This window comes from Tachypleus tridentatus, chromosome 11, assembly GCF_004210375.1.
Source record: "Tachypleus tridentatus isolate NWPU-2018 chromosome 11, ASM421037v1, whole genome shotgun sequence".
NCBI classification, from domain to species: Eukaryota; Metazoa; Arthropoda; class Merostomata; order Xiphosura; family Limulidae; genus Tachypleus; species Tachypleus tridentatus.
In genome coordinates this window covers 27,541,702-27,830,059 of record NC_134835.1, presented here as the reverse complement: position 1 = coordinate 27,830,059, position 288,358 = coordinate 27,541,702, and the positions used below count along the sequence as shown (strand labels likewise).

At 33.6% G+C, this 288,358-nt stretch overlaps 3 protein-coding genes and 2 long non-coding RNA genes across 18 annotated transcripts; 2 read left to right on the top strand and 3 right to left on the bottom strand.

The window, feature by feature from the left end:
• Window positions 1–18,252: 18,252 nt before the first annotated feature.
• On the bottom strand, window positions 18,253–47,715 carry LOC143231824 (uncharacterized). 3 transcript variants are annotated; one of them, XM_076466490.1, is made up of 3 exons: window positions 39,210–47,715; window positions 38,523–38,904; window positions 18,253–18,627 (listed from the first exon to the last, which is right to left on the bottom strand). In XM_076466490.1, the coding sequence occupies exons 1-2, from the start codon at window positions 39,676–39,678 to the stop codon at window positions 38,603–38,605; spliced, it is 771 nt and encodes a 256-aa protein (XP_076322605.1). In that variant the 5' UTR covers window positions 39,679–47,715; the 3' UTR covers window positions 18,253–18,627; window positions 38,523–38,602. The 3 variants fall into 3 exon arrangements, with proteins under 3 accessions (XP_076322605.1, XP_076322606.1, XP_076322607.1); XM_076466491.1 differs by lacking the exon at window positions 18,253–18,627 and adding an exon at window positions 27,573–28,936; XM_076466492.1 differs by lacking the exon at window positions 18,253–18,627 and adding an exon at window positions 33,012–33,114.
• LOC143231823 (uncharacterized) lies at window positions 27,573–33,029 on the bottom strand. The gene is made up of 3 exons (XM_076466489.1): window positions 31,393–33,029; window positions 30,355–30,665; window positions 27,573–29,403 (listed from the first exon to the last, which is right to left on the bottom strand). The coding sequence occupies exons 1-2, from the start codon at window positions 31,982–31,984 to the stop codon at window positions 30,361–30,363; spliced, it is 897 nt and encodes a 298-aa protein (XP_076322604.1). The 5' UTR covers window positions 31,985–33,029; the 3' UTR covers window positions 27,573–29,403; window positions 30,355–30,360.
• A 350-nt stretch (window positions 47,716–48,065) lies between the features above and the next one.
• Window positions 48,066–53,907, top strand: LOC143231827 (uncharacterized). The gene is made up of 2 exons (XR_013017219.1): window positions 48,066–48,850; window positions 48,976–53,907. It is a non-coding gene; the product is annotated as an uncharacterized LOC143231827 (long non-coding RNA).
• Window positions 53,908–86,836: 32,929 nt separating this feature from the next.
• On the bottom strand, window positions 86,837–287,884 carry LOC143231822 (uncharacterized). Of its 7 annotated transcripts, none has more exons than XM_076466485.1 (4): window positions 287,830–287,884; window positions 232,311–233,140; window positions 196,411–198,395; window positions 86,837–92,300 (listed from the first exon to the last, which is right to left on the bottom strand). In XM_076466485.1, the coding sequence occupies exons 2-3, from the start codon at window positions 232,993–232,995 to the stop codon at window positions 198,130–198,132; spliced, it is 951 nt and encodes a 316-aa protein (XP_076322600.1). In that variant the 5' UTR covers window positions 232,996–233,140; window positions 287,830–287,884; the 3' UTR covers window positions 86,837–92,300; window positions 196,411–198,129. The 7 variants fall into 7 exon arrangements, with proteins under 7 accessions (XP_076322600.1, XP_076322596.1, XP_076322601.1 ...); XM_076466481.1 differs by lacking the exon at window positions 287,830–287,884 and adding an exon at window positions 278,421–278,743; XM_076466486.1 differs by lacking the exon at window positions 287,830–287,884 and adding an exon at window positions 271,553–271,642.
• LOC143231828 (uncharacterized) lies at window positions 246,047–281,592 on the top strand. 6 transcript variants are annotated; one of them, XR_013017224.1, is made up of 8 exons: window positions 246,047–246,181; window positions 250,789–250,898; window positions 252,197–252,283; window positions 257,968–258,036; window positions 267,178–267,251; window positions 269,680–269,850; window positions 270,762–270,832; window positions 281,533–281,592. It is a non-coding gene; the product is annotated as an uncharacterized LOC143231828 (long non-coding RNA). The 6 variants fall into 6 exon arrangements; XR_013017220.1 differs by lacking the exon at window positions 246,047–246,181 and adding an exon at window positions 250,093–250,425; XR_013017222.1 differs by lacking the exon at window positions 246,047–246,181 and adding an exon at window positions 250,093–250,435.
• Window positions 287,885–288,358: the final 474 nt, after the last annotated feature.

Sequence of the window (288,358 nt, the reverse complement as noted above, 5' to 3'; positions counted from 1 at the left end):
AACGTATTTTATAATTATTGTAACATCACATCTTCCTTTTTGCTTTGTAGTCACAACACCGTTGTAATATTAGTTATTATGTGAGTCCATATTTAGAATTCCCACTTCATTGGTAGCTTTTCAAGTATTTTTAAGGAAAATATATCACACGAGTGATCAACACAGATCAAAATCTCATCATCATTGAATCAATAAGCTTTAAAAACTTCCTGCAGAATGCTTCTATTGGTTAATATATTCTTTTCTTCACAAATTCCGAAAAACGTATAATGTTGTAAAATGAATGGTCTGGGTTTTTTTTAATTTAGCGCAAAGCTACATAAGGGCTATCTGCGCTAGCCGTCTCTAATTTAGCAGTGTAAGTCTAGAGGGAAGGCAGCTAATCATCACTACCCACCGACAACTCTTGGAGTACTCTTTAACTAACAAATGTAGCATCATAACGCCCACATGGCTGAAAGGACGAGCATATTTGGTGTGATAGGAATTCGAACCCGCGACCCTTGGATTCCGAGTCGAGCGCCCTAACCACCTGGCCATGCCGGGTCTGAGGTGAAAGGAAACCGAGACATTTACCACAACGTCTGTAAGCATGGTTCCCCTCACTACACCAAGATAAATTCTAAAGTTCAAGTTTCATTAATTTATTTTCTACAACGTGTGATGCGACTACATAAATTCCAAAAAAACAAACAAACAAACAAAAACAAAGCGACTACATTATTATCATAGTTTACGTTACATACATAGTTTGTACTCTAAAGCAAATAGTTCGATTCCCCTCGGTGGACTCAGCAGACAGCCCGACGTGGCTTTGCTACACGAAGCAACACACACTCTAAAACAAATAAATCTTTATTTTTTATTTTTTCGAGAATCAGGTAACGTTTTGATCTCCATTTATCTATACATTGCTAATTCTGACAGATTGTAGCACAACACAGGTAGGAAGTATGTGCAAGCTTTATGAGGCAGAGGTAAAAATCGATTGCTGTAACACACTGTAGTTATTTACCTTTCAATTTATTTGAAATATACGCGAATACCATGGCAACAGAAGGTAAACCCGAGATACAAAATTACGAGGCTTAATTTCCTTCTTCAATTGCCTCACATGGAAATTTCAGACTTAAAATAGTAAACATTCTCGTGGTTAGGTCAGAAATGCAAATTTTTTTATCGTAATTTTTTGTGATGTTCTTTAATGCGTGGTACAACTTAGAATGTCATTAGAGAAGACACCCCTCATTAAAAATATAACCTACCTATACTTTAGTGCAAGTCATCGCATAACTTGTCACGACCGACATTTACCATAATTACTATGTGAGGAGACTTCTCTACCTTCGAGTTTGATACAATAAAACAATTGACTGCACATCTGCACAGGAGGTATTCTCTCTTCTACGTTATTGCCAGAACTTAGTAGCTTTAGCCCGCGCAAAATAGTGACGTCACAGTATATCGATTCTGATGGACTGTAGGGGGGGGGGGGTTTGATGCGTTACTGACTTTCGCTTCCTTGGTTTTTCATGAGTTTATAAGTGTGTGATATAAAAAAGACAGAGTTTACTAAAAATAGTGATAAATGTACAGTACTGTGATAATATGCTATTCACGACATGAAACAAAACAATCTACAATTAGATTTCTGCATAAAATTAACCTTTGAAATCCGTTATTTTGTTTTTGTTTACTTTCGCGCAAAGCTACACGAAGGCTATCTACACTAGCCGTCCTTAATGAAGCAGTGTAGGACCAGAGGGAAGGCAGCTAGTCATCACCACCCGCCCCCAACTCTTGGGCTACTCTTTTACCAACAAATAGTGGGATTGACCGTAACATATAACGCCCACACGGCTGAAAGGGCGAGCATGTTTAGTGCTACCGGGATTCGACCCCGCGTCCCTCAGATTACGAGTCGAGTGCCTTAACCACCTGGCCATGCCGTGCCAGTAAAAAGGGAAGGCAGCTAGTCATTACCACCCACCGCCAACTCTTGGGCTACTCTTTTACCAACGAATAGTGGGATTGACCGTCACATTATAACGCCCCCACGGCTGAAAGAGCGAGCATGTTTAGTGGACCGGGATTCGAACCATGCACAAGTGATTGTAAATACCATTGAGTTTACATGTGAAGCAGCGTCAGGCTACGAATCCAGGAAAAAAAAAAGTCACAATATCATATAAGGTGTTTTCAATCTGTACATGTCGTGTATTGTCAGTAAATGACTGAATTAAATATTTTTGTTCCAGTACCGTACTTTATTAAAAATACGTTTTTTATAACGTTTCATTTTTTTCCCGCACACTAATGGATATATGTGATGCCGTCACACATAACGTATTGTCAGTTAATAAGTGATTTAAAATCTTTTATTAGCTGTTTTATTATTTTAATTATTTACGGTATTTAAATAAAATGTGACTTGTTTTTTTCTGTGATTTTCACCACGCCTACATTACACTTCATTGCCCACAGGGGCATAAAAGCTTTAGGTGTATATAATGCTTTCAAGGTACCATAGTACAATATTACACCGTTACTCACATATATGTAAACTATCACGTGTTGAAGGCACGTGTTATCTAGGCTGTCGAACTAGGTTTATACAATCTTGTTTGTTGTAAGGTTGGACACCCTAGTCAACTGAGATCCAATAAAAACAAATAACGATCGATTTGTAAGTTGAGATCAAGATGATTCCTGTAAGTGATTCAAGAATGATTTTGTTTGTCCCGCAGGTCGGAATAAGAATAACACTACGTAACAAAATTTTTACTTTTTCTTGTTCCTGGACAGAAAGTGTTATTTCTCAATTGTTTACGCCTAAAGTAAATGGAAGAGACCTGTTTTTCTCTTCAAACTTTGCTTTTGTGACCTGGGAGTGTATAACGAAAACATGATGGGAGACTATACTGGGGCTGATACGTGAAAGTGATTTACATTACAGTCGCAAATCCCGAAAAACTACTCACTTCTAAACATTTTTGTACAACTTTGGTATAAATACATGTAAACCTTAATTCATATATTGTTTTATTCAGACCTTATGTAAATGAAAATGTGCAAATTTTCCCGTTTTCACATAGAAAATAGGTTAATTTCTAAATTTCATTATCCAGGTCACAAAAGCAAAGTTTGAAGGGAATAATGGCCATTTTCTGTACTTTTACAACATGAGCAATTAAGAAATAACACATACTATCCAGGAAGAAAATTTGTGTTACATAGTGTTATCCTTCAGTAATTGGCGTTATTTTCATTCTAACAGCTAAACGTCGTGTTTGGTACACGCGAAATTTTGTGCATACGTAGAATAAACGGTGCTTTAAGTGTGCACCAAATTTCATAAAAATCGAGATTTGGGAAGCATGTTGTTTTTGTTTGTTTAATTTTTTAAAAAATCCGCAAACTTCGGTGCGCAGAAGAAAACACAAATATTAAAGTTTGTCATTGTTTATGTCAATTTTGGATGGGTCCGGCATGACCAGGTGGTTAAGGCACTCGACTCGTAATCCGAGGGTCGCGAGTTCGAATCTCCCTCACACCAAACATGTTCACCCTTTCAGCCGTGGGGGCGTTATAATGTGACAGTCAATTCCACTATTCGTTGGCAAAAGAGTAGCCCAAGAGTTGGCGGTAGGTGGTGACTTACACTGCTAAATTAGGGACGGCTAGCGCAGATAGCTCTCGTGGCATGTGAGGGAACTAAATTGAAAAGCAATTCAACTGAAAAATTAAGAAAAGCCCCAGGAAATTAGTACTGAGTTAAAGATGGCTGCCAATTACAATTCTGCCCGGCATGGCCAAGCGCGTTAAGGCGTGCGACTCGTAATCCGAGGGTCGCGGGTTCGCATCCCCGTTACACCAAACATGCTCGCCCTTTCAGCCGTGGGGGCGTTATAATGTGACGGTCAATCCCACTATTCGTTGGTAAAAGAGTAGCCCAAGAGTTGGCGGTGGGTGGTGATGACTAGCTGCCTTCCCTCTCGTCTTACACTACTAAATTAGGGACGGCTAGCACAGATAGCTCTCGTGTAGCTTTGTGCGAAATTCAAAAACAAACAGACAAAACATCCAAGTTTAAGTTTGAAAAAACGCGTTTGAAGAAACTGGTAATAAAGGATTGTTTATTTATTTCTTTTTTTTTTGTCTAATTAGCAAATAATTGTATTGGTAACAAGACTTCGAGTTATTAAGCTATCTACAGCTTGTTATGACTAGAGCAGTACGTTGAAACTGACAATGTTCTGGTAATGTTGTAAAATTAGGAACTAATATGATGCAGTTCGTGATCATAACAGTTAGAATGGACCAACGGTTGATGTCAGTGGTAACATTACCACCAGTCGTTCTGATCACATAACATGGATCATCAGAAAATACAATCACAATTTGAAAGCTGAATAGATGGAATGATCCTCAAGACTGCTGATTGGTTGTATTAGCAGTCACGTGAATCAACTTGGAATAGCTGTTGTGGCATCATCATTGATGACGTGTAACCGATCTAGTAGTAGTCTTTATGGCTGCCCTAACTAATCCAATATTTATCTCAAACCAAATTAAACTGAATTACATTAAAAAATGAGAAATTCGTTGATGTGGAAGAATAATTATCACCAACAGTAATCATGTCCAACGAAGAGATAACTCATTTTATTTGTATTAACTTCAAATGAATGACAATTTTTTACAGAGGACAGACAGTAGAGGGTAGTGGATATAATTTGGTAAAGTTTTCAATAAGACTGCTGACAGTTCTGTCGTCAGCACTCTTCTGTAGCTACACGCGTTAAACAGTCCTAGGCAACTTGTAGAATTTGTTCCAGGAGACTGAGATTATTTGACCTGAAACTTAAACCTAAACAATGTCAGCTAATAAAAATACTTCTGGAAATCATTTTGACATAATGTGAACATAATTCAAGTCCTCGAAGGTATGACCAAGATCAAAATAGTTAAGGACTGGAATTGTAGGGAAAAGTATACTGAATTATTTATATGTATTGGTGATACAAGTGCTGTAATTTATATGTAGCACCGTATTGGTGATACAAGTGCTGTAATTTATATGTAGCACCATATTGGTGATACAAGTGCTGTAATGCTTGGCACAAGCTGTTTTGGCAAACTGGAACGGATACGAATTTCATTAGGGTCTCTGCTTTGGAAGTCAAGTATCTCCCATTGAACCTCAATCCGGGCATATATATGTAGCCTATTTGTCAGTTTAACTTTACACGAATCGCAGTATCACTTTAATATAGCACAAGACCCTAACAGGTACATTGTTTACAAGGAAATATTACCACCTTAATAATGCCGAGTAACAAAAAGACCATTTAGTTTTTGCATAATCTCTTCTTATAGTTTCAACAAAAAAAATAACTTTTTTTTTATTCTGGTATTATATAGTATCTATTGAATTTTTTTCGTATAAGCATAAGGGCTACCGATAGCTTTAATGAATAGTGCTGGTACCCACTTTGCAAATAATATTAATATAGTAGTGTAACCAGCACTTATGTTTTTATATATAGAAAGATCATTGCTATTATATATTTTTAATTTGGATCTTAATTCATAGGCCACTGGAACGATGTTCAATGAAATTCGAATCACAACCATTTCATTTTTGAAAGCGTAACAACAAGACTCCCAGTTGTTACACCGGAATCAATTGGCACCAGCAACACTACAGTGATTGCAAGAACTTGTTACTATGTGAACATGTTCTCCTACCAGCCAATTTCCTTCTCTAAGCTGGCTAGAAAATTTATGAACCCTAAACCATAAGAACGTTATGCATTAGTTTTCCAACTCAACATCATGGTGAGAAATCAAGAAACATCATTCTTGGCTATTATATTTTGTGTGCAACTTTTGTCTGATGGTGCCCTCTCGGACAGTCCAGTGATGTCATTATCAGTTAACGATTACTAAATGACGACCAGTACGCACTATTTTGGCCCTTGTGAAGATTGGTCAAAGAGTCACTATGAAGACTTTGAGTTCCTCACACTCACGAGAAGTAACTTCCACAATTAAAGCGCTGCCTTTCGTTATTCCTGATATTTCTTCTATTACATGTATCATTTAAGTGAGTGTTATAGGCATTCAGTTTTGTTCGGCTTGCCAACATTTAACACAATCTTACAGAGAAATTTTCTCACTTCTAAGGATGGCATCTCAATTTTTGAATGCTATCTTTCATCCCTGGGGACAACAGTATCATTATCATCCTTGCATCCGTCATCAGAGTTGCCAAAGAACTTTTTTTATATAATACTTATCGAGGAAACTCGTTGAGTTAGCAAACCTAAGTGCATACATGCGGACTTTCCATGGTTCTGTATACATGTGTTTCTCAAATCCAATGTCTAAAGTCCTCATTGCACATTTATATCAGAAGCAATGTTTCTGGAAACCTCTTTAATGATGACCTGTAAAGATAAATGTGATATTAAGCCAAGTCAAGCCACTCTCCAATAAACTACTTCCTCCTACAACTGGTCTCCCTAACCAGAAGTTAATAGCCCTGCTTACAATTTCCTTCTGTGCTTGAGTGAGCAGTCAGTTGATGTTTCTTCCATGAAAATTTTATTCAGAATTTTTATTATCAGAGGAAACCATCTCTGAGTACGTCTTAGTATAGGAGGACAGGAATTTATCTACATCAGTGCCTCAACATTTTTTGTTCTTTATTCATCAACAATATCATCAAATATACTTCTCACCTAAATTTAGTACAAGGGTGCTAGAAAATATGCACCTCTGGCATGTCTTTCATACACATGGACTTTCTCGAACGTTTGAAAAATTCTAACCAGGTTCTCTCGATGTTGATGATTACTCAAGGGTCTACCTGAGCTATGATAGGCACAAATGTGAAACGTGAGGATTCTTTGTCTGGTTCTTAGCAATGTACCCTCCTTCCCTATGAATAAGATTCATCTCACCTTTCTACTTAGGACATCCTTGAAAGAACTAAACCTGATAAACTATCTAGAAACGCTCACTACTGCCTTCATGTCCAGAATAACACTCTTCATGGACCAATCGTGGCTCTGCTTATCTCGCTCAGCTATGCATATACCATTGAAAATGTATTTGTCCCTTTAACTGAAGAGGAGCCAATGAAGTCTTCCATATTCTGTGTCCCATATTTTCATTCTTTTCTTTTGAGAAGTTAGCTCCTCTCTTTTGCCAGATGTAGTGGTTTCTATCCTAACAAATACAGTCAAATATGTGTATCATAAATATTACACTTTGGATCTTTTTGGTTACGAATAAGCTTCTTGAGTCAACTAAGAGTCTAGACTGATATAGAAGGCCAGGTGTATTTCTTTTCCTAGTCCTTTACATGTCAACTAAAGGACATTGTCACGAGGACATACTAGTAAACACCAAATGGATAGCAATATGAGCATTGAAATCATGTGATGAGAAAAACAAAGTTCAATTATAAAAGTATAGTAATCCTGACAAACTCACACGATCAAAATAAATTAAGTATTGCTGACGGACAGAAGCATCAGGAAGAAAGTAAAAAAACAAACATGTTGTCTGGTACGATGGGAGGTACTCAAACGTTTGTGCTCGTGAACCACATGATCTTATTTTTAATTCAGAGAACATAGAACATACTAAGATCTATGCACTATGTCACCATTTAATTTACCGAAGTACATAATCTATATCCACGGATCATCTAAAGGAAGCCCGCTGATCATAAGTGCTTGACAGACCATAGATTGAAAACCATTGGTCTAGGATGTTTAACCTCGAAAAGTTTAGCGTAAGAATTCAATATTTGTATTTGTACGAGCTTTGTAATGCAACATAATAAATTCAACTTTTATTATGAGTGTAATCTATCAGTATATACATATAACACTTTAAATGTTAACTATCTAATCCATTGAAATAATAATAATCAAATATTATGAGAAATGAGAAGTCACAGCACTTCCACAACACTATTAACTTTCGATGTCTCACACAACCTTACGAACAAGAATCCTAACGTAATGATATATAACTCCAGAAGTCCGGTCTTCATCTACGAGAACTCTGTCTCATATTTCACTGTGTCTGTTCTGGTTACCTCAACAGAACAAACCATCAGTGTCGTATGCAGCTGACCAATAAGTTCTCTAAAGAATGTTTCCAAGGAAACCTGCCCACATTATAAGATGAAGTGGTGATATACACCCTATGTTTGATCTGGAGCCTTAGAATGCCTACCAGTTGTACCACTGAATAAATCAATGTACCAGTAATCTTACGAAAAATTCAAGACTACATTTTAATTCCTATAAAAAACGCCTTAAGATATATGAGAAAACACTTTAATATGTGGAACACTACACTTAAGATATATAAGAAACACCTTAAGATATATGAGAAAACACTTTAATATGTGGAACACTACACTTAAGATATATAAGAAACACCTTAAGATATATGAGAAAACACTTTAATATGTGGAACACTACACTTAAGATATATAAGAAACACCTTAAGATTTATGAGAAAACACTTCTAGGAAAGTTTGAGTTGTTTTGAATTTCGCGCAAAGCCATGCGAGGGTTATCTGCGCTAGCCATCTTTAATTTAGTAGTGTAAGAATAGAGTGAAGGTAGCTAGTCATCACCACCCACCGCCAACTATTGGGCTACCCTTTTACCAACGAATAATGGGATTGACCGTCATATTATAATGCTGAAAGGGCGAGCATGTTTGGTGCGATTGGGATTCGAACCCGCGACCCTCGGATTACGAGTTGAACGCCTTAACGTACTTGGCCATGCCGGGCCAAATTACTTCCTATTAAATGTGTGTGTAAAAGTTTTCTTACAGCAAAACCACATGGAGCTATATGCTGCGCCCACCGAGGGGAATCGAACCACTGATTTTAAGGTTATAAATCCGTAGACATACCGCTGTAACTATCCTATTAAATAGTTATTTTTCTATATTAATTAGACACGCAACAAAAAACAGTAAAGAATATTATACATACATTTGTTAGAAGTGAATGTATCTTGTGGCGAGTTGTGTCATCTCAACTAGTTTTCTTGCACGAGTCACACAATATACGAATAAACAAGAATGACTAAATAGTTTTAATAGATTTCTGATTTGTACTTTTAAAATGCTTAATCGCCTGTTTTATAAGTTCGCAGAACACTTAAAAATGGAACCAGATGAAGTTTTTAATTCGAAGATTAACAGATGTGAGTATTGTTTTGTTTGTTTTTTTAATTTTGCGCAAAGCTACCCGAGGGCTATCTGCGCTAGCCGCCCCTAATTTAGCAGTGTAATGCTAGAGGGAAGGCAGCTAATTCTCACCATCCACAGCTAACTCTTGGGCTACTCTTTTACTAAAGAATAGTGGATTGACCGTAACATTATAACGACCCCACGGCTTAAATGGTGAGCATGTGTGGTGTGACGGGGATTCAAACCTGCGACCCTCTGATTACAAGTCGAACGCCTTAACCCACCTGGCCATGCCGGGCCGTCAGAAATAAGTAATTATTAGCAATAACGTTTTTGGCACTACTTTAAGTTGTTTTATTTTTTACAAAACCATTTCAGAACAGTTATAATTTAATAGTTTTAACTTATTTGTTAAACAGTTTTTTATATTGTTTTTGTTAAATTCCTTTAATCTGAACAAGGACTATTTAGTCTCCATTATTTCGCTTGCGAAAGAAAACGTTTTCTGTTCTCACTATAACAATTTATAACTCTTGAACTATTCTAAATGTTTAAACGAGGTTAGTACTTGAAGTGAACAAAAGAGTCGCTGCTGGTACATAGTAGAGAGATTCGGTGTCAAAGATTTAACATTCTTCACCAAATCAGTATGCGTGATGTTTTCAACGAATATTTCTGTTACACCTCAAATAACACAAATCATTTATATTTTATACGCTGTTAAATGTTTTATTCGTCTGTTAAGCACAAAGTTATGCAAGAGGCTATCTGTACTCTGTCCACCACAGGTATCGAAATTCCGGTTTTCTAGCTGTATAAGCTTACAGATTTATTGTTATTCCACGAGGACGCTACTGTGAAATAATAAAAGTACATTGTAGTTTTGAGAAAGTAAAATAGATGGCGCAACTAAAACAGCTAGCTATTTGTGTGTTCTATTTCGACACCCGACTTCAGTTTTCTCACTTATACCAACCAAGCCCCCCCCTTCAGTGACTCAACGGTATGTCTGCGGACATACATCCGGGTTTCGATACTTGTGGTGTGCAGAGCACAGATAGCCCATTGTATAACTTTGTACTTAATAATAAAACAACAACATGCCAAACAAATATCCTACTGTCATTTATTTGATAATTCTCAATTTAATAATAGTATCCATAACGATAACTCATAACATATAATTACTATTAAATATTATAGAATAATATTTAAAGTATCATTTTGTGTGTATTTATTTAAAAAAATATTGAAATATATTTTAGTAAAATTGTAAAATATTATATATAGATATCATAACGTAGGTATGTTTGTTTGTTTAGAATTTCCCACAAAGCTACAAGAGAGCTATCTGCGCTAGCCTTGTCTAATTTAGCAGCATAAGACCACATGGAAGGCAGCTAGTCATCACCACCCACCGCCAACTCTTGGGCTACTCTTTTTACCAACGAATAGTAGGACTGACCGTGACATTATAACGTCCCCACGGCTGAAAGGGCGAGCATGTGTGGTGTGACGGGGATTCGAACCTGCTGGGCAACGTAACATTGGATCGAAGATGTACTTCTGAGAAAGAATAAATTATTCTGGTAATACGTCATGAAGATGAAAAATCTTCAATGATTCTTCAGGAAGATTAGACAGAGAATGAAATGCGATCAATATTGCGGCCTTTTGACGAAATTAATAAACCAATTATAATATAGTGAAGTGATATAATTTTTTCGTCACGATTTAAATCAACGATGGTAAAAGTTAAATATGAGTTAAATTACCACTAACCAATTAGATGAGGTGAACGTAATTATTAATTTGAGAAAATAATTGCTTGGAATTTCGGTGCGTATGAGGTATTTGCTTTTTTACCCTCGAACCTTAAAATTACGATCATGCGCAACAGTCTTGTACTTGCTCATACTTTTGGTTACCAACAAACTACTGAGGAAACTGGTTCACTCGTACAGTTTTGTTATGTTTATTTTTAAAGTACTTCTTCACGATAGGCCTTTCCCAAGATGTTTAGATTTTTCTCTCGAGTCTATTTGATCTCAGTGATAACAGACACGCTGATATTAGATCTAGAAAAGAGGGAAATACCAAACATATATTGATCTTAAATTTAATAAAAAGAAATATCGAATATATGTTGATCTTACTTCAGAATATAGAGTGAAATATCAAAGATAGGCTAATTTCATATTTGAATAAACATGGTAGCAGCAAACATATGGTGTTCTTTCATTCTCGTAAACAGATAAATATAAAAGATGAGCTAATATTATATTTTATTAAAAGGAAAAATGTCAGGCACCGATGATTTCACAGTCTAACAAAAAGAGGAGTGTAACACATATGTTGAAATATGGCATTAGATTCTAGCAAAGAGCAGAATATGAACACATCTGATCTCAGATTCTAATAATGAAAGAAATATCAAGCATATGCTGTCTTGGTTTCTTATATAAAAAATAATAAACACATCTGATCTCTGATTCTATTAATGAGAGAAAGATAAAAACATGCTAATATTAGATTCCATGAAAGAGTAAAATATTAAATGTAAACTGATCTTTGTTTATTATAAAAAGAGAAATATCAATCACTTCTGCTCTCAGACACTAATAATGAGAGAAATATCAAACATATGCTGTCTTAGTTTATTATAAAAAAGAGAAATAATATACACATCTGATGTCAGATTCTAATCATGAGAGAAATATCAAACATTTGCTGATATTATATTTTACGAAGGAGAAAAATATTACAAGTAAACTGATTTTGGTTGATAATAAAAAAGAGAAATATCAAACATATTTGATCTCAGATTCTAATAATAAGAGAAATATTAAGCATATGCTTTTTATATTCTTATAAAAAGAGAAATGATATAAACATCTGATCTCTTATTCTATTAACGAGAGAAAGTTAAAAATATGCTGATATTAGATTCTACAAAAGAGAAAAATATTAAATGTAAACTGATCTTTGTTCATTGTAAAAAGAGAAATATCAATCACTTCTGCTCTCAGACACTAATAATGAGAGAAACATCAATCACTTCTGCTCTCAGACATTAATAACGAGAGAAATATCAAGCATATGCTGTCTGAAAACATCATAAAAAGGAGAAATAATATACACATCTGATGTCAGATTCTAATTGTGAGAGAAATATCAAACACTTACTGATATTATATGCTACAAAAAAAGAAAATATTAAATATACATTGACCTTAGTTTATCGTAGAAACAGAAATATCAAACACATCTAATCTCTTTTTCTAGTAATGAGAGAATTATTAACGATATGATATCTACTTTCAGATTCTGATAATGAGAGAATTATTAACGATATGATATCTACTTTCAGATTCTGATAATGAGAGAATTATTAACGATATGATATCTACTTTCAGATTCTGATAATGAGAGAATTATTAACGATATGATATCTACTTTCAGATTCTGATAATGAGAGAATTATTAACGATATGATATCTACTTTCAGATTCTGATAATGAGAGAATTATTAACGATATGATATCTACTTTCAGATTCTGATAATGAGAGAATTATTAACGATATGATATCTACTTTCAGATTCTGATAATGAGAGAATTATTAAAGATATGATATCTACTTTCAGATTCTGATAATGAGAGAATTATTAACGATATGATGTCTACTTTCAGATTCTGATAATGAGAGAATTATTAACAATATAATATCTACTTTCAGATTCTGATAATGAGAGAATTATTATGGATATGATGTCTACTTTCAGATTCTGATAATGAGAGAATTATTAACGATATGATATCTACTTTCAGATTCTGATAATGAGAGAATTATTAACAATATGATATCTACTTTCAGATTCTGATAATGAGAGAATTATTAACGATATGATATCTACTTTCAGATTCTGATAATGAGAGAATTATTAACGATATGATATCTACTTTCAGATTCTGATAATGAGAGAATTATTAACGATATGATATCTACTTTCAGATTCTGATAATGAGAGAAATATTAACGATATGATATCTACTTTCAGATTCTGATAATGAGAGAAATATGGAAAACACGGTAATATTATCTTCTACGAATGAGAAAAATATTAAATTTAAACTGTTCATGGTTTATAATAAAAAAGGATATTAAACACATCTGATCTCAGATTCTGATAATTAGAGAAATATCAATCACATGCTGACATTATACCTAACGAAAGAAAAACATTAAATCTTAACTGGTCTAGGTTTATAAGAGAAAGAGAAATATCACGCATATCCAATCTCAGATTCTAATAATGAGAGAAGTATCAAGCATATGATGTCTTAGTTTGTTATAAAAAAGAAAAATATTAAACACATCTGATCTCAAATTCTAATAATAAGAGAAATAATAAAGACGTCCTGATGTTACATTCTAGGAATGAGAAAAATTTTAAATGCAAACTAATCTTCTTTAATTACAAAAAATAAATATCAAACACATCTGATCTCAGATTCTAATAATGAGAGAAATATGAAGCATATGCTGTCTTAGTTTCTTATGAAAAAGAGAAATAATATTCACATCCCATCTCAGATTTTAATCATGAGAGATATAACAAACTCATGCTGATATTAAATTCTACAAAACAGAAAAATATTAAATATAAGTTCTTTTCGTTTATAATAAAAAGAGAAATATGAAACACTTCTGATCTCAAATTCTAATAATGAGAGAAATATCAAGCATATGATATCTTTGTTTCTTATTAAAAAGAAAAATGTTAAACACATCTGCTATCAGATTCTAACAATGAGAGAAAAATCAAATACATGCTTATATTACATTCTACGAATGAAAAAAATTAAATATAAACTTATCTTGGTTTATATTAAAAAGAGAAATATCAAACACATCTAACTTCAGATTCTAATTATGAGAGAAATATCAATCACCTGCTGATATTATATTCTAAGAAAGAAAAGTATCAAATGTAAACTGATCTTGGTTTACAATAAAAAGAGAAATACTGAACACGTATGACTTAGATTTTAATAATGAGAGAAATATTAAGCACAGTCTCTCATAGATTCTTATAAAACAGAGAAATAATATATACATCTGATCTCAGATTTTAGTTATGAGAGAAACATCAAATACGTGCTGATATTAAATTCTACGAAAGAGAAAGAATACCAGAGATAAACTGATTTTCGTTTATAATAAAAAGAGAAATATGAAACACATGAGATCTCAGTTTCCAATAATGAGAGAAATATCAATCACCAGCTGATATTATATTCTAAGAAAGAAAAGTATCAAATGTAAACTGATCTTGGGTTATAAAAAAAAAAGAAATATTAAACACATATAATCTCAGATTGTAATAAAGAGAGAAATATCAAGCATGTGCTAACTCTGTATCTTATAAAATATTAAATTCTACGAAAGATAAAGAATGTTAAATGTAAACTGATCTTTGTTTATTATAAAAAGGGAAATATCAAGCACTTTTACTCTCAGACACTAATAATAAGAGAAATATTGAGCATATGCTGTCTTAGTTCATTATAAAAAGGAAAAATAATACACACATCTAAAGTCAGATTTTAATCAGGAGAGAAATATCAAACACTCGCTGATATTAGAGGCTACGAAAGAAGAAAATATTAAATATAAACTGACCTTGGTTTAGAGTAAAAAACAGTAATATCAAGCACATCTGATTTATTTTTCTATCAGGAGAGAATTATTAACGATATAATATCTTAGTTTCTTATTAAAAAAGAGAAATATTAAACACATCTGCTTTCAGATTCTAATAATGAGAGAAATATAAAAAACATGCTGATATTACATTCTACGAATGAGAAAAATATTAAATATAAACTGTTCAAGGTTTATAATAAAAAGAGAAATATCAAACATATCTAATCACAGATTCTAATAATTAGAAAAATATCAAGCAAATTCTTGTCTTAGTCTCTTACGAAAACAATACATGTATGATCTCAGATTCTAATAATGAGAGAGATATCGAACACATGCTTATTTTAGCTTCTCCTAAAGAAAATATTAAATATACACTGGCCTTGGTTTATAATAAGAATGGAAATATTAAATACATGTGATTTATGATTCTATTAATTAGAGAAACATAAAAAATGCTGATATCAGATTCTAAGAAAGAGAAAAATATTAAATGTAAACTGATCTTTGTTTATTATAAAAAGAGAAATATCAAGCACTTCTGCTCTCAGACACTAATAATAAGAGAAATATCAAGCATATGCTGTCTTAGTTCATTATAAAAAAGAGAAATAATATACATATCTAATGTCAGATTCTAATCATGAAAGAAATATGAAACACTTGCTGTTATTAGATGCTACGAAAGAAGAAAATATTAAATATAAACTGACCTTAATTTATTGTAAAAATATAAATATCAAACACATCTGATCTCTTGTTTTAGTAATGAGAGAACTATTAACGATATGGTATCTTAATTTCTTATAAAAAAGAAAAATATTAAACACAACTGCTTTCGCATTCTAATAATGAGAGAAATATCAAAAACATGCTAATATTACATTCTACGAAAGAAAAATATTAAATGTAAACTGGTCTTGGTTTATAAGAGAAAGAGAAGTATCAAGAACCTCCAATCTCAGATTCTAATAATGAGAAAAGTATCAAGCATGTGATGTCTTAGTTTGTTATGAAAAAGAGAAATAATATACATATCTCACCTCAGATTCTAATTATGAGATAAATATCAATCACCTGCTTATATTATATTTTACGAAAGAAAAATATTAAATGTAAACTGATCTTTGTTTATAATAAAAGGATAAATATTTAACACATATGATTCAGATTTTAACAATGAGAGAAATATCAAGCTCAGTCTCACATAGATTGTTATAAAACAGAAAAATAATATACACATCTGATCTCAAATCATGAGAGAAACGTCAAACACATGCTGATATTAAATTCTACGAAAGAGACAAACATTTTATATAAACTGATCATGGTTTTATAAAATGAGAAATGTCAAAAATATATTATTTCAGATGTTAGTTATGAGAGATATATCAAATATAAGTTTTCTTATAAATAAAGTGAAATAATATACACCTCTGATATCAGATTCTAATCATGAGATAAATATCAAACACATGTTGATATTAGATTCTACGAAAGAAAAATATTACTAAATATAAACTCATTTTCGTTTATAATAAAAAGAAAAATATCAAACACATGTGATCTCAATTTCCAATAACTAGAGAAATATCAAGCATACGTATGCTGTCTTAGTTTCTTATAAAAAAAAGAAATAATATACACATCTGATATCAGATTCTAATCATGAGAGAAATATCAAGCATATTCTGTCTTAGTTTGTTATAAAAAGAGAAATATTAAACAAATCTGATGTCTGATTCTAATAATAAGAGAAATGTTAAACACATGCTGATATTGCATTCTATGAATGAGAAAAACATTAAATATAAACTGACCATCGTTTATAATAAAAAAAGAGATATGAAACACATCTGATCTCAATTTCTAATAATGAGAGAAATATCAAACATATGCTGTTTTTGTTTTTTGTTAAAAAGATAAATATTAATCATATCAGATCTTAGATTCTAATAATGAGAGATATATCAAACACATTCTGATATTAGATTCTACGAAAAACAAAAATATTAAATATAAACCGATCTTTGTTTATAATAAAAAGAGAAATATCAAACACATCTGAGCTCCGATTATAATAATGAGAGAAACCATGTGAAAGGAGTTTCATCTATCATTTCTTCTGTAAGAAGATCTAATTATAACTGAATTTATACGGTGAGTAATTGTTTCAAATAAGAAACGTGTAATGTGAGAGGAGTTTAATCTATCATTTCTTCTGTAAGAAGATCTAATTATAACTTAATTTATACGGTCAGTAATTGTTTCAAATAAGAAACGTATAATGTGAGAGGAGTTTAATCTATCATTTCTTCTGTAAGAAGATCTAATTATAATTTAATTTATACGGTCAGTAATTATTTTAAATAAGAAACGTATAATGTGAGAGGAGTTTAATCTATCATTTCTTTTGTAAGAAAATCTAATTATAACTTAATTTATACGGTCAGTAATTGTTTCAAATAAGAAACGTATAATGTGAGAGGAGTTTAATCTATCATTTCTTTTGTAAGAAGACCTAATTATAATTTAATGTATACGGTCAGTAATTGTTCTAAATAAGAAACGTATAATGTGAGAGGAGTTTCATCTATCATTTCTTCTGTAAGAAGATCTAATTATAACTTAATTTATACGGTCAGTAATTGTTTCAAATAAGAAACGTATAATGTGAGAGGAGTTTAATCTATCATTTCTTTTGTAAGAAGACCTAATTATAATTTAATGTATACGGTCAGTAATTGTTTTAAATAAGAAACGTATAATGTGAGAGGAGTTTAATCTATCATTTTTCTGTAAGAAGATCTAATTATAATTTAATTTATACGGTCAGTAATTATTTTAAATAAGAAACGTATAATGTGAGAGGAGTTTAATCTATCATTTCTTTTGTAAGAAGACCTAATTATAATTTAATGTATACGGTCAGTAATTGTTCTAAATAAGAAACGTATAATGTGAGAGGAGTTTCATCTATCATTTCTTCTGTAAGAAGATCTAATTATAACTTAATTTATACGGTCAGTAATTGTTTCAAATAAGAAACGTATAATGTGAGAGGAGTTTAATCTATCATTTCTTCTGTAAGAAGATCTAATTATAATTTAATGTATACGGTCAGTAATTGTTTTAAATAAGAAACGTATAGTGTGAGAGGAGTTTAATCTTATAAGATCCCCATGGGTGAAATGGTGAGCATGTTTGGTGTAACGACGATTCGACCCAGCGACCCTCAGATGACGAGTCGAGCGACCTGACCTTCTGAGCATGCCGGACCGTATAACACTTAGTAAACCGGTTCATGTAAAGCTTTTACTTATTTATTTAACTTTTTTTGATATTTTTACATAAACATTACAATTTCATTTGGTTAATTAATAGGTTTACACATTTTTTTAATGTACAATGTATTTACTGATCATTATAAAGTATCATCGCTGTTCGTCACTCCGAGCTTAGGAATTACATTGAATTTAATTTCACATAATTCTCTGTAGTCGTGAATACCAGGTTTAAATAAACACTTTCTACAACTGCTTTGCATCTCATAGGCTCGTCTTTGGACTTAAAAACATGTTTAGATACCTGTGATGGATACAAAATGGACATTCCTCTCTCTCTCCATTCATCAATCCCAAACGCATCAAATTCTCATCTGAACATCAGAATTCAACCTCCATACTAGAAAAAAAAAAAAGATGAAATAAGCTACGATCTTGTGCTTTGTTTTTAAATTCAATTCTTATGTTCTAGCGAATCGGAATTGCTCTTTTCTGGAAAATCCAATTTTAGTATTCGATTGGCCAATAGAGGATTTCGAAGTAGGCTTTCGAGCATAGCTCGATCTTGAAAAAAAAAAAAGGTTTTAATGCAAACCAGATTGAAACGTGTGATTGAGTTCACAATAAAAACAATGATGAAACGTATATAACATTGTAATATATAAAGTGAAAAATTTTAATACATACTGACAAAGTCGCACACTAAAGTACACGAAAGACCGAAAATCTTTCAGGTTTTCAAGGTAAAACTGATCTGACTTAATTATTCATATAATAAATTTAAATAATAGCAATCACATGGACAGATATACACAGTATGAATATTTAGTTCACTTAGTATAGCAAAAAGCATTTTAGTTGGTTTTCGTGTGCTCTGACGAGAGGTTTTATTTGCCATGTGTGTAATAAATAGTGAACAATGTCCTGTATCACAGAAAAGTATTATTTAGAGTAGTTTATCTGATAATATCACGTTCCATTCAAACGCCTAATTCATGATAACATAAATAATTTATATAGTGCACTGCACAGAACTTATAGTACTGTCTATTTGAAAACACTTTGTTCCATCTACGTAGATTGATGACGTCATACGTTTGTCAGTTGATCGGTTTTTCTATTTTGATTGTTGTTAAGCGCAAACATACACAAAGGAATATCTGTGCGCTGCCCACCGCGGGAATCGAAATCCTATTTATAGAGTTATAAGTACCTAAGAATTACCGCTGAAGGAGGGCAGTTTTTTTGTAATAATTCACTTTAAAGTGGTAATAAACAATTGTTTAGTGTAAAGTATTTCAGAATATTTATTTCACCCATCTTTGAGTAATATAGCAACATCTAATATATTTTATAAATGTGGTTATTTTGATGTTATATCTAAATATAATTTGTTGTATCATTTACTTACTATATCATATGTTTATTATATTACTCATAATCAATAATTTATTAAGAGATTAACGAATTTATGTTCAGTCTGTTTTCACTGATAAATAAAACAATATATTTTTTATTCTTTTTTCCACTGTGTGTGTGTGTGTTTTCTGAGTTCTACTGATACGCAACAATATATTTTAGTCTGTTTGTAATAACATAAAACAATATATTTTTAATCTGTTTATACTGATATAAAATATACATTTTTAGTCTGTACTTACACACAACAATATATTTTAGTCTGTTTGTACTGATACACAACAATATGTTTTAGTCTGTTTCTACTGATATACAATATTTTTAGACTGTTTCTTCTGATACACAACAATATATCTTTAGTCTTTTTCTACTGATAACAACAATATATTTTAGTCCGTTTCTACTGATAGCAACAATATATTTTAGATTGTTTCTAGTGATAACAACAATATATTTTAGACTGTTTCTTTTGGTACACAACAATATATTTTAGACTGTTTCTTTTGGTACACAACAATATATGTTTAGTCTGCTTCTGCTGATGTAGAACTTTTTATTCTATTGTTTGTTAGTTGTTGTTTTCGTGCAAAAATATACGATGTTTTTTTCTACACTTAGTTCCTCAGTGGCACAGCGGTGTGTTTTTAGAGTTACAACTCCAAAAACCGAGTTCTGATACACGTAAAGGGGAGAAGAGAGTCAGCTCACTGTGTATACTTGGATTTAAATAGAAATAAACGAAGATATGTGTACGTTCTGATCATCATGGAAGAAGTAACTCCAAATTTCAAGATAAACCTATTGCTGACTCACCTAGACATTATAATGTTCGTACTCATTTCGTGTAACATTAAATATCACGGACTTAACTTTGTTTTGTGAGCAAAACTATCATTAATTACTTCATTTCTCTCACAGTATTGTGACTGGATCACTAGTTATGCAGTTCTCTTAGCGTATAAATCTTTCTCTAGTCCTTAAACTAAGGAATTTTATTCTTGGAAAGTGGCACACAAAATAATAATCAAGGTTATGCGACAAGTTAATTTTAAAGATCATTCATCTATTCTGCCTTGTTTATAGTTTAACAATGGAGTTCAAGTGGACGTTCAACCAGCTAGAGGATTTACAATACTGTGTTTCTCTGTCACGTGCCTGTCCCACATAAATGTGCTTATATCTGTACTTGTTTATTAGTTATTACTACTACATGGAGTCTTCACGGATCTACACATATGTTCCAGATCAGTTCAATGTCAGCAGTAACTCCTCTCTCACCTCTAGCCTCGATTGGTCGAATGCTGTCGTTGTCACGTGCTTTCCTTGTAGTCTACTAAAACGCTGGTAACGTCCTCAAATCTCGAGCTTGTCATGCACACATGTCTCATGTCACGAATTACTAAGATAGGAAATTACTATTGAATACTCTAGTAATTACGCACTGCGCATATCTTGTTTTATCGTATCCTGTTCTTGGATAAGCAAGTTTACACAGGAAAAGTTAAATTATATTAATATTGCATATATTAATATACACAATCGTATCAAGTGATATGAATTTGCCGAAGACATAATGCGTTGAGTAGATTCATAATTTATGCTAATATATAAAAATATTGTTTGTACACAAGAAGAACAACATTGGTCGCGTTTTTAAAATCTGTAGTTTAAATGTTGTACCCGAGAAAGACTTACGAATTTGGTGTCAAGTTCAAAAGTTTATATTTTTCATTTGTTTAAAGATGAAGATACCATGATTTCTTTCACTTTATGTGAAACACAATTAAAACTACAGACGTCTTTGGAGGTGTGGTTTTAATAACGTGTAAAACGCTTGTTGGAATTTTTCTGAAAAGTGTGTTTGCTGATCAACGTATTAAATTATTGTTCCATAATCTGCGGTATCAGTACAGCTTCTGTTACAAGAAGTAATTATAATTTAATGTATACGGTCAGTAATTGTTTTACACAAGAAGCGTATCATGTGAGAGGAGTTCTCATCTATCAGTTCTTTTGCAAGAAAAAGTAATTATAATTTAATGTATACGGTCAGTAATTGTTTTAAATAAGAATCGTATCATGTGAGAGGGGTTTTCATCTATCAGTTCTTCTGTAAGGAGAAGTAATTATTATTTAATATATACGGTCAGTACTTGTTTTAAATAAGAAGCGTATTGTGTGAGAGAAGTTTCGTTTATCAGTTCTTTGATTTGTTTGCATATATTTAATTTTAAGATATTTATATTTAAATAAAATCATACTGACACAAAACTGTTTTAGCCTAATGCTTGACAGTTCAATAATATTATTATTTCTCTCTTGTTTCAAACATTTATCTTGGATCGTGAAGATATTAAGATAATTCTTAACACTAACCCAATCAGGCCAGTTTTGCTATTTTACAACAAATTTTCAAGTTTTAATTAAAATAGTTTAGTTTATGCCTCACCAACCCAGTTTGAAAACTTTATTTACAATGTGCCTTATGTAGGACTGACTCACCCAAGCATTAAAGTTTTACTGTGGCTTAGGCGTGTCTCATCACACTTAAAAACGTTATTTAACGTAGGTCATCAAACTCACAAGTGATGTTTAATTAAGACAGAATTAGAAAGTGGTTCACCACGCTTTCAAGCGTTATTCAAAGCAGCTTAATCATAGCTCACCACAGTTACAAGTATTACTAAACGCAGCTTTCGGATTGTAGTTCAGTTACCAAACTTACAAGCCGTTTAGGGCGTACCTCAATAAACTTGGAAGCGTTATTTAAGTCAGATTAGGTGTTAAAGATACATCTAAAAGTATATAACGTTCTGTTGCACAGTATCCACTGTGATAGAACCCAAAATCTTCAACTGATATTATTCATTGTGAATCACTAAGTCTCATCTTACAAACTACACACATAAGAGTAAAAACCATTTTTTCAATACCAGATCTTAAGCATTGTTCCGTTAGCACGGATCTATGGAAGAAAAAACAAAGTTAGTCAAGCCAGTACGTGTCTATATAAACACTTTCATGTGTTTGGAGTCAAGTTTCAAAGGAGATGCAATATATTTAAAAAAACAACATTTCCATATGTTTTCAATTCACTGAAAGTTTTATTATTAATAACTGTACAAAACATAATATATGTCTATATTTTGTGCTTCTATGACTGGAAGTCAGTATGTAATGCTTTTTTACATAAAAGTAATATATACTAAAAGTAAAAACAGAACTGAAACTACAAACGACAAGATTTCGTACTGTTCGTTTTGTCCAGACTCGATACTTAAGTTCAGCAGTAAAACGAGACATGTACGAAAAACAAAACCAGATATCGAAAAATTCCTCTTTACATGTGAGAGTTGAACAATGGTTCCAGATGATAGATGTGGAAGAAGACTCCCACAAGGAGTTTGAAAACTGTCACAAGGACTTACAGAGGAGAGGTTGGACTTCCTCTATTTATCTGTTAACCGTTAAAAATATCAAATAAAAAGGTAATTTTATGTCAAAGGTGAAAGGTTTTGTGTCTGCCATGCCAAGCAAAATAATTATGACAGTTGGGTTTGTTCTGAATTTCGCGCAAACCTACACGATGACTATCTGCACTAGCCGTCCCTAATTTTGCAGTGTAAGACTAGAGGGAAGGCAGCTAGTCATCACCACCCACCGTTAACGTCTTAGGCTATCTTTTATCAACGAATAGTGGGATTGATCTTAAGTTTATAACGATCCCACTGCTTAAAGGGCGAGCATGTTTGGTATGACGAGGATTCGAACCCGCGATCCTCAGATGATGAGTCGATTGCCTTAACCACCTGACCATGTCGGGCCTTGTCAGTTGGGATATGGAAATTTTCTGATAAGTTACATGCATATCTATATTTAAATGTGTTTCAAAGTAACGCATAATCGAGATAAGAATTTTTAATGAAAATATATACTATCTAAAATGTCTGTTATTGATTTCTTACATTTGATTAAATGTAAACAACATAGAAAGCTTGTCTTTAGTTATAGTTTACACGTGATTTCTAAATATTTATCAATACAAAAACACTGTTTTCCGACTTCGTTTTGTTTTCATTATATATATTAACGGTAAGTTTCTGAGTTCTGCATATCCCCTTATTTCACAAATGATTTCTCTAGTTTAGCCCACACAGTGATTATATCTATCTGTCTTCAAGGTTACTTTAATGAAATTAAAATGCTTGTTGTTATATGCTTTCAAAATATCTCTCCATCTGTAATGCCATTTAAAAATAATCCATTGGGAACTGAATAACCAGCTATTAATACGTTTATCTACAACAGTGTGAGTTATCAGTTCTGAGGACAAATTTCAAAATAAATATTTTACGTGTGAATACGAAATTGTGAACTATTTTGTCAAGTTTCATCCATAAGAAAATATTTCAAAGTTTATTATTCAGAATGAAAATAAATATTTACGTTTCTATTTCATCTTCTGTTCGTTTGGAGGCGCCACCTGTTGGTATCAGTTTTTATTTCTTTTTTTTCTTGTACTCATTTGATAAATTGCTGAAGTTCCTCACACAAAGCTGACCCTAGCGGGAGACGTCAGCGTAATCGATTTGGAGGGAAATCCAAATTCAACAATGTCTATTAACTTTGTATTTCAGCTATTTGACCAAAAATAAAATAGTAGCATTATTAAAACAATCATTATTACACATTTCAACAACCTGTTTTCATTTAATATTATTTAAAAATTATCTCTATTGCATTATGCAACAATATATCGAAACTGTATATTTTGATACGTAACAAGAGTGAAAATAGATATCTAATATGCTTTTTACATAAATTAGTGTGCGTTTTGGTTTGTTTTGAAGTTCACGCAAAGTTGCTGGAGGACAACATACGCAGGCCCGGCATGGCCAAGCGTGTAAAGGCGTTCAACTCGTAATCCGAGGGTCGCGGGTTCGAATCCCGGTCGCATCAAACATACTCGCCCTTTCAGCCGTGAGGGCGTTATAATGTGACGGTCAATCCCACTATTCGTTGGTAAAAGAGTAGCCCAAGAGTTGGCGGTAGGTGGTGATGACTAGCTGCCTTCCCTCTAGTCTTACACTGCTAAATTAGGGACGGCTAGCTCAGATAGCCCTCGAGTAGCTTTGCGCCAAATTCAAAACAAACAAACAAACAACATGCGCTTGCTCTCTTTAATTTACCAGTGATAAACCAGAGGGAAGGCAGCTAGTTAACAACACCCACCGCCAACTCTTATGATATTATTTTACCAAAAAACAGTGGAATAAATTATTACAGTTATGTAATATTATTATGCCGTGATACAGTTATGTATTTGTATATTACATTTCTCCTACATGCTGGTTACCCTAAATGTTATGTTATTTATGATATTTTTTAAAAGAAACTGAACAAAATATTTTATATATATTTATATATATTTTATTTTACAGATGTTCATATGATGGCTTCATGATTTCTAAAATGATATTTATATATTTATATTTTCTGACGCCCCCTCCCCAGTGGCGCAGCTGTATGTTTGCGAACTCACACCACTAGAAACCAGGTTTCGATACCCCTGGTGGGGAGAGTACAGATAACCAGGATGTATCTTTGTGCTTAATTTCAAACAATCAATGAATCTTTGTCTGATATTTGTAAATGTAAACAAAAGTTTCTGTCGCTAAGAAACCATTTATCTGGTTCCAATTCAAAACTACCGTCAAACAGAGTGAGTCGCGTGCTTGTTGCATATACGTACTTGTCCTTTTGATTCTGTGTTTGAATCCGACCAGTAAATCGAAAGGAATTTTTCATGTTTTTATTATAAAATAGTTGTAATTACTACAGGTATCGAACCAATAATATTGGGTTTGGAAAATAAAAATGCATTGCTGCTGCGTCACGTTCTAATTTACTGGACTGCACAACTTTTAAACCACCATCCAACACCAACACTTGAGATACTCTTTTACCAAGGAATAGCAGGAGTGGCTATCACATTATAACGCCCCTACACATCAGAAAGCAAGCATAGTTGGTGGGACGAGCAGGAAGAGAGAGAGAAAGAAAAAATAATTTGTTAAAATGATTAACAGAATATATATATAACAAGAACTGAGAGAATAATAAACATGTCTGTAAACACAGTAAAGTTCATTTTTTCCAAACTTCAATCGAACAGATACTCTTTATCTGTAACAATCCGACTCAGTTACCTACAAATAAAAAACAAGCTTACAGAGGTACACGAGTGGAAAATAAGAAAAGAGACATATTACTCGTTGCTTTCCCTAATATTCAATATCTATAAAATATGTTTATAGAAACGTCAGTTTAATGAAAGTTAACACATGAAAGATGTCGTACACTTGACCTTGGAAACATAAACTCATATTTTATAAGTATCATTCCTTGTCTATCCATGACCTAATCTCGCACCAGAGCATTTAACTCTGAACTTAAGATAAACGAACCAGCAACTATTGGAAGAAACTAGGATCATAAGCAAGCAAGAACTAATTAGTAATTTTCGAATGTTTAGGTATTGAGTATGTAACTTTAAAATGTATATATTAGCATAACTTTTACAAATTCAAAAGTGTCTATATATGGTCGTTGACAAATAAACAGCGCCACCTATAAATTTTTATTTGAAACCCTAATGAAATTAAAGTAAAAATAGTATAATATGTCATAGATAGGGTTTGCTCTTTGGAATTTGGTTATGTACAATAAGTAAAAGCCATGTGTAAAATATCTTATAGATATATATATATATGATCCTAAGAATTAAAGGAAAGAGACTTGTATAGTATATTGTAAACTCCGAAAGTGAACACTTATATTTATTTAATTATAAAAGTTTTATAATTCTAAAACTTAAAAAAGTGTGTGTTTTCTTATAGCAAAGCCACATCGGGCTATCTGCCGAGCCCACCGAGGGGAATCTAACCCCTGATTTTAGCGTTGTAAATCCGAAGACTTACCGCTGTACAACCGGGGCGCTTGAAAAAAAAAAGCTTTTAGCACATTCGCTCATGTAAATTATTTGAATTTAATTCATTTGAAAAGTTTCGAATTAATCTTTAACGCCAAATATATTTGAATTTATGCACATAAACTAATATGACTCATAACTGACTTATAAGCTCAGTAAAACTAGCGCGATTCATTTTTTCATTCAGTTATTAAAACCTACATACATTACGGTTATTTTAACGTTCTTTCCAATAGCAAAAGTAAAACTGAGGCATTTTGTTTTCGTTATATTGTATCACAGATTCTTATGAACCTGTTGTCTTCTGTTACATTGCATCACAGATCCTTATGAACCTGTTGTCTTCTGTTACATTGTATCACAGATCCTTATAACTGAATTCTTTTCCACAGACCAATTTGATGTAAAAATAGATTAATAAGATTAATAATTTATAATTTTAACTTGTCGAAATATTCTAATGATTTTTCTTTAATAGCTTTAATCAATAATTTTTTCACTTAACCATAAACATTTCGAAACTTATATATATAATAACATAGTTACAGTGGGTTTCCATGGTGACCCTAACTTTTCGTATAGTTACAGTGGGTTTCCATGGTGACCCTAACTTTTCGTATAGTTACAGTGGGTTTCCAAGGTGACCTTAACTTTTCGTACAGTTACAGTGGGTTTCCATGGTGACCCTAACTTTTTGTTTAACTTACAAAATGTATGAAGCTTTTGTGGTTTCCTCACGTTTTTATTCATTTGAATTTTACGATCGTTATCGGTTTTTTAACGTTATCTTAAACAAAGTTATCAAATTAACCGATTACTGACTGCAAAGTGTATATATAAAAGGTAAGTGTTTGAGATCCATTTTTTTTGTTGTGTTTGTTTCTTGTTTTCCATTTGTTATACGAGACGTGAAATCATTCAGTAAACAACAGAAAATGGCTCATAATATTTATTGTTCAACATGACAAGTGTATGAACTAAGCTATGAGATAGGCCTACAGAAAACGAAGTCCACGCCCCTGTGGACAGAGTTACGTCACAATAATACTCTTTAGGGTTTTCACCTTTACATTATTTACATAGTTAACTTCACGAAGAGAGTCTGGCACGATTTAAAAACAACAACAAAAACTAAAACAGCTAAAAGAAAAAAACAACAACAACACATTATTACTATAATTCATCAAATGAGCATTTTTTTGTCTCTCAATAAGACGAAAAAATTAAACATGTGTACAAACAAAACGTATATTCACATCATTGTTAAACTGTACAAAACGTAAACGGGTCAAACAGATTGCACAAACCCGAATACGAAGATTCGTCAAACGTTTGATAAAAGATGCTCAGCTGTTAATAATAAAACAAATAAACAAAGAACAAAAACCTGAAGTAACTATGTTACACGATTTCTGGTTTAGGTTTAGGTTCAAGCGTTTTTGTTTTTTTTTTATTCCTGCGTCACAATAACGGAATGATAGAAAGTTATTGGCTGGATAACACAAATCCAGCCATTTGTACTCCAAAATATCCAGAAAATTCTAGATTATTGTAACAGGCTGTTCTTAAACGTTACAGACGGTACGTATCTCACCGAGAACAACACTACAGATTATTAAGACTGGGTACCTAGTAATAAATCAATCATTTTCTACTAACAATACAAGCGTTACAGCGATTATCTAAGAGTGGAGTTTCGCGTCCCATCGCTAGGGGACACGCCACAGACACAAACGAAGCTGTATCACAACAAACGTTTTAATCACTTTCATATGTCTAAGTAACTTTTCAGACATGCCTACAAAATGGTAAGAAGATATTAGCATCATATATATTCACACAGCCCTGAGATATGCACGTGCACGCTTCAAACACACACACACACTCATGCGCACACGATACGTTGAATAGAAGTAATTATCTATAGGGGATAAAAGTTTCACACATTAAGATGTAGTTGTTACACCAATAATTTAAACTGACTACAATGTCGGTATATATATAATTATTTATTTATATTTATATATACTTATTTAAAGAGATATGACATACGTCTCATGTTTTCCTACATGTTAGTCTTAACGTTTTAGTATATCGTTTCTGACTGTCACACTTTACTATTATACACTTCATATTCTTAAAGTACGATTGGTATTCAGTAACGTTCTTCAACCTTCATTTTAAAATGAAGGCCTTTTTTTCCTTCTTGTTGACGTTATACAGAAGTCTCATCTTCTTCCAAAAAGTCTTTCGAGTTTCATCAGGCAGGTTTTCTTTCAAAGACGTAATATCTCTTCTACTGTAAATGCAATTCAACTGAAAATTTTAATACATGGTTCTGGTTTTTCGATTTTTAAGAAAACAAACAAACAAAGAACTGTTCAGAAGAGACAAATAATAAATTACCACATGAGACTTCGAGGCAATGCTACAGCTCACTATGGACAAACAAAGTAAACATGATAAACATGAATTCCGATGAAATTTTGATGACATGAGAACAAAGCTGTGTCCACGGCTACCTGTGTCTGACAACAATGATTCAACAGACTTACTTAGGGTCAAAAACAACAGACGGGGCCAGATTTATAACATTATAAATAAGCAAAAGAAGAAAAAAAAAAGATTATATATTTTTATATTCCGCATATATTTATGAGTAATTTGATGGTGTTTAACCTCATAGGTAGCTCTTCACAAACTGTACAAAACTTCTAGGGTGAAATCCACTCTATGGGTCAGCAGATATGGGGATCAGGCAAACGTCTAAAATATAGGAAGAATTAGGGTTAAGTTTCAAACTATTAAGTTTATAATGACATGAAAAGAATCTAATTATTTTACAGTGAAAGACAGCTATAAACTCTATACCAATGTATTTAGTTCTAGAAATAATGTTATCATAACATCTATTCTCGCTTTATACTATGTTGAGCTTATTTCGTAGTATGCCATCCTAAAAGTCGTGTGTTTATTGCTTGTTGCGCATATATATGCACACACAAAAGCTCTACTTATAGGTTTAATTACTGAGATTAGCTGATGTCAATGTGAGATTTATATCTTGTAAATATAATATCTTCATTAGAGCAATGTGCAAAAGTAAATATAGCACGGTTTATCTATTATATCTTTCTCGCATATCTCTTAAAAGCGCGAGTTTTGATTTCAGTATTTTCTTAGTAATATTGGTATCCATTACATTAGGCAAAGATAAAACTCTGATTCCTTACATTCGATACAGTAAGCGTCTTTCAAAAGAGTGTTACAAACAGTTTCCAGTTACGTCTGATAACCGTAAGTTGTTAACCAAAACTAAGTAAAGCAGATAACTATGGCGTTTCGAAAACTAAGAGACAATAGTAGATACAATTCGATTTTAAATAATTAAATATTTGTAGAAAAACTGAAATGCGGAAGTAGTTTATCTAATTAATTATGAAATATTAAAAATACAACTGTTTTTCACCAAAGTCCATGAACAGAAGGTCGTCGTAATAAAGAAATGCCCTGGAATTATAAATGTCGTTAATGTGTCTTATAAACTTTAAACACGTGGTAAAACAACAATAATGTAGTTTGTACCGAAACAGAATGTGGAATTTTCTCTAATAAATCTTTTACACGTTACACAATTGAAAGTTGTACATAATATGTACTTTTTTTTTTTCAATCTATTAATTTTCCGTAACACAAAGACATCCATGATGAACTTACAAATGTTTAATAAACACTGTTACTATAGGTGTATTCTCTAAAGCCGTGAACCGTATTAACCATAACCTGATGGTGTGGTATCGGAGGTGGAACCGTGTTGGCCATTTTATGTTCTTTCTTCCACTTCATTCTCCGATTCTGGAACCAGATTTTGATCTGCCTTTCACTCAGACAGAGGGCGTGGGCGATCTCTATTCTTCTACGTCGAGTCAAATAACGATTAAAATGAAACTCTTTTTCCAACTCCAGAGTTTGATAACGGGTGTAAGATGTTCTCTGACGTTTCGTTTCGCCCATCGCATTCACCCCGTCTAGACAAAAATAAATATTATGAAAATTATTCCATTAGGACTTCTTCTCTGAATTTTTTTTATTAATTTAACTTCTAAATATATAAAAATACATCGTCCTTTTAAACCAATGTAAACGTTGTGGATAAAAAACACACATTAAAATGCACACACCTAATAAGTAATATTACGTACATTTTAAGAGTATTACTAAATCGTGAATCTCTACATTAGACAATAAAACCAGTAGAAAACATTCCCTCCCTCTAGTGACGAATTTCTCACTATCTCTAATGCAGCAACTCTTGCTAACCGAGTTCTGCACTCCATATTTCCTGCGAGGTTTTATAGCGCCATAAAACTGTCTAACGCTCTTTCCAACTGGGCTGAGCATTGTAAAGCTCGTTTGCTTTTATGGCTCGGATCTCGTTCAATGTAAGCTGAGCGCTTTGCTTTGGGTCTAGAAAGAGACAAAATTATGGCTTTGCGGAAAGTTTTATAGGACTAACGTGGCGCGTTTTATGGGTAAAGGGAGGAGAAATCTAGCTTGACAGCACATGGCCGTGGAATATTTACTGCAGTCCTGTACATTGAAAAGTAGCTGCAGAGCGCCTGACAGCTCACATCCTGCCTTCACTGAGAGCTGTAGAATCATGAGGAAGAGAGAGAGAGTATTTTTGGCACCTGCATGTAAAGATGATTATAATAAGATGTTTTAATTTTGAAACGAATATTCCAATGTACTTACTCTGCCCGACGTGGGATTTCTTCATCCACGGGTAGATGAGAGGCTGATTTGAGGAGTCGCTCCCCTTCTGTTGGTTGCTCTGCGTTTGTTGAGTTGGTTGATTTTGAGCTGGTTGACTCGGCTGATTTTGTGGTGATTGAGAAGTGTGCTGTTGCTGTTGTTGTCCCTGTGACTGAGACTGCTGGTGTCCACTTGCTGATTGCGGCGGAGGTTGTGGTGAGCTCCGCGGCTTGGGGCTGATAGAAGCCGGCTGCTGCGAACTGGAAGTCGTACTTAAGTCTTGTGGCGATGCCGAACTGGGTTCTGCATATTTGCAGCTCGGTACCGGTGTTACTGATGGTGTCGGACTCGGGCTGGGGTTGGGGTGACTTAGACGCTGACTGCAACTATTATAATGCGTGTGATCCCCATTCTGCAGGTGTGGAACTGTAGGTTGAGAATAAGGCCCATACTGCTGGACAGGAGACGCTGGACCGCTGTAACAACTGCTATAAGCCGGCACCTGAGGGGTGTAATAGTCCTGGGCCGGCGTCTCCTGTGTTCGCTGGCCGTAACACGAGCTTAGCGAGTTGACAAACTGATACGAGCTCATCTGCTCGCCGTGATTTGTAGTACAAAAATAATTGTGTCCAATATTCCACGCAATTTTGATGAATTATGGCGGTATTGCACTCCAGGAAACCTCTGACACACTTTTAATAGACCATTATTCCAAATATGGCACTCCCTACTACCCACGTGACTCTCAATAACCAATCCGAACCTTGCATAAGTTAAAGAATAAGTACGTTATCAAGGGGTTTTACTAAACCGTTTATAGTTTACAGGTTTTAATTATGGCACCACTCTCTCTGTTTTTTATATCTTTCAAAGGGCCTGAAATTTATGTTTCAGGGGTCGTGTTAAGTAGTCTAGTTCGAAACCAAACCGAGCGAGTCTTTAAATATACCCAACTGAGAAAATGATTTATGTTAAAGCTACTGTTCAAGTTAGGTAGATCAAACCCGACAGCTACGCTCGTTTTTTGAGATATAACTTAATTACTGGAAGTTATACAGATAGTGTCAGAGGTCTCTTGTGTTTTAGTGGAGAGCAACTTCAACTACTGGGTGGAAACTTACCAGTAGTAATTTTAACAGCACTGACAGGAACTGAGCAGCCGAAGCTATAGTCAGATTGGTGTAAAATCTTAAAACTGCAGGTGTTTTGGTCTTCTTTGATATAGACAACCACTTTAGATATCAGAGAAGATGTCCCCTGCGCGTCCAGTCGAGGATGACTGTAAGAGTACTAGAATCGTTGGTTTATAGACACTTTTGTCAGTCTTCGTGGTCACATGCGTGACTGGCAGTTTCTCTGTGTGCTGTGTGTGTATCTCTACAGGCACGGGCCTCACTCTGGCAGGGGCCGCGTGTTGCACGCCTGATAACGTGCTCCAAGTTTCCAAAGGCTAGGTTCGATATGCTTGGGGACTGCCAGTTCTCAGACATCCAGCCTTTTCCTACTGCTCATTTTCTTTCGTGATCGATACCTTTCTGGGCGAATGAGACGCTTAGAACATTCTGAAACGCAGGAACCACATTATAATTTCTTCCCCCTCAATTAATATCTGCCAGCATTCTCCAACTATCTCTTCCCAGTCCTTTTCTCATTCGTCTTTAGGTCCCAGGAACGAGAGTATGAGAGATGTCCGGAATACGCATGATCAAGATCTAGCCCAAGCTGAAAAAAAAACACAACACGTTTACATTTCTTGGCTCCAGCACACGTGACAACCCAAATATGTGTCTTTAAGAGTTCTATTCGAAGGTGGATTTCTACGATAGCAGCTTCTTCCACTCAGCACATGAATTATTTATTACAGTCCCACGTCAGAGACAACAGAAACAGATGAAGTGCCACAAGAGCCACAGTCGAAGGTTTTCTGCCATTCGAGCACGACAGTAAACGACTTGCCCAGTTCTCCCTCCTTCATTCGCGGCGCCAATAGCACATACTTCAGAGTTACCCTTCTACACACACAGCAAGTACACGTAACATTGGCGAAAATATGTGGGTTTTGTGTTGACATCACGTCTGTTAATTAGCACAAATGTTTATTAATTAATAAAGTTATGGGTGAGGTTAGAGCACGTAACAAAATTTCTACTTTAGGACGAGATGCTGACACTTTATTTAAAAACAGATTTACTCAGGTTACCACCAGGGGTTTTATCTATCACTCCTCTGTTTGCTATGTGATTAATTCTTTGCTCAATAAGGACATTTCATTTAAATAGAAGTCACTACACAGAAATGCCTAGGATTTATGGAAAGAAGGGATGTTTACTGGCCTCACAGTCTGACAAAGCAAAATGTATCTAAATGTAATGACCCCCCAAAAAAGCTCGTGTAACCAGATGTTATTATACAGCAAATATGGCGATATGTCAGCATAATGTTGTTTGCCAACAGGTAATATGAACGTTTACTTTATTTATGGTACATATTGTGTACCAACAGGTAATGTGTACGCGTGTTCACTTTTTTTTTACCAAAGGGTAACGCGTACGCGTGTTTCTTTGTGTTCATTGTTTACAAACGTGTCATATGTATGTTTGTTTATTGTGTTCGTTGTTTACAAACGTGTCATATATATGTTTGTTTATTGTGTTCGTTGTTTACCAACAAGTAACGTGTGCGTGCCTTTCTTAAGATTCAAACCAAGACAGCTGTTTATGAATTACAATGGAGTAAAAATGAATTAACTGTGTTTTAGGCTTAATGAACAATTAAGAAGCAATGTCCAATATTTGAAAACAAGTAATAGGTGATAAACTGGAGGCTTCTCTTCATCTGTGTTTAGGGTTAAGAGTGACTAAACTTTCGTGTTTAAATACATGTGTGTTTCTATTTTATATTTCAAACAACGAAATATCCAGTGCATTAGAAACATCGATAAAGAAGGCTAGGTAATTATATCTGTCAGTTTTGTTAATTTGGAGATATGTTTTTGCACTCATTTTCTTTTTATTGCATAATGTATTAACTCAGTTTGTGTGTTTATGTGCGTGTGAACATTACCCTGTATTTAGTAATAACATTATATCATTAACATAGCCTTAAATTTTCCTACACTATTATCCTGCATTGTATATTAGCAGTCTCATTTTATACTTATTTCAAAAATTCGTTATTTTACGTCGTACTTAGATATATACAATTCAAAATACCTAGTTTCGTTTATTTAAACTATTGTTTTTTTTATATTAAAGTCCTCCCTTTACCTAGACAGCATTGAAATACAGATAAAATCTGAGAAACAGTCAGTTAGGCCTACTCAATATTCACTTGTCGTCAACATCTTTTTCACTGCAACTCTGGCGAAGTTTAGATCTTAACAGTTTTTGTATGGTATAATTGTTTTATCTGAATATCGCATTTCGTATACATTTGTTTCCATTCTTGCCCGTGATTAAAATATCCCACCGTTAAAATATCCCACCGTTTCAGTTCTCTACATTACTTTACAGAAGAAGATGCGTATTGCTTTAACAGTCCATTCAGTTATGGTATTCAGGTGTTTGGACGATTCTCTATGTGGTTCCACTTACACAATTATGCATAGTTTCGTTTCCTAATGTCAACTAAATAGACAGTCCCTCCTTTTTATAAGGAGACGCCATTTTTCTGCGCTTGCGTTAAGGCACACGACGCCATAAGTTGATGTGAATGTAAACAAAGATGGCGACTAGTTTTTCGAGCTGGTTCAAGAACGTTTTTCAGCTACTGGAAGTGAAAGCACACTAGGGGTACACCTTGAAACGTCAAGCACAAGAAGAGATAATAATATGGAAACGTGCGAACGTATACAACAGAACTGATTATTTACAAAACGATTCTGCAAAGTCTGAAAACTAAAAACTATTTATATGTCAAGTCAATCATGTTGGGTTCGCCCAAAAAATCTAATATGATTTGTAATTTTGTACAAAGAAGCAAAGGGTAACCCATAACGCGTTTAGAGCCACTGTTTATAGTTCAGTCTGTAATGTGAGCGATTCAAGTCGTGATATTTTCATTGTTGTAACTTTATCGCACGACGTCGAAGAAAATATTAAAAACTTATGGTGTAAACATTAAAGAAAGATTGCTTTGAAACAAATGTACAAATATAATAATTCAGAAATTTGACTGACAGTTCATTACATTCTGCTAGACATATGTGTTCAGTAGACGTGAATGTATATCATAAACACTTGCTTTGAATTTACTGCGAAAAATGAAAACAAACACTGATACAAAAACGTGCGAGAATAAAAGGCCTATATGGAAATGAATATTTTTATTACGTTTATCCTCTGTTTATCTTCTGTTTATCTCTTCCAAACATTCCAGTCTTCAAATATTAATTAATTGTTATTGCATTTTTTTGTTCATGGAAAAAAACTCAATAAATGTAAGTATAATAAGGTAGTTGTTTCTTATTTCATGTTCTCACTAAATATATGTGCTGTAAAACATCCTTGTATAATGATCGTTTATAATAACTCCAACTGTCATCTCTACACAGTAACTAGTTCTTTATTTATGTACGTAAACTTTTAATTTCATTCGTGGTGGTGACGTATTGATTTCAGTATCCAAAGTCAAGGTTAACACTCACAAAAAAACAAACAAACTCCAGCCTAGGCTTATATTTTTTGGTTTGATTAATTAACTGAATCAAGGTAAAACTATTTGAAAGAAGTTTCTAATTCCAGGTAAAGACACACGTAAACGATTATCTTATTAACACTTAACAACAAGTGTTTACTGACAGGATACGTCTCGGACGTAAATCGGTTTGAAAGTGTTTAATTCTGATTAAAGACACACATAAACGATTACCTTATTAACACTTAACAACAAGGCTGACAAGTTACGTGTCAGAACTACAAGTATTCATACCACCAATTATGAAACTTAGAATTTCCTTCCATTAGTTTATTTATCCAAGAAAGACACTATTACAGGACTTACACATTGCAATATCGTGATTTTCTTGGTTATATATATATATATATAGTTGCAATACCACATCACATTCGACTTTCATATGTAGAAACATACACACTAAAAAATCGGACACACTTCATAACACTGTTTGTTATATTTAAGGATTAAGTTATTATAAATATCACTGATCCTGATACGATAAAAAATAAAATTCGTTTTTAAATAGTGCAGAACACAACCTTTACGGATCACAATAACGTTAAAAGTAATATATATATATATATATTATATTTACATACATATAAATGCGTTACCTCGTTCTTTCAAACGTTTGTCGTAAATTACAAAAGTAACAGCTGACATACCTGTTCATGTGAACGGCAGTCGTGTTGCTTCTCATGATAGTCATGAAAGACAAATTAAAATAGTCATAAAATAAAAGTCGTTTGTTAAATACCCGTATCTAACTCCCTAGTGTTGTATCACAAATAGAGGCGACCAGTCTATATACGTAAATATTTATCACAAGACCATCAGAGCTATATCTTGATATATATATGGATCACAAATTTTGCTCTGACATACAAAGATCTTATATGAAAATGCAAATGTATACAACAAAACTTCTATAGATATTTAACATACATTTATATATATAATATGTACACACTTAGTCACTGAATCTAGTGAGCTATATGACTTTTACTTGCAAAAAATTCCTGAGATCTGAGAAGGAGCTGCTACGTTAGAGAAGGTAGACAGGCTCAGACCGATTGATCGGCCATTTTGGCATGGTTCTCTGCAACTTATTGGCACCCACGTGTAACGAAATAGACTGTGTTGGTTTTATCATTCGTATAATCGAAAGGGTTTCCTGTTCTTCACTTCACCGTACATGTGAAACTACAAAACTGAACTGGCGGAGTTCACTCCGAACTTTAAATATACAACAAAATTCGTTGTCAAACTGCGCGTCGAGTCACATATTTATTCTTGTTAGCGTGTGTGTGTATGTGAGCTTAGTTTTAATATATTCCTGCGTTTTAAACCCACATGTAGTTCATCTGATTCCACACGTATTAGGCACCACATATCAAGGTTATTTCTCAAACTTTAAATGTTAATTTCATTTATGATCTTCTGCAGTTTAGAGCAAATTAGGCCTACAATAGGTGCAACACGTCTTAGTTCCCCGTGAAACACTTGACTGTAAAGGTTGCTGACAAGATACACTTGTACTAGATTCAGTTAAATAATATTTAGATAAACAAACAAATGTATAAAGTAGACTAACATGCCTATGAAATAAGACAAAACAGGCGAGCTAACACGATCTTTGTCAGCGCGCCTTCTGTCACTTCTTCGGCGGCAAAAGCGGGAAGTAACGCAGCTGCTGTCGTTATTGGCGGAATCACGGTCTTGTTTGACCTGTGGTTGATATAATTTAACATTTCCAAAGATTGTTAGAAACAGTTTTAAAGGACATAAACTGATGTCCACGCAGTTTTTTCTTTCTTGTTTAAGTTAAAAATTTCAAGCGAACGTTAACATTAATAATTATGTAAAAAAAAGAAACATTTATGTTTTGGAGCTGCAAAACTCTGATGTATTAATACGCTCTAGGATAGCCTGAAATTAAAAGATAGTCGATTAATACAGGGCGTATGTTCACAAATTAAAGGACAGCCACTTAGTTTCAGGACGTCTCACTAAGGTAGGTTTGTGCACAATATGGAATGACTGATTTCCAGTATAGTGCACTTGAATCCAAACGAAAAGTACTGAATTTGTCCTGTGGTAAAACCGTCACTTTCAACCCAGGAGTTATAAAACTACTTACACCTGAACTCGTCCTACTGTAAAGCTGACTGAAAGAGTACAATTCGCCGGAGGTGGAGGTCTCCCCCCCCCTGCTTTTAGTGGTCCTAAACTGTCCGTTTTCTCTCACTAGAATCTCAGAGGCTTTTAACCCAAACAATCAGTGTAAAATGAATGAAACCCTTTCGATGACATGTAATAAATTTATCGCAGTTGTCTCGGAAACGAACTGTCAGAGAATAAACTCAGTGGTTACTTCCAAGCCTGTTTTCTATCTACGCTGCATTACATTTGTAATCTGTTTAGCTTAAGTTCAACATTAAAGATATAGATACCTTTAACTTTCGATGATTTTATTCTTGATAATTCAAGTTTTAATGTAGGGGTCTCTAGTGGAGCGAAGAATAACTTTGTCTTACATAGCCACAGGTGACTGTGGATCTTCCTCGTGCAACAGACTTTCTTTGGTGTCACTTCCAGAGTATAGATTTCCGCTTTCTTGATTTTCGAGAAATTGAACTGTATTTTCCTTTTTTTGCTTCATTCTTCGGTTTTGAAACCAGATTTTGATCTGTCGCTCGGTTAGGCCTAAAGTGTGAGCTATTTCTGTTCTTCGTCGTCTGGTCAAATACTTATTAAAATGGAACTCTTTCTCCAACTCAAGAGTTTGATAGCGAGTGTACGTCTGTCGAGTCCTCTTTGGTGCTTGACCAGAATCTGATGATAAAAGATAATACTAATAATTTAAATTACCCCTAAAATGTTTTCTGTTTAAAGGTTATTATAAGATCTTTCAACTTTCAACATGTATATCGAATTAACCCTTAACATGTACACGTAACCGTTTTGATGAGCGGAGTTAGTTAGAAAAAAAAAAAATTCATTGATCACGCGAATCGCGAGGTTTCACGTGAGAGTGTTTTATGGTTGTCTGAGCTAGTGAGTTTACAGATGCGAGTTGTTTGAAAAAAAAAAAGAGATGGTTTTTTAAACATATCGCTGAATAAACTATACATACTGACCTGTGTACGATTTCATCCAAGGATAAAAGTTAGGCTTGACTCCTGAGTAAGTTGTCTGAGGCGAATCTCGAAGTCTGCCGTCGTAGCTCTGGGGGGTTACGGTGGGTGTTGTTTCTAAAGCAGGATTGCTTGGAGGAGGGAATGTTAACTTACAGCTGGTAAACTCTCGTTCTTCAACTGAGAAAGAAGTTGATTCGGGACGGGACGGTAGAACACCCGGATAAAAATTCTGTATTACGTCACATGCTCCTGGGCTTTGGTCATATGAGGGAGTTTTTGCCGGAATATTTGGCACGTCTATTCTTCCGTAATCTGATGGGTAGCGTGTACAATAAGATGCTGTTGGGGCATATTGGTGGATATTAGTATCACTGAAATTCGAGCTGCATTTAGAATTTTGCACTAAAAAAATATTCTGATTATTGTTTGGCCAATTATTGGACGAAATTTCACCGAAATACGAACTCATAATGAAGGTTAAGATGCGAGCGACAAATGATTTGGGTTCCCCCTTGCACCCGCGACCCTAACGTCCAGACCATAATGATATTCAGCGAAAAAAGTGTCACGTGACTGGCGTTGGCCAATGATGTCCCAGAGATGACCGCTGTCACTCAGTAAACTAACTTCTCGTGTGCTGAGCTTCATGGCCGTCTCAGGGCCTGTGAGATATGAATCAATGAACTTTGGAGATATTTTTAAACGTTCAAGATGGGACACCTGTTTGAGCCTCAACTCAACGATATGTAGAGTGAACAAAGGGATCGTGATGAAAAGGAAAAGCATATTTTAGTCGCACATGTAATTGATGTATGCTAATTTTGTTTTTCTTTATATATTTTAAAATATGTCACAATCTTGAAATCTGTGCTTACCTAACAAATAAGTTAATTATCTTAACTTCAGGCTTCACATAACCAGATGATCAGGCCACTCGTCTCGTAATCTGAAGGTCGCGGGATCGAATCCGCATCAAACATGCTCGCCTTTTCAGTCGTGGAGCAGTTATAATGTTTCGATTAATCCCACTATTCATTGATAAAAGAGTAGCCGAACAGTTGGCAGTGGGTAGTGATGACTACCTGTCTTCCCTCTAATCTTACACTGCTAAATTAGGGACGACTATTACGGATAGTCCTTGTGTAGTTTTCCGCGAAATTCAAGCAAACAAGGCTTAACTTCATTCTCTTATATTGATACTTTACTTCTTTTGCTAATATTAATATCATTTATTATTTACGTCTCTTACCAAACACCATCCAAACATGCTCGCCCTTTCAGCCGTGGGGACGTTATAATTCAACGATTAATCCCACTGTTCATTGGTAAAAAAGTAGTCCAAGAGTTGGCGGTGGGCAGTGATGACTAACTGCTTTCCCTCTTATACTGCTAAATTAGGGACGGCTGGCGCAGATAGCCCTCGTGCAGTTGTGTGCGAAATTTAAAAACAAAACAAACGAACCATTTCTATATTCTTGTATTTAAAAAGCATTACATATTTTGTTAAAAGTTATGTGTGAAAACTGGTGCGTGATTGTGGTCAGTGAATGATGGCAAGGTAACTTCAAATAATTATTTAATGAATTTTTTTTTGTCTATTAAGCCCTTAATCAATAATACAATTCATAATAAAATTGCATTTTCGCTGTATTTCCAGTACAATAATAACATTTAAATGAACGTACATTGCTAGAATTTGAGATGACATCTGACATTGTAATGTAGCTACAACACGTGACGGTCATAATTTTATATTTGTGTTTGGATTTCAGCCAAGGATGCTTAACAACAATGCTATTCATTTTCGTCCCAAACAGTTGTAACAAGAAAGACGATCCACATGGTATGTTAAGCCTTTTTTTTTTCCTTCTTTCTTTCACTTTAGTGAACCACTACAGAGCACTCTAGATGTAAAACGATTTTTTTCTCTTCTCTCCCTCTGTGGATAAAGCTTACTGAAAACAATTAATGTTTATATTTGGTAATAGGAACGATTTGTTTGTGCCCTACTATATCAATAACATACCAAATAATTACTGTGATGCAATTTTAGGGTTCTCAAAAATTGGATTTATATTCATAGAACACCACTCTATGACTCAAAGAGCAAACCGGGTTGACTCAGTGCTTGAAACAATAGCAATAGCAATAGCCTGAAAACCGGGTTTCGATACCGTAATAGGCAAAGATTTGTTTGTTTGTTTGTTTTGGAATTTCGCACAAAGTTACTCGAGGGCTATCTGTACTAGCCGTCCCTAATTTAGCAGTGTAAGACTAGAGGGAAGGCAGCTAGTCATCACCACCCACCGCCAACTCTTGGACTACTCTTTTACCAACGAATAGCGGGATTGACCGCACATTATAACGCCCCTACGGCTGGGAGGGCGAGCATGTTTGGCGCGACTCGGGCGCGAACCCGCGACCCTCAGATTACGAAGCGCACGCCTTAACGCGCTAGGCCATGCCAGGCCTAGTAGGCAAAGAAGCTAGCCCTTTGAAAAATACGTTTAGAAAGCGAGTCGAACGTGTTTCGAAATACAGTGTCTTAAGAACCGAACATCAATATCACCCGTGCTCTTTACTTCTTAGTTCATAGTTATTACATGTTAATGCTTTACAAGTATAAATACAGAGAGAAAGAAGGGTCTATATTGAGGTTGGTGGCGTTGTAAGAATAAGACGTTAAAGTAATACTGGAACAAAATTATGTGAGGATTTTCAAGACAGGTCATTAGAAAAGAAATGTTTTGCGAGTTAAACTTATTTTCTGTAACCTAAATAAAAAACACTGATAGTTTTTTTTCTTACGTCACTTTAAGTATTCAATTTCTGTTGTACGAGTAAAGTTATCCGAAAGCTGAATTAAAATAAGGTTGAATTGTATCTATTGTGGTATTTAGTTTTTGTTTTGAATTTCGCGCAAAGTTACACCAGGGCTATCTGCGCTAGCTGTCCCTAATTTAGCAGTGTAAGACTAGAGGGAGGGCAGCTAGTCATCACTGCCCACCGCCAATTCTTGGGCTGCTCTTTCACCAACGAATAGTGGGATTGACCGTAACATTATAACGCCCCCACGGCTGAAATGGCGAGTATGTTTGGTGCGATCGGGATTCGAACCCGCGTTCCTCAGATTACGAGTCGGAACGCCTTCACCCACCTGGTTATGCCGGGCCTGAAAAAATAGTTTAGTTACTTATAAGATATTGGGGATATTCATGTATTTGATACAGAAGAATCTAAATAGAAAGGCTTCTACAAAGACTTGATGACATCTGCAAACTCAGCAAGCCTAAGGATTTTCCAGCCGATCCAGTTTCATAATGCAGTACACCAAGAAGAATTGATCGATTACCTTGCAAAATGCTGTACAAATTGCGCGCGATTTGGTTTTTAAAACTCGCACATAGACCGAGAATTAAATTCTGAAATCATTTTGTAACGTAATTGCTAATACTTCATCCACGTACAAGCCAAAAAAGACAGACCTTGAAGCTGACTCAAGTTTCGAAGGCCTAGTCCAGGATGCTAATTAGAACCGCAGCGTCAAGATTACAGCAGCTAAGTTTAGTATATAAATTCATACAGTGATGTTACTGCGAGAGTATGGTTACATTTAGAAATGAAGGTTTCTTATCATTAAATAAAAAACAACGACAAAATAAATGGTATGAAGGTGGTGGTACAACTATTAGCAAAGTATTTTTAGTTCAACACATTAAGCTTAAATTAGCAAAGGAAAAAACAAAACTTTATGTTTCAATTGATCTTATAATTATTGTTATTATCTACTGTAAAAATCAGTTTATTGTGGTGCCATTTATTGGACGTATACATAGATAAATCGCCCATTTTTTGTCATTGTCTGGAATAATAAGAGGAGGTGGTTATTTGCTAACAGACTTAATGATTTGAAAATTTGTTTATATCTTCAACATACAGAGTGCAACTCGTGTACACTTAAATCAAACTTTCGCCAACGATAATGTTTCTAGCACAAACAAAAGTGTTGAGTTAGGTCCATAATCACACGTGAAAATATTAATATCGATTAATTATTGGAAAAAAGTGGATCGGTTTGGTTTGGTTGTTTTGAATTTCGCGCGAAGCCACACGAGAGCTATCTGCGCTAGCTGATCCCAATTCAGCAGTGTAAGTCTAGAGTGAAAGCAGCTAGTCATCAGCACGAACCGCTAACTGTTGGGCTACTCTTTTACCCACCAATCGTGGGATTGACCTTCACATTATAACGTCGCCAAGGTTAAAAGGACGATCATATTTGGTGAGACGGGGATTCGAACCCGCAACCCTCGTATTACGAGTTGAGTGCCTCAATCACCTGGCCAGGCCGGACCGAGTGGATCACAAAAACGCAGTTTTGTCATTGGTTATGGAAAAAGAACGCGCACACTGAGCGAGGGTTTTGTAAGTTATTTGTACTTATGAACATACAGCCCAAAATCGCAAGAGAAGAAGCCCATGTTACTTAAGTTACCAAATAGCGCAAACAATACTAGTTACCAAATAGTGCAAACAATACTTGCTATATGAAAATCCATTTTAATTTCTTTGTAATAGATTTATAATTGTTAAAAAAAATGGGCAAATTTTTGTTCATAAAATAAATACGATTTAATATTTATCTTATATCGTTTCTCGAAATAATACCGCTTTTAACAAGTGTTATAATTACTATTATTTCGATGTCATTTTCAAAAGCTTTCATGTCATACCTATACATGTAAATGTGAGTGGGAAACTCGACTTCATTACTTCTAACTCGCGCTTACAGTGCCAAATTTCTACCCTCGAACTTTTTCCCCCTCTAATGATCTACTTATTGAATTAAAATAGAAACTCTCTAAACAGCAAAATATATATATATATATACCCCGCTTCCACTCCATCATCTCTCTCACTAGTTCAAACTCAACGCTTCTTTATGATTGGCTGATCAGCCATGAACACGGTTTCCCAGGGAGAAACATGCTAACACAGGTACTAAGATAACTTTAGCGGGCTTTCCAGTGACTTTAAGACCTATATATTAACATGAGTTATGTGTATCGCTAAGCATGAAGAAGAGAACAAACAAAAAAGCCCCTCCCCTGTCTGGAGTTTATTTCAACAGTTAATATATGTTGTTATAACGTTTCATAAATAATATAACGGCTGTATTGTAAAACAAGTGTTTTGACAATATATCAAGTATAGTAAGTTACATCAAGAGGCGTAAAGAGGTGTGTGAAAAAAGCCGTATTTTACTCCCTTCTTGGGATAGTTGTTATTCATTCTATTAGCGAGGTCGTAAATAAAAGACACTAGGAAACAGTTGTGCTTCATAGAAGTTCGTATGTCCAATGTGTGGAGTTAATTACGCTATTTGTTTGTTTGTTTTTCAGTGTTTTTCTGTATTTTTTTGTTGACGTCGACATGTTATATTTTCGCGGTGGAACAAATCTCAAATTACGACACGAATGTTATTCCAAGTCATTGTGGCGTTAAAACACTCTCCCCTTCCCGTCACACAGGAATTGATGTCCATTTTTTTCTTTTACTGAATTCTAAGCATTTCGTGTGAATCTTCTTAATGGACGAAGTTGCGAGTATCATAACATTTCGGGAAAAAAATTGATCGAGGCAGTTTAAGGTGTGAGAGCACGTCACTGAAATACCCCTGGATCCCCTTACCCCCAGACTCCACGGAGTGTGGGGATCTGCATTGTTAGTGGTCTACAAGATATTTCTAATTGTTATTACAATGACCTTCTTTCGTAAACATGTAAGAAAATGTGATTCCTATTTTTGGGATATTTCAACGTGACAAAACAAAAACGGATCATCAGAAAGCACTGATGTGTCGTTCTTGTAGAACACTTTACGTCACAATAAACAACACATGGGTAGCAGTTGTATAAAACTGACTATTGTTAACTGTGTGTTTTTGTGTGTTTTTTTCTTATAGTAAAGCCACATAGGGCTATCTGCTCAGCCCACCGAGGGGAATCGAACCCCTGATTTTAGCGTTGTAAACTATTGTTAACTTAAAAGGATTCTAATGACCTCTTTATATTGTAACAATTTTTAATTTACCATCTATACAAATATATGTTTTTAGAGATATATATTTATGTATGTAGTGTGTAATCTGATTATTTCTAATGTACCAAGTAAGTGTAAGTGGGTAAGAAGTTTTCTTTTTAATCATACATATCTGTGTGAGACTGAAAAAAAAAACACACACACTTACGAAGTAACCACTGTTTGTTTTATTTATATGGATTTAGTTTTGTAGCTGAAATGTTTAATAAAGGACCATAATACAGAAAAAAACACACTAAGTTTGTCCACATATAGTGAACAAGAAAAGATTTATATACTGGCGATTAATAATACGGGGATATAACAGGATCTGCGTACGACATCTGTGAATGAATATTTGTTTAAACCGTGAGGAAATACTTTAACCTAAAGGTTGACATGCGCAAGTATTTCTGTACAACTATTTAGTGAAATCGATTTAGATCAACAGGTGTTCACGTGAATAGCGCATGAAGGTTCATATGTTTATAACTGTTTATTTAAACACACCTTAAACAGTAACACTTCACCGTGTTTGGTTCTTTGTTTCTTTTCACAATTGTTTCAATTAACATAGAAGCAAGTTATATAATGCAGGATGATCTGACATATGTTCTGTTTTTCAAAAATTAAAAGGTTCTTTGTTTAGTTGTATGTAACGACAGATTTTATCACAGTTTGTATACCAGTACGTATTAGTGTATTATTTAAAGATATAATATCAGGCATATGAAAAAGGAAGTGATTTTGTAAAAAGGCGAGGAAGTTCATGATTTTATAATGTAATAGTTTACAATTAGGAGTAAAATTTCCAGTCAAACTGTATAAGCAACAAATGGCGAATATCACAGTTTTTACATTTTTAGAATAACCAATGTACTACTAAACATGCAATTTTTGTACTATTGTGATCATAGTGTATGTAATTGTTAAGTGTTAACAATATTGTTCAAAATAACCTACAGACATATACGTGATTATAATATACCTGATTGTTAACAGTTTTGTTATCAATATTGTTCAAGAAAACCTACAGATGTACACATAATAATAATACTTCATCCCTATCAAGTAAAATAAACATATGTTTACTTGTTTTAAATTTGTTTGTGAAAAGTCTAGGAGTTTTCAGAACGATAAAAATTCTTGTCTTATACAATGTAATCAAATACAAATTTTCTTATATCATTTCTTAAGATACTACACGGATTACATAAATACATGTGTGGTATACACAATAAAAATACATTTGGTGTGGGGAAATACATGATGTGAGTGGAAGTTATGTGATATGAACTGTGTGTGTATGTGGGGTGTGAACTGTGTGTGTATGTGGGGTGTGGACTGTGTGACTGTGTGTGTGTATGTGGGGTGTGGAGTGTGTGTGTATGTGGGGTGTGAACTGTGTGTGTATGTGGGGTGTGATGTGAACTGTGTGTGTATGTGTGATGTGAACTGTGTGTGTATGTGTGATGTGAACTGTGTGTGTATGTGGGGTGTGAACTGTGTGTGTATGTGGGGTGTGAACTGTGTGTACAAGAATGGGTGGTATAACTAAGTATGTACAAGTAAGTATGTTTATCAAATATGTCAAGTTTCAAATAACAGTTTTGCTTCACTAAGGAAATAATACACTGGAGATTTACTCTGAAGGTCCAGTGTTTTAAAAGACGTTACTACGTGAAATTAGTTTCAGCATTGTTACTGGATACATAAGTCATGTCTAATTTATCCAAATTAAATGTTTTAAAACTACCATAATTCTTGATGATCTCTAAGGGGTATATGTCAAAAATAGCTTATTAGATACATCTATTAATTTATACATTTAATAAAAATGGTTTTAAAGTAAAATAAAGCTTTGTTTTTACATAAAAGGAAAACAGAGAATATATTAATAAAGTCAATTATATGTTTTAATTTCTTTGATGAAAATTAAAAAAAAACTTAATATAATTAATATTTTAAAATAAGACTAATTGCAAGGCAATTATTGAAGCCCAGAGCGTGTTTTATGGTTTTTCATGAGCAAATAGGCCCAACAATTTCTTGAATAGAGAAAGATAGTAATATATAGGTTGACAACAAAAACGTAAAAGTAATTATTAAGGTAACCAAATGTTTTAACTTGCTGTTTTTTCATGAAAAAAACAACAACACATAATAGTGTTGTAGAATACAATATGGTATAATAGGATATACTGTGATAGATCTAAGTTAAAAATGTAACTGCAAGAGCAGTTATCAGAACCCTTTATAGCAAAAACCATTGATAACATCTAAGCATTGATATCAGTATACTATGAAAACAAAATGGTTCTTAAATGAGAAATTAGTTTTTGTGTTTAGATGAACAGAACACTGGGTTTTTGTTATTTGTCTTTTTGGATTTAAGAACCATTTTTAACTCTTCTTCTTTCATTTGTATTATGGTTCTATTGTGATGTATCTCTGTTGTATTGTGGTGTATCTTGGTTCTATTGTGATGTATCTCTGTTGTATTGTGGTGTATCTTGGTTCTATTGTGATGTATCTCTGTTGTATTATGTTGTATCTCTGTTGTATTGTGATGTATCTTGGTTCTATTGTGATATATCTATGTTGTATTACAGTGTATTTTGGTTGTATTGTGTTGTATCTCTGTTGTATTACAGTGTATTTCGGTTGTATTGTGTTGTATCTCTGTTGTATTGTATGTATCTCAGTTTTATTGTAGTTTACCCAATTAAAGTGATATAGGTAGTATTTTTTCTTAATTTTTAAAAATAAAACGCTGTATTTATTGTCAATGCCTTCGTATAACTTAGTAGACTTCTATGTATTGTAACCCTGTCCATGAATCAACAACTGTCAGTAATATATTAAGTTATTCAATTAACCATATGATGTTTCCCTAATAATGAAATTATTCATATACAAATAATAATGTTTGTAAGGACTTGTTACACGTCCTGTAGGTCGACTTTATGTGAAACGGGTAAACGAGGAATAAAACTGGTAAAAACTGGAAAGAGTAAGATATCTCGTAAATGATTTTATAAAAGAAAAATGTTCAACTAAAAACGTGTTTCTAGTGACACAATGCTAAAAATAAAACATTAACTTACATTATAAAGTCAACTGTACCGCGTGAATAGACAACCTTGTAGCTGGTAGTTGAAGTACGTGCGGCGCCATTTTTCTTGTTTTGTGTCTCTACGACCTTGTTTTACAGTCATCTGACTTAACACTGTTGGCCGTACAGGTAGGCCTAAATGATAACTCAACTTCAATTAGAGAATGTATAATAGATAAAGATTAGAGCTTACGACAATTTATATATATATCTGCTATTCTGGTACGCTTCGTTTCTTTATGTCATATTCGAACAAAATATTATCTTTCCATGTCGCTTTTTGTTTTCCGAACCTTGGTGTCTCTCATAAGAGTACAATTGAACTGGCATGTCAGAAATACACCGTGAGTTTCTTAAGCCTTGGAATGCGAGTGTGTTAAACCAGTGTGATCCTCTCTGTTAAAGTGTGTTGGTCAGTTCAAAATCAGAATGACCCGTGTCACGAAAGGTAAGTGCCCGTATATTTAAAGTTTCATCAATCAAGAACCTCTTGTCTGTTCTTAATTGGTGCTTTTAGTTTAGTGATCACATTACTCTGGACAACTCTCTTTATCTTTGAAATTTTCACACCAGGAACATTCCTTTTCGGGACAAAGCTATCGACGACGTCCATCGCCTCTGAAATGAACTGGTCATATACTGGCGACCCTGCTGATAAGGTCGGACAGCAAGAGCTTTGATAATATAAAGATGAATGCGTTGCTCACGCTGTGAGAAAATAGCTGTTACCATGACAACGTGGTCTATTTGATCGATACCAGCAGTTTCCAGAGAAACCAGCAACATTTACAAACACTGCATGTAAAAAAATTCCATTCAAAGTGGAGCTATTTCTTTCTTCGGAATATTTTCTTTTTTCACGTTGTTAAAGGCATCGACTACGAACTAGTGTAGGATGTTTAAAAGTCACTCGTATGATATTAGCAAAAAAGTTGTTTCTATTCTCTGAAAATAACCCAATAAAAGAGTTATACTTGTCATATCGCTGAATACAAACTCATATATATATATTTGTTTTTAAATTAAACTGAATGTTATAGAAGCATTAGAATGTAACAAACTGAAATAATGTGATCTACTTTTCGCTAGTTTAATAACGTTTATCAGTCTTTATTGTGTTTGAATACTGTGAAAAAAATATTTAACGAATGTATACAAACCGTATATTAATAATAGCTGCTAGCTTATAACACTATGCAAAAAAAAAAATTGTTACTTTTTCTTGTTCCTGGACAGAAAGTGTTATTTCCCAATTGCTTATGCCTAAAGTAAATAGAAAAGACCTGGTTTCTCTTCAAACTTTGCTTTTGTGACCTGAGAGCATATAACAAAAACATGATGGGACACTATACTAGGGGCTGATACGTTAAAGTGATTTACATTACAGTCACAAATCTCGAAAAACTACTCACTTATAAACGTTTTTGTACAACTTTGGTATAAATACATGTAAATCTTGATTCATATGTTGTTTTATTCAGATCTTATGTAAATGAAATGTGTGCAAATTTGCCCGTTTTTACATAGAAAATAAATTAATTTCTAAATTTCATTATCCAGGTCACAAAAGCAAAGTTCGAAGGGAATAATGGCCATTTTCTGAGCTTTCACAACACAAGCAATTAAAAAATAACACATACTATCCAGGAACAAAATTTGTGTTACATAGTGATATTATATGAATACCGATATAAATATTTAATTTAATACATTAATTAAAAGTAATTAAAACATAATTAAGAATCTTTTGTTTGTTTGTTTTTTATTAATTGAACGTATTTTTTCGTTTTGGATATATATTTATATTTCTATAAACTTTTTATGTTATCTTAATGTCCAAACATGGAGATTAAGAGGCTATATTTCCCGTTGTTAAAAACAAACGTAATCGACATAAAAAAGATCATATTAAAGATCAAATTGAGGCATACATCACAATAAATACTTCTTTCTGGAACTGTTTAAATTTACATTTTCCAATGGGATCTTTATCGTGCTATATTAATTGTTATTTTTATGGTCACTTCAGTTAAGCTTTTATCAAACTTGACAAAGTATAATGCTTTTTTTAAATATAAATGTATTTAAATTAAATAGGAAGAAGCGTATATACGTTGAAGTGTATTCAAGTTAGATATATGTATTGATTTAGGGATAAAAAACCTTGTGAAAAATTTATGAGTACCTATTCGAAATAATATAAGGAAAATTGACCCCCGCTAGTACAGCGGTAAGTCTAAGGATTTGCAACGCTAAAATCAAGGGTTCGATTCCCTTCGGTGGGCTCAGCAGATAGCCCTATGTGGCTTTGCTGTAAGAAAACACACACACACGTTGGGAAAATTAGTCAAATGAAGTCATTTCTGCAGATTTAGGAAAACTACGTGCAATGAAGTCAGCTCAAAACAGTAGCGCCCCCCAGTGTCACAACTGTGTGTCTGCGGACTGATACCGCTTAAAACCGGGTTTCGACACCGTCTTGCGCAGAGTACAGATAGTACGTTGTGTAGTTTTGGGTTTAATTCCAAAACAAACAAAACAGTAGTAAGTGAAATGAACAAACTTAACAAGACAAGTTACTAGCATCAAAACATAGTTTAATACATTACAAATATCACGCGATATTTATTAATTATAATGAAAAATGACTATTTCTTCGTAAACAAAATATGCAATCACAGAATTCGTGTTTGTTTTTTTTTTTGTTGTTTCTTTTCTTATAACTTAGATTTAACAACTCGTTAACTTTTAATGAACATATAAAGCAGCTTGAGGGGCAGAAAGTTTGGAAAGATGTGCAACAAAGAGCATTCAAACCCCTCAGTTACACACAGCACATCATAAAAGGCAATTGGTCGGGACTATTTCAGCATTCTCTGACAACCAATATTGTACTTTTATGAACAATGGCGGCCCCCTTTGAACTTACGTTATTAAAGACAATTGATTTCCAATGGAGGATCTATAGTATATATAAAGCATTTACTGGTTAGTTACAGTAAAGTATAGAACTTAATGGGTGCACTTCGCATAATAAAAGGTGTCAACGATTCTACCTGAGTGACACCATTATGTGTACCAGACGGGTGCATGCTGAGTACGAGGTAACTGACGAAGGTAATGAGAATAATCGTAAAATGAAATATCGTGCCACTTGCTGAGCTGGAAAGTTCTCGAAGCATGATTAATTCATGCTGTGGTCTGTCCTGAGAAGAACTGACTGAAGGAGTAAGTCATGTTAGATGTTTTTCTGTTAGGAGTTGATTGTAGGAGTGTGTTATGTTACTGACTAGTTCGGTATGAGTGTTAATCAAATGTAGGAATGTGTTATGTTACTCGCTAGTCTGACACAAGTTTGGTTGGGTATAGGAGTGTGTTGTGTCACTCGCTAGTCTGGCTGGAGTTGGGTTGAAAGTAGGAGTGTGTTATGTTACTCGCTAGTCTTACACAAGTTTGGTTGGGTATAGAAGTGTGTTGTGTCACTCAGTAGTCTGGCTGGAGTTGGGTTGGATGTAGGAGTGTGTTATGTTACTCGTTAGTCTGATACAAGTTTGGTTAGGTGTAGGAGTGTGTTGTGTCACTCAGTAGTCTGGCTGGAGTTTGATTGGATGTAGGAGTGTGTTATGTTACTCGTTAGACTGATACAAGTTTGGTTGGGTGTAGGAGTGTGTTGTGTCACTCGCTGGTCTGGCTAGAGTTGGGTTTGATGTAGGAATGTGTTATGTTACTCGCTAGTCTGATACAAGTTTGATTTGATGTAGGAATGTGTTATGTTACTCGCTAGTCTGATACAAGTTTGATTGGATGTAGGAATGTGTTATGTTACTCGCTAGTCTGATACAAGTTTGATTGGATGTAGGAGTCAGTGATGACGAGAAACCCACTTGTTGAGAAATTTATATGCAAAAACGGCTCGTTTGTGATGTAAAGTGTTTTCTCAGCCCAAACGAGCCGTTTTTGCATATAAATGGATGTAGGAGTGTGTTATGTTACTCATTGGTATGGTATAAGATTATTTGGCTGTAGGAATGTGTTATGTTACTCACTGATATGGTATAAGATTATTTGGCTGTAGGAATGTGTTATGTTACTCACTGATATGGTATAAGGTTATTTGGCTGTAGGAATGTGTTATGTTACTCACTGGTATGATGTCAGCGTTAATCGACTGTGTTATGATACTTATTAGTCTCGTATGAGTGTGTTATGTTAATCACTGGTACGACATGAGTTAGCTATAAGAACGTATTGTATTATATTGTATGATTGTTTTGTAGGAAAGGTATCGCAGACTTGATCAATATCAGACACACGTGGATACCACGTGACATCACTTGTGAGTTTGATACACTTTACTCGTGATGCCGTGCTTTTCATTAGACTGGTTTGGTTTGAATTTCGCGCAGAGTACCCGAGGGCTATCCGCACTAGCCGTCCATAATTTAGCAGTGTAAGACTAGAGGGAAGGCAGCTAATCATCACCACCCACCGCCAACTCTTGAGCGACTATTTTACCAACGAATAGTGGGATTGAGAGTAACATTATAACGTCCCCACGGCTGGAAGGGCAAACATGTTTGATGTGACGAAGATTCGAAACTGCGACCCTCGGATTACTAGTCTAGTATCTTAACCACCTGGCCATGCCGGACCCTCATTAGACTGCTAAAAGTTTAGTCCAAGCTTATATCCACTTGAATTTAATTGGTACAAGTGTTTATTCTGTCTTGGAGAGATTTGAGAAGTGCTAATAATGTTTATAGTTCATCTTACCATGGTGCATAACAAGTGTTCTGGTACTCATGGTGAAAGTATGTATTATGATAATTACTGCCCTGTCTGGCGACTCTTGTTAGTATGAAATATTTCACTTTCTTTTAACCCCTTTCCTGTGACCCCTGATCTTACGAGAGTTTAGAGCCATGTTACTTGGTATAGAGAATATTTACAGACGTGTAATAGTGATGACAACCACCTACCTGCCACACGTCCTTACAAGACTTAGATACAAGTGTAAAACATCTTACGTTACTGTTAGGAATTTGATAGAAGTTTTTAATGTAGTAATTCTTGACTTGGAAAGAGCTTGACGCACGTGTATATCATGTTCCTTACAATACTTAGATACAAGTGTAAAACATGTTATGTTTTTTCAGAAATTTGATACAAGTTTTTAATCTTGTGATTCCTGACTTGGAAAGAGTTTGGGACATGTCTGGATGTCATATAACACTCTGAGAACTGACGTATATACACTAACTTTGAGATTTGTAGTTTACTTATGTATATCAGGATTCTCCAGGGTGAAGCACGTGTTTAGTTACGTGTATGAGTGACGTACACATTCAAGCAACGAACGAACGCGTTGTTTGTAGGGTATTTACGTCTAATGTAGGATATTATCAGTGTCTAAACTTTGAACTTAATTTAAAAGTTTCACTTGTACAATGCAGTTCATTTGTAGAAAGTAGGTTGTTTTTCTAATAAAACATATGAAACAGTGGACTGAAGAAACAATGTAATATGTTGAAAGTGGTATTCGTAAAAAAATATTCTATTATTTTGTTAGTATGGATTAAAACTTCATTGTAACTGTTTTTATCTGTTATTTACCGGAAGAGTTTATAATCAAATACAGAGAGACATTAATTTATTTAGGGTTATTTGTTTGCAGTAGAGAAAAGTTACGTTAGGCTATTTATTTACTTTGTTCATCACGCAGAATAGAACCCTGGATTTTTGCGTTGTAAGTCCGTAAACTTACCGCTGTCTCACCGAAAACATCAGGTAGAAGAAAAAAAAAAACCTAAACGTTTTGTTCATGCTAAAAATATTTTAGTAGTCATGAATTTATAAGTTAAAGCGAATTATGAACGATTATTGTGTAATAACAAATTAAAGTATTTCAAACTAAACTTTGAAACAGAATCAAACAAAATAAGAATAGATAATATGTTAATATGAATTATTTAAACTAAATATGATGGTAAAGAACATTAATAATATTAACATTGATACTGTTTTATCAGAAAATATAAAACTTACACCTATTATATACATAGAACAACAGAATGTTCTGTAATGTTTAATAGAACATTTACCACACGGACAACCACCTTCTTAAGTCATTTACCAAGACAACCACCTCTTTAGAATTTTGGAGTAGGGTGTGTTATAGTATTTAATAAACATTTGTTACCAAAACAACCACCTCTTTAGAATTTTGGAGTAGGGTGTGTTATAGTATTTAATAAACATTTGTTACCAAGACAACCACCTCTTTAGAATTTTGGAGTAGGGCGTGTTATAGTATTTAATAAACAATTGTTACCTAGACAACCACCTCTTTAGAATTTTGGAGTAGGACGTGTTGTAGTATTTAATATACAATTGTTACCTAGACAACCACCTCTTTAGAATTTGAAAGAAGGGCATGTTATAGCATTTAATAAACAATTGTTACCTAGACAACCACCTCTTTAGAATTTTGGAGTAGGGTGTGTTATAGTATTTAATAAACATTTGTTACCTAGACAACCACCTCTTTAGAATTTTGGAGTAGGACGTGTTATAGTATTTAATATACAATTGTTACCTAGACAACCACCTCTTTAGAATTTGAAAGAAGGGCATGTTATAGTATTTAATAAACAATTGTTACCTAGACAACCACCTCTTTAGAATTTTGGAGTAGGACGTGTTATAGTATTTAATATACAATTGTTACCTAGACAACCACCTCTTTAGAATTTGAAAGAAGGGCATGTTATAGTATTTAATAAACAATTGTTACCTAGACAACCACCTCTTTAGAATTTTGGAGTAGGACGTCTTTTAGTGTTTAATATAAAGCGTATTAACCATACAACGGTTGCTCAGATATGACGTATTCTAATCACCTTAAAAATATATTTAAAAATATTCAGCGGCACAGCAGTAAGTCGGTAAGCTAACAATGGTAAAAACCGGGTTTCGATACCTGTGGTGATCAGAACACAGAAAGCCCGTTGTGATTAATAAGATAATGATAATAATAATAATTATTAAATTTAACAATTAATAAGTTACTGTTTCATAAATTTTCAAAATGTAAATAAACAGTTCTGTAAATTTATATTTATCATTAGTCTCAAAAAATATTTATTTTAATAACTACTTAAACTAGGTCAAAGGTTAATTTTAAATTAATACATCAGAAATTTTGATAATTTTTTAAAAAAGAATTTCGGTATTTATCTTAGCTTAACGGCCTTCAGCGTCTAGTTACATTGCTATAGATTAAAGCCATTAAAGCGTTGGTTTCATATTTTTAATATCCAATTACGCATTTTCGAAGTAACTCGCATCATGTTGGTTCTTTTGAATACTATTACCCCTCGAGAAACACGTGTTTTCCTCTGATTTATTTCGATGGACATTAACTATTGCAGTATTGAGAGTTTATAGCCACTTATTCCTAAAATTTCTATAAACCATTCACTCTTACTTCATTCCAAAGTTTTTCATTGGTTTGAAACTATGTCTTGAAACAATGTTGAAAATTTTCGCTTAGAGATATCTAATTATGGAATACGTAAACTTCTTACTGATTGCGTTTCGTCAATGTAGTTTTACTTAAAATCATAATACGTAAGATTTATTTGTGTTTGTTTCGTACTATTAATAAATTAATGTAGTGATAATTATGGCCGATAAAAAATTAATTTGACTATTTCTTCATCATCAGATTTATTAGGTAAGTAACCTTTGAACCTATTTGTCAGAAGATGTATTCATAATTTATATCCATGTTGGTATGAATTTCGTGCAAAACCACTCATGGGCTATCTACACTATTCGTCTCTAATTTAGCAGTGTAAGACCAGATGGAAGGCAGTTAGTCCTCACTACCCACCGCCAACTCTTGGGCTACTCTTTTACCAACGAATAGTGGGATTGATCGTCACATTATAACACCCTCACGGCTGAAAGTGCGACGGAGATTCGAACCTGCAACCCTCAGGTGAGGAATCAAACGCCTTAACCCACCTGGCGATGCCGAGCCCATATCCGTGTTGAAAAATAGAATTTACGTATGAAGCAGTAGTGGTAGGTCGATATTTTAATAACAAAGTCTTTGGTAAAATAACGAATGTCGTACGACGTGTTAAACGATGTAGTGAATCGGTGTTTACACTATTAAGATAATTTGTAAGACATTATAAATGATTCGTCGTCATGTATAAAACATTCTCACCGTTGATTCTCCTATAATTTTCCATCGTTTTCTCTTATTCGTTTATTCCGTCAAAACTGCAGGGAAAATTAGCCGACGAACACGACAACGTAATCTCGGTGACTGCATAACACCACGTGCGCACCGATAACGATTTGATTTGGACTGGGCTAAGGACAGTGCAGCACGTAACCATACAAATTTGTTTAATGAGAAAATAATGAGTAATATATAGGCAAGCTAGCGCCATATGGGCCGGAACTTGTGCGCCTCTAGTTAGAGTATTGGCAAAAATAGTGAAACTCAGTTTAGAGAGTTTCGAAAGAAAGGAAAATGAAGACATGACTGACCCAAATTGATTAACTAATAATTGTTATTGATTGATTTTTGTTTCGTATTTTAAACATACAGATTAAAATTATAAGCTAAAAACTATTCAATTACGCATAATTGTAAGCGTTTACAGCACCCTGATTGAGCGCATGCGCAACTAGGACGAGAATACTATTTAAGCAACTCGTCAGTCGTCACATATTTCTGGCTCTATGAACCTCTTCCCTCACCTACCCGTAAAAAAAAAAAAAAAAAAAGGATAAGTAATTCACATTCGCCATATTTTATTGTCTTTTATAAATTTAAAACATTTATTGATATAAAATATAAGGAATCATGATGTGAAAAATACCACTAAGGATAGAACACAGTGATAAACCAACTCTATAATATACGTGAGCTTGATTTTACAAACGTTTCTTAATCAATGCGTTACTCAGGTAGAAAAATTACTAAAAGATAGAAAGCGTAGATAAAAAAAATTCATTATTCACCTTTTAACCCTGTTTTTGATGTTAAAAAGATGTGAAAGCAGAACTGATGAAATCATGTTTTATGTATGACTCTTCTTAACATATTATAAACGATCAACTGGAACTTAGTAAAAAGAATTCCGAGTGTCTAGACTACACGACAAAGTTATTTGAGTCATGCCAATGAGCTTTAAGGTTATCTTCTGTGATATATATGGATATAACATTTGAATACCATTTTAAACCACTTCAACAAATTTCACTTCAAAAGTTCGATTTTAATTTTAAACATCTATAGTGTTGAAAGTTTTAACACTAGAAATAAGTTATGTTTGTTTTGTTTTCGAGTTCAAAAACTTTGAAATAGAAAAGCGCCATCTTTAATTTGTTATTCTATAATTCATGTTGAAATATTTAAATTAACTGGTAAAAGCGCCATCTTTCAGTTGTTATTCTATAATTCATGTTGAAATATTTAAATTAACTGGTAAAAGCGCCATCTTTCAGTTGTTATTCTATAATTCATGTTGAAATATTTAAATTAACTGGTAAAAGCACCATCTTTAATTTGTTATTCTATAATTCATGTTGAAATATTTAAATTAACTGGTAAAAGCGCCATCTTTAATTTGTTATTCTATAATTCATGTTGAAATATTTAAATTAACTGGTAAAAGCGCCATCTTTCAGTTGTTATTCTATAATTCATGTTGAAATATTTAAATTAACTGACAAAAGCGCCATCTTTAATTTGTTATTCTATAATTCATGTTGAAATATTTAATTTAACAGGTAAAAGCGCCATCATTAATTTGTTTTGCTATAATTCATGTTGAAATATTTAAATTAACTGGTAAAAGCGCCATCATTAATTTTTTATTCTATAATTAACGTTGAAAATTTTACACAATGTGGTTTGATTTTCGCGCAAAGCTACATGAGGCCTATCTGTTCTAATTTAATACCGAAATGGAAAGCAGCTAGTCATCACCACCCACCGCCAACTCTTGAGTTACTCTTTTTACCACCGTATAGTGGAATTTAACGTAACGTTATAATGCTCTCATAGCTAGAAGGAGCGAGGGTGTTTAGTAAAATGGGGATTCGAAACTCAAAATTGCAAATCAAGAGGCTAAGCCACCTGGCCATGTCAGACCTGATGTAATTAAACAGAAGCCTTATCTATATTTCGATTTGTTGTGATTTATGCCAGGCCTTATTTAAACGGATAAAAACCTTATCTATTGTTTCGATTTGTTGTGATTTGTCAGGCCTTATTTAAACGGATAAAAACCTTATCTATATTTTGATTTGTTGTGATTTATATCGAATTTTAAAAACTTGTAAAATTTCTATCTTTATTTTTTCTTATGTGTTTGATATTAAAGAACTTTAAATTGAGAATAAAAAGGCCACTTTCTGTTTTCTACTTAAAAATAAACAAAACATTGGAACGATAATTTTCGTTTTTCAGTTCGATATGATTAACTGGATTTAATATTTCGTTATTTTATCTAATATTATTATTCCTTCGGTTGTTCAACTAAACTGTGTTGAAGTTAATTCGTGATTTCAACAAACACGATTAACCTTGAAAGTCTCAAGGTTGTTCAGGTGTTTATTATCATTGTTTTCTTACCTCACATGACACACCTAATTAGATAACCGGTAGTTGTTGTTGAAAATATTTCTGGTACTTACCGAAACAACTTCTTTATTTTGTCGAGACGTAAGGAACGTATTATTATCCATAGTTTATTATTTTCTGAAGGGATATACAGTCTGGTATTCCGACAGAATAAAGCCAATGTAACGATACAAAATACATTACCCTATCGACAAATCGCTTGGTGTCTCGTGGCTTAGGATTGGTTGGTCATTTCCTTTGGTTGTTTATCTCTTTGGCCAGTGACACACAATGTCGGGTGGCGGTGACGCCCGGTTACCCCGACTTATCGCCCTAGGTTATTTTTAATGTTTTTCTGCCTCTGCACTCGTCCGCGTATCTCCTACTTTACTTTCTATTAGCCAATTTTAAACATGGAAGACACCGACCGGCTAGACTATAGGCCATTCAAGATCACCCGCGCTCTTTGTCCCAAAGCTTTCTTAAGTGTCACTTTCCAGCCCTTTCATCTAAACATTCTTGACGTCAGATGGAAGCAAAGATACAGTAAGATACTTTTAAAGTTTATTGCTTTACGACCATGCCAATTAAATACATCTTCTACGCAGATGCATCCATAAACACGTTATTTTTGTCATTTTCAATAGCACATCGCAAAGCCTGAATCAACACAACAACTGCTCCCTGGCTTTGATTGTCGTACAATAGAAAATATCTTAAAGAATTCTGCAACATTCCGACCTCGTTTCACAATTAAAACCGTCGTTTTTTCAGTATTTATTGCAACTGAGGGCGAGTTAACATTGCAATAAAGAAGCTAGTTTCTGTTTAAATATTTTTAGTTCGAGATTCTACGATATTTCGTTTCAGTAGAATGTTTAGTCTACCTGTGTAGCTTCACACTTAGCGATTTCGGAATATAGTTGAAAGTAGTAATTCTACGTAACTCCTACAAATAAGGCAAGTTTTTTGTTTTTTTTCTAACAGAGAATATTAATATGGTTGTATTATATGTGCTATAATTATCGTATTTTATAAATAGTTTTGCGTTATTTCAGATAAGATTAAACCTATAATATATTCTTCATTCCAATGAGTGTATACGATAAACCAATAGAATTTTTATATGTTGCAAAATTTCTACTAAAGTAGTTTTTTTACTACTGCACGACTCGCTACAAAATCGGCATTAAATAAGTTGAATTAACTATACAAAAAAAGTGAAACACAGAAATTATACTTTTTAGATATGACCAGAAGAATTATTAGAAAAAAATTATTTTCAGTGCATTCAACTTTCTGATTGAATATTGCAAGACAAACTATATACACAATCTGTGTTCTGTCCATAGTGAGGAATCAGACTCCAGATTTTAATGTTGTAATTCTGCAAACTTAGTGTTGACCCACCTGATGGGCCCGGCATGGCCAAGCGTGTTAGTTAAGGCGTGCGACTCGTAATCTGAGGGTCGCGAGTTCGCATCCCCGTCGCGCCAAACATGCTCGCCCTTTCAGCCGTGGGGGCATTATAATGTGACGGTCAATCCCACTATTCGTTGGTAAAAGAGCAGCCCAAGAGTTGGCGGTGGGTGGTGATGACTAGCTGCCTTCCCTCTAGTCACCTACCTGATGACCGCTACAAGACAACACTCACTCATAAAATATTTAAACCATACATATTGTATATAATGGACAATAAATTTGGTTTAATTCAGATACTCTCGAAAATATACGAGGACTATCTGCGCTAACAGTCCGTAATTTTGAATTACAAGACAAGAGGGAAGATTGCTAGTTAACATCACATACTGTCAACACTTGTGTTTCTTTATTTTTGAATTTCGCGCAAAGCTACACGAGGGCTATCTGCGCTAGCCGTCCCTCATTTCGCAGTGTAAACTAAAGCGAAATAAGCTAGTTATCAACTTCCATCGCTAACTCTTGGGCTACTCTTTTACCAACGAGTAGTGGGAATGACCGTCACATTATAACGTCCCCACGGTTGAAAGGGCGCAAATGTTTAATGTGACGAGGATTCGAACCCGCTACCCTCAGATTACGAGTTCGAGCACCTTAACCACCTGGCTATGCCGGACTGCCATCTATTGTGCTTCTCTAGTCAAATTGTAGGAGCTGACAGCTACCCCTATAACGTACACACAGCCCGAAAGTTCATAGCACGATATTTCTTGTGGCATTCTAACCACTAACCCACACCCGGACTGATATACAGTGAATTTTTTTCAGTGCTACTCTCTCTCTCCTTATTTGTAGGAGTAACAAACGTACAGAATGTTATGAAAAGTTTTAGTTAATTTTGTGTATGCAGAATTTACGCATAGTTTACTGTCTTTAATGCACCAAAGAGCAAAATAGTTACAAAAATGTAATGGATGTTATAAGAAGTTTTACATAGATTTATTATATATTTATGATATGTATGTGTTCCAAGCGTAGGGAAATTGAGGAAATATTGATTATAAAGTAAAGACCCAAGGGTTTAAATGTATATATATATATATATATATACTGCATACACCTGGGTATGTTGTCAGATTAATAAAATAGCAATAGATAATATATAATTATTTATATTCGGTTATCGTGGTGACTGTAACTTTAAATGTGAGTATTTAACTAATCTGAAAAGATCTGCTGATACAATAAACATGTTAATTAGAATTTATACACATAATGATAGAATAATATCTGATGTAAGTTTTGGAGTATATGCGTTTTTTAACTCAAATATTTCTAAGATTAATAATACACACTGAACGATACGTTACATTTTAAATCTAAAAAAAAACATTTGGAACACAAATAATAATTTAACTACCTAATTACAAATTTACTGTATAATTACTATGTCATATTCACTTTCTGCAGAATGACCGCCCCATAGCACAGCAGTATGTCTACAGACTTCTACCCATAGAAAGCGCGTTTCGATACCCGCAGTGGGCAGATTACAGACAGCCCATTAAGTAGCTTTGTGCTTAATTCTAAAACAACGAAATAATTCAGCAGAACTTGCAACATCAAAAGTATTACGTTTAGTATTAGTCTATAAACGTTACTATAAGTTACTTGTTTTAATTCAGTTTTCAAAAATTAAAATGTTTTTATATCTTGTTAAGCCTTTTTTCCTGCTTGCATGTATATATATATATTACCGTTAATAAGCAAGAAATAATTTTGAATTTCAGTTCTATTTTATTGTTTGTTTTACATTTAGTTCGTTACTGTTTTGTACTGCTTATTATGTATTGCGTAGCATTGGGTACATTAATTCATTTAAATAAATACATACAAATGTTGTCGTTTGTAATGTTAATGTTAGAACCAAGTGTGAAATCACTTCTCAACATGAAAATGTACTTCTTGTCCTTTACACTCGCACGTAGTGTTTATAATCGTAAAAACATATAAAAAAAGAGCAACCTAGATATATATATACTTATATACCATCCTTCAACTGAACTGTGTAACAGTGCCAACATCACAAGGGCTCGCGCTCAGAAGCAAAGTTTCAAAGTTACGTTCCTGGCACTTGGCCAGATACATTCGAGTTTGAAAGTTCCTCAGTTCAGTTGAGAAACTTTAGAATTGGTTCGAAATACTCGCCTTCTGGCCATTTCTTCTACTAAAATTCAAGCGCCCCGGGCTACAGTGGCAGTGACCTAACTTGCCTCTAACATGAGTGGCTGCTGGTTACCGTCCCAGTAATCCATCTTCCTGCGGCTAAAGGGAGAACACTGGTCCTTTTATTTAAACATATAACTAGTTTTAAAGTCAGCTTTGTGCCCAAAGTCAAAGAACTAGGATCGTTCTGTGCCCATACCTAACAGTTACTCAACTTGTCTTAAACTTCTCGAATGTGCATCAGAAAGATTAAAAAAGAAAAAAAAAAGACAACAACAGGCAATGCTGTTTTAAAATTTGTCAGAGAACTTGGACCCCCTAGTCCATTGTAACCGTCAGTATTTGAGCAGGAAAGTTCTATTTCTAATATCGTCCGAACTTGAAGGTAATAAACCGTCCAGCTACTTGGATTTGTTTTTTCTGCTTTGACCTGGAGAGCTTTAGAATGGTACGAGACTTTAGTACAAACTACAGGTGTAATTTCTTTGTGGTTTTTTTTTTTATTGTTACCTGCTACCATGATTTTTTTATTTTATTTCGATCTCTGGCTGAAGGTGTAACCGTTCGTCACGTCAGAGGGCCGCACTTTCCATGCAGGCATAATTATACAACGGATGCTTCGAGTGACAGTGATGGATTAGCCTTTAGACGGCGGTCCTCTGGTTAATTATAATCTGGTTTTTCTGTCAAAGTCTCGTCCAACCCAACGTCTCCAAATGTGTAGTTGTTCTACCCCTTTGCTTCTAGGCCTAGTTGAAATCAGGTTTGTTTGTTGTTGGTTTTTTTTTCCAAGTATTAATCATTATAAAAATATATTTGCCTTCTTTTCTCTTTCAGTATCGAAAAAGTATAGAGGAGTTTTTGAAACGCAAAAAAAAAGTACGAAATCTCGTGTTTTTTTTTTTTTGCTACCGGGTAATTTGTTTGTTGCCTAGGAAACCGACTTGTCAAAATGACAATTCGGAGAGGTGGGAGGATGTTCGACTCTAGTCGGTTGCTCCGAGAAATATCGTTTCTACGCTTCCTGCATATGCTTTAAAAACAAGCATGCAAAAGGGAACGTGATAATCTCTGGTCTCATAGCTAAGAAGAAACTGAGTCGTATAAAAATAGTGATTTAAAAACGAACGCATGCACCCTACTTACTCTAAACTTCCATCTATCAACTCTGTCGTTTTGACAGAACTATTTTACAATAAGCCACAGTGGATTAAGCGATTTAGTACACATTTTATAGCACACACAACAAGAGCACAGCACTGATTTTATTTTAAAGAGTGGATGAAAAAAGTTTGAATTACGACCGAAATTACGTCACTCTAATGTTCTAAACACCTACTTTTCTGGTGAGGTTTTTAGGATCTAATTATTATTAATCAACATAACCCTTGCATCTGCAACTCGTTAACTGGATAACTAATACGCAGTCCATCGGTTTTCCTTTTATAAGTGAAAAAATATAAGATTTATGATCTGTGTTTCCTTTTCATTTTACAACTGTTTATGTAGCTGGTTTGGCATATGTTTTCTAACACACTCATATATAGCTATACAGTACTTATTCTTGACATATTATTTGAGCTTCCCAGTGACACAGTGGTATGTCTGAGGACTTAAAATCGGGCTGTATAGCCTTGCGTTAAACTACAAACCTTTTTGAATTCTAATTAGCTTGTCAGTATAAACGTTAACAAGTTATATCTAACTGGTATCATTAAAGAGAGATAAGCAAATAAACCGTGGTACTTGTATATCACAGAAGTTTTCTTGATTGTTATACAATAACATTCATTTATACTGGCTAACTTTTAAAAATGTAGGAAACTATTCAGTTTTGTTTTGCACAGAATTAATATTGAAGAAAGCCCCTTAAAATATAATATGTACACATTTAATCTCCCCCCGGATGGTTCAGCGATAAGCCTGAGGGTTTAAAACACTAAAAAGTGAGTTTCGATACTCGCGGTGAACACTTTACAAAAAAGCCATTTTGTGTGCCTCGTGCTTGATAAGAAACTTGTATTTTAATGTTGTTCCAATTAAACACATCACGTTTACAAATGAACAATCTATACTTTGCTTTATTTTTATGGTCTTTATTTTTATAACGACGTCTCCAACCAGTTATTATTTCTAAAATTGAGATGAATAATTATTCATTAACACGTAGATTGAGTTCATTGTTTTCAGCTTTAAAGCACCTTCTCTCAATCAGATTGACAGTAAAATGGTCAATACGAGGTCATCTCTGACCACAGGGTTTATACATAGATGATGTGTTGTTTTTGTAAATTCTAAACAGAGAAATATTTTATTTGTATTAGTAACGAAGAAATAATAAATAAAAATGAATAACTTGTGTGAGATATTTCTCTACGAATTTCTATCCACTTCCAGTTAGGCTTCGTGCGCACGTGTTGAACTTAAGAAGTGAAATCCTCTTGGTAACGATCTACACAGCTGATAGCCAATTAGTATTCAACTAGAAGTGTCGCGAGCAATTAAGGGAGAGGATTACAGGGTAATGAATTTATACCGAACCTAATCCAAGGTGATCAGATGTACGTCAAATGTTTCATTCTTTTGAACTCTGACATTAATTTTAATTTCCGAATTTACCTCAGAAAAAAACCTTTGTCAGAATTTCAACATTCTATTCTCGATACAAGAGACCTCGTAACCTTCAACTAGGCTCATTCCGAATGGAGCTACAGCTGTTAGCACGTGTTCTATTTATTTTACTTCAGACAAATCTTTAATTAGAAACGTAAATTCTAATTGATTTTTTTTTTTTAAGTGAAACTTCATTAACGTTTTGCCACGAGCTTATTTTACACAGAACAAACCACCACCTGTCAGGCCGGTCAGTGTATATATATATATATATACATGTAATTTTTTTAATACTTAAAAGAGTAAGCGTAAAAAAAATGTTCTTTCTTTTTCTCTATTTTGTGTTGTTGTAACAAGTTTTAAATCTTAAATTATTTATATTTAGGAGACTAGGTGTATGGTACTACCTTGTTTTAAGCAGATCTTAGACAGCAAAATCTAGAATAATACTTCATATATTGTTTTAAGTTTCCAACCTTACTCTGTCTGCAGCGAATTTTAAGGACTATAATTAGTCTCTGCTATCCTGAGTTCGATTTGCTAAAACATACGACTGTCTACCTTTACTTAATAGCTTATTCTATGGCTTATTAAGTTATCTTCTATTGAGCTCAACTTAAGCAAATAATAAGTATAATTTTTTTTATTGAATCCATATAATTGTTAAATTACGTTCTATTTGAGAAAAGTATATCAAAATATACATATGAATAATAAATGCTGTTCTATTAGGTTCCAATGGGCAAACTTGTCGTTTTAGATTCATTTTAACCAGGTCTGTGATTTTTACTTGTTCTTCTTGATTTCGGTTTAGTCAAGCCCGTAACGTTTTGATTTCCTTGATGAAAACTGAGTTTCATTTAATCTTTATTATTTTCTACCCATTTCAACTTAATCCTAATCAATTTGTCACTCACTGTGGGTATCAAAACCCACTTTTTAGTACTATAAGCCCTTGGCATTATCAGTGAACCATTGGAATATTTTAAAAATTGCAATGAAAAATTAATGGTTAAATACATATTTTAACAATACACCAGTGAACATGAATACTGAGGAACATTTTTACGCAGGTGTTTCGCATTGTCACACCTTTGAATGTTTCATCAATGTGTACAATAGCTTCATGTTTTATTGTTACACCTTTGAATGTTTGATTAATATATACAATAATTTTATGTTTTATTGTTACACCTTTGAATGTTTGATTAATATATACAATAATTTTATGTTTTATTGTTACACCTTTGAATGTTTGATTAATATATACAATAATTTTATGTTTTATTGTTACACCTTTGAATGTTTGATTAATATATACAATAATTTTATGTTTTATTGTTACACCTTTGAATGTTTGATTAATATATACAATAATTTTATGTTTTATTGTTACACCTCTGAATGTTTCATTAATATATACAATAATTTTATGTTTTATTGTCACACCTTTGAATGTTTCATTAATGTATACAATAGTTTTATGTTTTATTGTTACACCTTGAATGTTTCACTAACGAATGCGATAGCTTTATGTCTTATCTACTGGTATTCTATCAACCTGTCTCGTTAAATTAATTGTATGTATAATTATTTGAAAGCTGTCTTCTTTGGCTCAATTATCACCAAGTCTGACCTTACTTGTTCACCAGTTCTTGTAGAATACTCAAAATAAATAATAACAAAATAATATTAAGATAACAGTGTTAAAATGAAATTAAGAGTGTTTGTTTGTTTGTTTTTGAATTTCGCGCAAAGCTACAGGAGGGCTATCTGCGCTAGCCGTCCCTAATTTAACACTGTAAGACTCGTAATCTGAGGGTCGCGGGTTCGAATCTCGGTCGCACTAAACATGCTCGCCGTGAGGGTGTTATAATGTGACGGTTAATCCCACTATTCGTTGGTAAAAGAGTAGCCCAAGAGCTGGCGGTGGGTGGTGATGACTAGCTGCCTTTCATCTAGTCTTACACTGCAAAATTAGGGACGACTAGTGCAGATAGCCCTCGTGTAGCTTTGCGCGAAATTCCAAAAAACAAAACAAACCTATCTTGTGAGCTTACTCGCGAATATCGGGAAATGCGTTGTCCGTTTAGATGAAAAAAAAAATTAAAAAGTTTAACACTCACACAATGTTTATCCATATTTCATTAAATTGTTGTAAATTAGAAGTAATTAGTCCCAAAAGGGTCAACAACTTGGGAAAATAAAAATAGCTGATGTGTAGAATGTTAGTGTCAAGAAATGTTTTTAAACTGAAGGAATTTTTATACGATCGATATGAATTTCAACTCTCATTAATATCTCATTTTTAAAGAAACGAGAACTTTGTGAAAACTTTAAAAAAACACGTAAGTAAATAAAAAATGAAATATCGCAAAAAATTAAATCCGTAGTTCGATTCCTGACGTGAACAGAGCGCAGATAGTCCATTGTGTAGCTTTGCGTTAAAACAAACAAAAACGTTATTAATTACAACGCTAATAAAATGTTATTTGTGGAGAAAATTACGAATTATCGTTTACAGTAAAGATCTAGTCCTGAGATCTGGTCCTGCATAATTCAAAACGCATATGTTATTTGATAAATGACAAGTGTACTTAATATATAAATAACCGAAAGTGTCAAGTTTCTAAAAGACTAACATACCAGTCGTGGTTTCTTTTTTCCTGAGAGCTTTGAAGTTTCAAATAATTCGTTTAGCCTGACTTGAAAGAGAACCAGGGACCTAGTTGACAAGATGTTGACAGAAATGAGACATTTGGGTGAGAAAAATAGCCACTCCTCAGTTCTAACTTAGTTTATTATAATTAATATTATAATCCAATCAAAGAAAGCTATCAAATTAAATGGAACCTCAGTATAGCCCGAATTAGGGTAATGATTTTGGTTAATTCGATACACTTTTATTTCGTTATTGTTTACAGATATATTAAAAAGCGTTGATTTACAAGTTGTCAAGGAATTTTCTGAAGTGTTAATTTTGATATAAAGAAATATATATTTTTTAAAAACCTAATAATTGTACATTCTGCAAAATGTTATAACAGGGTGAGAAACTATATGATAAAAATTGAACATTAGCTAAGATTATACAGTAAACATATCCCGTGAAATAATCAAATTACTCACAGATATAAATATTTTTTAAACCTTCTTCCTTTGAAACACTTTATATCGTCACTCTCAGCAATAAAGAAATAAGTGGAACTTGTGAGCAGACACCTGTTTTGTTTTTTTCAAATGTCAGTGTTTTTAATTTCTCTCTTTCTGACCTGGCATGGTCAGCTGGTTAGGGAAGTTTAACTCGCAATCTCTGAGCGTTGTGGGTTCGAATCCCTATTCCACTCAAATATGCTCGCCCTTTCAGCCGTGGGGGCGTTATAACATGACGGATCAATCCTACGATTCTTCGGTAAAAATGTAGCCAAAGAGTTGGCGGTGGGTGATGATGACTAGCTGCCTTCCCTCTAGTTTTACACTGTTAAATTAAAGATGACTAGCTGCCTTCCCTCTAGTTTTACACTGCTAAATTAAAGATGGCTAGCTGCCTTCCCTCTAGTTTTACACTGCTAAATTAAAGATGACTAGCTGCCTTCCCTCTAGTTTTACACTGCTAAATTAAAGATGGCTAGCTGCCTTCCCTCTAGTTTTACACTGCTAAATTAAAATGACTAGCTGCCTTCCCTCTAGTTTTACACTGTTAAATTAAAGATGACTAGCTGCCTTCCCTCTAGTTTTACACTGCTAAATTAAAGATGGCTAGCTGCCTTTCCTCTAGTTTTACACTGCTATATTAAAGATGGCTAGCTGCCTTCCCTCTAGTTTTACACTGCTAAATTAAAGATGAATAGCTGCCTTTCCTCTTGTTTTACATTGTTAAATTAAAGATGACTAGCTGCCTTCCCTCTAGTTTTTACACTGCTAAATTAAAGATGACTAGCTGCCTTCCCTATAGTTTTACACTGTTAAATTAAAGATGACTAGCTGCCTTCACTCTAGTTTTACACTGCTAAATTAAAGATGACTAGCTGCCTTCCCTCTAGTTTTACACTGTTAAATTAAAGATGACTAGCTGCCTTTCCTCCAGTTTTACACTGCTATATTAAAGATGGCTAGCTGCCTTCCCTCTAGTTTTACACTTCTAAATTAAAGATGGCTAGCTGCCTTTCCTCTTGTTTTACATTGCTAAATTAAAGATGACTAGCTGCCTTCCCTCTAGTGTTACACTGCTAAATTAAAGATGGCTAGCTGCCTTTCCTCTAGTTTTTACACTGCTAAATTAAAGATTGCTAGCTGCCTTTCCTCTAGTTTTTACACTGCTAAATTAAAGATGACTAGCTGCCTTTCCTCTAGTTTTACACTGCTAAATTAAAGATGACTAGCTGCCTTTCCTCTAGTTTTACACTGCTAAATTAAAGATGGCTAGCTGCCTTCCCTCTAGTTTTACACTGCTAAATTAAAGATGACTAGCTGCCTTTCCTCTAGTTTTACACTGCTATATTAAAGATGGCTAGCTGCCTTTCCTCTAGTTTTACACTGCTAAATTAAAGATGACTAGCTGCCTTTCCTCTTGTTTCACATTGCTAAATTAAAGATGACTAGCTGCCTTTCCTCTAGTTTTTACACTGTTAAATTAAAGATTGCTAGCTGCCTGTCCTCTAGTTTTTACACTGCTATATTAAAGATGGCTAACTGCCTTCCCTCTAGTTTTACACTGCTAAATTAAAGATGGCTAGCTGCCTTTCCTCTTGTTTTACATTGGTAAATTAAAGATGACTAGCTGCCTTTCCTCTAGTTTTTACACTGCTAAATTAAAGATGGCTAGCTGCCTTCCCTCTAGTTTTACACTGCTAAATTAAAGATTGCTAGCTGCCTTTCCTCTAGTTTTTACACTGCTAAATTAAAGATGACTAGCTGCCTTTCCTCTAGTTTTTACACTGCTAAATTAAAGATGACTAGCTGCCTTCCCTCTAGTTTTACACTTCTAAATTAAAGATGGCTAGCTGCCTTTCCTCTAGTTTTACACTGCTAAATTAAAGATGGCTAGCTGCCTTCCCTCTAGTTTTACACTGCTAAATTAAAGATGACTAGCTGTCTTTCCTCTAGTTTTACACTGCTAAATTAAAGATGACTAGCTGCCTTCCCTCTAGTTTTACACTGTTAAATTAAAGATGACTAGCTGCCTTCCCTCTAGTTTTACACTGCTAAATTAAAGATTGCTAGCTGCCTTTCCTCTAGTTTTTACACATTCCTAAATTAAAGATGACTAGCTTCCTTTCCTTTAGTTTTACACTGCCAAATTAAAGATGGCTAGCTGCCTTCCCTCTAGTTTTACACTGCTAAATTAAAGATAGCTAGCTGCCTTTTCTCTAGTTTTTACACTGCTAAATTAAAGATGGCTAGCTGCCTTTCCTATAGTTTTACACTGCTAAATTAGAGATGACTAAGCTGCCTTCCCTCTAGTTTTACACTTCTAAATTTAAGATGGCTAGCTGCCTTTCCTCTAGTTTTTACCCTGCTAAAATAAAGATGGCTAGCGCAGATAGCACTCGTGTAGCTTTGTATGAAATTCAAAACCGCCACCTCCTGGACTACTTCGTCACTAACGAATAGTGGGAGTAACCGTCACATTATAACGCCCCCACGGCTGAAAGCGTGAGCATGTTTGGGGCGACGGGGATTCGAACCAACGACCCTCAGATTACGAGTCGAACGCTTTATCGCATCTGGCCATACCAGGCCTGCGAGCTTGAAATCATTAACTTGATGCAAATCCTTTTTGTTAAGCGCTTTGCTGTTTAACATTATATTAATTCAGGTCCTAATTTGTTAAGGACTAAATAGGTCAGGTCTATTTGCTGAAAATTGTCTCGAGTTATTTTTTGAGTTCCTTCATATAATGCATTAACAACGTTTTACAAAGTTCTCATTGATATAAAATACATTCATGTTTTATTGCGTACTGTCTTTGTTTCTAATTGATGATGGTAAAGGTTCAAAATAATTTATTTAATAACGTTTTATCATGCGTAGTAGATTTTATCATATTAATCCATGTATAGTCGTTCATTTTTACTTAAATAGGTAATAGCACTGCGCTCAGTCGAACAGAAAGAAAGAAAGGCTGAAACCTTGCTTGATGCAATTACACCACACTTTACCAATCTTCGATAATTGGTTTCTTTTATTTCCACTAGGTGTGTTCTTATCTAGGAATACTGTTTTGAAAATGTCTTAGTTCTGAGTAAAAGCAGTTTACGTAAACCTCATAAAAATCATTTTAAAACTAGCAAGTAATGAGTGGATGTCGTATTACTATAATTCATTTTAAGATTCTCTCTGAAAACTTTCACGAAGTTCACGAATGTTTTATTTTAAGAGTGATTTGCATCGAAACAGGTTTACGTTACTACATTTTTACGTAAGAATAGACACACCATTATTTACAGCAAAATTTATCGTAACTAAATATTCTCCATCTACTGACCTTGCAAAGGAAGGGATGCACTTTACCATGTTAATGTATTGGGAGTACGCCGTTCCATTAGTTTCAGGTTTCTTTGGTCTTTGGTACTATTAATGATAAATGTAAAATAGAAACTGATAGAAAGTCAGGCTGTTGTGTATCTGTAATGGAGCTTCCACATATGGAGTAATAAGTGTCTCATCTAAGGTGTATTTGTCAATACGCTAATGATGGAGCTTCCACATATGGAGTAATAAGTGTCTCATCTAAGGTGTATTTGTCAATACGCTAATGATGAAGCTCCCACATATGGAGTAATAAGTGTCTCATCTAAGGTGTATTTGTCATTACGCTAATGATGGAGCTCCCACATATGGAGTAATAAGTGTCTCATCTTAGGTGTATTTGTCATTACGCTAATGATGAAGCTCCCATATATGGAGTAATAAGTGTCTCATCTAAGGTGTATTTGTCATTACGCTAATGATGGAGCTCCCACATATGGAGTAATAAGTGTCTCATCTTAGGTGTATTTGTCATTACACTAATGATGAAGCTCCCACATATGGAGTAATAAGTGTCTCATCTAAGGTGTATTTGTCATTACGCTAATGATGAAGCTCCCACATATGGAGTAATAAGTGTCTCATCTAAGGTGTATTTGTCATTACGCTAATGATGGAGCTCTCACATATGGAGTAAAAAGTGTCTTATCTAAAATGTATTTGTCAATATACTAAAATGATGGAACTCCCACATATGGAGTAATAAGTGTCTTATCTTAGGTGTATTTGTCATTACGCTAATGATGGAGCTTCCACATATGGAGTAATAAGTGTCTTATCTAAGGTGTATTTGTCATTACGCTAATGATGGAGCTCTTACATATGGAATAATAAGTGCCTCATCTAAGGTGTATTTGTCGTTACGCTAATGATGAAGCTCCCACATATGGAGTAATAAGTGTCTCATCTAAGGTGTATTTGTCATTACGCTAATGATGGAGCTCCCACATATGGAGTAATAAGTGTCTCATCTAAGGTGTATTTGTCATTACGCTAATGATGGAGCTCTCACATATGGAATAATAAGTGTCTCATCTAAGGTGTATTTGTCGTTACGCTAATGATGAAGCTCCCACATATGGAGTAATAAGTGTCTCATCTAAGGTGTATTTGTCATTACGCTAATGATGAAGCTCCCACATATGGAGTAATAAGTGTCTCATCTAAGGTGTATTTGTCATTACGCTAATGCTGGAGCTCTCACATATGGAATGATAAGTGTCTCATCTAAGGTGTATTTGTCGTTACGCTAATGATGAAGCTCCCACATATACAGTAAGAAGTGTCTTATCTAAGGTGTATTTGTCAATATAATAAAATGATGGAACTCCCACATATGTAGTAATAAGTGTCTTATCTAAGGTGTATTTGACATTACGCTAATGATGGAGCTCCCACATATGGAGTAATAAGTGTCTTATCTAAGGTGTATTTGTCAATATAATAAAATGATGGAACTCCCACATATGGAGTAATAAGTGTCTTATCTAAGGTGTATTTGTCATTACGCTAATGATGGAGCTCCCACATATGGAGTAACAAGTGTCTTATTTATAGTCTTTACTAAATCTATTCCTTCAAGCCGCAATTTCTTAATTAAATAGCTTACTCTATTACTAAAGTTAAGAGAACCTCAGACTATAGTTGCTCATCTGAATGTTTATTACTTCAGGGTTGGCCTTCTAGATTTGGTTCGTAACGATCCATTCAACGTTTAGGATGAAAGATTTTCTATTGAACTCTAAATATTTGCACTTTCATGAAACATCTATAAAGACACAAACAATTGCTTGACACTGAGAAAAGTTTAATACTTAAGTGGATATGGATTTGTATATTATACAAACAAATAAAAATATAAACATATATTTTTGAAAATCACTTAAATAATTTTCTGTGAAATAACAATGCATGAAAATATGATTTTTTGAATTTAGATTAATAAATTGACTTGAAGATGAAAATAAGCTACAGTAATCCGTATGAACATGTGATGTTGTACAGCTTCACAAAGTCCTTTGATATGTTGATGTACAGCTTCACAAAAGTCCTTTGATGTGTTGCTGTACAGCGCCACAAAAGTCCTTTGATGTGTTGCTGTACAGCTGCATAAAAGTCCTTTGATGTGTTGCTGTACAATTTCATAAAAGTCCTTTAATATGTCGCTGTACAGTTTTACAAAAGCCAGATAAATTCATAGCTTTTAATACTTTGTGATTATTTTATTATTTGGATCATATGTTTAGAATAAGTAGAATTAATTAGAACATATTTCGTGATTCGAGGTTCCCGTCTTAATTTTTTTCCAAGAACTTTCACTTAAAGTATTGGTTTATATTACGAATTTTGTGTTTCTTGTTTGGAAAAAAAAAAAAAGGAACATAAAATGACATTTTAATATATAGTCCTAGTGAAGACAATGTCGTGGACAGCTCTCGAAGGAAAATCTCTAAAAACAGGAAAATAAAATGACATTTTAACATCTAGTCCAAGGGAAGACAATGTTGTGGACAACTCTCGAAGGAAAATCTCTAAAAAGAGGAAAATAAAATGACATTTTAACATCTAGTTCTAGTAAAGAGAATGTTGTGGACAACTCTCGAGGGAAAATCTCTTAAAAGAGGAAAATAAAATGACATTTTAACATCTAGTTCTAGTGAAAAGAATGTTGTGGACAACTCTCGAAGGAAAATCTCTTAAAAGAGGAAAATAAAATGACATTTTAACATCTAGTTCCAGTGAAGAGAATGTTGTGGACAACTCTCGAGGGAAAATATCTATTAAAACTTTTGTGAGACGATGAAAACTTTTCTGAAACGATGAATTATAAGGTTGTCAACATGAGTGACTAACGATCTATAAATATGTGTAAATTGTTGAAAATTGTGCATTTATTTTAAAATGACCCACATATACCAGAGACTGAATTATAGGACCCTTACAAAGTTTTCAGCTCAGTTATTTATGCTACCACCCCCATTTGATTTGACCAATAGGTTATTTATACCAGCAGGAGGAGGTTCAGGGACAGCGCCACCTTTGGGCGGGATGTTGGAGTGAGGTGGAGTTCCTTATAAAATTTAAATAAAAATAAATAGACACCACCAACACATCCAAGAGTATTTTTAAAAACAACATTTTTGGAATAAGAGATCCCGTAAGAATGAGAAAGTACAAATTATAGAAATTTTAAAACCCAGCTGTAATTGAAATTGTAACTTATTTTACCTCAGTACAATCCACCATTTGAAATTGTTTTATATATTAATAACGGTATTCCGAGTGCGCGAGTGCAATGTGTATAATCAGATATGAACCAATTTAACCAAATTTTAGTTTCTCCCCGTAAATATATGGGATTATAGGGGTTAATAGTAGTTACATGTGATTGTTTTGTGACTTTATATTTAGATTTGTCAGTATAAAAGTAGTGATAAATACAGGAAAGTTTAAGCTCCAACTAAAACATTCAGGGAAGTGAAAAGATGTTATTAGTTATTCTACATGTTCAAATAAAGATGTTGCACGTTTTATGCCCTAAATACTTGAACGAAAATTGTTCTGGTTTGTTTTTCTAAATAGAATAGCAACAAACATTAATTTATAAGTGTCTTGGAACTTTGCATCCACATTAAATAATTGTGTTCATGGCTGAAACAGGGCTATATTGAAATCAATTATGTAATGAGAAATGGTTCCATATTAAGCCGTTACAAGGGGTAGAATTTGAGTGATTCGTCATTTTCATAGGAAAAACTAGAAACAGTTTGGAGTATTCCATGGAATGTAAATGTAAATACAAGGTTTGTTGTCGCATGTTTCTCCAGAGAAATGATCCTACGAAGTAAACTGACGTCCAACACTTCCTTCTTGGAGCAACTTGCTAATTTCTAGAAATATTAAGACGAACTCTTTATATTTTTGTGGACGTCACATTTCCAGAGTATGTTTGATATACTTTCCCGACGTTTCGTTGTTGCTCTGTTTGTTTATTCTATTTATTTATATGCTAATCGAGTACCGGTTAATAAGAAAACACCATTCAAGTTGGCATTTTCCTCTCTTGAAATGACTTATCGATTCGCTGTTCTCATTTTGAACAGACGACTTTAGCTTCATTTACAATTCTAAATAGTTTATTTCCTTTAGCTGTTTTAATAAGCAACTTTATGATGTGCATGCTGAACACGTGACTGGTCGTACGAAGGTTTTCACCATCGACTCCTTCCGGGTAAAAAAGTAAATGTTTTCGATGATATGCAAAGAACGTTCACCATTAATCAATGTTTCAGGTCTTTCTCTAGTTCGATGTGACAGGTTTCTGATACTTACTGAAATAATTCTATTGGTAATTATTTCCGAGTAAGCGTTTCTTAACGAATCAGAATTCCTTTGAAATCCTTATATATAATTAAGTATCTTTACGTAACATGCATCGACAGATGGTTGCTTAGAGTTCCCCGCTAATACAGCTATATGTCTACGGATTTACAACGTTAAAATCAAGGGTTCGATTCCCTTCGGTGGGCTCCGTAGATAGTTCGATGTGGCTTTATTGAATGAAAACACACGCACACACTCGTGGACTCGGTTATTTCATTTCAATAGGTTTGAATGTTACTGATGTAAATTAGAATTTATTACGTCAAATTTATGTTAATGTATGGTGAAGGTGTAATATGTAAAGAAGGATATTTCTTATTCTATTACTCAGTTACAAATTGTCTTCAGCCATGATACTGCTACCCCTATTTTACACAATGCTTCCATCGTCCGCTGATGAAACTGACGATTACCAAAATATTTACACGTAACATTAATTTACTTTCAAAATTCTGATAAGCTGTTTTCTTAAATTAAAAGCACCTGTTAGACGTAGTAACATATAAGTAGTTATTTGTTGCCACTGATAGGTACGATATTAATATAAGATAAACCTTTATTTTTATCTGTTTACCAAACAGTAGGTTATAAGTAGTGTGGTACTACATACGACAGAGGCAAAAACACTATCTTTAGGTCAGTAAATTCGCTAACATAAAATTGAAAAACACAGAGTAAAAAAATTAACACATGGACTACAAAAACAACAACAAAAAGACCAACCAATAATTTACATGAAACCAATGGTAAAGCTTTGCACTGGGAACAAGTCGTGACCTGTGATATATTATCTCATTGTCGTTCTTAGTCATTTCCGGATTGCTTCTGTTACCGAAAAAGCTCGATTGTATTTTCACCCAGGAAACCTTCCACACCATCTACATTTGGTTACTTGAGTTTAATTAAAAGAAAGTACCAGTCAGTTTCTTCTGTATATAAATCAAACCTACTGAGGATGCATATATAGAGGATATGCCTGTGCTATAAGGAAGACGTCTTAGAATGAGAGATTTCCACTCAAAACAATAAAAGAACGTGACGTCATCTGGCTAGTGTGTATTCAGTGTTTAGGTTTTGCTTGGTATTCAGTAAAAATAATTATAATGTTACAAAGTGCTAATAAGTGTTTTCAGGCACAGGCATCGGGTTGGCCTTGCCCAGGTAGAACGTTTGTTTGATTTGGGAGCTGACAAGCCGCGTTCGAATCCGTGCGATACCTCGAAATATTCCCTGTTCTTTAAGCTGTGGACGCGTTATAGAAGTATCAGTCAATACCTCAATGTGGATGGTGAATGGTGGGGCTCTTCTGATTGGCTGCCTTTCCCTCTGGAGAGAAGTTTAAAATTACGTACGGCGGCAGAGATAATAAGACATCAGTGCAGTTGTACGTGATAATGACTGTTTCAATCCAAAATATTTGTTTTAATAATCTTTTGAAATAAAGCCTAAAACAAAGAATTTGCGTTCGTGTATGACTTTAGTAATAACCACTTCAACAGACATTTACACGTCACATCTGAAAATGGGTCAAGACATAATGTTAACGTTCTTACAAAGACTTTTATAATGATAAAATAATTTCTTTTTCGGAATTAAAAGCAGCTACCAACCTTATTAGATGAGCAGATTAAAAACTGTTATAGAGAGGAATTTGCCATTTTCAAGTTTGCTTTCATTCTCCATAGTCTTTATCTCGTGTCAATCAATTTCAGTCAGCTCGAAAGTTTAATCAATTTCAAAAGAAACAAAAAAGGTCAAGTTATTACGTACTTGGTGTGTTATATAATAAAACTACGTTTCCCTGAAAGAAAAAGTCTTCGCTTATCTGCCAGAAGAACAAAAAAGATACAAAATCACGAAGCCTGTAGATTTTGTTTTATAAGTAAACTAAAACAATATTTACGATAGAATTTACCGTACGTATGCAGTTACGTTAAGGTATCGCTGTCTGATTTAAGATCTTTTAAGTTTATTAATGTCTATTAAGACGGTTTTTTTTGTTTTTTTTTCGTCCACGGATGTAATCACACAAGCGTAATTACACATTAAAGTTGTTGGTCTTTCGTTATAGGGGGAGGGAGCGTTAAATCAGTTCTTTCAGTAATAATTTACATGGATTGCCCAGTGTTTTCAATCTAGTTTTATGAGTGACTGGGAATTACGGCAAATAAACATTTGTATGTTAGTACCAGACTTGGTCATTGTGATAGGGAGATGATCCATAATTTGTTGAATCATTTCTACTTTGCTCACGTTCGTTTTCGGGCTTATAACGCTAAAAACCGAGGTTAAATCTGTGCGATATAAATAAGTAATTAAACACATTTACTAAAGTAACAAACAGTTTTTTGTAAGGTACATTATAATTTACTTACATCAAATGTTCTTCTCGTTGAAAACTCAACCAATTATGTCACTTTATATGCAATTACTGGTGTTTCCTTCTTCTTCTCTTTATACCACCATATGCAAATAAAATAACGAAAGAGCACGTAAAACCGAAACGTTAGAACGTTACTTGTTTTTATTGAAGTAAAGAAATTTACGAAAACCAATGTCGTTTCTTGAGTATTCAGAAAATGTTGCTCGATACAGTTAAACTAAATTAAAGTTAACTTTAGTATCTCTATTCACATGTCTCTAAACTTTAGCAAATAATGTATATTTTAAAGATATAGCTCTTATTATAACAAAGAGTACATTGCGTTATATAACACTTAAGTTTTCCTGAAGGCAAGTGTTTATATATTAGATTTTTAAAAAAAATGTCTGTCAGTTTTATAAAAGTAACAAACTACAATACATTATTTCTAACGTTTCGTTAGGAAAGCATTAGAAGGATGAACTAATTCATTTTGTAACATCTTTAATGGATATTCTTTCTTGTCTTGCTTGTAAAACATTTACTGAATTATTTATTATACTTTATATATTTGTAAAATAACTAGATTTGGAATTGTTACCTACACCTTAAAACAGATGTAGTACAGTCTGTCTAAAGGAATATCTTTATGGACTTAATATGGCTTACACCATGCTTAGAAGGGATCAAACAAGGAGACTTTGACAGCATACAAAGTAGAATGTGGAATAGATGTTCTGAATTCTCCATAGTATGACCATCAACGTTCCTGGGATGTGAATTTCATTTAATATTCATGTGCTGGCCTCCAAATAGGATTACACATTGGCATTGAATCACATGTTCCACTGAAATGTTAATTCACTTTCCAGCATCTCGTTACAGATATAGAACGTGGCAAAACATACCAGGAATAGTCAACTAAACACGTCTAACGGATGCAGCAAGCTTCTGGAAGCTTTCATTTAAATCTGACCGGGAAGATTAAGCTTATATAAGGTCTCGAGGGGGGACAGAGCATGGGGCAAACACTGTGACTTGTCACACTGTAGTATAGCGAACTAATAAATAACCTTCTCGCTACTAGTTTTAGCTTACAAAGAATTTAATTACACACTTGAATAAGTCTTACTTTCACTAGCAATATTTCAACCAAGAGTCCCACCATGGTGAATATCCATCCAACTATTTCCTCATTACAATTGTTCTATACCCACATACTTTTTACATATCACAGTTTCATATATAGCTAGACGTTACCTACACCGAATTTAGGTTAAATATTTTGAAAACAAGAATTATAATTACTATAATCACCACTTTATAAGTGCATATGTATAGATATATGTTCAAGGACCCAGTTTCATTTACTTATGCATAAACATACGTACAAAAAACAAAAGATTCATTCATTGATTATCTGAAAATCTTAATAAAATATTATGTAACAGTAAACGTAATGTTCTGAAAAAATTCATAGGTTGAGACATAAAAACAAAGTATTTGTTCTTCCTGACATCTTTAAACAAACAAGCAACTTTATCTGGAATTAAAACTAGACTGCAATCCCCTAATTAGGCTTTTCGAATGATTTGTTTGTTTGTTTTGAATTTTGCGCAAAGCTACACGGATGGCTATCTGCGCCAGTCGTCCCTAATTTAGCAGTGTAAGACAAGAGGGAAGGCAGCCAGTCATCACCATCCATCGCCAAACTCTTGGGCTACTCTTTTATCAACGAATATTGGAATTGCACGCCACATTATACCGCCCTCACGGATGAAAGGGCGAGCATGTTTGGTGTGACGGGTATTCGAACCCTCGACCCTCCTTTCGAATGAAATAACTACTCTAGACGTTTGAGAATGAAATATTACTACAATGAATGACCTCCGCCTAATGTTTGTGTTTAATTATTTAAAGAGTCAAGTTTTCCTGAAAAATACAGCAACAACTGAAAGTACGAGCTGTTTCCACACTCAGCAGACATCCTTGATCAACAGTACGGTTCCTTGATCAACAGTACGGTCCTCCTATTTGACATCAAACACCCACGAAGTACTTAATACAAATTACGTACACATGTTCAAAAGTGTAACTAATTCATCGTGGTTACTGACTTGTGTCGAAGCTTGAGAAGTTAAATCAATATTGTATTTAGAGTCTCTGGTAAGAATCCGATTACCGAGATACAAATTACATACATTTTGAAACTAATTTTAGGCCTAAATACTGTTCTCAGTTCCCGTTCTTTTCCCTTGTTCAAAATTTAATTAACATCATTGAAAACCGTATGACACTATAGGAACCATCAAGTTTTGATTATACTGGGGGATGAAAAAATTAATTAAGTTGGCAGTGAGGGAAAAATATGTACAATATTATTTGTGAAGTGTCCCGGCATTGCCAAGCGTACTAAGGCGTGCGACTCGTAATCTGAGGGTCGCGGGTTCGCATCCCCGTCGCGCCAAACATCCTCGCCCTTTCAGCCGTGGGGGCGTTATAATGTAACGGTAAATCCCACTATTCGTTGGTAAAAGAGTAGCCCAAGAGTTGGCGATGGGTGGTGATGACTAGCTGCCTTCCCTCTAGTCTTACGCTGCTACATTAGGGACGGCTAGCGCAGATAGCCCTCGAGTAGCTTTGTGCGAATTTCAAAAAAACAAAAACAAAACAAACAAATATTTGTGAAGTAGTTTCCTGAAATAACAACAGTGACACTTACTTTCTCGTAACGAACTCTGTTAAGTGTCTGAAAACACTTTGTTGATCCAAAGTGTCTAAATTCTTCTTGTAAAATTACCAAGTTTCGTCACTCTCCCGAGACACATCGGGGTTCCGTGGTTCCTTACCCGAGACACATCGGGGTCCCGTGGTTTTTTAAATAGATAATTTATTTTCCCTACATGAGGTTCTACACGAAGCAATATATTCTAGTTTAAAAGGATTCTCCACCCGTATAGCCGCTGTTAATAATTATACGTGCCTGAATTATTAGCATGTTTTAATATGACCACCAGAGTCGACCATTGGCTACTGTGCATTGATACCCATTAAAAAAAATTAATAGAATAAGAATTTCATGCCTCTAGGCATATTGAATATCGGTTATAAAAACTTTCATTTTGTTACGTTCCGTAGAAGACAACATTTTTGTTAATTTTTTGAATGTTCATATACATTTGTCCCTACAAACACGACATGCCACTTTACCACGTACCACAGTAACAAGTTTAAGGCAGTAAATTACTGTAAAAGTCTTATAGTAAACTACGTATTGTACAAATAAGGTTAACAGTATATTAATGTCAACATCTTGTGGTAAACTACATACCGTAGTAACAAGTTTAAGCCTATAAAGTAGTGTCAAGATCTTGTAGTAAACCACGTACCATAGTAACAAGTTTAAGCCTATAAATTAGGGTTAAAATCTTGTGTGGTAAACTACGTACCATAATAACAAGTTTAATTAAGCCTGTAAATTAGTGTTAAGATATTGTGGTAAACTACCGATCATATTAACAAGTTTAAGCCAGCTAATTAGTGTTAAAATCTTATGGTAACCTGTTCTAGGTAATGCCGTTAACTAATCGTGATACGCCATGCTCTTAGATTCGCAAACGAATTTCTTTATATATTGCAAAAGATGGTAAACTTATTTATCCATATAGATTCTACAGTATATACACAACTTTGGTGTTTTTTCGGAAAACCTTTCGTTCTCTTGGTTGAGTTTATTTCGATTAAAACAATCAGAGATCAGTCTGAGATTGTTTGTCGTTACGTTGAAGGTTGGGTAATTCAACCACAGTAACTGCATTTCATGACGGAGAGATTCTGGAATTCATCAACTGAGCTATTGTGACACTCAAGTTTAAAGTTGTTTATATATACCGACAAGTAAAAACAACGCTCAGAAAATCAATGAATCTCATGTACGGTGAATTTGACTCGTCCATCAGCCGAGCTGTTCCAGCCTGCACTATTTTAAACTTCTGAGATTTATTTTTGTTAAGTGTGTTATTCTTTACTGTTTTATCTTCATAGGAAATACCTTAGTAAGGAAATAAAAGTGCGTGAATGGTGATGTGTTGAGACAAATAAATTTGGCGCAAAATATTAGTGTTAAATTTATTGGGAAACGAAAATATCTAATAATAAACTAATTTAATCATTTTCAAAATATAATTTTTTTATATGAAACTACTAGCAGCCGTTAAAATGAATGTTTTTTTTTGTTCTTGAATTTGGCGCAAAGCTACTCGAGGGCTATCTGCGATAGCCGTCCCTAATTTAGTAGTGTAAGACTAGAGGGAAGGCAGTCATCACCACCAACCACCAACTCTTGGGCTACTCTTTTTACCAACGAATAGTGGGACTGACCGTAACATTATAACGCTCCCAATGCTGGAAAGGCGAGCATCTTTGGTGCGCGCGGGATTCAAACCTGGGACCTTCGGATTACTAGTCGAACGCCTTAACACGCTTGGCCATGCCGGGCCCGTTAAAATTAATCCAGTTTAATCCAATTTTATAGATAAATAAATAATGATTACCATTTTAATAAAGTTTTATTTAGAAATGTACAAATTAATTCGTTATTTTTAAATTCACTTATTGGCGGTTTTCCAAACAAGCATCTCATATGTAAGCGAATAATTTACAAGCGCAGCCATTGTAGACGCTTTGAAACATATCCTTTGATAAAATCACAATTAACTGGTATAATTACACCTTGCGCACAAATGTTGCGTCTGTAGCAACAATTACTATGTTATCTGGATTTCGAACATGGTGAGGTCTAATATTGTTCAAGTTACTTAACCAGCTATTCGTCATTTTCTTAGCGATAGTAAGACTTACCATCTTGTGTGATAAACTTACGAAACTGACTTTTTTTTTATTTTCTCTCACTGCGAATGCACAAGATTAGATAGAAAAGACAGCATAACTTCTTCGTGGTAGTTGCACGTGTCAAGGTTTTAATTAACATTTTAGTACGTTTTTCTTTTTACAAATTGGTTTTGCAGTAATGCACGTTGTCCTATCGTGGTGTGTCTTTGTTGTAACTTATGTTGCAACCGTTTAAACACAACTTGAAAGTAAGTCGACGATGTAACACTGGCAAAGTTGTTGTGTGACTACTGAATGAATGCGTTTTATTCCTTGGAGAGACAGAAATTGAAATTGTTCAAGAAATAGACCTTTTTCTACCATTTTTTTTTCTTTTTCCTAGGGAGCGCAAATAAATTATCAGGCAAGAAAAACTATACTGTGGTACTTTCAGCACTTGGGCAAAGAAGCACAGCTTTGTATTACTTCATTTTCCCTGGAGTTTCGTACGTATCGTGTAAATTACATTTCTTTCCAATGTTCGCGTATTTTTTTCTAGTTTGTATTATTGTATTATTATCCTCACAGTTGTAATTATGAAAAAAAAAAACTAATCATTTTTTTCGTTAGAATTATGATAGAATTATCCCGAGAGAGAAGGACAGCCACAACTGTGGCAGCAACAGTAACATTGCTTTCATTATGGCATGTACATGATACATGAGAACATTCCAACGAATTTCATGTTTCTCTGCTTGTTTTCTAAGTGTAGTTTAAAGTTACTTACTTGCTATATCTTACATGTATATTATTCATGTATAGCTGACGTAATGACCGTGATATACGCATAAGTAAAACGAAAGTTTGCATGTTTTATGTGGGGGTCACTTTTAACATCTCATGTAACATGATACACGGTCTATATCGTGAATCTATAGGCAGTAAAACCCTCGAGTTTTACAAAGCACAAGGATAAGCTGTACTGTTTATCATGTTGTACATGCGCGATGTTACACAAAATTACAACGCGATGTATAAAAAAAATTAAAATTTACATTACATGACAGCGCGTGCATTCAAAGTGTTTATTAACTTTGGTGTTAAAGTTTCTCCTGCTAAAACAAAGAATTCAGGAAATGTCACTATGGCAAATATCTTATTTATTTAAACTATATTTGATAGCCGATCGTATGCGTTAAATTATGCATGTATGAAAATAATAATATTTTGAAACACGTTACATAAAGATGAATGCATAATATAGTATTCATTGTGAGCATCTCCAGATATTACACATTACAGTTTCTGCATTTATAGTTTCACTAAAGAGAATATAGTTTTTTTTTTTAGTTTTAACATCCTGAAATGTAGATTGTTTAACGTATTAAAATAATGTGTGAAAATGTACTTTGTTATAAAAAATTATTCTTTTCATAATTAACATTCTGAGGTGTAGATTGTTTTATATATTAAAAGAATGTGTGAAAACATATTTTGGTTATTAAAAATTTTTCTTTTCATAATTAACATTCTGAGGTGTAGATCTTCTGTATGTTAAAATAACGTGTGAAAACGTATTTTGTTATAAAAACATTCTTTTCATAATTAACATCCTGAGGTTTGGATTATGCAATATATTAAAAAAAATGTGTGAAAACGTATTTTGGATATTAAAAAAACACAATATTTTCATAAACTTTATGCAAATTTTCAGCTCAAGAAATCTGAGTTGGTGGATAAATAGATATTATTTCAAGGTCTCTGTTTGCATTAGATAACATTATTTCAACCATCAGTAAATGATATAGGGGCTTACGCGTGCAGCTGATAGAGTTAATACCTTTCTCCTAGTTAAACGTTTTACTTCATGCAGGTAATAGATCTGTTATCTTTACAACCAGTAATTAATAGTGTAATGGTTGATGTATGCAGGTGATAGAATAAATGGGTCTCTAATCAAAATCTAATAATGTACAATCTTATGTGTGTTTAAAACAAAATTAGCATCAGTTAATGTAGGTTGGACACCAACATACACGTATTTTTCTAACCAAAAACAAATATATGAAGTGAACAGAAGAAAACATAGTAGGTAAAATTAGGATGGATTTTTTTATGTAGGTGACACTTTTAGTTATTTTTGTTGATGTTGCGAAGGATTACACATCTGCATATACATATATTTGAATGTAATGCAATTAATAAGAATATATCCAAGTGCAATGGCACATCACTGTTTTAATTACTATTAGTGGAAATGTGCAAATATGTACTTAAAATGTGCTTGTATAAAACACCTGAAGGCTATTCATAAAATATTTTAACTTTAATACAGAATAATAGTTATATTTATCATATAAAAATAAAATACACATAAATGAAATACTTAAAATCAGTCATCACAAATGACTGACAGTGATCTCTTTAAAACAAGTTAAGATAGTTAACACTTATTTCATAAGATTTTAAGACTGTTAAAATAACTAACACTGACCTGTGGAAAAAACTTAAAATATATCAAAACATTAAGACTGATTCTATAAGACCTTAAGACTGTTAAAATAACTAACAATGACCTGTGGAAAAAACTGAAAATATATCAAAACATTAATACTGATTCTATAAAACCTTAAGAGAGTTAAAATAACTAACAGTGACCTGCATAAAAACTTAAAATAGGTCAAAATAACTTACATCACTGTTTAAAATGTTTTAGCAGTGGGTAATGGCTACTACAAATATAACAATAAAAAGGGTTAATGTGATAAAATCTGCTGACCTTCATTTCAAATGTTTCTATTCGGTTTTATTTTCATGACAAATTTGAAATTAACAAAAACCAGTGGAATTTATATTGTATGATATTCTTGCTGGAAGATTTCCTAAAACTTTAAACTTTCTCTTTTGTTTGGTTGTCCCCATCAAACACAAACGTAGTATGAGGAAACAAACAATACTTTGGTCATATCACCAACATGTAAATCATATTAAATAGATGGTTTTAACTTTGCTTTTACACACGGCTAATAATGGAGTGTATACTGCTCACAATAGTATATAAACAGTATATAACAGAAATAAACTTTTATTAACAGAATTGTAACTATCGTGTCCATACCTAATGTTACATACTATTACTGCATTTCTGGTTTGGACTCCTAATAGAGTGTTTCTTAGACCTTTGATATTTTGATTCAAAACTCTTTGTTTTCTGGTAGTTAGCAGCTCACAGGTATCCACAACTGTGATCTTATCCTACAATATTCATTAATGTCGAACAATAACAATGCAAATATGATAAATATTTAGTGTTATCCTAACAACACAACTGTGTTTGTATCTTACAGTGTGCATTAATTTCAAGCAATAAGATAATAATAGAAATATAAAAAGTAATTTTTAATAAGTCAATGAAAAGATTCCTAAGGAAATACATATTTTATTAAGTTATGAAACTACATAAAATTATTGGAGTTTTAACGTTTTCAGCGGAGAAGGAGTTTGTAAACCACAAGCCATTAAAAACGATCTATAGTTCATAAATTTGTTATTTTAGAAGTTTCAAGAATGTGTTATAATGAGATACATTTGTTTCTTGGTGGGTAATTTTATAAATTTCAAGTGTAGTATTTCATTTCTCTGCTCCAGATAATACACACCGTCTACACACCAGTTGTTGTTAGATATAAAGTAGCTGTTACGTATTACACCAGGTGTGCAATGGGCTTTGGTTTGTGGATTCCGCGGTGGTTTGCGAAACTAGGACTTTCACAAAGCCTCATTTTGTCTCTGTTTTCAGTTTTGATATAGTTTAACAATATATTACAAATGTTTAAATGCTAATACCAGGCACTGTTGAGCGTGAGAAACATTAATTTTGTTTGTTTTTTTTCAGAAGTCACAGCTGAGAAGGAATCTAAGAGGAAAGAACACTAGGTTGTAGTCTACGGAGAGGATAGCTTTCAGCTTTGATCCTACGTTTCCGTTGTAATCAGTAAATTTCGCACCAACGATTGATGCATCCCAAGTACCCACTCAGGCAGAATGAAGGCGAGCCTCTGGCACAGCTAGCAAGCCAACACATCCGTCAATATATAGTCCAAAAAGCAATTCCTTGCTACAGCGGTGACGCCAATATCCTAGTGCGAAATGGTCTTTCCATGCCGCCTGGAGTGCAGCACTGTTCCAATATCTTTATTAATTTCTAGTCAGTGTGACGGAACAGAATTCACATTAAGGGGTCCCGGCTACTATCGATCTTTCTAAAATTTCTGTGTTTTTTTTTTCATTCACTGGTTTATATCCTCTCTCAAGTATTATCACATCTTTCAAAACTTTTTAACCGGTACATTCGATGTGTTGATACAGGTTTCCGCTCCCATGAAGATCCCATGTTTTATATCAAAGATAAACAATTTATATTCCAGGAATACAGTCTTAAAGCGTAAATACTGGCTGTATATTTAAGAGATGAGGCTATGCCAGGAAAGTTTATCATTCATTTGCGCTAAGATTATTATTGGGATGTTAATATTCAAATATGCTAAAGATAGAGCAACTGTGTTAACGTACGATGACAGGAACCTCATTCTCCTGTTTGTTTAGCCAATATTCGTGAGGTTATTATACATATGTGCATACTATTTCTATAATGATTTCATTAAGTGAAATACCAGACGATGTAGACTTAGTAAGCTACTCTATTTTAGTATTTGTAAAATAATACAAATACCTAAACAAAACGAAACAAGTTAGGCATAACAATTTTAATATGATTTGGGAGAATACATATCATAAAGGATGTAAGTATTTCAAAGTTCTTTAGTTACAAAGTAAATTTCACCAGTATGTTAGTTGTATCAGTCAATAATGTAATTGACAGTATACTCAAAATCAGTTAAAGTCAAACTCCATTATTTGCAAAGTATCTGACAAGTGTACTCCTAGTTAGCTAAACTCAAAGTTAAATATTTTTAAAGTAAATGACAAGTGTACTCCTAGTTAGCTAAACTCAAAGTTAAATATTTTTAAAGTAACTGACAAGTGTACTCCTAGTTAGCTAAACTCAAAGTTAAATATTTTTAAAGTAACTGACAAGTGTACTCCTAGTTAGCTAAACTTAAAGTCAAATATTTTTAAAGTAACTGACAAGTGTACTCCTAGTTAGCTAAACTCAAAGTTAAATATTTTTAAAGTAACTGACAAGCGTACTCCTAGTTAGCTAAACTCAAAGTTAAATATTTTTAAAGTAAATGACAAGTGTACTCCTAGTTAGCTAAACTCAAAGTTAAATATTTTTAAAGTAAATGACAAGTGTACTCTAGTTAGCTAAACTTAAAGTCAAATATTTTAAAGTAACTGACAAGCGTACTCTAGTTAGCTAAACTCAAAGTTAAATATTTTTTAAAGTAAATGACAAGTGTACTCTAGTTAGCTAAACTCAAAGTTAAATATTTTTAAAGTAACTGACAAGTGTACTCCTAGTTAGCTAAACTCAAAGTTAAATATTTTTAAAGTAAATGACAAGTGTACTCCTAGTTAGCTAAACTTAAAGTCAAATATTTTTAAAGTAACTGACAAGCGTACTCCTAGTTAGCTAAACTCAAAGTTAAATATTTTTAAAGTAACTGACAAGTGTACTCCTAGTTAGCTAAACTCAAAGTTAAATATTTTTAAAGTAACTGACAAGTGTACTCACAGTCAACTAAACTTAAAGTTAAATATTTGTAAAGCAGCTGACAGTACTCTCATACTCAGTTAAATTCAAAAATCAGGTATTTGTCTAAATTATACTCGTAAAACATTACGAGATTCAGTTGTTGTTTTTGAGACCATCCGGTTTTAGTGAAAGTCGTGTAATTAAAATATGTTAGCCACTAGAGAAGTACATCATATTGATTTTTGATACCTTAGCCATTTGCTTCTTCAAGTGATTAGGTGAAGGCCTGCAATTTGTCAGGGTAGAATTAGTGTCAAAATGTGTTCAGCTAAGGTATACTAGATGATCGTGTTGGCTATCAGTCAAGTTTTTCTTAGCTCTATGAAATTGAACTCCATCTGTACACCATCCCACGTTTAGAAGAAGAAACTGATTTATAGAAAATGCCGGTATGCGTTCACCCGACCAATATGTTACTTCAGATTAAAAATTACCTCTGTATCGATAAACCACTCCGCATGTACCAAGCAAAATTAAAATACACGTACGATACTATACTGTGAAACGTTCAGAGAAGAAATAAGAAAAATACTTTTTTTTTTTTTTCAAATGAGAACATCACGTTCAGAAACGTTTGTTCTCCACGTGTTTCTCACATAACACATCTTTTTCAGGAAAGAAATGAGCTGACACTTTCGAAACTTATTGTATTAACATATGTATATCAAATGTAGCGAGTTTGTAATGATATTCATGAAAATGTTGTACATTAGAGGTACCAAATACATGTTATTACTAAACATTTCGTTTCACACATGCTTTTATCAAACTCTTTAGATTACCAGACTCTTTAGATATCCGCTTCAATCGTAGAACACCATTTATAGTGACATAGTTTATAAATACGCATTAAACGTTTAATACAAAAATTGTAAACCTTATTAATTACCGCACATACATGCAATATTAAATCTAACAAGATTAGTGATACAGAATTATAAAACACCAGCATAACAAACTGCGGGCGCATTCACATTACAATTAACAAAACCAAAACCAAAAGTACCTTATTTTTTCTTTTCGTCTGGATTCTTTATTTTTGAAGCTGTTATGTAATCGTTCTGAAAAGCCTCTCTCGGAGCTGAATTATCTGCTGTTGGTTCGATATGAGAGAGCCGCCATTATCGGCAAATAGGTCCTCTATAAAACACAACTGTTTTTTACAAATAAGCTACTTTGTGCCTAATTTATTTAACTAAAGAAACAATTAAGGTATGTTATTGTCAACGAAACTTTAAAAGTCCGGTAAGTAATAGAAAATTCTTTATATTCGTTTCGTTCTCAAGAAGCACGCCATCGCTCAATTGCTACCGCGTTCCAAGATGGCGGACAAACTGACTAACGACGCCATTACGTTTTGTTTTTTTTTATTCACTACGCCTTATGTTGTTGAGGTGAGCAAGTAGCGTGCACACGAGAGTGCTAATAGTGATGTTCGTTGATATCTAATAGGTTCAAATAACTTTATGAAACAGTGAAGTTGGAGTATATTAATAAAAAATGGAAAAATCAAGCGATGAAATTATCTCAATGAAAAAAAACACAAGAGAAAATAAACTTTATAATTTGTTTATGTTTATAAAACACGGAATTTATAAACTACTATTTTAATAACAATACATACCATGTAGTACGGTTCCATCTAAATAATTGTTAGTTTATTTAATAACAATACATACCATGTAGTACGGTTCCATCTAAATAATTGTTAGTTTATTTAATAACAATACATACCATGTAGTACGGTTCCATCTAAATAATTGTTAGTTTATTTAATAACAATACATACCATGTAGTACGGTTCCATCTAAATAACTGTTAGTTTATTTAATAACAATACATACCATGTAGTACGGTTCCATCTAAATAATTGTTAGTTTATTTAATAACAATACATACCATGTAGTACGGTTCCATCTAAATAACTGTTAGTTTATTTAATAACAATACATACCATGTAGTACGGTTCCATCTAAATAATTGTTAGTTTATTTAATAACAATATGTGTATATTATTTCTCCGTCTTTACTGTCGTATGTTTGCTAACTTCTCATGTTATTATACATACATGAGAATATTGATTATTTTTTTCTATTTTAACGTATTTTTAACTATGTTTTTGTATTTAGTAAACATTATGAGATGAGTCCTCGCGGCAGAAGTTTACATCGAACTTTAAATTAAACGTAAAGTTGTTTTTGATAGTCCATATACAGCCCATACACAGCCCATACACGTCCTCACACCAGAATGATGTCTTGGTGTCTCAGTCTCTTGGTGTCTCAGTCTGTGACAATGAGAGTGGTAAAACGAAAAGAAGTAAACATCCACATAAACAGTTGCTTTGCCTTTAGCCAAGGGCAACATCATGGGACCTTCTATACTATGACTTATACTTAATTTATTACAGGGTTTTGTCCATCGCCTCTTAGCGGAAAAACAACATGAAGACATGCTGGAACACAAGCAAGTGGCTTTAGATGTCATTCTCTCGAGTCGCCTGTTGGACGTGTCGGGGCATTTTGCTGAACATTTTTGGCAGCTGCACTTTGGTTCCTTCAGTTTGGTTGGACAATATCCAGAGAGGAGTTGTTTTTTTTTTCACGTGTTTACCGACTTAGTGTGATCTCTGTTCTGTTTTCGTGTAAATATATCTCAAACAAAACACAGCTGGGAAGTTCAGGTTTCATTTATATCTTTTAGTCAGAGTTTATAAAACGGAAACATACACGATAACGATCTCTGATGAATAAATTACAATATTTTAACCAATAATTATTACGTATTTTTGTTATACTTAAAATAGCCATCCCAGTTTCCTAAATGCCTTGATTGTCATGTAAAAAAAAAAAAAATCGCCTCAGTGACTAATTAATTAAGATCAAAGCATTAGTCGCAATTTAAAGTTACAACCTAAGCGCCAGTCACTTGTGTGTCAAGAACGGTACTTCTGTTCTTATTGCACAGGCGCAACAAAGTAGAGTGTTGTCAGAGGAGATGAGAAAAGCGGCGGTTCCCAACAGAGTCATCAGTCACCTGGCGGAGCTCGGAGGTACCACAACTGTCCACAGAGATATCTTGTAGGTTACTCTACATGATGAGTGGAACTTTAATCTCTAATTGCTGCATCTCCTGGGTTTCTTTTTGTCTCCACTGTTACTTTCTTCTAAAAGGAAAAATATAAAAAATAACTTTATGAAATATGTGCACTTTGTATTAATTCGTATGGATTATCTTGCTCATCATTTTTTTATTTCCGTTCTCTATGATTAATGAAATAAATTGTATTCATTCAATTAGTCTTTCTATTCTCTCTTCCAGTTCTTACTTTCTCTTTCAGTTCGCTCTGCGGATATATAATACCAACGATTCTGGAAACTCGCGTTCAAACATCTCTCTAGGGCTGAACACGTGGCTTTAGGAGCAGAGGTTCATTTGTTTTTAAAGAGTCATTAACAAGTGTTTTTCGCCGTACTCTCAGTGTGCTAGAATGCTTGACTTTAAACGGTTAGATAAATCACATTGAGCGAACAGGTTTGGAAAAATATATATATATATTGTGAGACCTACTAAATCACAGCTTTTAACATCTTCATTCTGTACCGCGCATAGGAGTTCTCAGGGCTTGTGTTTACAAGAACACTATTTTAAAGCTTAAATGACCCGCCTTTGCACGTGGATCCTCACATGTATGCACTTACCCGTAAAGTTTACAATTTATGGCCTTAATAAATATACAAGGCACGTGATAGCGACCACTAAAAGGGTGAGCAAAGTCGTTTCGCTTCTTGCGCTCCACAGTTTATCAGAGCTTGAATGAAGATATACAGCTCTCAGTGTGTTAGTTGTCCTTCTATCTACTCTGTCTTCTCTCAGATTGTTCAGCTGTCTACACTATATAAATTGTTTACTTACTGTAAAAAAATACTCGTTTTCCGTCACATTACGTGAACTGTTTGTATAGTTGAGTGTAACACAAACACGCAAAACAAGTGAATTAATTTTTAATAGAGGGAAACTAAATAACGTACACGTCAATGTTAATTACTTGGGTGGTTTCTATTACGATTCATACTTTCAATGAATAAGAAGTGGAAAGAAGCACTTCGGTATTTATGTCAGAACGTGTAAATTAGGATATAAAACAGATATAACAATGATTTGGTAAAACCATCTAAATCTCTGTAAACAAGTCAATTAAAAGATCATTTGGTTCCACGTTTAACAATGAAATGTACACTTTGCAACATAAAATATTGTGCTATGTTACTTGGCGGAACAAGTTGTGTGTTTTGACACAATCCTAATGGTTACATGCGTATGCTTTCTAACTACTAAACGTATATATATATTTCCTATTACGAAAACATATTAGATATGCTACACACTCAAAGCACAGTTTAGGTAAGCAACTGTCTTGTACCAAGGAGGCGAAACAAAGCAACAACAAAAACTCCTAACGCCAAGAGAAGTGGAAATAAAATGTTTCCAGTTCATAAACATGTACTTTGTAACGTGATAAGTATGGTATGTAACTGTAGAGTGAAAATAAGAGATTTTGTAGTAACTCTAAGCAGCTTTCTTGAAGTGTTGATGTAACCTCAACAGGCGTGTGTTAAGATAAGATGTATTATTTAAAGTTGTTGCTTCTGAACATGAATGTTTTGGTGTGAATGAAACAAACGATATAGTAATAAAGTACTTTTTAATATACTAAAGATCGTAGTGCAAAGTACTAAAATTAAAGTCTTTTGGATTTTAATATAATGTACTAGAAAACAGTGATTACTGCAGAACTAATAATAATATCATATTATTTTTAATATCATATTGATTTCGTGTCCAACTATTGTTTTCACTTCATATTCATTTGCCCTTAAGCTGAGTTTGGTGATAAGCGCTTTATGTGCTACTGAGTAAACCTTGTAAATTGCAGGTATAGAACTTTGCACAATAATCAATCAACTCGAGTGCCATCTTTAGCGAACAGCACAAAAGAATAGAACCCTAATGAAGGGTTCAACCATTTGGAAGCCTTGGAGAAGAAAGGCTTTTGTGTTTGGTTAGTTTCACTGTAGGGTGGTGACAAAGAGTTCGTCTAATCCCGAAGATATAAAATATTTCTCTTCTAATAAAAAGCACTTGAAAACGACTTATTTGCGCACCGTTAACTATTATTTGTTGAACAAAAACACAACACGTTTTGTTTTTTTTCATGGATCGTATTTTATGTGTGAGTGCACGGAACGTCGAAATTACTGGAAAATAACACACAGATATTTCATTAATGTACTCAGTTGAAAGATGGAAAAAAACGGGTAAAATATTGAGTTTAATTCTTATAACAAAAGAAATTGTAAACTAATTTCTAACAGTAATTAATAACAAAAGTTTATTTTACATTAGTAAGGAATACATTCTCAATCTAACCTGGTATATTCGTCGTTTAACTTTGTGTCTTCGTAAAATGAATCATTGTAATAAATTACACAATAAGATATATTGAAATGAATGTTTAAGAAGCGAAATTAAGAAGAAAGTTTTGCTTATTAATTCGCTCTAAAGTTTGTATTGTATGGAATTAAAGACTGTATTTCCAACGAAGTAAAGGTTTTTATAAACAAATATTTATATGTGACTTATATCATTTATATAATTCAAAAGAATAAAAATATTTCAACTCATTCTAAACAAGCTATAACTTCTATCTGAACAAAACTCATTTACCTTCCAATCATTCCTCTCATGGATCCAATTACTCGGGGTATGTAAAGTGAGACAACACAATATAGTGAAACCCGTCATGTTTCTCTGTGTTTATTAAGTATATACAGGGAAAGATAACGTGATTGTTTAGTTTCAGTTTAAACAGAGCTTAACTTGAGTTTTAAATACTTCCATCTATCATAGAGTGATATACGGACTGGGTGTGGGAAAAGTGTATTTCTATTGCAAGTGACTTATGTGTACGAAGTTAGGGATTACGTCGGACACTTACAGCATCTACTGGAAGCTACAGTCGTAACAAAACTGTTTACCAATCGATTTCTTTAAGTTTCTTAAACGTTAAACTATTCGTTTTGTGTTAACTCTTCGAGTATTAGTAACAAAACTAAATAATTTGTTGTTTTTTTTGTATAAATTACTTTGTCGTTAATTAGAAAGCTATAGTCTATTTGTTTAAATACTTGAACTGATCGATTACGACTTTTTCAAACATTTATATTAACTGAAGATTAATGACGCAATCGATTTGTTCAGTCTTCTGAAAAATTGGTAGGGAAGTAAATCTATCTGAATCAGCTACTTAAAGATCAAACAAAGTCACTCGACTTGTATAAACTTCCCAGAGAAATTACACGTGTAGAAAACTACGCTATACTTGTAAACATTAGCACAAAATCTCTATACGTATAATGTTTTCTTATCCTACTTAAACATTATTAGAAAGTTAGTTTGTATTAACATTGTCGACAAGTGATTGGTATTAACCCTTCGAACGTTATTAGCACAAAGTACTAAAATGTGAAAAAAAAAAAAAAAAAACTACACGATTTTAATAAACTTATAGTACAGCAGAAAATTTATACATTTTATACATCAGTATAAAACTCCGAGCTATTTGTAAATGAAAGTTGCTCATTTCTATCAGCAGATACTATAAATAAACCAAAACTAAACTGCTAAAAACATTTTGAAAACTAAACTTGGCTTTAAAAACAAACACTGAACATTACCTTTATTGTCATACATATAACCGTATACACCCTAAAATGTTTTCACTTTTCACAAAGTTCATGTTTTTTTTTCGTTTGTTTCTTTACGCTGCATTTCATGTTCGAAACGTGTCAAGACCGTTTTAAGTAAATCTCGTTAGGTGACGTTAAAACGGTTAATATAATATATAAATATAAAGGTGTTGAAAAAACATTTATTATCCGAGCACATTTTCAACACTAAACCCTTCTCAGCATCACTTTCACGCCACATAACACCATTCTTGACTGTTTTATACGTTAGCTGGAACTAACAAACAGTAATAACAACTGAATTCCTAGGTCACTTTACGTATATGATACGTACGGAGACGTTGAACTACATAGAACACATACGCATATAAATAAACACACCCTTACAACCAGTTCTGAACATTGTCACGAAAACGTTTCAACATTTTTTATCACAACTTCCAACAATCAAGTACAAGCCTTTACACTTTGTGTTTACCAATGAATCCGCTACTGCAACGCTCGAGACCGATTGACCTTTCATTCGCATGCCTTGATAGTGTGTACTTATGTTTACATTTTCAGATATTCAAACCATAGAATACACAAACCTTCATGAATTGTAATTTTTTAAGTATATCACACTTTAGTTTTATAATCTTTAATAAACGTTATTTGAAAGCCTTAATTTACAAAACTCCTTAAATACAATTTCACATGCACCATCTATCCAACTGTTCACAAAAGACCAATAAGTTTCAATAAAACAGTTATATACAATGTTATAAATAGTTACGTATTATAGGGTACATTTGAGGTAATATTGCTATTGTGTACATCAAACTACATAGTGCTCTCTCCATGTGGAGAATCAAACCCCGGATCTTAGTGTTTTAATGCCGTAAGCCTAAAGCTGATCCATAGATGGACCTAAAGACAATAAGCTGTAAAGTATTTGATAATTTGCTATCTCAATATGTATATTGCTGGACTCCTCGCCATCTTACAAGAATAAGCCTGTACGAACTGTTTAAAACTTAGGATCAGGAAGAATAAACCAACTTTATCTGTTTAAATCTTAGAATCAGAAAGAATAAGCCAATATTAACTGTTTAAATTTTAGGATCAGGAAGAATAAGCTAATATTATCTGTTTAAATCTTTGGATCAGGGATAATTAGCCTATATTAACTGTTTAAATCTTTGGATCAGGGATAATTAGCCTATATTAACTGTTTAAATCTTTGGATCAGGGATAATTAGCCTATATTAACTGTTTAAATCTTTGGATCAGGGATAATTAGCCTATATTAACTGTTTAAATTTTAGGATCAGGAATAATAAGCTAATATTATCTGTTTAAATCTTTGGATCAGGGATAATTAGCCTATATTAACTGTTTAAATCTTTGGATCAGGGATAATTAGCCTATATTAACTGTTTAAATCTTTGGATCAGGGATAATTAGCCTATATTAACTGTTTAAATTAAAGTTTTCTTCTTTGTATTTTATAGGGAGTTATTGACGTCACTGGATGTGGAAACAGTTAATGAAATATTCTAATGACCCTGTAAATGGAATTTCAAAGGTTTGGTCTTCCTGGACACACAGAGAGACAGAGAATTATACACATAGAGATGATGTGACAGGTAGTGTAGGTTAGTGTGAGATATAAGGTAAAAGAGACGTGATTTAGAAAATGGTAATGAATCTAATCTTCAGTGTCAGCAAGCATCACGTATGTTAAAGATGTTTGAACTGGACTAAAAAATGAATGTATAGAAAAACCTTTTCAAAAAGTCACAGACTTAGCAGTTCTTTACGTTATCTCTAAACATCAGCATTACCTGGTTTGGAACTAACTCTTAACACAGTACATATGTGCTGATCCGTGAAAAGCCTTAATGATATATGTTTAAGATATTCATTAAAGCACTCAAGTTTAAGAAACTCATCTACAATGACCAAAGAAAAAGCGAAATATCGTTTTAAGTAATGGAAACGTCTAATTTTTATATCCTAATAGAAATGTCCAATTTTTATATCCTAGTTCCTGATTTTTTTATCATTATTAGCGTTTCGACGTAAGTTTCACGAAACACATTAAAACTTAAATAAACTAACATTGTTATTTTTATAGAAAAGTAACAGATGTCATATTTATAAATCCAAATTCCTTTCTGAGTAAATGATAAAAATTAATAAGTTATAAAACCTGATGCGTTTCTTGGGAAATTGATGCATTTAAGATCCTCACACACACACACATATATATATATATACATATGTGTGGTTTTTCACCTTGTTTTGATATCTGTGCTATTCCTTCTGTTTACTTTTAATGGATAGTGACCAAATTCATGTGAAGGCTCAGAGGGAAACAACAAGTTTTAGGCTGGAACTCAGTCCAAAGTTGACAGAGTTAAGATTTCGATATAAACATTTAATGTCTTTATTTGTTCTTAACATTACGGAACGATGACAAAGACTTTTTTTATTTGTTTTGCAGACAAAGTGACGATGAACTAGTTTTCTTTATGATGCAAAGGGCTGCTTAATTCAAGTAGTTTGTTTCAAAGGTGTTTTAGATGACACTGCTTAACGTGTTACTGTTACCTCCCGTAAACACAGGAAAGGGGAAGAAAACAAAATCAGATAAACAAGAGAAGCTTAGGCCTTGTAAACATTACTTTTGGGAGGAAATAGCCACGCCTACCCAACCTTCTCTTTTGTCACTCCTCTTAAGTTCCGAGAAAGCACTTGCCAATATAGATTGATATCACATCCCAACTTAAATGGAAATGTATATTGACATCAAATCCACTGCTTTAAGTGTACTTATATATATTCCCTCCCTATAATATCAACCCGTTTTTCTTTCACTCATTATTGCCGCCAAGTTTCGACCTGCCAGACCCTACCCTAACAGAGCGTGCTTTCAAACACTGCACGGTGAGTTTTGTCGATCGTGCTCAGAAAATACTTACTTAATGACTAGGGGGATCGTGCCTCCCTCTGTAAGCTTTCAGTAACACGCTTCAATGGCAGACGAAGTCTTGTGGAAATCCCTGGAGATCATGCTACACCCAGTATCATTTCTTTAGCCAGGAGGTTCTAGAGATATACCTTTTCCCGCCTGCGAGGATTCCGTCTCTTATACCTATCGATATTCAGTACCATTCTTGGTTGTCAGTTTAAAAAAAAAAGTATATATATATATATATGATTTGCTACTGCAGGATACACGATGGTGGAAAATCGTATTTTTCTTCATCAAAAAAGCAAGATATTCGTATGTATGAGCAGCGCTAAACTTTCCTTTTACTCGAGCGCGGATGTCCACGTGTCACGTTGATAGGCGCATTGATGAATGACGACTCCGTGTTCTTGGAAAACTAAATGTGACAAGAAGTAGAAAACAGAGTAGAGCTCTACGCTTTAAGTAAATACACTACTTTTGTCATTATCGGGCAATATAGACTTTTCGTACTCGCAACGAAACAATGAATAATATACAAAGTAAAAACAAAAAGGTACTTAAGTGTGTGCACTTTCACGTGTGTAACACGAAGGTACACAGAAAGCGAATTTATTTTACAACTTTATTTATGTTTACTTCGGTTATTTGATGTTAATCTGAAGAATGGCGGATAATGTTATTCAGTTACTATATTTATAACTTCTGAGAAGCAAATACGTTTGTTTGTTCGCTAACAGCTAGATCGAAATAATATTTACCTTTAGCAATTAGTAAATAAGTGAAATGCAAGGACTCCGGAATTCGGAAAACAGTGGTGCAGGATGATATTTGGAATAGTGTACTGTTGTATAATACAGTATAATAGTGTATAGGTGTATTTAATTCTGTATAAGCTTAATTACTTACCTCTCCTTGTTTATTATTTTACCGTCTTTCATTTGATAAGGTAACATGAACGTAAAACAAGAATACTGCTTTGGGTTTATGTTAATTTGTCACTAAGTAATATAATCTTCTACGTTTTTACGACTGTAGTACCTTAAGGATGTGTGTGTTTTTCATATAGCAAAGTCACATCAGGCTATCTGCTGAGTCCGGTACCTTAAGGATGTGTGTGTTTTTCATATAGCAAAGTCACATCAGGCTATCTGCTGAGTCCGGTACCTTAAGGATGTGTGTGTTTTTCATATAGCAAAGTCACATCAGGCTATATGATTTATAATTTATAAAGTATATGGTCTAACACAAAGTAGTGTAAGTATGTGTAGAAGTAAACATGCTCTGTTTAAGTACGTCAGTGTATGTGTAGAAGTAAACATGCTCTGTTTAAGTACGTCAGTGTATGTGTAGAAGTAAACATGCTCTGTTTAAGTACGTCAGTGTATGTATAGAAGTAAACATGCTCTGTTTAAGTACGTCAGTGTAGGTGTAGAAGTAAACATGCTCTGTTTAAGTACGTCAGTGTATGTATAGAAGTAAACATGCTCTGTTTAAGTACGTCAGTGTATGTGTAGAAGTAAACATAATCTGTTTAAGTACGTCAGTGTATGTGTAGAAGTAAACATAATCTGTTTAAGTACGTCAGTGTATGTGTAGAAGTAAACATAATCTGTTTAAGTACGTCAGTGTATGTATAGAAGTAAACATGCTCTGTTTAAGTACGTCAGTGTATGTATAGAAGTAAACATGCTCTGTTTAAGTACGTCAGTGTATGTATAGAAGTGAACATGCTCTGTTTAAGTACGTCAGTGTATGTGTAAAAGTAAACATAATCTGTTTAAGTACGTCAGTGTATGTATAGAAGTAAACATGCTCTGTTTAAGTACGTCAGTGTATGTGTAGAAGTAAACATGCTCTGTTTAAGTACGTCAGTGTATGTGTAGAAGTAAACATAATCTGTTTAAGTACGTCAGTGTATGTGTAGAAGTAAACATAATCTGTTTAAGTACGTCAGTGTATGTGTAGAAGTAAACATAATCTGTTTAAGTACGTCAGTGTATGTGTAGAAGTAAACATAATCTGTTTAAGTACGTCAGTGTATGTGTAGAAGTAAACATAATCTGTTTAAGTACGTCAGTGTATGTGTAGAAGTAAACATGCTCTGTTTAAGTACGTCAGTGTATGTGTAGAAGTAAACATGCTCTGTTTAAGTACGTCAGTGTATGTGTAGAAGTAAACATAATCTGTTTAAGTACGTCAGTGTATGTATAGAAGTAAACATGCTCTGTTTAAGTACGTCAGTGTATGTGTAGAAGTAAACATAATCTGTTTAAGTACGTCAGTGTATGTGTAGAAGTAAACATGCTCTGTTTAAGTACGTCAGTGTATGTGTAGAAGTAAACATGCTCTGTTTAAGTACGTCAGTGTATGTGTAGAAGTAAACATGCTCTGTTTAAGTACGTCAGTGTATGTGTAGAAGTAAACATGCTCTGTTTAAGTACGTCAGTGTATGTGTAGAAGTAAACATGCTCTGTTTAAGTACGTCAGTGTATGTATAGAAGTAAACATGCTCTGTTTAAGTACGTCAGTGTATGTATAGAAGTAAACATGCTCTGTTTAAGTACGTCAGTGTAGGTGTAGAAGTAAACATAATCTGTTTAAGTACGTCAGTGTATGTATAGAAGTAAACATGCTCTGTTTAAGTACGTCAGTGTATGTGTAGAAGTAAACATAATCTGTTTAAGTACGTCAGTGTATGTGTAGAAGTAAACATGCTCTGTTTAAGTACGTCAGTGTATGTATAGAAGTAAACATGCTCTGTTGAAGTACGTCAGTGTATGTATAGAAGTAAACATGCTCTGTATAAACACAACAGTACATGTGTAAAAGTATATACGATTTGCTTGATATAAAATTCGGGGGCAGGTTGGCCCTGTGTTACACTTTTGAATTTTAGAGACGACAAGCCAAGTTCGAATCCATGCAATACCATAAAATATTCTCACAATTTTTAGCTCTGGGGCGTTCATAAAGCGATAATACAAAATAAACTGAAACAAACTGAAAACGCGCTCCAAAAACGACAAAACAAACTAAAAACACGCCCCGTAAAAGACTAAACAGACTAAAAACACGCCCCACAAAAGACAAAACAATTCAAAAACACGCCCCACAGAAAGCAAAGCAAACTAAAAACACGCCCCATAAAAGACAAAACAGACCAAAAACACCCCCACAAAATACACAAAACAATAAAAAAACAAACAAAAGACAAAACAAACTGAAAACACGTCCTACAAAAAACAAAACAAACTAAAAACACGCCCAAAAAAAGACAAAACAGACCAAAAACACCCCCACAAAATACACAAAACAAAACAAAAAACAAAACAAACTGAAAACACGTCCTACAAAAAACAAAACAAACTAAAAACACGTTACATAAAAGATAAAACAAATAGCGTTTAGACATATTCTAAAGTTTGAGGCGGGTTTGTCGCCGTGTTTGTTTTGAATGAAATAAACTACAAAGACTATAAAATTCCCCACTTGATAAGATGACTTTTAATGACTGAGCAAATTTGATACAAAATAACATCTCATCTTTTTCACAGACAATTTAGTATTATGTAGAAGTGGACAGCATCCATTTTGAAAACATGTATAAAAGCGCAAATTATTGTTAAATATGTTGTAATTATAACCCTTAAACTCCTTTGTTTTCTATTGTATGCGTATCTAAAAGGGTAAGACCAGAGCCGTGCGCGAACTGTATGTTATTCAGTTCATCTCCTTTCTTTCGGCTGTCCATAATCACATTTCGCCCTCGCTACGAGACACTTGTCACGTGTGTATGTATATATATTACTTCTCAGATCTCGTGCTCAGCGTCTAATGAGAAAGTTAAACAGGATTGTGGAAAATAATTAATTAACTTCGAAAAGTTTTGATACAATGAGCAATGATAGGAGGTACCCGCATATTACCGTGTTTAACTAATGATTCTATGAGAATTCTGACTAAACATTCATTAAATCAATACTCACTGTTCCGTTATACTTATTTGAACAGATGCTCGGTGAACGCATACGTCAGGACAGAAAGATACTCGAAACGCGAAAGATACTAAAGATACTATTAATACGCGAAGTAAAATATTGCGGAATATATCTGATAAAATATTGGATAAGTTTCCTATGACGCATATTAAACCTTTATATCTTTGAGAGTTACTCACTCCCTGCTTCACATGACGAAGTGCGAGTGGAACAGTAGTCGAAACTAGGAAATCAATATTTGTAAACAATTAAACAAAGCGGTGATCGGTGAAAATGTATATGCCCAACATAAAAATAACGGTTGAATTATACTTATGGATTTAAACGTTAAGGTGTTTCTACATACGGAACTGACGCACGTGTTTTTAATTGATATATTATAGAACTGTACGGTTTTGTATATCATTTAAAATTAGTTGGATATAACCCTTTAATATGTTCATAGAAACAACAGTTACACCTATTACTGTTAATATGTGTAATTAATTTATTATATAGAGCATACAGCGATGAATTGCACATAATATTTTATTTCAAAATCGTATTTCATGAATATACTTATTAGGATTATTAAAATATTTTACAATTCTTTTAAACAGTAAGAAAACCGCTTATCTTTTATGTTATGCTGTTATGTGATCGAATATAACGTAGTCAGATTAGTTGCAAACACTACATAATTGTTTGTTCCTGAATCTTCACACAAACAGGGCTCTCCGCCCAAAATTGTTCCTAATTTTGAACTGATAGACTAGAGGAAGGCAGGCTAGTGTGCAGCGTCTACTGTCAACTATTAAGGTACCGAAAAGTGTGATATACCTGTTAATGTTACAACACACACACGACTCGAAAGACTGGAGCAAGGTTTTACGGCAACGGGCCACAAACCATGAACTCTTAGTTTCATAATCCCTGCATGCAATCTGTAGTACACGCCCTTTTCTTCTACGTTACTTTTGCCATGTTGTGATTGTTTAATTAGAACAGGTATCTAATTTTATTTAATTTTTTTCAAACAGACGTTTAATAAAACATTCATTGGTTGTGACGTATTTCTTATGTTCTGTTTACGAAACAACGTAAAAAAAACAAACACCCCTTACTTAAGGTCACACGAATAATAAAAGGATTTTTATAATTGGAAGAAACAGCTGCACGAATGTTCCCATGGCAACAGCGCTCTGGATGAATGGCTTTTCTAGCAATGATGTAAAACTGAGTCACCAGAGATCAGCTATGTTTGTCACAAAAGTTGCGAGTTTGGGCGGGTTGAACGAACCCTTGACACGTGTGCCTATCACATGAAGAATAACGGTTACGTATACCAAACTATGATATTACTGTAATATGTATATCAGTTGGAAGCTTTAAGCAGAACGCAAGAGCGAGCCATGTGGGACTCGACCCGATAAAGATTCTCCTTTGTGTCATAGTCCGGCTGTATTCTAGCGCGAGAGACCCAAAGAAGGAACAGGATTTGCTTTAAACCTTTAAAGCTTTGTCACCTAAAGTATTGGAACGCTGTTAGAATTGTTGTTTATTTTCTGCCTTGCTTTGTAAGAGAAAAATTGCTTTAGGTTCACGCTTCTACAAAGAGCATAAGTGCTACTACGTTCACATGTCTTATCGCTTGTGTTTTCATCTTCCTCTGCGTCACATTTATCATGTAGCATAACGAAGACCATTATTCAAGCACTATATCCAGCGTTTAGCGAATTATCAAATATTAGGGTAATACATCTTCGCTGAAAATTCTGTTAAATATTGTACCTCTTGAAATTATAATTTCACGTATACGCTACGAACTGTCATTACCAAAACCTTTGATCTATTTACATTAATAACAAATAAAACATATTTGAGGCCATCTATCTTTATCTTCGAACTAATGTAGAATATCCGGGCTTTTATCGTCGATGTGTATCTGTTTATATATGTAATATAACAGAAAATAAAGTGATACTGAACTAAATGTTTAAAAAAACAACAACTTCCAAAACCATGTATTTTTTGTGATCTGTTTCATGTGTAACAGTAACATTAATGAAGATATATTACGAATTAACGTTACATTTGTAAACGTTTTCATTACGACGTTTTCAAAACAAAATTCACAAACTAAAACTAATAAATACTACAATGTACTAAAAATTATACGATTTTTTTTCAGTAAACTTAAAAATATTAATGAAATTTGCCTAAATGATTATATCTAAAGTAATTTCTCAAATCTTAATATTTTAAACTTTAAACCAGGTCACGAATGATCAACTGTCACATTAACACTGTTACCCAGTTCGTAGATTTAAAAAAAATTTATTATTCATAATTTTTGAACGAGAACAAAAAGGAGAACAAAAAAATCGTCCTCGTAAATGATTTGAGTTTTGATTTGAAAATTTATACAGTGTGGTAATTGTTATAAAATGTATTGTTGAAACTTCAGTTGACAGTTTGTTTATGTGAATTATTTAAAGTTCATAAGAGTGTTAGAAAGGTAGGCCAGTCAATACTTTGTACGAAATGATCTTACAAAGTTAAACAGAAGCTGTCTGCGCTTCGCATCAGTAGTAAACTCACGGGAAAACGGCAGCCAATCGGAATCATCTCTAGTTCTTGGGTTATTCTGATCAACTAATGGGATTTGACTGCCTCTCTTCTAACACACCCACGGCCTCAAAGTGGGGAGATAATTTTGATGGCAAAGAGAAATACGAACCATAGGTGCTTAGATTCACAACTCGGCGCGTTAAAAACTAGGCCACGCCCAGCGCTTCTATGCTCAAGTTCTTGAACGTGTATAAATTTAAATAAATACACACATATACATTGTCTTCGCTATTCATCTTTAGGACTAGATATTAATAGGGATATAAAATCGATTACAACTTTCATATTAAACGAAAGAGATATTAGAATTTGTTTTCAAAATAATTCGACTAAATAAACAAATAACGACATTATTCACAAACGACAAATGTTTATTAAAACAAACGTTCTTCATAAAGGAGTGACAGAAACATGTATACACTAAGGAGTGACAGAAATATGTATACACTAAAAACCGCTAATTTGCATCAATCGTTATGACAACAATTTGAGAGAAAAAATCTTACAAGACAGATTGTATTTTGTTATTTCTTTTCTATTCTGTTCCCTTGAAGTAATGCTAGATTCAATTCACCGTTTCCAAATCGGTCTGCTAAACCCTAGTTGTAGGCAAAAGACCTCGTCGGCATTGAATAAGTCAAATGTAGAATGGGTGACGTGTTATGAAAAATATTCCGTTCTTTGACTCGTAATTTATTAGAACCAGATAAAGGAACAGATGTCAACTTTGGTTCTGTCAGTTTTTTGGTTTTCTTCTTCTTATATTTCTGGTAACCTGAACTGATGGTTCCATATGGTCTTTGAAACCAAGTATGGATGATAAAGAGTTTCCGTCCTCTTCACCAACAACTGTTTGATATCCCACGTGAGAAATGAGTATAATCTTAGTACTAAAGACCAGTGATCTGTGTGGAAGCTATCCTTTTAATAGCCCTCCGCTAATACAGCGGTAAGTCTAGGTATTTACAACGCTAAAGTCAGGGTTCGATTCCCATTGGTTGGCTCAGCAGATAGCTCAATGTGACTTTGCTATAAAAACACACACACTCCTTTTAATAGTAGGCTTAATCACAAAATACGGTGAATTAGAAAACAATGTTTTGTTCTAGAGGATCTAATGTATCGACCTCATCGTTAAATTCATGTTTATAGAAATAATCGTATATTCTTTTCTGGATGTCAAGGACATTGATAGCATCATTAACATCATGGGAAAGATAAAAGGCATAAACAGGCTATTAGTGAACAAGAAGGAAACTTATGTTTTCTAACTGTTTATTTGAAATATTAGAGAAATAAAAAACTATTCGGCATTATTCAAGTTAAAGTAATGTATTTTTTCACGAGTCGAATAACTAACTCCTAATATTAGTCAGTTTAGAGTGGATTGGGACTAAGTACGACGTAATTAATTTGTTTTTTGGGCATGCGAGTGACCTTTAGCTGGCTGATGATGTGATCTGTACAGCCATATGGTTAACCAATCTTGTTGAAGGAAATATATTTACAAGATGACTGAACTTCCATCCACAAAGAGACCTTTTGTTTTCAAGATGTAACTATGCTGCTTTGAGTGACTTATAATTACGGCGTGTGTTTAATCTATGCCTCCAATAAATCTAATTTATATACACATGTGTACACCCTCTAACTTGTAAACTAAACCAGACAAAACAAGAACTGTGCCGAACAAGATAAAATGTTTGGTTAATTATTGTGAAAACAGTGAACAGACAAGTTTTTGATTCACGAATCATTTAGGGGGGGAAGTCTAGTATTCTATTTAACTATCATTATAAGACTTATTACTCAATATAAATGGAGCTTAGAAGTTCATTTTATGCACGAATGAACGGGTAACGTACAGTAATATTTTAAACATTCGCAAGTTGTTCATGGTGTGTAGTGATGCGTAGCAGCTTTACGTGAAAGTCGGCGTTTTTAAAAGTTAATTCAAGAGAGGGATATTCGCGTATTTTCTAATCACAGAAAACGTGTTCACGTACAGAAATCAGTCACGAATGTTAAATAAACTACGAACGACGTGTTTGAAATACAAAAGATGCAGCATCTCCTACATCAGGCCTAAATAACGGATTTCTCCTCAACTCATCTACTATCGGTTGATTTTATGGGCAAAACTAATATACTATGTTCCTTTCGGAGTGGCTCTGACTGATTAGAAATTCCAGTCCTCTGGCCCTGTATACAAATGACCAAACCAGTAGAGTGCCTGTTTTCAGTTCTGGGTGGCTCAATTGAAGGAGGCTGTAGTGCGAAAGAAACTTGGCACTTGCGAGGCATACCAGTCACAGAAGTGCCATCCATCTTCATCTCCATCACTATAATTAGTTTTCCAAGGGACGGTTACGTGATACAACTCGCTTCATAAAAACTAGAGAGAAGTCACGTGTTAAACTAGCTCTTGTTTAGATTATGCTACTACGCTTTTTTGTTGTTGTTTGTGCTTTAAAAGGAATTGTACACACTTTTGGACTCCTTCCATAACTTTTAATAGTTGTAAACCTTCAGTAAAATAAAAATAGTAAGGAATTAGCGGGACACTTTCTCAAGCAGGTGTAACTTTAGTTACGTGCAGCAAGAAGGGTTACAAAAGATCCTTCATGGGCTTCAAATGCACAATAGAAGATGCAGGATTAAAAATACAAAACAAGGACACTTTTACTGAACTTAGGAGAATTAATTCATTCACACCTCTCGAAATAATGGTTCGTTTAAGAACTTTTTTTTTCCGTAGCATCCAGTAAAAATAAAACGGTTTGTGTTGTTGTACCTGAAGGACTGGGAGAGCAATTCGAGGATGAGATTCGACGCTTGCGCCGCGTGGCGGCATTTTCAAGTAACATTTCTTGATCATAATCTCTTTGCAGAGGTGTTTGAGAGGGCGTGTCTAAAGCTAGAAGGCGGATACAAAGGCGAGGCTCTGGAATTGCTTGAGCACTTATTGGTGCATTTTGAACTGGTTTTGTTTTGACCCGCCTTTCTTCTTATTCTTTTGCCCGGTTTCAGTGTTTCTTTTTTTGAATGCTATTTTCTCGTAAAGATTAGTTCTTTTCTTGATAACCCGTAACAAAGAAAGGGAAAGAAAGCGAGGCCTGTTTTCTTGAAATAACAGAGACGCCAGCGTTAGAGCTTTTGAAATCTATTCTCTTCGTCTACGAAAGTAATTTTTTCAGACCTTGCGTAGGATTTTGCTCAAGAAAAATTTCTGCCTGAAGCAGAAAAAAAACAACCTACCAGATGAATAAAAAAAAGAAAATGCGTAACTTTTTAAATTACCTAATAAGTTTTTTAATAATTACACCAGAAAGCCAAAGGACATCATTTTAGGCGAGTAGAAAGTGTTATATTTAATCACAAGCGATATAAAGTAGTCCTTTACTTCTTTTGATATCAATAATAAGGTACAGAAAACACACGTGTCTTGGTTCATTATCGGGAAAAACAGGAGAGTAAATTTATCATTGTCTTATGGCAAGTTAATAAGTAGTAGAAACGCGTTAAAAGAAGGAATTGTTAAGGATGACATTTGAAGTATTCATCTTCCCAGTTTTCGTGAGCCACTTGCACTGGAATGAATCGAGTCTTGGCCGTTGCGTCGCCACAAGGAGTAGACCGGCAGAATTAGGGCCAGAATGACTGACAGCCTTAATCAAGGAGCCTGCGTAACGTCCAGTCATCGCTCCCAAAATTAGCCATCTTGTCAAGCCTTACCCCGCGGGGTGTGGAAGGGCAAGTCTTACTTTGAATAACCGGACCTTAATTTTCAAATTCTTGGTTGTCAAAGAAAGTAAGAATAATGTTGAAAGGAGAAAAAAAAATCACTGAATATACAGAGAATGGATTCATTAGATGCCCTTGAGATGCAAAAGTTGAATCAAGCACAACGCAGGTTGAATATTTATCAAGCTGACCATTGTCATTTATCTAAAGATAACCCTTGAAATTACAAGCCTGAATAATAAATGATTTGCACCGCAAGAGTAAAGACTACTCATTTGTGTTGGTGCAAAAACAGTGGATCTAAGGGTGTGTGGACAGTGGATCTAAGAATGTGTGGAAAAGGCTATAACTTTGGTAGAGATAAATCGAACACATAATACAACAACAAACAAACGAAAAACACATAAAGTATTAGTTTTATATGAAACACAAGTTGTGTTATACACACGTGGATGTGTCTATTCCTTATTAAGCCAGAAAAAAACAACAACACAAAATCATGAGGTGAAAAGAACGAATCAACCATTTCAATAAAAATTCTAATTTAAATATACTGGTTCGTCTGACAGACCACTGAGACATAAACACAATAACTTTCATGATAAATGACAGTAAACAAACACTTCTATCCTTGATTTAGTTTACAAGCCAAGGTTTATCTAGCTCGTGTTCATTTAATTTAAAGCAACAACAGCAATCATTTTTAACACTCGTTTCTTACTATAATAATAAACACAAGAAAGTTCTGACTCATAATTCGCAATGTTGTAAGTGATAGAAATACACTTATATCTAAAACGTATTTTTATGTCAAAAACCTCTTTCGTTCTTCCTATTTTGTTTGTAGAAGAAACTGACACTTTTGTTTTTTATATTAATTTTATATCATTCTGCATAACTAGAAAACTGTACAAACAATTGCAAGGTATAAAAAAAAACAGAACACGTTGTTCATTCCACATTATAAAATAGCAACATTATCTTGTTCCACATTATAAAATAGCAACATTATCCTGTTCCACATTATAAAATAGCAACATTATCTTGTTCCACATTATAAAATAGCAACATTATCTTGTTCCACATTATAAAATAGCAACATTATCTTGTTCCACATTATAAAATAGCAACATTATCCTGTTCCACATTATAAAATAGCAACATTATCTTGTTCCACATTATAAAATAGCAACATTATCCTGTTTCACATTTGCACTGTTGTGTTCGAAGAAGAAACATTTTGACTTCAAGTATATTGTGTTCACGTGGTTTTTTTTTTTTCAGGTGTACTGTTAAAGCTACAGAAACCATCTCTTAGTTTTACATTTATATTATTTTAGATGATAAAAGTCTATTCTCATTTTTCCATTTGTTTTAGGGAAATAACACAAACTTTCTGACTATTTCATTTTACTTCAATATACTCTTTCCAATGTTAGATTTATATTGTTGTAAACTACAAAAACATTTCACACCTTTTAGTTCCAAATTTATATTGTTGTAAAACTATAGAAATATTTCACATTTCTTACTTCAATATTTATATTGTTGTAAAACTATAAAAACATTTCACATCTCTTATTTCAATATTTATATTGTTGTAAAACTATAGAAACATTTCACATCTCTTATTTCAATATTTATATTGTTGTAAAACTATAGAAACATTTCACATCTCTTATTTCAATATTTATATTGTTGTAAAACTATAGAAACATTTCACATTTCTTACTTCAATATTTATATTGTTGTAAAACTATAGAAACATTTCACATTTCTTATTTCAATATTTATATTGTTGTAAAACTATAGAAACATTTCACATCTCTTATTTCAATATTTATATTGTTGTAAAACTATAGAAACATTTCACATCTCTTATTTCAATATTTATATTGTTGTAAAACCAAAGAAACATTTCACATTTCTTACTTCAATTTGTCAAATTATAGAAACATTTAATGTCATATACTTCAATATTTATATTATTTTTAGGTATAGTTTCACCTTTCAGCTCCAGATTTCCTTAAAATTGTAGAAACATCATGTTATTCCAAATTTATATTTTTCGAAATTATAAAAATATCTTTGATTTAGTTCGTATGTTGTTGTAAGTTACAAAGACATCTTTTAGTTCCTTATTCCTATAAAAGAGTCAACAAACACAATCGCACACAAAAGGTTCAATGAATTAAAAACACACAAAAACACCCAAATTCAAGTGTTTTATAATAGTTGACTACTCTTCTTTAGGACAATAAAAGGTTCCATATTCATGTTGTTTGAGATATGAAAGTTTCTTTGTATATTTTATGATTGGATGGAATACGAAACATACTCTGGCTGCCATATTTAAGTTAATGAAAAACTGAAGCCTTTATGTTTATTCTAACATGTGAACTATCATAGTTGAAACTATCTTGTAGTTCTCTACCAAATATACAACGTTATTACTATTTTCAGTATTTGTACAAAATATTCTTGTTGGTTTATCAGACTTAAAACTTATGTTAGCTAAAACAAAATATTTTTAACTTTACAATCAACACATCTTCAACGTGTAACTGTAATTGGTCATGTGGTGTAACTCTATCGTAACACGTGTATCACGAGATAATTAAAGCGTGTGTTAAAAACACGTAAATGAAGTACATTCTCAGATCGTAACGTGTTCTAACTTTTTAACTTAAATACGAGATAATATTTAACACATTACTGCCATTGGCAATTGTAGACTCCGTAGACCTGAGATAAATTGATAAATGCCACCACGCTTAATGTTGTCTCCACAAATATCGTGTATAGCTTTAAGAAAAAAACATGAATAGCGAACGAATATTAAAACATATGATCTCACCCTATAAGTACTGAAGTAAGTAGGAGAATGCTGTTTCAATGAACTTTTAATCGATATGGATTTTTCAGAAGCTTCAGGGAACCAAAACACTAAATCGATGTGTATATTAGATCTCACTACCGAGATGTGGACCTGCTTGGTAATATGAATTATTTAATGCATTACTTTTGGCATAATGCTATCAGGCAATTCGTCATGTCATTAGAAACTGTCTCATTACGCTTCAATAGCCCATTATTCAAGTAAGTCGTTTTGTTGACACAGCGCACTTGTATCCTTGAGCAGAGGTACTCAATTTTCCTCGTCGTGTGTTTATTAATTAAGAAAGAAAAAAATTCCTCAGATACGCATGATTACATATTATAAGTTATTAGGGTTTAGTGTTACATTATTGTTTTCTCAACACTTTCCGCTCCCTTCCTTCCTCAGTGGCATGTTTGTGGACTTATAACGCTAAGAACCAGGTTTCGATACCTGATTTGGGTATAACATTGAAAGCCACTGTGTAGCTTTGAGCTCAACTACTGTACAACCATAAATATTAATACAAACAACCGAAGTACCACCATTTTGTTAAGCATCCATACTTTCTTTACACACACCAACAAATGGTTTCCAACTATATTTTAACACACTCCTTTTAATGGTTGGCTTAATCACACACACCAACAAAACCCGGCATGGCCAGATGGTTAAGGCACTCGACCCGTAATCCGAGGGTCGCGGGTTCGAATCCCATCCTACCAAACATGCTCGCCCTTTCAGCCGTAGGGGTGATCTAATGTGACGGTTAATCCCACTATTCGTTGGTAAAAGAATAGCCCAAGAGTTGGCGATGGGTGGTGATGACTGGCTGCCTCCACTTTAGTCTTACACTGCAAAATTAGGGAAGGCTGGCGCAGATAACCCTCGTGTCGTTTTGCGCAAAATTCAAACCACACCAAGAAATTGTTTCGAACAATATTTTTAACGTCTTACTTTCTTTACACAAACCAACAAATGGTTTCAAACAATATTTTTAACGTCTTACTTTCTTTACACAAACCAACAAATGGTTTCCAACAATATTTTTAACGTCTTACTTTCTTTACACACACCAACAAATGGTTTCCAACAATATTTTTAACGTCTTACTTTCTTTACACACACCAACAAATGGTTTCCAACAATATTTTAACGTCTTACTTTCTTTACACACACCAACAAACGGTTTCCAACAATATTTTTAACGTCTTACTTTCTTTACACACACCAACAAATGGTTTCCAACAATATTTTTAACGTCTTACTTTCTTTACACACACCAACAAATGGTTTCCAACAATATTTTTAACGTCTTACTTTCTTTACACACACCAACAAACGGTTTCCAACAATATTTTTAACGTCTTACTTTCTTTACACACACCAACAAATGGTTTCCAACAATATTTTAACGTCTTACTTTCTTTACACACACCAACAAACGGTTTCCAACAATATTTTAACGTCTTACTTTCTTTACACACACCAACAAATGGTTTCCAACAATATTTTAACGTCTTACTTTCTTTACACACACCAACAAATGGTTTCCAACAATATTTTAACGTCTTACTTTCTTTACACACACCAACAAATGGTTTCCAACAATATTTTAACGTCTTACTTTCTTTACACACACCAACAAATGGTTTTCAACAATATTTTTAACACCAACAAATGGTTTCCAACAATATTTTTAACGTCTTACTTTCTTTCGGTACCCATTAAATAAACACAATGAAAAACATGCTGTGAAATAGATGCTCCTTTACAGTAGAATGCAATAAAGATAACAACACTTAAAGGTAATGATTGTGTTTGGGGTGGAGCCCTCTCGTTTCCTGCGCCCGGTTCAGTCGTGCCGGTCCCGGCGAATTTTAGCCCATAACCGCAAGTACATAGTCAAGGTCTCTAGTGAAAGTTCAGAGCTGATAAAAAGCGTACAACAAAACCGATATAAACATATTTTATAGTAAACTATTATAAAACTTCTAAGATTATCCTGACTAGATTAAACCAAGTACAGGGGATGCACAAGTTAATACTGCTGGCATTGCTGAACTAAAGCCCTTCTTAGCCCTCCTGCCTTTATCATTTCCATTAAATGACAACAAAATATCTCTATAACAAGAAAGACTAAGAAATAATTGAAAACACAAACACGGCAAAGCTTCAAAACCACAAATATTTCCTGACTTGATGTAAACACGACACAGGAAAAGCAAACAAACGGCATTAATTATCCAAATTTACTAGGAACAAGTTTTGAAGCCATTTGAATTATGTTGTTTTCTGTGTTTAGATATATAAACAAGGTGATTTTTGCAAATTAAGTCTCCATAAGTTTTAACTACAAAACATGACTTATTTTTAAAGTCCCCATAAATTTTAACTGCAAAACATGACTTATTTTTAAAGTCTCCATAAGTTTTAACTACAAAACATGACTTATTTTTAAAGTTCCCATAAGTTTTAACTACAAAACATAACTTGTTTTTAAAGTCTTTATAAGTTTTAACTACAAAACCTGACTTATTTTTAAAGTTCCCATAAGTTTTAACTACAAAACATAACTTGTTTTTAAAGTCTTTATAAGTTTTAATTACAAAACAAGACTTATTTTTAAAGTTCCCATAAGTTTTAACTACAAAACATAACTTGTTTTTAAAGTCTTTATAAGTTTTAACTACAAAACATGACTTATTTTTAGGAAATAAACAATGAAATCTTTTCTATATTGAACACGAAAAATGTTTTCAATTCGATTTCTGTCAAATTAAACTCTTAACTGGTTTTGATTTGCAGTCTTCGAAATTAGTCTTTCATTCCGTTTAAAGCATGGAGAATTACATAATGTATCAACGTACAAAAATATAACTTATAATGACTTTTTTACTTGAATTTCTAGCAACGCAGATCAGGTGTAACCTTTGAAAATTAACAAGAAGTTTAACGTCCAATCAGAAAACAAAACACAAACAAACATATTATCTGTAATTTACTTTGAAACATATGCTTATATATATATTGTGGTTATAAACAAAATACAAAATAAGTTTTTGATTTACAAGAGTTTATAATTTCCTATACAACGACTCATAAAATAAACAATGATAAAGTGTTCTCATTGTATTATTCTGTCAATAATTTCGTTTCAATATTATATTGTTTATTTAGTGACAAAACAAGTATTACTTCTAGTCATGTTTTATTCATGACTATATGTTACCAAAGTAGGAAATACTAAGTAATAAGTGGTTTTGTGTCTTTTAATTATACCCAGCTTCCCAGGTAGGTCTAGTCAAGTAATTATAATTGGTAAGTAAATGTAGATTTATTATTCATGAAGCCGGCCAGGCAGTTGTCATTAGATCTGAGTTAAATGAGCGAAAGAAGCTAACAGTGTTTGAAGCCATAAAAAGCAAAAATATGGGAGCGTTTTGAGTAAACACCCCATTTCAAGGGATATCGCCATATGGATCGCAAATTGTAGTTCGTGTGAGTACTTACCTCGGAACTTTTATTGTCATCCAAGTCTTGCAGAGGAAATCAAACTTCAAAAACATCAATATTATATACCTTAGAATGATGCAGGTCTCACGACGTTACATCACTATCAGAGATGGCAGGGTCAAGAAACCGATATTTAAAGTGAATAATTTGTCCAATTCACGACGTTATATCACTATAAGAGATGGCAGGGTCAAGAAACCGATATTTAAAGTGAATAATTTGTCCAATTTACACACTTCTAATCACATTCATACGAGAATGACAACACCAAAAGATAGTTTGAACAGAGGGATCATGTTGAAGAAATAAAAAAACCAAAACCATTGCACAAACGAACTTTCTCCGAGCGGTCTGGTTTCTCCGACTGCCTTAAATCCAAGATGGCGACCTTCTAATTACAGCGTGTTTTTGTGTGCTACTTGAAAGCGTGCATGGTACCCTGGGGTGAGTTGAACCCTGTTAAAACAAGCTTGAACAAACGTGCGATGAACACCACGTGTAACTAACTGTCTGACATCTTTAAGCACCAACTGTATTTCAAACAGCAACATATAACTTAACAGGAAATGTCGTTCAGTACTGCTATTACTAAGCGAAAACAGAAAAAAAAAAAATTAAACTAACGTTTATTTTCAAACATGACCTTGAACGTTACTCAGAAATATGTAAATAAAAATGTGTACGTTTGTTTTTTTTAAATTTTCGCTGTAGTCTTTTAAATATTTAATTTAGTTTTTAATCATTCATGGTTTTAAAACCTTTGTAAAACTTCTTCCTATCTTATGCCTCAATAGTCTCACTTTTAATATCATGTTCTATCCAACCTAACTATAAATTTGTTTGTTTTTGAGTTGCTATAACTTATTTTCTTTCTTCTGACCGGTTCTCTCTACTACCGTGGTTCATTAATTTCTTACATAGGTAATGAGCCTATAAATTAATTTTAAAGGTTATATATTTCCTCTTCATAAACTTTTCTGCAGAGAAAATCTATCATAAATTAATTTAATAATGACTGAAGGGGTGGCAATTACGAGCACGCGAGATTGCCGATCTTGTCCACCCTTTATCCACCTTTCACAGACATTGGGCATTGGAGAAAAACAAGAACAAAATGAAACGAAACTTTATAAACACGATACTCTCCTAACTACACCCATCTTCATCAATATAAATGTATTATAAAAGGTATTCTGAATACCTGAAACATCGAGTTTCGTGAATGGCGCAGCGTCCTCATAAATACCTCACTTGATGTTGCACGAAAAAATACATAAGCAAAGGATGTTCTATTTATTTCGTGTTTTCTGATGACCATCTTAAGAGATTTAAACATGTGTTCAGTTATGTTAATGTGAACCGTATCACTTGTACTTGTTAGGTTACAATAAGTTATCTTTTTAAACATCTTGCGATTCTTATTTGTCTTAGATCAGTTGTTTTTTTATAAACACATGGTGAAAATGATTGGTTGCTAAGGGCACGAAAACGTTGTTCATCTACATCCAATCATTTATGATGACACAAGCAACTACCAGTTTAAATTACAGTGTTTCACGTTACATAACTTTATTAACGGGAAATTCGGAGCTAAGAAAATAGTTCTTAGGGTAAAAACTGACCCTCTAATTGTTGATAAATAGATGTTTTTTTTATATATATTTAAACATTTTAGAGTTTTTTATTAACCTTATTAGAAGCAGTTTTCCAGTACACTGCATTATTCAATTCGTTTATTTGTTGTTAAGAACCTCAATAGATTCTCTTTGTTACTTCCATCACGTGTATCGCAACCCTTCCTTACAGGAGTGACAGATATCACTGAAAACAGTATTCTAGGATTACACATATCTATTTAAACAATTAGGGCCTTTCATTCTATATATATTTTTTAAATCAGCTCTCTTGAGTTTTAAGTTGAAACTTGTTTTACGTGAAAACTTACAGTTCTCATGTGGTTTTCATGTTTTTACAACAGATTGTTCTTTTAATGTGGAAACAGTTTATTGGTGACTTATTGTGATCTAATTTGGAAAGTTTATTGGTTACTTATTGTGATCTAATTTGGAAACAATTTATTGGTTACTTATTGTGATCTAATTCGGAAACAGTTTATTGGTTACTTATTGTACTCTTCTAATTCTGAAACAGTTTATTGGTTACTTATTGTGATCTAATTCGGAAACAGTTTATTGGTTACTTATTGTACTCTTCTAATTCTGAAACAGTTTATTGGTTACTTATTGTGATCTAATTTGAAAACAGTTTATTGGTTACTTATTGTGATCTAATTCTGAAACAGTTTATTGGTTACTTATTGTGATCTAATTTGAAAACAGTTTATTGGTTACTTATTGTGATCTAATTCGGAAACAGTTTATTGGTTACTTATTGTTCTCTTCTAATTCTGAAACAGTTTATTGGTTACTTATTGTGATCTAATTCGGAAACAGTTTATTGGTTACTTATTGTACTCTTCTAATTCTGAAACAGTTTATTGGTTACTTATTGTGATCTAATTCGGAAACAGTTTATTGGTTACTTATTGTGATCTAATTTGAAAACAGTTTATTGGTTACTTATTGTGATCTAATTCGGAAACAGTTTATTGGTTACTTATTGTTCTCTTCTAATTCTGAAACAGTTTATTGGTTACTTATTGTGATCTAATTCGGAAACAGTTTATTGGTTACTTATTGTACTCTTCTAATTCTGAAACAGTTTATTGGTTACTTATTGTGATCTAATTCTGAAACAGTTTATTGGTTACTTATTGTACTCTTCTAATTCTGAAACAGTTTATTGGTTACTTATTGTGATCTAATTCTGAAACAGTTTATTGGTTACTTATTGTGATCTAATTCTGAAACAGTTTATTGGTTATTTACTGCACGTGTTTTGATCAAAGTTTTTCTTACTCTGTTTATTAGAGTTGCCTTGTGTATATATCAGTAATTCTCTAGAAATCTTTCATGGTTGACAGCTGGTTCTGAAACATTTTGACTCCTTATGCATTTCAATTCAATATTTGAAATCCTTTGGTGACTCAGCCTAGTCTGAGAACTAAGTTTCAGGTTTTGATTCACAGAGTGGGCAGATCACAGATAGCTCTCTGTGTAATTTTGAGATGAACAACAAACAAACAGAGTTTGAGATTATTTGTAAGTTGGCTTATATTGGAATACATACATAGTAAAATTGTAAATTATAGTTATGAGTTAAAAATTAGTTATATACAAAAATGTGAAACAGAAAAAAGTAATATATATATAGACATGAATACACGTAGAATGGACCCTAACTATGTTAAACAAAAACTTTAAAAAACATTAGATATTTCGTTTTACAAAATAGAGATATTTCCTTCACGTCCTGAAATACTTAACACTTTAGTGTTATAAATATAATTCAAACTATCAAATTAATTTATACTTAATTAATAGTGATTAAAACATTTACAAGCATGAACTAGAGAGAATGAACACTTAGCTATTCCACATTTCCTCAAAATGTATATTTAATAAATGCAAAAATTATCTATTATAAGCAGAATCAATGTATTTGTTCTATTTTCTTTGCTACCTGGCGATGTATAAGAATCGTGCATTATATTAAGCACATTTATACATGTATGAAGTTGTCATTTATCATGGGTGTTCATTTGCCATTGTTTAGAAATATTATACGTGAGGTTTCTCGTGACGTTGGGTGCCGTTTTTGTGACTTACATCAGTTTTTGTTTTTGAATGCTAATAAGTATATTTTAGTTCTGTGTATTGGTTAGGTTTATGGAGCTAAGAAATAGCTGACGTATGTTTAATGTATTCGGATCTGAAAAACAACTGATATATGTTTAATGTGTTGGAACCTAAGAAACAACTGGTATATGTTTAATATGTTCGGGTCTAAGAAACAACTGATATATGCTCAATGTGTTCGGATCTAAGAAACAACTGATATATGTTTAATGTGTTCGGATCTAAGAAACAACTGATATATGTTTAATATATTCGGATCGAAGAAACAACTGATATATGTTCAATGTGTTGGGATCTAAGAAACAACTGACATATGTTTAATGTGTTCGGATCTAAGAAACAACTGATATATGTTTAATGTGTTCAGATCTAAGAAACAACTGACATATGTTTAATGTATTCGGATCTCAGAAACAACTGGTATATGTTTAATGTGTTTGGATCCAAGAAACAATTGATATATGTTTAATATATTTGAATTTAAGAAACAACTGGTATATGTTTAACGTGTTAATAAATAATCTATTCCATTATTTATAGACAGTTTTCTCTCAGTGTTCAAAATAGTGTCCAACACCATTTAACTATTAACTTGGGGGAGGCTAACCCAAATGGTGATTCATGATTCAGTACATTGTACTCATTATAAGTTTTACATTTAATTGTGTATTGATACTAACTGAAATCACTAATGTTTGGGTTAACAGAGTTAGGTTATATTTGAATAAAAGTAATAAAAATATTGAACAATCTCCTTGAAATAATTAAAAACGTGAAAACTTGTATTTATTTCTTTATATCACATTATCTATATAAAACAGATTATATATATATCTGAAATTTTAAGTTCCACTGTATTTATAGAAACTGTTAATCAGAAAGTTGGAGTTTGATAAGATAAAACAGCTGTAGCGCGAGATGTCATTCTGTTTTCTTCCTGAATACATGCAAGTTTCACGTGTATTATATATATACGTAATGTAACAAATGTGATAATAGTACAAGTTTCACGTGTGTTATACGTAATGTAACAAATGCGATTATACATACAAGTTTCACGCGCATTAGATGTGATGTACTAAATGTGATTAGACAGTGTACGAGAAGCAGGTCTCAATGTATCAAGTCAGTGGACGAATCACAACTAATGAAATAGATAAAACAAATAAATGTTTGTTAGCTGTATCTGTAGGTAAGTTAATATAAAGTTCGAAAATATTCTATAACGTTCTTTGTGGCTAAAAATACTGCTAACGGTTCTATAGCTACGGTGTAAATTTCATGGGGTTCTCTCTAAAACTGCCTTGTCTTACACTGAGTTACTAAACTTTAGTGTTCGGCGTCGATTAATTACATCAGAATCAAAACGGTGTGTGTGTGTTTTCTTAGAGCAAAACTACATCAGACTATCTGCTGAGCCCACCGAGGGGAATCGAACCGCTGATTTTAGCGTTGTAAATCCGGAGACACACCGCTGTACTAGCGGGGAGCGGAAACAAAAGGGAAAAATAAATTGCTTAACATTTCAAATATAACTTTAGATTAAAAAACAGATTTCGATATGTTTATATGTATTTCTTTTTCTATCTTGAAACCGGAACAATAGTGTATGTAACAGTTTCCCTCCACTTTGTTTGTTTGTTTTGAATTTCGAGCAAAGCTACTCGAGGGCTATCTGCGCTAGCCGTCCCTAATTTAGCAGTGACTAGAGGAAAGGCAGCTAGTCATCATCACCCACCGCCAATGGGCTACTCTTTTACCAACGAATAGTGGGATTGACCGTAACATCATAACACCCCCACGGCTGAAAGGGCAAACATGTTTGATGCGACCGGGATTTGAACCCGCAACCCTCGGTTTACGAGTCGAACGCCTTAACACACTTTGCAATGTCGGGCCCTATATTAAAGAGAAAATAATAACATACAAACATTATCCAAACGTTATCAAGATAATACAGATACAAAAGAAGGAAAACAGAAAATATTCTGTTACTTTAGTTGCCTTGGAACTTACGACTTTTTTTTTCAATTATGTCTTTAATTTTCAATGTTTCTAAAGCTGCATTTTTGTCTAACGTCATTAGTTATAATAATATTGTGAGGTAAAGTCCGTCGAGCCACAGACTTAAAATAGACAATTTAGATACAATATCATATGTAGATTATTTTAAATAGCAGACAAAATATTCGGAATAATGTGGATAAAATACCAAATAATTCATCTGTAAATAACTTAGTATTATTAATAACAAATAGCTGTTTAAGGCTGCCATATGCATTGTTTATAAAATAACTGATTAACAAATCTATAATATGCACTGTCTTAAAATAACTGTTTTAGAACTTTGTTACCTGCATCTTACTTTCTGCCAGATGCATAAGTTAATCTGTAACTTTGTTAACCACATCTTATTCACTACCAGATACATAAGTTAATCTGTAACTTTGTTAACCACATCTTATTCACTACCACATACATAAGTTAATCTGTAACTTTGTTAACCACATCTTATTCACTACCAGATACATAAGTTAATCTGTAACTTTGTTAACCACATCTTATTCACTACCACATACATAAGTTAATCTGTAACTTTGTTAACCACATCTTATTTTCTACCACATACATAAGTTAATCTGTAACTTTGTTAACCACATCTTATTCACTTCCAGATACACAAGTTAATCTGTAACTTTGTTAACCACATCTTATTCACTACCAGATACACAAGTTAATCTGTAACTTTGTTAACCACATCTTATTCACTACCAGATACATAAGTTAATCTGTAACTTTGTTAACCACATCTTATTCACTATTAGATACATAAGTTAATCTGTAACTTTGTTAACCACATCTTATTCACTACCAGATACATAAGTTAATCTGTAACTTTGTTAACCACATCTTATTCACTACCACATACATAAGTTAATCTGTAACTTTGTTAACCACATCTTATTCACTACCAGATACATAAGTTAATCTGTAACTTTGTTAACCACATCTTATTCACTACCACATACATAAGTTAATCTGTAACTTTGTTAACCACATCTTATTTTCTACCACATACATAAGTTAATCTGTAACTTTGTTAACCACATCTTATTCACTTCCAGATACACAAGTTAATCTGTAACTTTGTTAACCACATCTTATTCACTACCAGATACACAAGTTAATCTGTAGCTTTGTTAACCACATCTTATTTACTACCAGATACATAAGTTAATCTGTAACTTTGTTAACCACATCTTATTTTCTACCAGATACATAAGTTAATCTGTAACTTTGTTAACCACATCTTATTCTCTACCACATACATAAGTTAATCTGTAACTTTGTTAACCACATCTTATTCACTACCACATACATAAGTTAATCTGTAACTTTGTTAACCACATCTTATTCACTACCAGATACATAAGTTAATCTGTAACTTTGTTAACCACATCTTATTCACTATTAGATACATAAGTTAATCTGTAACTTTGTTAACCACATCTTATTCACTACCAGATACATAAGTTAATCTGTAACTTTGTTAACCACATCTTATTCACTACCACATACATAAGTTAATCTGTAACTTTGTTAACCACATCTTATTCACTACCAGATACATAAGTTAATCTGTAACTTTGTTAACCACATCTTATTCACTACCACATACATAAGTTAATCTGTAACTTTGTTAACCACATCTTATTCACTACCACATACATAAGTTAATCTGTAACTTTGTTAACCACATCTTATTTTCTACCAGATACATAAGTTAATCTGTAACTTTGTTATCCACATCTTATTCTCTACCACATACATAAGTTAATCTGTAACTTTGTTAACCACATCTTATTCACTACCACATACATAAGTTAATCTGTAACTTTGTTAACCACATCTTATTCACTACCAGATACATAAGTTAATCTGTAACTTTGTTAACCACATCTTATTCACTACCACATACATAAGTTAATCTGTAACTTTGTTAACCACATCTTATTCACTACCACATACATAAGTTAATCTGTAACTTTGTTAACCACATCTTATTCACTACCACATACATAAGTTAATCTGTAACTTTGTTAACCACATCTTATTTTCTACCAGATACATAAGTTAATCTGTAACTTTGTTATCCACATCTTATTCTCTACCACATACATAAGTTAATCTGTAACTTTGTTACCCATATCTTATTCACTACCACATACATAAGTTAATCTGTAACTTTGTTAACCACATCTTATTCTCTACCAGATACATAAGTTAATCTGTAACTTTGTTAACCACATCTTATTTTCTACCAGATACATAAGTTAATCTGTAACTTTGTTAACCACATCTTATTCTCTACCACATACATAAGTTAATCTGTAACTTTGTTAACCATATCTTATTCACTACCAGATACATAAGTTAATCTGTAACTTTGTTATCCACATCTTATTCTCTACCACATACATAAGTTAATCTGTAACTTTGTTAACCACATCTTATTCACTACCAGATACATAAGTTAATCTGTAACTTTGTTAACCACATCTTATTTTCTACCAGATACATAAGTTAATCTGTAACTTTGTTAACCACATCTTATTCACTACCAGATACATAAGTTAATCTGTAGCTTTGTTAACCACATCTTATTCACTACCACATACATAAGTTAATCTGTAACTTTGTTAACCACATCTTATTCACTATCAGATACATAAGTTAATCTGTAACTTTGTTAACCACATCTTATTCACTACCACATACATAAGTTAATCTGTAACTTTGTTAACCACATCTTATTCACTATCAGATACATAAGTTAATCTGTAACTTTGTTAACCATATCTTATTCACTACTAGGTACATAAGTTAATCTGTAACTTTGTTAACCACATCTTATTCACTACCACATACATAAGTTAATCTGTAACTTTGTTAACCACATCTTATTCACTACCAGATACATAAGTTAATCTGTAACTTTGTTAACCACATCTTATTCACTACCAGATACATAAGTTAATCTGTAACTTTGTTAACCACATCTTATTCTCTACCAGATACATAAGTTAATCTGTAACTTTGTTAACCACATCTTATTCACTATCACATACATAAGTTAATCTGTAACTTTGTTAACCACATCTTATTCTCTACCAGATACATAAGTTAATCTGTAACTTTGTTAACCACATCTTATTCTCTACCACATACATAAGTTAATCTGTAACTTTGTTAACCACATCTTATTCTCTACCACATACATAAGTTAATCTGTAACTTTGTTAACCACATCTTATTCTCTACCACATACATAAGTTAATCTGTAACTTTGTTAACCACATCTTATTCTCTACCACATACATAAGTTAATCTGTAACTTTGTTAACCACATCTTATTCACTTCCAGATACATAAGTTAATCTGTAACTTTGTTAACCACATCTTATTCACTACCACATACATAAGTTAATCTGTAACTTTGTTAACCACATCTTATTCACTTCCAGATACATAAGTTAATCTGTAACTTTGTTAACCACATCTTATTCTCTACCACATACATAAGTTAATCTGTAACTTTGTTAACCACATCTTATTCACTTCCAGATACATAAGTTAATCTGTAACTTTGTTAACCACATCTTATTCTCTACCAGATACATAAGTTAATCTGTAACTTTGTTAACCACATCTTATTCACTTCCAGATACATAAGTTAATCTGTAACTTTGTTAACCACATCTTATTCTCTACCAGATACATAAGTTAATCTGTAACTTTGTTAACCACATCTTATTCTCTACCACATACATAAGTTAATCTGTAACTTTGTTAACCACATCTTATTCACTTCCAGATACATAAGTTAATCTGTAACTTTGTTAACCACATCTTATTCACTACCAGATACATAAGTTAATCTGTAACTTTGTTAACCACATCTTATTCTCTACCACATACATAAGTTAATCTGTAACTTTGTTAACCACATCTTATTCACTTCCAGATACATAAGTTAATCTGTAACTTTGTTAACCACATCTTATTCTCTACCAGATACATAAGTTAATCTGTAACTTTGTTAACCACATCTTATTCTCTACCAGATACATAAGTTAATCTGTAACTTTGTTAACCACATCTTATTCTCTACCACATACATAAGTTAATCTGTAACTTTGTTAACCACATCTTATTCACTTCCAGATACATAAGTTAATCTGTAACTTTGTTAACCACATCTTATTCTCTACCAGATACATAAGTTAATCTGTAACTTTGTTAACCACATCTTATTCACTTCCAGATACATAAGTTAATCTGTAACTTTGTTAACCACATCTTATTCTCTACCACATACATAAGTTAATCTGTAACTTTGTTAACCACATCTTATTCACTTCCAGATACATAAGTTAATCTGTAACTTTGTTAACCACATCTTATTCTCTACCAGATACATAAGTTAATCTGTAACTTTGTTAACCACATCTTATTCTCTACCAGATACATAAGTTAATCTGTAACTTTGTTAACCACATCTTATTCTCTACCACATACATAAGTTAATCTGTAACTTTGTTAACCACATCTTATTCACTACCAGATACATAAGTTAATCTGTAACTTTGTTAACCACATCTTATTCTCTACCAGATACATAAGTTAATCTGTAACTTTGTTAACCCCATCTTATTCACTATTACATACATAATTTAATCTGTAACTTTGTTAACCTCATCTTATTCACTACCAGATACATAAGTTAATCTGTAACTTTGTTAACCACATCTTATTCTCTACCAGATACATAAGTTAATCTGTAACTTTGTTAACCATATCTTATTCTCTACCACATACATAAGTTAATCTGTAACTTTGTTAACCACATCTTATTCACTACCACATACATAAGTTAATCTGTAACTTTGTTAACCACATCTTATTCACTACCACATGCATAAGTTAATCTGTAACTTTGTTCACCATATCTTATTCCCTACCAGATACATAAGTTAATCTGTAACTTTGTTAACCACATCTTATTCTCTACCACATACATAAGTTAATCTGTAACTTTGTTAACCATATCTTATTCACTACCAGATACATAAGTTAATCTGTAACTTTGTTAACCATATCTTATTCACTACCAGATACATAAGTTAATCTGTAACTTTGTTAACCACATCTTATTCTCTACCACATACATAAGTTAATCTGTAACTTTGTTAACCATATCTTATTCACTACCAGATACACATGTTAATCTGTAACTTTGTTAACCACATCTTATTCACTATTACATACATAAGTTAATCTGTAACTTTGTTAACCATATCTTAATCACTACCAGATACATAAGTTAATCTGTAACTTTGTTAACCACATCTTATTCACTATCAGATACATAAGTTAATCTGTAACTTTGTTAACCACATCTTATTCACTATTACATACATAATTTAATCTGTAACTTTGTTAACCATATCTTATTCACTACCAGATACACATGTTAATCTGTAACTTTGTTAACCACATCTTATTCACTATTACATACATAAGTTAATCTGTAACTTTGTTAACCATATCTTAATCACTACCAGATACATAAGTTAATCTGTAACTTTGTTAACCACATCTTATTCCCTATCAGATACATAAGTTAATCTGTAACTTTGTTAACCACATCTTATTCACTATTACATACATAATTTAATCTGTAACTTTGTTAACCACCTCTTATTCACTATTACATACATAAGTTAATCTGTAACTTTGTTAACCATATCTTAATCACTACCAGATACATAAGTTAATCTGTAACTTTGTTAACCATATCTTATTCTCTACCACATACATAAGTTAATCTGTAACTTTGTTAACCACATCTTATTCACTACCAGATACATAAGTTAATCTATAACTTTGTTAACCACATCTTATTCACTATCAGATACATAAGTTAATCTGTAACTTTGTTAACCACATCTTATTCTCTACCACATGTTAATCTCTAACTTTGGATGGAAAACATTTTGTTCTGTTAGAAATTTGCAAAGATGTATAATTAGTATTTCTGATGGTGACGATCAAACACTGAATATTAAACAGTTAAAAGCTAAACATCGACCGAGGTGAAATGTATTAACAACTGTCTTATTTTCCAACTTACGATTTGCCTTTAAGAGCTGGAATATCACGTGGTTACTGACAAGTGAAGAATGTGCCGGGTATCTAATCACGTTTATGAGACTTGAACAACGCTGGTTTAGTAGGATTACATTAGAATGTTCTACACAGAAGAGGTTTTAGATGTGTTTAGATTGTTTATAACATTTCAAATTTCCACCTAATGATGTGATTCTTGCGACCCCCGGTGAATTTCTCCGCAGAACGGTTTTTCTTACGGTGCAGCAGAAATAGCAGGGGATACAACACCGGCACAAGACCCACAAAAATTCTGGACATGTGATATTTAATTCGTGAAAAAAAGAAAATCTCCGAAAACCCAATGTGAAGTCAATTCGATTTCACCGAGTACAAGCAGCGCCATATAGTCCTTTAGTTTCCGAGTTGTTGTTTTTTTATCAAAGCGGAAAGACGGCGCCGACATTTGTACTAACAGTCTTCATTTAGGCCCCACGTGCAGTGTGGTCCTTCGGAACAAGAAAGATCTTCTCTTTGTGATAATGGTGCCACCGATGGCTTGTAAGTAATGAGGTTGATTTTTATACTCAGAGAAATTTCTGTGTGGTCTGTGAGAAAATGTTTGCTATCGCCTATCTATCAGACCGTATACGTCGTATATATGAATTTTTTAAAATATCTTATCCCTCGTGGAAACTCTTCTCAAAACCCGAAACAGGAACGCGAGGATTATTAGTTTTAAAAATGTTCATTAATCTACGTTATCATTTGACCTTTCCAGTCACGTGCACCTAATTATTTTCTTCTATTCGTTTCGATCTTTTTGCCGGGTAAATGTAGGAAAATCATGTCTTGCCAATACTATCTGCCACGAATATACCAACCCGTTTAATAAATAAATTATCTAACTTGGAAAGACAATTGATTCGAAACGTGTGATATATCAAGCTAATTCGCTGTACACAGAGCGCGAATATTCTTTAGCTTTCCAAATGTTCTAATCACCACTTTTCTTACAGTATATATATGTATATAATGTATATATATGATCATTTCTAATTACCACATTGCTACAAACAAATCCCAGAGATCGTAAACATTTGTTTAAATACACCTGCGCTATTTCGAAGTAACGTACTTTTAAAAGTGCTGTTGCATTTGAAATTGAGATTACTATAACATTTTAAACGCGTATCAGTAAATCATTGCAAAGCCCAAAAAGTGGGAATGCTAAAATGGAAAACGTTACGGAAGATAAAGATATAACCTTCCAAACAAACAAAACTATAGTTGCATGGGTACTCCATGTTTATCGTGGAAGTTGTGTTAACAAAGTATTACTTTATGTCATGTTTTAAAACTGAACAAGATTTGATGACAGCGTATCAGTTTCAGTAAAAATTTTACTTCTTCGTGTCCTCTGCCAAAAAACGTGTTGTGGGTAAGATGTGCTGTTATATTATTAGTGTTCGACGGTAGTACAAATTCACTTTTAAAATATACCCATTCAGATGTTCATTTACGAATGGTATAAATGCAAGACAGTTACACTGTGTTCTTGAACGTTTTGGACATAAAATCTCTTCACTGTGTGTTTGGGAAAAGTTTGACCTGCGTTTATTTTATAGTTAAAATATGGTGTATAACGTAGATGAGGAAACAGTTTTAAATCAGTTAGGTTCTCTTATAGGTTTTTAACTTGGGGCGTTGTCAGAGTACTTAATAAATAGGAGAGTATTTCAATTCATATAAATGTTATATATATATTTGGTTACGTGACCAAATATGCACAGACAAAACCAGAAAAGCTTTATTTCCAGTGGATATAGCTTCTAGAAAAACATAATATTATACAATGCTCTATAGCACTAGAAAAATGTAACGTTTGTTATTAGATACTTTAATTACGCTATGCTGTACTGTATTTGGATGTTTTTGTTTTATTTTACTAAAAAAACAACGATTAAACTGAATATTTGTATGAAATAGTGCTTTAAATTATGTAGAGTCATGAAATAGTGCTTTAAATTATGTAGTTTCATGAAATAGTGCTTTAAATTATGTAGTTTCATGAAATAGTGCTTTAAATTATGTAGTTTCATGAAATAGTGCTTTAAGTTATGTAGAGTCATGAAATAGTGCTTTAAATTATGTAGAGTCATGAAATAGTGCTTTAAGTTATGTAGTTTCATGAAATAGTGCCTTAAATTATGTAGTTTCATGAAATAGTGCTTTAAATTATGTAGTTTCATGAAATAGTGCTTTAGGTTAAATATTTATATGTAAACGTGCACTAGATTATATATATTTTCACGAAATTGTACTTTAGGTTATGCACAGATTTCATAATTACAAGATGAGTTATAGTTTTAAAAGCAATAACTCAACAGAATGAACACGATGAAAATGATTTTAACCAATTTATACAACAACAACAACATAACAACATATTCGCTTCCCCGTTTCGCGAAAAATAAAGAAAGAGAAACGTCCTTATACAAATATTAAGGGACAGATGTTCAAATTTTAAACTAAGGTTTACGAGAAATGCAAGTAAAATTGAACAAAAACCTCCGTATGGTTGAGTTGAAATACTTTTTTATCAGTCTTCCCACAATGAAACCTTGGTTTCATTATCTTCAACTTCACTTTATCAGACAAAGTTTAATGAACGACTTTTATTCTGATCTTTTGATTTTCCGACACAAAGACGGAGTTTCTGTGAACATTGTTACCGCGTGCAGCCATGGGAAAACGTTTCTGTTGGAGATGCGAGATTGATTAGATATATTAATGTCTGGTATATAAAAGCACGAAGGGTGCACGCAATGTAACTTTACACCTTATATTACCTGTCGGGAAAGCTCTGTTCGCCAGCCACCTTTTTTTGTAACGTAGCTTTCGGCGCAGTTTGCAAGACATGCCGTAACGTGAATCTAAAACGGTTCATTCTCATAACAAGATTGTCTTCTAGAGCAGAAAACATTTGCTCTCATTGTGCTGTCATCAAAAATTGTATTTCCCAACAGAGTTACAAATATCACTCTGTGACTTGAAACATAACTTTAACAATAGTCGAGTCAAAGCAGCCATTTTAAATATAATAAGGTATCGTGTTCCAATTTCACGAGGTGTAACAACAGCGATATTACTTATAAGGATCCATGTTATCACGATATCCCATATATTATCTGTTTCCTTTCAAACGCCTCATTCGTTTCATTGTTACCACAACACGCTGTATTAATCCAACATATGAAATGGTATAACAGTATTTTTATCACTGAATATTCTGTTGTAGTGTTCTAAATATCGAAATTTTTAACTTGTGAGATATTAAAATTGACCAGTAATGAAAAGAACTAAAAATAGTTACAAAAAATCGACTCCATTTATATCCAAATAAATATAGATCATTAATTACGTGAAGTTTATTTTCGAATTCGTAAAAGGCCCGGCATGGCCAGGTGATTAAGGCACTCGACTCGTAATTCGTGGGTCGCGGGTTTGGATCCCCGTCACAATAAACATGCTCACCCTTTCAGCCGTGGGGGCGTTATAATGTAACAGTCAATCCCTCTATTCGTGGGTAAAAGAGTAGCCCAAGAGTTGGCGGTGGGTGGTGATGACTAGCTGCCTTTCCGCTAGTCTCACACTGCAAAATTTGAGACGGCTATCTCAGATAGCCCTCGTGTAGCTTTGCGCGAAATAAAAAAAACAAAAACGAATCCGTAAAAACGTGTCTTTTTTTTCCAATATTGTCATTAAGTTGTTTTACGTATTAAATAAATTTGCTTTAAATTTTAATAATCCTATAAAATCATTGAAATATCTTTTTCAAAGTCTGACGAAGCAAAATCATAAGAAATAACTTAAATATTGTAGATGTTTAACGAAAATATTTTATGTGGACAATTTTTCAACCATAAATTTTCCCCGGTGTTTCAGCGGCAAGTCTGAGGCCTTAAACGCTAAATATATGGTTAAAATGTTTAATTTATGTCCATTCCAGTGTTCACCATTTCTATTTTCAATTTTCTTCGTTTAAGAATGTTATATATTTGACCTCAATACGGTATAGCTGTAAGGTATTCATGATGTTAGAGAAATACGTAGGTTACAGAAATCAATTTAACATGAAGATATAATACCCTATACCCCAAGTGCTATCGGAAGGTGTACACTTGAGGTAAGTATCATCAGAACAGTAAATCTATGACACTTTTGAAACGTTAAAATCAGTCTCTTTCTAGTATACTGCTTCCATTTACTTCTGAAAATTGCACGGGTTTTTACAGTTTTAAAGTCTCCTTCAATATATTATTTTAAAGTAGAAGATAATAAATACCTGAAGTCTATGACGTATTACATTTGATGAAACATTAGATAAATATTTTCAGCATATTTTTGTGTGAATGTCCGTTAGATTTGAAACTACTTGAACCGGACTGAAACTAAAAGTACCAACAATTGGAGTAATGACAACTGAATTACTCGTGTTTGTTTTCAAGTTATCACACGTAGTTAATTCACACAACTTAGCTCGTCGCAACAAGGCTTTTCGTAGTCACCCATGTACATATTACCATGCCTCCCGCTAGTACAGCGGTAGGTCTACGGATTTACAATGCTAAAATCAGGGGTTCGATTCCCCTCGCTGGGCTCAGTAGATAGCTTCAATGTAGCTTTCTTATAAGAAAAACACATATCACCACAGTCTTTGTAATTTTTGTACTTGTATAATACAAAAACGAACTAACTGTTAATAAAGATTACTTCAGGCTTTTACTTGATGGTTTTGAAACAGTTTCCCCAAAACGCGTTGTCACACAGACTCACTAATTTTAAATGGGTGAAGATAGAGATGACACATGGGGAGGGTAAGGACTGTTGATTAGTCTGGGTATAGAAACCTGGCATTTAGCATTTTAGATCTTCAAACGTAACCACTTAGCCACTCAGAGGACGGGGAAGTACAATAATACATATACATATAAACTGTGAAGGACCGTGTATCTTCTGTAATCTTCACATGATAACTTATTGAATATACTTATACCATTGAAGACCAAATTGAATAATTACTAATTAGTTATTTATTTGTTTCAGCTACATGCGCAGTAGCGAGCTAGTCAACAGCACGTAACGCCAACTGTTGGGTTACTTTGTCTTGTCGAATATTGGTATTTGACTGTCGCACTCATAAAACTCCCATGGTTCCAGCATGAGAAACGTTTTACCCAACATTCGGCTACAACTGGGTGTATTCATAGGTCTTGTCAATAAAGGCTATGTTTTGTAGCTATTTGAATAAGAGAATAAAAATATGTTCAAAATACAATGAAATTCTCTACTCCAATCAAAAACTATTCAGTCGTCATTAAGAAATGAGTAAAAAAATCTATCTGACTATAAGTTTTACTCTGTGTTATAATGTGTGTATTGTCTGCACATAATATTTATGGTCATAAGCGTTAACAAATATAAAGTAGTAAAACTGTGTTTACTTGTTTTGTTAAACAAGTGTTTATGTCGATCTACGGTATCAAAAGCGATTTTACATCACTGTGGCATCCAGTTGTGATGTTCGCTCCATATATTGCATCTTAACTTTACGATACTATTAAATAAAGTTTTGAAAAAAGAAATATTGTAATGCAAACCTCCACGTTAGAAGAATTGTCTCAACGCAATGGAGTTTTGAAAAAAAGAAATATTGTAATGCAAACCTCCACGTTACAAGAATTGTCTCAACGCAATGGAGTTTTGAAAAAAAGAAATATTGTAATGCAAACCTCCACGTTACAAGAATTGTCTCAACGCAATGGAGTTTTGAAAAAAAGAAATATTGTAATGCAAATCTCCACGTTACAAGAATTGTCTCAACGCAATGGAAAAGTTATATTTTATTGAAATGACTTGAACAATTTTTAAACACTTTCAGATAGTTACGACAGTTCCAAATGTACACAACACTACCGTAAACATTTGTAGGTACGTAATCAATATAGTGTTTCTAACAATATGAAATAAAAACGTACAGGATTGCTGTATAGGAAAACGAAGAAACAGCAGAACTTAAATATACACATAGTAACTATTTTAAAATTATATTTTGTTTGTTTGTTAGTAAATAAGCGCAAAACTTTGCGACGGACTATATGTTCTGTGCCTACTACGGGTATCTATCGAAACACGGTTTTATAGGTCCGCAGACTTTCTACAGTAACGCTCGAAGGCTGTATTGTAAGCTCTCAGATTTACCGTTGATACACTGGGGGTAGAGACGTATTTTCATATCTGTATAAAACTAAAAATCGCGAGCTATAAAACTACAATTTGATAGTTGTGTAAGACTACGTACATTTTAATCTTAAGTGTTAACAAGAGAAATTCCAAATTATAAAACATTTAAAACTACGAATCTCAAACTTCATAACACTTAAATTTTAGAACTGTGCAAAGTTACAAAGTGAAAACTGCCCGATACTATAATTTTCGTAGTGTAAAACTGCAAATCCCAAAACTATATAATATTACAATTAGAAAACCTTACAATATTGGGTACGATCTTTTCTTAAACAGATTTTGACTCTTAAAAAATGATTTTGCCAATATAATATAGGATTTGTTTTAATTAAAAATCTTCATAATTTACATGCACATATTTAGTGTTTATGTTTGGATTATAACGACTAAGGCGACTATAATTAGATAATATTTGTATTTCATCCATCAATAAGACACATTGCATCTGTTAAAAGAACTAAACTGCTGGTTGAAGATCGTCGTTGGTCAACATAAGTTCTTCTTTTATCTGCTAACAGAACTAAACTGCTGGTTGAAGATCGTCGTTGGTCAACATAAGTTCTTCTTTGTATCTGCTAACAGAACTAAATTGCTGGTTGAAGATCGTCATTGATTAACATTAGTTTTTCTCTGTATCTGCTAACAGAACTAACCTATTGGTTGAATATTGTCATTGATTAACAAGTTATTATCTGTATCTGCTAACAGAACTAAACTGCTGGTTAAAGGTCGTCGTTGGTCAACATAAGTTCTTCTTTGTATCTGCTAACAGAACTAAATTGCTGGCTGAATGTTGTCTTTGGTGAACGTAAGTTCTTCTCTGTATCTGTTAACAGAACTAAACTGCTGGTTGAAGATTGTCATTGGTCAACATAAGTTTTTCTCTGTGTCTGCTAACAGAACTAACCTATCTATTGAATACTGTCACTGATCAACATAAGTTTTTGATAGTGTTTTTAAATTTCTCTTAAAATGGTGGACTGAATGGATGAATATGCTAAAGTTTTGGTATCAAAACAAATAACTAACTAACAGAATAGTTGATCAACAACTGAGCATGAAACTCGTTTTCAAACTGTCCATTTATCGTATACAATAATTTAGATAAATGTGCAGAGTATTATCTGAGTCTAAATACAGTTAATTATAGCATCATAGGTGACAATATTCAATGAAACGTCACCTAATGTGTTACATTAGGTATATCTGATGATATCTCTAGTATGTCTTATTATAAGAAATGGCTTGGTAGTAAATGAAGACGAACACATAAGTATGATTCTATAATATTCATTTAAAGAATTGGTAATTATTCACAAACTACATGTTTCTCACTTTGGTTTAAGTTTTAATTTTTTTATTTAATATCCGTGTAAATTTATTATGTGTTTTATATTATCACATATTTTTCAAGACATTATAAATAAGAAAAATAATATATCACTGAGAGCATTCGGTTAGTGTTAAAAGTAGGCTTAACTTGATGAAACTACTTCGAAACTTATTGTCAGCATTAAAAATAAGCAGATATTTAGTTGGTAATTGAATATTATATTATATAATAAAATATTATGGATATTTTCTTTAACACTAATAAATTATTTGAATTAACGCAAACGAATAATTTTCTTCACACTCACGCAGATAAATAAAGCGCGAAATTGATGAGAAGTAAAATAACGTACTTTCATGATGCGCAGATTTTATGTATTAGTAACAGAGCATCTGAACTGAAAAGACTGGTAGCTAAGAAAGTCAATGTATTGGAAAAAGTTCTCATAAGAAAACAAACAAACAAAGGAAGTCCATTTGTTCGTTATTAAATGCGCATTTTGATAAATCGATTGAGAACGTTTGTATCATTAATTATGAATTGTAGGGATATATTAAAATGAACCACTTAATGTCACGAACCAACATACGACTGGGGATAATTTCACTAGATTTTCATTGCTAAAAATATTTAACTTATAGGCCTACAGAGGACAGTGACACGCGTTTATCATCATAATTCGGGCAGCATACGGGTTAGCAAATCTAATATAAGTAATCGTATTTAAAATCTAAGGTTATAGAGAATTTCAATAAATTTAGCTTTATTAATTAGCACTCCACTCTAAGACTGACGCTTGGAAACCGTTATTATTATAAATCTTTATCTCACGCATTAGAGATACAAAAACAAGACAATATCGAGTCATTTGTCAAAACCTGAAGTGTGAATGTTTTAAAATTTAAAATCCAACCAGACGGGATCGGTAATTGTTAATACAAAGATTACATATGATAATACCACACTAGACATTTGATTTGGGAAAAGATAATTTATGAAAAAATAATCGTTCAGGTTTATTAAATACAATATGTTCATCTAACATGTAATATATACTTAACTGATGTTCTATATAAATATATATATATATATATAACATACATAAAACAAGCTAGTTACAATGAGAAGATAAAGCAAATTTATATGAACGTAATTTATTACCAATCTTATTTAAACACAAAGGTGACAGGCGCTATAATTCTAATTAGGTGTTTATTACTGATAAAATAAATATAATAGTTACGTAGCTCGTGTGGCATGTTCAGTTAAAGAGCTTAACAGAAGGGATAAAAATTTTTAATTGGGTACCTATGTATTTTTCTGTTTTTCCATCAAAACACCAACTATTATATAACTTCCTGATACACGTGCACGAGCGCATAATGCGTAGCTTCATTTCAGATTGAAATTGACAATTTTAATAATGTTTTGAGGCGCTTTCATGCTATTTTAGTCTAGTTTAAAACGAAAATGTGACATCATTTCTACCGTACTTTTCCAAAACTCCGGGTTCCCTGTTCACTCTTATGAAAGAGATACAACTAACTCAGGCTTTATGTTGTAGACTGTTGTGACTTATTTCGTGTTAAATGCTGTGAAAAGAAAATTCGATCTGGAAAACGAAGAGATTAAGATATATTTGTAGAGATGAACACCAGTGATGGGTGTGAAACTGGCAACTGCTGACCTAACCCCAAGGCACGCTAAAGCCCGGAAGACTAGATCACATCCTACCAACAATGAACTGAAAAACCAATTACTGCGAGTCGTTTATCACCTGATCGAAACCCTAACTTCTGATGTTCCAATTCTTGTCTCCTCCGAAAGGTATAGAGAGAAACTTTGTGTTCAGAAGGAGGAAAGTAATAAAAAAAATCAACTTGGGCGGCGAAAGGAGAAGCGAACAGAAGGAAAACATTTGGTCTCAAATTACTTTCGGTGTGTAAATTCAAAAAATTTATTCAGTTGCTTCCTGCAAGAGAGAGAGAAGTGAACCATTCAAAGCATATGTTCTAAACTGTATAATTGCCTGCTAGTGCAAGTCATGAATACGAATGAGGCCATATTGTTCTAGTGTCAGCTATTACACTGATAGTCTTGTAATTTGGATACCAAAAAACCTAGTGTTAATTATCTTTTTCTCAGTTGGAATAAAAAGAAATATTTCTTTGCTCACTTCATTTCCGTGTTTTGTTTGTTTATGGTTTCCAAATGATATTTTCGTCTTCTAATTGAGGGTAAAAATGCATTCTCTTAGGTATAAGGCCTAATATTTAATGTTGGTCAGTTACTTACGATACAGTTTTCGTAATGGTTATAGCACGCAGAGCATGTTTTACGTACATACGATGGTGAATTTCAGGGTTTGATTCCTTATGGTGGAGGCAACAGAGATCTCAATGTGGCTTTGTTATAAAAATAAACAACGTTTTCATAGCGTAAGAACTATTTTTAAATCAAACCCAACTATTTACGTGGAGTAGAATAAAACTTAATTGGTTATTAATAAGTGTCAATAATACATTAATTTTATTATTCTACACGTAAGTATGCCATTAAGTGTAATAATTACTTTAAATACCAAGTAATAAGCTGATGAAAAGTTCCAAGTATTCTGGTAAAGAAGATGGAAACAGTAGCGAAAACCATGAGACACACAAGGCCAGTGTTTTAACACAGTGGCACAGCGGGATGTCTTCGGGCTTGCTTCGCTAGCAACTGGGGTTACATACCCGTGGCTGGCAGAGCACAGATAGTCCACGGGGAAGGTTTGTTATTTAGCACATAAAAGCTCATTCGTAGCAATAATAATAATAAAACATTAAAATGGCTTTCGACTGCCTAGGAGTGTAAAAAATGTCTTGTTTTGAAGAGTCAACAAATTATAAGTCGTGTTTGTAACAAAATATTTCATTTATAATCTACTGGTTATTCTAAATCAAATACCTAACAAATAAAGAGATATACCTTGTTTTACGGAAATTTCTCCCTCAAGAGAAATACTGCAGCTCAAAATTCTGATATACCGATTTCCTGCACCGCTTAAACCGCCGGCGGTAACTAGCCAGCATGATCTAGTCTTGGATGGTGAACGCCACAGGTCTGCGGACTGCACGCGGGGACAGCCAACCAACTTCACGCTGCGTTAATAACAATGAATGTCGACATGCTGTGTCTTCATTAGATTATCAAGAAAGATGTAACAGTATCAACCCTAAAGAATATTCATTACCACGTGAGCAGTTTAAAATAAAGTCTTAAATATTTGAGATAGTTTACTCATGATAACGCCACTTTACATGATAACGTAAGAAAATGATTTTGTCTAATAAACCGAATAAAAAACACTTATTCTGGACGTAAAGCATTCAAGTTCTTGAATAAAACTTTGATATAAAGCTCGAACATTCATACATGTGACTTTCAATTATTTCGATTATTCCTTTTATGAAATATCCACTGGAATCACACAGACATGTATATCTAGTGGCCAAGTGGTTAAGGTACTCCACTCGTAATCTGAGGATCGTGGGTTCGAATCCCCATCACACCAAACACGCTTGCCCTTTCAGCCGTCGGGACGTTATAAAGTTACGGTCAGTCCCATTATTCGTTGGTAAAAGAGTAGCCCAAGAGCTGGTGGTGGATAGTGATGACTAGTTGCTTTCCCTCTAGTCTTACACTGCTAACTTAGGGACAGCTAGCACAGATAGCCCTCGTGTAGCTTTGCGCGAAATTCAAACCGACTGACAGAGGCTTTGAACATTCCCTGAAACCGGATATTATTGCTCTTTTAAACTTCCTCATGGTAATAAATAACAACAATTAAAGCTATGTTTGTATTTAACGCAGTAATCTTTCCTATTTAGTGAGACTTTAAGACAAACGTGCTTCACGTTAATTTTTAGTAGTATACGTTTTTAGCAATGAAGCATATATAACTCTTTATTATGTTCGCAGTTCTGTAAACCAATGTTCTTTGGTCAGCATAATTTACTTATTATGAATTATAATAAGTCACGTTCTACGATAAAATGATTTTGTGAAGGCATATTAAATACTGTTTAGTTCTATTTGAAACTGCCAGTTTTATATTATCATTATTGAAGAATTATTTCAAGATTAATTTGTCACCAATTACTCCGTTCAATTTAAGTGATTTAATGAAAAAAGTGATAAAAACAGACAAAAAAATTCACACTTATTTCTCACAACAACAACAAATAATAATAAAAAAATCGCATAGAAAAAATTACAGGTATCGTGAACGTCTCATATGGAAATGTTTTATTTAAAACATATTTTGGGTAATTGAAATAACATTTAAGTCAGTTAGGATATTTATCTATAACGTTATATTTTATCGCCCCTTGAGCATGTACCAATCGCTTCTAACTGAGCAAATTATCTGCCTTAATGAGTTGAGGATATTATTGTATTTTGATTTCAGCACTGGTGTTAGATAAACATAAGAAACTGGTGGTTAAGGTGTAGGTTGTTTAGAAAGAAACTGGTGGTTAAGGTTGTTTAGAGTAACCTTTTTCTTCAGTCAGGTGGGTATGACTGACACATTTCTTCACAGTAAGTACACTTCCTTGTCTAGCAGTATTGTATGAATGAAAAACATTTATGTTAAAGGAATGTAACTGAGATATATCAAAAACGTAAGATAAAAAGCAGCCACTTTGAACAAGGAAAGACGAGATTAGCTGATTTAAATTATCCGTTTTGCTTGTTTATTTGAGATTCTGTCATACATTTGATGAAATACTGTTGAACTCCTGTAACAATGTTATATTGAAAAACGACAACAGTTGATGTGAGTGGGCCAGCCTTCTCAAGATGTATGTATCAGGTCACATAAAAAGATACGATCTACACTTTTTTACTTATTCGTTAAAACCAGCAAAATATCTTATGGTGATGATGAAATGAAATTTGTTTTTATTGCAAGTTGTTGGAGATTGTACTGTACTTTAACCACTGCAGCCATCTTTTAATGGAGACTGTACTGTACTTTAAACACTGCAGCCATCTTTTAATGGAGACTGTACTGTACTTTAAACACTGCAGCCATCTTTTAATGGAGACTGTACTGTACTTAAACACTGCAGCCATCTTTTAATGGAGATTGTACTGTACTTTAACCACTGCAGCCATCTTTTAATGGAGACTGTACTGTACTTTAAACACTGCAGCCATCTTTTAATGGAGATTGTACTGTACTTTAACCACTGCAGCCATCTTTTAATGGAGATTGTACTGTACTTTAAACACTGCAGCCATCTTTTAATGGAGACTGTACTGTACTTAAACACTGCAGCCATCTTTTAATGGAGATTGTACTGTACTTTAACCACTGCAGCCATCTTTTAATGGAGATTGTACTGTACTTTAAACACTGCAGCCATCTTTTAATGGAGACTGTACTGTACTTAAACACTGCAGCCATCTTTTAATGGAGACTGTACTGTACTTAAACACTGCAGCCATCTTTTAATGGAGATTGTACTGTACTTTAAACACTGCAGCCATCTTTTAATGGAGATTGTACTGTACTTTAAACACTGCAGCCATCTTTTAATGGAGATTGTACTGTACTTTAAACACTGCAGCCATCTTTTAATGGAGACTGTACTGTACTTAAACACTGCAGCCATCTTTTAATGGAGATTGTACTGTACTTTAACCACTGCAGCCATCTTTTAATGGAGACTGTACTGTACTTTAACCACTGCAGCCATCTTTTAATGGAGATTGTACTGTACTTTAACCACTGCAGCCATCTTTTAATGGAGACTGTACTTTAACCACTGCAAGCATCTTTTCAAAGCAATTGTACATTAAGTGTTCCATAATCATGAAGTAGGTTTAGTGTTCGATAATCGCGAGGTACCTTTAGTGTTCGGTAACCATGAATATAAAGTGAATTGTTAATCATTAACAGCTATTGTTGTGATAAATATTATTAATATCCACACTTTATATTCTATTCAAATGACATTAAGTATGTACTTACTATTCAAAACTTTGTATATTATTTGAATGAACGTTTACTATTTGTTGTTATCAACAAGATTAGTGTATATAGAAGTCCACTGGAAAAGAAGATAATTTAGGAAAATGACCACTAGGGGTATGAAATGCGATTCATGGCCCTTATACCACGTGACAGTATCTCCGAGGTAATTTAAGGTTAACTTGTGAAACGTGCCATTTAAACATTTATTAATATGTTTCATACGCCAAAGGTTTCAATTTGCAACAAGTGCGAACAATAAGAAACAATATTAAAAGCACAATATGAGGAGTACAGAACTGGTTACTTCATCATTACCAAACCATATTAGTCAAGTGGCGAGAGTTTGTTTGTTGTGGATTTCTCGCAAAGCTACTCGAGGGTTATCTTCGCTAGCCGTCCTTAATTTAGCAGTGTGAGACTAGAGGGAAGGCAGCTGCTCATCACCACCCACCATCAACTCTTGGGCTACTCTTTTACCAACGAATAGTGGGATTAACCGTCACATTATAACGTCCCTACGGCTGAAAGGGCGAGCATGTTTGGTGTGACGGGGATTCGAACCCGCGATCCTCAGATTACGAGTCGAGTGCTTTAACCATCTGGCCATGCCGGGCCGCTAGAGTTCGTAACTCTAAAGATATAGTTAAACAAAATTATGTAAGAAATATACAATTCAAGCGTTTTCACATATCCCTGAAGGTTATTTTTACACTTGGATTTCTTATATATGTTTAATTTTCTTCTATAGTCAGAATTAAGACATTTTAACCTTCAGAATCCTTAATCTGAACTGCTTGTATGACAGAAAACATATATAGGATTCTATAACAGAAGTAAAGGTGACACATATTCATATAAAGATAATGTGATGGATAGCAGACAAGTAGCTCAAGATAAGATATTTAGTTGATTAAGCTTGCTAGTTCTAATCTCTAAGATTATTATAAGCACGTATAGACACACACACATACATATGTTGCTGTCGCAAGACAAAGCCCTCCAAATTCATGCAAAGTTTTGGAGAAACGCCCACTTGTCAGTTCACATGTAACTCTCTCATTTCACTCGCGTGATATCTGACAGAAACTGGCTGTACTTTTGTTCTACCTGCATGAGTCGTGGATAAGAATGAGTCCTGATAAAAATCTTATGACAGATTAAAAGTTGTAGTTGTCAGACACAGTTAGGAAGCTGAACTGTAGGAGAATAGGGTTAGGAGAGATGCAGTCCATCTGGAGCTCCACATTATGTCATCTTCTGGTCAAGAAACCAACGTACCTGAGGTCGTTTAATAAAGTCACAATACGGCAGTAACTTATTAGTACGTTTACACAATATACCCGCATTAAAATTACGAATACACATATTAGTAGTGTGTGTATATGTGAACCTTTGAAAAGCATCGAATTAGAGGTAAAAATATCTCATCATATGATAAGCATGCGAGACGGATATGAAACTCTTTCTATTAAGAACATATCTCAATTGTTTCTATGTTTAATTAATAAGTTTAATGTCACTATTTTGTCAGTAATAGTTGAATCAACTGCTCAACTTAATATATACCATAATTTAGTTACTAGTGTATTATATAACACGCGTAAACTACTCAATACACTGTTTAACCTAATTCAACTAGTTACTATACTACACAACAGTTTATCCATTCATTATACTATATAACACAATCTAATTACTCAGTATTATGTATAACACAGTGTACAATACAGTATACTTAGTGTACTGTATAAAAACATTAATTACTTAGATCAAAACACAATTTCGCTGCTCAGTATATTGCAAAACAAGGTTCAGCTATTCAGTGTATTCTATAACACAATTTAACTGTGCTCACTGCACCGTATAACTCCATTTAACAACTCATTGTGTTTCTTAATACGGTTTGTCGACTCATAGTACAGTGCAACACAACTTGTAAAGATGGAGTTTAATATTTGGTTAGCTTTATATGGGCTGCCATCTTTTTCATAGAAACGACAAAAATACAAATAATTTCAGGCCACGAGACTCATTTCGCCCAGTAGTAAATAGAGTATTGTCATTTTTTTCCTTTTAATGATAGAAATGATATTCGAGTTCAATAGACCACAAGAGTAAATGTAATATTGTTATTACTTCAGAACTAAACATTCAGTAAAACATGTATACGTGGGAAAATGTTCACTATCAAACTTACATATTCTTGCAATGCACGTAAAGGAATGTATCAGATACGTTTGTTGCTGTTTTTTTCTGGATAACTTTAACTTTACCGACACAGAAAATACAATAATGTATACTGTAATGGACAATGTACCAGACCCACAACGTGTTAACGCTGTTTATAACACGTATCTATCACGAGGTCCATTCAAGAACATGCACACTGCCGTTTTGCAATAATACACAACTAAGTCCTTTGAAACGTAAGAAACAATTACATTCCTTCTAATATTATACAGAATCCCAGCTGTAATACATTACCTAACGTTTAATTTGTTCTATGCATATCTGAACTGACAAAATTGCGCCTAAACAACCATGAGACAGCAGTGAGAAGTGTCAATGTATGGACATAATGAAGTTCGTGTGCCAGTCTGAATTTCTGTTAAATGATGTCATTTGTTGTCAAGGGATACTGGATCGCTGAAAGTTAATGGCTGCTGGGAACGGATTACCTACTCCCATTACACAATGTGTTAATCGCTCACGTGCTACGTTACAATAGCATTGTGCTAGTAGTCATTTACTCACCCCAAAAGAAAACAAACACAGTTGAATTATGTAAGTAGCGTCATTGGTCAGTGTTTGGGGAACGGTACAATTATTACATTTTATCTTGAGGGTGTGCTTGGAGAGTGGACTGGTTATGAACCTGCTTTCGGGCAGCTAATTCCACTGTCCACAAAGTGACCTTGATTTCCGGTTCGTAACATTCCTTTTATTAAAAAAACTTTTTGAGAACATTTTTGTGCAGAGATTGTGTTTATATTTTGTGTAGAAATATGTAACCAACCAGCTTCTGGCAAAAATTAAATTTGTTTTGTTGGTTGGTTGTTATATAATCAACCAGCTACTGGCAAAAATACATTTGATTGGTTGACTATTATGTAACCAACCAGCTAATGGCAAAAATACATTTGATTGGTTGGCTATTATGTAACCAACGAGCTATTGGCAAAAATACATTTGGTTGGTTGGCTATTATGTAACCAACCAGCTACTGGCAAAAATTACATTTCGTTGGTTGGCTGTTGTGTAATCTATCAGCTACTGGCAAAAATTATATCTGGTTGGTTGGCTGTTAGGTAATGAACCAGCTTCTGGAAAAATTACATTTGGTTGGTTATTATGTAATTAACCAGTTATACCCCGGACTAAGTGTGCTCTGTCCAGCACGGGTATTGAAATCTGATTTTTATCGTCATCAGTTTGTATACTTTCCACTGAAACAGCTCTCTGGGTGGGTGGGTAAAACTACATCTCCTTCCGAAGTAACATCTGTCTTAGTTATAAAACAAAGCTGTCTTGCGGTTCCCTACTCAGTCCTTGGACTTCTCGGGGTTAGAGCTTAGCCAAAAGATAAATGTATTAAACAAAAGCAAGCCTAAAGTAAGGTTATCTTTAACGATTTCTGATACCATGATGAGGGTTTTATGACAAAATTGACGGCGTCATCACAAATTACAAGGGTTGCTATATTTCTTGATGACGAGAAACCCACTTGAGATAAAAATGTATCTCAGAATGGCTGGTATGGGTATTAACACTTTTACTGATAAGGAGAGAACAACGTTTCGACCTTCCTAGGTCATTTTCAGGTTAACAAAGGTTATCTTCACTCTTATCTTCAGGTTAAACCTGAAGATGACCTAGGAAAGTCGAAACGTTGTTCTCTGCTTATCAATAAAAGTGTTAATACCCATAACAACCGTTCCGAGACATAAGGGTTGCTATAATTCTTGAAACGTCATAGGTGGAGCTGGTTGTTAAGTTCAAAGCAATATAACGGACCGTCTGTACTGGGCCCAACAAAGTATCGAAACCCGTTTTTGCTTTTAACATTAAGAGCCCTCAGACGTATTTCTGAGCCACTGTGTGGAAACCTTCTAATGTTCTTTTAACTATTTCCAAGTTGTATAGGAGTGAGGACTTTAAACAGTTTGTTCTTCCGTGACTTAGCTAAAGCTCCAAATTGCCGCTCTGAGATGTAAGACGATAACACAATATTGGGTAGTAAAATATTATTTTAGGTAAAATCCCTTCATTTAATACATGTATTATAATGTAAACATTACTACAGTGCTCTGGCACAACACATGGAACGTAATCATTTTGAAGAGAAAGGTTTCAGCATCAGTGTTTCTAGTGTTTTTAGTCCGCGGACACTCTATTTGTGGTAAAATCACATGTGAAGAGAAATGTTTCAGCATCAGTGTTTCTAGTGCTTTTAGTCCGCGGACACTCTATTTGTGGTAAAATCACTTATGAAGAGAAATGTTTCAGCTTCAGTGTTTTTAGTGCTTTTAGTCCGCGGACACTCTATTTGTGGTAAAATCACATATGAAGAGAAATGTTTCAGCATCAGTGTTTCTAGTGTTTTTAGTCCGCGGACACTCTATTTGTGGTAAAATCACTTATGAAGAGAAATGTTTCAGCTTCAGTGTTTTCAGTGCTTTTAGTCCGCGGACACTCTATTTGTGGTAAAATCACATGTGAAGAGAAAAGTTCCAGCATCAGTGTTTTCAGTGTTTTTAGTCCGCGGACACTCTATTTGTGGTAAAATCACATGTGAAGAGAAAAGTTTCAGCATCTGTGTTTCAATGCATTTCTTTGTTTCTAATTAAACAGAAAGCTACACAATGGACTAGCTGTGATCTGCTCATCACATGTGTCGAAACCCGATTTATGGTGGTTTTAGTCCGCGACCACTCTATGTGTGGAAAAAATCACATGTGAAGCGAAATTTCCCCTAGACACTGTCATAATTATTACTGTAATACCCTCAGTCATTATGAAATGAATTGTTCGTACATTGTCCTTCTACTCTATTTGGAACATAATTATTCAGGATATAAGTGTATCATAACCTATATAGTAATAGCTTCACTAGTTTACTGATTGTAATACATTTGTTCTAAAGATAAACCATCTTTTTTGTGACACGAACTGTACGATTGGTATTAATTGATATGTAGTTCATTCCAATTGTATATCAGCTCTGAAAATAATTATATACTATACTGAATTATATATGACAAATACAGTAACCGAGTATTTATTTATAAAAAAAAGTCGACAAATACGATTTCTTTCAGTAAGTATATAACGCTAGACTGTTCAACCGATACTTTATGAAAATATACACGGTCTGTAAGTGTACACCACCAGACTCTAGAAATATACGCATCTTGTAAGTATATACCACCAGATTCTGGAAACATACTGTTCTGTAAGTGTACACCAACAAACTCTATAAACATACTGTTCTGTAAGAATATACCACTAGACTCTGGAAACATACTGTTCTCTATGTGTACACCAACAAATTCTATAAACGTACTGTTCTGTAAGAATACACCAACAAACTCTATAAACATACTGTTCTGTAAGAATACACCAACAAACTCTATAAACATACTGCTCTGTAAGTATATACCAACAAACTCTATAAACATACTGTTCTATAAGTATACACCACTAGACTCTGGAAACATACTGTTCTCTAGGTGTACACCAACAAATTCTATAAACATACTGTTCTGTAAGAATACACCAACAAACTCTATAAACATACTGTTCTGTAAGAATACACCAACAAACTCTATAAACATACTGTTCTGTAAGTATATACCAACAAACTCTATAAACATACTGTTCTGTAAGAATATACCACTAGACTCTGGAAACATACTGTTCTGTAAGTATATACCAACAAACTCTATAAACATACTGTTCTGTAAGAATATACCACTAGACTCTGGAAACATACTGTTCTGTAAGTATATACCAACAAACTCTATAAACATACTGTTCTGTAAGAATATACCACTAGACTCTGGAAACATACTGTTCTCTAGGTGTACACCAACAAATTCTATAAACGTACTGTTCTGTAAGAATACACCAACAAACTCTATAAACATACTGTTCTGTAAGAATACACCAACAAACTCTATAAACATACTGTTCTGTAAGTATATACCAACAAACTCTATAAACATACTGTTCTGTAAGAATATACCACTAGACTCTGGAAACATACTGTTCTGTAAGTATATACCAACAAACTCTATAAACATACTGTTCTGTAAGTATATACCAACAAACTCTATAAACATACTGTTCTGTAAGTATATACCACCAGACTCTGGAAACATACTGTTCTGTAAGTGTACACCAACAAACTCTATAAACATACTGTTCTATACGTGTATACCAACAAACTCTATAAACATACTGTTCTGTAAGTATGCACCAACAAACTCTATAAACATACTGTTCTGTAAGTATATACCACCAAACTTTGGAAACATACTGTTCTGTAAGTATACACCAACAAACTTTATAAACATACTGTTCTGTAAGTATATACCACCAGACTCTGGAAACATACTGTTCTGTAAGTATATACCAACAAACTCTATAAACATACTGTTCTGTAAGTATATACCAACAAACTCTATAAACATACTGTTCTGTAAGTATATACCACCAGACTCTGGAAACATACTGTTCTGTAAGTGTACACCAACAAACTCTATAAACATACTGTTCTGTAAGAATATACCACTAGACTCTGGAAACATACTGTTCTCTATGTGTACACCAACAAATTCTATAAACGTAGTTCTGTAAGAATACACCAACAAACTCTATAAACATACTGTTCTGTAAGAATACACCAACAAACTCTATAAACATACTGCTCTGTAAGTATATACCAACAAACTCTATAAACATACTGTTCTGTAAGTATATACCACTAGACTCTGGAAACATACTGTTCTCTAGGTGTACACCAACAAATTCTATAAACGTACTGTTCTGTAAGAATACACCAACAAACTCTATAAACATACTGTTCTGTAAGAATACACCAACAAACTCTATAAACATACTGTTCTGTAAGTATATACCAACAAACTCTATAAACATACTGTTCTGTAAGAATATACCACTAGACTCTGGAAACATACTGTTCTGTAAGAATATACCACTAGACTCTGGAAACATACTGTTCTGTAAGTATATACCAACAAACTCTATAAACATACTGTTCTGTAAGAATATACCACTAGACTCTGGAAACATACTGTTCTGTAAGTATATACCAACAAACTCTATAAACATACTGTTCTGTAAGAATATACCACTAGACTCTGGAGCATACTGTTCTCTGGGTGTACACCAACAAATTCTATAAACGTGCTGTTCTGTAAGAATACACCAACAAACTCTATAAACATACTGTTCTGTAAGAATATACCAACAAACTCTATAAACATACTGTTCTGTAAGTATATACCAACAAACTCTATAAACATACTGTTCTGTAAGAATATACCACTAGACTCTGGAAACATACTGTTCTGTAAGTATATACCAACAAACTCTATAAACATACTGTTCTGTAAGTATATACCAACAAACTCTATAAACATACTGTTCTGTAAGTATATACCACCAGACTCTGGAAACATACTGTTCTGTAAGTGTACACCAACAAACTCTATAAACATACTGTTCTATACGTGTATACCAACAAACTCTATGAACATACTGTTCTGTAAGTATGCACCAACAAACTCTATAAACATACTGTTCTGTAAGTATATACCACCAGACTCTGGAAACATACTGTTCTGTAAGTATATACCAACAAACTCTATAAACATACTGTTCTGTAAGAATATACCACTAGACTCTGGAAACATACTGTTCTCTATGTGTACACCAACAAATTCTATAAACGTACTGTTCTGTAAGAATACACCAACAAACTCTATAAACATACTGTTCTGTAAGAATACACCAACAAACTCTATAAACATACTGTTCTGTAAGTATATACCAACAAACTCTATAAACATACTGTTCTGTAAGAATATACCACTAGACTCTGGAAACATACTGTTCTGTAAGTATATACCAACAAACTCTATAAACATACTGTTCTGTAAGTATATACCAACAAACTCTATAAACATACTGTTCTGTAAGTATATACCACCAGACTCTGGAAACATACTGTTCTGTAAGTGTACACCAACAAACTCTATAAACATACTGTTCTGTAAGTATGCACCAACAAACTCTATAAACATACTGTTCTGTAAGTATATACCACCAGACTCTGGAAACATACTGTTCTGTAAGTATACACCAACAAACTTTATAAACATACTGTTCTGTAAGTATATACCACCAGACTCTGGAAACATACTGTTCTGTAAGTATATACCAACAAACTCTATAAACATACTGTTCTGTAAGTATATACCAACAAACTCTATAAACATACTGTTCTGTAAGTATATACCACCAGACTCTGGAAACATACTGTTCTGTAAGTGTACACCAACAAACTCTATAAACATACTGTTCTGTAAGAATATACCACTAGACTCTGGAAACATACTGTTCTCTATGTGTACACCAACAAATTCTATAAACGTACTGTTCTGTAAGAATACACCAACAAACTCTATAAACATACTGTTCTGTAAAAATACACCAACAAACTCTATAAACATACTGTTCTGTAAGTATATACCAACAAACTCTATAAACATACTGTTCTGTAAGTATATACCACCAGACTCTGGAAACATACTGTTCTGTAAGTGTACACCAACAAACTCTATAAACATACTGTTCTGTAAGAATATACCACTAGACTCTGGAAACATACTGTTCTCTATGTGTACACCAACAAATTCTATAAACGTACTGTTCTGTAAGAATACACCAACAAACTCTATAAACATACTGTTCTGTAAAAATACACCAACAAACTCTATAAACATACTGCTCTGTAAGTATATACCAACAAACTCTATAAACATACTGTTCACCAGATACTGGAAACATACTGTTCTATACGTGTCCACCAACAAACTCTAGAAACACATTGTTTTGTAACCACCATACTCTAAAAGTATTCGCTAGTGACTATTAAATGTTTGTTGAAGTTATAATGGTGAGTATGGAGTTTTATATTGTACCGTTACTCACTATATCAAACCAACCAATGTCTTCATTAGTATATCAACAACAATGTTGAATGTAAGCTTATTCAGTATCTGTACTTAACCCATAATCTTAAATAGTCCACAGTCTCAGTAAAATAGTTATTACCGATATACGGTCACGGCCTTTTTAATTTAAAATTCAACTATATACGAATACCTTATTATATACGTGTGAATTCACGAAATTATTACAGTTTATTACTCTATCAAGACTTGATTAATTATAATTTATTTGTTAATGGCATGCGTTTTAATTTAAAAAACATATCTATTTTAGACGTTAATACATTTTGAGGAGTTTCGTTCATAACTTTCGATCAAACTTTATTTTAATTTGTTATAATATAATATAATTATTATGGTGCTTGTGTGTCACATAGAGAAGAAAAAACATACAAAAGTGTGTCGCTGTCGAAAGATGAATATGTCTTCTTCAGGGTCCACTTTGTTGTCCATTGTGATTATTTCAGAACTCTCAAGAAAGTTACACAACGACCATTTGTGCTATCCATCCTTAACTTAAAGCTGTAGAGCATAAAAAGAAGGAAGCTAGTCAACAGCACCCACCGCCAACTCTAGGCCTACTCTTTTCTGATTGAACAGTGAGATTTGATCGTCTCTTGAATTTGATGTTCACGTTCACGACAACGGATCACAAATTGAGAAACATTTGATCTCAGCAGACAAACCTTTACGCCACGCGTACTCTTGGTTGTGTATTTTCGAATTGGTTGTGTATGTGCCACATTGAGCTATCTGCTGAGTCCACGTAGGGGAATCGAACACCTGATATTAGAGTCGTAAACCCGTAGACTTACCGCTGTGCCAGCGGGGGACGCGTAGTCTTGTCGGAGGAAATCGGTAAAGTTTTACCGTTTATGTGAATGCAGTTTACCAACTATATTTTCATCCTATGTGTTTGTGAATATGAATCAAGGTTACGTGAGTATTAGTCTTATTCGAATATTTTTTTATATAATTAATACTTATTAAATATACAAGTTTGGACTTTTATTAGCCTTACTCTCTCTTTGCTATCTTCAGAACCTGGTTTTAATTTTTTTTTGTTGCTTTTATTTAGTTATTTTTAATTTTGCGTAAAGCTACACGAGGGCTATCTGCACTACCCGTCCCTAATTTAGCAGTGTAAGACTAGAGGGAAGGCAGCTAATCATCACCACCCCTCTCCAATTCTTGGGTTACTCTTTTACTAACGAGTAGTGGGATTGATCATAACATCATAACGCCCTGAAGGGTGAGCATGTTTGATGTGACGAGGATTCGAGTCCGCGACCTGAAAATTGCGAATTGAGCGCCCCTAACCACTTGGCCATGCAGTTCCAATCATGGAAATACCAAATGAGTATTACGAGTCGAGTGCCTTGACCACCTGGCCATGCTGGGCCCTATTGCTTTGAAATTGTAATTTTAAACTATATAGGATAACATTAAGGTTGAAAGCTGATGTTCGATTTCATCTTCTAACCTGTGTAGTTCTTATAGGGGACTGTTTTTGACTGGGCATAAAACTGCACAATTAAGTCTGTTTAATGCTATAGAAACTGAACCTCGAATTTTAGCATAATATATCCTCAAGCTCACTTTCGAGACTCAAAAGGGGTCTCTTATTTTAAATGATTTGAAAGCTTTTTATTGCATTCTTCTGAAAACATTATCGTTTCAGTGTTTTTTAATAAATTCACTTCTCCAACTAGTTTAATCTAGAACATAGTAAAGGAAAACAAAACCTTGCAGCTATCCCATAACACCCGTTTCTATAATTTTAGTAAATATGTGTGTGTGTGTTTTCTTACAGCAAAGCCACATCAGGCTATCTGCTGAGCCCACCGAGGGTAATCGAACAACTGATTTTAGCATTGTAAATCCGTAGACTTATCGCTGTACTAATAGGGTACATTTTAGTATTTATCAGGTTCATTTATGTTTTTCTGTTAATATACGCAGTGGACAGAAATAATAGCCATAAAATATCAATGAGAAAGTTACGTAAACTTCACTTTCTCTGGGTGTGGTATATAGCCTAGTACAGATTTGAATTTCTCTGGGTGTGATATATAGCCTAGTACAGGTTTGAATTTCTCTGAGTGTGATATATAGCCTAGTACAGGTTTGATTTTCTCTGGGTGTGATATATGACCTACTACAGCTTTGAATATCTCTGGGTGTGATATACGACCTACTACAGTATGAATTTCTCTGGGTGTGACATATGGTCTGATACAGGTTTGAAGTTCTCTGGGTGTGATATATGGTTTACTACAAGTTTGAATTTCTCTGGGTGTGATATATGACCTAATACAGGTTTGAATATCTCTGGGTGTCATATATGACCTACTACAGGTTTGAATTTCTCTGGGTGTGATATATGGTCTACTACAGGTTTGAATATCTCTGGGTGTGATATACAGCCTAGTACAGGTTTGAATTTCTCTGGGTGTGATATATAGCTTGCTAGAGGTTTGAATATCTCTGGGTGTGATATATGATCTACTACAGGTTTGAATATCTCTGGGTGTCATATATGACCTACTACAAGTTTGAGTTTCTCTGGGTGTGATATACGACCTACTACAGTTTGAATTTCTTTGGGTGTGACATATGGTCTGCTACAGGTTTGAATTTCTCTGGGTGTGACATATGGTCTGCTACAGGTTTGAATTTCTCTGGGTGTGACATATGGTCTGCTACAGGTTTAAATTTCTCTGGGTGTGACATATGGTCTGCTACAGGTTTGAATTTCTCTGGGTGTGACATATGGCCTACTAGAGGTTTGAATATCTCTGGGTGTGATATATGACCTACTACAGGTTTTAATATCTCTCGGTGTGATATATGATTTACTACAAGTTTGAATATCTCTGGGTGTGGCATATGGTCTGCTACAGGTTTGAATATCTCTGGGTGTGATATATGACCTACTACAGGTTTGAATATCTCTGGGTGATATATGATATACAAGTTTGAATACCTACTACAGGTTTGAATATCTCTGGGTGTGATATATGACCTACTACAGGTTTGAGTTTCTCTGGGTGTGATATACGACCTACTACAGTTTGAATTTCTTTGGGTGTGACATATGGTCTGCTACAGGTTTAAATTTCTCTGGGTGTGACATATGGTCTGCTACAGGTTTGAATTTCTCTGGGTGTGACATATGGCCTACTAGAGGTTTGAATATCTCTGGGTGTGATATATGACCTACTACAGGTTTAAATATCTCTCGGTGTGATATATGATTTACTACAAGTTTGAATTTCTCTGGGTGTGGCATATGGTCTGCTACAGGTTTGAATATCTCTGGGTGTGACATATGGTCTGCTACAGGTTTGAATTTCTCTGGGTGTGACATATGGTCTGCTACAGGTTTGAATTTCTCTGGGTGTGACATATGGCCTACTAGAGGTTTAAATATCTCTGGGTGTGATATATGGCCTACTAGAGGTTTGAATATCTCTCGGTGTGATATATGATTTATAGTTTGATTTCTCTGGGTGTTACTACAGGTTTGAAGGTTTCTCTGGGTGTGACATATGGTTTGCTACAGGTTTGAATTTCTCTGGGTGTGACATATGGTCTGCTGTTTGAATTTCTCTGGGTGTGACATATGGCCTACTAGAGGTTTAAATATCTCTGGGTGTGATATATTGCCTACTAGAGGTTTGAATATCTCTCGGTGTGATATATGATTTACTACAGGAATTTCTCTTGTGAATATGGTCTCTACAGGTTTGGTGTGATATATGATCTACGACAAGTTTGTTTGATAATGGTCTATTACATCTCTGGGTGTGATATATGACCTACTACAGGTTTGAATATCTATGGGTGTGATATATGATCTACTGCAGGTTTGAATTTCTCTGGTTGTGATATATGACCTACTACAGGTTTGAAATGAACGACGAGATGACTGTGATGATAATTAATTAATTATGTGTGTTATTATCAGCAACACCCAATCCTGACAGGTTAACTACATAGGTTATAAACTAAAATAATTTTATAAATAGTATAACTGATCTTCAGTGGCGTATTTAGGTAGGGGCTAGAAGGGGCTCAGCCCAAGGGCCCATTGTCTTAATGGGTGGTCTTAATAATTTTATTCTATGTAAAAGTACATGGGATGTAAGTCCTATCTGTTATTGCTCATCTTATAAGAGTATTTATTCTCATAAAACTGTTCACAACGGTATAAAAACAGTTTGGTACTCTTGCTTTTATCGACATATTCGGCTGTAATCCTAATAGTACCCCTCATTGAGCTTAGAAGAGTTAGGTTAGTTCTAAAGTAATATATTCAGAGAAAAAAAATTAATAAGTGTGACAGTATAGATTATCACTGAATATATATAAACACACACGTATATGTTAAACATTTTTACTTTTTCTAATTTAATAATTTGTTTATACACAAGTGTTATTTTATTTTATTAAAGAAATATGTTAAATAAGTTGAGCACATAATCTTATAAATAAATACCTGGTTATTATTAACTATCTGATCAATAACATTTAATATTAAAATTGATAGCACAGTGATTCCTTTTTAAACCAATCAAACGTTTATAGCTAAAGTTAAATCTAACTCTCTTCAAAGATATCAAAATAATATTTTATTAGACATCAGATCAAGTACCGAAAACTATGATATCCATACTTCATTTATCACAAGTGTTGAAAGAAAAATATTTTGAATAGATAGAACCTCTTCATAACCTGGTATAAATATATCACTTTTGAATCTTTTTCTATATAATAAATTCGTTATTTTTTCCACCTATTCTTTTTTATTTTGTCTTTCTTTCTCTTGTGGCAGATCAATGCACGGTGATTGAATGATGGTCCATGTGCCAATCAAAGATTTATTTCATTGACACAGTTCTGTACTTTGCAAGAAACGGCCATAAAAAACAAAACAAAACCAACGTCATTTAAATCTTTATATTTCTGTTTGGAAAGTATTTTTTTAATATAACATTTATTTTGAACCTGTGACAGTAGTTTCTAAATGTTCATTTTGATTTAATCACAAAAGGCCTGCTAGGCGCAGAATTTCAATATATTATTGACCTTTCTGTATTATACCAATTTGAAAGCTTTCATTCAACGAAAACAGTTTACAGGTTATTTCTACGCATGCGCATTCTACCTTATCATTCTTCTGATACTTCATTAGCAGTCAAGTAATGTTTTTTTAAATCTGTTGTCATCTACATAATACATAAAGTCATGTTCATCAAGGGAATAACACCACTTATCCTATTCCTAGTAAACGCCTTTGGTGAAACGATAATTAATTACAATAAATAATTTTTAATTAAAACATATATTTGTTTTTAAAGTTACCAACAGCCCTAACGCAGAAGTAAGACGTGAACACGACAAAATAATAAAATTACTTTTATTTCATTGGGTTGATGGATAAATTCGAAATTTTGAAATTTCTAGGATGAAAACCTACCTCTAAACATTTAAAAACCTCTATTACCTATATTACCTCTAAACATTTAAAAACAATGTTTTATTATTTTTAAATTTAAATTTAGAAATATTTTTTAAAAAGTTACGTTTTTAATTTTGCTAGCTAATACATGAAACAAAAAGCACTAAAATAAATATAATTCATTAGAAAGATAATTAATAAAACTGAATTATTGTGGAATCATGTAATATTAAGTGTATAGTGACCAGTAATGATGAAAAACAATTAATCATTGTTACTATCAGATAAATAGTGTTTTCCACTTTGTGATTCACTTTCATTAGCTTCACTTAACTGCAGTATCAAATGGTTGACTCTATTTTCTCAGGAAAACTTTTCATGTTAATAGACTTGGTGTGTTAATTATTATTATTTTTTGTTTTTCTGAACGTATATCGAAATGAGACCAATTCATAAAAAAAAATGTTTAATATCTTCGTTAGTATGTCATTAAATTATTTATATGTATAAATTATCTTTAGATGTTATCGGAATATAAAACTGTTCTTCATTCAATTTACATATAAATAAATGGCGGAACCTTATGAAACAGTACGGAATAATTACTACCCGTGATACTATTAATGACTACCTTTGGTAGAGTTTCTTTCAAATGTTAGAATCGAGTATTTCGTCTGGATTTATTGTTTTGTTATTCTAATAATCCATTAAAGAATTTTACTAAAAAAGCAAGTGAACTGGATATTTTTTATCTAACAAAACGCAAAGTTTTATAGATGCATTTGCCACTTTAAATAATAACATGACTACTTTTACATTTATTAATATTTATACATTTTTAAAAGTTAACATAAGTATAAATACTTTCGCATTAATTAACATTTATACATTTGTGAAAGTTTACATAAGTGTAAGCACTTTCACATTAATTAATATTTATACATTTTAAAAAATTAACATAAGTATAAATACTTTCGCATTAATTAATATTTATACATTTTTAAAAGTTAACGTAAGTGTAAGCACTTTCACATTGATTAACATTTATACATATTTAAAAGTGCTTATCAAGTGATTTAGAAGCCTTATAAAAATTCATAATAGAAGAAACTGACTATCAGATTAATTCCAATGCATGATCACAAAACTAATATTTCTTTGTTCCGATTCCTACGCCGTCTGGTGACAATATTAAAGGAATACAATATTTACATAAATCTTGCCCAACAAAAATTTCTACTCAACCAAAGTAATCTACGTTTTGAGGGATAGACAGATAACTTTGTTTTTTTTTCAGATAAAAGACAAATAGAAGACCAAAGTCTAACTAAAACAGTTTCCAGATGAATCAGAAATCTTAGTAATAGTTGGTTTTCCGGATGATGTCTCTCACGAAAGATGTTAGAGTAAGATAGGAGCCAAAACGTTTTAGCTCTCTAGTCTTTAAACAATACAAAAACAAACTGATGCCATGTCTTAAACTGTGAGCTCCTTTTAAGAACCCGAAGAGATTCGTGATTAAAGTTGCAACGTTAGAACCATAAGCGTAAAGACAGAAAAAATGTATTTAAAACAGCTTTCCTTATACGGGTTTCTTTTCTCGTTTTTTTCACGCGTTTTATCTCTGACGATGACAGAAAATGTTTAAAAGATCTTAGCTTTGTTGTTACTTTAATTATAGCGTCTTCTTACACGATGTAATGAAATGAACGAGTGGAATTCGGAGCTCTCAGAAAACTTTGTTCTTTTTTTTGAATTTTCTTTCTTCAATTAGTGCTTGTCTACAGAGAACATTTCAACATTCAACCATTATTCAAACTAAAGTTTGGTACGAGATATGCTGTAGTGTAAGCGTAATGAAGCCTGAATTTTACGTTTTAAAAATACCTCTATATTTATTTATCTGCATATTAAGCTCGTTTTATCCTCACACATCTTTAATAATGATTGGGAAAAAAATGAAATAATGGTTTCACATTTATTTGAAGCTGTATGTAGACATTTAATACCGTTCTATGTCATACACTACAGTTAAAAGGATATCAATCATATAATCTATTTAAGAAAAATCTAATCTTTTTAAACGATTTAACGATACGTTATTAATTATATCTAAATTTATGGTTAATACAAGCAACAAAATTTAGAAACGAAAACATTGGATATAACAAGAAGGGACATTTGAAATTATCTATTTAAAATTGCTTCATTATGTTTATAAACCAATTACTAAAGTGTCTGGTGAATAATATTTTCACGTCCTTTATATAAGTTTTAACTTTCACCAGCATCATAGAATTAACAAAGTTAAATATTTATAGTGTTAGAGTTTTTATTCTAAACGAGTAGACAACCGAAGTTATTTTATTCCAGCTATGATGTTTCTCATGACTCCTGGAAACTTTGTTTGTCTAATGGTAAAACACAGCAGTGTGTGTACCAGATAGTGGTCTAATGGTAAAGCATCGCAGTGTGTGTACCAGATAGTGATTCTCTAATGGTAAAGCACAGCAGTGTGTGTACCAGATAGTGATTCTCTAATGGTAAAACATCGCAGTGTGTGTACCAGATAGTGATTCTCTAATGGTAAAGTATCGCAGTGTCTCTGTAATGGTAAAGCATCGCAGTGTATGTACCAGATAGTGGTCTAATGGTAAAGCATCGCAGTGTGGGTACCAGATAGTGGTCTAATGGTAAAGCATCGCAGTGTGGGTACCAGATAGTGGTCTAATGGTAAAGCATCGCAGTGTGGGTACCAGATAGTGATTCTCTAATGGTAAAGTATCGCAGTGTATGTACCAGATAGTGATTCTCTAATGGTAAAGTATCGCAGTGTCTGTACCAGATAGTGATTCTCTAATGGTAAAGTATCGCAGTGTGTGTACCAGATAGTGGTCTAATGGTAAAGTATCGCAGTGTGCGTACCAGATAGTGGTCTAATGGTAAAGTATCGCAGTGTGGGTACCAGATAGTGGTATAATGGTAAAGCATCGCAGTGTGGGTACCAGATAGTGATTCTCTAATGGTAAAGTATCGCAGTGTGGATACCAGATAGTGGTCTAATGGTAAAACATCGCAGTGTGTGTACCAGATAGTGATTCTCTAATGGTAAAGTATCGCAGTGTGTGTACCAGATAGTGATTCTCTAATGGTAAAGTATCGCAGTGTGTGTACCAGATAGTGGTCTAATGGTAAAGTATCGCAGTGTGTGTACCAGATAGTGATTCTCTAATGGTAAAACATCGCAGTGTGTGTACCAGATAGTGATTCTCTAATGGTAAAGTATCGCAGTGTGTGTACCAGATAGTGATTCTCTAATGGTAAAGTATCGCAGTGTGCGTACCAGATAGTGGTCTAATGGTAAAGTATCGCATGGTAAAGTGTGTGTACCAGATAGTGATTCTCTAATGGTAAAACATCGCAGTCGCAGTGTGGGTACCAGATAGTGATTCTCTAATGGTAAAGTATCGCAGTGTGTGTACCAGATAGTGATTCTCTAATGGTAAAGTATCGCAGTGTGCGTACCAGATAGTGGTCTAATGGTAAAGTATCGCAGTGTGGATACCAGATAGTGGTCTAATGGTAAAGCATCGCAGTGTGGGTACCAGATAGTGATTCTCTAATGGTAAAGTATCGCAGTGTGTGTACCAGATAGTGATTCTCTAATGGTAAAGTATCGCAGTGTGTGTACCAGATAGTGGTCTAATGGTAAAGTATCGCAGTGTGGGTACCAGATAGTGGTCTAATGGTAAAGCATCGCAGTGTGGGTACCAGATAGTGATTCTCTAATGGTAAAGTATCGCAGTGTGTGTACCAGATAGTGATTCTCTAATGGTAAAACATCGCAGTGTGTGTACCAGATAGTGATTCTCTAATGGTAAAACATCGCAGTGTGTGTACCAGATAGTGATTCTCTAATGGTAAAACATCGCAGTGTGTGTACCAGATAGTGATTCTCTAATGGTAAAACATCGCAGTGTGTGTACCAGATAGTGATTCTCTAATGGTAAAACATCGCAGTGTGTGTACCAGATAGTGATTCTCTAATGGTAAAACGATTCTCTAATGGTAAAACGCAGTGTGTGTACCAGATAGTGATTCTCTAATGGTAAAACATCGCAGTGTGTGTACCAGATAGTGATTCTCTAATGGTAAAACATCGCAGTGTGTGTACCAGATAGTGATTCTCTAATGGTAAAACATCGCAGTGTGTGTACCAGATAGTGATTCTCTAATGGTAAAACATCGCAGTGTGCGTACCAGATAGTGATTCTCTAATGGTAAAACATCGCAGTGTGTGTACCAGATAGTGATTCTCTAATGGTAAAACATCGCAGTGTGTGTACCAGATAGTGATTCTCTAATGGTAAAACATCGCAGTGTGTGTACCAGATAGTGATTCTCTAATGGTAAAACATCGCAGTGTGTGTACCAGATAGTGATTCTCTAATGGTAAAACATCGCAGTGTGTGTACCAGATAGTGATTCTCTAATGGTAAAATATCGCAGTGTGGATACCAGATAGTGGTTCTCTAATGGTAAAACATCGCAGTGTGTGTACTAGATAGTAATTAATTATCAAACTATTGTGTGGATACGTTTCATATTTTGATTAAAACATAAAACTAGAAGTTGTAGCTATCAAACACGTGAATGTTTTGTTGGATATGGATTAGTTCTAAATTTTGACGACATGTTCTGTTAACTAAGGATAAATTCTGAATGTTTACGACATGTTCTATTAGCTATGAATCAGTTCTAAACGTTTACGACGTGCTATGTTAGCTATGAACCAGTTCTAAACGTTTACGACGTGCTATGTTAGCTATGAACCAGTTCTGAACCTTTACGACATGTTTTGTTAGCTATGAATCAGTTCTAAACGTTTATAGCATGATCTCTTAACGATGAATCAGTTCTAACTTTTACAACATGATCTGTTAACTATGGATCAGTTCTAAAGTTTTACATGTTCTGTTAGCTGTGAATCAATTCTAAAAATTTACAACATGTTCAGTTCGTTTAGAACAAGTTTTAGCTCTTAAAAGATATTCGGTTGGTTAAGAGCCGACTCCATAACTTCATGAGAAATCCTAAGCTGGTTATGTATGACAAAACTTATCACAGACAGTCCACGTTATTCGTATACTTGCTAGTTCTATACCCGCTCATAAATGTTTGTAAAACCAAGAATCAGAACTTGGATGTCCAACAGGAGTCAGAACTTACATGACCAATTTCCAGATTACGTTCAACACCTCCTGACAAATATTTTATTCAGTGTACTAATATGAAATAAATAATTATTTCATATTAAAAACAACTTCAATAATAAACACACAGGGAATATTACAGTACATTTTTATTTCATACAGTTCAATGTAGAGTAGAAAATCATGGATATATAATTTATACGGACAACATTAAAGTACAGTCTTGCCTAATTTATATCTAATTTCTTTACGACTACAAACTTTCATAACTTAATTTTCTCCTAGAAAACTTGAAACGATCGAAAATGAGAAATATGACCCCATTCTGAAAGAAGTCATGAAACATAACTCTCTCATGATTCATGAGATCGGGTATGAAATAAATGCAAGTTACATGGAGATGAAATTAGAAGAGTGGGTAAAAAATTAAATAGAATACTTCTATTCACATCGAAGATTGGTCCGATAACTGCTGATCACAAAATACACTAAATCCATGATCCAGATTACTACCAGCAGAGGGCGCGAGAGTAACTTGTCTTCATACCGGAATAACAGCATCGGTTAATCCACTTTTAAATCAAAAAGCAGCCAATAAGAAAAGACAACCGGGAAGTACTTAAAGTTTGCAAGTCACTGTCTTTCTATCGGTTCTTTGCTTGTTTAGCATCAAGGTACGCAGTTGGTTATCTTTTACGTGTTCCGATTAAGACGGGGATCGAACCCGTAACTTTAACGTTAGAAACAATCAAGCTCGCCGCTGGTCCAAGCAGGGATTAGGTGTAACTCTTTTATTAGTACATAGATAGATCTAAAAATATACTTTCTCATTTTCAGCCCCTCTCCCTTATCGACTCAATACTAGGTCGCTTTTTATTTTTTGGACGGGGTATGTTTTTCATGATTTGAAACATATATTAGTACTGAACTTAGGGACCAAATACAGATACGATCTTCTAGTTGATGAACGTGTCTTCAGACCGCTACACCTCCAAAACACTAGGTTGTGTAACACTTCCACTTTACTGTATCCTTCCGAAGTAAACAAGTAACGTTTCCCGTTACACACTCTTTCCAAAAACTTAATTATTTGATGTTATTAAAATGATGCTATTATTTACTGTGATCTACACTTGAAATTATACTTACATTGCTACTCATATTATTAATTTATATTAAAAATTAAAATGTTTACAAAGACATCTTTGTGATGGATTTATTTATTTGTATTTACGTAGCTAAATTTAGACACCAGCTATCTTATTCAGTTTATTTCAGTAGCAAAATATTCTATCCTTAACAAATATATATTTCTTGTGGATTTACATATATATATATTTATTTATGTAGCTAAATATGGACACCATCTGTCTGATTCAGTTCAGTTGAAACAAATAGTTTTAACTTTTACATTTTTAAAAACTAAACGTATATTTAGGACTCAGAATAATCTCTGGATTTATTTCGTTGTTTAAAAGTTTCTTTTGAATTGAAAGTGATTTTGTTTTGATTTGGCATCATTAATATAAATATGATTTGGTGTCTTTATTTGGGTTTATCACTTCATCTGGTTTCATTCAGTACTAAGTACTCCACACTTCATCAATGTTACACGTGAACGATTTGTGATAGTATGCACACACAAAGTTTAAACTAAGTTTACACAGATTATCTAACGCATTATCAATAAATACGCTTAATACTTTGATTTTCGTAAAGCTCACCTGTTATTGTTAAATCCTATCTTATTTAATGTCCAATCAGATATAGTATTACTTTTGTCAGACCTGCTCATAGCTACCGTTCAGGGCAGAGCGCAGTGTAATTTGTTCATTAATTTAAGTATCATTATAATACGCAGATAATAGGAAGTAACAGGAAGAACAATTTGAAACTATAGCAAAACGACATTATCGAAGCTCTTGGTATGTTAGCGCCATCTAGTGACAGTAATTTAGCTACAACTGTCTCACCTGGGTAGCATTTTTTTCTCTTGGATAACATGTCGGTTTAGAAATGTATATTTCAAAAGACAAGAAGCACTTCCAACAATCAGAAAATATGATTTTATCAAAATCTGAGTATTATTCTAGAAGACATGATTTAACTAGCAATTCAAACACAATCCAAAATATATGATTTTACCAACAACGAAATCATAATCCAGAACACGTGAATTTACCAACAGCTAAATGATAGTCTAGAAGATATAAGGTTTATAACAGGTAAATATTATTCCAGAACACAAAAAGTTTCCACAACAATTAATTCATGGTGCCGAGTATTTGATTTGATTAACAACAGGCTTCACTCAAACAGATAGAATTATATTTAAAATATCTTACATTCAAACATGTAACTCTTTTCAGCTAAACCCTGTTCTTGACAAAAATAATTATTTTAAAATAACAAAGTGAGAAGTTGTATTAATAACCAAATCTTAGTCTTTTATATGCAAAAACGGCTCGTTTGGGTTGAGAAAAAAGGTCGAAACGTTGTTCGCTCTTCTATGTAAAATATTTTCTCAACCCAAACGAGCCGTTTTTGCATATAAATTTCTCAACAAGTGGGTTTCTCGACATCACTGATTACAAATCTTAGTCTGATGGTTCAGGATTGGTCTGAAATATGTGAAATTGTAAAGTCTTTCTTCGGAAGGTTTGAAAACTTTACCACCAATTAAACTTAAGTTCTACTCAGAGTAAGCAACCAATATAGATAAAAAATACAAATATAAGAACGAATTAAATACATTGTTTATACGTTGTTATTTATTACATTAAGAATGCGTTGTTTTCGTAAGCTAGGACCTTCGTTACTAACGGTGTTTTTGCACATACAACAATATCCTACGAAGTTCAGATAGCTCAAGAGACTTAGCTAACAACGCAAAATATTCTATCTGATAGAAGTATTATAATAAAAATTATAATTAATAAATATAAAAACCAACGCTATCGATGACAACACCGTTAAAGAAAGAACAGAGTACACTTTATTAATAATGACAAGAAACCCACTTGAAATAAAAATGATTTTGTTAAAAGGTTAACCTGTAGATGGCTTAAGAAGGTAGAAACGTTGCTCTGTACTTAACCTTAATTAGAGTTTTAATACCCATACCAGACGTCTTTAGAATATATCTTACTTATGGACCACCGTTACTGTAAATAGAACTTAGTCCAAGAGATAAGAATGTCTATTCTTGACGTAAGAGATGTCTTAGAGAAACTAGACTAATCAACTATACCTCCAAGATATACGAAACGTTTTCAACATATACCATATAGTTTTGATAATATGTACATTTAAACAATTATAACTTTAAACAACATGTATAAACAGATACGTCTTATTCCAACTGATTCTGGCCAGGTGGTTAAGGCACTCGTAATCCGAGGGTCGCGGGTTCGAATCCCTGTCACACCAAACACACTCACCCCTTCAGTCGTGAAGGTATTATAATGTGACGGTCAATCCCACTATTCATTGGTAAAACAGTATCTCAAGAGTTCGCGGTGGGTGGTGATGACTAGCTGCCTTACCTCTAGTCTTACACTGTTAAATTAGGGACGACTAGCACAGATAGCCCTCGTGTAGCTTTGCGCGAAATTTAAACAACTGATCCTTGTTTTTAATTAACCTGGAAGATTAACAGCAATAATCCAGGAAGATGGAAGTTTGATCAGTAACTGATCTAGTATTTAATATCGTGCTTCAGGAAGCCGAATTTTGGAATCAGTGAATAATTTCTTAGTTCACATCAAAATGTATTTAACAAAGTCAAATTTTGAAAGAGTTCGTTAGAACAGTTACGAAATATTTAGAATGAAACGTTTCATGTATAAATAATATCATTGTTGGACATTATATTAAATAATACTTGCATCATTTTAAAACATCTCTCTGAAACTTAAATTTAAGTGTGAAAATTGAAACACTTTATTGTAGCGTGGCACGTATGTAGAAATCCTTACCTTTAATATATATATATATTATAAACTTTAATGTGTGTGTATACGAGGGCTGTTCGAAAAATACGCGGACTGACGTCATAAAACAAAATGTACTTTATTTAGAAGTTACAGGTCTGGGACCCCTTCAAAGTACTCTCGTCCCCAACGCACACACTTATCCCAACGGCGTTTCCACTTGTTGAAACAGTCCTGGTACGCTTCTTTTGTAATGTCCTCCAGCTCCTTCGTCGCATTTGCCTTAATCTCGGGAATCGTCTCAAATCTTCTTCCTTTCAAGGGTCTTTTGAGTTTGGGGAACAAGAAAAAATCGCAAGGAGCAAGGTCAGGTGAGTAGGGGGTGGGGAAGAACAGTGATCGAGTGTTTGGCCAAAAACTCACGAGTTCTGAGGCACAAATTTCGCAGCAACGCGGTGCATCTTCAATTTTTCGGTCAAAATCTCGTAACAAGATCCAACTGATATCTCACACTCTTCAGCAAGCTCCCTGACAGTCAGACGTCGATTTGCCCGCACCAGGGTGTTGATTTTGTCGACGTGTGGGTCGTCAGTTGACGTGGAAAGACGTCCAGGACGCTCATCAACTTCAATGGATTGTCGACCATCCTTAAAACGTTCATGCCACTTGAAACATGCCGTACGCTTCATTGCAACATCACCATAAGCCGTGTTAAGCATAGCAAAAGTTTCAGTCGCAGATTTTCCACGTTTAACACAAAATTTCACAGCAAGTCGTTGCTCCTTCAGGTCATTCATTCTGAAATCCGCCAAACGAAAAAATTGCACTTCACTTAAAACCGCGTAGCTAATACACAAATGAAGATATCTGCAATCGGGAAATGGCGTCGTAATCAGCTGATCTGTGCGAACCTAGCGACACCAAGCGGATTCCCCTGGAACCAACTGGAGCCGCGCAATTCAAGCAGTCCGCGTATTTTTTGAACAGACCTCGCATATATATATAATAAACTTTAGGTGAAAATCTCTTTTAGTTAATTTATCTTCATTTCTTTTATTTTAAGTGCTTAGAAAAAAGCCGTTTAATGAAAATCAAGCCTATGTTTTACCTACAATTGTAATAAACGTTATAACAGCAATAAATAATGTTTTCTTTTAAAGTAGAAATTGTTTTGCAATGACTAAACCTTGTCTAACTGAATATGAACGTTAGTGAAACAGCTTAATAATAAAAACCGCGAAGAAATGTTAACGACTAATTTGTATTTCGGGTAGGCTTAGTAGCAAGTAGCTTCCAAGGATAAGAAGTCTTATAACAAATATAGCCTTATTTAAGGTAGAATATAATAAGTTTAACTTAACGTCGATGATACTACACAAACCTGATGCTCATGGGATATGTCTGCGGGCTCACACCGGTAAAAACCGAGTTTCGATACCCGTGGTGGGTAGAGCATATATAGCCCAATGTGGAGTTTTTATTTGGGCCAGATGATACGGAGTTTTATTAGTACTAAAATTCTAATCTAAAAGATATATTTACCATAAATTAAGACCTAAAATTTAACAGATATCAAAATTTGAATCTAAAGGGTGTTTACTATCAGTTAAGTCTCTCTATCTGGCTTATACTTTAGATATATACAACGCTGGCCAAAATCTTAAGGCCAATGAACGTAAATTTTGCGTTGTTAGACTAAACCACTTATTTGAGTAGAGCTTCGAAAGATGAAAAAAAAAAAAAAACTTTTTTAGCATTTAATAGAGAAAATGTAAACACTATGAAATTAGCCTAAATACTAGCTGGTCAAAAGTTTAAGACCATACCAAAAAGAAGTCCTAAACAGGGTAGGAAATGCCCAACAAGAGGTCTCAGTAGTGAGTTGCACGGCCGTCATTGTGAATAACTACAAACATTCACTTTGGCACGGTCGATATAGGCGTTTGCAGAAGGCTGGCTGAAATGTTATTCCAAGTGGTGAAGATGGCTTCACGAAGATCATGCACTGTTTGAAATTGACGACCATTTCTATAGACTTCCCTTGCCATCCACCCCAAACATTTTCAATGGGGTTCAGTTCGAGCGAATACGCTAGAAGGTCCAAAAGAATCACGTTATTCGCCATGAAAAAATCCTTTGTCCTGCGGGCATTGTGGATTGCAGCGTTGTCCTGCTGAAAGATCCAGTCATTTCCACACAAGCGAGGACCTTCAGTCAATAACGATGTTCTCTCCAACATGCCAATGCAGCCAACTGCTGTTTGACGCCCCTGTATGACCTGAAGCTCCATTATTTATGGAAGGAGAAAGCACCCCAGATCATGATGTAACCTCCTCCACTGTGTCGTGCAGGAAATGTCTCTAGTGGGATATCCTTATCGTGCCAGTAACGTTGGAAATCATCTGGACCATGCAGGTTAAATTTGTTGTCATTAGAGATCAAAGCCTTATTCCACTTTTCTACATCACATGTTTGGTGCTTCTTAGCAAAGTTTAATCGAACTATTTCGCGGTGTGGAAGGAGCTGTGACCTTTGAAGACGTTTACGGTTTTTAAAGCCTTTGTCTCGAAGATGCCGTCTTATTGTTCTTGAGCTGCATTCTGCGTCTGTATTGGCCTTAATATGGTTCAACGATCGGCTGGTGTCTTGCCGGACAACCCGTCGAATCCTCCTGCTCAACGCAGGCGAGATTTTCTTGGGCTGACCACTTGAAATTCTCGTTCCGTATCCCTCAGGGTTTTTAAGAAATTTACAACATCAGTTTTACTACACCCAATCTCACGTTGTGAGATACTTTGGTTTTGCAGCTCGACAATTCTTCCAGTTTCAAACTCTGTCAACGTTTTAGCCTTTGTCATGTTTTGACCCAACGTAACACAGGATATGTCAGTGGGAGATGTTGACAATGCTGATGCTTGAACACAAATGACTAAATTTCGTAATGTGTTTACCGATTAACGCTTTGTTTCAGTATGGTCTTAAACTCTTGACCAGCAAGTATTTAGGCTAATTTCATAGCCTATTTTTCATTTCATTTTTTTATTTTTCCTTTTCTTATTTTCATCTTTCGAAGCTCTACTCAAATAAGTGGTTGAGTCTAACAACGCAAAATATATATATATTTTTTATGTTCATTGGCCTTAAGATTTTGGCCAGCAGTGTATATACGGCCCGGCATGGTCAGGTGGTTAAGGCACTCGACTCATAATCCGAGAACCGTGGGTTCGAATCCCGTCATACCAAACATGCTCACCCTTTTAGTCATGGGGGCGTTATAATGTGACGGTCAATCCCACTATTCGTTGGTAAAAGAGTATCCCAAGAGTTGGCGGTGGTTGGTGATGACTAGCTGCCTTCCCTCTAGTCTTACACTGTTAAATTAGGAACGGATAGCGCAGATAGCCCTCGAGTAGCTTTGCGCAAAATTCAAAACAAATCAACACATACATATATAATTTTAATACCCTTCTGATAGGTTATGACTTAGAATTCAAATCCAAACTTTAGACATTAGAAGTTAACAGAAAAACAAAACATGTTTACCAAAATATACAATTATATGTTGAGCGTTTGAAACGTGAAATTTTGAATAAAAAAAACTGGTTAGTTGATTACGAGTTTTTTTTGGAAAGAAATGATATATTTTCTAGTTACACAGACGTATATATCTCTTCAAGTACAAAACTAAAAACTAATAACCCAGTGATTTGGAAAGGAAGACATACCTTCATCACGGCAATAGGTCCATAAGTAAATGCCTCTGTAGTGTAAGTTACGGTTTGTTTTCTTATACTTTATTTAATACACTATAATTAATAATGGTCAGTTTCATAAACAACGTTTTGTCGCGTGGGATAAATGATAATTCTGCCTTCTGCTGATAAACAAAGATTGCTTTTACCCGTATATTGCTCTCAAAAGGTCTCTTTGTTCCTAAACAGGAACTGAATATATATATCATCACAGGAACAGGATATTAAATATTACAGTGAATTCGTTCCTTGTTACAATTATTATTGAATGTTTTTAGTACACACTGTTGTAGTTTATTAACATGTTATCAGAATCTGCTAGGAAAATTAGTCTTATTACGTTGGTACCCCATAGTTACCATGGTGTAATGACACGTGTGACAGTGTGACAGTAAACGTCGGTTTTATTTGTACTCGTATAGCTACATATCTCACTTTGAATGACATGTTGAATTGTTACTATAGCTATGTTATGCCTATCACATATTAATATAAATACTTTAGACTACTTACATCTTATTCACACTAAACTACATTATGTTATTGCTATTGTTTTAAACTAAAATACCCAATAATCGTATTATAATTCAATGCCATTAGCTACTGCAAGTTAGTTATGTACTACAATAACATTGTGACGTCTGTAACACACTACTTTGTAACTTCTTTATGGGTCAATCCGTATTTTTTTTCATTTCTTATGGACATGTCTCAGTTGCACGTGGTCTCGAACATATAAAAGAATAGCATATAGACTTCAATTATTCAGAGAAAGGAACTAATATTCATATATTTCATTTACCACATCACAAGAGCGTGGCCTTGGTTGCCTTGCTGGGCTGCATATCGTAAGGTTCCACGTTCGTTCTACAGTGTTGCTGAGTAAATCCCATACTTTCAGCTGTTGGTTCATTATAACAATGTCAGTCAGTTGCATTTATCGGTTTAAAGCCCGACAAAGTCCCTTTGTAATGGCAGATGTCGCTGACTTCTATACCTCCCTCTGGGCATTAGTTTACAATTAAGGTCATTTATACCGGAACCTCGCGTATTTATAAAGCGCCGTTAATGTTGAAAATGACAATACCTTACAATATCAAATAACGAAGTAAGAAATCTCTGTTTTTAGATACGATACCAAGTAACAACGTAAAAACCTCTATTCTTGGATACCATATCAAATAACGACGTAAAAGAATCTCCATTCTTAGATAGTTATAATGTCAAAAACATCCTCTCTATTTATATATCTAAATAGCGTGATTAACATAACAACAATTTTCTCATGCAACAACCATTAGGTATGGTAAATTTTTCATGCAAAATAAATACTTCAGGTTATGCTAACTAATGTATTGTATCGTAATTTTGTGTTATGGTTACAACAAAAGTTGGACACCAGAAGGGAGAATATACAAAAGAAATTGAAATGTCAACTGGGTAAATGTGTGTGTGTTTCTTAGAGAAAAGTCACATGGAGCTATCTACTGTGTTCACCGACGAGAATCGACCCCATGATTTTAGCGTTACAAATCCGAATACTTACCACTGTTCCATCGGGGAAAACATTGACGTCAGAGCAACAAATGTATTAATTTTTAATTAATTAAAATAGTATTCTCGTTACCATTTCCAGTTTCGTTCGCAATTAATATATTAATTTTTAATATTAAATTTTAACATTAATTTTTAATATTAATTTTCATTGCGAGATATTGAAACGCATCAACGTAAAACTTTCTATTCTACTTAACCGTATGTAGTCTTCCTTCTAATTCTTCGATGTTAATTAATATTCCCATCTGTATCTCAAAACGTTTCGACTTTCCTGGGTCATCTTCAGGTTGACCTGAAGATAACCTTTGTTAAACGTTGTTCTCTGCTCATCAATAAAAGTGTTAATACCCATACCAGCCGTTATGAGATACATTTTTATTTCAAGTGGGTTTGTCGTTATCAAGAATATTCCCATCTATTTCTAATTTACATATTTAAGTACTTGTATTTGTGTATAATTAATTGTGTTTTTGTAACGTGTTTTCACAATAGAAGCGTACAGTTTAAACTTAGTTCCTATATATATATATATAAATATATGTGTGTGTGTTTTACGTGTGTGAGTATTAACTGCAATTATTGTAACACTTGTTTAATACGTCTAATTGTGTTGTTATCGTGTGCACGCAATTTGAAAAATACGTGTATTTAATGCGATAATTTAGTTTGGTGTTTTTGAATTTCGCGCAAAGCTACACGAGGGCTATCTGCGCTAGCCGTCACTAATTTAACAGTGTAATACTAGAGGGAAGGCAGCTAGTCATCACCAACCACCGCCAACTCTTGGGATACTCTTTTACCAACAAATAGTGGGTGGGTTTGACCGTAACATTATAATACGCCCTCAGGGCTGAAAGGGCGAACATGTTTGGTTTGGTGATTCGAACCCGAAAACTCAGATTACGAGTTGAGTGCCTTAACCACCTGCCATGCAGGGCCACTTAATGTGATGAACATTTCTCTAACAGTTCCTTTTTATTTAACCAGTAGTATGAAGAATGAACTAATGATAAACCATATACTTTTAGCGTACACAAACATAATTTCTTCTAACATTCTATTACGTTTTGCTGGAAGCTACATACCTGAGAAGATTAATGGTTATTTTTCTCTTAACCCAGTGGAATATTCTAAAAATACCTATATAATAAGTAATTGCTAAAATGCTTTTGTAGGGTAGAGAAAATGAAACGTTTATTAATGATAAATTTATTTGAAACATTTCGAAATTATTTCTCTAGCTTTAATATGTGAAGTAAAAACAGCGGCTGATAAACATCCTGATAAACATTCAATTTGATAAACTTTAAAGTCTGGACATTCATTACGTAATAAAATATTAAAACGTAGAGCTGACACTCAGTGTTTGTGTGTTACATAAGTAAGGAAGACCAGGTAGGTTAAGTCCTTCGGCTCGTAATCTGAGGGTCCTAGGTTCGAATCCCCATCGCACCAAACATACTGGCCCTTTCAGCTGTGGGGGCATTATAAAGTGACGGTCAATCCCACTATTCGTTGGTAAAAGAGTAGCCCAACAGTTGGCGATGGATGGTGATGATCAGTTGCCTTTCCTCTAATCTCACACTACTAAATTAGAGACGGCTAGCGCAGATGGCCTTCGTGTAGTATTGCGCGAAATTCAGGTTCGAACCCTCGACCCTTAGATTACGAGTCGAACGCTTTAACCCACCTGGCCATGCCGGGCCGTACATCACTTAAGATGGCTGATCGTGGAGACATATTGCTAGGGTTAACATCCAAAAATACCATTAACGACAAGGGTATCCAATCGATGGAACATTCTAGTCTTTGTAAGTACATTTAATGAAATGTGCTCATTAACAAGCCGATTGTTTAGTTCAGCACTAAGCAGGTGGCTCACTCTGATGGGATACTAATAACAATCATTATCATAGTTTTATTTTTCTCAGAGAGTTTCAGGTTTTCTGAAAATCCCTAAGCAATAAAACACACAACACTAATTACAGATTTTCTTTTCTCTCACTAAAGCTGTTTTATTTTAAAGAAAAAAAACAATTAATTTAGTACTCTTCAGCATTTATCATCGTATTATTTTTGTAACAACTTTGAAAAAAGTCTAGCGTAAATAATAGTTTATAATATTTTTAAAATTCTAATTGACGTAACTGGTGAGTACAAGGAAGAAAGACATAACACTGTTATTAATCTTATTAATATCGTTTCGTCACATTTATTTTACACGATAAAAAAAAGACAGGCAAAATCACAATAAAATCCAAATTATGAACACAGGTGTTCCTTTCTGTCTTACTGTTTGGAAATTAATTCTTCATATAGTAAGGGCTAAAGCAGATATTGTTGTGTTACTTGTTTTTCCCTCGAAGATTTTCCAGTGTTTCACAAGCTCGTACTTTGGGTCCCTTGGTATAAAGCAATACAGATGATTTATAGGACATTGTTCAATATGAAATAGCCGTTCTAAAGCACTTGTAATAAATCCTCTGTATTGGGAAGCACGTGCACGGTTTTTGTTGCCAGTAATCAACTATCCAAAACTTCGTAGTGCATCGATCCTTAAGCAGGAAGCAATAAATATGGAGTCCAAACCCTGGAATCTTTATAATGAAACTCCCATTAAGACATTCTAAATGTTTCGAATAAAGTACAATTGTTGACATTAGGTTGGTTATATTTACTCAAGTTTATTGTGCATGTTACAAACTAAAAGCAATCTCAATTTTAAACGCTATATTTCAACGTCGAGTTAAGTAAAAACTCCAGAAATATATCTGGTTTCTTTGAAATGCAACTCGTACTCTCTATTCCGGCTGTTTGAACAGATGTTTCCTTAAAATGCTTTATAGCTTCAATGTTTTATGATAACCAGCAGATACAATAAAATAGAGGCAGAAAGAACGATTGTACTAACATGCAGTCACTCTGTCTTGAAACTTACATGTAACAGACCAAAAAACAACAACATTAAAAACAGCATCTAAAACACTTGTTATTTATAGTTCATTAACACGATTTCACAGAAATGTTTCTGGAGAACATTTTTTCTCTATCCGACATTTATATTTCAATGTGCAGATAATATTCATAAAGTTCATCATGTGAAATGTTCTCAGTAAATCAGGCATTTTTCAAAATGAATTCTTTCGACGAAATACTTAATTTAAAAACGTTACTAAAATTCAACAGATCTGATATATTATCACACAACTAATATTCCACAAAGTATACAACGTAGAGGTTTGGTTTCTTTCTGCGCTAACCGCCCCTAATTTAGCAGTGTAAGATTAGAAGGAAGGCAGCTAGTTGTCACCACCCACCGTTAACTCTTGGGCTACTGTTTTCCAACAAATAGTGGGATTAACTGTAACATTATATAACACTCCCACCGCTGAAATGACGAGCATGCTTGGTGCGACGGGGATTCAAACCCGTGACCCTCAGATTACTAGTCGAACGCTTTAATTCACCTGGCCATACCAGGCAGCAAAAAATAAAAAATAAAATAAAATAAAGTCCATGTTGTTCAAACTGTCACAGGAATAGTGTTTGGTAAAGTTTATATTACACGCATACACTGCAGATTGTGTTCGAAAATATACAAAATGGAAAAAGTGAGTTTACTGGTAGATATAATAATTCTGTAGTTCCCTCCTCTGATCTTATTTGGATATCTTATCAGTCAGATATATTAAATCAAATTACTTGACATATAGCAATTCGTGTATTAAGTTTGAGTTTACAATTAATAAGCAGAAGTCATAACCAAAATAACAATAACTTTATATTGTGTGAACTTTAAAATACATTTGTTTTAATTTGTAAGTCAGAAATACAATGCTATTCATTTTGGTCGCCTGGTTCTAACCCAAACTTTATGATGAATTTTTTACACCTAATCCCCTCCTCAAAGAAAATAGTGTAGGAACATTTCTGATGACGAGAAACCCATGTTCTTGACCTAAAAATGACCGTTCTGAGATACAGTGTAGAATCATATTTCGAATAACGTAAAAATATCTTAGAAATTTCAACAAATAATAATATTTAAACGTTGACTTATAACATCATCTAGTTATATAAATTTTTAGAAATAAACTTTTCATGGTGAAATAAAGCTACATAACTTGCCACCAGAGAACGGGTCAAAGAGGGTGTGGTAAACGACCATATTATTCATAAATACAAACCCTGGGGGCGAGGCAGTTACAGAGATAAGGCACTAGTCTCTACGTTAATCCCGCCTTACAAGGAGGTCTTTTTGTGTTTGTAAGCCAATCACGTATCTGGCTTTAGGTCGGAAAAAAAAGTAGTTTTAATAGTAATTAAAGTATTTTCAATGAAAGTATATTAGTGTTAACACTCTATCGATGAACTTTGTAATTTGAAGAATTAATGATTGAAATATCATTTAGTATTTAATTTACGAAGTGAATTAATTATAAGATATTACGAGTTCGTGAACATTCTGGTCTACACAAACTAACTACTCTACATTAAACGAGTTATAAAAGTTATATAGAGATATACGTATGAAAAGTTTATTAATGTGACAAGTTGATTTCCTCTTGTATTTCCCGTAAAGAACTTTTTTTTTTTTTTGCAAAGGGTTGGACTGTACATAAGATAGATTGAAAGTTGAAAACATTTATTACGTCGGTCTGTTTCATTTCCCCCTGACATTAAGTCGAGCGGAGGACACATTTTTAATAATATATTTTAGTATCGACTCTACAGATAAGTCTGAAGGCTTGCATCGGAGAGGCAGGAAATGATATCCCCTGAGCGTATCTTCAGAGGTTATCTCATCAAGCTTTCACGTCGCTAGCCTTGTCATCTATCACTCTCCATAGACTTGTAATACTCTGGGTCCTTGCTCCTATCTCGCTCGGTGAAACGTTCCACTACTATTCAAAATGACTCGTGAGGGAAATGCGTTCCCCAGGATTTTCAGGCTATAGTCCGGAGATTACAGCTGCCACTTGCTGTTGGTATTATAGATGGTTTCTGGATTACACCTCCGGTAAAGCGATAGAAGATTGGACGTTGCATTTAAAATGTACAGCAAGCTATGGGTTAGAAATAGAAAAGCCAAAGAAATGAAAACAAAACGTTATAAAATTCATGGAATTCCCGTGCAGTCACAAGATAACCGTGTCCATCATAAATGTATTGCTCACCACATTAGGTTAAAGTGAAATGTGTCATCTCTAACATCTCTGTCAGAAAATAATGCTTTTCCCTAGACTACCGTATAAATTTATACATATAAATGAGCAGTGAAAATGAAGATGCTTGTCATAGTGTGTAAACCTCTATTACCAGAGTATTCCGTTCTCCATAATAGTACTCTGGTTCGATATCTATTTTTGTTTATCTTTCTTACTACTTGACATCTCAAGAACGCGATATAGTTAAACCTATATCTTTCTTACTACTTGACATCTCAAGAACGAGATATAGTTAAGCCTATATCTTTCTTACTATTTGACATCTCAAGAACGAGATATAGTTAAGCCTATATCTTTCTTACTACTTGACATCTCAAGAACGAGATATAGTTAAGCCTATATCTTTCTTACTACTTGACATCTCAAGAACGAGATATAGTTAAGCCTATATCTTTCTTACTACTTGACATCTCAAGAACGAGATATAGTTAAGCCTATATCTTTCTTACTACTTGACATCTCAAGAACGAGATATAGTTAAGCCTATATCTTTCTTACTACTTGACATCTCAAGAACGAGATATAGTTAAGCCTATATCTTTCTTACTACTTGACATCTCAAGAACGAGATATAGTTAAGCCTATATCTTTCTTACTACTTGACATCTCAAGAACGAGATATAGTTAAGCCTATATCTTTCTTACTACTTGACATCTCAAGAACGAGATATAGTTAAGCCTATATCTTTCTTACTACTTGACATCTCAAGAACGAGATATAGTTAAGCCTATATCTTTCTTACTACTTGACATCTCAAGAACGCGATATAGTTAAGCCTATATCTTTCTTACTACTTGACATCTCAAGAACGAGATATAGTTAAACCTATATCTTTCTTACTACTTGACATCTCAAGAACGCGATATAGTTAAGCCTTTATCTTTCTTACTACTTGACATCTCAAGAACGAGATATAGTTAAGCCTATCGTCATATTTCAATATTTAAACATAATTATTTTCCAAAATCAAGTACTTTAAACCCTTTTAAACACCCCGAAGAATACACAGGGACACAAGCCAGCATATTCGATTAATTTCTTTAGTGAACTACATGAAACTGTGAATAAATTGTATGTATTTTAAACCATTTATTCAGCGTGTTCCATCTTCGTCGCAGGACCATCTTAGACCGAGCCCAGAAAAATTCTAAATTTCTTTACGATTGACACGTATGCATATAATGTATTTCATAATTAAGTACCTAACTATAGTTCAGTAAAATAACTGATTTCCACAGAATGTTATTTGTTTACCCAGAGTATAAACGAGTTTACGTAATTGAAATGTTGTACTTAGTTGAGAGTTCACAAAAGGTAAACGACGTTAAACTGAATCTCTTAACATCAACTTCCACGACTCTGATAGCAATATTAGTTTGGTTCGTGTGATTCACGACAGAAATTGATAGAATGTGCCTTATAGTATTCCTTTAGGGTATTGAATTAAAACAGAACTCTCAAAAGCAGTCAAAACACATAGAATAACTAGTGGCTAAAGTTTTCCAAATTTTAGTTTCAGATTTCTGATACTAAATATGATAGCAAAAGACAAGAATTATATTAAACGTATTCGGTTAAAAAACAAAAACGAGAACCTAAGGGGTCACGTCAAGTTTCTAGAAATAGATGACAGAAACACCATTCGTACGCGAAGACCTAGAGGAAGACAGTGGTGCATTCTGATAAGAAGACCTAGAGGAAGACAGTGGTGCATTCTGATAAGAAGACCTTTTCCCTTCACGAACCGCTGTGGAGCTCAGCTACTAAGGATAGCGCCAAGATGGCGGAATAATAGATTAAAACTAAGTCATGTGTTGACATGTGCAGAAAACCGGATGTGTCAAATCACGCACACTTGTATACAGGTGAAAATACCGTGAAAAACAGTTAAGAAAAAACGAGATAAACAATGCCATTTACAACCACGTAGGAAAGTAAATTATTGTATCATATATCACCTGTTCCTCGTAAGTAAATACAGCGTTACGGATAGAAAAGATATGATATAGCACGCAAGTAATTTGTTTTGTTCGCTTATGATAAAGGGCAGTTTAGTAGCGAAACGGAAAAAAAATCGCATTTATTTCGCTGTTCCCCAAAAGGCCAGAATATGTAAATTGATATTAAAGTGAAAGTACTTGAATATTACAAACAAATATCAAATAAAAAAATACAAAATATTGCACAAACGTCTTTCCATTTACTAACATTTAGTACAACAATCTGCAAAGCACAAACTTGCACAGTGGGATATCTTTGCTGTGCCGAATGCAGGGATAAAACCCTAGAATTTTAGCGGTAAAGCACTGGAGGATATATATATATATTTATATTCACTTATATATTTATGTATGTAAGCACTTTGTTTTTTATTGGTTGATTCATATAAAAAATAATTTTAGTTTTTTTTGCAAGATTTTGTCATTTTGAGACAAACCCACTCGAAATTTATTTTAGAAATAAAAAGAACACAGTTACACACCTAATGGCTGTGATATTTCAAATCAAGCAAATTAAAAAAGAACAACTTATGGAATGGAATGTCAAGTAATAACGTCGATGTCTTATGACATTTTTGTTCTTATCTTAATCTATTTTCACCAAAAAGTTTCTTGAATACGTTTTTTTTTCTGTTCTACTTTCTCTGATATCTGCTCCAAGCAGAAAGAAAAAACAAAAACTGGATTCGATAAAGGAATTACTTCTTGAAGAAAGACCTGGTCTCTAATGAACATTAAAAAGTACATTACGCGAAGTAAGGGCGGGTAGCTGGCGTGAAGTGGTCGTTATATTAAAATGCCTGTATTCTCTTCTGTCATCGACTTTCCGTGAGGTGACCGATGGCTTTATAACACAGCTTTAGAGTTGTAGGTCTTTTAATTACATGAAATGAAACACGAGAAAGAAACAAAACTGCAGAAAATATTTACGGTGATGAAAGGGGGAAAAAAAAGCAAAATTTAACCCGTTTTTATAACCGGATTTTACTTCAATCTTTTAAAGAATAACTTCTACACTTGTGACGGCATAATTATAAACATTTTTTTTTCAGTCATATGCGTGTTTAATAGCTAGAATTTTTTAGCCATATTACTTAAGGGGAAACTTCACTGTTTTATTTCCGTTTGCAAGAAGTGTCTTGGATAAACATTGGAACTGCGCGTTACGAGTTAACATTTCACATTTGAGATTATTTAAGCTCTACTGTGTGTATAGAGGGGTAGTGTCCCCCCGAAAAAATCACAAACTTTCAAGGCAAATTCAGTAGAAACACCAAGATAAAGCACCAGCATGTACCTCAGTGGCACAAAGATAAGTCTAAGGACTTATAGTGCTAAAAACTGGGTTTGAATACCTATGGCAGACACAGATAACCAAATATCTTGAAAATAAGGTTGTGTAATACACAATCCAAACACAGAATTAACTTAATTAATGATGACGAGAAAACTCATTTGTAGAGAAACACCATGTGGTCAGCTATCAGTCAGTTACCTCTTTCTTTCTTTGTGAACCTGACGATGACTGTAGGTCGAAACGTTGTTCGCCCCTCTACATAAAAAATTTTCTCAACCTAAACAAGCCGTTTTTACATATACAGAATTAACTCGTATATTTTCTTTAGATTACTAATTACAATAAATAAAAACAAACTATGCTAAGTCCAACAATGTAAGAAAAAGCAGCCTATTACAATGGTATTTCTCCACATTTTAGACGACCCAACAAAACATTGTCGAAAACAGAGGACATAAAAATAAAGATAGAATGCAAACTGCAGAGTGGGAAAGGTGAAATGTATCCTAGTAAGAGAGGTAGCAGCAACAGTAGGACTCACACAGAAGTTGGAATACACTATCCATCAGATTTAACTTTCACTTATAAGTCTCACGCTTAAAACAAAATAAAACACTGATAACCAAGGCCACAACTTTCTAACATCCTAAGCTAACATTCACCTTTTGTGTACAAGTGTTAAACAGTCGGAGGTGTCAAAAATAAATGGAAATGATAATAAAGATGGAGGATAATAAATAAACTTCTTGAGAATGGTGTTCAATCCCTTATAAAAACAGTGTACTAAAACCTACTAAAACGACAACGACATGACTTTCAGATACATCTTCCTCATCACAGTTACCACTTTTATGAGGACTTCGATTCCTTATCAGTAATTGTTTTTATCATTCCAAACTTTTTTATGATGCTTTGTTGGAAATAAACACTTTCAACTGTTACAATGATAATAAACAATATTAATAAATTGTCATAAGTGTGATAATTAGTGTTTGTGCATTTTGACAAAACCAACAGCAGTTCCATATTTCTCAGACACTTTAACATGTTTACAGACATTTTCGTTAAACTTAATTTCTGCTTAGCAGTATTCTGTTAATCGAATTTGATAACCAGTCGCTTTCTACCCTATTTATAAGTTAGTATGTGCATATTGTTCAACTATTGTTGTACACATATCGCCAAAATATAGATAAATGAACCAATGTTATAATTTTCTTTATTATCAGCCTTATTAACCGGTAAGACTGAATGAAGCTTATAACGTTAAAATCCAAGTTTTCGACACACGTGGTACTCAAACACAGATAACCTAATGTGAAAGTTTGTGCTTAACAACAAAAATATTCTGTTATTAAATTCTACAACAAAATATTTTGTGATAAAATTAACTGCATTAATACATTCACAATATCACAGAAAAATTGTTGACTTTGTTTCAAAATGTATGCTTCAAAAACTTATAACCTTATAATTCGATGTTCGAACCCTACGTTGTACAGTTGCGTGTTGGAACAAACAACTTTCAAAACGTGATTTCGTTTGTCACACTTTCACAACCATAAATTCTTCACTCACACGAGCATTATGCTTCGCGAACCGATGATTAAAAGATAAAATAATTTATGCACGTTTCAAGTGATATATGTATAATTTAGTTTCGGATATCGGGCCTCACAGTTAACATCTGCTAGCGCACATAGTTTCCTCCATGTCGCCTTAATTACTTGTTAATGGTTTCATTAAGCTAGAACATCAATTAATGATTTCCCTGGTGGCGCTAATCTGTCATCGATGATAGAATCGAAACGGTAATTTAAACCAGGTGGCGTTTTCGACAGAGAACTGGGTTCATTTTGTTTTACTGATTCAAGCTAAATTACACTCCATTACGAACTTGACCAGAGAATCCAATGCCTCGCAACATGCTATCCCTTCCGCTACGCAATACATTACTGGATTAATGGTTAAAATGAAACATTGTGGTGATATATGGCCACATTTTTATTATCATTACAATTATTAGTTTCCTAAACTTATTCTGCCCGAAACTATTTCGTGAAGAAAACCAATGAAAGGTTTGTCTGGCTTCCTGATAGAAGTTAAACTTAGATATTTTTTTTCGAGTTCGTATATATTTTGTAAAGTATTTAACGTTGCCAGTGAACTTGGTGTGGAACTGTATGCTCAATCAAACTGATCAATTTGTTTTAAGTAAAGTGTAAGTTCTTCTTTTAAACACATGGTAGATAATTGGTAAGGAAGGAATCACAAATCTGAAAGTGTTAGTGAAGATAAAATAAGTTATCGTTACAATGAACATTCACAACAGGTTCATTCCTTGTTTGAAACACGATGAACGTGTTACAGGAATGTATTCTGGCATCGAATTGCGATGGCTTCTAATTATAACATAAATAAACGAATAAAAGCACTTTACTTACAACAGTTCTAGTATAGTTCTTAACGATATGTATCAAACCTCGAATTTGTAGGTGCATTTGACAGATTTTTGTCAATTTAGTTGGTCAAGCGTAAAGCTGCACAATGGTCTATCTTGCACTATCTAACCCAGAATTTTGATGTTATAAGGTCCTTAACCTTATCGTTTGACCAACTGTAAACGAACATATTCTGAAACAAAAATAACAAGAATGTACTACATGATCAGGTGGTTAGGGCAATCGACTCCTAATCTGAGAGACGCGAGTTCGAATCCCCGTTACGCCAAACATGCTCCCCATTTCAGCCGTAGGGGCTTTACCATGGGACGCTCAATCCCACTATTAGTTGGTAAAAGAGTAGCCCAATAGTTGACGGTGGTTGGCGATGACTAGGTGCCTTCCCTCTAGTCTTACACTGCTAAATTAGGGATGGCTAGCATAGATATCTCTCGTGTAGCTTTGCGCAAAATTCAAAACAATAACTAGAATGAAAAACAAATAATTTCTTATTTGTTTACGAAGAGTATATGTTGGACTTAAAATTAAACAACCATACAGGTTTCTTTGCAATCCCACTAGCTTGATCAGATTTGGATATACACACTATAACATATAGTCCTGAATCACATGAGAAGCATTTGTTTTGAATTTCGCGCTACACGAGGGCTATCTGCGCTAGCCGTCCCTAATTTAGCAATGTAAGACTAGAGGGAAGGCAGCTAGTCATCACCACCCACCGCCAACTCTTGGGCTACTCTTTTATCCACGAATAGTGGGATTGACCGAACATTATAACGCCCCCACGGCTAAAAGGGCGAGCATATTTGGCGCGACAGGGATGCGAATCCGTGACCCTCGGATTACGAGTCGCACGCCTTAACCCACCTAGCCATCACATCGAAATAAGTAACGATATACTTTTAATAGAGTTTTCCTAAAAACTTTAATAAATCAACTTTTAATTATCTGGCCATCATGAAAAGCGTAAAAAGCGTTCTTAAAACGTTTTGTCAGAGACTTCAGCAAAAAAAAAAAGTGTCATAGACTAGTAACGAATTAAAATTCGTAGGATCTTTATTATATTTATATGACTGTAAAACTGAACTGGATGTGTCAATTTTCTAACCATTTATTACACAAGTTAAATATATTGACAGGGGAAACATGGACCACTTATTGCACAAGTTTCCTACACATCAGTGACCGAATTATTTCAATGTGATTTCACTTTCACTCTTTACACAGTGTGCTAACTTATTTTGCACATCTTGTAATAGCTTAAACCACTTATTTAAATCTGTCTTGCCCTCCCGTGGCTCTGTGGCAAGCCTGAAGGCCTTAAAAATTGGATTTCGATTCTCTTGGTGGATGGGGCAAATTAGCCTACTTCGTATCTTCGTGATTAAAAGCAAACAAATAAACCGTATTCTAATTAACTATGTAAAGTTTCTCTTCATGTAAAAGCAATTTCAAGTTATCTATAAACGACAGTAAGTAGGAACACACAGTAAAATCATTAAATAATGATTTATTACTAATCACAATACCTTTACTTATCATTGGAAAATTAATAATGATTTTCATCAAGTTGATCTATAAATTGGTGAAATCACACAGAGAACATTATTCACTTTGGGAGACAATAACACATTATAATTAGAACTTTGTAAAACAAATATTAGATGAATCTTAGATCAGTTGAGTTACTGTAAAGGGTCAACGTTATGTGTTATGTCCTGTTTGACCTTATTACTACTTTAAAAATCTGATTTTACGTATATTACTTTTACTGACAATTACACTTGTTAAACTTGCACTAAATAATGTGGTGGGTTATAGTTATGTTTCAAATTATGAAACAATAAAATTTAACCTTTAATTATACTACGTTATTTTTCACTACTATACTGGTGTTCCCAGTGGTGGGTTATGGTTATGTTTCAAATTATGAAACAATATAATTTAACCTTTAATTTTAATACGTAATTTTTCACTACTATACTGGTGTTCCCAGTGGTGGGTTATGGTTATGTTTCAAATTATGAAACAATAAAATTTAACCTTTAATTTTACTAAGTTACCCTTCATTACGAAGTCCTTATTGAATATGTTGCTAAACAACAAGAATTTTTTTGTTATGCAGAGGAAGACAAACCAATGTCTACTCCGGTTGTAAAAACTCATTTGAGCTTGGTGTCTTCAACACAACATGCTATAAGCATATGTTTTAAACCAGTGATGACTAATTTCACTGACAATTTGCTCATGTTGAGCATAACCACTTTTGATAAATTTTAATAAATAAAAGTAACATTACAATAAATATTTGGAATTACTCATGAAATTTAAACTGCAACACAAAAAATGCTGTTTTTATCAATACGCCGGCCCGGCATGGCCTAGCGCGTGAGGCGTGCGACTCGTAATCCGAGGGTCGCGGGTTCGCGTCGCGCTAAACATGCTCGCCCTCCCAGCCGTGGGGGCGTTATAATGTGACGGTCAATCCCACTATTCGTTGGTAAAAGAGTAGCCCAAGAGTTGGCGGTGGGTGGTGATGACTAGCTGCCTTCCCTCTAGTCTTACACTGCTAAATTAGGGACGGCTAGCACAGATAGCCCTCGAGTAGCTTTGTGCGAAATTCCAAAACAAAACAAACAAACAATCAATGCGCCGCTGAATAATTTAAATAGCACATATAACATATTGTATATAACACATTATAGATATATATTTATTAGATATCTATATAGCACATTATAGATATATAATATTTATGAGACATCGATATAACACATTATAGATAGATAATATTTATGAGACATCGATATAACACATTATAGATAGATAATATTTATGAGACATCGATATGACACATCATAGATAGATAATATTTATTAGACATGTACATAACGCACATAGAAAATAACATACAAAAGTGAAAGAACACCAATCAATAAATTTACAAACACGCTAGTTCTAGATATCCAAAATAAACCTACACGATAAGAAATTTAACACTGACTTAAGATGAAAATATGTACATCTTATCCTATTGGTATTAAGATAAAATACGGATAATTTTTAACAAATGATGCTTTACTTCGTATCAGAAAATGTCTTTTTTAATACTACTTTTCAATTCTCACAAATTTCAGCGCAGATATACAGTAGAAAAACATCACTAGTCTGTAAATACACTTTTAAATTCATAACATGTTGTGGTTCTGTACACATTTGGAAGTATTTAAAATTTTCGTCACGTTATTTGTGCTTTGGGCTGATTTTCAAATCTTTTGTTGGATAGATTGTCCACGAAGATTCTAGTTAAGGAGCCGATTGCACTTGGCAAAACTAGGTATTTTAACGTGAGAAAGTTCGTTTTTGAATTTCGCGCAAAGCTACTCCAGGGCTATTTGCGCTAGATGTCCCTAATTTAGCAGTGTAAGACTAGAGGGAAGGCAGCTAGTCACCACCACCCACCGCCAACTCTTGGGCTACTCTTTTACAAACGAATAGTAGGATTGACCATCACGTTTTAACAACTCCACGACTGAAAGGGCGAGCATGTTTGATGTAATGGGGATTCAAACCCGCAACCCTCAGATTACGAATCGAACACCTTAACCAACCTGGCCATGCCGGGCCTCGTGAGATAGTTCAAGACTTCTTTATTATAAGTATGTTTATTAATTTCTATACTATGTTACCAGTAAACAATCTAGGGCTAGAGACAGTCTAAGAGTAATTTTTTTAAGGCTATACGATTATTATATAGATGAAATAGGGTTGTATTTCATAAGATCGAATATTTTATTATTCACTAAATAAAATTCATCGTGAATTTGTCTTCCAAGATTAGCCTAAGGGGAAATTATTTTAAGTCTTATCTGCTAGTATGATTCTCAACTATGAAAATATTATCGAAATATAAAAAATATTAAGATAAGCTAAAGTACAGATAAACTAGAGGAAGTTAGAGGGCGCTGTAGAGTTTATTTTTAAACTAAAATTGAATGCAGATAAAATGTCATTGTTATTTTTAAATAAGTACAAAACTAAACAATGCACAGTGGTACGTCTGCGGACTTGCAACGCTAGAAACAGGGTAGGGGGGCACAGATAATTTGTTTTGTGATTCATTTGAGGATGTTAACAATGAAAGTACAATTGCATCTTATTTCTTTTTTACAGTGATTAGTTCTTAAGTTTAGGATTCTTACCCGCTAATTTATCAGTAAGTTTTGAATGTGTGTGTATATATATATATATATCTTTTGTTGTTGTTTTCATTCACGCCGTACATGTTATTGGTATGTTTTTTTTAAAGTGTCTACTGAATGAGCCCCTAATACATGTTCCCCCACAAACATTTTCTTGGAGAAATCTAAATTGCTGACTTTTTACGACTTACACAATTCCAGTGACCAAGCCAGCTACTAGAATCACGGCTGGGGGGAGGTATTTCCCCCCTGATAACGTTACAACTGTGTTGAGGCATTAATCACACCCGAGTTCACGCCTAACCAGAAAGCCAGGCCACCAGCATGCGTCTTTCTGAAAGCAAAGTTTGGACACCAGGGTCCTGAAATCTTTTGATGGCTTTGGTTCCAGATCAATCGATCACCGTTTAATTGGATGGAGCCCGCCTTTGTTAGAACTGTAAAAAAATTTGTTTCTTTACGGAACCCGTAAAGACTAAAGCAGGGAAGAAGCCACATACAGAATATCACGTACATTTCCCGTCTTCCAAATTTTCTGCTATGATTTTGTCACTGAAACTTCAAGCTTTCGTAAAGAAAAATAAACAGTGTATAATGTACGTTGTTCTGAAGTTTGGGAAAAAGGTGCGCCATGAATGTTAGCAATACTGGCCGAAAACATGTGATTAGAATGAGAGGAAAAATCATTGAATTACAAACGGAGAAATATGTGATCGGATTGCTGAAGGCGGCTAATATCACGCCTGTTACCAGCGGGAAAAGTTTAAAACAAAACCAAAACTATACCACAGAATCACATTCGATGACAACACGTACGATCATTTAATGCCTAAGGAAAAAATAAAAAAGTAAGACATTTCCAACTTCAAGACGCGTATAGAATAAAAACTGAAGAAATGTCTTATGTACAGTACAGCTGGATTTCAAAATGAACAATTCTAGCTTTAAAGTAAAGCAAACAGTTTTGAGTTTTAAGTTATTTTAGTGTCGAAGTTTAGGCTGTTTTTATGTAGTTAACTTAATCTAACGTTATCAAGCACATTGTGGAGCACCAGGGCAAGAATAAATAGAATAAAGAATAAATAGCATAAAGGGAAGAATATATGAAAAAATGTGTATTATATTTCGGAATAAAAAGAAGAAAATAAATCAGTTTATATTATTTGAAAATATATGTCGAAACTAGCGGAATATAACACTGTATAACATAACATTGTATAATACAACACTGTATAATATAACATTGTGTAATATAATACTGTATAACATAACATTGTATAATATAACATTGTGTAATATAGTACTGTATAATACAACACTGTATAATATAACATTGTGTAATATAACACTGTATAATATAACATTGTGTAATATAACATCGTATAATAACTGATCAGAGTGAAAAAATCTCTATTATTTTTTTTCTGACAGCTGATCTTCCTTTTATTGAACAATCGAAATCAACAGAACTTAAAAAGATGCAACCGTTTGGTAATTGACTAATAGATGCAACAAACCGTTTGATAATTTATTAAAAATTCACAACAAAACAATCGATAACTTATAAAAGGATAGTTTGTAACTGATTAAAGGATGCAGCAAAAACGGTTAGTAATTAATATTTATTAGATTGTAGCGTCATTTTATGGCTTTCATAGGAAGAGATCTAACACTTATAATTTTGCTGATATAACGTAAGATGTTTTAGCTTTTAAAATGCCTATAAAAACACAATGTGTTAATACCCTCAACTACACAGCAAGTACGTGGACGTACAAACGGTTCCGTCTTTAACTAAGTATAACTTGTGTTACAAAACTTATTTTAACTTAAAACTAAGTGTATTATTATAACGGTCAACAAAACAAAATTATTGTATTTTTTTGTGTGCTTGAAAATAGAATACATATTTTCAACGGAATATAAAATAATAATACCGTGTAAGGAACACACTTACACAACTGTGCCGATACATATTACTGTCTGCCAGACACTAATATCTAATAACGTAGGCTGCAATATTTCAAAGTGTTGATAAGACGGAAAAGTGTAAGTGCTATAAGAGAAAAAGAACAAAACACTTACATCATTTCTCTGCACATTAGAGTCTCATCTAAGTAATTACAACACAGCTGGTGGTGGTTGTGGTACACGCCACAGGTTGGTTTTCAGTCGGTAGAGGTCATTTATAGTTTGTGTGAAAAAGTACAACAATTAGGCCTAATTTGGGGCAGCAGGCTGCACTGAAGCTATTAAGCAGCCAACACACTGCTACAGCTTGGGAAGAACGGGTAGAAGTCTCGCATCGCACCAGAAGTACGACTTGTGTGGGTGTGTTATATGAGTTATGCCTCATGGTTTGATATACTATAAATCTGACTCAACATATCTGCCATGAACACGGTTACCATTATGCGACAATACTTAATAATTACCGATAACAAGTTCTACGAATCAATGTTACTTAAATGTTTATATATTACACCATTGTTGTAGAAAGCAATGCTTTGGTGGTTAGGCTATTGCCAAAGCTAAAGGATGTAGCGCACAATGTGTGAAAAACATGACATTTCTAAGGGGGAATTAGTGGGCGTGCGACCCCAGACAGTTTTTTTTGAAAATATAATATTATGAGATTGAATCTTCAGCCATTTCAATTACGAATACTGCACAGGCACAACGTAATGTGTTTAATCAAAACAAGCAAGTATTTATAGATAAGTTATAGCTATACATGCAATGTAAAAATGGTCAGGTCATGGCCTAACTTGCCTTAAATAGATTTAAATTTATTCGTTATACATGATTGCCAATGAAAATGTACACGTTATGAAACATAGAATGAAATTACAAGGATTAGCACAGAAAAAAATATATTATTTACACCTTTAAATACAGTCCGGCATATCCAGGTGGTTAAGGTATTCAACTTGTAATCTGAGGGTCACGGGTTCGAATCCCCGTCATACAAAACATGCTCGCCCTTTCAATCGTGGGGGCGTTATAATGTTACGATCAATCCCACTATTCGTTGGTAGATTTGTAGGGTAGTGATGACTAGCTCCCTTCTCTCGAGTCTTACACTGCTAAATTATGGACGACTAGTGCAGATAGCCCTCGTGTAGCTTTGCGCGAAATTCAAAACAAACCAAACATTTAACGGCCCGGCCTGGTCAGGTGGATTAAGGCGTTCGACTCGTAATCCGGGGGGCGCGGATTCGAATCCCCGTCGCACCAAACATGCTACCCTTTTTAGCCTTGGGGACGTCATAATGTTACGGTTAATCCTACTATTCGTTGGTAAAAGAGTTGGCCATGGGTGGCAATGGCTAGTGGCCTTCCCTCGAGTCTTACACTGCTAATTCAAGGACGGCTAACGCAGATAGGCCTCGAGTAGTTTTGTGCGAAATTAAAAAAAAACAAACCCAACAAGAACCAAACCTTTAAATACACAATCTAACAACATACTTATTACACAATGTTCTGTACTCGTTGTTTATGTGTAACATATTTAAATGCCCCGTGTTTAATTTCATTAAACATTAAAATGAGTTTGGTTATACACAATTTATGTTCAGTAGCATATGTTGTTTGAAAGTTAATACTGCTAAAAATAACTGTTTTACGTAGGCGCATAGATTTTAAGAAACGATTGAATATGCTACATCATTTTTACTCAGTTCATTTTTTAAAAAATGCATCTTTGTCATACTTGAAGAAAGAGGCGATCAGTAGATAAAGAATTTGGAAGTGAAACGTACAACTTTTGATTAGGTACCGAAAACGGATGACCAATATGGCTGCCTACAGTTGGGAAGTATGGAGCCCTAATGCACTGTTTTTCATTCGTTTCTGTGTTTGTTCTGACATTAAAGTTAACACTATAAATCCACCTGACATCATGTAGCAATTTTAAAAGAAACATTCTTCAAAGTTTACGATGGAAATCATATTGATTCCAACATATTTATAGTCGAGTTAGTAAATTCTTACCGTAACCTAACAAAATAAAAGATGTAAGGCCTTACGTAGCAGCGCAAGAAACCCATTATGAGACAAAATGTACATCAGGAAGATTTGGGAGGGTAAAAAAAAAAAAATCATATATTTGAGTCATAAGTTCCAGAAAATTTTCAACACGAAAATATAATATTTGCAATAAGATTGCAGAAAAACGATATTCGTTTTGCACAACTTGTCGTTACGACCTCAATTAATCTGACATTGAATGTATGGTGGTGTAATAAAGGTAAGTGTATGTAGAGAAATAGCAATAACACATTAAGAGCAAGTCGTTTATGGCAGTAAAAACCCATTGAGTGAGAGAAACTTCAACGTACCGTTTCCTTCCAGATATATAATTTTTCAGCCTCCTGGTCCCATTATTTTCATGGAAACGCCCCTGAGAATTTAAAATCTGGTGACTATGTTCGGGTAATGAAGACTTTATGTTCATTTTCGTTCCTTGAAACGAGTTTAAACTCACGTTTCCAAAGCACTATGTAGTCTCTACAGCGACAGTAAAGGAAAGATTAGTGTATTCAGCTCTGTATTATTTCCTGGTCGGCTCCTCCTTTTAATTTCGGCTGGGTAGCTTAATACTAGAGGGTTGAATATGAAGGATAGAAGAAAAATTTGTTTTAACTTTATCCAATTAATTTGTTTTCTGTTCGGGAAAAAGAGACCGATAGATACAAGAGTCCAGAAAAAACCGTAAAGAAAACCTGTGAATAAAATTTCTCAACTTAGTTTTATAAAATACAAAAAAAAAAACACACACGAAAAAACGTGTGTTGTGAGTGTGGTCAAGGTCCTGGGTGTCAAAACGTCAAAGTATTCACGTTGGCGAAACTAATGAGTGATACAGCGAACAATGATTCTTAATGCTGTGTGAAGATCCGTCAATTTGCAAGTCTAAAGCGAAGATAAATTGTAGAAAGATAGCAGGAGGTGTTTGTTATGTTAACACTGTTGCCTGTGTATACTCGCCTGATTATAATAAATCTACTGGGTTAGGAGACTGAGCTGTGAGACAGTTACATTGCAGCAAAGGTGTTGGAGCCATTTCATTCATTCTGCACGTGCAAGGAACGAAGTGACCCTTGTACAAGACAGTTAGCTATGGAAGCCACAAACATGTACATTTAGTCAGAATCATACGTGACAAGTATATGTTACCAAGTCAAACTTCCTTCTTCCTATCCCTGTTGTAGCAAACAAAACGTTTATGAGTGTGGTAATACATGGGTTTAATTTTGCGCAATAAACTAATGTGTAGTAACGAAGCCTTATCATTTTGACCGTCAAACTTGTGTGTTTGTGTTAATCAGATTGAGAGGTGCTGCCCTCACAGTAGAAAGCACTGGCTTCCCAGCTGGTTTTCTTGAGCTATAACAAAAGGAGACCTTCTCACAATCTGAGTTAAACGGAATGAGAGACGTCGTTGGATGTAATAATAATAATAAAAAAAAACAGGTACTGTTATTCAGCATGGGGTACTAGGCCTAGGAGGTTCCTTTTGGCATTGACGAATGGCGGAGGTTGCCAAACAAGCGACGATTTCTCTTAGTTAGCCTTTTCCATTCCCTTCCGCCAAGCTTCTCCATGACGCAAGATGACTGGGCCGAAACCTACGGCGGAAACAAATGAGACGTCGGCCAGCCTTTTCCGCACCCTTAGCTTCTTTAAAGATGGCGGCGACACGGCCTTTCCGAAGAGAGAGAAACCGTACCTTTATTTTTGCCAGTTTTCCTTCGTACTTTATCACGTTCTTGCCAGGCCTCTAAAATAAATTTTCCAATGAGTTTTTTCCCTGCTTCCAACGTACAGTTGTGACACGAAATAAGCAATTAAATATGACCTCATATTAATAACATTCATCCTGCCAATCTAGCTCGAGGAAATAATATCGTGCTACAATGAAACGTTTCTGCACGTGCACCTGTCAGTGCCGAACGCTCATCACCCGCACTATGAAGTTTAAATAAACTGTCATATAAAATCAAAGAATTGCGCGTTAGGTACAGATACTGACAATAGCTTTTTGCAGCATATGAAAACGTTTAAAGATGTAAAGTTTCTCTGATTTAACTTTACTATAAAGTATCGTAAAAATAAGTAAGTCTCAAAATCATGTTCATTGTTAGTAAACTTTCCAAATACGTTTCGTACATCAGCCAAGCCTTCAGATGTATTTGTTTGAACTCGTTAATGTCGTAAAGTTAAAGCTTATTTCATAGGGGTCCATTAAAAAATACCCGAGACCGCCTTCTCAAAGTTATTCAGGACTTACCAATAGTCACGTTCTTAAAATTTTAAGTTGTGTTTAAGCAAACTAATTTGTTTTATAAATATTGTTAACGTCAACAAAAGAGCCAAAAACTATTGTTGAGTACTGTTAATGGTTGTTATTGTTTAGTACTGCTCATGGCTGTTATTGTTTAGTACTGCTAATGGCTGTTATTGTTAAGTATTGCTAATGGCTGTTATTGTTTAGTACTGCTAATGGCTGTTATTGTTTAGTATTGCTAATGGCTGTTATTGTTTAGTACTGCTAATGGCTGTTATTGTTTGAGTACTGCTAATGGCTGTTATTGTTGAGTATTGCTAATGGCTGTTATTGTTGAGTATTGCTAATGGCTGTTATTGTTTAGTACTGCTGATGGCTGTTATTGTTGAGTACTGCTAATGGCTGTTATTGTTGAGTATTGCTAATGGCTGTTATTGTTTAGTACTGCTAATGGCTGTTATTGTTTAGTACTGCTAATGGCTGTTATTGTTTGAGTACTGCTAATGGCTGTTATTGTTGAGTATTGCTAATGGCTGTTATTGTTGAGTATTGCTAATGGCTGTTATTGTTTAGTACTGCTAATGGCTGTTATTGTTTAGTACTGCTAATGGCTGTTATTGTTGAGTATTGCTAATGGCTGTTATTGTTGAGTACTGCTGATGGCTGTTATTGTTGAGTACTGCTAATGGCTGTTATTGTTAAGTATTGCTAATGGCTGTTATTGTTGAGTATTGCTAATGGCTGTTATTGTTGAGTACTGCTGATGGCTGTTATTGTTGAGTACTGCTAATGGCTGTTATTGTTGAGTATTGCTAATGGCTGTTATTGTTTAGTACTGCTAATGGCTGTTATTGTTTAGTACTGCTAATGGCTGTTATTGTTGAGTATTGCTAATGGCTGTTATTGTTGAGTACTGCTGATGGCTGTTATTGTTGAGTACTGCTAATGGCTGTTATTGTTGAGTATTGCTAATGGCTGTTATTGTTTAGTACTGCTAATGGCTGTTATTGTTTAGTACTGCTAATGGCTGTTATTGTTGAGCATTGCTAATGGCTGTTATTGTTGAGTACTGCTGATGGCTGTTATTGTTGAGTACTGCTGATGGCTGTTATTGTTGAGTACTGCTAATGGCTGGGGCGCAATACGAGAACAAAATTACTTTTATACTAAATCCAAAGGAACAACTTACACGTTCATCACTAACAAAAAACCCTCCTAAATTTGGAGACTCTACTGAGAAACTGTGTCCGATAGGTAGACCACAGATGTTAACGGAACAGTTACGCTCTGAACAAGGTGATATTGCTACTAAAGCGATGCGAAAAGCTCACAATTATACGTAAAGATATCAAGACATCGTGTTTAGACATCTCAGTCGGTAGGTGATGGACGTCTGAGATGGATGTTTTCTTAAAATAATGAATGATATTCCAACCGTTCATGAGAGCGAGTGTAACATTTTGGGGTTGGCCGATCAGATAATTAATTTTCACTTGTAAAAGTAATGACCTATACTGTAAAAATAATTAACAATCTTCACAAAATCTCTTCTCGCTGAATATGAAGATCTCCACCTTGTAATGTATAACATAAGTAACCATTAACTAACCTGAAGTGTCGAATCCGGCCGCCCAGTCACTCCACCCTTCATAAGCGCCATTTTAGCTGCAAAGTATAAACAGCGGCTGCGGGTGTGCCTCCGGATAAATAACTCATGCTATTCTTTAAGAACAGTTTATTTTGTAACGTACGTCACTTTATACGGTAGTTTATCACTCATATAAAACAATGCAAAAAGCTAAGATTTCTCAATCAGAATATTTAAGTAACCTGACGCAGCTTCTAACTTAAGACATGCACACATGAGTAACCTGACGCAGCTTCTAACTTAAGACATGCACACATGACTTTACTCTTTACCATAAAACAAATTATATCACTGTACTTACGTTTATTTTTCGTAAACATTTTAAATCAAAATAATATTGCGGTTGAATTGCAACGGAACTAACGCTTCGAATAAATAAAAACGAAACGGTTATTATAATCAAGAAAGTGGCACAGCGCGGACTCGCACCGCTAAAAATCCGGGTTTCGACACCCGTGATGGGCAGAGCACAGATAATCCATTGTTTAGCTTTGTGCTCAATTCTAAACAAACCAAATCACTCAGAAATATTAAGTTCTGTTGCACATCAAAATTTGTTCTTGCCGAATAGTTAGTTCAAAAACCAATTACAAATATTACACAACACAAAATACCTTTAACAACATAATGTGCGTTAAACGTAATTTCATTAAAATTGAACCACTACCAACAGATGTTCATGTTTTATTTAATAAACGTGTAATACTCTTTTAAATATGAATTTCATACAATAAGTGATGTACCTCTAACGAACTGTATTTGTGTACCTTTTGTGTGTCGTTACTTGTACCGAAAAACTTCAGTCCCAAAGGTGTAAAGGCAACAAACATGGAATTTATTCATGATTGAGAATACTAAATACATACCGTACTCATCAATACGTCAAGAAATACTCACAGGACAGGCTGTTGTGATAGGTTTGTCATGATTTACACATAGAAACCATTACAGAATAAAAACATGCACTAATGCACTGAAATTACTCGTTTGAACGATAACCGCAATAAAACTGCCTCAAGTTGTAAATAACAGATCACAAACACTTACTAAAAATATCTGTAAAAGTTCAGATTAATTTTGAATACAACATTTTGAAGTCATAAAAGTACTGAAGTTATATTTAAAAAACGAAATATTTAAGTTTTCATAGCATTTCTAAAACAAAAACAAACAAAATATATATAGAGAAAGATAGACACTACACTAATGTCTGTAAATTTCTTTTAAGAATCAGGAAAAAAAACCTGCCTAATAACTAAATTTACTACTGGCAGACATATTTAGTTGTACATACATATATACATACAGAATATTCTCATGTGCACAAACTTTACAATTGACCAAAAACTCAATTTACAATTTCGTATGATGCTAGTGAACAAAAAGTACAAGTGAAAAACAATGGTACATCAGCTAGTTATTTTACTTAGATCTACAGAAAATTAATTTTTCTTCGTCTACCTTTAAAGAACAGCCTCAATCGAACGAACGTCGAGCTGAAACGCAGCTGGCACAGTTCCTTCGGAGGTTGTGCCTCGAGCAAGATGTCCGCCATATTGGCAAATTTCTCGTAGTTTTTGAGTTCGCCTTGCTATAATTAAGAGTTTTATAGGTGAAAGGTGATGGTAATGTGGCCTTACCCATACCAAATCATGGGTTTAAAATGCCAGTGGCAAATATTTGGTTGCATGAAAGGGGTTAGGGGGGAGGGTGAGATTTAATAACTTCAAATTCCAACTGGTACACTTTAAAAACAAAACAAAACTTAATATTTCTACGTAAGCTCAATACGAGTAGCTGCTTATTAGCATCAGATAAATCATTAACTGTCACGAACCCCTAATGCAAAAACATAAAACATTATCTTTCCAAGTTTTTCAAAACTAGAACGATTTAGGACCACACACAAGTTCGTGATAAATCAAGTCTGGGTTTAAATCTTGTGACATTTAGTCAGTTTAGAGACTTTTGTAAAAATAACAAATAAAACGTTATCTTTTTGAGTGAGTTACCGACTGATGTGCTGCACGAGCTAATAATCAGGTTAATAAACCCATTTTCCGGGTATATTCAGTTTACGTGAGATTGGCATTTATTCAGAAAGGTTTTCTAAAACCAATATCTGTCGATATGCGCTCTTTTCTTTTATGTTCGATTCTATACAAATTCGCCCAATATTTATTGCTACAAATAAAACGTATAAGACATTCCTAAATAGGAAGAAAATCACAGAGAACAAGAATTATTTGATAAATATATGAGATTGATTAAAGTGTTTATTTCTGTGGTTCTTGTTTCAAAACAAAAATGTTATCGTTATTATAAGTTAGAGACTTAAGCGGTTACATTTTATTATACAATATACAAGAGTGCATTAGTACAACAGTGAGAGTTTACTTATTAGCGTCAACGTTTTTATAGCTATCTACCTGATTTTACACGTATTTATAAACAAATAAAACTATCAAAGGTCTTTCGTTCATCCTGCCGTTCGTTATTTTAATTAACCCACGAACCTGTATTTTGTGTTGTTGTTTTTTTTGCAGTGCGTACAACTTTCTAACACATTCACGCACCAGTTATGAAGACTAGGCTGTTGTTATGTGTGATTTGAGCATTCGACAGACGAAACAGTCGAAAATCTTTAAGTATATTTCACTTTCAAATTGAGAATGTATTGTCATAATACAGTTAAATAAGCTACACACTACTTCTCAGTTTATGTATACGACTTGCTTCGAAGAACAATCAAATATGATAACCGAACATATAATAATAATAATGGAATATTAAACAGGTGAGAATTTTTACCAACAAAAATTACCAAGAATGTATTTAAACCATTCGACACCCTGTACAATCACATGTACTTGTGAACTTAACATTTGCTATCTAGGCCTATCTATTTATATAAATATAAACAACCAACCTTAGCTCACAACGGAGGTCTTCGAGCTGAGATCATTTTGCCACAGATTTTAATAGAATAGAGGAACGACATTCCACGAAGATGGATATTATACAGGTTATTGCATTATTTTCAACACAACTCGAAAATGCTATCAGATATCATCTCAAACACAATGTTATGGTTGATTATGCAGCCCTGTTTTCACGCTTCGAAGGAGCATGACGCAGGAAAAAAAACTCATCGTTGTAATTTGAAGACTTCACGATAAACGCTTCTTTACAACAACGTTTCGTTGTAGAAGCTTCGTCGGATGTAGAAAGATTCGTAAGAATAAAGCAACGCTTGTTAAACTTCTGACGCAAATACACCGTGTTGATGCCGAGACAGAAATCGAAGATGGCGGCGGCACATATGCCTCGTCAAACTGTCTCCTGCAAACTGAGCCAAAGCAGACCATGTGCTTACTAAAAAATCTTCACCGTACACTTTTTCTCCTTTAAAACCTTGAGGACTGATTTATAGTATTACATCACTTGGCTCGGTGCAAGAGGGTAGAGGCAGAGAGTCACTTAGCTCTCTCGAACAAAATTAGCGTCGGGACATCCCAAGTTTATGGGTCGTTAGGATGAATCATAATAGGAGTGGTAATTTCACCTCAGACACCGAGCTGCCACTATAACTCTGAACCTTTATATTCCTTCCGGATCAACCGATCATTCTCTACGTTACATTTTGAAGTTGGAAATATTTCTCCAGTAGTTTAACTGCGAACGTGAATGTGGACAACCCAACCAGTTTTATTTGAGTGCAGACGGTTTATTGCCGAAAAGCGCGACTTGCATAACCATTAGGGCCATATCTGTCAAGGAGCGTGAGGTTTAGAAGCCATAAAATGCCTTTTATTTGTGCTACGCCGTAACAGACCGGCAGACCCTGAACAACTGTCTCAGATATCGTTTCAAGAATATGAACGATGTATAATAATAACCATTTTTACTGGTCACATCAGTACAACGCATATAATATCTTGATGGTAATAAAACGACTCTTTATTGGTGCTTAGAGCAATGTAACAGTAATGAAGAACATTATAAGGCATTCGTAAAAGAATATTCGAGCTAATAAAATCAAATCCAGATAAAACATTCACACATTAGAAGGACAAAAACGTAATTCAAGGGATATAAAAGATACAATGCACTATTTTATTTTGCGTTCTTGACAAAGTTAATGTCACTGATACTCCGTTAAAAATACTTATTTAAACAGATTACTAGTTAACTGTTTTTACCAGGAATGTACTTGAACGGACCTAACTAAACATCACATCCTATACACTACAACCCATGCATTTATTAATGAAGTTATTGTCATGCGTCTTTATTGTCTACTTTAAAACTGAAATGCACTGTTTTTAAGTTCTGAGCTGTTTACAGAACGGAGGACCACACGTTGTTTTGTTCTTATCGTCTGTTTACAGATTGGTGTATCTGCGGTGAAATATGTAGCAGGAGAAGAAATGCCAGGAAACAGCGACACATTCAAGAAAAAAACAAAATAAAACCCACTGAGCTACTCGTTACGATGGGCACGCTAACTATATTATGTACAATTCTACTCACATATATCGTTCATCACGAAAAAAACGAATCCACCCACAATGAAGAAAAACACATGTCGGGCGGATACGTTCGCCCGCCCAGACAGGCTACTTTCTTGTCCACCTATTTCGGGAGCTCACTGCTGCGGCCGGTCGACAGAGTGGAGGGGTTCTAGTGGTGGCGGAGGACCCATCGCTAAACCTGCTTCCATTTTAGCCTTGTTCTCCTTCTTCCACTTCATCCGACGATTTTGAAACCATATTTTGATCTGTCTTTCCGTTAAACACAGAGCATGAGCTATCTCGATCCGTCTCCGGCGAGTCAGGTACCGGTTGAAATGGAATTCTTTCTCCAACTCCAGAGTCTGATAACGGGTATAGGTTTGGCGACCTCGCTTCCGTTCTGTAAAGAGAATAATAACGGATACATTCTTATACGTGATAACAGTATACAAATACTCGAATCGTGATGATAAAATTTAAAAGTGTAGATGAATGACCTCGGTGTATTACCCGGGGTTTTCTTGTCAACAACAATTTCAGTACTGGGGTGTTCGAATTTACTAAAGCGCAGCAATAGGACGTAAAATTGGGAATTTATTGTTCTGTTTTTTCGCGTTTGGAATCTTTTCAAACGAAGAGCAGTGTAAATCATGGTATTCGTCCCTTCGAGCACTTCTTTACGACAAGAAAATAGTTTTATGGTCACTGTCATACCGCGGGCTAACCAGAACTGTAAACCGATTACCCACGAGAGGTCGGAGGAAACTTACCTTTAAAAAATATAAACAACACACCTTCATTCACCAAATCGCACAACAACAACAGCAAAAAACAGAGAATACACAGCACATTGTTTTCACCGCAGCGTAATATTTACGTATATAAATGTGCTTGTGTTTTTACAGTGAGAATTTCAGTGGTATTTTATTCTAAAAACGAAATCAAAGTTTCATGGCTTTTCCTACTAAATTTACAGTGGTACTTCTGCAGAACTTTCTTTTCAAAATAACCCTTCAATAACTGACAGCTCCAGGCCTTCTTTGATCGAAAAGCGGACGTGCTTATGCAAATTGAGACACGACTAATGTATTCTGATGTTGCCCGGCTTCTTATAATTTAGGTTCCAGCTCCTAACTAATATTTATTTGCTCCCAAGTGAGTGTGCTGTGAATTTTTGTTTCGTCTTTGGATAAAATATTTTTTTGTTTCTCTTCTGCACCCTCAAGAGACTAGTGTTTTCAGATGAACTCGGATTACTGTGGTTCAGTTTCTGATAGCACACCAAAGCAAATAACATATACAGTGTCATAAATTACATCCCTCCCCCCAAACAAAAAACACGAGACAGCGTGATTTGAGTGGTACTGCGATTTGAAAGGTTATTCCTCTTTATCATGTCCCTGAGGATCGATAGGAAACACTAATAACTTAAAAGGAAAAGGAAAAAGAAAAAAGGAAAACAAAAACAGAATAAATTAATTAATTGTAGAAACTTTCCTTAGCTGCACTGATAAAAAACATCCCAAAGTTTGCATTGAGAGTATTAAAACAAGGCGTTTCCAAAGTGACCAAGAATTGCTAAAAGTTTTTGTAAGAAGTTTAGGCCTTCTTCGCTGCTTCAATATCTAATTAATCTTTAACCCGTCTTAACTAAGCGCATAGAACACCTGCTCGTCTACCTTTCCATTTACCTGTCACAATCATCGTACTTTCTCATTAGTGTTCTAAATGTTAGAACTTTCTCTTCATCTCTATGATCTGAAGTGAACGTCTCCTCTTTCAGCTTGTAAGGCCTGCCACCAAGATAGAGTGATTCACCAGTAATAATCTATAGCGTAATCCCATTAGTAGAGGTTTGCTATAATTCACTGGCGGATAAAGTGAAAAAGTTAAGTATGGAAGTAGAACAACCCGGATTACATTCTTTATTACGATATCAAATTCAAATGGTAAGACGATATATGAGAATTAATCGACAAAAAAGCGGCTAGGTAATATATCACAAGTATTGGTTTAAACAACATAGCAAAACTGTTCTTTAAAAAAGGAGACATATTCAGTTACAATACTTGGCGTTTTATTTTATTTTTAATTGCAAACTTATACCTAAAGACTGTATAGTTAAGTCTTCAGGGCCACTTTTAGTATGTTACAAATATACGTTTGATAAATATTTTTAAAAAATCCGAATATGGTAGACATATAACAAATATTATAAACAAGTGAAGACAGATCACAAAGACAACTATGGATTTTTGTTTTTCTTTTCTGATGTATATGTATTTTTATTGTTGTTTTCTGATGTATATGTATTTTTATTGTTGTTTTCTGATGTATATGTATTTTTATTGTTGTTTTCTGGATTCTACATATTATAATGTTAATAACATGGAGAACTCATATTTCTTTCTCTTGTATTATCTTTAATTATATGTAAGTGTACACTCAGATTTGTGTAAACCTTTTATTCCAGAAACAAAACGATAGCACAAAACTCACAACTTATCAGAAACAAAACGATAGCACATAACTCACCACTTATCAGAAAAAAAATGAGAGCAGAAAACTCACCACTTATCAGAAACAAAACGATAGCACAAAACTCACCATTTATCAGAAGCAAAATTGTAGCATACAACTCACCACTTTCCAGAAACAAAACAATAGGACAAAACTCACCGCTTATCAGAAAAAAAATGAGAGCAGAAAACTCACCACTTATCAGAAACAAAACTCACCATTTATCAGAAGCAAAATTGTAGCATACAACTCACCACTTTCCAGAAACAAAACAATAGGACAAAACTCACCGCTTATTAGAAACAAAACGATAGCACAAAACTCACCACTTATCAGAAACAAAACGATAGCACATAACTCACCACTTATCAGAAAAAAAATGAGAGCAGAAAACTCACCACTTATCAGAAACAAAACAATAGCACAAAACTCACAACTAAACAGAAACAAAACAATAGCAGAAAATTCACCACTAAACAGAAACAAAACAATAGCAGAAAATTCACCACTTATCAGAAACAAAACGATAACACATAACTCACCACTTATCAGAAACAAAACGATAGCACAAAACTCACCACTTTCCAGAAACAAAACAATAGGACAAAACTCACCGCTTATTAGAAACAAAATGGTAGCACATAACTCACCACTTATCAGAAACAAAATGAGAGAACAAAACTCACCACTTATCAGAAACAAAATGAGAGCTGAAAACTCACCACTTTCCACAAACAAAACAATAGCACAAAACTCACCACTAAACAGAAACAAAACAATAGCACAAAACTCACCACTTATCAAAAACAAAACTATAGCACAAAGCTCACCACTTATCAGAAACAAAACGATAGCACATAACTCACCACTTATCAGAAAAAAAATGAGAGCAGAAAACTCACCACTTATCAGAAACAAAACGATAGCACAAAACTCACCATTTATCAGAAGCAAAATTGTAGCATACAACTCACCACTTTCCAGAAACAAAACAATAGGACAAAACTCACCGCTTATCAGAAAAAAAATGAGAGCAGAAAACTCACCACTTATCAGAAACAAAACTCACCATTTATCAGAAGCAAAATTGTAGCATACAACTCACCACTTTCCAGAAACAAAACAATAGGACAAAACTCACCGCTTATTAGAAACAAAACGATAGCACAAAACTCACCACTTATCAGAAACAAAACGATAGCACATAACTCACCACTTATCAGAAAAAAAATGAGAGCAGAAAACTCACCACTTATCAGAAACAAAACAATAGCACAAAACTCACAACTAAACAGAAACAAAACAATAGCAGAAAATTCACCACTAAACAGAAACAAAACAATAGCAGAAAATTCACCACTTATCAGAAACAAAACGATAACACATAACTCACCACTTATCAGAAACAAAACGATAGCACAAAACTCACCACTTTCCAGAAACAAAACAATAGGACAAAACTCACCGCTTATTAGAAACAAAATGGTAGCACATAACTCACCACTTATCAGAAACAAAATGAGAGAACAAAACTCACCACTTATCAGAAACAAAATGAGAGCTGAAAACTCACCACTTTCCACAAACAAAACAATAGCACAAAACTCACCACTAAACAGAAACAAAACAATAGCACAAAACTCACCACTTATCAAAAACAAAACTATAGCACAAAACTCACCACTTATCAGAAACAAAACGATAGCACAAAACTCAACACTTATCAAAAACAAAACTATAGCACAAAACTCAACACTTATCAGAAACAAAACAATAGCACAAAACTCACCACTTATCAGAAACAAAATGGTAGCACATAACTCACCACTTATCAGAAACAAAATGAGAGCACAAAACTCACCACTTATCAGAAACAAAATGAGAGCACAAAACTCACCACTTATCAGAAACAAAATGAGAGCAGAAAACTCACCACTTTCCACAAACAAAACAATAGCACAAAACTCACAACTAAACAGAAACAAAACAATAGCAGAAAATTCACCACTAAACAGAAACAAAACAATAGCAGAAAATTCACCACTTATCAGAAACAAAACGATAACACATAACTCACCACTTATCAGAAACAAAACGATAGCACAAAACTCACCACTTATCAGAAACAAAACGATAGCACAAAACTCACCACTTATCAGAAACAAAACTATAGCACAAAACTCACCACTTATCAGAAACAAAACTATAGCACAAAACTCAACACTTATCAGAAACAAAATGAGAGCACAAAACTCACCGTTTATCAGAAACTAAACGATAACACAAAACTCACCACTTATCAGTAACTGATAGCAATGTCATTCGTTTTGAATCATACATAGGACGTATACCTTCATGTTAGAAAATGTCTGACTAATAATCTCTCTCTTTTACAGCCTAAGCCAGCATTGGGAACACCTAACCACGTGAGACGACCTGCTTATAGGCAGCCATCTTAAGTAAAAGCACTTCGGAAGAAAGAAAGAGCGCCAATATTAATAATTACTCAAATCAACATTTCATTTGTTTGTTTATTTCGAACTTCGCACAAAGCTACTCGAGGACTGTCTGCGCTAGACGTCCCTAATTCTTAAGAAAACATCACTAATTCCTAACTATTTTTTACCAACGAATAGTAGGATTGACCGTACATTATAACGCTCTCACGACATGTTCAAGAACCATACTAGGCCTGATAGAATTTGAAACGCAAAACACTATAATTTAGAGATTTCGCTGTCCTAAAAGTGTTTTATGTTGAAAGCACTTTAACTGGACTGCAATTTGTCTATTTCCCTCTTGATTTATTACATAACGTTCTATTGATTAGTAATCAAAATATATCTATAACATACGAATAACCGTTTCATGCCACACTGAACGTATGTATACATATAATAATGTAATCACTCAACTAAGACGTTTGTTTTATTTTTATTTCGCGCAAAGCCACACTAGGGCTATCTGCGCTAGCCGTCCCTAATTTAGCAGTGTAAGACTATAGAGCAGGGAACTAGTTATCACCACGCACTGCCAACGTTTGGGCTACTCTTTTACCAACAAGTAGTTGGATTGACAGCCACTTATAACGTTCCCACAGCTGAAAGGGGCGAGCATTTTGGTGTGACGGGGAATCGAACCCGCGACCCTCCAGGCTCTGAATTAAGACTGCCTAACTGATAGTACATCGTCACATAACAACTTTCTAACCAAAAGTATCTAACATTATCAGAAAGGAGTAATAAAAATTATGAAATTTAACCCCCTAGAGGAGATGTCTGTATAACAAAATAAATTAGAAATTCGTCAAATCACGGTCATTATTATATATATACAGTACGTCAGCAGTTTATATTAGTATTTTCTTATTCCAGTAAATAAAAAAAGAGTAGATTTTTACTTTTCTCGCATGCTATTAAACAGAGTATATATTTCAGCAAAACCACATTTGTAGTTGTTCTGACGTGTTCATAACTGGATAAATCCAACTTAAGGTGACTTTGTAGAATAAACAAGTTTCCTCAGAAAAAAGATATTAAACATTTACTTGTACTTGGGATAAACAGATTAATTTACAAACATTTTATTTCTTGTAGGTTATATTACTGCCATTACAGTGAATATGGTGGGAAAACATGCAAACTTGATATTACAAGTAACATGTAAACACCACGAATTAAGTAACCCATCTGTTATAAAAAAAAAGAACGTAATTACTGCTAAGCACTATATATGCTAATTAGCAATAAACCCTAAGTTCGAACTTTAGCTACTATACTTGAATAACCTGGCTAATGAAATTCCACCTACTAGTGTAAAATACATACCAACAAAGAGGCAGTTAATTCTCTGTAATATCAGCCTCATGAAACACAACTGTCAACAGCAGGTGTGAAATTCTAGTGACAGAACTCAAACTCAGCAGTCGAACCTATTTCCTGGCAACGGAAGGTGATCTTATGTATATGTATGTATATATGAAACATGTAGCCTGAATTACATGGCTAAACATTGATTTGGTTATTTAGAACCTGAAGAAAGTACTGAACGAATGTCTCAGTTGTTGTTAGACATGCTAATAGTATTTTATACCAACTGTATACTTGTTTGTTTGTTTTAAAGTTATAAACGTCTGTTGGTGATTATTATAGATGAAATAAAATTATTGACCTATGTGACATGATTGATGCGACCTATGTGACATGATTTACGTGCAGAAAACTTAATCCTTTACTGGAACAAAATAAACCGGTGATCTCTACAACACAAGTGATGTGCAAAAAACATAATATATCTATCTATAAAGTAAGTCTCAGTCCTTGTATAAATATCTATCTATAAACACTACCTCAGTGTTTCATTCCTTGTATACCTATCTATAAAGAGTATCTCTGTGTCTCAGTTCATGTATACCTATCTATAAAGAGTATCCCTGTCTCAGTCCATGTATATCTATCTATAAAGAGTATCTCTGTGTATCAGTAGTCCATGTACACCTATTTATCTACAAAGAGTATCTCTGTGTCTCGGTAGTCCATGTACACCTATTTATCTACAAAGAGTATCTCTGTGTCTCAGTAGTCCATGTACACCTATTTATCTACAAAGAGTATCTCTGTGTCTCGGTAGTCCATGTACACCTATTTATCTACAAAGAGTATCTCTGTGTCTCGGTAGTCCATGTACACCTATTTATCTACAAAGAGTATCTCTGTGTCTCAGTAGTCCATGTACACCTATTTATCTACAAAGAGTATCTCTATCGCAGTCTGTATATACCTATTTATCTATAAAGAGTATCTTAGTGTCTCAGTAGTCCGTGTATATCTGTTTTGTTTATCCATAAAGAGTATCTTTATCTCAGCCCATGTATATCTGCCTATAAAGAGTGTTTCAGTAGTCCACGTATATCTATCTCTCAAGAGTATCTCAGTGTTTCAGTAGTCCATGTATATCTATCTCTCAAGAGTATCTCAGTGTTTCAGTAGTCCATGTATATCTATCTCTCAAGAGTATTTCAGTGTTTCAGTAGTCCATGTATATCTATCTCTCAAGAGTATCTCAGTGTTTCAGTAGTCCATGTATATCTATCTCTCAAGAGTATCTCAGTGTTTCAGTAGTCCATGTCCGTTATTACTTATCTATCTTTGACGACTCTCACATTTTCATTCTGCCATTTTCGTCTCTCAGACAATCTATCTCTGTCTGCAGTGTTGAAAATATCTTTCATTCACACGATGAAAATCAGAAGGTATAAAAAAACTATTTTTCTTTCACACAATGAAAACCATAAGATATAAAAAACTATCTTTCATTCACACAAGATTCCTCCATGAGCAACAGATGTTAAGAAGAAACATTTCATATCATACATACATGAATATCTAAACACATATAATGCTTGAAACTGTCAGTACCTTGTGAAAGTCTATAATAACGAAAATGAAGAAAACAAGTCCAAATGTACGTTTCACACATATTGAAGTTGTTACGATAATTGTTCACCATTGACACATACACTGGCAAACCCATGGTCTCAACAAATAAAATATTTGTGTAAAGTACATTTGTACTTGTCCTTCTGAGTTCGGTAATAAAGATACATATATGTGATACACACCCAACATTGTTTTAAAAACCGGAATATCAAACAGATCTATACGGCCAACGTGATTTATGTGTTCATTTCTTTTTTAGATAAAGATTTTTTTTTAGGTTTTGGTTGTTAAATACAAGGCGATACAATGGGTTATTTGTGCTCTGCTCACCACGGATATAAAAACTCAAATTTTAGTGTCGTAAGCCTGCAGAATATACCCCTGAGTTACCGGGGAGAAGTTTCGAGTGACATGTCTGTGAAGTGCAGATAAATACGAGTTAATACCAAAAACAAACAACGTTCTAAAACTACAAAACTGTTTGTCTTCATTTATTGTACTCGTATTAGCAATTAAAGGGTTTATCTGTATGATATCACAGCTCCAAATAGATTAAAATAACTCTCGAAATACGTATTAATTTAAAGAATAAATCTGTCAGTCTTTTATTGCCATGTCTCAGTAACTAATCCATTGCAACTGAGAAGTGTTAGAAAATATTAAACCAAAACATTTTCTTTAAGAAAATTAGAATTTTTTCTCTTACGAATTACACACTAGAAACAACGAATAAAATGCCAATAGAAATCTCAGTATCAATGATGTAAACATTAGAAAAAAGTACTTATACAAGTAAATAAAACACGTAAATAATACGACACCAAAAGTCGTATTATTGGTACAACCATTGCGATAAGAAGGTTACCAAAACGGCTTCTGAATAGATAATTACTAAATATATAAAGTTAGCATACGTAACCCTTGGCGAGAAGCAACGTTTAAACAAAGTAATGAAGACAGTTAGTGTGCAACGGTTATCACTCTTCCTTGTCAGTTACACAGTAGCCTTCTTAATTCTTATAACCCTCCCCATATATCTGGCAAGCTTAGGCCTACTTTCAATTATCACTAGCTTTTAATTAAAGTTATTGGGAGCAGAAACATCTTTCCTCGTTTAATCAACGTAGCTTATAGTTAAACTAAAGGACAAATTATGAGGTTCTGCTAACATAAACTAGTTTGTTTTGTGACGCATGTGTTTAAAAATACGGTAATACGGTAATTTTGTGTATTCTTATCTAATGAAGCTGAATGACAGCCTATTTTGAAATATGTATATTGTTTTACGTATCTACGTAAGTCGTCATAAATCTGTTTTAGCACATAATTTGAGGAAAAAAAAACCCTTAAAAACATTAATCATAAAAGATTAAGTGTGTCTTTGTTAGTGGCAGAATTTCTGTCAATGACCGAACCATCATTCTGGGATTTCAAAGAAAAAAAATCGCTTTATTTTAACATAAAGTTCGATATCTTGTAACGTTCTACATATATCTATAAGATTCAAAATGGTGTTGAATAAGACATGGACACTTACAATGCAGCTGCCATGTGTCACAAAAGTTGTCTAACATTGAGAAGAAGATATAAGATATTTTTGTAATTATGTCTTTGTGTGTGAAATGTATTTCACGATAACAGTGAAAAACTGACGTTCGGTGTGCGACTGAGTAAAATTTAATACGTAAAAAGGTTCTTTTTTTTTCTTAGCTGTTAAGCACGAAGTTACACAATGGGCTATCCGTGCTGTGCCCTCAACTGGTACTGAAATCCGTTTCTTAGCTCTGTAAGCCATCAGACTCATCGTTGTGTCACTGTGAAGGGTGCTTATGGGGACAAATGTAACAAACACAATTCATATCCTGTTTATTTCTTTCCTTAAGCAACGCTGTTACAATGAAGGTAACTTTAAGAACACGCGTCAAAAAGCTCTTTATGTTGCGTAAATAACCTTATTCTTATGTTGCTTTTACTTTTAATATAAGTGAAATAAGATGAAAATATATCGTTCCGCACATTCATTTCCATGTCTTTATTCGTTTGTTTTGAATTTCGCGCAAAGCTACTCGAGGGATAACTGCGCTAGCCGTCCCTAATTTAGCAGTGTAAGACTAGAAGGAAGGCAGCTAGTCATCAACACCCACCGCCAAATCTTGGCCTACTCTTTTACCAACGAATAGTGGGATTGACCGTCACATTATAACGCCCCCACGGCTGAAAGGGCGAGCATGTTTGGTGCGACCGGGATTCGAACCCGCGACCCTCGGATTACGAGTCGAACGCCTTAACACGCTTGGCCATGCCGGGCCTATAATTGTTGTTTTGCTTTAAGCACAAAGCAACACAATGGGCTATCCGTGCTGTGCCCACCACAGGTATCGAAACCCGGTTTTTAGCGTTATAAGTCCGCAGACATACCGCTGAGCCACTGGGGGGCATCTCTATTCAAATAATTAAAACATATTTTTATTTTCTTTGAAGTAAAGCGTTGTAAGTCCGGAGACATACCGTTGTGCCACAGGGAAAAGGGAAGTTCATTAAGATATAGAAATATTAAGTTATATCTATTGACAAAAATTAATTGAGCTGTCGATGCAGAAAAAAAACTAAAAACAGGTATATTCTTATTTCGACTTACTCCAGAAATATCTGTTGTGTGCATTTCTAAAACATACATTTAATAAAAAGAAATCAAGGAAAGTCTTTATTTTAAACGAGAGAAAGTAATTTGTGAACTCTTTCATGCTTCCCCATCCTCAATAAATTTGTTTGCACAGCATAAATTCTTAAGAGTTTTAAGCTCCATCAAAATTCTGAAACAGATGACTGGTGTTTGTTTACCTATCAGCAAGTCAAGAAAGTGATTTATTAACACGTAGAAAACCTGAATATATTTTCTATACAATATTCCGCCAATGTGTAATTCGTCTTTAACTTTATTCATCACTTACTTTTTCTTCCTACAGAATTCATTACGTAAATAAAATAAATATATTTCACTATGCCAACATTCGCATGGTCTCTTGTTTTCGGAGATTTAGCATTTACAGCAGTAGAACACAATGGGAACTGTCTGATAAAGTAAGCTTTAACAATTTGGTAGAGTTGGCTCAAGCAAGCTTAGGAAATGACCAATAAAACCAACTTGTAATTTTATCTAAGCTGTGTAGGAGTGTTTGTTTGTTTGTTGTTTTTTTTAATTTCGCGCAAAGCTACACGAGGGCTATCTGCGCTAGCCGTCCTTAATTTAGCAGTGTAAAACTAGAGGGAAGGCAGCTAGTCATCACCACCCACTGCCACCTATTGGGCTACTTTTCAGCGATGACGAGAAAACCCACTTGTAGAGAAAAATATACATGTAAAAACGGCTGGTATGGGTTGAGATTTTATTTTTCTTATGTAGAGGAGCGAACAACATTTCGACCTTCTTCGGTGATCGTCAGGTTCACAAAGAAAGTCGAAACGTTGTTCGCTCCTCTACATAAAAAAAAAATTCTCAATCCAAACCAGCCGTTTTTACATATATATTTTAGGTTACTCTTTTACCAATGAATAGTGGGATTAACCATCACATTATAACACCCCACGGTTGAAAACGCTAGCATGTTTGGTGTGACGGGGATTCGAATCCGCGACCCTCAGCTTACGAGGTCGAGTGCCTTAACCACTTGGCTATGCCAGGTCAAGAGTGTTTGGATTGTAACTTCAGAATATTAATCTATTGTTGTAACTAATGTTACAACTAAGTATCAATTACAATTATTTGATTTGTAGTATTCAATATCAACTCTTCCACCACCCCAGTGACTCAACAGTAAGTCTGTAGTCTTACGAGAATATAACTCGGGTATTGATACCCGCAATTGGTAGGGCGTAAATAGCCCATTATGTAGTTTTGCGATTTAGAGCATCGCAGGTTCCATTCCCCTCCCCACCAAATATGCTCGTCCTTTTAGCCGTGGGGGCGTATAAAATGAAAGTCAATTCCAATTTTCGTTGATAAAAGAGTAGCCCAAAGTTTGGCGGTGGGTGGTGATAATTATCTGCCTTCCCTCCAGTCTTACACTGCTAAATTAGTGACGGCTAGCTTAGACCATTCTCGTGTAGCTTTGGGCGAAATTCAAAACAAACAAACTAAACGTTTATCAACCATCAAACCGAAACGTTATCTTGTTAAACAATTCATGATGACAAGAAACCCCTTTTGAATTAAATACAAGTAGTGGAGACGGATTTTACGGGTATTGGAAAACTTTCGTTTAAAACATAATACAAGTGTTAACGTTTCGACCCTTTTCGCTCATTATCAGGTGATCTAAGGAAGTCGAAACGTTGTTAGTTGTCTTATGTTTTAAATTGAAGTTACCAAACAGTGTTTGTGCGTAAAGAGCAGTTTAATCTAACACAGCTGTTAGAAAATGTTTAAAAACAACTAACTATACGAATCTTCGACAAAAAATTAACTAAGGCAATAGTAAGTAGAATAGCATTATGCTGATTAAGTGGTGAGACATTTTACCTGATAATTCAATTAGATTAAAGGTCACGAAATGTGGTCACCAATCGCTCTCGACTTTCGGAAGGAGTCTGGAACGATGTTTTTTTCAAAGAGCAAAAACGTTTCATGATTTATCGAAGTACATCAAAGTTGAAAACCCTCCTTAAATACTCCCCACGACAAATTTACAGAGGTCCAACTGGAAGAAAACACATTGTCTGATAGACGACCTGTCATTGAGTGAGAGTCGTGCGAGAGAGAAAGATGTGACAAGTTATTTCTTCGTTTCCAGGATATTTGCTTCAGTACCCAGTCGGATGAAGTTGTGGACCTTTTTACACCACGTATTTTACGACAAGACTCAAAGCAGAAAGACGAAAAAAAATGGCGTCGTTTGTGATGCTTTTAGATGGAATGAAAATACTGATCAAGTCAACATTACGTCACTCACACGCATTATTACTAAATACATTTACAATTTTTGTTATATGTACGTATACACACTACTAATTATACGCTTCTGTAATTGCAAATCAACTGTATTATGTTAAACATTTCCCGTTCCTTTGCGGGTCCCAAGACTGTAACACATTGGAAAACACGTATTTCATTTTTTGTAAGGCGACACATTTCTGAGTTATTATATGTTGAATCCCATTTGTTGTAATATTTCTTGTGTGCTCAATTTGTGTCACGTTATAACTACTAATCAATTTTGATGCTCAATTTGTGTCACGTTATGACTACTAATCAATTTTGATTATTTCTATTATTAAATTAAACCTTCAGATGTAAAAGCTAATTGATATTGTCTCTATTGTATATTCTTCATATCTCAAGAAGCCCACTGTTATTTTTGACAGATTTATCACAATTTATAAAATGAACAGTAAAACGCTAATGGTAAGCAGTAGAAGACAAAAATACCTTTGAAGAACTGAGTGTTAATTGAAGACGGGTAATGAAGATATTAAATTTGTTCAAAATGTCTCCAGTTATGTTTGTTTGTTTTGAATTTCGCGCAAAGCTACATGAGAGCTATCTGCGCTAGCCGTTCCTAATTTAGCAGTGTAAGACTAGAGGGAAGGCAGCTAATCATCACCACCCACCGTCAACTCATGGACTACTCTTTTTACCAACGAATAGTGAGATTGACCGTCACATTATAACGCTCCCACGGCTGAAATGGCGAGCATGTTTGGTGTGACAGGGATTCGAACCTGCGACTCTCGTATTACGAGTCGAGTGTCTTAACCACCTGGCGAAGAAGGCGAAACAAATAACAAACTTTTTACTCACTGTATAGACTTAGATATAGAAGTATTCACTATATTAACTACTTAAAACAACAATGACTCTTTGTGTAAAATAGAAACAGTCTTGTTGCCACTACATTATTTATTCAGCAAATCATTATTACCAATAAAATATATCACTGGAGTTATCACACACTCGCAACAATCCCCACGGTTTAGAAGCTACGCACTCTCTAATGTGCCCTGAATAAGTTAACTTTTACTGAAATTCTAATATGTTTCTTTTTAAGGAGTAAGTGTCGCACAAACTAATTGATCAAACATGATGCGTTTTCACAGTCAACATTTTTCACTTAAATGCTTTGATCTTTTTTTATTGGCTAAGAATTATATGATAAACTAAATATTTAAACCTCATCTTCGATAAGACAAAATTAAATAAGAATTACCTATTCGGTATAAAACTATTTTGTTCTTTGGATTAGATAAAGGTTAAGCTAATTACTTTTATACAACTATTTATCAAAGTCAGGATTATTAAGGTCTATGACAAAAGACACGTTAACAAACTCTGGTTAACAATTCCAAAACAAAGTTGTGAATTCAGAAAACGTTACCTTCAAACAAGAGCATAAAACATACTATTTTAACCACCGTACTTTTGTTGGCCGTATAAAAAATGAACAAAAACATTACCGTACGGCTTAACCATCTATCTGCTCATTAAAATAACTGCCGTTTCTGGCTCAGACTACCATAGAAAAATAACTACAATTAAACAAGAATTAATCTGTTTGATAAATTATGGTATTTATCCCTTAGTGGCAGATTGGTAGAAATGGTTCTCGAGATAACACGGCACTAAAACCGAATGTCTTTTAACTGTATTTCTTCTGCTGCTATAACAAGTAATGGTTCTCGTAGGTAAATCTGAGATCCTCTGATTAAATGGATTTGCTTTTGTTTGGGTTATCTGTTATAATCTGATTTAAGAAGAATCGTTACGAATAGGGATTGTGAGTACTATGTGTGTAAGAGACTGCGTTGTAACGAACCTGTTTCAGGGTAACGAAACGTTGCGTCAGAGTTTTCCTTTAGAACCAAAATGTTGATTTAAAGTAATCTTCTTCCAAGCTGTTTATCGGTTCTTTTATATTTACGAACTATAAAAATTTTATTTATATTTTCTGATAATCTTATCTTACCTCCCAGAATGAATTTACCATTATCACTGTTTGTCTCTAAAATCACGATGTCATGTCTCAACAGGTTAAAATGATTCAACGTAAATACTGATATGAAATATCTCTCCACCTAAAACGTTTCTGTTGATATGATCCACGTCGTGTTTAGTCAGCCCAGCAAGGTTAACTGATTCCGTGTAAACATTAATGTCAAATATCCCAATAAGTGAACGATTCTATTGATATGATCCACGTCGTGTTTAGTCAGCCCAGCGAGGTTAACTGATTCCATGTAAACATTAATGTCAAATATCCCAATAAAGTGAACGATTGTGTTGATATGATCCACGTCGTGTTTAGTCAGCCCAGCAAGGTTAACTGATTCCGTGTAAACATTAATGTCAAATATCCCAATAAGTGAACGATTGTGTTGATATGATCCACGTCGTGTTTAGTCAGCCTAGCGAGGTTAATTGATTCGTGTAAACGTTGTCAGATATCTCTATACATCAATAATCTGTATTGATCTGATCAAACCAAATTAGGATTCGCCTGGTGGTTAGTTTCTTCGGAATATGAGTCCGAGAATTTATGGTTCGTAAGACTCTGACTACGAACACGCAGCTATCGAAACCAGATTTTTAGTATTATAAGCCCGCACCTTGCCGCTGAGCCACGGGGAAGAAAGGGAAAATTGAATGAATCAAATTTATATTTATCACTTACCTTATACATTGTTATATAGCCGAAAAGTCATGATTTGCTGACGCTAAAGAGTCATGCATACATCACAAAGCGTTGTCCTGGGAGTCGTGTTGCATAAATCAATATTGTTTTCTTAGTGTAAAGATATGTGAAGGGCTATCTGCACTCTCTTCACTGCAGTGACTCAGGAATCTAACCTCGGATCTCAGTGTTATAATTATCTGAACGTGCCCTCCAGCGACACAGCGGCATGTCTAGGGGCTTACAACGCTAGAAACCGAGTTTCGGTATTTGTGGTGGGCAGAGCACAGACGGCTCTTTGTGTGGCTTTTTGCATAAGTTCAACACAAACTATAAACTTACCGCTGACCTATCAAAAGAGAGAGGACAACAAATAGAAGAATTAACACTATTAGGGCGTCAACTAACGTGTATATGTTTACTTGTAACAGAGGACACTAAACACACTTAACTGTATAATAAGAATCACAATATAATGACTGAAATAATACACTGAAACATTTTTACTTCAAGAATATATTTTAACACAATGCTATCTCAACACCGATATTTGTTCTTTGTTAGAAGACAGTTCTAATTATTTAATTATTCTATTTAATTCATTCTTCTGATTATTCTGTTGCGCCAATTGATATTTCAATATGTTAGTACTATACGATACAGAAAATGTTTACCTATTAACAAAAGATGGCTATGAAAATATAAAGAAGCTTGTCTATAGTGGACCCACATACATACACTCCCTGAGTTAGTACATCCAAATACATACACTCCCTGAGTTAGTACATCCAAATACATACACTCCCATGAGTTAGTAGTAGACCCACATACATACACTCCCATGAGTTAGTAGACCCACATACATACACTCCCATGAGTTAGTAGACCCACATGCATACACTCCCATGAGTTAGTAGACCCACATACATACACTCCCATGAGTTAGTAGACCCACATGCATACACTCCCATGAGTTAGTAGACCCACATACATACACTCCCATGAGTTAGTAGACCCACATACATACACTCCCATGAGTTAGTAGACCCACATGCATACACTCTCTTGACTTTATAAATATATGTAGCATCATATAAATATATGTTATAAATAATATATATAATAAATATATGTTATATCTTTTAAAGTGTTGGTTTATTGTTTTATTTTTACGCTGTAAGACAAGGATAAGGAAACAGTATGTCATTAGTAAATGTAGTATCATATACATAATGTGTTATTTTTGATATTATGATTGTAGTTTTGTACTTGTCTGTGTTCTTTCGTTTCTCAGATACTAAAATTTTATCCGAAAAACAAAACAAAACAGTTTTATAGCAACCTCTAGCGCCACCAACCGTTATGCCAAGAACTAAGAGCAAATATTAAAATGAATGCAGTAAGAGAATGTTTGTTTCCATCAACCAGTAAAATACAGGCCACCTGCAGTGTTGACGTATCTTTTGTCTTAGGAAGCGTAGCCTTCTTCATCTGGTTGACCCTAAGATCATCCAAGATATATTGTTTAATCTAACGTCTGCATTTTATGACTAAGTAGCTGTCACGAGAAGAAAAAAAATGTCGCTCTTTGAGGTAACACGTCAATCTGTCTTCTCTTCTTTGGTTGAGAAGAAACATGAAGAACGAATTGGTATGGATCTTGGAACGAGTTACAGATATTCCAAAACTAAATTAAAAACTTAGTTCAATCATAGATTACTTGGGGAAAAAGTGTATTTACAATATTTATTAAATTATTTTTAATGACATCCGGAGCTTAAGCTAAACAAGCTGGATTATATTTGATTTATTGTGTTATTTAATAACGCAGGATATAAAATTTATCTATACGATATAATTAAATATACTCAGAAAACGTAACGGTATCCATTTTCTGTGAAACAGCGGATTTCGTGACGACTTTGGATTGTCTAAAATATATATTCAATTTTCAAACTTTTGCGCTGAGCTCCTATTTTTTAAGCAATTTACAACTCTTTCTAAATATATTATGTTGACAATGTGAGGTAAGTGGAGCGTTCAGAAATATGATATAGCACTTCACGTTGCATACTTTTTTATCATATAGCAATCAAAGAATCTTTTACAATAGATCGCCAGAAAGTTCTCGTTGATGCAAATTAAAATATTTTTTTTTTCTTTTCATTAATGCGATCGTTGCATTCAATGAAATCTACATTACCCCAAGGAAATCGAAGGCACATGGTGCTCAGATTTTACCAAATGAGAGGCTTGCTCACTGCGCCTGCTGGCAATAAGCGAGCAAGTGATTAGTTCTACACCAAATTGCTCAATAAATCGTTGTCTTCGCTAAAGCTATAGAAGACACACCAAGCGTTATGGCAAGAATTAATCCACAGTGTCTCTATGCTCTAACTTCACTTTTCACTGACGCTGATAAAACTTTTGCAATTTGTCTGTGGTTCCAAAGTTGCTTATTCTTCGAAAGTAATTAACTTGGCGAAAGATAATTCGATGCCCTCCATTATGCATGTTTGTGAAGTTTTAACAACTAATGACAACAAAACTTGGTTGTACTTGTAACACCTAGTACTGACACGTGTGTAATTTCTAATGGCAGAGTCTGGAAAGTGTTTCAGAAAACATGCAGAAAAATTCCTCAAATATAAATACTTTCCGTGATTGGATAATTTCATATTTAATGTACTATACTCTCGAAAGACTACAACATCGAATAACACTAAGAAAAACAATTACACCTTCATTCGGATTGTTAGAATATATGAATTTACGCAGGTATTAAAAACAACCTAATACGATAAAGTCCTTAAAAAATATAGAAAACAGAGAAAAGGTGAGACATCTCTTCTATAGCTACAAAAGGAACAAAATATATAAATATGAGCATGCATCAAGCTAGCTTAATTATCTCGCACAAAGCTGCGACAAACCTTCAAAACAAATTCCTGCAATGACGAATACAGTGAAATGGATTTTGATTGGTCAGTACAGTATAGTTGCACCAGACGTGAACAAAGTATCATCTTACGATTTATCCTAACCAGTTAGTAGTTTACCAATACTGTTTTGTATTTAGTGAAATTAATGTACATTTATAATTAACTAAACAAGAGCTGTGTTAGGTTTTTACTACAGTCTTTGAAATATTCTTGGAGTCTTGTAATATGTTGTTCAGGTGGTTTTAATTATCTATACGTTTTAGTCTAAAATAAGATGACTGATTCGACTTGAAACATTCTTTTTAAGGTCCGAAAACAAGCACAACGTTTTAGCTTTAATGAGCTCAGTAACGTAAATTATTTAAAGATTATGCAATGAACATAAAACCGTTCGAAACAAGGAGAGTAAACGTTATAAAGAGTTTCTTTGAAGCGTTCGTGTTATGCCAGAAGGACGTATCAGAGACATGTTACTCGAATACGGCCACACGTTTCACGACATGTCTTTGTTCTTCGGCTTCCAGTTATCGATATCAAAGTTACGAAAACCGGTGAATGAGTCTACTTAAATATTTACTCAAAATATGATGCATTAGAACTGTTTAAGATATTATAAAACAAGAAAGTAAAGATTCGAATAGATTAAAATGTTGATGTCTCTTCTAATTACAAAAAAATATGATAGACAATAAAGCTGTATAATATAAAACCGAATTTACTTTAATATACACTATATGTATAAAGACATGTGACAAGTAAGTTCGTAAACAAATGTCCAAACTTCAACTGTCCAGTTTCGATGGCATTTGCCTAAGTAAGAGGTAATCTTTACTGCCTGGTTAATTGCGCCATTTGAGTCGAAGGTGTGGTTCGGTTGTTTACTTGACCCGCCAAGACCATTATCTTGGTTCTGAACGTGATTGCTGTCAAGGAACAACAAACACATGCCAAAAAACAGAGTATTCACTCACGTCTTCTTTTAGAGATTTTTACTTTCTGGCTACCTGTATTTTGTTTCTGTTGTCCTTTTTTTTATATTTCTCTGTCCTATATACACGCCATGAAGATCACGAGCAAACAGTGGGTCATCGTCACATCAAGTGAGACGTAAGTAATTCTGAAAAATAGAATTAAAAACTTTCTCTTGTAGCTATCTTTTGTCACTTGCACCGCAGTATATGATATCTGCCATCGATAATGGTTCTGTGTAGCTCGCTAAACCTAACTCTGATCTTCAGTGTATCTGCTTTCAACCTAGATACGAGACATAATAGCTTTTCGAACGTCCAATTATCTGAAATCCAATCAACGAATATCCTGTGCAACATAAAAACGTTTCGTTTTGTGTGATTGTTTTAAGAGTTTTTCGGGCTTAAAACTTCCAATTACGATTGATCAAAGATAATACTTTGAGAAGAAACTGTACTTGTTATCCATGGTTTCAATCACTTTGCTATTTAATTTAAAACTTACTTTTGTAAAACGGGCAGACGCACTATTAGCCTGATTTTAATTTCTTAAACTGACGCGTCGTTTAACATACGAAAAACCTCCCCACGTTTTTCTTGTCCTATTGTCAGTTTTCATTGTTACGTCTAAAATCTGGACTTGCAAAGAAGCAGATGGTAATTAACAATGTAGATGAGATATCGTATCTAATTACTCCAAGAATTTTAAATTTAGAAGTGATCCAGATGCGAAAAAAACTAGTTTATTCTGGAGATAAAAGCCCACGTATGCAAGTTAGTTCAAATCGAAAGAGACTGGAGGGATAATATACATTATTCTGATATTAAGATCGATTATTCCCCCCAAAAAGGGGAAAAAAAGAAGATTTGATTGATTTTTATTTCACCACTAATATAGTTCTGCTACAAGTCATGATTTGGGGTAATTTCGTTGGGACATTATAACAATGCTATTTTAAGAACAACATTGTCCGCAAGAATTACCAACTATATACCAGTTGTATGCGTAACACTTACTGTATTTATATACAGCGTCTTTTAAAGGCAATGCTTTGTAGAATAGTTAGAAATAATTGAAAACCTTTCTCAATTCACTTCAGATTTGAAGATTTTTGTATGTACAGATTTGTACCAAAATCTGACCCTTGAAAAGTATTACAACTTAAATACGTTGCCGTATTTGATTACTACTGGAAGATTACTTTTGCTGGAAGAGAAATCCCTGTGATGTTTCAGTGTGTGTTTAAATTATAAGTTATGCATATGCAAAACAACAAATAATCTGCTAAAGTAAATTTTTACAGTTATTGATTGTGAAACGTATCGCTTGCGTACTTTTGAAAGTTGAATTAACATCTAAGCTTTTTATAAAATACCTTCAAATAATTAACTTTAAAATTAGATTTGAACACACATTTTATTTTTAAGTTCCAAGCCTTAAAATATAAACCCAACTCAAACTAGGGCAATTTATAACCTTGGATTTTTAACACGCGGCCCGGCATGGTCAGGTGGGTTAAGGTGTTCGACTTGTAATCCGAGGGTCGCAGGTTCGAATCCCAGTCGTCCCAAACATGCTCGTCCTTTCAGCCGTGAGGGCGTTATAATGTGATAATGTGACGATCAGTCCCACTATTCGTTGGTAAAAGAGTAGCCCAAGAGTTGGCGGTGGGTGGTGATGACTAGCTGCTTTCTCTCTAGTCTTGCACTGCTAAATTAGGGACAGCTAGCGCAGATAACCCTCATGTAGCTTTGCGAGAAATTCAGAACAAACAAACGATTATGAAACTTACCAAAGAACGTCTAAAAAAAGCAAATAAGTTGCGAATATATGCTAAAGTGAATTCGGAAACTTACGAAATCTGAAGACAATCGTTAAACAATAGAAGTAAAGACACATACACAACTATTGTATAAAATAATAATAACAGAACTTTAAATTAAATTTTCAGTAACTATTGACTAAAAATAACATTAACAGTCATACATTGATAATAATAGAACGTTAAGATGTTAACAAATAATAACAATAAAGGCTAATAAACAACAATGAAAGTAAACTACTGACAACAACGGAGTTTTGTTAACGTAAGTTTATGGTAGATACAAACTCTAATGTTACACACAGATATTATTAGTGGATCAACATTACGCAAATAACAACCAAAAATAATACAAATGTACTCGCACATTAAATAAAACAAACAAAATAAAGCCAAATATTTAAAACCTAATATAAATAATGGTTTACGCACAGACACTAACTACAGACAACTACTAACAATAGCGAGACTTCAGAGAAAATTTCGAATGACCAACAGCAATACAAATATGACAACTATGTAACAGAGCTACAAGAAATATGAAACTTCAAGATTAGTCTTAAGTACCTCAGAGCAATAAAGATTTATACGCAACTACTAAAAATCAAGTACTATAACAATAGAGAAGACAAACAAACAATAGCCTATTGTCGTAAACATAGTAATCAACAACAATAATAAACCGTGAGAAAAAACAGCAAATAAACACCCAATATTCTGTTAATTAAATAATTTCGTAATAATTTTAAAACACTACAGATATCCTTTATCATTACTTATGAAAACTTAACAACCATTGTTTGTATTGACTGATGCTAAGTTAAGTATATTAAGCACTTTTACTCAGGATGTATTCCAGAAATATTATTAGTTCTATTTAAAAATCGCTGACTGAATTCAAATCAAATAAATAGATTCAAACTACTAGAAAACTTATATGTTAAGGAAGTTATTTTTACAAAACTACATAAAAGTAACATAAATGCAGTACATCAGAAAAACTAGCATTTACATCAGGTATAATACACATGATGTTTAGGTTATCCCAAAGTTTAATACCAGTTTAACAAAGTGAACTATTAATCTTAGGTCCAGAACTGTGGTAAGAATTAGTAAAGTCTCTTTAGCTCTTTGTACAGAAGTGTAGTAATGTCCCTTTAGCTCTTGGTACAGAACTGTGGTAAGAGTTAGTAATGTCCCTTCAGCTCTTGGTACAGAACTGTGGTAAGAGTTAGTAATGTTACTTTAGCTCTTGGTACAGAACTGTGGTAAGAGTTAGTAATGTCACTTTAGCTCTTGGTACAGAACTGTGGTAAGAGTTAGTAATGTCACTTTAGCTCTTGGTACAGAACTGTGGTAAGAGTTAGTAATGTCACTTTAGCTCTTGGAACAAAACTGTGCTAAGATTTAGTGATGTCCCTTCAGCTCTTGGTACAGAACTGTGGTAAGAGTTAGTAATGTTACTTTAGCTCTTGGTACAGAACTGTGGTAAGAGTTAGTAATGTCACTTTAGCTCTTGGTACAAAACTGTGGTAAGAGTTAGTAAAGTCACTTTAGTTCTTGTTACAAAATTGTGGTAAGAGTTAGTAAAGTCTCTTTAGCTCTTGGTACAGAACTGTGGTAAGAGTTAGTAAAGTCACTTTAGCTCTTGGTACAGAACTGTGGTAAGAGTTAGTAAAGTCACTTTAGCTCTTGGTACAGAACTGAAAACTGTAGTAAGAGTTAGTAATGTCACTTTAGCTCTTGGTACAGAACTGTAGTAAGAGTTAGTAATGTCATTTTAGCTCTTGGTACAGAACTGTGGTAAGAGTTAGTAATGTCACTTTTTGTAAAAATTAACGAAAAATATCACACTCCTTTCTTTAATTTGATTGGTATGCTTTTCATCCAATAATTATTGTTCAAGCCTCATTTACATATTAAAAGCGATTTTTCATGTGCACGTTTTATTTGTTTGTTTGTAATAAAATACAAAGCTGCACAATGGGCTATCTGTCCTCTGCCCATCACGACGATCAAAACTCGGTTTCTAGCGTTGTAAGTCAGAAGAAATACCACTGTGCCACTAGGGGGCACACGTGCACAGCATGTATAACTATTTTATGGCTGCAAAACGCAATAGCAAAACAGGCATGGCTTAAGCCTTACAGAGATAAAAACAAATAAACCAGAACACAGTAATTAATAAAACTACAGAAACTAGATTATTGTCTGTTTGCTTGTAGTTAAGCGCAAAGTTACACAATGGGTTGGCTGCGATATGTCCATCGCAAGTATCAACACCCAGTTTTTAACGTCATAAACCTACAAACTTACAGCTGAGCCGTTAGGGTAAACTAGAAAAATCGAGCGACACTTAGTTGGCTTTGAATCATGGAATAGGCAGAGTAGAATTGGAAGGTATGGCCACGTTAATGACAATTATTTTGAAAATACGTATAAACATTGTTTAATACGTATACTGCAAAACTTTTTACTTTATGTTTCAGAACACTTTGTTCTGTCGTTATTATTTGCAAATGTACGTTGCCAAGTGACATTATAGACGTGATGAACGAGATGTACAATTACGATAAAAACTATTTATTTTTTGGATTAAAAGTTTATTTATTAAAGTTGATATCATGGTCTTACGTGAACTATAATTGATGGTGTAAAAACCACCATAATCTGATACCGTATTGGTTTGATTACTAAGTTTCAGATATGTTTGAATTTTACGAATAAGAAATGCGAAAATAATAATACAGTCACATGAATTTAGATACCTCTCGCTTTTATAATATTGTAACGTTTTAATCTTTTTAAAACTTAAGCAGAGTTCAGCTAAATAAACAATCTAATATAAAACATTTTAAAAGACTTAGATAAATTACTAATCGGTAATTGGTTTATTGTTAAAATTAAAAAAAAATTGACTAGATATGAAACTGAAAACTTGGTCACTTTAGACTAGAAAGTAATCAACATCTAGTTCAAAGCTCTGAAACAAGAAAAGTTTGGGAAAAAAACATAATCAAATCTGTGTACACTCTACTAGATGAACACGATGGAATGGGCCCCAGTTTTGTTTGTTTGTGTGTTTTCTGTATCACGTGCTCTAGTGATTTTGGTTGTCTTTACGTGCTCTAGTGATTTTGGTTGTCTTCACGTGCTCTAGTGATCTTGGGTGTGTCTTTACGTGCTCTAGTGATTTTGATCGTGTTTTTACGTGCTCTAGTGATTTTGGTTGTGTCTTTACGTGCTCTAGTGATTTTGGTTGTGTCTTTACGTGCTCTAGTGATTTTGGTTGTGTCTTCACGTGCTCTAGTGATTTTGGTTGTGTCTTCACGTGCTCTAGTGATTTTGGTTGTGTCTTTACATGCTCTAGTGATTTTGGTTGTGTCTTTACGTGCTCTAGTGATTTTGGTTGTGTCTTCACGTGCTCTAGTGATTTTGGTTGTGTCTTCACGTGCTCTAGTGATCTTGGGTGTGTCTTTACGTGCTCTAGTGATTTTGATCGTGTCTTTCACGTGCTCTAGTGATTTTGGTTGTGTCTTCACGTGCTCTAGTGATTTTGGTTGTGTCTTCACGTGCTCTAGTGATTTTGGTTGTGTCTTCACGTGCTCTAGTGATCTTGGGTGTGTCTTCACGTGCTCTAGTGATTTTGGTTGTGTCATCACGTGCTCTAGTGATTTTGGTTGTGTCTTCACGTGCTCTAGTGATTTTGGTTGTGTCTTCACGTGCTCTAGTGATCTTGGGTGTGTCTTCACGTGCTCTAGTGATTTTGGTTGTTTCTTCTGTGTGAAATGGTACAACAACGTTATTGCATTTTGCTATCACCTCTCTCTCTGTGTGAAATATGTTGACGTTTATTGAAGGGCGTAGTTTAAAAAATATAATATATTCTACCTGTAATATTTCACTTTTAGCGCATAATGTATTCACTTTTTAGTGTAAAATTACAGTGAAGCTTCGATAGGAACAAACCTACGTCTTAACAAAACAAATCAGTTTAAGACGTAAACGTTTTCATAACAAAACTGCAGAAACTTCACGTGATGACGAAGTTAAGAAGATGAAAGGTGGTTTTATATGTGAAAAACAATACGTGTTTACACGTTCGTTCGATGTGGATTTAATTTTCGAGTTTTTTGTTTCTGATACATGCTATAATTAGTCAGTAAAGCGAAATGTAATAAGTTCTGTTTTAACAAAACATACGAATCTGTAGGCTATTATTAGAATATATGTCAATTGTTATGTATACACACACACACACCAGAAAGATTTAAAATTTAATAGCTATTAAAAAGAATAAAAGTTTCTGAGAAAGCAGGTAACACTGACAAAAACGTGACTATAGAGGGCGACACCAACTGATACATGGTATTTCGGTTACACTATTTAATTGGGTTTAAAATAATCGCATAAGATGTTTTAAAGTGTCAGAAGGTTAATCGAACATTTTTTTGCTAATCTTATAATATATATATAACCATAACAAAAATACTGGTGACATATATTTGTACGTAATTGTAACAGTGGTTTATATCTAAATATACTTACGTCGCACTAAAAATTTAGGAAGAATGTTTTTGCCTGTAGATGGCAGGACCAATCACGCCTGATTATTATTTTTTTCTTTTTTTTTTGAGAGGAGAAGATAATAAAAAATGGAATGTATACAAATAAAATAACTCGATAAGAGTAATAGTTGCATTGTGGAGACATACACTTTTAAATTTATGTGGAGTATCCAAATTTTTTAATGTACAAAATAATGTAGTAAAACTATGCTAAATAAATGAATTATCGGACATACTCACCGCCAAGTTGTTCTTCATAAGAAGCCTCAAAGGCAGACACCAAGAAAGGTACAGCATACGGCAGAAACAGTCTTTCATAAACCACTGCAGTTTTTGCACTTATGAAGACCGAAACTTTTCTTTACTACTTTGTGCAATAAGAGCTTGACTTCTAAACCCAGTAAAAGAGCATGGAATATTTTATTCTCTTTTTTTTTGCTGGGTGACAGGGAAGGCGAGTACGTATAAAAATTTCTTTCATCTTGTTAGGGTGTAATTTATTAGTTTTTATTTCCCAGTCCTATACATCTATTGCATAAAATAAAAAAACAGCAACAAAGAAATTGTACTTTCTGTATTCAAACTCACACAAGGGAGGCGTGGTTTCTTGAATATTTAAATAATAAAGCAAGTGTAATAGATTACGAGGACTTTTTATTGGCTAAAAGAAACTCCTGGAGCTCTACATTTAGAATTAGTTAGGGGAGTGTTGAAAGTTGTTTGGATCTGCGTACCAAAAGTATCTTTCCAACAAATCATATTCCCCCAACAAGACAAAGATTTAGCGCTAAAGTTCCGCCTCCGTTTATTTCTTTGGTAAACGCCCTTCACCAGAATCGCCAATCGAACGATAAAGGCGGAGTGATAGTTGGTAGCAGGCCTTGCATAGGAATTAGAAAGCGATCGATCTAGCCAGCTAGCCCCCCCATGTTTACTTAGCGGCCATGATGGTGTGTGGGAAAGCCAATGTTATTCAGAGGGGTAGTGTTGAAACACAACACAAAGGAAGGGTGTGTTATATTATTACAAATTACTCAGAAAATTACGTATCTTAAACTGCAAAAATAAAATACGGTTGAAATTTAAGGAAATAAAACGTGAAATTTCGTTAATTTAAAACTGTACATTATATTTTGGACATCATTTTATAATTGATATTAACAGTAAATCACAAACCTTATTCCACAGTTATCATAACAGTTTAATTATTTTATTAAATAATTTCATTGACATACGAGCTTCTGCGCATTCACTTTAAAGTATTCAAAACTACATATTTGTGACATTCTAATAATTTATACCATAGTACTAATAAGTTTGGAATTTCGCGCAATGCTACTCGAAGGCTATCTTTGTTAGTCGTTTTCAATTTAGCGATAACAGATCAGTAAGAAGTCAGCTAGTTAACAGCGCCCTCCGCCATCCCTTAAGGCTCCTTTTATACCATCGAATAATCATAAGGATTGACTCAATAAGCGAATATGTTTTGGGGATGGAGATTCGAACCCGTAGCGTAGATTGAAAATCGAACGCTCTAGCGACTAATCTATGACAGGCCCAATGTGAACCTCTCCCGTACATATTACTCATCGTTTCTATATTTACCAAGAGAGGGGGCGACAACTTACACAGTTTTTGAAAAACGTCATAATGACATCATACCCATAATCCTTAAAGAGAAGCGACTCACGAGAAATTATCAATGGCCGACGTGCGTATCATAAAATATGAACCACTAAAACAGAGCATTTTGGCACGTGGTTGGAATCTCTCTGTAGCGTGAAGTCTGATCTTTGTAATTACATGCACGGAATATAACCCAACTATTCACGTTATAGCAAAGAAAACAGAGAGAGAGAAAAAGAGGTAATTTCCACAGATCACCACGTGCACGCTCGATGACTGATTGCTGTGCTATATAGCAGTCCTTTGTTGTGGTAAATAAAGGCTAAAACTCATAACTCGCTGTTGATGTTTTGTTTTTTTAACAAAGTATTCCTACCTCATTTATCTCTTACCCTCTTGAATATTCTAGAAGTGGTTTATTACATTACTGAATTTTTATACCATTAAGAACAATATTTTTTTTTTACTTGAACAAACTTGTTAGGTTTGTTATTGAATGTTAAAAAAATTAAAATATCCGAGTTCAATTTGGGTGTTAGCATTTTTAGATACCAAACTTAATCACATGTTAAAACGATTCTTGAAACATCTGTTAATTGAATTGAAGTGACTCACACGCTAATTCTGTTAGACACACATTCTGACAAACATTACTTCTGTTAGACACACATTCTGACAGACATTACTTCTGTTAGACACACATTCTGACAGACATTACTTCTGTTAGACACACATTCTGACAAACATTACTTCTGTTAGACACACATTCTGACAGACATTACTTCTGTTAGACACACATTCTGACAGACATTACTTCTGTTAGACACACATTCTGACAGACATTACTTCTGTTAGACACACATTCTGACAAACATTACTTCTGTTAGACACACATTCTGACAGACATTACTTCCGTTAGACACACATTCTGACAGACATTACTTCATATATCTATATTTAAATATATTAAAAACATGAAGAGCAAAACAACCATAATATGTTGTACTTGTACAACCGTATTTCGAACTAGTATAAACCTAACGTCTAACATATTTGATAAAAGAACAAAACATATAAAATTAAGTTATTATTTACATTTTTGTATCAATTAAATATTAAATTTAGGATGTTTAAGTATTATTTCTTCTAACTGGAACCAACTGGTAATAAACCAATTAGAAGTCTGTTAACGTTCCGCTAAAACAATAAAAATGGCAAAAGCTGTTGCACACACTAAGTAATAAACATATTATTTCTTCTCTGCTTTTACAAACATAACTACAGCCAAATAGCAAATATATACACATAACTTAGGGTTATTTTATATCCATATATACTTTATTAGTTCAAAAGCCTCTTCTATTTTATCCAGAATTTCGTTTTATTCTAATCAAAGGTATTCTTCAGTTCAAGAGTTTGATTACAGTAATAGTAATATGCTACAACTGCCCATCAGTGGCACAGCAGTGTATGTCTGTAGGCTTACTACGCTAGAGGCTGAGTTTCGATACCTGTGGTGGGTAGAGCACAGATAGCCAGCCCATCGAGTTGTTTTGTGCTTAGCTACAAAGGAAAAAAAACACCATGGCTTGTTTTATAATCTTGTGTTTGAGAGGTAATGTTTATTAAATTATCGTGATAATAGATGTATGAAAAGTGAAAACTGTCCAATGAAATCGTTTTTGTTTGCACGAAGTCAATTTTGAGTTCACGAATAGACGTACAAAATTTAACCAAACTCTTTACTCAGTACGGTCATATTAAGTACATAAAAAAGTAGCAAAAAACAACAAGGGAACTGCATAAAGTAGTAATATATTACAAATAACACCACGGGGGAGTATATTGAATAATAATAGATGACAAATAATACCAAGGGAGAGTGCATAGAATAGTAATTAGATCACAAATGATATACCAGAGCGAGTTTGCTTTAAACTTCAATCTGAGATGACATTGATTTGTAAAACACTTAAAATAGGCTTAGTTTTGCTATGTGTCTTACTACACTAACTTCAAACTATAGATTTGTTTACGTTCTACAGGATTGTTTAGTGTGTGAATTGCGTTAACCTTTGCATACCTGTACAATTACATTTTCACTGCATAAATATATTTTTCAATTTCTTAAAGGCTAGAGTGGTTTTGATTGTCGAAAGCTAGCGAAGTATTATGAGCTACTAGGCCTAAAATGTAGTCGCGTACCCCTTTAAAAATGAACTCGTAATTAATAGAAATGATATGAAAGAAAGTTAACTTGATAGAATCAGTCGTATTATAAATTAAATATATATATATATATTCCTGATTTTACTTAATAAGGTCTAACAGATTTTTGACATAACAAGTTAGATCTACATAAAGAATTGGTGTTATGACCAGCTAAATATTCACCTTATTTTATATATTAATTTACCAAATAATGGTTAACTGAACATTGATAAATATTTACAACACCTTGGTAAGCCTGACTTAGTCCATTATAATTTATAACAGCTTTCATCGTTATTTCGTAACTTGACACCAAATATTAATATTACTAGAGCTTTAGATAAATTCAAACATGGCATGAATTCAGTTATTGTTTACAGCTAATTTTATCACTAATTACTATAGTATAATTAACAAATGAAAACACACAATGTCAGTTCATGCAACAATAACTGTATGTCTATTTTTATAACTGAGTAATACAGGCTTGCCCATAACCTAAATAGAATTATTTCTAGTAAGATAATCCAAAATTTTAACACACACATGTATGTCCCTCGCTGGGTGGGCTTACAACGCTAAAATTTGAGACTTAATTCTCCGAGGTGGACATAACTTAGACAGACGATTGGTTAATTGTTTACTGAAACAAGCAAACTTAATTTAAAGGAAAGGATCAAAAAAGGGGGTCGTTATCCGATTAATCCAAATATATCCAATATGTATTTTAATCAACATCTGAGAGATAGAAATAAAAATATTTGTGGATACGAAACTTAGTGTAAAAACACGCATAATAAATAATTTTAATAACATATATCAGGTACATAAACTAAAATAGCTATAAATATTTTTGTTATAGATATTTGAGTGCAAAAACCTATGCATAAACTTAAGAAATAAAGTAAAGCAACACACATGGTGTGTAAATTTATTAAAATTATGGAGGCCCTAATTAAAACTATCTTTTATAGACAGAAAAACTTGTGGGAGAGAAATACTAGGATATTTTATGTGTCAACAAAACTAAGTGGTTTTTCTGCAAGTTGGATATAAAGTTTAGTGTAATTTTTGAAGGGTGCCCCACAGAAACTTGACAAAAATTACACGCACTATATAAACTTAGTACATTTAAGAAAGGAAACTAATAGGTTTGGTGTGGAAAGTTGTTTATAATAAAAGTTAATAAATGTGACAGAAAGTAAGAGGTAATAAGGAATTTGTGTGTGTGGATATAAATGTTGGTGTAAAAAGCGAGTATGTTATATTCACACTTAGTAAATATAAGAAGGTAATAATAATATTTTATGTGTGTGTGTGGGTATATGTGGATGTAAAGTCTAGTGTGCTGACCAAAATGTGTTTTGGAGAAACTTAACGACAGCCACATGTTGTAAGTGAACTTAACACAGGTGAAGAGACAATAGTGATTATTATGCATCCGTTGAGTGGATTATAAAATTGGTGAAAATATTTGGAACATTTTAGAAACGAAAGTAAGACGACAACGTTTTTTTGTTGTTATAGAAAGTTTAGCATAAGAAAACTTGACTAAAATAGGGGAAAATAAAACGCTTAAGGATAAACGTATTTATAACAACTTATGTTGAGGATGATATTCAGAGAAATTAGGTGTAAGTAAATTTTCCTTCACTGGCAGTTTTATTTCGCTTTAAGATGCTCTGAATGTATACACTTAAGAAAATATAACCTAAAAACTAAATTGGTTTTATGACTAAAAAGTCTAGCAAGATAACGTCTATTTAATATAAATTTAAGAAACGTATTTGATAAGTAAAATGTCTGGTGTATTTAACACTACAGGCCTAACCAAATTATAAATAAATATAATAGTTTAATTTACTTTTGTTTCTAAAACGCTTATTGAAATATTGTGTGTCAAGTTATGATCTAGTAAAACTACAATGGCAAAACTGATATAATTTTATGGATTCGAAACACGTTCCAATAATAAACTCTCAAACTTCATAAAATTATTGTTTTATATATTTTTAAACAGTGTGTGTAATTTTTTGTAGCAAAGCCACATCAGGCTCTTTGCTGAGTCCACTGATGGGAAGCTAACCCTGATTTTAGCGTTGTAAATCTGTAGACTTACGGCTGTACCAGCCAGAGACTTTTTAAAGAGAAAATGCAATATAAGATATAACACGAAACGTAATAGTGAACTTAAAATGTAGATTTTCAACTATTATTTTTTCAAAATCAATAATTATTGATACAATATTTAGAACATTATCCTTTTACGGTAAAATAACCTTCATGTATTACCAGAAAAAATTATAAAAATATCTACTAATAACTGAATTCTCTTAGCGAGCATGACCGTGTAACTGAATTATGTTAGGACGGGGCTTTTAACGGTTTTATGTTAAACAGCAGTAGTCTTAACTTTCACAACTACATGTGAACATAATAGAGACAATTTATCGAAATATCACATAAAACTTCTCGTGACGCACAAAAATAGATTGTTTTAGTTTCAACTTACCAAGTAAAGTTAGAATTATTTAAATTAATGCTACACAAATTGTCCAAATAATAAGTGTTAAACCTAAGCAACAATCTAATTCTATCTGGAAGTATCTAGATTCACAGTTACACACACACACACACACACACACACACATATATATATAGGCCTAAAATTAATAAGTTAAAGTTGAAGTTCCTGTAAACAGAGCAGCAGCTGTGTTTATGCTGTAAACAAATTATTCACTCTGAAATTGTAGTTCGAAAAACAAACAAAATTACTCATTGGCGCTGCTGACAGAGAACGTATCAAAATCGTATGTTTATCAGCTTCAATTAAATGTTTTTTGGTGATGTTTCAAGGAAAATATTTTTATCAGTCTTGCTTAGACAAATATATTCTTAACCATAGTAAACATTTACATGAAATTGTGAGTTTTGTTATATTTCAAACATTTTTTTTCTCGATTAATTTAGAGAGAGAAATGTGATCGTTTAGTTGATGGTATATATGAAAATGCGGTACTTTTAAAAACAACATCCATGATTGCTGCAAAATCACATATTTTCACGTAGCTTGGAAGAGATAATTACCAATTTTTGCCTTAAATATTTCAATATTTTATCGAAAACCAAAATGCACAGATACTAGTGAGAATTTCGATAATAATTGTTGTGTGTATAACTATATAAGCTACTTCACTTAACTTTCGTAAATTTCATTGGTAAAGCTAAGTCGAACGGTAGAACTTAAGCCTAACGGAGTTAAATTATTTCCTAAAGTGATCATAGAATGTGTCATGAACAATAATTATATTACCTGCTCACGATAATTTGTCACGTATGATCCAGTATAGAATATGGGGGACGTAAAGTATTTCAGTATTGGAGCTTAACTGTCGTTTCTCACCAATGTATCAATGCAGATAATTTTTTTGTAACTTCTACCAACTCTTTATAACAAACACATGCACAACTGTGTATTTTCGACGAGTCTTGTGAAAAGGCTTAAGAGATACAAAATATACAAGCAGTTAAAGAAAATATGGATGCATATCAAACGTACATGCATGCATACACAATACATAATACCTCTCCTACAATCTAAACCCCTTTAAAAATTATTATACTTTATGTCACAAACTTAACAATAATAGCTTTTACTATCAAATAAAAAACAACAAAACACCTTACAATGAGTTTCAAATGGACTTCTACGTGTTTAAAATTGTAAGGAAAATATGTATTATATACTAAACATGACATATTTTTTAATATTTTTTCAAATGACAATAAAGTAGAATAATTTCATTTTCTCTTATTTGAGGATGTTTATGAATAAATGTTACTTTCAACATCAAGCAGTTTCTGATTCTGGAAGTAAAATGTGGGAACATATTGTTAGTTTACTAAAGTATACAAGTAGCACAGGTTAGTTTATATTTTGTCAGTTTTGATTTTTTTTTTGTTTCAGCACATATTTTTATGTTTTGAACGTGTATGGTTAGTTTTCTTTTCTGTTTTTTTAAATCAGAAATTTTAAAGTATGGTATTGTTACATATACAACTTCAATGAAACTATGATCACAGTAGGTTTAATGTCATTGATTTTAAACGTTTGTAAAAAATAAACAAACGTTTCTATTTGAATGATAGTCTAGTTGTGCACATTGGTGTTTCAAAGTTTTATTACCGTTGCAGGTGTTTAATGAAACTATCCTGCTCCTATTTTCACAATTTGAATTTCTAAGAATTGTCGCTTATGTAAGTGTGTGTTAATGGTTTTTACTGAGTCATAAAACCTCTGTGTTTTGTTGGAAAGAGATAAATCAGGTCCATTATATTTTACCCTTTCCTGTCAACTACGTTTAATTACAGCTGCCACAAAACTTTCTCTCTTGTCGTCACAGTGTGAGAAAATGCACACCAGGAAACAACAGCTAATGGGCGTTCACTCTTACATTCCACCCACCACACCTACACGTATCGTACAGAGAAACTGGGTGGTATCATGGTCGATCAAAAACGAGTATAGGAAATCAATCTATTGATCGGTACCTACCAAACTGACTTCTCATCCAGGGGTAGAGGGGGCTTGGGAGAGCCCCGGATGACGGAGGCTGGCTTGTAGGGGAAAGAGCGTTGGGAGGGTTATTCGCTGGTGGTGAGTACATATGTTGCTGAGGGGGAGCAGAGTGTAGAGGACTCTGGCAGGGCTGCTGGTGCATGTTGGTAGAACACTCGGATGATACGGGTCTGGGCACGCCGTTCGGGTCATGGTGAAGCTGTTGTTGCATCTTACAGCTTGGATACTGAGTCATGTTATGGTGTCCAGTGTCATTAGGTGACCCTCTACAGTTCTGTCCATCTTGCTGAGGGATATAAGCATTTGGGTGCGTTAACGGTCCGTGTGGGTGAGGTGGTTGATGAGCCGGTTGAGGTGGATGGGGAAGAACCGGTGGTCCAGGTGGTTGTTGACCACAGTGGTTCCCATAGTAGGTTCCAGGAGGACTGGGAGAATTTGGAGATGAGGTGATCGGTCGAATTTCCAAACGGTCGTAAGGAGGGAAGCGTGGATAAGTACCTGCTCCTTGGGTAGGGGACGAACCGTATTGTGCATGAGCCAAGTACTGACGTGGGGTCTGTTCACACGACTCACCGTTAGGCTGGGTGTGTACTGGCTGGCTGTTGTAGTGGTCGCCAGTTCGTAAGTCAGTGAGATAAGAGTTTGTAAAATATGAGTTCATGCTCTGATGATTTGTGGCGAGTTAGATGCAGAATCACACTAAACGAGAAAGTCCTGTATTTTGAGATGTCTGCGCAAGCGTGATGAGTTTGAATCTGGTGTTTCTCGTACAGGACAACCAATGGGAGTTTTCCGGCTATCCACTCCTGAAAAAAAAAAGACCAGGAATGTGACATAAATTAAAAATACGTTGAATTAAGTATATATAGTCGAAATTAAGACAACATGTGTAAAGCATGACATATGATATCAGAGTCGTTTGTCAAAATAATCTTTTTTTTTAAATAACGAATAACAGATGAGGACATGACTGACCAGTAGGGAGTGACCAAAGGTTGCCACGAGATGGTTGTAAAACAGTGAATATTTTTAACACTTAGTTTATAGCAATTTGTTTACCTGGCCATTACAGAAAGAATACTAATTAGGTGGATTCCATGTTTAATATTATTGTTACCTCACGTTTATTTCTTAAAGCCTATAGCATACTACTAGGCCTTCCGAAATGTATTTGTTCCTAAGTTTGATCACGAGAAATATTTGATACTTACCTGCGAAGAACGTAATAAAATATTGCCCGGGGGTGTTGGAAAAGACATAAATTTATTTCAGTAGGATATCGTGGAGTTCCTTCGCCACTGGCCCGGGTATTGCCGCTTCTCACGCAAAGCAATGTAAACTTGCGTGCTACGTTAAGCAGAAGGAACATTGCAAATATACTCTAAAAAGTAGAACTTAATTCAATCCTCAAACCTATTACCAACCTGAGAAAAGTAGATAAGGTTAAGAAATTTAGAGCGCAATAAGTCTTTTTCAAAACTTATTCGTGCCTTCAGAGACCGTACGCTGTAATAATTCCCAGCTAAGTTTGTGTTTGGTAACCTTTATGTAAGTAGCACATTAATCAACGAATGAGTTTTATAATACCAAAACTAAATTCAAATGATAAAGACTAATCATATCACAAAATCTCTTTCATCTGTCATGTTGGTGTCGAATATAAGTTGCTAATCATCGTTGCACGCAGCTAATTAACATTGTGTTTGTGTTTAAAATAATCAATATCGTGTTGTATGCCTTATTAACTGGGTCGTAATTTTGAACTACGACAATATCGATACAGCAGATCCATCTATAGGGACAAACGTGCTAATAAAATTATATACGTGGTTAAAAACTCGAACACACGCTAACTTAGTATCAAGTTGTTTTTTACCTCAAATAGTAAGATTCTGTTTGAATTTTAATAGTATTTTTTTTCATAAATTATTTTACGTGAGACATAAGACCGTATAATAACGACATATGTATCTGAGCTGATGATAGCAAAATTTACAAAAATCAAATTAAAAATTCACTTGAACAACAATAAATCAAACCACCAACAAAGCAACTCACTACTCTAATGGTATACTACAGTCGTACTTCGCAGGCCACAGTCAGGCAAGACCTTATCTCAACACATTCTAGTGGCTCACTTTGTGGTCCAGTATTCTCATGCATCAGAGAGATTGGCATTATGAGATGAATCTGACCCATGATTTTCCAAACGTAGTTCAGAAATCCCCATAAAAACTGCCACCATTCTTCAGTTACCCGTCAGGTTTCACGAGCCCGTGATTGGTTGTGGATGCTCACGCCTCTGCGATCAGTCCCGTTTTATTTTTTTGTTTATGCCAAATTACAGCGGGTAGATTATTGATGTAAGGCGTAGGAATGAAATGCGCGTGGAGCCATCTCTCCAAAAGAAACACTTTCTAAGAGATTACAGTACAGTCACGTCAGAAATGTGTAGCCTTACGCCATTGGCAGGTAGATCAGAGATGACCATGCTTTCAGCTACATAATATAGGGGTGTTTGTCAATCATGAAGCAAATCTTTGTTACTATTTGCATTTGAGATAGTGGTTTTGCATGCAAAAATTCTGAAGGTCTCGATAAGACCTATCTCGGTTTCCCACCAATGACAGGGCCCTTGCATTGACACTAAAATTGTAGGTAATTTTCTCTCGCACTACTGATTACAGATATCAAGCAAGTGCACGTTGATACACCCTTCCTCAAGATTTTTTGTTATAGTGGTTTCGACAAATCATATATGTCCTTTCTTATACAAAAAAAATGTACACGATATCACAGGAATGACTTCGTTATGCAGTTTTAATTATTAAGTGTGGTTTTCCTTCAGTTTTTTGTGTATAAATAATATAAGGTATAGCTATGAAACATAAAAATAATAACAAAAATGTGAATATTTGACTGTTTCAATTATTGATTATTTTGACTACTTGCCAAACATTGATAGGAGCGGTTAGTCTCTACAGATACGTGAATAATAAACATAAAAAATCGTGATACAAAATATCTCTACCAGTGGTTAGATTTTATTTTTTAAGAATAGTGAAAGAACGAATAACTTATGTAGAAAAATAACCCCACAGCCTTAGTGTGTAAAACCACAAATACAAAATAAACAGTCTACAAGAAAAGTTGATCATTGACATATTGTTATATTTTATCACTCAAAGCTGCTTACAAAATCATCGCGATAAATGTCTTAAAGGTTAACATGATTTAAGTAAAAAATACTGACACTGCAGTTCCTTGTGACTCAGAATCATGATAAATGTCTTAAAAGTTTACATGATTTAAGTAAAAAATACTGACACTGCAGTTCGTTGTGACTCAGAATCATGTTAAAAATTATCAGTATATTTTTTACTTATTTTGAGTAAACCAACTAGTATTAGAATAAAAGATTTCTGATGTAGGCAATACATAAATTAGGATATACACACACGTATATAAACATCAGTTAGAGGCTGCATGAGAACTTGAGTTGTGACTACCACTGATAGATGTATTTATAGAATACATCGAATTAAAACAGTCTCAGAAATGGAAACAAATCACAACCAAACTTCATAAAATAAAGTAGAAAGATTTATACTCATAAAGGTCATAAGGTCACCTTATGCATAAACTGAAACGAAGATATCAAACAATGATGAACCAAAAATAAAGTTGTATAAGTATATCCAATAAATAGAACCAAAAAATAAGAACCCGTTAAAGTAGCATTAGATGTACTGATGTAGACACATTGTTAACAACTGATGCTATTGTTCAAGCGTCTCTGGACTACTGTCTGTCTGTAGGCAGCCATGTTTCAAGAGGAACAAAAAGACGATTCAGCAAGTGTTTTTGAGGTCACTTCACTTTCTCTGCTTCAAACAGTTAAAACTTATGACCAGCAATTGATTTTGGTAGCTCAACTAGTCATGTTTATTGTCGCTAGTTGTTTTCCTAAATACCGTTTTACAATCGATTTAATGTGGCTTGATGTTAAAACAAGAGACGCGTTTTTTGTTTGTTATTTAGAATGTTCCCTTCAACGCGTTGCGTCGAGTTTCCCCACGAAAAGATGTTGTCACATGTTTTCCATCACGAAGCTAGTAAATCAACATCTGTTGGGCTGTAGAACAAACAACAACCGATTTATACTGCCATCTGAGATCAGGAATATATAGTAAACTAACATTCAGCTCTAACTGGTTCATTCAGCTCTAACTGGTTTACAAAGAACCAACTTTTACAACAGGCTTTACATTTCAACCTGCTAGCACGTGTAGTGTGAGGCCCGGCATGACCAGGTGGTTAAGGCACTCGACTCGTAATCTGATGGTCGGGGGCTCGAATCTCCATCACATCAAACATGTTTGCCCTTTTAACCGTGGGGGCGTTATAATATAACGGTCAATCCCACTATTCGTTGGTAAAAGAGTAGCACAAGAGTTGGCGATGGGTGGTGATAACTAGCTGTTTTCTCTCTAGACTTACACTGCTAAATTAGGGACAGCTAGCGCAGATAATCCTCGTGTAGCTTTTCACGAAATTCAAAACAAACAAGGCCGGCATAACCAGGTGGTTAAGGCACTCGACTCGTAATCTGAGGGCCGCGGGTTCGAATCCCCGTCACATCAAACATGCGCTCGCCCTTTCGGCCGTGGGGGCGTTATAAAGTTACGATCAATCCCACCATTCGTTGGTAAAAGAGTAGCCCAAGAGTTGACGATGGGTGGTGATAACTAGCTGCCTTCCCTCTGGTCTTACGCTGTTAAATTAGGGACGACTAGCGCAGAAAGCCCTCGTGTAGCTTTGCGCGAAATTCAAAAAAACCAAACCAAATCAACGTGTAGTGTGACATCATTATGAGGTCACTGGGCAGGGAACTGTATTCGCGACAACGGAAGATGTTTCCCATCCACGTGGCTCAAGAAATAGATGCGACATCTACAGAAGCGAGAGACGTTTTTACTCTCTCAAACCGTGATACAAGACCTCCTCGGAGACTTAGTTCACGTGATCGTTTTTGACATTCAATGCTCGTGTACTGAGAGTGTATATTAGCACGCTGTAAACCAGATCATACATTTAAATCTTATTTACGAGCGCGACACGTGTTTCGACCGCGGAGACTGACATTTAGTACCAATATCAATGCAGAAGAACTCGATAATACCTCACAGAATAAAGCACTCGAAAAACCGTTATAAGGCCACTGTTTAAGGCTTAATGGAGAGTCATTAATTGACCATAAATCAGCTAAATAGTTTGACTTAGCAGAAATGTACAGAAACTATTCGAACAGAAGTCAGTCTCTTCAGGATTCTTTCATGAAAACCAAATTCCAGTGTCACCTACCTGTTCACAGTCGTTGTCTCCACAGAATATCTTTGGTTGTAGCAAGCTGTTCGTGTAATTGTTTTGATTTTTTGATCGTCACAAATCATGGGCTGGAACTGGAAATCGTCACGTGCCTGGACAAGAACCAATCCAAATTTTTATTTCTTATTTGCTTGTCCGTGTTTAAGACTACCAATGCGATGTTATTATACCTTAGATATCTTGACTAATGATTAGAAACCATCCTTTGATGTGCTGCAGAAATGCCGTTAGGGCAATAGGATTTCTAGTACATGTTAAAACCATTCATTATTCGTATCGGGAAACACATTATATTTTCGCAAATGTTTTTTTTTTTATTATAAATCTAGGCTTAATTCTAGGTTTCCGCTGGTTGTTTTATTTTCTTTATTATTTTCATCGGCATTAAATATTTTATTAATCTTTTTTTTTTCTTTCCCAACTTAATTAACGCCTAGAAAGCTCTGTTTGTATGCGCATGACGCCGTCTTGCTCTGTTTCTGTGAAAAACCTTGTAGTTAAAGCTGTTGTATTGGTCATGTAGACTCTTAATACATGCATGATGTGAAAATCCGGCGAATTGATCGATATGCTTCCATCTAATCACGGTAACCAACCAGCCTTTCAACAGGACCTACTGAGATTTCTCCTGCATCTCAGCGAATGTCCCTGTACGGGTACAATACGTATGTTTCCAACAAACAAAGCAAGCAAGACGTCCCTAAGAAATCCATAAATTCTTAAAACTTGCAATAACTAAACGCAATGTGGAAAATTAATATAAATATAACTGTGTACTCCAATAAATATAGTCCTACAAACAGGTTTGACTGTACTGTCTGGTTATTAAAAGTTATTAAGAAGGAAATGGAAAGTTAACAATAAAATAACAAACGTGAAATATACATATAATTATTATTTGATAATGTTCAAAGAAATATTCCACGAGAATGCAGTGATAAACATGAACCTGCAGACACTGCCTCGAAGTGCAACCGTGAACAAGAAATTTATTGTTACTTTATGAAAGTTATATGTATATATATATATATATATATATATATATTCTGTCTCGACAAGCGTAATACGAATTGTTCAAAGAGAGTAATATATTAAAATAATTATTACATGAAAATAGAACCGTAAACTTGCATAACGCGTCATGATAATTACATGAGGAAAGCTTTAAATAAAAAAAATATTTAATAAATCTAATAAGCATTATTTAAATAGAACATTCTGGTAAAGAATACATCTACCAATATTACCTGATAAAGTAAGATCAAACATTACACTGATATTAATTAGATTAAATAGAGCAGTGAACACAGTATGTGTAGTTATTACATAAATAACTGTTAAGAATATGAATATAGTAATATATATTGTGATTACATACAACTGTAATTATTATTTCATATACTTCTTATTCTTTGTTTAAGAGAAAATCCATATGAGACTATTTGCTGTGTCCACCCCGAGGAACCCAACCCCATATTTTAGCGTTATATGTTAGTAAGCTATTAGCCTTCCCACTATGTGAGGACGCATAAAGTCCTAAATATTAAGAATTGTGATTTAATACACGTGACCACGGTTATATTATCAACAGTTATTAAATGGCAATATATTAAACTAAACATTACAGGTGATGTCGGATGAATATATATTGTACTAAACATCGTATGTAATATTATTCACGATAGTATATTAATAATTGTTCACACCCTAATATGATATGCGAAATCAAAGAGCCAATGAATGAAACCCTATCTTTTCATATATATAACTTTCATTTTTTTCTAATCGGATTCCATTTTTGTGTTATATCTGAAATCTATAGAGATAAAAAGATAGCGGATAACCCAAGGGTGAAATACAGATAATAGCACCCTTGGGAACCCTTTCTGATTACGTTTTGCTGACACCCTGCGTGTGAAATGGTGTTCAGATACCACAGTTTAAACTCAAGGATATGCTTCCTTACAGTTATGGAATAACAAACAATGTAAGTATTGAGTTAATCGGTGTTTTGACGAGATAAATAGCAGTATTATACTCCCATAACACGATACCTAATGTATTTTGTAACAACATGCAAGTGAAATAAAAAATAAATATTGCATGATAGAGTTATGTGATCTGTGTAAAATATACAAAACATTTCGATTATATGATGAAGGAGACGCAAGTACAGCCGTGAATTCTGTAACTTTTGTAGTTACGTCGTCACAAGACCACAGTTTTTATTGGTCCTGTTACAAGCACTTGTCCGTCTTGATATATGTCTAGATGTAAAGTGATTAAGTGAGTAAAAGGTATGGACATAGTAAGCTGTTAATTGACATAAATATTACACACCGTTTTCACAGTGTAATCCGACCTTCGGTAATTCTATACGCGTTAGATAACTCTAACGTTTGTGATGTTCTATCCTGTAAACATTGCCGCCAAAGTGTTAGTTAGAATTACAATCCTCAACTTTGGCGAAAATCTAAAGAAAAACACTTTTGTTTTACCACTGATCGTTGTTCCTAAACAAAAACCTGTGTAGCATAAACGTGTATCTGTTATATGGAGATGTATATATAACGTGTATCTGTTATTTGGAGATGTATATATAACGTGTATCTGTTACTTGGAGATGTATATATAACGTGTATCTGTTATTTGGAGATGTATGTACAACGTGTATCTGTTATTTGGAGATGTATATAGATATAAATATACACATAAACGTGTATCTGTTATTTGGAGATGTATATAGATATAAATATACACATAAACATGTATCTGTTATTTGGAGATGTATATAGATATAAATATACACATAAACGTGTATCTGTTATTTGGAGATGTATCGATACACAGTCCACTATTACCTGAAGAATAACTGAAACATTCACTATTAAAAGTAATTATTTTCAATATGTCTGTTTATAGGAAATGAGAAGCAAGTTAAAATAAAACGTAATTTTGCCAAACGGAAAACAAACTGTTCCAAATTCGCGAATACATTTGAAGTCAGTCAAACAATCAGTTTTACTCATATGTAAAATAATGATCATTTTGTTTCAGTCCTAGAACAAGTGGCATGTCTTTTCAGATAAAATAAAATAGATTTTATCACACCAAACGGTACCTCACTTTTCTGTGTGTTACTCCTGTCTGATAATACTCGTTATGTTATGTAACATAGATCACATGTCATGGCGTACGGTGTTTAGAGGTTTTAAAATGGAATAAAAAACATACTTTATTGAAGAGGAATATTTGACCTTTACGTGATAGTTGTGCGTTCGTGTTATTAACATATAGAAAGCACGTACCGTTCTTGCAAACGAAGTTTACTTTCTATAGAAGAAATGCACGCTATTTAGAAAAACCAGTGATAACCACTGAAACGACCAAAGATGAATTTAAAATAGGCCTAAGTCCACATGATTATACTTAACTAACGTTTCATACATTTTTTATTACAGAATTATTGTAGCAATTTAGGGATTACGACCTACTACCAACTGTCTGGTGACGTAATAAACCCCTATACTTCAGTTGTTAATCGGTCTCGATGCAACGGCTTCTTGTAGCCAAAATTAAATTCAAGTTCATACATAACGCTAAATGCCATGGCTACCACCTAATCATTATTCAGCCAAGTCATTTGCCCCTAAGTTCTTTGATACGTAAATGGACCGTCTCTTTACTGTTCGAGGCCCGGCATGACCAGACGGGTTAAGGCGGTCAACTCGTAGTCCGAGGTTCGCGGGTTCGAATCTCCGTCACACCAAACACGCTCGCCCTTTCAGCCGTGGGGGCGTTATAATGTGACGGTCAATCCCGTTATTCGTCGGTTAAAGAGTAGCCCAAGAATTGGCGGTGGGTGGTAATGACTAGATGCCTTCCCTCTAGTCTTACGCTGCTAAATCAAGGACGGCTCGTGCAGATAGTCCTCGTGTGGCTTTGCGCGAAATTAAAACAACAACAAACTTTGCTGTTCATATCTGTTTCAAACGTTTTCACGAGTTTACTTTCTTAGATTCGATTATATTTTTATCATTTAAATAATTAAACATACAAATAAAATAAACTCTCCGTTTCCACACTCTATCAGTTTTATGATAAATAGTTTGATAATGAACGATTTTTTGTCCTAATATTAGGACGTTTTTAAAAGCTCTACAGACCCTGATTTTTTGTGTCTAATTATGAGTTAAGTATCACGTTACAGAATCTCCAACACGTAATAACATATCTTATATGAATATGCAACATCTGATTCATATACACTGAAAATGCGTATGAATTTTTATGTACCAACTTATGTTAAACTGATATTCGTCTCTACCAAGCAATATTTCTTTTAAAATTAGTGTATGTTCTAGGCTTAAGATAATCTACTTCACATGAACATATATTATATATGTGTTATAGGAATATAAATGCAACAAAAATTAAGTTAAAAGGCCTTTAAATATGTCTTCCGTTAAAATAAATGAAGCAGTTAGGCAGTAAGTTTCGAATATTAATTTAAAAAATAGAATTTACTAACCAACAGAACCGTCAGTGAAACAAGAAAGAACTGAGATTTTCTTCTTGATGTTCTGTCTGTGGTTCTATTTGTGTTTCCGAACTAATATTTAGCTCGTTTATTTATTAAACATAAAAAGAATTGTAAGATCTACTTTCAGTGCGTAAGGACTTTTACAGTTGTGTGCTTCCATTCTTGTACGGTATTCCACATGGTGCCCCCCAGCGGCTCATCGGGATGTCTGCGGACTTACAACGCTAAAAACCGGGTTTCGATACTCGTGGTGGGCAGAGCACAGAGAGTCCATCGTGTAGCTTTGTGCTTAATTCAAAGCAAACAAACAAAACAATCCACATGGTGAGGATTTTCTGAATTAGTAATTTATCACAAAACAATCCACATGGTGAGGATTAGTAATTTATCACAAAGTAATTTCAATTCAATATTTTGTTTCAAAACTTGTACAATTAAAGGCTGGTTATATGAAAACAAACAACCAAATATTAAATATAAATTATATTAAATCTTAATATAAACAATATACAAAACGACTCAAAATAAATCAAAACCTTATAAGCACATCAAATATATCAAAAGAACTTAACCACACCAAAGATATCGAAATTACTTAACCACACCAAAGATATCGAAACTACTTAACGACACAAAAGATATCAAAACTACTTAATTACATCAAAGATATCGAAACTACTTAACGACACGAAAGATATCAAAACTACTTAACGACAACAAAGATATCGAAACTACTTAACCACACCAAAGATATCGAAATTACTTAACCACACCAAAGATATCGAAATTACTTAACGACACCAAAGATATCGAAACTACTTAATTACATCAAAGATATCGAAACTACTTAACGACACCAAAGATATCAAAACTACTTAACGACACCAAAGATATCGAAACTACTTAACCACACCAAAGATATCGAAATTACTTAATCACACCAAAGATATCAAAACTACTTAACGAGACCAAAGATATCAGAACTACTTAACTACACCAAAGTTATCGAAACTACTTAATTACATCAAAGATATCAAAACTACTTAACGACACCAAAGATATCAAAACTACTTAACGACACCAAAGATATCAAAACTACTTAACTACACCAAAGTTATCGAAACTACTTAATTACATCAAAGATATCGAAACTACTTAACCACACCAAAGATATCGAAATTACTTAACCACACCAAAGATATCGAAATTACTTAACCACACCAAAGATATCGAAATTACTTAACTACATCAAAGATATCGAAAACACATCAAAGATATCGAAACTACACCAAAGATATCAAAACTACTTAATTACATCAAAGATATCGAAATTACTTAACTACATCAAAGATATCGAAACTACATCAAAGATATCGAAACTACACCAAAGATATCGAAACTACACCAAAGATATCGAAACTACACCAAAGATATCAAAACCACTTAACCACACCAAAGATATCGAAACTACTTAACTACATCAAAGATATCGAAATTACTTAACCACACCAAAGATATCGAAATTACTTAACCACACCAAAGATATCAAAACTACTTAATTACATCAAAGATATCGAAACTACACCAAAGATATCAAAACTACTTAATTACATGAAAGATATCGAAACTACTTAACCACATGAAAGATATCGAAACTACTTAATTACATGAAAGATATCGAAACTACTTAACCACATGAAAGATATCAAAACTACTTAACCACATGAAAGATATCAAAACTACTTAATTACATCAAAGATATCAAACTACTTAACCATAGAAATCTAAAATCACTTAAACATTTTAAAGATCCTGAAACTATAACACCAAAAATATCGAAGACAAAATTCAACTGCACAAAGAACATATAAAAGTACTTAAGTAAATCAAAGCTATATTATATTATTTGGACATTTCTCTGTCCTTTGTGTTATTTAGATAACGTCCAATATATCATATGATGCATATATTACGGCACGCGAAAATTATTTATTTCTGAAACATCCAAAATCTCGCATAATTATACGATACGTCACTTCCTTTCAACAATACAAGATCAACACTACATACTTTGCAAAGAACGTCATGTTTTCTGCCCAGAAATCTAGTTTTCTCAGGAATTTTCAGTTCATATATATGAACGTGTTTCGAAATATAGAATCCAAACATGAGAAAGTAGCAAAGTGTTTTGAGAACTGAATATTCTTGTTATACAGAGGTGGTTTTATGTTGTTTTTGAACATACTGATATAGTATTCTGTTCCCGTAACATCACAAGTTTGCAGGCGTTACATTGCAACATGTAAATTTTAAATATACTACAGAGAAACACGAAGTGACACTATTTGTCTCATCTTGTATAGTTTTTTATACAACAAATTTCTCTACAAGCATGTCTCAGGCGTCTTTTCGTTACACACGTAATATTACTTCTATTGTTCATATACTGAGCAATTACTACGAAAGATAACAGATTCCATGTAATTTCAATGAGGGATGTGATTCGGTTCAAACCACTTAGGCTGAGACTAAACAAAATATATAGCAACAAAACGAAAGTGATGAAGTAGGCCAAAGGCCTGAGAAAGAATAGATTGCCTGAGTGACCACATGCAGCCATATCGAAATTACAAGGCACGTGCGTATATAAGGTACGAATGTCTCGGACATTCTATTTCTTCACTGTTTTATTATTACTTTAAACTTACTTTTGAGGTTAACATATGCAGCTGATTTGTGTTTTTTGTCAGTGTCTTCTCAGTATTATAAGATATATATATATCATTCAATAGTTTAAAATCTGTTATTCAACTTTCTCTCACTAACAAGTTAGTTAACTTTAATAAGTTAATATTTGTTCAGTTTTACTTGTGCGATACGAACGTGAAAAGATAAAGATTTTATTATATATCAAAATATTTCCCGTTTAATTATTTCATTTTGTAAACGATAAACTTATTTTTGTTTTCTTAGAGTAGCGAATATTTTTTTCTGAAAACCAACCGGCGGTTAATAAGGCTAATGGTTAACTGTGATATTCAACATTAAATGATGGTGATTTTACGCAGCCCATCTCAACTGCATTATGAAAAACTAGAGTTGTTGTCTGTTCTGTGTACACCACAGGTATTAAAGCTCACTTTTTAGCGTTATAAATCTTTGGAGTTACCGCTGAACCAGTGAAAGGTATAATTGATTTTTTTAGCAGTATTTCTACAGTTTACCAAACTTTGTCACAAATGAAAGAAATATTTAAAAAAAAAATTCAAGTTAGACCAGATGGTGAATCAAAAAGATTGCGTATTTTAGCAACAACTTTTAGTTTTTTACCAACATCCGTTGTATCTTTCAAACTGAGAATTAAAGCATTTTGTCAAAGTGGAGACTTTAAAACATCTCCAATTAATGTTAAATCGGGATAAATATAGATTTTCTCACTCGCGATGCTTCTGTGAAAGTAGCGAAGGTTTCAATTTGTTGTAACAGCACAACTTGTTCCACAACGTTTACTATCTACTAAAGAAAAAACAAAAATCAGTTTATTTGCCGAAAAGGTCGTAACAAGATGTAAGATAACCCATCGTTCAGTACTTAAAACGTTTTACGACTCAGCTTTTAAACCCCACGAGCGCACGAGCGTAGTACTTATAAAGTATCATTTTGAAACGACATTTATGATCGGACCAATTGGCGAATGTTGAAGTGAGGGCCTAGCCACTAGTTGAAGCAGAAAGGTTTATTGCTCGTAAGTCGACAAGATGTACTCATTAGGTCACCAAACACGTGTGGTATATAGTAGAAGTGTATTTGAATCACGACGATTATGTGAGTCTCTACAGCTTTCTTTATCAAGGAGTAAACATAGGACGTTATAAGGAAACGCAAGCCACTAAGATGAACCGAAACTAGTAAGCATGTATGTATCGAATATGTACACGTGACATTAATACCTGTAGTTTTACTGTGTAGTTCAGAATACTACCACGTGGGATATACATATATTCATTTATCTATACACATAAAAACTTTAATATTTGTATCATCAAAGTATTGCACCAATCAAGAAGTGGTTTCGTCACTTATGGGGTTTTGTAATTAACTTTTGGGACATATTTTACAGCAACGAATATTGTAGGGGTAATAACATATTTCGTTAAAATCGAAATTTAGAAAATAAATAATTCTGTGTCTCATTAAGTAATATGTTAATCGCTAATTAGTTTTATATGATAAGAGCCTTACATCGTTATTTCGTCCGTGATTCTTGGAAGAATTACGTTTTCTGTTTGTCCGTCGTCGGCAGAGAAACGGCATTTCTTTAGCGCGCTCAGCCTCAATGATTTCTCATTGTGTTCTCTTATTAGTATACTCCCGCGTGAACAGTCGACATCTATAGAGGGACACAGGTTCATTGGTATCGAAACGAAATCAAGTCAAGCGCCTTTGATAAATCACGGTCGCCCATTGTCCGTGTCACTTTAAAAGAAACAGCTCGCGATGCGGCAACACTGTCAGTAAGGCCAATAGCGGGACCTCACCTCGCGACGACGGCCATTTTCTCGTCTTTGGGGCATCGAAACACAAAATGCAGCAAGCAGTTCTGCGGTGGTCTTGCTTTTCACTGTCTCGTGCTGTCATATTCAACTTTACTTACGGTGAAAAAATACGGTTTTATGCGATAATCTTCTGTACGGACGGTATTTTAATGATAAAAAAACTGGTCTCGTATTATTTAACTATGTAAAAAAAAAAGAGAGAAAAATATGACAAACATTCGGTAAGATGTTATCACATCTGTGACGTACATTGTCGTACACAAGCCACGTGATTAATGTTCTCATCAGATCTTATAAATCAAAACTGGAGAATATTGGACTTGGTCCATAGTTTGTTATATGTGAAATAACCTACCTGACGAGAGAAGGAATACTCGATCACAACGTGTGGCCCATTCGTATTAGAGATATGCTTCACCTGTGTTTTCAGTCATAAAATTAGAGTCTGTGAAAAAGTCTTACTTTGCTACTTATGCATATCGCGTATAACTCAAACACCTTACTAGAACCGTATACGATTATGTTATTCTATATTTTTTAAAAATTATATACATGTGCGTATATGTACTAACAACCAGAAACAAAACTCACACATGACCGTATTTTATTTAAGAAACGATTCTTTGACTTTCGTGGAACGAAGATTTACAAATATCGAGATCTGTTCGTTTGTCTGGTACCATTCTGTTCTAGTTGTTTGTATGGTAAAACTTGCAGTCTCTCCGGGTCCCCCGCCGCTCCACCTTCGCTCCTCCTTCCTGACTCAACCAGGATTCTGTCAGAACGTCATACACATTAGCAGAGCGTGCTTGCCCATATTCCATTTCTTTGATATCTGTTGCATTGGAACGTATATCAAACATACATTTTCAGCCATCACTCTAGGTTTAACTGAGACTTCAATCTCACGAAACTCTCTATTTTTGTTATTTTTTTTATTTTACATGGTCCGGACGAATCCCAAGCAACGGCTTTTCGGACCGCAGCGTTGTGGTTGATCAGACGTGGTATTACGAATACCGGATGGCATGATATATAGACTGCACTCAAGTACTGATGACGTAGAACTGGCTATTCAGTTATTACAACACAATTGTCATGCGGTAACTTATTTTAAGATTTCACCGGTATAATGGAAGGTAGATCATACGCTAAGAGAACGTCGTATTTTAGTGTCTGATGTTTTCTGTTGTCGTAAGTTAACATGTCACAATGAAATCACTCGTGAACCAACACAAACGTCATATTAATAACTAATCTATAGAGTGAATACGACATAGTAAAAATCATTCATGAGCTAACATAGATGCTATATCATTAACTAACCTATAAAGTAAATACGACATAGTAAAAATCATTCATGAGCTAACATAAATGTTATATCATTAATTAATCTATAGAGTAAATACGCCATATTAAAAATCACTCGTAAACTAACACAGACGTCAAACTAAGTTTTATTGTGAAACGAAATCAGCATTTTTTTATAGATTAAATAAATATAAAACATTATCAAACTAATAAACAGGTCAAATTAGTTACCTAAAAATATACATATGTAACTCTAATGAAATAACACTTCATACCGTAATATCTCACCAAGAATTTAACGATTCATATACACAGCAAGCTTATATAAACACTGAACACCTTCTATTTGTAACTCTTTACAAAACCAAACCATGTTTACACAAACTTTAGGAAGTAGGTATAACTAGCTTTGATTAACATTTATATTTCGTAGAACAAACAGAAGTTACAAAGTTGTCTAATGGTATTGTAATATAAAATAGTGAGGGCACGTGTGAGTGTGAGTATTGTAATATAAAATAATGAGAACACGTGTGAGTGTGAGTATTGTAATAAAAAATAGTGAGGGCACGTGTGAGTGTGAGTGTTGTAATATAAAATAGTGAGGGCACGTGTGAGTGTGAGTGTTGTAATATAAAATAGTGAGGGCACGTGTGAGTGTGAGTATTGTAATATAAAATAGTGAGGGCACGTGTGAGTGTGAGTGTTTTAATATAAAATAGTGAGAACACGTGTGAGTGTGAGTGTTTTAATATAAAATAGTGAGGGCACGTGTGAGTGTGAGTATTGTAATATAAAATAGTGAGAACACGTGTGAGTGTGAGTATTGTAATATAAAATAGTGAGGGCACGTGTGAGTGTGAGTATTGTAATATAAAATAGTGAGGGCACGTGTGAGTGTGAGTATTGTAATATAAAATAGTGAGGGCACGTGTGAGTGTGAGTATTGTAATATAAAATAGTGAAAACACGTGTGAATATGAATGTTTAAAACGTTGCGAACTTTCACTTTAATGAGAAAACCAATAACATTTAACCACTGCACAAGCTTTCGTTGAAAATTAAGTTTATGTGCAACCAGTTTTTACGGAGCTAGTGGTAGGTATTAGTGGACAAAACAGCCTAAATATTTGAGAACCTTGAGAACTTTAACTAATGTTTCAGTGAATACCAAATGATGTCATTGAATATAGGTTTATTGGTACACAATTTAATGTTAATGGCACAAAAGACCAGTACCTAAGTGTAATACTGACCAGTACCTAAGTGTAATACTGACCAGTACCTAAGTGTATACTAACCAGTACCTATGTGTAATACTGACCAGTACCTAAGTGTAATACTAACCAGTACCTAAGTGTAATACTGACCAGTACATAAGTGTAATACTAACCAGTACCTAAGTGTAATACTGACCAGTACCTAAGTGTGATACTGACCAGTACATAAGTGTAATACTCACATTTATTATACGATTGCCTGAAATGTAATAAAAAACGCGACCGGGTTGTTCTATTTTTGCTATCATGTGCTATCATACAGCAAGTAAACATCACTTCAAAGTAATATTAAGTATGTATATATATATTTATGTTATGGAAGTGCATTTTTGTTATAGGTGGCGTTGTTAGTTTGTTCATGCTTCGTTTAACGGAACTTGGATTATATACTATTTTGAGAAATCTTGTTAAATCTCTTCCACCAATACATTGGTCATAGTATTACAATTCTGATAATTTGGATTATCAAAACTCTTTCTAAAAACACTAGGAGATTATTACTCAGTATTTACAGTTATTATTTGAATTTGTGGTTATCTGAAGAACTAGGTCTGGTGTTATTCGTGGGGTAACCCCACGGCCACAGACTTCTGAAAACACACACCCATTAAGGTTTGGTGTCTCCCAACTGGCCTATTTAACGAAACCTTTCTCGGCGAGAGCGAAGCTCCCTATGAGACGCCACTAGGGCAAGAGGTAACAGGTCCAACAAGAAGACAGATAAACTGAATGACGCAAACACACTAAAAAAAAAGACGATTATAATTTCAAACTCTGTTCCTAAATGGACTAGCTCGAATTAACCCTCAAATTTTGTGTTTTATGCAAGTGCTCAAGAATGTTTTGAGTAAACATTACTTGTTTCATGTCTACATTGAGTAAACATTACTTGTTTCGTGGCGGTCTACATATCACAGTAGTTGTTTATAGCGCAGAGTTTGACAAGGAAAGCGCTTAGCGTGAAAGGATTCGAACATTTAAAAGGACCAAAACAGTTGAAAATGCGACATTAGGTGATACGAAGTAACAACTTATTTTAATTATTTTTTTTAAGTTAGAACAAACTGGAAAAAAAATGGTTAAGTTATCACTGACTTGTAATCAAAGTAAAATTAAAAGTTAAATATTCACGAGTATTTTAGTAACTATTTCGTTTCAGAAACGCTAATATAATTACGATAATTATTTCCAATGACGAATTAAATCACGAACGAACGAACAGCTTTGTTATTATTGGTTGTGTAAACACAAAACCTTACCTAAAACTTGTCTCACGTGCTGTATGGTTGAGTTAAAGAAATTGCCCTAACGATTAATTGTACAATAAATTATGAACAGAAATAATCTATAATATTTTACTATGTTTCCCTAAACAGAAACGCTTTGAAGTTTTCGAGAAATAGGAACCGATGTCCACCTCAAAACGCAATGTATTAGGAAGACCCAGGATGCCTGCTAATCGACGCAGATAACAGAATTCACGAAGGTAGACTTTTATTTTACATTTAAGTAAAGGAAGGGTAGCGTCCTGAACAGATGCGGCGGTCTAGTCTCGTTAAGACTGTATAAAATATGGATTAAACAATCATAAATAAGCAATTTATAGCACGTGTGTGACGGTCATTAACTTGATTAATGTGTTTGGTTTATCTTCTTCATTAGTAGGATATTACAAATGTGTTTCCACCAGATACGGTTAAATTGTCCTTTGTATTTCGTACGTTAAAAAAACGTGTTTTAATGTTTCTCTATGTTTAGGGCTAAACTCTTAACATTTGCTATTTATTTACGTTTTAAGCTCTATCAATTCCGGAGCAGTATATTTCAATTATTAATAAAAGATGTCTAAGAAAAATAATTTATAGACTTGTAAAAAGTGGAAACATATTTTTTAAGACAGTACAAATAATGTGTTGAAAACTTATTATAACACAGCTCAGCATGTTAATAAAGGCATGAAAACAAACATGATTATTATTCTTACCCCATGTTGTTGTTTATCTAACAGATGTAATGCCTAACGTAGGTATGAGTTTGTATAATCCATTTACAAAGATTACAACTGATTTACAAAATCATTTCAATTATTTAATAAATGAACCTCTAAGACAATTCTTAAGTTAGCACCAAACACTCACAAGAATTTTGCGCTTTGGACTTCTGCGGTTTTTAAACAATTAATTAAAACTCAAGTCCCGTTTCGGAAGAAAACTATCTCACGCCTAAAAATACATGTTTTCGAGTAACAAAACAATAAATTGTTAATATAATATGATGTACGTTGGCTAAGCTATCTTTATAGACTGAACGTTATTAGGATCATAGTAAAATATTTAAGTTATTAGTGATACTTTCCACAAACGTTTCAAATTAGTTACAACTGTAAAACTGAAGTTTTATTCTTAGTTAAAATTGTGAGCTAATATTTGATAGGCAACTAACGTTATTTTTTTTCTTAGTTTTCATTCATTTGTGAGTATAACACTTAAACGGAATACTCATTTTTTACCACGATGAGTCAAAAGTTTGCCAAATGACCAGATTGTTGAAAATTAAGTCTTTTTTTTAAGAGTATTTATTAGCAACATTTATGTTGGTTCTTAACAAATAACTGTTTACAGTTGTTACTTTAAGTTGAATATTGGGTTATTGTTTTCTTGAATCTTGTAATACGTAAACATTGTTCAACTTTATGATGTTTTACTGTTACTTTTCTTTGTCAGAATTTTACTTCTAGTTTATTAAGACATCGTGAAATTCATATGTAATTCATATTGTGTTTAGCCACGTATCCCATCAGCTACAGAGTCAAACTTGACTTGTAACTACTAGGCGGTGGTCACACTGAGATATACAAATATCGTGTCGCTGGTGAGTTATGTTTAATTTAAACGTTTAAGAACGGAAAAAACTTTCTAACAAGATTTTTATTTGTAATTATTGATTTTACGGTTGTGTTAGATTAACTTAAAATAACTGAAGAATACAACTACAGTGATTATACAAGTGCTGATCTGTGCATTTAATATGTATTATAACAGCATGGATAAGCACAAGTAAAGTAAATATGGCCAAACGTTTTCCACCGTGAAAATACTTTAAAAAAATTCATTAGCATCTTACATTAGCTGCCTGATGAAGCACACGTGTCTCTATGTTTTAATGTAATTATATCATGAGAGAAAACTGTTGCACTTTCTATAAATTTCTGATGAGAATATTTTCAACTATAAACCAAAAATATTTGGAGGTTCTAAGAACATCGTATTTTAACATCTATAATAACGTTTCGAATAAACATGAGTTTTTTATCAGAAATATGTCATACTTAACGTTTATTTTCTTAGCCTTATTTCGACTCCAAATTAGTTCTAACTGAAAAAGAATGTAATTATATTAACCTTTAAACTATTAATTAATATAATTTTAATGTTATGATACACATATCATACAGCAAATTTGTTAAATTATTAATGAACATTAATTAATGTTGCAATTTAAATATAACGCAAAGTATACTTCAATAATTTACATTTATTGTTTGTTTAATATTTAGCCGAAACAGAGGTTCTATCAATATTCTTATAGTCTACCAGCATTGTATAAAAATAAAATCTGAATTATATCCTTTACACAAAATATTGGAGTCGCGTTAAAGAACAGAATACCAAAACAGCGTTGTTAAATATTTAAGAACGTGGAACTTGGCTTACGTGAGCGGGCTCCTTCCTAACAGCATAGCTGCTATGTCATAAAAGCCACCAACTCTTACCAGGAATAACATAACTCCTTGATATCTCACGACAATTCTAAAATTAATTACACTCTTCTTTTAACAGGATTGATTAAGATGGTAAAATTTGATTAAGTGACATCATTTCTACCTTTTAAGAAGACAACTGAGATACGATATTTTTGTATCACGATAGTTCAGTTAGCTGCCTGAGATTTTCTAGAAATTTCAAAAGACATTAAGTTTATGAATATTTGTTAGTTATAAGAACTAAGAACTCCAATACGCAGAGAATAACTCGTTGATATACATCGTTCTAAATGTTTAACCACTTATTCATATAAGCTTATATCGTATTCGTTTATGCAGTGAATATAATTTTGTTATATTTTCTGTGTAACTAATTAGGTTACGTCGTATTTGGAGGAAACAGTGTAAGAAGAATTATGACTTGAAAATAAGTTGTTGTCTGTGTCACAGTCTATGTTCTTTCTAACCCAACAAAACCAATCTGTTCCATTCAAACAAAAGGACAAAATTCAACACTACAGTGTATTCAAGTGCATACTTGAAATATTAAGTATATCAAGTGCAAATACACTTTCCTACATCAAACTAATTAATTTCATACTATTAGTAATCATAATGTTATCTTACGTGAGACCAGAATATAATACTTTGTTTTTAATACCATCTCATTGTAGAAAATATTACGATTTGATTCACAGTTTTAATTTATTTACTACATTAAATGAAGACAAGCCTTACAATCAGAACAATCCATTAAAATTAACTCCATTAGATTCAAATGGACTTTTCTATCTCACGTTAAAAATAGTTCTTACTAATATCATTCTCACAGTTGCAAGCATTCTTATCACAAAGAACCAATACATTAAAATTAACTCCATTAGATTCAAATGGACTTTTCTATCTCACGTTAAAAATAGTTCTTACTAATATCATTCTCACAGTTGCAAGCATTCTTATCACAAAGAACCAATACATTAAAATTAACTCCATTAGATTCAAATGGACTTTTCTATCTCACGTTAAAAATAGTTCTTACTAATATCATTCTCACAGTTGCAAGCATTCTTATCACAAAGAACCAATACATTAAAATTAACTCCATTAGATTCAAATGGACTTTTCTATCTCACGTTAAAAATAGTTCTTACTAATATCATTCTCACAGTTGCAAGCATTCTTATCACAAAGAACCAATACATTAAAATTAACTCCATTAGATTCAAATGGACTTTTCTATCTCACGTTAAAAATAGTTCTTACTAATATCATTCTCACAGTTGCAAGCATTCTTATCACAAAGAACCAATACATTAAAATTAACTCCATTAGATTCAAATGGACTTTTCTATCTCACGTTAAAAATAGTTCTTACTAATATCATTCTCACAGTTGCAAGCATTCTTATCACAAAGAACCAATACATTAAAATTAACTCCATTAGATTCAAATGGACTTTTCTATCTCACGTTAAAAATAGTTCTTACTAATATCATTCTCACAGTTGCAAGCATTCTTATCACAAAGAACCAATCCATTAAAATTAACTCCATTAGATTCAAATGGACTTTTCTATCTCACGTTAAAAATAGTTCTTACTAATATCATTCTCACAGTTGCAAGCATTCTTATCACAAAGAACCAATACATTAAAATTAACTCCATTAGATTCAAATGGACTTTTCTATCTCACGTTAAAAATAGTTCTTACTAATATCATTCTCACAGTTGCAAGCATTCTTATCACAAAGAACCAATCCATTAAAATTAACTCCATTAGATTCAAATGGACTTTTCTATCTCACGTTAAAAATAGTTCTTACTAATATCATTCTCACAGTTGCAAGCATTCTTATCACAAAGAACCAATACATTAAAATTAACTCCATTAGATTCAAATGGACTTTTCTATCTCACGTTAAAAATAGTTCTTACTAATATCATTCTCACAGTTGCAAGCATTCTTATCACAAAGAACCAATACATTAAAATTAACTCCATTAGATTCAAATGGACTTTTCTATCTCACGTTAAAAATAGTTCTTACTAATATCATTCTCACAGTTGCAAGCATTCTTATCACAAAGAACCAATACATTAAATAATAGTTTACGATATAATACATATCTAGCACTATAGAAAAAGCATAGGTCATTGTAATCAGAGTTTTTATATGAACTTAAAGTATTGTTTTTACGTGCAGTAAGAAATCATAACAACTGTTAGTTTATATTTGTTGTAAATGTTTTTAAATAGATAACTTTGTTGCAATAAAGCACAGATACTTTTGTCTATATATTTTGAGCGATTTTTAGCTATAAACAAAAGAATGGGTACTTTATTAAAAATAAAATGGTATATATTCTTTATACTACGTGAAACGAATAACGTATATTTAAACAAAAGAAGTAAATTTTATTTTCCATTATAGTTTAATATATACTTTTGTCTCTCATTGGACAAATAGAGTTAAACATGTTTTGTCCATTAAACAAATAAAAAAAAACGTTTAACTAAAATTTATTAGGTTATTTTCATTGTCAAATTCAGTTAGATAACTACTGCTATAAATACGTTAAGAGAGATAGACGAGTCCTTCAGTGGCACAGTAGTAAGTCTGCGGAATTATAATGCTAGAATTCGGATTTCGATACTCATGGTAGGCAGAGCACACATAGCCCATTGTGTAGCTTTGTGTTCAATATCAACACAACAACAACAGATAGATAAATGAAAAAAAAACGAATAAATAGATATATAGAAAAATAATAAAAATAAATAAATAGATAGAGAGAGATCAGATGCTTTCTGTAAGAATCATTCTCACAGCTAATATAATAAGCAAGTCGCTCTAAGTATCAGTTTTGGGGTCACGGGCAACACGTGTAGCACCTACATATTTATATAATGGTGGATTCATGATCATTCGAAGGTATAAAGAGTTTATCTGTGGAATTATCTGATATCTGTTTTCCAGAAACTATATTCATATATTTGTATAAAGAGAGAGATTTTTCGACAAAGGCACAACATTTCGAGAAATGAATCCTTCATTATTATTCTTCATGACAAACTACCACACCAATACTACATCAACAAACTCCATATTGTTCTTCATGACAAACTACCACACCAATACTACATCAATAAACTCCATATTGTTCTTCATGACAAACTACCACACCAATACTACATCAATAAACTCCATATTGTTCTTCATGACAAACTACCACACCAATACTACATCAACAAACTCCATATTGTTCTTCATGACAAACTACCACACCAATACTACATCAACAAACTCCATATTGTTCTTCCTGACAAACTACCACACCAATACTACATCAACAAACTCCATATTGTTCTTCATGACAAACTACCACACCAATACTACATCAATAAACTCCATATTGTTCTTCATGACAAACTACCACACCAATACTACATCAACAAACTCCATATTGTTCTTCATGACAAACTACCACACCAATACTACATCAATAAACTCCATATTGTTCTTCGTGACAAACTACCACACCAATACTACATCAACAAACTCCATATTGTTCTTCATGACAAACTACCACACCAATACTACATCAACAAACTCTATATTGTTCTTCGTGACAAACTACCACACCAATACTACATCAACAAACTCCATATTGTTCTTCATGACAAACTACCACACCAATACTACATCAACAAACTCCATATTGTTCTTCATGACAAACTACCACACCAATACTACATCAACAAACTCCATATTGTTCTTCATGACAAACTACCACACCAATACTACATCAACAAACTCCATATTGTTCTTCATGACAAACTACCACACCAATACTACATCAACAAACTCCATATTGTTCTTCATGACAAACTACCACACCAATACTACATCAATAAACTCCATATTGTTCTTCATGACAAACTACCACACCAATACTACATCAATAAACTCCATATTGTTTTTCATGACAAACTACCACACCAATACTACATCAATAAACTCCATATTGTTCTTCATGACAAACTACCACACCAATACAACATCAACAAACTCTATATTGTTCTTCATGACAAGCTAAGACATCAGTACTACACCAATCAGTTCCAAAACCAATCTGGATCAATGATCTCATTTATAAACTAATCTATGGTTCCATAACATCCTCTAACACGTTTATGTTCAATAAATAAACACTTGAAGCTAAAGAAGACAAAACCGAAACGTTTAAAAATTTCCAGCCGTACCTTGAAATCAGTTGCTGTTTCCATGAGAAATATAAACAAATAATCTGAAATCACAGCAACATATTTTCTCATATCTGTCAACTATCTTAATGCATCAACGAAGGCTTTATATATTCTACGTCATTAATTCTGGTCTCGGATGACATCACGATATTACCATACAGAGAAGGGTATTTGAACATTTTATCCAAATCTTGGTCCAAGACCGACCTCTCTGAGATTTTTATCGCAACTTTGCAGAGGTTACAATAGACATCGTAATTGTGGGCGATGGTTGAGCAAAACATTTAGTGGAGGAAAGAGGAAAATATAACACATTGATATTAAGTAGAAATCTTAGGTAAAACATATGACATTACTAATCTATTACAAGTGTAAAATCTGTGTGTTAAAGTATGGACGTATGAACGTCGTACGTGCTTTTGTCCTGAAACATCTCCTGAAAAGTAAATCTTTTGTTGTGTACTTAAATATGTTCTATGTTTAACCGAAACATAGGTATTAATTGTCTTGCTCTTTCTTAAATTAGCCCAGTTTGTGTTTTTCCTGTGCGACTAAACTGTAGAAGAAAAATTACATCGAGAGACAAGAGTGAAAGGTAAGCCTATTTTTGTTTCCCTTTGATCATGACTTACTTTAACAGTATTTGAAATACTACACCAAAGGTATGAGTACATTTATTTTAGAAATTTATGGGCATATGATGCTCTGTTTAGATATTGCATTCTGAGTAATACGAATATATGTATGTACACATAAATGCAGAATTAGACAATGTGTATATAATTACTTAGCTACTGGCGGTGAAATATCTTAGTATAGGACTTCTAATTACTATGATGGCCAGTTTAGTTGTTCATACGTATTCCATAAGTACAGCACCACGTATTAATGTGAATCTATATATTTCCATATTGGAAGAGAATTCAGTTATGTATCTCAGAACAGCTGGTATGGGTATTAACACTTTTATTGATAAGCAGATAACAACGTTTCGACCTGAAGATGACCTAGGAAGATCGAAACGTTGTTCTCTGCTTATCAATAAAAGTGTTAATACCCATACCAGCTGTTCTGAGATACATTTTTATTTCAAGCGGGTTTCTTGTCATCAAGAATTCAGGACAGCAGGTTTATGTAAATATCTGAACAGTATTCAGGACAGCAGATTTATGTTAATACTGGAGCAGGATTCAGGACAGCAGATTTATGTTAATACTGGAGCAGGATTCAGTACAGCAGGTTTATGTTAATACTGAAGCAGGATTCAGGACAGCAGATTTATGTTAATACTGGAGCAGGATTCAGGACAGCAGATTTATGTTAATACTGGAGCAGGATTCAGGACAGCAGATTTATGTTAATACTGGAGCAGGATTCAGGACAGCAGGTTTATGTTAATACTGGAGCAGGATTCAGGACAGCAGGTTCATGTTAATACTGGAACAGTTGGCTCTTTAGTGGAGTTGTTAATTTCGGAGTTGAGTTTGTTATACAACAGAACATACACCCACCCCTGTGGAGTGCCAGTTATAACCTCAGCGTGGTTGGGAAAGTGCTACTGACTGGTTGTCTTCCGCCGGTCAGTATTTCAAAATCATGGACGGCAGCAATGAGTATTATTTAGTAGCTCTGTCATAAATCTGAATAGAAAAGGATGCGTGATCTGGGAGAATAGTCTGACGAGTTCAGAACACTCTCATATTCATATACGATCTTAATATAAATACCAAATGATTAAGGATATGGAACAATTGTATGATAAATTTATGGGTAATATATGTTCCTCCGATACTGTAAATACGTTTTGTTTACTGTAAAGACGTTTTGTTCATATATTTGTTCTGTTCAGTGTCTAACAAAATTCTCTTTAAGAAAGACGTTTGTTTGTACTCGATTTTTTTGTATAACGTTATATATATATATATATATATATATAAAGACAACACTTTCAGAGTATAAACAAACGTCTGACGTTAAAAATAAAATGGTAAAAATATTTTCTCCAGTAAAAGTCAAATATTTTTAACTATTGCGACTGTAATTAGTTAAAGTGTTCTTCGTAATAAAGGTTTCATAGTATTGTAATATTTTAAATTTACATTCCATATTACTGCAAGCTGCGGTCGTCTTTAGTAAGTATAATAAATTATAAATTAATAAATATATCCACACACCATACAAGTTCAGGAAAATTCAATAAACAAGAAAACGTGAACACTTAAAAGCTTTTTTTGGTTAAAATATGAAGATATTAGACTCATTTGTCCAATTCATAAGGAAAGTTATACCATACACGGCCTGTTATTACTAATTCAGTTTTTGAATTGGATATAACAAAACAAAAGAACTGATAAAACGAAAACAAAACCATACTTTAATAGCTAAACACATGTATCATTGAAGCTTCTAATACTTTCTATGAATATACATAGAAAATATTAATCATTTTTAATATTTAATAATCATATCACAGGGGTTTTGTCATATCTTTACTGTAGTTTCAGTTTTGTTTTAAAACGCATGTTTCTTCTTCTGACATATTTTAATTAATTAAGTTTGAATAGAAAAATCCAGGTCATTAAAAGTAAACTAAACCCATGTTGAAAAGATTAGCTTTCTCTGTCTACTTTTTATTTTATTGTAATTGATAGAAAGAGAAAATTAATTATATTAATGATTTATATAACATAGAAACGTCATGTCAAGTTCTGACATTTTCATAATTTCGTTATAGAAAATCATTTTTAAAACTCTTATTTACATTATTGTCTTGTATAAAAACCAGCAAGTTTGTAGAACAAAATAGCCGATTTCCAAGGGGAATTAAACATATATTGACCATGACGAAATAGAGAGAAAACTTAACTACATTCAAACGTCTAACAAAATGTTAAAAACAGCACCTTGTGTTTTATAGGTTATTAGTTAAAAAAAGGGTTTAGAATTGTAAAATTATATTTTTACACAAGCTTTTCGACTTAATATATACTACACGTCTTCTGTAGTTAACAAAAATATCAATATTTGTACTTTATTAGATCTAACAATACGTGTCAGATTTATGATAACAAAATATTAATATTTGTACTTTATTAGATCTAACAATACGTGTCAGATTTATGATAACAAAAATATCAATATTTGTACTTTATTAGATCTAACAATACGTGTCAGATTTATGATAACAAAAATATCAATATTTGTACTTTATTAGATCTAACAATACGTGTCAGATTTATGAAACACTTTCAGCACAATACTTCAGTACTGACCTCTTATCGAAACAAGGTAACTACATGGATCAAAACTACAAAAAAACAACACGATAATGGTCATAGCTAATTTAATGTATTATTCACGAGTACTTACTTATAGTGGTTAAAGTGCATTACTTCATGACTTGGGTACTCTCGTTATTAGTGATATATTAGACCATAGTCCCAGTATCTCACGAGGTCCATATAGCTTACTAAATTCAGTTTGGTTTTAAATCTACATACTAAGCTAACAATGCAAAATTATCCTTATAAACAAGTATATTATATTAATAAAACAAATATAACAAAAATAGGTATATTAAACCAGCTAACAAATACTGTTAGTATTAATATCATTTAAGAAAGAATAGAACGTAACTTACTGGCAGCGTGCATCATGCACTGTCATCGATTTCATGTTCCTGTATTAAGTTTGATAACAGTACACACAAAACTTAATATGATATCATGTTCTTGTATTAAGTTTGATATCAGTATACACAAAACTTAATATGATATAATGTTCCTGTATTAAGTTTGATATTACTATACATAAAACTTAATATGATATCATGTTCCTGTATTAAGTTTGATATCAGTATACACAAAACTTAATATGATATCATGTTCCTGTATTAAGTTTGATATTACTATACACAAAACGTAATATGATATCATGTTCCTGTGTTAAGTTTGATATTACTATACACAAAACTTAATATGATATCATGTTCCATGTATTAAGTTTGATATCAATATACATAAAACTTAATACGATATCATGTTCCTGTATTAAGTTTGATATCAGTATACACAAAACTTAATATGATATCATGTTCTTGTCTTAAGTTTGATATCAGTATACGCAGTACTTAATGCAATGCTCTCTAATACCAACGTCTTGTGACCAACGAAAGTTCGTTAAATGGCCTCAGTAGTCTGACTAAGATAACTCTGCAATCTTACAAGTTGTGAAAAGAGTGCGACCTACAACGTTAGTGGTGTTGCTTTATGCAAAAAAATAAGGTGGAGTCTTCACACACTTTGAATACCATAAACCTACCTCATTCTGTAACTATTCTCAGACTTCAACAGAGTGACAACTTCATTGTAATCGGTATTTCAATATATTCTACAGTTTAATTTCTCATTGTGGTTTTCAAGAATTTGTTTTCTTAGCACCTTGGTACATAGCAGATACTACAAAAGTGGTTACAATGGCGGAACGGTAAATTTTACAAACATAATGTAAGGATACAACACAACCACAAGCCACACGTCAATGAAACTCTGGCGAAATATTTTATAACAGTTTAATAATATACAAGTAAGAATTCAATGTGACAAACTATAAACTGGCGACAGGCAAAGCTCTAGTTCCTATCGTATATTCATACAAAACAATGGAAAAATGAAGAACGTTGTTACGACAGGTGGCACTTGGAAAGGAGAGCCCTCTGTACACTCCAGTTCCCAGTGTACTCATAATGTGTTTTAAACCACACTCCAGTTACCAGTGTACGCATAATGTGTTTTAAACCACACTACAGTTACCAGTGTACTCATAATGTGTTTTGAACCACACTCCAGTTACCAGTGTACTCATAATGTGTTTTAAACCACACTCCAGTTTCCAGTGTACTCATAATGTGTTTTAAACCACACCCAGTTACCAGTGTACTCATAATGTGTTTTAAACCACACTCCAGTTACCAGTGTACTCATAATGTGTTTTAAACCACACTCCAGTTTCCAGTGTACTCATAATGTGTTTTAAACCACACTCCAGTTACCAGTGTACTCATAATGTGTTTTAAACCACACTCCAGTTTCCAGTGTACTCATAATGTGTTTTAAACCACACTCCAGTTACCAGTGTACTCATAATGTGTTTTAAACCACACTCCAGTTACCAGTGTACTCATAATGTGTTTTAAACCACACTCCAGTTACCAGTGTACTCATAATGTGTTTTAAACCACACTCCAGTTACCAGTGTACTCATAATGTGTTTTAAACCACACTCCAGTTTCCAGTGTACTCATAATGTGTTTTAAACCACACTCCAGTTTCCAGTGTACTCATAATGTGTTTTAAACCACACTCCAGTTACCAGTGTACGCATAATGTGTTTTAAACCACACTACAGTTACCAGTGTACTCATAATGTGTTTTGAACCACACTCCAGTTACCAGTGTACTCATAATGTGTTTTAAACCACACTCCAGTTTCCAGTGTACTCATAATGTGTTTTAAACCACACTCCAGTTACCAGTGTACTCATAATGTGTTTTAAACCACACTCCAGTTACCAGTGTACTCATAATGTGTTTTAAACCACACTCCAGTTTCCAGTGTACTCATAATGTGTTTTAAACCACACTCCAGTTACCAGTGTACTCATAATGTGTTTTAAACCACACTCCAGTTTCCAGTGTACTCATAATGTGTTTTAAACCACACTCCAGTTACCAGTGTACTCATAATGTGTTTTAAACCACACTCCAGTTACCAGTGTACTCATAATGTGTTTTAAACCACACTCCAGTTACCAGTGTACTCATAATGTGTTTTAAACCACACTCCAGTTTCCAGTGTACTCATAATGTGTTTTAAACCACACTCCAGTTACCAGTGTACTCATAATGTGTTTTAAACCACACTCCAGTTTCCAGTGTACTCATAATGTGTTTTAAACCACACTCCAGTTACCAGTGTACTCATAATGTGTTTTAAACCACACTCCAGTTACCAGTGTACTCATAATGTGTTTTAAACCACACTCCAGTTACCAGTGTACTCATAATGTGTTTTAAACCACACTCCAGTTTCCAGTGTACTCATAATGTGTTTTAAACCACACTCCAGTTTCCAGTGTACTCATAATGTGTTTTAAACCACACTCCAGTTACCAGTGTACTCATAATGTGTTTTAAACCACACAGTTACCAGTGTACCATAATGTGTTTTAAACCACACTCCAGTTACCAGTGTACTCATAATGTGTTTTAAACCACACTCCAGTTACCAGTGTACTCATAATGTGTTTTAAACCACACTCCAGTTACCAGTGTACTCATAATGTGTTTTAAACCACACTCCAGTTACCAGTGTACTCATAATGTGTTTTAAACCACACTCCACCAGTGTACTCATAATGTGTTTTTCCAGTTACCAGTGTACTCATAATGTGTTTTAAACCACACTCCAGTTTCCAGTGTACTCATAATGTGTTTTAAACCACACTCCAGTTACCAGTGTACTCATAATGTGTTTTAAACCACACTCCAGTTACCAGTGTACTCATAATGTGTTTTAAACCACACTCCAGTTACCAGTGTACTCATAATGTGTTTTAAACCACACTCCAGTTACCAGTGTACTCATAATGTGTTTTAAACCACACTCCAGTTACCAGTGTACTCATAATGTGTTTTAAACCACACTCCAGTTACCAGTGTACTCATAATGTGTTTTAAACCACACTCCAGTTACCAGTGTACTCATAATGTGTTTTAAACCACACTCCAGTTACCAGTGTACTCATAATGTGTTTTAAACCACACCCAGTTACCAGTGTACTCATAATGTGTTTTAAACCACACCCAGTTACCAGTGTACTCATAATGTGTTTTAAACCACACTCCAGTTACCAGTGTACTCATAATGTGTTTTAAACCACACTCCAGTTACCAGTGTACTCATAATGTGTTTTAAACCACACTCCAGTTACCAGTGTACTCATAATGTGTTTTAAACCACACTCCAGTTACCAGTGTACTCATAATGTGTTTTAAACTCCCACACTCCAGTTTTAAACCACACCAGTGTACTCATAATGTGTTTTAAACCACACTCCAGTTACCAGTGTACTCATAATGTGTTTTAAACCACACTCCAGTTACCAGTGTACTCATAATGTGTTTTAAACCACACTCCAGTTACCAGTGTACTCATAATGTGTTTTAAACCACACTCCAGTTTCCAGTGTACTCATAATGTGTTTTAAACCACACTCCAGTTTCCAGTGTACTCATAATGTGTTTTAAACCAAACCGTTATAATATCCTTGCTTTATGTGGGATCATAAACATCGTATCAAGTTTTCTTGAAGTATGCGCACTTGTGTCAACAATAAATACAAGTGTTTTATTGTAGTATTTCATCATGTTGTAAATCTAAATCTGTAGATATCTGTTCAAACAAGGAAAGTGACACATGTAACACTCTTTATATGTATTTTTCTTCAAATTAACCTTACAGTTTGTTCGGTGGTACTCCTATAGACTACAATTTAAGAACTTTGATAAAAAAATCCTGTACATAAGGATTGAAGTCATATTAGAAACAAAATATTAACAATATACCAACCACATGATGAAAAACTATAAAAAAAACAACTTTTATTTGTTTAACAAACGTACGTAAAACACTATACGTAGATAAACATGGGGTACTTAAAACATTATATATAGATAAACATGGGGTACTTAAAACATTATATATAGATAAACTTGGGGTACTTAAAACATTATATATAGATAAACTTGGGGTACTTAAAACATTATATATAGGTAAACTTGGGGTACTTAAAACATTATATATAGATAAACTTGGGGTACTTAAAACACTATACGTAGATAAACTTGGGGTACTTAAAACATTATATATAGATAAACTTGGGGTACTTAAAACATTACACGTGAAATCCTTCATGTTCTCAAAGTTAGCTCTTCTCGTAGCCGAGTAGCTTGTGAAGTAGAAGTGTGATAGGTGTTACCGTTAACTCTAAATGTAGCTTAAGAAACAGTAATGTTTAGGATGTTACAATTCGCTCTTTATTTAGTTTGAAAAACAGAAATGTGATGGGTGTTACACATGTCTCTTTATGAAGTAATTGAAACAGAAATGTGTTCGTTATTACAGTAAATTTTAAATATAGCTTAAGAAATAGAAATGTGATGGGTGTTACATTTGGTTAAATTTACCTTAAGAAACAGAAATATGTTGGCCCTTTACATATTTTAAGAAACAAGAATGTGATGTGTAATAAAATTAATTCTAATTGTAGCTTAAGAAACAGAAATATGTTAGCCCTTTACATATTTTAAGAAACAAGAATGTGATGTGTAATAAAACTAATTCTAATTGTAGCTTAAGAAACAGAAATATGTTAGCCCTTTACATATTTTAAGAAACAAGAATGTGATGTGTAATAAAACTAATTCTAATTGTAGCTTAAGAAACAGAAATATGTTGGCCCTTTACATATTTTAAGAAACAAGAATGTGATGTGTAATAAAACTAATTCGAATTGTAGCTTAAGAAACAGAAATATGTTGGCCCTTTACATATTTTAAGAAACAAGAATGTGATGTGTAATAAAACTAATTCGAATTGTAGCTTAAGAAACAGAAATATGTTGGCCCTTTACATATTTTAAGAAACAAGAATGTGATGTGTAATAAAACTAATTCTAATTGTAGCTTAAGGAACAGAACTATGTTGGCCCTTTACATATTTTAAGAAACAAGAATGTGATGTGTAATAAAACTAATTCTAATTGTAGCTTAAGGAACAGAACTATGTTGGCCCTTTACATATTTTAAGAAACAAGAATGTGATGTGTAATAAAATTAATTCTAATTGTAGCTTAAGAAACAGAAATATGTTAGCCCTTTACATATTTTAAGAAACAAGAATGTGATGTGTAATAAAACTAATTCTAATTGTAGCTTAAGAAACAGAAATATGTTGGCCCTTTACATATTTTAAGAAACAAGAATGTGATGTGTAATAAAACTAATTCTAATTGTAGCTTAAGAAACAGAAATATGTTGGCCCTTTACATATTTTAAAAAACAAGAATGTGATGTGTAATAAAACTAATTCTAATTGTAGCTTAAGAAACAGAACTATGTTGTAGCTGAAGATAAATTTTCATTGTTACTTCTTCACGACAGTTGACGAAATAAAAGTTTGTTCTATTGTGCAGTTGACTCTTTATGTAGCTTGTGAACTATTGATCTACTAGATAGTAAATCTGGTTCTTCATTAGAGCAAGAAAAGGGGCCATCTTTAATTTTACAGTTGTCTCCACACTTGCCTTATGAAAGAGAATTGTGCAGCTAATTCTAAAATATTGTTGATTCTTTATCAGTATGACGTGAAATAAAACTTTTATCCCCGCCAGACAGATGTAAACTTTTAATTTTATGTAAAATAAGTTATAGATATACCTGACCAATAAATATTGATCTAGTGAACCTTGCAAATGTAGTTCATTGACAAAGATAATAACCAAATTAATGTGATACATTTTTTTAAAAAGAGAAATCAAAACTTTGATAGTAATGTAAAACGTGGTTCAACAAAATAAGACAATTCCTTGCAAAGAATTGAACTAGGTATATGGTGTTGAAACATATAAATATGGTTAGAGTGTTTCCTTAATTTTATATATATATCCCTCCCTCAGTGACACAGCGGAATGTCCGTGGACTTACACCTCTAGAATCCGAGTTTCGATACCCGTGAAGAGCCAGAGGACAGGTAACTCATTGTGTTGCTTTATGCTAACTTTAAACAATCAAACTTCTGTAGTCTTACAGTACTAAACAGTGTATATTATAAAGTAAGATAAATTAATTTTGAATCCCTGTCGCCCCATACATGTTCGCCCTTTCAGCCGTGAGGGCGTTAAATTATGACGGACAATCCCACTATTCGTTGGTAAAAGAGTAGCCCAAGAGTTGGCGATGGATGGTGATGACTGGCTGCCTTCCCTCTAGTCTTACACTGCCAAAATAAGGACCAATAGAGCAGAAAGTCCTCGTGTAGCTTTGGGAGAAATTCAAAAAACAAACAAACAAGTCCCCCGCTGGTACAGCGGTAAGTCTACTGACTTACAACACTAAAATAAGGGGTTCGATTCCCCTCAATGGACTCAGCAGATAGCGTGATGTGGTTTTGCTGTAAGGTAAAACACACAAACAAACCAGTTTGCTTCTAAAACGTATAACAACTAATAAACGTCACGAATCTCGCGTTAGGCTGCAGACGATTTTTTATCACAGTTTTCTTAAAGTACTAATTTGTAGTTTTCAAACCAAAGATGTGTAAAAAAAAGTGTTTCAGATCTATTTTTATTGTTTGTCAGGGGTATTTTAAATAATACTATTAGGCCTAGTGACAGTAGGTAAGACAAAAATACTGGGTACGTACCTCTAATCTGAAATCTGTAGAGAGACATACAATAAAAACGTGTAAGCCAAATTTACTTTTTCTGCAGATTCTTAGGCCTAAAGCTCCACTTTGTTGTATAAGTAGAAAGTTATATATTTTAGGGGCACTTTTACATACATTATGTGTGTAATTGCAAGGACAAGATGTACATAAAAACGTAGAAATATATATCTTTGTATATGGCGCAAAAATAATTTTGATTGTAACTTAGAGTGGTGTATGTTATTATTTATATAACAATAGAACCCTGATCCAACCGGGTGTAACTAGAAATATAAACTGGATGTGGACTCTTTCAACGATTTAAGGTGATTTTTTTCTTCTTCTGTGATTTATGCCAACAACAAAAAATTCAAACCTATAATTGTTAAAGTCGTTAAGGAAGTCGTACACTCACATTGCATGGCTAAATAATTTACTTATGTCTTGAATTTATGTTATCAAGTCGAGCAGTGGACCAGCAATCGGTTGTCGATAGTCGAAATATCCTTTCTGATTACAGAGTAACAACATTACTGATTGTACACTTCAGCCAGACCATTGCCCATCCATACGTTTCACAATCACACAAACAGTTCTTAAAAACTCTGAGAAGAGGTCGAGTGCGCATGACAGTCATCATCACGAGCTCTGTGATAATTATAATTTTTTTTTTGTTCACTGCATCATTTGGTTGGTCTGGACTGGTTCCCTGAGGGAGGGCGGGGAAAAACAAGAAAATCGGGAAACTCTACCGATGAGACAATTCGTCGCTCTGGACAATAGAAAACTGGTGATTCATTCGAGCTGGTAGGGGCCGTGGAACTGCTGCTGGGCCAACTTGGCTTGTATAACATTATCATACCTCAACGACTACATCGCCCTCTAGCAGCGAACGTTCACACTATAATGCTTAACAGGAAAGCTTTCGTTTGTGTAATGCCGAGAAAAACAACAAACCTGTCGATATATTTCTAATATTTCGGACTTCAATAATAAAACCGTGTAATAATAATAAAACATTTCGAAAATTTCTTAAGCCATATGTTTTACATTCATCTATTCTAAATGTATTCTAACATTATACTTCTATTTATTCATGGTTTATTCTTTGCTTTTGAATTTCGCGTAAAGCTACACCAGGGATGTCTGCGCTAGCCGTCCCTTATTTAGCAGTGCAAGACTAGAGGGAAGGCAGCTAGTCATCACCACCCACTGCCAACTCTTTGGCTACTCTTTTACCAATGAATAGTGGGATTAGCTGTCACATTATAACGACTGAAAAGACGGGCATGTTTGGTGTGAAGGAAATTCGAGCCCGGGACCCTCAGATTACAAGTCGGGCGCCCTAACCACCTGGCCGTGCCGAAGCTTTATTCATAGTTAATAAAAAACTGAATAGAACGTTATAAAGTTCTTTACTTGTCTAACGTATAAGTACAACAACAATTTGTACACAAGTTTCAGTAATAGACGTAATGAAACAAATAAAGAGACGAGAAGTTTAACTCTAGAAATACCGAGATGTCTAAACTACTTTCTAAACAACTTGTACATGAAATTTCTTTTGGAACCAAGGTTTCTAATACTACATAATACACAAAAACTGTAAGCAAAAGTACCGTCAATATTATGGTTAATTTTGTTAGATATTGTACTGGTCCTCTGTGTGTTTTGCGTAGAATACAATTTATTTTACCCTAAGGGTTGTAAGAAGTAAAAATGTGTAATTTACTCAATATGATATATTATATAGACCCCACCAGCAGAATTCTAAAGGCATGATATTCAAGTATGAACGTCGTAACACTCACTTACGTATGTGATCTGTTAAAGCCACATCGGGTTAGCTGCTGCACCTACCGAGGGGAATCGAACCTCTGATTTTAGCATTGTAAATCCAACGATTTACTATTGTTCCACCGAGGTACAGTACTATTTATGACTATATTTTAGTTTCTGTTAAATATATTAATGAAGGATACACACTAGTTTATTTTTCTGTACGTCATATCTTTCTAAAAAACATGTTTAACTAAAACAGCCAAATTTCTATCGATACTTTCTGAAGATATCAGTTCCAAATGTAATGTACTCGGTTGAATTAAACACCTCCATTACACTTATAACAGTTTCATACGTTTCCAAAACATTTAGTATAATGTGTCTTTCTACCCTTAACGGCCCTGCATAGCCAGATGGGTTAAGGCGTTCGACTCGTAATCTGCGGGTTGCGGGTTCGAATCCCCGTCGCACCAAACATGCTCGCCCTTCCAGCCGTGGGGGCGTTATATAGAAACGATCAGTCCCACTATTCGTTGGTAAAAGAATATTGTACTAAACTTATGACTATATTTTAGTCATAAGAGTTGACGGTGGGTGGTGATGACTAGGTGCCTTCCCTCTAGTCTTACACTGCTAAATTAGGGACGGCTAGCACAGATAGCCCTCGAGTAGCTTTGCGCTAAATTCAAAAATGAACATCTACTCTCAACAGAAGAAAAATAACGTTATTAAGCGCTAAATACAACTACCTTAAATTAGTTCTAGTTGTTGTTTACAACAGTGACTGTATTGTGTGGTTATTAAGTTGGTAATTCGTTGTACAAAGTAAGATAAATGAAAACTGAAATACAGCATATGTGTTCGTGTTCAGATATTAAGGGTTTCCAAACCAAGTATAAGTTCGGTTATGTCTTTCGTTGTCTGCTAATATAAAACTCTATTCCTTTTACTTGTGTTAATTATATAAAGGTTAAAAATTGAAATCGTTTCGGTTAGTTAACCCGAACTAGGGTTCAGGTTAATAATAATCGTGATTTTTGGTTTTATTTTCAGACACATAAGTAATTTTATGTCAGCGTGTTAGAAACCTAGGATGACAATAATTTGTCTTTGAAAAAAATAAGGTAAGAGAATACGTATATACTTGTATTACAGGATTATTTGATTATTAAATTTTGTTTAAATTTAAAATTCAAAATTATTGTGAGATATAAGGATTTTTTTTTTTCAACACGTCTTTTCTGATTTTTGAAAGTAAGCCTGTATTACTAACCCTAAAATAGAATATAGACTGAACGATTTGTGGTTATATAAAACAAAATTAGCGCAAAGCTAAGAAAAGCACTTTATCGTGTACTAAGTGAGAACAACTTTCCAAATATTGACCAGGAATGTGGCTTTGCGCAACCAATTTGAAAGATAGATAGTAATACATATCGCTTAAAACCACATCCGGGTATTTAGTACAGTCAGTTTACAGTTTACATCTCAGGAACTTTAACTTACTTTGAGGTAGTTTTGTACGTTATCCACACTACAATGAACTATTCCTTGTAACAGGGTTTGTGTTTGCTTATAGCAAAGCCACATCGGGCTATCTGCTGAGTTCAGCGAGAGGAATCGAACCCCTGATTTTAGTGTTGTAAATCAGTAGACTTACCGCTCTACCAGCGGGGGACCCTTGTAAGATAACTTTGTTTGGATGTGATTTCAAGAGTCAATACAAAAAATCCAGTTTCGTGGTGCAAATATTAAACTTGGCGTACTCTGGAGAATTAACTATATTTATCAGATATAGAAATCTATAAGTTTTTATGTTAAATAATTTATTGAAAAACAACAACCTTAAAAGCAGGATCAGTTTTCAGTACTTGGTTCCAACCACCCCTCTCGCGATAAAGAATCTGAGGCGCTGAACACCTACCTCCTTAAACAGGCTCGAGGCTAAAAACAAATGGTATCAGTGTTGAGATTAATTAATTTTTGTTTCTTCTAACGAGTAAAAACTGGTGTTTGTAGAAAATTGATTTTATAGATTAAATACTAAGCTTCCTGTATATATATAAAAAAAAAAAAAAATGTTAGAGTTCAGGCCTAGAGAATAGGAAAGTAGATTTTAATAATGCAGTATATAATTAAGTAGAAATTGATAATATCCTCCTGTTAAAATTTATGATCAGTAGAGAATCCTTAGGAGCTACAAGTACTCTTGTCCTTAAATAATTTTTATTCTATATTTTTTATATAATATATTTAAAATTAGGTCTATATTAAGCTGCATTGCTGCTCATAAATCTTTGCTCCGCATTGTTGGTATCACGAGAAGTATCAGGTTATTATTACTCATTCTCTTGCTAAAATCTGGTTTTATCTTACTGTCTGAAAGGCAAGTGTATTATAATGCTCAATTTGTTGATCGTAATGTGCTCCTCGTTTTGATTACAATGCAAGAAATTTGAACAGCATTGAAAAACGTTGTATGTATATATATGTACATATACAAATATATATATATATATAACTGTTTTAATTGTTCGTGATATATTAATTGAACCAGAACAAAAGCTGTGTCTAGTCCTTTTGTATTGTGTAGTCTCATGTAACCAGTACGTAAAAAATGAATACACTTTTACAGGGTTTACACAGAATCCAATAATACGAACTTTTTTCCGACCTTTTATGAACAATTACTGAAACAGAATGCTGATGACAACAAAAACCTCGTGCTTCAACCGAATTCACTCACTCCAGAAACATTAGTGAAGGAAGTACTTAAAGTATGAGTAACGATTACTCCGAAATGTGCATAGGGCTGGTTGTAATAGCAAGCATTATCATCACTTTCTAATAGTAAATGTCCACTGTTTTAATCTTGTTTCTATGCTTCAACAAACAGCATTTATGCGTGAGAAATACACATTAATCAAAACTGTCAGTGTGAGCTTTTGGTTGTCAAAATGTGCTATTCAGGTTACCCCTTGCTTAACAAATGTACAGATCGATGGGTGTTGAGAAATTCCATTAAAAGATGGGTGGAAAACTAGTAAAACTAGAAAACTAGTGAAAGATTTGTTTCGTAATGGAAAAGAGCAAATTTTGAACAGACAAAAACTGTTATTTAACAGAAGTTAGTGTTAAAAGAAGGCTACATCATAATGGTGTTACACTAGAAAAACATATTTTTGATAGCTAGTGAGTACAGTAAAAGCAGTGTGCTAAAATATTCTTAGTTTCTACAATTTCTTACATTAATATTATTTCCTCTATATATCGATTATAATTTTATAATTGTTTCTAAATATAAAGCTGTATTTTAATCTTTGTGACAAGAGCACTGTGTATTGAAATGTATAATTGAAACAAAACAAGCGCTATTGTGCACCTTAACCTTATAATTATTGTTATAATGTTCAATACCACTAGTATCGGCCCGGCATGGCCAGGTGGGTAAGGTTCTCGATTCGTAATTCGAGTGTCGCGGGTTCGAATCCCTGTCGTACTAAACATGCTCGCCCTTTCAGTCGTGGGGGCGTCATAATGTGACGGTCAATACCACTATTCGTTGGTAAAAGAGTAGCCCAAGATTTGGCGGTGTGTGGTGATGATTAACTGCTTTCCCTCTAGTCTTACACTGCTAAATTAGGGACGGCCAGCGCAGATAGCCCTCAAGTAGCTTTGCGCGAAATTCAAACCAAACCCATTAGCAACCACATACTGCATCATATTACGTAACTTTGTTACAACACTTGATGTAAATAACACCAGTATTTAATACGATTAAATACAACATTCATGGTGTTCTTGTGCGATTTTTGAGTGACTTGTGTTGTCATTAAGAGATCTTGTAACCGACAAAATCAAGGTCCTGTAAGTAAGTTCATGCTTTAATAGCTCAGAAAAATGTTTTTAGCAAGTCGAAAATTTTAGGGTTAAGATGTTCATAACGAGTCGAAAATTTTAGGGCTAAGTGATGGAGTTAATGATTCAGTTCTCGCGATGTCGTTCACAGCGTAATTTAATATGTTTGTTATTACTCAATACTATTGTTTAAAAAACAAACAACCTGCAAAATGTATTTTCAAATGTTTCATTGCTTTATAAGTAGCTTTCTGAAGCAACAGATGACCTGTAACTTTTATTGGATTTAATCGTCTCAATATCTTACTATAAAAGATAATGTTCATGATAATAGATTTTGAGCCAGTTTATGTACAACATGCATTTCGTTATGAGTTTAAGCAACTTTTGCATATTACGTTAAAAAAAGTATTTAACATAATTACTCTAATTTCCAAGTTTTCCAAATCTTAAACATTTGGAAAATTAAAAATTAGAGCAAACGCTCTGTGCTATTCCACATATTATACGGATTTATTGAAATATAGGAGTTTACAATAATTTTACACAAAAATTATACTGTCTCTGTTTATTCTAACTTCTTGCTCCTCAAATTATTGAACTGAATCCAAAATATAAAGAAATCCGAATCATTATCCATTTATTGTTACGACAACTTATTCATTTATTGTTACGACAACTTATTCATTTATTGTTACGACAACTTATCCATTTATTGTTCTTGTTAAAATACTGTTATTATTCAAGATTAAAAGCTAACTGTAAAATATGGTTCTATAGGTTGTGTTTTTAAAATAATATGTGTTCGTTCTATGGACTCTATGGAATAGCTTGTTAATGTTTCCATTACTATGATTACGTATGATTAAGCCGTGATTAATTGTCGATTACTATACTTTTAAAAGTAGAAGAATTAGCATAATTCATTTTCTTGTCACTTTACACTGTTTGTATGAAATACATCAGATCTGTACTATTATAACGCAGTGGGTTAAGAATGTCTGTATTGAAAGAACACGTGTATAATTTGTTGGCCTGTTTGATCGACGTGTCTACCGAATACGTCAGTTTTGTATTTACATAACATCTCTTACGTTATGGTAGATATTTATCGTTCGAAACAATACCACAGAAGAACAGAAATAATTCTCACGTTGTCTACAGGGTGTCTTTTAAAAAGCGTTGTTAACGGAAACCATGTTTGTTTTAGTTATCTACTGCCGATTTCACAAACGAGTTAATTAATTAATTAATATATTAAGACCATATATATATATAAAGAAATATAAAGTGCATAACAAGATGTTTTGTATATTTCCAGTTCCTTCTAATCAAAGGACATATACCCATGCATGTATGTTACACAAGAAAAGAAACGAAAAGTCTAAAATAGTTATATGAAATACAATTACAAATAAAGTTCGAAACTCACCAGTGTGTTGTTTGAATAAACATTAATATACAAGATTAATGGTTTGTAAGTAAAACTTAGTGTTGTGAGACTTACACGTTTGTGTACTGTAACTACACTAAATCAGAAGCAGATTTTAAAGAGCTCAGAGCTGACTGTCCTTTCGTATCCAGCGGCAGTGTTTCGTTAACTATGTATTTTATTAAATTATGCGTCACGTGATAAAGAGCTCGTCAGTCGTTGGACTTAAAATTACTACATTCATGCTGTTTTATTCGCAGAGTTTAAGAACACTTAAAGACCAGGGAACTATGATTTCTCAACAGTTTGCTCTGTATCTTATCTTTTTTATTAAACTGGAATATTTTCTATATTTTCGTAAACCCTTTTCTTAAATATCCAAGTTCTTTCCTAAGAATTTACTGAAAGACGAAATAATTTTTTTTTTTTTTTTTTAGAATTAAGAGTGGTTTCTTCTCAGGGTTCGAATATTTGTCTCGAAACCAAAATTCATCGATCTTTGCTCTACCAGGCCTGGCATGGCCTAGCGCGTTAAGGCGTGCGCTTCGTAATCTGAGGGTCGCGGGTTCGCGCCCGAGTCGCGCCAAACATGCTCGCCCTCCCAGCCGTGGGGGCGTTATAATGTGACGGTCAATCCCACTATTCGTTGGTAAAAGAGTAGCCCAAGAGTTGGCGGTGGGTGGTGATGACTAGCTGCCTTCCCTCTAGTCTTACACTGCTAAATTAGGGACGGCTAGCACAGATAGCCCTCGAGTTGCTTTGCGCGAAATCCCAAAACAAACAAACTTTGCTCTACCTTTTTATTGTCTTTCTTTTGGAAAGCAGATCAGTTGAAAATATAACCACACATAGACGCGTATCTACAACTATACATTTTAAAACAGCTTTAATTTGTTTCGTTTAAAAACGTGCAATCTAATGGTTTTGGTGAGAACTTCTATAGATCATGAAAATTTTTGCGAAATACTTAACACAGAGACATACTATAATAAACGTATTAATGTACCGTGTTTGTGACTCTTGGTGCTCGGTTGTCTTTGCTTATTTCCTTAACACGCAACAAAAAGGACTTTTTTTTTTCCTTTTTTTCCTTTTTTATTTCAGGAAATGAAAGTAATAAATACATCTACATACACACACATATATAGGATCCAGTCAGAGAAGAAGCGATTTTTTATTACGTTTCCTCAAACCGTATAAACTGGAAAGGCTGAGCTGATTCTATTGCTCTGGTCACGTAGCTATAAAAGCCATCCAATGCTCGATTAGGTCGGAATTGTAATTTCCATACGATAAGTGATTCAAACTCTTTTTCCAATATGAAAGTCATCGAGAATGCTAAGGATGGAAAGCAATTGTTTTATAGCATTTACATGCAGTGTCGTGTCATTAAGTCATACTAGTACATTTTTAAATCATCATGACGCGTGTGGGTATTGTCTTATATATCCAAAAAAATGTTTCTATATGTTTCTTCTAATATATAGCTGCTACGTAGTATTTCGTTCTAGAATGAATTTAATACATATACATATATATATATATATATAGAAAATGAAAATATATTCTAGGGTAAGAAGAGAGAACCTACAACGACAAATCCTTCATGATATTCGTGACGCCATTGTCTCAAGTTACAATACTCGAACCATAGGCCTTAAAATACACTTTCTTATTTACTGTGTTGCATTTCTTATTAAAATATGCAGCGATTGATACATTCTCTCTATTTTATCTTTTTGAAACGCGTGACTTAGAAAACCGAGCATTGTTAGCAGTAATAAGTGACCACGACTAGCACCAATAACTCATTCATTGCGTGGCATACACCCATATAGGTTATCAAACTGTCATCTAGATCATAAATGGTTTTCAACGTCTCCTAACCAGAACCTGATATCGGGTTCATTCTTGCTACTTTTGATTTTTGATCGCTTACGGAGGCTTTGATGATGGAGAAAAGTGTAATCAGAGTTCGAATCCGAAAAGAAATGTTATTGTTGTTATATTCTACACCGAAAACAACAACAAACAAACCAGTTCACCAGATCTAAAACATTCCGTTCCCAGTAATTAATAATAAAATTAAGATGTTTTAATTAGAATTAATTAATTAATTAATCAAACAGCAGATGTCGCGATGAAATTAATTATTCCTATGATACATTTTCACCTATATAAGTATAAATAGTTATAAATTCGCCTAAAGATACATATACATATATCTATAGAAACACAGAAGTAATGGATCAAACACCTTATTCATCTATACGACAGAGAAAATTAAAATAATGTCATATTAAGCTTTGAGGGAAGAACAATTCTTAATATTAAAAACTAAAATCACCGCCAGAGAAGCTCAGTCATAAGGTGTTAGGCCCGGCATGGCCAGGTGATTAAGGCACTCGACTCGTAATCAGAAGGGTCGCGGGTTCGAATCCCTGTCACACCAAACATGCTCTCCCATTCAACCGTGGGCGTTATAATGTGACGGTCATTCCCACTATTCGTTGGCAAAAGAGTTGACGGCGGGTGGAGATGACTGGCTGCCTCCCCTCTAGTTTTAAGTTGCTAAACTAGGGACGGCTAGCGCAGATAGACCTCGTGTAGTTTTGCGCGAAATTCAAAAATAAGCATATACTGTTTATTGTTTCAGTCATCCAAATCCAGGTTAAAATCAAAGAAAGGTTTCTTATTATGAGTGTAAAATTGGTATATAAAAAAGACAGCAACATTAAATATTTTTTATAAAGAAATGTGACGTATTTAGACAATTGAGTTATGAGTTTCAACTTCAACTGATTAGAGATGTTAGTTTTGGGCGAAAACGAAGCTTTGATACTTTCAATGAAGTTCAAGAAATAGATTCCGTGAGGGACAAAAAGAAAAATGCGTCTTCCGTGAAGAAGAGAAAAGAGGTTTTATATGTCACAAGTTGGTTTACAGTTTTGTGCCCAGTTAAGGGAAGGGTAGAGTTGTTGTTTTGAATTAAGCACAAAGCTACACAATGGGTTATCTATGCTCTGCCCTCCACGGGTATCGAAACGCGGTTTTTAGCGTTGTAAGTCCGCAGACATACCGCTGAGCTACTAGGGGGGCTAAGAGGAGAGAGGCACGTGCTGATAAGTCATATAAGCACATTTATGTGTTTTATTACTCATCCGTGTCCAAAGGTAAATGACTTCAAATCTTTGTCTATAATGGAGCAACAGATGCGCTACGAAGAAGACCATAAACTATGCTGATGTTTGAGATTGTATGCCAGAACTTATTGCACGTCCAGTCGTGTAAGTAAAGTGGTGTACTGTAGTCTAGGTGATGTAAAATAATGTTACCGCTCTACCTGTTAAAAAAACAAAAATGCAACATTTGGTTGTGATGTTGTCTGACCAATAAACAAGTTAATTAGAGGTGTTTCTTACCTGGAAAGGCGTACATTTGATTCGGTAATATTCAACAGTAAGCGATACACAAAGAAAGACGCACGTTACTATCAAGATCCGATCTTCTTGCAAGTGCCGATATCTTACTGAATAAGCCGCCTTCTAGAGACCTTGCGATTTAAGCGAGATCGTGTGAGCAAGCCCTTGACACACCATACTGTTAGCTCTGTAGTGATTATGTCTGGCTGGAAACAGAAATGTGTTTCTTGTAGGTGTTGCAGTTTAAGGCTGTTTATTGTACAGAATATACTGGGAACAATGGCGAAGATAAACATACATTCGAGTTCCACACTTAAGTTGCAAAAGAACCACACCAGAACTTGCCAGTTATATGAATGATATTTTAATACTTCGAGTTGTTCTACACTTGACATTTCAAGGTAAAAATCATAACTTATTCGCTCGCTTCTAAATTAGCTCAACAAGCAGTCTTTGTTTTGAATACTTTACGAATTCATTAAATCATGTGATACTAAGCTCAACAGACGTTCGTATGTAAATCAATTATAAACAAATACTTGAATAACACTTTTCTTACTGTTAGCTTTTCAGCAAGATATTTTAACCGTTTCCTATTAATTGCTTGCTCTTGAAAACTCTATTTAACTCTAGTTTTAACACGATAACCCATTAACTGTAATGCTATTCGATGACATAAAACATTTTTAATAATAATTTGGAGCACTTTAATTTACAATAAAACAAGATCCTTATTCATAGCGTGCTATACTATATGATAAATAAAACAAGCTACTTTGTAGTTACGTATAATAATGAACTTGTGTATACCATAACCATTCATGTTTTGATTATTCCCCGTTTTCTTAGATGATGCGAGACAAGATACCTTTAATAGACTAAACAGTTTGAATATCTTTTCGAGAAAGATACGCTACGGAACATCCAGAAACTGTTGCTCTGAGAAAATAATGTTGAAATATGATTAAAATCACCCCCAACGGGACTGTAAGGCTCTGTTATGGAGAAATAGAAGTCGCGCAGTGAAAATTATGTACACTGAGGAACACTTAAACTAAGTAATCAATATAGCAGTCCTCAACATTGGGAGAGTGCGTACAATCAACGGGTTATAAGGAAAAATTAGATGCATTTTTTTCCTACTTTCAATTTAAGGTAAATGAAAAAATTAATATGTTTAGAAACCCTTTTAATTTACCCGGTATTTTTTATTACACACAATCGTCAGTGAATTTACCGCGTTTTAGAATATGTGAATATATATATATATTTTTCTTCCTAAATAATTCACTAAGTGTACAGAAAAATGTACACTTTAAAAAAGAATCTACGAAGTTTTCAGTGAATTAAAATAAATGTGTGTTACAGTTAAAGCATATTTCTGATCGCTAGATATATTCGTGACATACGAACCCAGTATACATTCTCTTTTATATTATTTCGATATAAATCATTGGTGATAAAAAAAATATTGGTTAAAAATTTTAACCAATCTAAACAGAATGACCTCGTCTCTGAATTACGCTCGAAACGCGTATTTGTAAATGATAAAATTATTACAGTTATACTAGTGGGATTCTTAATATTAGTTTTAGAAGAAAAAATGTAATTTTAACTGAAATTATCAGAGATAATATTACACAATATTTTTACGTTGTTAAATTACCATTGATTTAAAATGTTTTCAATTTTCAAGGAAAATAAATTAATCAAATTTTGTAATAATGATAATAGTAAAACACAACAACAAAAAACAGGTCGGTGCCTAACAAATTACTCCATGTCATTTATCTTCTTAAAAATATTACTTGAGTGCAAGGAGAAAATAGTATGTCGTAAACATAAAAAATTACTCTTTGAAACAAAGATCTCAGTGTTAAAAGTATAGATTCTTTGAGATATCTATAGTTATACGACACTTACCTTGTAAGTGTAATATCCTGATGGAACAAAAGCTATCAAAATCAGGTTATGTTAAGTTTAAAAAAAGAATGTATTATTTCACTCTAAGATGTATGCCGTCTTACACCTTCTAACCCTACTAGTGGCCATCAATAGTATTTACTACAAGTTCGAGTGGCGGCGTCTCAAGTCTGTTTAAACCCTTCCTTCATGAAACTCCCTCGTGCGGAGTGGAAGAGTGCTTTGGACAAAGTGATGTTTTTAGAAGCAGACATATTTGTTAACCCCACTATCTCACTAATATTGATTTTTCGTAAAACATTAACGGCGTTATTTTGATTGTATTACTGTACTGAGGAGATAAATTAATTGATTAACACGGATGCTGTATATATATATCTATGTACACGTACGAAACAATATCACGGCTTCTCTACCAGTCTTGTAAATAATTCATTTTGTGTTGTAAAATAGTTTAGTGACCACATTTCTCTTGAATTTTGTAGAGAACTTAAGAAAATTGAGATAAACAAACACTTAGCCAACTAGTTATTGTCTGTAATGCGGTACTGAACTTTCTGATAAGAAAACGCTTATAATGAAATGAATGTTGAGGCCTCAGTTGATAAAAACAATATTTCAAGTATAAAATTAAACTGTTAAGCTTAGGTGTAGAAAATAACTCTCTGATATTGTCAGAAGTCACACTTTTTGCTCTTACTGTATAACAAGGGAAAAAAATTTCCAAACAAAACTGTGTATTATCTGCTTATGTTTGCTAACGTTATTTTTTAATATTATGCGTTGCATCTGTATTAGTACCATAAATTTGAAGGGGGAGAAAAGAGTTCTGTTTCAAAGATCTGTCGTGACGTTTAACATCTTAACATTATTTATGACAGTCGTTTCAAGCTCAGCCTCGTCTCTGTATCACTCCGCAACAAAATGGCCGTCAATCAAAACAACTGAGAAGGCGTACACTAAAAAGAAATGTAGATGAAACGTGTTACGAAATTAAGAATAAGAAAACTATTTAGATTATAAAAATAATGTCATGACAATCGTCACTTAATATTAGTTCCATCTCTCTGTACGTGTAAGAGAAATTGAAGTTAGAATAGATTAAATTATTAGTTGTGATAGAATTGACACAGATTCAAGTCTTGCTGAACTGTATAATAACATTTCTTTTATCTTTGATTTTTTTCAGTAACTGATTAAATTACAGAAAAACTCCCATCTACCGGAGAAAGATTTCATTTTACAAGCGTAAGTGGTTTTCGTTTTATTTTAAAATGACACATGTTATTCTTGCCAGAACAAACAAAAATCTTTATACCCTTTGAATGCTGTTTCCCTCCACATTTAATCTAGATTAAGTAGTAAATCTACGCATTATTATTTCACGCATTATTTTCTAATACATAACGACGTAATATTTTCATACACGTGCTTTCCACGTAAGCGCAATTATTTTTATGCGAGGCTTCTTTGTCCTGGTTTTAAATTTTTAAAATACGTTCACTAATACTGAGAAACGCATCTTTGACAAAGCCTCGGTAAACCCGTAATTCTTGACTCAGTGAACGTTTGCTTCATGAAATATTTAAAAAGGTTTCTGCAGATTCGGGTATTAAACCCAACCGTTAGGCGATCATTCACTTTTAACCGAATAAAAAACACAAACAAACAAAACACGTTAATAAAGCATAAAAATGTGTGAACTGAGGTCATCTCAAAACGAGGTCTTCAGCTACTTGAATTAAATTACTGTATTTCAGTCACAAAGATATTTATAATTGAAATTGCATGATTAACACGGCTTTCTTTTTTTTTTAAACAAATTGCAATGAGTTTCTATGTTCGTTATAAGTGTTAAAATTGGCTTTAAACTCTCAATATAATATGTTTTTTTTACAACACTGTAGGGCCACATTAAGTCCGCAAAGACTGAAATTAATATATTCTTGTTCAAGCTTGAGGATCTGGCTACTATGTCGTTAGGCGTAAGCCTACGTATGTCAGATTTTCTTGACTATTATAATCTCAGGTGTGTCTTACTTCAGTGAGTTGGTTTTGACTTACAGGTGTAATTGGCAAGGTGTAAACGTCTCTTTATTCTATTACCTTAAGTGGTGTATTTTATGGTTATGGACAACCAGTACCAGGTGATGAGAGATATATTTTTATGGGCGTGACTTATGTTTCTTTACAATAAGAACAACCCCATCATTACCACGTACAAAAGAAACGCAAATCCTAATGAAAAATTACGTGTGTTTTTTTTTATGGAGAAATATCTCAATTAGTGCTATCAGTGTTTGATATCAGTGTATGACACACGTATTTACGTTTTAATAGTGTTAAATTACTTATAAATAACAGTTTGAATCAGCTGCTAAAGATAATGTCACTCTTAAAAGGAATTATTACTTCTTAAACATAGTCTCACCTTAATTTATGTTTTACTGTTGCAATAAACATCATAACATGACGTGGTTAGTAAGCCTTGCCTTTATTTTAATTGTTTTGTTACAATAAACATCATAAAATGAGCTAACTGCCACAGTCTTACCTTTGTTTCAATTGTTCTGTTACAAGGAATATCGTAACATGATAGCAATAGTAGGGTTATAGTTATGTGTTTTGATAGGAACACTATTATTGAATATTATTAAATAACTTTAAACTTTTAGTCGACTGTCGTCTTTTGTCTCAATTTATTCGTAAAACAAAAATAAACATCTTGTGTTACAATCAGGAAATTTTACAAGTAGCGCGAAAATATGAACAAATGGATGTTCAATATTTTGTAACGCATTTTACTATTCGCAGCAGTTTCATCCATGTTTACGCAAGTTATCAACCATTTATATATATATATACAGGTACTAACTACCCTTGCGGCTCATACAGTAATTACCGTATTGTGCATTAAAGGTATTTTTCCAGGACTATTAAGTTCTGTATTAAGACAAGTTGAACTGATTGAATTAAATCAGCAATGTCTATGAATATAAACGTCTACGTCATATAATTGCGTTCAATCATTTCTAAGTGACAAATAATCTAATGTTATGGGTTTACATTAAAATACAAATCACTTAGGGTAAATATGTAGCTGACTATTTGCTTCTAAAGCCCGCACGTGCATGGTGTGATCTAAAACAGCATGTAAATGTACACTGTTGGACATTTTACAAGACTAAACCCGAACTGCACTGTGTTAGTGGTAGGTAAGTAATAATTTCCACTTGTCTCTCATTTTTACACTACTAGTGACACAAAGCACTTCTCAATTACATTTTACGATTCTTGTTCCAATAAGGGCGATCTAAATCTAAACAGTTTCGTTCTCAGTTAACTGCTAGAGAAAGACACATATACAATTTATCGATAGTAAAGGTTACTGTAAGAGGATTACCGTTTGTGGCTCTTTTATTGGCACTAAATCAAATTTTATCACTTCTTCTGAGTAAATATGGTGTTTTAAACATATGCAGATATTAAAAGGCCAAAAAAAAACGTTTCGTACGGAATGACTTTTACCTTACGTTCGCTAACACAGACACTAAACAAATAAAATAATGAAAATACCTGAAACTGTCTCATGCAGTGTTAAATTGCATCGTACGTTCGATAGCTCGGATACAAAACAACGGTTAACACAGGACATAAACATAAACATAAACATAAACATGTTGTTGTTACTCACAAAAAACATCAGTATTTTTACCAGCCATCTTTTCATAGTATTTAAGCAGCATACAATATTACAATATGTTCATAATATTAACTGTTTACAGTATACAATATTACAATATGTTCATAATATTAACTGTTTACAGTATACAATATTACAATATGTTCATAATATTAACTGTTTACAGTATACAATATTACAATATGTTCATAATATTAGCTGTTTACAGTATACAATATTACAATATGTTCATAATATTAACTGTTTACAGTATACAATATTACAATATGTTCATAATATTAACTGTTTACAGTATACAATATTACAATATGTTCTATAATATTAACCGTTTACAGTATACAATATTACAATATGTTCATAATATTAACTGTTTACAGTATACAATATTACAATATGTTCATAATATTAACTGTTTACAGTATACAATATTACAATATGTTCATAATATTAACTGTTTACAGTATACAATATTACAATATGTTCATAATATTAACCGTTTACAGTATACAATATTATAATATGTTCATAATATTAACTGTTTACAGTATACAATATTACAATATGTTCATAATATTAACCGTTTACAGTATACAATATTACAATATGTTCATAATATTAACTGTTTACAGTATACAATATTACAATATGTTCATAATATTAACTGTTTACAGTATACAATATTACAATATGTTCATAATATTAACTGTTTACAGAATACAATATTACAATATGTTCGTAATATTAACTGTTTATGTATATTTTTATTTTACACATTGCACGAACAGAAAATGAATTCATGTTATAGTATTCCAACCGAACTAATAGTCCAATAATCTTTATATAGACAAATATCCTAAACCGCTTAATAACATTTGTAATTTTAAGTGTATCAAAATAATGGGTTGGCCTTCTTTAATTTTGTTTTCGTTTGCGTGTTTAATTTAGACAGCTTGCTCAGAGAAACAAGTAATTAACTGTAAATGTTACGACATTTAAAATTACATTAAAATGTCAGGCTATTTCAGAGACACATTGTTTGAAATAAATCGTAAACTTTCGAAAGTGTTGTTCTCAGATTGAATGTTATAGTAAGGGTGAAAAGTTCATTATTCCTTAGTACCATACGTGCACTCACAGTTCAGTATATTGTATACGTGATCCATTTAACCTTTACATGCCTATCCGAACTTCATGTTTATTTATGAAAGTTTCAGTGATACATATTTATGTGTTACGTATATTACTTAAGAGTCCTGTTTACAGTGCAAACATCAGTTGTTAGTTACAGTTGTAATTTGCACTCTGGCTTTCGGCAGTTTGGCTTGTTATGAATTAGAACAGTTGTTTCTTATATTTTGAATAAAAGAAAATTAAACAAGTAAAAACACTGTTGTGATGTAATATATATAAAAAATTACACATAGTTATTTCTTCGACAAGAACTTATAGATTAGATATAACCATTTTTTCTACGAGGACTTAAAGATTAGATCGTCTCTTAATCGTTTCTTTTACATTCGTTTAAAGATTAGGCATAATCGTTTCTTCTGCACTAATTTAAAAATTAGGTATAATCGTTTCTTATAAAAATACTTTATAATTTAAGTTTGTCTGTTTCTTTTATTCTGTAAGGACAGAAGATTTTAGTTAGGCCTACAAATACAGAGAGTTATTAAATTAATTTGCAAGACTATTTAAGTCTGTGCAGGATATAAACATGTATGTTTCCTGTTCGTTAAACCAGCTGGTTTTCATGTTAACAAAGTACCATAACACACTTCATTCATTTATGCTCAGTGCTTAACACGAGTTCTTTTTTAGAGATAACAATTAGATTTTAACACTCGTGCACGTACCATTTTCATATACTTTATATATTTCGTTTTACTTTGAACGGAAAACTCGAAATGCGTTGTGTACTTATATCGATGCCTTAAACAGGCCTCCGAAAATAAGTATTTTAAGGCTTATTTTTCGAGTTAATATTAACTGTGTCTTCAAATGCTGTGTTACATTTGCCTCACAGTCCGTAACTCAATAAAACGCAGTTAATGACTTTGCGTAAAATAATTTTTAGTGCTCATTACTCAGAACTGTTCTATCATGGCGCCAAAACGTCTGGTTCCGAGTTTATACAGACGTATCTAATTATAATGTTCAGTTTCTCTCTTCGTTTTGTTGTTTTGCATTAACTATTTGCTTGCGACATAAATTTTTGAAAATGAATACGTACATGTAGTAACGCACACGTATTCTCCATGTTTACATATACGTATGGAAATATTAATACCTAAGCAGCTCGAAATTGTAAGCGAAACGAGTTCTGCTTTAACTTTCCAGTAAGCTACCAGTGCACGGTTGTTGCACTTTATATCGAAAAGTTCTGCATATTGTGAGCAAACAATTCTGAATATATGTATATGTAAGTGCGCATGCATGTTTCCATCTGCTAAGTTTTAAATTCAAAGTCGGAAGTACTCTAAAATTGGTCTCATATGCCAATCTGCAATATATTCGTGAACTTTTTTATGCTTATTTTGAATTATTTTAAACTTATGTTTTGCTTGAAGTGTCCATCTTCTATTTTATTAAGAAGTATTTCATGTCGTTTGTTTGAATAACTGTTATATAGACTTTCTGAGTAACCTATACATTTCAAGTTATGGGTACAATTACTTTACTTCGATAAAAAAGTGAATAACAAAGTAAAATTTTAATGCGATTGAATCTTATATAGCGTACTGAACAGTTAAATCTTAATGTAATTCACATCTAAGTCATGCTTGAAACCAAGTGTCTGGCAATGTAATGCGTGCTTGTCTGCCTAAACTTAGAAAATTTACAAAGTGAATCAAACACCAAGTGCATTAAATATAAAACGGTCAATTTTATAATTCAAATCTCTTTTGTTTCTATTTTATGACTCATAAACGCATCTCTTTTATTTTCCTGAAGTCCAACAGCTTCAGATATCTGTCAACTGCCTATACAATGAAGTACACAGAGATTATCTTATAAATAAACTTTACAGTATCTCTTTAAAAGACACGGTAATAGATTATTAAATATTTGTTACGATAACTGTCGATTAATACACTAGTTTATAATGATAGTTTAAAAGATAATTTGGTGTGGTAGAACGCTGACACCGAGAATAAACATTATTTGTGATAATAAATTAGAAACAGTAGAAACTTTTAGGAATCTCGCTTACATATTTGTTTATTTACCGTTATTTAATATTGTCATTAATTTTGATCAAAGTACACATAGAAAATAAAACTACATAGATCCAGAGGGATACCATGCACATATACAAAGTGTAGTTAGTTTAATTTTGATATATTTTAGTTAGAATCATTCCAACTCAATAAGCCAAACTACTCTTGTAAAACTTTGTCTTATTTTAATAGCGACTGCCGTCAAACTTTACAGTCTCCAAGAATGCAGGCTTTCTCATTCAACAGTTTCGCGGTTCGGATACGCTACCAGTTTTCACTCTGTTACAGATTTTTCTTAAGCGGCCCTTAGGTGAGCACTCTACGCGGAGATTCATGATTTTGGAAAGGCCTGATATCACATCGAAGCTCACGGTAGCTTCCTCGGAGAGTTTAGGGAGAGTATGATAGTTTATCTGTTTTAAATGTTATGCAAAGTATCGCTCGCCGAACTTATTTTACAAGACAGCCGATTGAAATACATTGCCCAACCTTAAAGATGGACCCTCGTGAAACATCTATTTTATGGAGCCATAAAGATAGTTACATAATTTGAAATACCCACGTGACGGGTAGGCGTGCCTAGTTCCTACTGTTGTGGTCGTTTCGAACGATACTGGAATGAAAACAAAATTAATAAAGTTTTAAAATTTGGAGAGAGCTTTTTTTTTCCTGTTTTAATAACTAAATATTAAACAAAGTAATTCGATGATTAGGCTTAACACCTTTTAAAGGAAATAATTTCAATAGACATGTTATAGCTTGCCCAAAAACTAATAAAATGGTGAGTACTGATGTCCCACATTTTGAGAATGAACCTTACAAAGTTACTCGCTTTCTAGCGTTTCACACTTAACGTTAAACGTTATATGTTGGAAATCATATCATATTAACTATTGCACGAATTATTTTGTATCGTAAGTGAAGGTAGAACACACATTTTACCTTAAAAGTGTTTGGATAAAAAACGTTTTGAATCAAAGCTGCGTATATACCCTAGCTTCCATTTAACAAGACACTTGTGCTTAAAATTGAACTATAAAACAATTAATGGTTGATTGGTTATTTCGGTTAACAACCACGAACACGATTGA

What these genes read in the sequence shown, in the direction of transcription:
- LOC143231823 (XM_076466489.1), bottom strand. Translation starts at nt 31,984, where the DNA reads ATGAGCTCGTATCAGTTTGTCAACTCGCTAAGCTCGTGTTACGGCCAG. An exon ending in GAAATCCCACGTCGGGCAGA is followed by an intron (nt 30,666 to 31,392) that starts GTAAGTACATTG and finishes ATTTTTGTCTAG; the next exon opens with ACGGGGTGAATGCGATGGGC.
- LOC143231824 (XM_076466490.1), bottom strand. Translation starts at nt 39,678, where the DNA reads ATGAGTTCGTATTTCGGTGAAATTTCGTCCAATAATTGGCCAAACAAT. An exon ending in TTGGATGAAATCGTACACAG is followed by an intron (nt 38,905 to 39,209) that starts GTCAGTATGTAT and finishes TTTTATCATCAG; the next exon opens with ATTCTGGTCAAGCACCAAAG.
- LOC143231822 (XM_076466485.1), bottom strand. Translation starts at nt 232,995, where the DNA reads ATGAACTCATATTTTACAAACTCTTATCTCACTGACTTACGAACTGGC. An exon ending in CTGGATGAGAAGTCAGTTTG is followed by an intron (nt 198,396 to 232,310) that starts GTAGGTACCGAT and finishes TTCTCTTTACAG; the next exon opens with AACGGAAGCGAGGTCGCCAA.